We start from the raw sequence: 223,207 nt of genomic DNA on the forward strand, positions 1-223,207 counted from the left end.
CCTCAGTCTGTGTACTTGACAAAGAGCAAATATTGTGAACATGGTATTGAGGCATCTGAGAGTAGAATATGGCAGATAGCAAGCAATTTATTTTGACTGCACATCTTGTCGTTTCCAACTTGAAATGTTTTACCCTCAGACAGTATGCCTGATGTGAAGTGTACATGATCAACATCAAGAGTATTGAAACTATCGTGGGGCACCTAACAGTGGAACACACTAAATGGACACAAATTAAAATTTGTTACAGATTCCATAATTTACAAGTCAAAATGTTCTGTAATGTACTTTTGCAAATTTTATCAATGAAGTATAGGTTTAGAAATTTGTTTTAATAATTTTCATGAGGCTTGGAATCTGCAACACTTGGTCATGAACAACTGTTCCAATGTCCGTTTTGTTTTATAATTCATTCTTGGGATGTGGGCATTACTGGCCAGACCAACATTTATTGCCTGTCCCTAATTGACCCAGAGGGCAATTAAGAATCAAACACATTGCTGTGGGTCTGGAGGCCAGGCCAGCTAAGAATGGTGGTATCCTTCCCTCAAATACAATAGTGAACCAGATGGGTTTTTACAACAATCAACAATGGTTTCATGGTCATCATTAGACTCCTAATTCCAATATTTTATTGGATTCAATTTCCAACGTCTGCTAATTTGAATCCAGGTCCTTGTAACATTACCTGGATCTCAGGATTAATAATCCAGTGATAATATCACTTGGCCACCACCTCTCTCTATATGCTGTGGGACACATTAAACTTAAACACACCAAAGAGGTGTATTGAGGAAAGACCATTGTCTAAATCCTTTCAGGATGTGCATATTTAACATGAAATGAAGATTGCACATATTGTCTATAATTGTAAATACAATAAGTAACATACTGCATAGGAAGAAACTGATTAGGTTTTACATCTTAAGTAATGTCAACTTTGTATGGTTATGTAATGTACCTTTATTAATCTTATGAATTAAGTATATTTTTGGAAGACAAATCATTGTTGTGATATAAACAATTAATAATTACTAAACTCCTTGTTCGTTTGTTGGGTGATGTCAGATCATACGTTTTTGGAACCTGAGAGAGAAAGATTCTGATGAAGTCCTTCAGCTTTTTAAAAGTACTAATTTAAAATAACTATAACAAACAACATGAAGATGGACTGCCCTTAAAAAGCATGGTATCAAAAACCACCAGAGAATCTATCTAAGTGTCCATTAGAGAGAGAACAGTCCAAAGCGTGACTGATTCCCGTGGGGTGGGTTTGGGATCTGGAAATATTTCTGACTGCCATTTCCCTCCCAACCCCTTATTTTCTCATAATACAAAGTGAATCATTTCTACCTTCTCTGCTCAGTTTTACAATGACTTGTATTTCTAACCTGTTGCCTTTAGAAAACAGGTATATCACCCTCTTTCCTGCCATCATCAAAGCCACCTTAAGTTGCAAACGTTCACAGATTGAGAAGGCTACATCATCAAGCTTCAACAATAATCTGCCATGCCTTTGTTTCAGTGTTTTTCTTACTACTATGCTTGCTCTTTGTGCTAGCTACATTACCTGCACCTGCACCAAGGCTACTTCGACAGTATGGTCCCTGGGTGACATGAGATTGCTAATTGAAAGATTCCCTTTTCAAATGCCTCTTCCTCCATCAATCTTATGGAAAATCCTTTAGATTTATAGAACCCCTACTGTGTGGAAGTAGGTCAATCGGCCCATCAGGTCCACACCAACCAAACAGCATCCCACCCAAACCCATCCCCCTACGCTATCCTTGTAACACTACATTCCCCACAGCTAACCCACACAATGGGCAATTTAGCATGGCCAGTCTACCTACCATGAACAACTTTGGATTGTGGGAGGAAACCAACATAGACATGGAGAGAATGTGCAAATTCCAAACAAGCAGTCACCAAGGGTGGAATCGAACCCAGGTCCCACGTGCTGTGGGGCAGCAGTGCTAACCACTTAGCCACCATGCCACTCCTCTTACTTTGTACAACTGTGGCATATGAAAAATGAAGGCACAACACAAGGCACCATAGAGAAAAGAAGCGTCATAAGAAAGTGCAACCTCATTGGCCAGCTGTTCAAACAGTCATACAGATGTACAACCTAGAAACAGAGCCTTCGGTCCAACTCGTCCATGCTGACCAGGTATCCTAAAGTAATCTAGTCCCATTTATCAGCATTGGCCCATTTCACTCTAAACTCTTCCTATTCAAATTACCATCCAAATGCCTTTTAAGTGTTGTAATTGTATCAGCCTCTACAAGTGGGGCTCAGTGGTTAGCACTGCTGCCTCATAGCACCAGGGTCCTAGGTTTGATTCCAGCCGTGGGCAATTGTCTGTGTGGAGTTTGCACATTCTCCCCATGTTCGCATGGGTTTCCTCTGGGTGCACTGGTTTCCTTCCACTGTCCAAATATGTGCAGGTTAGGTAGATTAGCCATGCTAAATTGCCCGAAGTGTTAGGTGCATTAGTCAGAGGGAAATGGGTCTGGGTGGGTTACTCTTCGGAAGGTCGATGTGGACTGGTTGGGCTGAAGGGACTGTTTCCACACTGTAGGGAATCTAATCTAATCTGACTTCCTCTGGCAGCTCATTCCATACATGCACCCCCTTCTGTGTGAAAGAGTTGCCTCTTAGATCCCTTTTATATCTTTCCTGTCTCACCTTCAACCTATGCTATCTAGTTTTGGATTCCCCTATACTGGGGAAAAGACCTTGACTATTCATCATACCCATACCCCTCATGATTTGATAAACCTCTGTAAAGTCACCCCTCAGCCTCCAGGGAAAATAGCCCCAGCCTATTCACCGTCTCCTGTATCTCAAACCCTCCAATCCTGGCAAAATCCTTATAAATCTTTCCTGCACCCTTTCAAGTTTAACAACATCTTTCCTTCAGCAAGGAGACCAGAATTGAATGCAGCATTGTAAAAGTGGCCTAACCAATGTCCTGTACAGCTGCAACATGACCTCCCAACTCCTATACTCAACACCCTGACCAATAAAGGCAAGTGTACCAAATGCATTCTTCACCACCCTCCCTAACTTCGACTCCACCTTCAAGGAACTGTGAACCTGCACTCCAAGGTCTATTTGTTTGGCAACAATCCCTTGAACCCTATCACTCAGATTTAATGCAGTGCTCAAAAAATGGAAGAGATAGAATGCATCAGTATTTTTAATTCAATAAAACTGTACAATAAGAATTTATTTATTTTAATGCCCTTAACTTTTTATCAAGTTGATTATTTTACGTGGATCGCAGTTTAAGAATGGCATTGCCAGTTGTAAAAGGAGGGAGTGGTTTAATAAAATGATCACACAGTAATGATATTCTCACTCTTTCCATTTTTGAAATGTTTGACCATCTCTCTGAAATGGTCTCTGAAATGTTTGACCATCGAAAATGACATTCCAACATAAAAGTAACAATTTTACTGTTTCTCAGCCAGTGAAAGAAACATTTGCAGCACAAAATTTCAAAATTAAAGCCGTGCTGAGGACAAAGATCTTTTATAAATTCTTCATTCCTAGGAAGCAGTTCTGTCAACATTGATTGGTCTCCTGATACCAAACCTAAAATTGAGGCTATGAGCGGGTGATAAAATACATTAATAAGTTTCAAATTTACCTCATGTAATCAAGCATTCTGCTGACACCACAATCTACAGTGTACACACTTTCAGGTGATGGTGCTAAAGGTTCAGTATAAAAGCATCTAGTCAACAGCAGCACCATCCACTTTATTCAGACCCCCTTTGGCTGCCTGTTCTCAGTCAGGGACAGTGTGCGCTTGTGGTGTGCAGCGTTATCTGTCTCTGATCCACAATGCCAAGACTCGTTTTACCAAATCCTGGCTTGGAAGATCGAATTCTCTCCTATGAAGAGCTGGAGAGGAAGGAGGTAGAGGAAGTAGATGACCGACCCAAGTGGGACAACAAAGCACAGTACATGCTAACATGTATTGGATTTTGTGTGGGATTAGGAAATGTGTGGCGTTTCCCCTATCTGTGTCAGAGCCATGGTGGAGGTATGTAACATAACATAATCAGCAAAGGAACAAAGATAAGTATTTATATGGGCATTTTCTGCATTCGTTTCAATAAATTATAATCGCAAAAATGTGTCCATTAAATTGAACAGTAAAATACAGATTGATAATAATTCTAAATTGTAAGATGGACATAAAGAGTTTATCATAAAGTGATTGTTATCCAGGGCAATTTTGCAGAAGTGTATAGAGTGCTAACATGTCCGAGTTCACTGGAATCTATTAATTTAGCAGCTTACGTTTCCAACTGAAAGATCAACTTCATTTTTTAATGGAACTCAGTCAGTAAGCTGCTTTTCCAGTACAAAAGTAACTCCGTAAGGGATAGCATGAGAGCCGGGAGAAACAATTCAGGAGTTTGACTTTCTTAAGATTTGATGGTGCTGCTCATAAGACTGTAAACAGCAAGGTTAAACATCTGTAATATTCCTGGTAATCTTAAAGATCTGCTCTGAATAGCCCAGTGAAATTTATTAATAATGCAAGAGGACAGAAAAGAAATATCCGATGTGTTTGCACGATGTTAAAGTGACTTGAAGGAACACTGTGCATCCAGATCAATCCCTAATGTGCCGTCATTATGTTCCTGTGGTATTTATATGTTGCTGCAATGGTCTTTATTTTGTGAAGGACTGTTACCACAAAAGTTCAAAATGACCCCAAATTAAAATACAAAGTACACTGATGTATGATTTTCAATTGAGTTTCACGGTAAAAGCTGATCCAAAAATGCATTTGTCTCAGTCAGCGGTCTGGTTGGGTGTTTACAGTTTGGTTATTAAGCAAAACAAAAACATGAACATTGTTGATTCAGGAATTGGCGTCATCAAGAAGATGGACTAAAATTGACAAAGGGGGCAGAATGTAAATAATGCTGGCAATTTCTGAACTAAAACCAGGCATCAATTTGATGGGCCGAATGACCCCACTATTTGTGCTGTAAATAATTCAATCAGCTAGATTTTGTAGCCCTGACGATAATAGGGTTACAGGCAGAGAGAGCTATAAAATATTACCAGCAGCTTCCCACTGCTTAGTCTCCCACACCTATGCTCACTGCAGTTAGAGTATAGCCTAACCATTGTTGGACAAATTAAGGTCCTTACAAGTTGTGCCACATCAGAGATTTGATGGCACTGATCAAGATCAGTGGCAGGAGATCTCCATGCCAATCATCCTCTCTATAGCTTTCGCCATGCTGGCTGGTCACAGGCTACAGGGTTCATCCTAACTGGTCATCCCAGGCCCATCGGATGGTCTCTCCTCCACCCCAGTCCCCCAGTGACCTTTCTGCACCACCCCCTCATCCCACCCTCAACCAATCTGCTCACTGTGACCTTTCAGAATGGCCCTGGTGGCAACGCCCTTACTCTGACTCCAGCTCCTTGGTGTTGGAGCCTGCTGTATTTCCAGAAGTGTCCATAGCCCCTGGTGGCACTGTTAGGGCCAGTAAGCTGTGAGCCATTTGAATGGCCAGCAACTGTCTGAGGCATGATCTCATGCCCCAGTGGGAGGCACATCCTGCCTGAAGCAAATCAATGTAGGGACAGCTGTAGAATGCCTATGGAAGAACCCACAGAGTAAGGGTGAGATCACCCCTGCCATTTTCACCTGAATGGTCAGGTCACCATCGTCCTGTAAAAGCTAACTCTGTGACTTTAATATGAGGAGGTAGGAACTTCCTCATCAAGAAAAATTCCTTCCCACCCACTCAAGGAGCATCTCAACAACAAAGCAAGAGCACTAAGTGTCTTTTGTTTTTGCTCTGGTATTATTTAGAACTGAGTATACTTCTAGCATAGAAGAGATGGTTTAGTCTATTACACCTGCATATTTTTAAACCTGAGAAACCTGGAATTAATTCTACTCTCATCCACGCTTTCTGTAACGTTATATCTTTCTCCAATGCATGAATTTATCTGATTTAACTTCCAGCTCCAACTGTCCCAACATCAATCAGATCCTGTGAATAAGCAGAGACTTTGAAATTGTTTCCTATTTGCCACCACTTTTTTCTCCCCTGTTCGACTTTACTCTCGCTGGGGTAGGGATCCTCAAGGACCAGTCACCCTCTTGCAGCTCAACTTGTGCACATTGTATTGGTGTATTTTCCAGCAGCGGTAAAAGCAAAGTCTGACTGTTTTCTTCCTCTGTCTGGTCAGGAGAAGCCTAGACCATATATTGGAATACTCCATCCCAGACCAACCAGTAAATCAGACCAACCAACTCAACACAATACACTGTCAATCTTGCTAACTTCCTGATCTGTCTTGTTCGTTTCCACATTAGACAACCTATTCAACTGTGGAAACCATCATTCCGCAGACAACTTTCAACCTTTGCTGAATACAAATGGGCTGTTTTGGAGACTTACCCAAGGCTTTTTCTCAATTTCTGTTAATGAAAACCCGTTCTGGGTTGTAACAACAATTTGTAGCAGAATGGAACTTTGAACTGTAATAACGCCAGACTGTGTTACGCAGTTAATTTCTGTAAGCAAATGCAATTAATGCCTCAAAATTTAAATAACATAAAAGCAGAATACCCCACAGATGCTGGAGATCTGAAATTATGAAACCAACAACTTAATTAATTTAATTTTAATTAAACGTAATAATGGGATGAAGTGTTTGAAAAGCACAACAGAATGGCAGTAAGAGGGTTGACATTTTAAGGCCATAATGGGTCTTCTTTGGAATTCAAAAAAATCACACTGAACTCAAAATGTTAATCCTATTTCCCTCTCCACAGATGCTGCTGGATCTACTACAGTTTTCCAACTCTTTTTGTCTCTGTTTTAAAATTTAGGAATCACTCATTACTCAAGCTTTTAGCTAGAATTTCCATACTCGGAATAAGCTGCAACTTGTGGATAGTAACTGTGAGGCTAGTGGAATGCCTCCAGATACCAATTTGCTCCAGAAATAAATTCAAGGAAATATCAAAACAGTCATGCTAGAAGATCATTTTTGTGCAGGATGTGGGCATCACTCACCTGGTCAATAATTATTGTCAAAAAGTGAGGTGATGGAAAAGCACAGCCGGTCAGGCAACATCTGCGATGCAGGAGAGACAATGTTTCGAGCATAAGCTCTTCATCAGGAATATGATCTTCATCAGGAACATTCCTGATGAAGAGCTTATGCTTGAAATGTGGACTCTCCTGCTCCTCAGATGCTGCCAGACCAACCAACTGTGCTTTTCCAGTGCCACACCTTTTGACTCTGATTTCCAGCATCTGCAGTCCTCACTTTCTTCAGGTCAATAATTATTGCCTATTCCTAATTGTCCTTGAGAAGGTGTTTAATGTAAAGGTAATACAATGAAATGTGGCAAAGTTTAGGGTTAAAATGATTTTTCAATTTTAGCAATGAACTTATCCATATGAAAGTATTTTGCATGCAATTTTAAGCAAGTTTAATGAAAGAGGTCTGATAGTGCTGCTAAATGAGGCATTTCCTATGGGTTCATCACTTAAGCAGTGTAATACAAATTATAGATCTATCAGCTCAAAGCTTTCATCGCCTGAAGCCTCTAATTTGCTGCTATAACTTCATTCGAAATGGACAGAAGTATGACTATTCACAAAAACCAGTTTCTGTTAAACTTCTGGTCACATTGGAGTGGGTATGACTCCAGGGAAGATCTGGACTGTTATCTGTCTGAGCTGGAAAGATAGATGGATTACATTGAGCAGTATTTAGCTGTACATAACATTCCTGGGAGATTGAAACGATTCCTTGTCATTCTCTCCGACTCCAATTTTAACATTGTTCTTTTGAGAAATTACATTATGATATGAAATGTAATGACAATTTTTTTTATGAAGTCTTGGAAGATTCACTGTGCCGTTGAAACCAAGGAAGCAATAATGTATTTGGTTTGGGATAATCACCAAAAGAACAAGAGGCAATGTGAGAGGGACTTTATTTTAATGCTGCATGTTGTTATGTTGTGGAAAAGACTGCCTGAAAATGTGGGAAAGGTAAATTCAGCTGAGTGGCCCTGGTAGAACTCAGGCTGGACATCACTGAGCAGGTTACTGCTGAGCCAATGCTGCGAGATATTACTTTTGATGACACCTTCCATCACTTTACTGATGATCAAAAATAGCCTGATGGAGCAGTAATTGTCTTGCTTTTTTTTGTACAGGACATACCTGAGCAATTTTCCACATTGTTGAGTAGATGCCAGTGTTGTAGCTGTACTGGAAGAGCTTGGCTAGGGGAGTGGCAAGCTCTGGATCACCGCCACTTCTGACTGAAGATTATTATGAATGCTTTAGCCTTATCTATTGCACTGATGTGCTGGGCTCTTCCATCCTTCAGAATGAGATATTTATGGAGCCTCCTCATTCAGTGAATTATTTGATTGGCAGGACTGTAGAGCTTAGATCTGACCCATTGGTTGTGGGATTAGCTCTAACTGTTTGGAGACTGCAAAACAGTACTTCCTCTTTTCTGTCTAAAGGAACTACCTTTCTAAATAATCCTGCTTCTGTCTCTTTCTCCGTGTTATAGGAAAATTGTAGGAAGGCAATAGCTTTATATTTTTCTTCTTCTACACTTTTCTTTCAAGTGCACTAAGCTATTCACATCAAGTGTTACAAAAACCTTAGTTAAATGCATTTAAACAAACCATCAGCCATTCAAAAAATTCAAAAATGGAGTACAACTATATCCTTCCCTTCATAGCACACACAAGGTAGAAATGCAAAGCAAATTAAAGCTTTACATCACTTTGGGAACTTAAATTCAGAAACAATCGCCATATGTTATGAACTTTCATTACAAAAGGATATGGTGGCTTTGGAGAAGGTCTAGAGGAGATTTACATGGCTGATATCGGCATACGTATATCAAAAGGGTCACTTTTGAAAACAAAAGGTTGATGGATGACCTTAGGACAGTCTTTGAAATTATGATAGAGCAGATACAAAGGGAATGTTTGGGAGGAGCTAGAGACCATCAATGTCAGAAGAAATCCAATATGGAATTCAGAAGAAATTTACACAAAGAGTGGTGAGGATACTAGAGATAATGGTTGATTATGCAGGAATGATGCATTTAACAGGAAGCTTGACAAGTATATGGAGAAGAAGGGAATTAGATGGTTACAATGTTAGCTCAAATGGTGGGAGATTGGAGTGGAACATAAGCACTGTAAGCACTATTCAAGATGGAGGTTAGGTTAGGTGAATTGGCCATGTTAAATTGCCCGTAGTGTTAGGTGAAGGGTTAAATGTTGGGGAATGGGTCTGGGTGGATTGCGCTTCGGCGGGTTGGTGTGGACTTGTTGGGCCGAAGGGCCTGTTTCCACACTGTAAGTAATCTAATCTAATCTTACTATTTTTAGGGCTAAAAGGATCAAAACATATATAGAGAAAGCAGGTACAGGTGACTGGTTTGGATGATCAGCCATGAACATATTGAATGGCAGAGATGTCTCCAAGGGCTGAATAGCCTAAACTTCGTGCTATTTTCTATGTTTCTCTGTAATGAGCTGATTATATAAAATGCTTTATATGTGCAGTATATTATGTAAACTACATAATCCCACATAATCATATGTTTATGATTCCTCTGTGTGTTTCCAACTATTTTGCTACTGCTTTAGAAATCAAAAGGAGGAAGCTCATTTTATGAAAAATTAATAGCTACGTCAGGTTTTGTGTGTGGATTTTATTCTTGGGCTTTGCTACCTTTTAATTAGGTTTTAAAACCATAACAGGCTTCTAGGAGAGCACTTTACTTTGCTTTATTGAGCATTTTACAGTAGATTATTAACTCAGGATTTTATACAGCTGTTCCTCCAGACGGTGCATAAGATGCTGTACCTTGTCGACAGTACTGACAGTTGCTGCCAATAGATGTAACCTCAGATAAGCTCAGATGAGTCGCGTTTTAATGTGAAAATGGGGAAAACACTTCTAGAACAGAATAATAATTTTTAGCAGGTACTTTCCGTGTAGCATAAGGTAACAGCTTAGCTTTTTCTTTCCTAAGCTTCCTTATTCTTCAACCATTTCAATGTTCCAGCCACCGAAACACACCTTAGGTAAAAGGGGCCATTGGTGTTTCTTTGCTTACGAAACCTAATCCAACTGTTGCACGTTCTTCTCATTTCCCTCTGCTTTCTGCTTCCAATGTTTTGCAAGAAAAGGTGCACTTGTATCCACCTCAGTCAGGTAAAAAATGCCATGCTTCAACAATCCGTTGTGTAAATGCATTTCTGCAACTTCTGATCCTCGTTCTCTTAGGTATAATTGAAATTTTATAATTGAGATGGTCTTTCCCTGTTCACCCACTTCAAAATTATCAGTGTTTAAAAATCCTCTACAAACTCATCACTTCTTTAGTCAATCAGAAATCATCCATTACATTCAAAACTCTCCTCACAAATATAAGATCCCATTCCTTGAACAATCTTGGGAGATTTGTATTGCATTCATGGCATTGATTTAATATCTTTGTGAATCTTTTTTGAATGTTTTGCCACTTCTCAAATCTCTTCTTTCCTGAAACTCCATCTTTGAATGCTTTTGATCAGGACTCCACCCCATCACAGTTGCTAGATGACTCTTATTAAAGTCACAAATGATATCTCATCCCACTGTGTCCAACATGAATGTTTTCTTTTCCTCCTCACTGACCTGTCTCAGTCTGTGACACTGCTGAACATACCATGCTCCTTTCATGCACATACCCAGCTGAGGAGGGCTGTTCCCACCCACTCCCATGATTATCTTTCTAATTACTACCAGGAAGTACCTACTTCTTTTGCTGCCATTGCCTCTGGTATTTATCCTGCATCACCATCCTATTTCTTATCTCCATTTTGCCCTTTAACAATATCATTCAGAAGCCAAGGCTGGTTTTCACATAGATTCATTGACAACATCCAGCTCTAACACACCACCCCCTCTCTCGACACCCCCCCGCCCCCTCCCCAACTGTCTCTTAAACTATCAGATTGCCTTTCTAACATCCTGAATTGTATAAGCAGAAATTTCCTCCAGTTAAATATTGGGAAGACCAAATCTATTGTCGTCACTCCTGCCTCAAACACATTTCTCTAGTTACTGATACTTTCCAATCCTGCAAAGTGTCTTAGGGTATTAGAGGCATTATATAAATGTAATTTATTGTCATTACATAATAGGAAATCCACAATGACACACAATACTCTAACTATGGTCTAATCAATTATTAAAAATTATCTAGTATTGCATTCTTTGCCCTTTTTGTAACAAACCCTTTGGGAGGAACATCATCAAGTGGCTTCTGAGAATTTGTGGGCAGTACATCTGCTGGACTTTCCTTTCTGACCTGCAATGTATGAAATTTGCCAAGCACAACTTGCCTTTAACAAATCTGTGCTCGCGGTCCTTGGGGATGGTGGTGTGGGTCACGGGGCATTGGAAGGGAGAGCTAAGTTGTAGAGTGGGGCTCTGATGGGAGGAAGCTTGCGGCTAAAGCAGTACAAATGCTCCTGACGCATAAGCAGTGCTGTAAACTCACTTTACCTCCTCCCTGCACCTGCCTATGCTTCAAATGCTGGTTGTCACGAGGCCTGGGAAACCTGATAATTTGGTGTCTACATTGCCAGCCTTACTATGGTTTTTAATGCCCTTCTCCTGGGTTTGGGTTGGCTGCCCATCCCTTGTCCAGACTCAGTAAAAGCTGAAAGTTGATGGATTGGAGCCATTTTCCCAATACACTTGAGAATGTTTTGCAATTTAACATCCCTGCTAATTCCAAGCCCTCACCTATATTAAAAATTACTTCCTAATGTTTTACCCCTAACTAATATCAGAGCATTTGGTCAATGATTAATCCTTTTCTCTCTTCTGCAACAAGGCATTTTTGATGTCCCTGCAGAATGTCTTTTTCTGAACAGGTTGTTTCTCTGATGATTTCTGCGAACTGATACGTGTGCCTTTCTTTCATATCCTACAATCTCATTTTCACCAAAATTTGTAAAGACTGATAGAAAATATTCTTTCATTATCTCTCCCATACCTTCATCCTCTACAAATTCACCCTCACTAGTACTGCCCACTCTTTAACCAACCTGTTATTTTTGATTTTCTTTTACAAAGTCTGACTACTTCTTGTCATTTTATCTGCCTTACATTTTTGTATTTCCTTTCAGCTCTCCTGATTTCCTCTTCCTCACTGCACCTTCTCAGATTTCTCTGGATCTTACTTCAGCATTGCAGCAGACAGCTTTTCCATCTGCCTCTGCTTCAGATTGATTTTCATTTCTCCATTCACCCACAGAGCCCAACATTCTGATGCACACGCTTTTTACCTCGATCCATTTATATCAGTTTCTCCACATTTTTCACTATGGGATCTGTTTCGCTGTTCATTGTTCTGCCTGATTAGTTTGGTCCATATCCATTAAACTTTACTCTCCTTTTAAACAATGGAAATCTTAGCGTGTAACATCCCTTCCTCTGGGCAGGGTTTGGGTTTTGCACTGGGACTTGATGACAATGGAAGGACTGAGCAAGTTGATTATTAACCTATAAATCCTTCCAAGGTGCCAGTGGCTGACGGTAAGATCAGGAGAGTCTCCTGGCCCGTCATGCTTCATATAGAGTGGCACCCGTCTGTGACAGGTTCGTGACCTTTCCAGGAGAATTTAAGGAAACTCATAAGCATGTGCTTCATCTGTCTCATGTGCCCCCTGGGCATGGGAAGAGAAAAAGAAGGAAAAACCTTTTGCACTTTTGCCAAATTGTTCTCTTTCCCCCCCCCGAGTACGAATTGATCCAATTTCCTACAATGGTCCCTTCCTCGTTAGATGTAGGAAAAGTTGCCAACTTTGATCCTACAACATTCCCTTGATTGTAATCTATCCTGAGATGGTTTAAACTATAAACATGATGTTCATATATCTCTTTGATTGATCTGCAAATCTCTACTACTTTATCTCTAGTATTTGCTGATCTGTAACTGCCGCAGAATTTTAATGATTACCTTCTCAATTGTTAACTATCTCCATGGATAGGGTCTTAATGCTTCCCTTTATTGGTCAGAGTATTGAGTATGGTTGTTAGGAGGTCATGTTGTGGCTGTACAGGATGTTGTTTAGGTCACTTTTGGAATATTGCGTGCAATTCTGGTCTTCCTCCATCAGAAGGATGTTGTGAAACTTGAAAAGGTTCAGAAAAGCTTTAGAAGGATGTTGCTGGAAATGTTGGGTGAAGCAGCAAGGAAGACACCAGTCCATCAAGTCATATTTTGGCTATTGGATCTCCTCTGTGGACTATTGGCTCATGATTCCTGTCAGGAATCTAGGTGCAAGTAGCTCATGTTGCCACATGAATGACAGTGAGTAGATGATAAGTGTGGACAAGTGACAGCTTCTACTGTCTGGGCTGCACAGGAAGGCTTGTGCAGCCCTATGTACACATCCATTTGTGATTGTCAGCCATATTCCAGTAGTTGTGGGTCATGAGAAAAGGGCCCATTTTACCATCTGGGTTCGTGAAGGGAATCAGGAGCAAGAGATGTATGAAGAGGAGGAAATTCACCAAAAGGCACCTACCACCAGCATCCCCTCGTTATGAGAGTTTCCAGAGAGCAGTTTGTTACACTAAACCCACCCCCAGGTCATTAGGGATTTGCAATAAATGCTGCCACAGCCAGGAACACATGTATACCATGAATAATTTCTAAAGCATTATTCTACTCTAAATAAACTTGTAGAGGTGCAACTGTGTAATTCCTTGGGATCTGATGGTTGTAAGCATTTTTATTCCCTACGCAGCTCAGATGTTTGGAAGGGATTTTTGGAAGTGATGGCATCATGAGAATCAACAATTAAAAATAAATGTTTTAGTTCAATACATTGTAATTTAAAGTTTACGTAAAGGATTATTTTACGAGCCAAATAATTTCAATTTAAAACCACTATAATTCAATTACAGTAAATTTGTTTTAGTTTCTATTTTTCTTTTTTTTGTGAATTATGCATTCGACGAAAGATATTTGGCAACTTTCCAATCATTTGACTTGAAAATGCAGGATTTCAGTCATGTTGCTCCTAACAGTTTTCATTTTAGGTTTTTACATTGGAAGACTCTTCAGTTAAAAGTGTTTGCTTAAAAGACTGAAAGGTTATGAGAAATGTCATACAGATAATAAAACCCAGAACCAAGCTCAATAAAAAAAGTTCAAAGGGGAATTGTAAAGCAAATAAGAAATGTAAGGAGAGAAAGTGCACTGAGGCTGGAAGCTAAACATCAAGGAGAACTTTAAGTAGCTTCAATGGGCACATAAACTTGTAGACATTGGGCAAAAGAAGGAGCGGGCTGATCCGGGGGTGTCCATGTTAAAATAGAACTATGAAAATTTTATCTTTTCCTGCAACATTAAAAAGGCATCTGGATGTGTATATGAATAGGAAGGGTTTGGAGGGATGTGGGCCAGGTGCCGGCAGGTGGGACTAGATTGGGTTGGGATATCTGTTCAGCATGGACGGGTTGGACCGAAGGGTCTGTTTCCATGCTGTACATCTCTATGACTGAGGTATCTACTTTCTACCACTTATTATCCAAGGAAAACAATGTTGTGCACATTATACTGAAAGATGAGGTAATCCAGGTACTTGAAGGGTTTAAAACAAATAAGGAAGGGTTTTAGATTCGTCTGAGCTGAACATTGATAAGGTCGCAGGCTTTATGAGATGCATCCAAGGAAAAAGAGAGAATGAGAGTGAAAATTGTAAAGATAGTGGCATAATTTTCCAGTTTTCCCTAAAGACTCTGGGATGGCACCTTAGCAGTAGAGAATTGCAAAGGTTACACACCCTTGTTCTGAGAAACATACAGAGATAAACCCAGCCTTGCACATCAAGGAGTTTAGTCTTGGAGGTGGAAAACATTCCAGAAACAATTAGAACATTAAAATTTAATGGAGAGAAGTGTGAAGTGACCCATTTTAGTAGAAAAAATGCAGAAAACAAAGGATGAAATTCTAAAGGAAATGCAGGTGTAGAGGGACAGCGGTGGAGTGTACATGAGTATAAATCACCAAGGTAGCAGGACAGGTTTAGAAAGTGGTTAATGGAGCATTTAGCATCCTGGATGTTAATATTAGAGATGGAGAATGTAAAGGGAAGGAAGTTACACTGAAATGGCATAAAACACTAGTTTAGTTCCAACTGGATCCTGTTCTGGACACTACACTTTAGAAAGACTTCAAAGAAAGTGCAGGAATGATTTATAAGAATGGTCCTGGGGATGCAGAACTTCAGTTACGAAAACAGATTGGAGAATTAGCATTTGTTTCCTTGGGAAGAGAAGGTTCAGAGTTCATCTGATAGAGGTGCTCAAAATCAGGAGGGGGTCTGAGCAGGGTAGATAGGGAGACACTGTTCCCACTGAGGGAAGGATCAAAAACAACAGCAGGCACAGATTTAAGGGAATTGTTGAAAGAAGCAACAGTGACTTGAGGTGAAACTTTACCCTTTCGGTAATGGTTAAGATTGAGAATGAACTGAATGCATGACAGTGTGGTTCAACTGAGGCTTTCAAAATGGAATTGGATTGTTATAACGAAGACTGTGCACTGTTACAGGGAGAAGACTGGGAAATGGCATAATAGCTGAAGCTCAGCTGGTCAGCCAGCATGGATACAAAGGGGCAAATTCTCTGCTTTGCTGCTGTAACCATTCTTGATTTTGTGATTCTATCTCTGTTCTTATCTGGGATCTTACACATGAAGAATAGACAGTTGGGACATATACCAAGATCGAACCGCAGCCAGTGCAAGTAACCATATTCACCAGGGGAACTATAAGGAAGAATTAAATGATGATTATGTCATATCCTCATCCAAAATATTCCATATTTTAAGGCTATAACCTGTCCTGGTAGGACTATTTCCATCTTTCTCCTACCTTGGTGTGTCCTGATGTCCAGTGATACTCCTGGATCAGATACTTTGGTTTTGAGTCCTGCAAAGGATTTGTTGGTACATTTGTAACATGACCAAACAGGTTGGTCTGCTGCCTATAAAACCTTCCAGTTCAGTTCACCTGAAGGAATGCTGTATGAGTGGGTTGGAATCCGACTGCAATACACTTGCCCATACTGTGGGCCAATTTAATGGAAACCGATGGCTCAACCCTTGGAAACAAGCATGGCAGCAATGACAGATCACCTTAATGCCAAGTTCTCATGCCTCAAAGTCCCGTTAAGACAGGAATCAATAAGGTTAGATCAAAATGCATCATCCTAGTTCAATTGCTCTGCACTAGATGGCAGTCTGATCTATAAAGAAAAGACTCACTGGTGTGAAGCAGCTTAATACTCCTTAAAATCTTTTTTTTATTTCGACTCTTTGCTTCAATTCCATTGCTTTCCTGTTGTTGTCTTTACCTCTATTGACAAATTCAACTCAAATGCATTTTTTCATGTCTTATGTTTGTGAAATGGCTGGAAATTCTCCATGAATAATTTTCCATTAGAGTGTATAAAAGTAGATTTCTCTCTAACAAGTTTCATACTTGCAGTATCTATTTAAAATTATTCATTGATAAAGGTATTTAACATATTACAGAGCAGAAATGTGCTTTATGTATGACATATTATGGAGAACTGGTGATCTTTTTGATTGTAAGTGAATCAGGCTCTTGTCTGTCCTGGTGCAAGTGCTTCATATGATGCAGAAATACTTATTATCAGTTCACGTAAAACGAAGTTAAGTTTTGAGCAACTAGAATATAACTTTATAAAGACATGCTGGATGCTGGAATCTGAAACAAGCACAGACAATGCTGGAAAAACTCAGCAGGTCTGGCAGCATCTGTGGAAAGAGAAACAGAGTCAATAGCGCAGATGGAAGGTGTTGGAAATGTTCCTTTTTAATATTTTTGACAGAGGAGAGGCCCAGTGTGAAAGACAAAGAGGTTGCTAATAGTGGAGAAAGAAATAAGAAAATATAGCATTAAGGTGTGACAGAGAGAGAATGGGTCCTCTCTACGACAAACAAAATTAGCAAGACACAAACAGGACAAGACTATGGGGGGAGAGGGCATAGAGAAGATAAGAACATTAGAAAACATGTTAGAAGTTAGAAGTTAGTTAGAAGTTATTGAGCTCAGTATTGAGACCTGAGGCTGTGAAAGTACCTAAATGAGGTGCTAAAGTGTGGGAGATGAGCCAGACATTGCTGAAGACACTGCTGACCACAATGTTATCATTTTATGTTCTGTTGAATTACCATCCTGAAAAGGCACTCTGAAAGACATTTGTATTGACTATTACGTTTCTGAAACATTGAGATCTTTCTGAATTTTTCAAATTTGTCGTTCTTACTGGAAGCATAGGGTCGAATGATGAATCTGTTGATGACGATGAAACTATTGCTAATTGTCAGAAGAAATCCATCTGGCTCACTAATATCTCAACTTCCCTCTGTAATGGCCTAGCAAGGCACTCAGTTTAAGGGTAGTTAGGAACGGGCAATAAATGCTGGCCAGCCAGCACCACCCACATTCCATAAGTGAATAAAAAAAAATTGAATCAACGCACCTCAATCAGCAAGGATGGAAACTTGACAGATTAAATACTAACCTTTTGTTATAATGTGGAGGAGCTGGTATTAGACTGGGGTGGACAAAGTTAAAATTCACATAACACCAGGTTATATTCCAACAGGCTTATTTGGAAGCACTAGCTTTCAGAGAGCTACTCCTTCACCAGGTGGTTGATGAGGGAGTTGTGATCTGAAAGCTAGTGTTTCCAAATTAAACTGTAGAACTACAACCTGGTATTGTGTGATTTTTAACTTCTGTTATAAGTACAGCCTGGATTGATGCACTCATAACCTTCTTTATCTGTTGGCTAAAAGAATTCTGTATTCCATCTGGACTCCAATCTCAACTCAACTTAAGTCATACAGTACCTTCAACATCAAATATGGTTCTAATTGACAATTTTCTAGTCATAGGGCAATTGGCGTGGGAAGAGGGAAGGGATGGCACACTGATGTATTAGGAAGAGCTCTGCTGAGAATAACACTGAGGCATATTGCTGAGGCAGAGCAAAGATGCCTATTCTTACATGGGTGTGCTCGGTCTCACACTGGGTGTCCAAATGTGTAACCTTTAACCTCATTTTGTATGTTTTACTCTATACTATAGTCACTGCAATATTTAACTTTTGACTTTGTTCTTTCTTTATACCTTGTTCTTCAGATTCTGTACTTAGTTAATTTGTACCTAAGATGCCACCTTGTGTGGCGACATTATACACTTTCCACTGTACTCCTGTACTTGAGTACAAATGACAAATGACAAATGACAGAGGGCAGTGGAGGCCCAGTCTCTAGATTCATTTAAGAAAGAATTGGATAGAGCTCTTAAAGATAGTGGAGTCAAGGGTTATGGAGATAAGGCTGGAACAGGATACTGATTGGGAATGATCAGCCATGATCATATTGAATGGCGGTGCAGGCTCGAAGGGCTGAATGGCCTACTCCTGCGTCTATTGTCTATTGTCTATTGTCTATAAAATCAAAATGGATACTATTCTAGTCCCCATCATGGAGAATCCTCAGTAAGCACAAAAAAAGTTAAACAAACTGTTCCATTTTTAATTATTGCCCTTTTTTTCTCTTTGCTAGGGGCATTCATGATCCCGTTTCTCATCCTACTGGTTCTTGAGGGTGCTCCTCTGTTACACCTGGAGTTTGCCATCGGACAGCGGCTACGCAAAGGCAGTATGGGTGTCTGGAGTTCCATTCACCCATACTTGAAAGGAATGGGTAAGATACCAGCACTGAAATTGCAAACAAAGTGCTCAGTGCATCCAGGTTTACTGACCACTGCAGAATTAGATGGGATAGTCAGCTCTGAGTGAGGCTGAGAGAGGCTGCAAAGGGAAATAAGCAGGTTCAGTGATGAGGCAAGAAGGTGAGTGATGGAATACCATATGGTGAAGTGTTAAATAATCCACTTCGGCAAGAGAAATAAAAAACAACAAAATATCTCTTATGAGGTGAACTTGAATATGGGTGGAATTGCAGAAACTTAACTTGTTGGTACAGAAAGCAATTAGGGATGCAAGTGATAAATTAGCTTTTATTGGGAAATTGTAGGAGTATAAGTCGAAAATGTCTTCCTGCAGTTGTACACTGTTTTGGAGAGATCACATCTGGAGTATTATGTATAGTTTCGAGCTGTTTATCTAAGGAAGAATATATTTGCCTTGGGAGAAGTGAATCAGAATTACAGATCTTTTATGGGGCAGAAGGAGACCATTCAGCCTGTCATTTCTGCACCAGTGCAACTGCGGTTCACTAAATAGATTCCTGGGATGAGGGCATTTCCCAGTGAGGAGAAATGAAATGAACTAGACCTATGTCCCCGATGGTTCAGAGGAGTGAAAACTGATCTAATTGAAATCTTCAAAATTCTGAAGCAATTTGAGAAGGTATATGCACGAGGATATTTCCCCTTGCCAAGGATTCTAGAACGAAGGGTCCTCGATCAGGAAGAAGAAATTGCCAAGTTAGGACCGAGATGAGGAATAATTTCATCACTGACCAGAGAGCCATGGGCCATCAGCCTTTCAGTACATGACTCTGTCTCCTTCTCCATTTTATATACCTATGGTCCTTTATGGGTATGACTTAGACACAAATGATGAATTTGTTGGATATTAAAGGATATGGGATATTGAAGGAAGGTGGAATTGAGGTCAAAGGTCAGCCATGACCTTATTGGATGGCAAAGAAGGCTTACTCAAAGGGCTGATTGGCCTGCTACTGCTTGTACCTTCTGTTTTTGTACAATGATCTGATTGTAATGGCCTGGCTTTTCAAATGCAGGTGCTTTTTCTGTTATTTGACCTTGGTGCTTCAGCCACTTTTTTCCGACATGTCCAAAAATTTAGCAATCTGCCGAAGCATGGAATTGGTCTGAAATCCTCCATCAGCTCACAATTCTTTTAGTCCTAATTCTAGATTCAGAATTAGCAAACAAATCTGTTGAAATCTGATGGAAAACACCAGGAGCCCAAAGACCTGGTCGATCTGCAGTTTTGGACCCAGCATTTGTGGCTAATTCAGACCCATAAAGGACCACAAGTACATTATTTGGAGAAGGAGACAGAGTAGAATCCAACTTGCATTGGCAAATGGAGGAGGATAGCTCCAGTGATAAGTGCCCACAGGTTTTCTGACAAACCTTTAAAGAGGTTATTGGCACAACTGATGGCCAAGAAAGATACTAAAGGGAACAATCAATATTGGTGTCCAGTGAAAGTCTCTGTATGTTATCCATCTAAAACAAACCCATCTACAGTATCTCCCATCACAATTATAATAGGCTCATTTCCAATGTGATAATTGTGAGTAAATGTGGAGACACGTGTCTCTCCCCAGAAAGTCCACTTTGCAAGTGGCAGGATGAGGCTCAGGGCTTGGGTGCAAAATTCTGGTGATCGCTCACTGGAGGAGAATTTCAGAAGCCGTCTCATTGTCGCATTTGACAGTGGGCTGTGTTTTCCAACAATGTTACCAAGCTCAGGGACAAACAGATGCTTCTCCTGTTAAGTCATCTGATATTGAGGTTTTATGTGGAATTGAATGGAGGAGTAAATGTAGCAGTTGTTGGTCCACCTCCAACACTAGCAGTAGTTGTTCTGCTACCTCGTCCATTTTATGATTACTTAGGGGTGAACCTAGACTTGGTAGACTCGGTTGACTGATCTCTGTTATGGGCCACACCAAACCACCTCAAAATATGTCAAGATAGCCTACTCCCCAACATTTCCTTATTTTAAAGGCAAGTGCATGTTGCATTCTGGATGCAATTTGATTGGTCAAACTACCAGTCTTGAAGCAAAACACACTTTACTCATACACTATAGTTAACATACAACAAAAGAAAGAAGAAATTGGAATAACAACTCTATTGGAAAACTTAACAGCATAATTAACAGATTATTTAACTACTAAAGAGTAACTGTTCCAATATAACACCCCATAAACACACTCTAATAGATTGACTCACATGTAATTCTCCAGTCCAGGAGGGAAAACATCAAGAGACAAGTCTGAGAGAGATAGTAGCAGAGAGCGATGTATTGCAACCTCCAACCCCAGCTTCAAGACCCCAGCAAGAACTGCTACTGTAAAACTAAAGCTAAAAGTTTTGGTTCTGTGGGATGTTGGGCCCACCCATCCAGGCTGCTTCTATTGATCCAACTTTTAAAAAAACAAGGCCTCACAAGCTGCTTACTTTTTTGGATTCAAATAGACAGCTTTACATCACTGTCTCATCCTTTCTTCAAAAAAAGAAAGAAACAAATAAACCTCTTAAAGTCACAGTATCGTCACACCACAAAAGCATCACAGCTAATCCTGAATCTTGAATATTTTCCTCACTTCCAAGGAGAGAGATCTGAGAACTAGCCACATGCACCGACCTGAGCTGTCTTCCCAATTATTGCAGGCTGAGCGTATCTGTTCTGGCTCTGCCTCCATCTGCAAACACAAAATGTCCGGCTGGTTGGAGGTGTGTGAACAGGGTTGCGAGTGAGGGTTAAGAAGGGTACAGGACTCCAACTTTCTTGAAAGGATTGACCTATTGTGTCCGTGAGACATGAGCATGGTTCCGAGGGTGTGGACTTCGGCTACATGGATAGATTGAGAAACCGGGGGTTGTTCTCCTTTGAGAAGAGAAGGTTGAGAATGTGGTTGATAGAGGTGTCCCAGCATGGAAAACCTGTTCCTGCTGACAGAAGCATCAAGAACCAGAGAACATCGAGTTCAGGTGATGGACTAAAGAACCAATGATGCCATGAAGGAAAAAAACAGTTTCAAGCAGTGAGTGGCTAGGATCTGGAAGAGAGCAGGAAGCAGATTCAATCATGAGTTTCAAAAGTAAATTGGACAGTCATCCAGGGAAGATTATTGCAGGGCTATGGGGGAAAGAGCAGGGCAATGAGACTTGGTGTGTTTTTATTGTCGAGGGCTGGCATGCTCACAAATGGCCTCCTTCAGAGTCTTACTTATTCTACAATTTGGCCTGCCTAGAGAATAGAATAGAATGGAATAGAATTGAATATCCTTTTATTGTCACAGGTGCTCCATTGTAGGAGTAATTGCACAGTAATTGCACTGTAGGAGTAATTGCTCACAGCGCCAGAGACCCGGGTTCAATTCCCGACTCAGGCGACTGACTGTGTGGAGTTTGCACATTCTCCCTGTGTCTGCGTGGATTTCCTCCGGGTACTCCGGTTTCCTCCCACAGTCCAAAAATGTGCAGGTTAGGTGAATTGGTCATGCTTAATTACCCTTAGTGTTAGGTACAGGGGTAAATGTAGGGGAATGGGTCTGGGTGGGTTACGCTTTAGCGGGTCAGTGTGGACTTGTTGGGCTGAAGGGCCTGTTTCCACACTGTAAGTAATCTAATCTAATCTAATCTAATCTAAGTACTGCAAAACAGGAAAGAAAACAGTTTTTGCAATATTGCCAAAATATTGGGGCTTTGTTATCATATTAATGAGTATGCTTATCATTCTGAGCTCAGAATATTAATATCAATTAATTTATGCTATGGAATAATATCAACATCTGCTAAACTCACCTGAAGTCCTATTTTCCTCATGTTAGCACAGTTCAAATGGAATGGTTCTTCAGATTAAAATAGCAGAGAGAGGAATTGCAAATGAAATGCTAAAAACATACACGAGTATTCTGCCAAAAAGGTTTCAAGAGCAAGGATAAATGTGTAGATATTAATAGTTCACCTAGTATGTGCCTGAGTCAGTCACCCTTTAGGTACCAAAATGTCTTTGTCACATGAAATATGAAATACATGTTCGAGAAGTACAGAATAACTTTCATCAAATGATGGATCCCTACAGAAAGAGCCTCACTTTCTTCCTTTCCAGATAAAAATCTAATTTTCTCTTGAATAACCAAGATGTTATCAGGATGCAATTTAAATTATGTAACATCAAATTATATCTCAAGTTCTAATGTTTTTTTCAGTTGATTGGGAATCATCACAAAACATCCAATTTCTAAACCTGAACTTGGTGCTGTCTAAACTAAATGTGAACTTCAAATCATAGCCTTGATCGATAAAGACTGTTAACTCAAAGTTGTAAATGCATCAGCACACAATTCATCATGGACAATAAACATTTTATCTCACTTCTTTTAGAATAATTTCCTATTATACAGTAAATGTTGACAGTTGCTGTTTCTTCACTTTGATAGAGTCCAATTATTTACACTGATTGTCATTTCCTTAGGTATAGCATCAATGCTGGTCTCATTCCTGATTGCCTTATATTACAACAGTATAATCGCCTTGGTTATGTGGTACTTCTACAATTCATTCCAAGAGCCACTGCCCTGGAGTACCTGCCCAATGACAGAAAACAAAACAGGTACAGATTAACATTGCATTCTCCAAATTCACATGTTATTCTCAGGTGCAGCACATTATCCAGTTCTGGGCACCATGCAGAAAAAGGTTAAAGTGCAGTAAAGATTTTTGAGTCTGACTGCAGGGACAACGTGCTTCGTTTAAATAGTTACATTCAAGAAGTTTATTTGCTTGAGAAGAGAAGGTTGAGAGGAGATTTTATTGATATCTTCAAAGTCTGTGTGGAGTAACATGGGAGAAACGGTTTTCATTGATGGAAAGATTGAAAAGAACAGAGTAAAGATTAAAGATAATGAGCAGCTGAAATAATGGAAACATGAGGAGAAACTTCTTTACAGAAGTGGTTAAAGATCTGGAACACATGGGAGACCAAAGCTGGGGACCTAAAGCTAAGGTAATCACAAAAAGAGAGTTATCATAATATTGCCAGGAATGGAGAGTTTGAGTTGCATAGAGATTGGGATCCTTTCACTGGGATGTAGGAGGTTGAGACGTGATCTTATAGAGGTTTATAAAATAATGAGGGGTACAGATAAGGTGAATGGCAGGTGTCTTTTTCTTGGGATTAGAAATTTCAAAACACAGGTGAGAGGAGAAGGATTTCAATAATACATGGGGGATGATTCTTTTACACAGAGGGTGATTTGTATGTGGATTAAACTTCCAGAGAAAGTGATATATAGGGCTATGGTTACAGCTTCTAAAAGACATTTATATAAGTATGCTAATAAGAAATGTTTGGAGGGATATGAGCCAAGCAGGGGTAGATGGGACTTGTTTAGTTTGGGATTATGGTCAGTGTACACTGGGTTGGACCAAAGGGTCTGTTTCCATGCTGTGTGACTCTATAAATAAACTATGAATAATTTGAGTGAAACTTAAGAGTAGTTAAGGCGCAGGTATGTTGAAGAGGGTGGCAAACACATGAGGAGGAAAGGAATAGGATAGGCTCTTGAGGCTAGATGCTAGGAGGCTAGGAGGGTGTTTTGTATGGACCATAAACTGGCAAGTGTCAGTGAAGTTGACTGGTCTGACCCATGCTATACATTGTGTGTTGAATTACTCCCCCTCACTAGATAAATGCGATGTAACTCAACCTTTTTTATGAGTAGCAATATTCCATTCTTGGATATTTGCTCCCAACTGTTTTGCCTTGACCACCTGAGTTCAAACCCAGTCCAGAGTGATGGGATTGAAGTCTCTCCTTGTTGCCACTGTCAAAATCTTCTAACCAAGTTGCTTAGATATATTTTTCCACACTTCTCGAGCAGGTGGAACTTAGACCTGGGTCTCCAGGCTCAGAGATAAGGGCATTACCACAACTTCACACGAGCCTTTATCTTTTGGCTGTAATGATATACATTTGACAAGTCTCAATCAAATTTCCCGATGGACATCAATCCACAATATAATCTGCAACTTGAAACCAATTAACATAAAGTGGGCATTTGCTGAAGAAAGTCTGAGTGTTAATTGGTTGAAAAGATTGAAATTTTATCATGAAGGAATTTTATCATTGTAGCATTTTCACCACATGAGTAATATCTTCTTCAATTTTTTAATTATGTTTTGACAGGATTTGTTGATGAATGTGTCAGGAGTTCTCCAGTAGATTATTACTGGTACAGGGAAACCTTAAACATTTCTACTACAATCAATGATTCAGGTCACATCCAGTGGTGGCTATTACTCAGTCTGATAAGTGCTTGGGCAGTGCTGTATGTATGCACAATCAGAGGCATTGAAACAACTGGCAAGGTACAGTTCATTCATTCATTCCTGTTTGTACAAATGTAAGATTTCCATTATAGAGTTAACAAAATGCTCACAGTGCAATGGGCCTTCATGTTTTTCGTCCTACTCAGAATTATCATCAAGCAGTGTCTCGCAGATACTGATGGATCTGCAAAAGGTTGAGTGCCATTTCATTTCAGCCACTCATGTAGTGAAATACCTTAATTTGGATTATGGAAGGTGACATAGGATAGATGGCACAGAATCAGGCCATTCAGCCCAACCAGTCCAAACTGTACTGTATGCTTCATTCCATCTTCCCAACTTTCTCACCTCAATCTGCCATCGTAACCACTTTTCCTTTCTCCTTAGAATATCTCTACCATTCATTGCAACCAACTATGATAGCAAGTAACACATTCCTCTCACTCTTTGAGTTTCTCCTGAATTCCATTTTGGATTTGTTTGTCACTGACTTATATTAATGGCATTTACAAGAAGAAAAATACTTTCTATATCCTCAAACAAAAACCTTTCACAATTTTAAATGTTTTAATGGATCACCTTTTTTGCAAGTGAAAAGAGGCCAAATCTGTCAAATCTTTCCTCACATGTACACTCCCACATCTCTGGTTTTATCCTCTTTGATCTTCTTTGAATCCTCCACAGTGCCACTATATCTGTTTCTATAACGTGGCCACCAGAACTGCGCCAAGTACTCTCCATGTAGTTGAAACAAGTTTTGTTACAGGTTTATATATCTTTCCTGTTCCCTTATCTCAATGCCATATTCCCACTTTCTCTCGATACACAATGATGCTTTTAATACCCAAACACTTCCTTGAACATACGCAGTGACCTGGCCTCCACAATCTACAGGTTGACCCTCTTTTGAGTGAGAAAATTTCTCTTTATCTTGGTCCTAAGTGTTTTACCCCATGTCCTAAGACTGTGACTCCTGCTTCTAAACTGCCCAACCAGAGAAAACATCCTCCTTACATCTAGTCAGTCTATTCCTGTTAGAATTTTATATATTTCAGATCCTCTCTCATCCTTCTAAATTCTAGTGAATACAAGCCAATTAAACCAATTTCTCCTCATGGGACCAACCCTCCAGTCATCCCAGGATCAGCTTAGTGAACCTTTGCTGAACTCCATCTATGACAAATATATCCTTTCTTTGGTGGGGGAGCGCAAAACTGCATGCAATACTCCAGGTGCAGTCTAACAAGGCCCTGCAATAAGCCATCCCTGCTTCTGAACTCATATCCTCTCGCAATGAAGGCAAATTTACCATTTGCTTTCCTAATTGCATCTGCCTGTCTATTTATGTTGACCGGTACACAAAGATGCCCAGATCCCTTTTTACATCCACACTTCTCAATGCATCACCATTTAACTAATACTCTGCCTATTTGTTTTTCTCACTATCTTCTCATTTATCTAAGCGATATGGCATCTTCTATGTGTTTGTTCACAAACTCAAATTGGTCTCGATCACCTTGAAGCTTCCTTGCATTCTTTACACAACTCATAGTCCCACCTAGTTTGCAAACTTGGAAATATTGCATTTGTTTCCCTCATCCAAGTCATTTATACATATCTTGAATAGCTGGGGCTCAAGCACTGATCCCCCACTATGCGCTGTCTGCCCCCACCTGGAAAAAAACCTATTTATTTCCACTCTGTTCCGATCAGTCAACCAATTCCCCATCCATATCATTATATTGCACCCAACCCTTGGGCTTTCATTTTGCTCTCTAGTCTCTTTGGTTGGACCTTATTAAAAGCCTTCTTCAAATGCAGACACATCACATCCATTTGTTCTCCACTGTCTATTCTACTAGTCACATTCTCAAATATTTCCAGGAGATTAGTTAAACCCAATTTCCTTTTCCTAAATGCATGCTGACTTGTCTAACCCCATTAATCTTTCCAAGTGTTCATGTCTTTTAGAATGGAATCTAGCATTTTCCCCATTCCTGATGTTAAACTGACTGGTCTGTAATTCTCTCTTTTGTTTGCCTCCCTCCCTTCTTAAATAGCAGTGTTTGGACAACTTGTTCTCCAATCTGTAGAAACTACGCCAAAGTCTATACAATTTTGAAAGATGATCATCAATGCACCAATGGTACCACATGAACGATAAATCTATTATCATTAACCCTTCCCTGTCTTTTCTGTGTTAGTAGAAATGTAACCCACTTGCAATTACCATGTAAATAATGTGGACTTTAATTTGAATACGAGGCTACTTCAAGCTTTTTGTATTTATACCTAGCCGTAGAATTCCAACAATAATGAGAGTAGCGAGAAACCTGATATATCTGACTGAACTGATATGATTGATTGATTTAATTGTTTTTTTTTCTTCCTTCAGGCTGTATATATTACCTCTACTCTCCCCTACCTTGTCCTTACCATCTTCCTGATTCGAGGACTGACATTAAAAGGATCTGTCGATGGAATAAAATTTCTCTTTACACCAAAAGTAAGTGCAGACTTCATTTTCCTTTTCATAGAAAACAAATCATAGAATCCCTACAGTGAGGAAACAGGCCCTTCAGCCCAACAAGTCCACACTGGCCCTCCAAAGAGTAAACCATCCAAGCTCCTACGCTATTTTTACCCCAGACTAATGCACCCAACCTACACCTCCCTGAGCACTATGGGCAATTTAGCATGGCCAACTCACCTAGCCTGCACATCTTTGGATTGTGGGAGGAAACCCACACAGACACAGAGAGAACATGCAAAGTCCACACAAACAGTCACCCGAGGCTGGAATCAAACCCAGTCCCTGGTGCTGTGAGGTAGCAGTGCTAACCACTGAGCCACTGTGTCACCCTCTGTTTTAGTGCAATAGATGTTAGTCTAAAAGAAGGGTTGGATCGCATGGGATGCGAAAATATTCTAAATCTTAAATCTAATTGCAGTTTGCCTCCAAAGCTGTTCACTTGCAGTTTTCAACGGAGACAAGATGAGGCAGAAAATGTGAGAACTCAGCAAACTGGGTGATTATTTGAATATCATCATGAGGATGATTGGCTTATGTTTAAATTGACTTTCCCTGGTTGACCAGATCTCTCTGGCCTTGGGAAGGGGAGGGTTTTTATAGCACGTCTTGTGGGCCTAAAGGAGCAAGTAGACCTTCCGGCAGTGCACCAGACTTGTCAATCTTTCTAGGAGAAAGTGAGGACTGCAGTTGCTGGGGATCAGAAGTGAAAAGTGTGGTGCTGGAAAAGCACAGCAGGTCAGGCAGCATCCGAGGAGCAGGAGAGTCGACGTTTCGGGCATAAGCCCTTCATCAGGAATTTGGACACCCATCTCTGCACCTCCCCACCTCTTTACCACCATCAACTGGCTCCCCCCTCCCCCCACGCCCCCATGACTGAATGCCCCTCTTCCCAGGACTGGGCTTTCTGAGCACCTTTATACCCTGTCCCGTCAGATCATCAGCCATCCTCACCATTCCAAGCCCCCTCAACCCCAAGACTGAAATGTTCCTCCACGGAAATTAACTTAATATCCTCCTAATATTGGTAGACTGAGAGCTCTGGGTCCAGGTTCCTCACCGGGATGCACAGCCACAGGGTGAACTTTAAAACATGTCACTGTCCAGCCCACTTTCATCAGTTCAGGAAGAAAGCCCTGTGGCCCCTTCAGTCCAACAATATCCCTCTGATACTCTCCCAGATCATAGTTTTTCACTTACTCCTGTGGGATTGCCAGTTTCTGAGATTGACAGTGTTAACAAAAAGTCACTATATGTACCTTTGGAAGAAGTGATGGACCTTTAGTAGCTTCACCTTTGCAAGTTGGTCACAACAACCTTTAGCCAGTAATAAACAGAGTCCAGTGGATCTGTTCTGTTCAGAACAATCTTAAGTATTCGGAGTAAAGTTCTACCTTTAAATGAGAGCCCAAGCTATTCTTTATTCTCATCTAGTGTTGCAGACACACTGTTAGAAGTGGCAGCTGTCAATGTTGAAGTTTCTGTCCTCTCACCTTTTAGCCCAGGATGTTTACAATGGCAGTCTTGACAGTCCTCGTTCGAAACCTTCCTGATCAGTCGGGAAGCTGAGGAAACTCCTGTTAATCAGTCACAGGCCCTGCCATCTTCCCAGTGATTCACTTCTCACTTCACCCTAAACCCTGAGGATATGGACCAAGAACCTTACAGCCTCACTGTATTACTGCTGTTGCAGCTAAATGGTGATTCTCATCAGCTCGTGGTGATGGTGCATCTTCACCAATCATCACCCTTTGACCATACATCCAGAAGATGTACGAGCAGATGTAGGCCATTTGGCCCGTCAAGTCTGCTGTACCAATCAATGAAATCATGGCTAACCTCAGCTCCAATTTCCTACCTTTTCCCCATAAAACAGAACGACGTGCAGCTCACTGTCTTCATGCTGAAGTGGCAGTCCACTGGTACCCAGTCCTTTCAGTGCTATGAGCTTTGGGATGTTGTTACTGGTCTTACTCTTTACAGCCTGTTCGGAAAATACAGTCCCATACCAGACTTCAGTTCATTGCTTTCCTGCGACCTTTTGCAAACTCAGATCGGGGAGAACTGGGAAATCCCCAAAGCGTTTCAACCCATGCGCAGCAGTCTTTCAGGGAATTTGGGAGGAGGTGGGTTAGAAGTATACTAAAGTCAAGAGATATACTCAGAATTAAATGGTTGGAAACTAAGAAAGTACTTGGAGGGAGGTGTAGAATTATGGAATATATTAACGAGTTGCTCGGGTAAACTGTAAAGGAACTGTGACTTCATTCATCATGTATTAGTACACTGCTAGAAGGTTGGAACTGTACAGCTCACAGCCTTACCACCACATGGAGTCTGTTAATCAACATGGTTTAGAAGTAACTCTCAAATCTGAACTGAGCTGTTTGATAGCTTGAAGAATCCAGACTAGAATAACTTGATCAAAATTTTCAAGTTGTTGAGAGAAATGGCTAGAATAGAGAGAGGAAACCATTTCCTACTGGTTCAGGAGTCTAAGAGCAGGGGGAATTAATCAAAACATTAGAGTTATATATTTCAGGAGTGAAGTCAGGAATCACTGCTTCACAGAAAATGTGGTGGAATCTTGGAAACCTCTTCCAAAAGGCACAATAGTTACTGCATGAAGTGTTGTCTTTCAAACTGATAGCTACAGTCATTTTCCAAAGACATCTTGAGATCTGGGGTGAAGATGAATAGATGGAGCGAAGTCATGCAGGATTTCAGTGAATGGAACAAGCTTAAGTGACGAAATGATCTCCCCTGGATTCTGATCCTTTGCAGTCCTACTCGTTGCTTGGCGATGCTCTTATTTTTGTGTCATTGGCAAATCTTTAAGGTCTTTAATATCTGAAAATACTCTTCAAAACTATTTTTTTCAAAATAAAGTTCTGCTAAATTCAACACAACTATTTTCCCAAGCTATAAGTTACAATTGTTGAACGCCCTTCAGTGAGAATGACCAGGGGGCCATGAGGATATTTCAAATTGTTAAAATATTGCACCTTCGTTTTCATTTAAAAACAAAATCACTTTGCCAGATTTTTAAAATGGCTGCCACACATCACATGACTAAAAAATGGCCAAAGTTTTGGAACCTTCTGGCAAGAAGTGCAGAGGGAGACAGCCAGACAGATCACCCTTATGGAATTTTGAATGTGTAATTGGGTAGACATATTGGAAAACGACAGATGTTTGGTTTCTGCAACTATCACAGAAACCAAAGAGACATCTTGAAGACTCATTGTGCCTACAGAGGTGCGAAAAGCAACTATCCATCTCCAAAGATATTCAATGAATTTGACCACAATGGCCTCTTTTTAAACTGAACAGCTCATTAATGACCAACATGATCCATAGGTGACTAGCATAACTTGATTGAAACTCCTTTAGATTTTTTAAGAATTTGCATTACACATTGAAAATGATTTAACTCAGGGTCCTGTTAGCACCAGAAAAGAGAAGCAGACCTCCACGCTAACACCGTGCTTGTCTTAACTACCTGCCTAGCCAGAATTTCCTTGAAACCTGTATTCCAAGGAATCTTGAATTCACTGGGAAAAGCAAACTGATCCTGGGTCTAGTGACTTCACCAGGAACTGCCTCCTCACCTTGTTGCCTCATCCCCAACTCTGAAGGAATTTAGCAACTCCTGACTCCAGCAATTTGGACTCTGGTCTTCCACTGAATGGAAAATTAATGTTTGGTTTCAAGTTCATGGAGAAGAAATTCCTTGCTGCATTGCGTGTGTGTGAGTGTGCATATATTTTTGTGTGTATGCATGTATGCGTATATTTTTTTGTGTATGTAATGTTTTGTAAGACTGCTCTGAGATGAGCACTCAGTAATACTCCTGATTTAAATCTAAGAGAGTTCTGCAGCACATCACTTTAAAACTGACTTTGTGCAAACAAGGGTTTGGGAAACACATCTCAGTCCATTCCAAATTAAACCATTCTGTTTACAGACAGAGGGCAAGGTGAGAAGTCGAGATTTGCTCTGTCTCTTCCGTGTCTGTAACATTTCTATTCTTATGATTTCCAGGTGGAAGAATTGGCAAATCCAACCACATGGTTAGATGCCGGAACACAAGTTTTTTATTCATTCTCTTTGGCTTTTGGGGGTCTCATTTCCTTCTCCAGTTATAATTCTGTGCAGTAAGTAGTATCCGATGCGTACACATTGAGTGAAAACACAAGCCGACCACTTAGAAACGATCACACAGCCTGACTGCTTCCCTCTCCTCTCTATCCCACAGCAACAATTGTGAGCGAGACGCTGTGATAATCTCTGTGATCAATGGCTTCACTTCAGTGTATGCAGCCACAGTAATATATTCCATCATAGGTTTCCGAGCAACAGAGAAATTTGACGCATGTTTTGATAAGTAAGTAAGTTCCAGTTGAATATAACTATCAGTTTTTCTTTCGCGCTTTGCTGCATTGCATTGTTGGAAATTTCAAATAGTTTAGCTCATGGCTCTTCAAATCAGCAGACATGGGGTTGAATTTTATTTGGGGGATGAGTGCCCTGAGGGCAAGCCAGAAAACTGGCACTGCCCATCTCAGTCATTTGCAGGACTCCTTAAGTGCATTGAAAGTCAAACAACTATCTGTTGCTGTTGGCACTGCCATCCATCGTGAGAGTGGGTGCCCACACCTGAGGGTCAATCAGACACATGGAACTTCACTGGGAGATGGAAAGTTATTCTTTTATTCATTCACAGGATGAGGGCATCATTGGCAACGCCAGTATTTATTGAATTTATTGAGGCACAGTGAAAACCTCTGTCTTGCAGGCAGATCACAGAGTTCAGTAGAGATCAGAGTGGTGCTAGAAAAGCACAGCAGGTCAGGCAGCATCTGAGGAGCAGGAAAATCAACATTTTGGGCAAAAGCCCTTCATCAGGAATAGAGCTGGAATAATTCCTGATGAATTGCTTTTGCCCGAAACGTCGATTTTTCCTACACCTCGGATGCTGCCTGACCTGCTGTGCTTTTCCAGCACCACTCGGATCTAAACTCTGGTTTCCAGCATCTGCAATCCTCACTTTTGCCACAGAGTTAAGTAGCATAGATAAGTAAATAATAGGTAAACAGCGGCAAAAACAAAAACACAGGTACAGGCGAATGTTAAGCGTTTGTGAGTCCATTCAGTATTCTCAACAGTAGGGTAGAAACTGTTGCAAGACAGGCTGGTGCGTGTTCAGGCTACTGTACCTTCTCCCCGATGGTAGAGGTTGTAGAAAAACATTGGGGGTTGGGGTGGATCTTTGAGAATGCTGGCAACCTTTCCTTGACAGTGGGCCTGATAGATGGATTCTATAGATAGGAGGTTGGCTTTTGTGAGTTTTTTAAAATTAGATTACTTACAGTGTGGAAACAGGCCCTTCGGCCCAACAAATCCACACCGCTCCGCCGAAGCGCAACCCACCCATACGCCTACATTTACCCCTAACCTAACACTAGGGGCAATTTAGCATGGCCAATTCATCTGACCTACACATCTTTAGACTGTGGGAGGAAACCGGAGCACCCGGAGGAAACCCACACTCACACGGGGAGAATGTGCAAACTCCACACAGTCAGTCGCCTGAGGCGGGAATTGAACCCGGGTCTCTGGCGCTGTGAGGCAGCAGTGCTAACCACTGTGCCACCGTGCCGCCCGTGAGTGTCTGGGCTGAGTTCACCACTCTCTGTAGCCATCTCTGATCTTGAATGGTATAGTTGCCATATCAGGTGGTGATACATCCAGACAGAATGCTCTCGATGGCACACTTATAAAAGTTGGCAAGGGTATTTGCCATCATGCCAAATTTCCTCAGCTGCCTGAGGAAGAGGCAACGTTGTTGGGCCTTTGTAAACAGTGCATCCACATGAAGTGTCCCAGAAAGCTTGTTGTGGATGACCACTCCCAGGAGCTTGACACTCTCCCTCGTTCCACCTCTGTACTGTTAATGTGTAGGGGAGCATGAGTAACATTCAGCCAAAAATCAATAATGAGTTCCTTGGTTTTGCTGACTCTGAGAGTTGGGTTGTTCTCAGTGCACCATTCTTCCAGGTCTTCCATCTCCCGGCTGTAGTCTGTTTCATTGCCATCTGAGATTCGATCGACTATGGTGATGTCATCAGTGAACTTGTAAAAGACAGTCTGGTATTTAGCGAAGCAGTCATGGGTATACAGTGAGTATAGTAGGGGGCTGAGTATGGTCCCCTGGGAGGCTCCAGTGTTGAATGTTAGTGAGGATGAAATATTGTCCCCAATCTCCACTGATTGTGGCCTGTGGGTCAGGAAACTGAGGATCCAGTTGCAGAGAGTGGGGCTTAGTCCAAGATCACTAAGTTTAGTAATCAGTCTCGGGGATAATAGTGTTGAAGGCTGAACTGTAGTCAATGAGTAGGATGCTTATGTAGCTGTTCTTGGTGTCAAGGCATTCTAGGGAGGAGTAATGGGCAAGTGATATGGCATCTGACGTGGATCTGTTGGTCTGATAGGCAAATTGGAGTGGGTCAAGAGTAGTGGGGAGGCTGGAGTTGATTAATGCCATGGCCAGCCTTTCAAAGCACTTCATGACCACCGAAGTTAGGGCCACTGGGCGGTAGTCATTGCCTGTCTCTTTGTTGGCTACGTAGAGCAGTTGATCTTCCGTAATTACACCGGCACCACTCCCCACCTCTTCCTCCGCTACATTGATGACTGCATTGGCACCACCTCATGCTCCCGCAAGGAGGTTGAGCAATTCATCAACTTCACCAACACATTCCACCCTGACCTTAAATTTACCTGGACCATCTCTGACACCTCCCTCCCCTTCCTGGACCTCTCCATCTCCATTAATGATGACCGACTTGACACTGACATTTTTTACAAACCCACCGACTCCCACAGCTACCTGGATTACACCTCTGCCCACCCTACCTCTTGCAAAAATGCCATCCTGTATTCCCAATTCCTCCGCCTCCGCCGGATCTGCTCCCAAGAGGACCAGTTCCACCATAGAACACACCAGATGGCCTCCTTCTTTAGAGACCACAATTTCCCTTCTCACGTGGTTAAAGATGCCCTCCAACGCATCTCGTCCACATCCCGCACCTCCGCCCTCAGACCCCACCCCTCCAACCGTAACAAGGACAGAACGCCCCTGGTGCTCACCTTCCACCCTACCAACCTTCGCATAAACCTAATCATCCGCCGACATTTCCACCACCTCCAAACAGACCCCACTACCAGGGATATATTTCCCTCCCCACCCCTTTCCGCCTTCCGCAAAGACCGTTCCCTCCGCGACTACCTGGTCAGGTCCACGCCCTCAAACAACCCACCCTCCAATCCTGGCACTTTCCCCTGCCACTGCAGGAACTGTAAAACCTGTGCCCACACCTCCTCCCTCACCTCTATCCAAGGCCCAAAAGGAGCCTTCCACATCCATCAAAGTTTTACTTGCACATCCACTAATATCATTTATTGTATCCGTTGCTCCCAATGCGGTCTCCTCTACATTGGGGAGACTGGGCGCCTCCTAGTAGAGCGCTTTAGGGAACATCTCTGGGACACCCGCACCAATCAACCACACCGCCCCGTGGCCCAACATTTCAACTCCCCCTCCCACTCTGCCGAGGACATGGAGGTTATGGGCCTCCTTCACCGCCGCTCCCTCACCACCAGACGCCTGGAGGAAGAACGCCTCATCTTCCGCCTCGGAACACTTCAACCCCAGGGCATCAATGTGGACTTCAACAGTTTTCTCATTTCCCCTTCCCCCACCTGACCCTAGTTCTAAACTTCCAGCTCAGTAACTGTCCCCATTGGCTTGTCCAGACTTGTCCTACCTGCCTATCTTCTTTTCCACCTATCCACTCCACCCTCTCCTCCTTGACCTATCACCTTCATCCCCTCCCCCACTCACCCATTGTACTCTATGCTACTTTCTCCGCACCCCCACCCTCCTCTAGCTTATCTCTCCACACTCAGGCTCACTGCCTTTATTCCTGATGAAGGGCTTTTGCCCGAAACGTCGATTTCAAAGCTACTTGGATGCTGCCTGAACTGCTGTGCTCTTCCAGCACCAGTAATCCAGAATTTGGTTTCCAGCATCTACAGTCATTGTTTTTACCTGTTTTACATGATGTCGAGGACAATGAGGATCCAGGAAATCTGGTTAGCATGCCCATTGCAGTAGGTAACAAGTACAGAATGTAATACTGCTTTCACTCTTTGCTGCAGTTCACTGTGGTTCATCAACATAGTTTTTTATCATGATATTACAACAGATCAAGTCGAGGAAGTTGATCCTAAGAACTACCTCAGCCAGAATGGAGATTAAACCCATGCATTTCTGCACCCTACTCTTAGCCAACTGAGCAAACTGTATTATATTCTATACTGGATAGTCCTGTATTGGAGAAGGTATTCTATAGGAAATCATGTTCTGTAGAGGACAATGTTCTATACTGGATACTTTTCCATAATGGTTTGTGTTCAACAGTTACCTAAGTTCTATCAGAAAGTATTCTTTTCACGATGGTATTCTATAGGGTAGAATATTCTATAGTGGGTGATATTCTATAGTGTGTGGTGTTGTATAGTGGACAGTATTCTACAGCAGATTGTGGTCTATAGTGAGTGACGTAATATATAGATTGCGATGATAGACAGGCTAATGTTTCTAAACATGAGACAATTTGAAAATGCTGCATGCTATAAAATATCATGTAACATAATTTAAGATCTGAATTTTCTTTTGTTTTTCTTTCAGCAATATGTTGAGCTTGACTAATGCTTTTGATCTGGCGGAAACCAATCTGACCAGAGAGAACTATGAAGATGTCCTTGACTACTTGAACAGTACTTATCCAGGGAAGGTTTCAACGCTGGATTTGGAAACCTGTAATCTGCAATCCTTTCTCAGTCAGGTAACTTTAGCTGTGTTTATTACAAACCGCCTTAAACAGTAATTGTCCTCACATTCTGCTTGGGCCCTTCCAAACCGTTGGAGGTTTGGCCTTTGGAAGGCAGGTAAGAATGTCCAAACTAATGGATAGTGTTTTCTATCATTCCATCTTGCATAAACTCAGTTTCATAAGTAATATCTGTCATATTAATAACAATTGTCTTATCATCAATCTCTTGTCAGTGATTGCTTAACTCTGTGGATTCATTTATTTGAAGCAGTAAATATATTACAAGTTATAAAGTAGATGATACAGCAAATCAACCGACTTCTGTGTGCGCAGCTAACAGTTCCACAGCAGACTAATTGCCAGGCAGAGTCACAACATTATACACACAGAGTATATGGAGTCCTTAATAGTGAACTCTCATATACATAGAACAGTATTTAACTATAAGTGCTCATCTCTATAATCCATTTAGTATCCATTTTCACTTCTGGGTTATGTCTTAAGGACCAAGAATGCAAAGAATTGTTTCGTTCATCCCTCTCCTGTTTCCAAAAGCAAATTATGAAAAGAGATGTTATCTGCCTGTGTATATATAATCTTGTAGATTTATAAGTGTACGTGGAATAGTAGGCACACCCACTCCACTGCACAAACACCTCTTACTGAGAAAGCATTTCTATTTTATAAAATTTGAAGTGTTTAAGACAATTGTTTAGGCTCACAACCAATATCCTAATGTGGAACAAGAATTCTATGAAGGAGTCATGCCAACTATGGTTAAAAATGGAAGCTAAGGATCGCACCAAATTGAAAGGAAAACCATTTAATGTGGGAAAGATTAGCAGTGAGACAGAGCATTGGGAACGTTTTACAAAATTAATAAGAAATGTGATTAAAAAAAAATGTAGAGGGAGAAAATAAACCTTCAGAATAAACTTGCAAGGAATGTCAAGACAGACAGCAAGAGCTTCTTCACATGTATAAAAAGAAAAACAGAAATCAAAGTGAACATAGACTTCTTAGAAAACAAGACTGGAGAACCAGGAAATGACAGAGGAGTGGAATAAATACTTTACAATAGCCTTCATAGCAGAAGGAATAATAACATTCCAAAATGACTAAATAATCGAGAGACAAACAGAGGAGAGGAGATAAATACAATAACTATTAATAGAGAAAAAAGTGATGGGGCTAAGGACCCATATGTGCCCTAGACGTGATGTAATGCATCCTAGGATATTAAAGGAAGTAACAGAGATTGTGGGTTTATTGGTAATAATCTTCCAAGAATTCTTAGATTCTGGAAAAGTTCCAGAGGATCATTTATTTAGAAAGGCAGCAAGACAAAAAGAAACTATAGGCAAGTTTGTTTAACATTGAAAAATGTTAGAGTCTAAATGTAAAAGATATAGTAGGACTTTCAGAAATACATAGTATGATGAAATAGAGTCAGTATGGCTTCATAAAGGGGAAATCATGCCTTAGAAGTTTATTAGAACTCTTTCAGGAGGTAACAAAGAGGATAAATAAAGGGAAAGCAGTAGATGTTATATATTTGAATTTCCGGAAGGCATTTAATAAGGTGCCACACGTTAGTCTACTCAATTAGATAAGAGCCTATGGTATTGGAGGGCATGTATTAACATGGATTGGCTAATGATTAGAAGGCAGAGAGTTGGGATAAGTGAGGCATTTTTAATATAGCAACCTGTAACTAGTGGAGTGCCACAGGTCTGGAGTCACGTTAATTGACAATATGTTAATGACTTGATTGAGGACTGTGAATGTACTGTAAACAAGTTTGCAGATGACATAAAAGTAGCTGGGAAAATACAAAGAATCTGTAGAGTGATATAATCAGGTTAAGTGAGTGGGCAAAACCTTAGTGGGAAAATATGAAGTGATGCACTTTGCCAGGAAGAGTAGGGGAGCTGAATATTATGTAAATGGAGAAAGTCTACAGAAAGCTACACCACAGAAGGACTTAAAACCATGCAAGGCACTAGCTAGATTGCACCTGAAATACTGTGAATAGTTTTGAGCCCTTTATTTAAGGAAAGATGTACTAACATTGGAGGCAATCCAAAGTAGGTGCCCTAGGGTTGATCCAGGGTATGGGGGAATTGTGTTTTGAAGAGAGGTTGAGTAAATTGGGCCTGTATGTTTTGGAGTTTGGAAGAATGAAAGCTAAACTATTGAAGTGTGTAAGATTCCTCGGGGACTTAACAGAATAGATGCGGAAAGGTTGTTTCCTCTTGTGGGACAGTCTAGGTCCAGGGGGCATCCTCTCACTTTAAAGGATTGCCCATTTAAGACAGAGATGAGGAGGAAATTCTCCTCTTGGATGATTGTGAATTGTGGAATTCTTTACCATAGAAGACTGGCAAGGCTGAGACATTAAATGTATTCAAGGCTGAGGCAGACAGATCTTTAATCAGTAAGGGAATCAAGGATTACGGGGAAAAGCCAGGAAAGTGGAGTTGAGGATGATCAAATAAGCCGTTATGTCATTGAATGGCAGGGCAGAGTTGATGAGCTAAATGGCCAACATCTGCTCCCACATCTTATAGTCTGTGGTCCTGGAACATCACAAAAACCCAACCCTTCATTCAATTTCCAAATGAGGAAGGTAGCCCTCACTGGTATTTATATTTTTTCACTGCATTTTTAGTGTTTCTCAACTGAGCTCTATTAATTCTATCATCTTCTACAAAATCCAATGTTTGCCAATATGGATTCCTTAGATGTATATTGGCACAATATAGATTCAACCCTTCTTGCTACAGATGATGTATGACCAGGGGCATTGGGGCTCACCCTGACCCTTTGTCCAACTTGATAGGGCACAGAATCAAAGACATATTCCTGAAATCTTTTGTTCTTTCTCACAGGGTGTTGAAGGCACTGGATTGGCCTTTATTGTCTTCACGGAAGCTATTACAAAAATGCCTGTCTCTCCATTGTGGTCCATCTTGTTCTTTGTAATGTTATTCTGTCTTGGACTTTCGTCAATGTTTGGGAATATAGAAGGTGTATTGGTACCAATTCAAGATTTGAAAATCTTCCCAAAGAAGTGGCCCAAAGAACTTATTACTGGTGAGCACAAGCCTTCCATTTACTTTTCTACTGTTTGAAGCTCTTAAACCCTTAAAAGAACTATTATTATCTCTTTTTGAGTCATATTTATCAAATAATCTTACTTTATGGCATAGTGGCTCAGTGGTTAGCACTGCTACCTCACAGCACCAGGGATTTGGGTTCAATTCCAGCCTTGGATGATTGTCTGTGAGGAGTTAGTACATTCTCCCTGTGTCTGTGTGGGTTTGCTCTGGTTTCCTCTCACAATCTAAACATGTGCAGGTCAGGTGAATTGACCATGCCAAATTGCCCATAGTGTTCAGGGATGTGTAAATTAGGTGCGTTAGTCAGGAGTAATAGGGTAAGGGAAGGTTACTCATTGGAAAATTGATGTGGACTTGTTGGGCTGAATGTCCTGTTTTCAACACTGTCGGGATTCTATTTAATGTTGTGGTTCTGTACGCCGAGCTGGGAATTTGTGTTGCAGACGTTTCGTCCCCTGTCTAGGTGACATCCTCAGTGCTTGGGAGCCTCCTGTGAAGCGCTTCTGTGATGATTCCTCTGGCATTTATCGTGATTTGTATCTGCCGCTTCCGGTTGTCAGTTCCAGCTGTCCGTTGCAGTGGCCAGTATATTGGGTCCAGGTCGATGTGCTTATTGATTGAGTCTGTGGATGAGTGCCATGCCTCTAGGAATTCCCTGGCTGTTCTCTGTTTGCCTTGTCCTATAATAGGAGTGTTGTCCCAGTCGAATTCATGTTGCTTGTCATCTGAGTGTCTGGCTACTAAGGATAGCTGGTCGTGTTGTTGTGTGGCTTGTTGGTGTTCATGGATGCGGACCGTTAGCTATCTTCCTGTTTGTCCTATGTAGTGTTTTGTACATCATGTTGCTTCCATACATCAAAAACATTTCTGAACTGACAGCCAGACTACTGCGACCACTAGGACTCATAACAGCACACAAACCAACAGCCACTCTCAGACAACAACTCACCAGAACGAAGGACCCGATACCCAGCATGAGCAAAACCAATGTAGTGTTCAAAATCCCGTGCAAGGACTGCACAAAACACTACATAGGACAAACAGGAAGACAGCTAACGGTCCGCATCCATGAACATCAACTAGCCACGGAACGACATGACCAGTTATCCTTAATAGCCACACACTCAGATGACAAGCAACATGAGTTCGACTGGGACAACACTACTATTATAGGACAAGCCAAACAGAGAACAGCCAGGGAATTCCTGGAGGCATGGCACTCATCCACAGATTCTATCAATAAGCACATCGACCTGGACCCAATATACCGGCCACTGCAGCAGACAGCTAGAACTGCCAACCAGAAGCGGCAGAGACAAACCACGATAAATGCTGGAGGAAACATCACAGAAGCGCTTTACAGGAGGCTCCCAAGCACTGAGGATGTCACCTAGACAGGGGACGAAACGTCTGCAACACAAATTCCCAGCTCGGCGAACAGAACCACAACAACGAGCACCCGAGCTACAAATCCTCTCCCAAACTTTGAATTCTATTTAATCATTCCTGAAAAGCAAAAATATCTGCTCCTACATCAGACAGAACTTAAAGCAATGTTCTCTGGGTCAGCCATATTCCTTATCATGTCCATGAATTAATACCTGAGGTCAGGAAGTTTCTTGGAACTGCTGCGAGTGTGGTGAGAATTCCATTTACCTGGCTGACATGACTCACAAACTTAGGGGAGAACACAGCAGTGCCTGCATGAAAATCCCTGGTTTGACAGTCCACATACAGACCTAAGACTAAAAGACACCTTGTTCTCTGTGTTGTTGTTTAACTACTGAGCAGATATGATCACAACGCCACTCCATTGCCCTGCTTTACTCTAACAGACTGCAGCCCAGATCCTCCCAATACACAGCCTTTCAAATCTTACTTTCTATTGGACAAACACGCAGCAAAGTAAGGACAGGCTTCAAGTGTATATTAAAGAAATCACCTCACTGCAGTTACACAGGCTGAGAGAAGTCACAGAGGCCAATGTTTGTGTGGTGTCATAGAGGTTTACAGGCCCTTCATGCCTCCACCTGTCAAAATCAATTACATATCCATTCTAACCTTATTTTCTAGCACTTGGCCCATAGCCCTGTATGTCTTGGCATCACAAGTTTTTATCTAAATCCTTCTTCAATGTCATGAGGGTTTCTGTCTCTACCATCCTGACAGGAAACGATTCCAGATCCCCACCACCCTCTGGGTGAAAAAATGTGTCCTCACATCCTCTCTTAGTCTCCTGCCCCTTACCTTAATTCCCTGCCTCCTGGTCTCCGATAGATCAGAGTGATTTAATTACCTGCCTCAAATATGGAGAGTGGGTGATATAATAGAGTAAACATGGACCCTTCAACCTGTGCCATGGGTGTGGGATGTTTCCCTCCCCAGAGATGGCAGGGAGACCAAATAATTGAATGGCTTGGTGTGATTCCTACCTCTTCCTGCCACATCAGAAATTGGGGTCTGGCCAGAAGGACAGATGGGCAAATCTCCTGGCCATCTGCCAATTGAGCCATTAAGTGATCAACCAACCATCAGCTACTTCAGGGTCTCAGCCCATCTCTGGCCAAATTACCTGGCTCCTAGCAAGCAAGAACAATGGCTGCTTTCCTGACAGCTGCTTCTCTTAAATGGGTTTGATACGTGCTTGTCCTGTGGTAAGTATCCACTCTGTTTTCTCTGATAGGACAAACAAATCAGACCAGAATGCTTGGTCGGGCTCAACTGGCTACAACCATCATATATCATTTACAAACTAACTCACGCAGAGAATAAAATCTGACTTCCTTTCCTTGCTGAAAGCAAATCAGTTTCTGAGATTTTTAAATGAATATGCACAAATATTCATTCAGTTGGGAAATCTTGAGATCAAGGTGCTTACTTTTGTTAAGAAGTCAAAAGATTATGGGTGTGGAGAAAGGCTGAGATGTTGACCACTGTACACTCCTGTTAAATAAAAATCACAAGGGAAATCCCAGTTTATTTTCACTGCTACCTTGCCAGCAGCATCATAGAAACATAAAGACATAGAAAATAGATACATGAGTAGGCCATTCGGCCCTTCGAGCCTGCACCACCATTCAATATGATCATGGCTGATCATGCAAGCTCAGTATCCCATTCCGCTTTCTCTCCATATCCCTTGATCCCTTTAGCCACAAGGACCATAACCAGCTCCCTCTTGAATGTATCTGATGAACTGACCCCAACAGCTTCCTGTGGGAAAGAATTCCACAGCTTCACAATTCTCTGAGTGAAAAAATTCTTCCTCATCTCAGTCCTGAATGGTTTACCCTGCATTTGTAGACTGCGACCCCTAGGTCTGAGCGTCCTCAAAGTCAGGAGCATTCTTCCCACATCTAGCCTGTCCAGCCCCATCAGGATTTTATATACTTCTATGAGATGCCCCCTCATTCTTCTAAATTCCAGTGAGACTGGAGTGAGCCACTCCTTGTGTGGATCAGTTTGGGTTTGATATTAACACAGTAGCAGTTGGACTATATGGTTGGACTTTGTGGTGACTGCCAGGGTGAAGCGCATTCCTTTTGAGCATCAGATTAAAACTGATAGAGCCGCTCTCCCACAATATCTTTAAAGGGACAGAGTGGAAGTGGTGGCAGTTGAAAGGAAGACGCAGTTTATTAGTCACGGGGAGAGATTTTCTTAGCAGCACACGGGAGCAAGAGGATTATAAACTGGAAGCTTTGAAGGCCGTAGACGTATGAGTCAATGACCCCATCTCTCCTCGACTGCAGCTCAGAATGAACTCTTGAAAGAACGAGAGGGTATACATTTAAAACAATTGGCAAAAGAAGCGAAAATGAACAGGAGAAGTCTTTTTCACAAAGTCACTGGTTAAGGGCTGGAATGCGTTGCCTGATGGTATGGTGAGGTCAGGTCAAATTAAAATGTTTGTAAGTGAGTTAGAAGTGAATTGCTTACTCTTAAAGAGCCAGTGCAGACAAGAGGGGCCAAATGACCTCCTTCTGCAATCATAACAAATTAGTTCCAGTCAAGCCTGATCCTCTGTATCCTTGCCCATGACAAGCAGAGTTTGCTGGATACTGATCAGGAGCTGTCACTGAGAATCTCTTTTTCACCTGGGGACAGTAACGTCACCGTACCTCCACCTATCTGAGCTCAGCTATTTTAAAGTAGGCCAGGGATTGATCCTGGTACATCCCCTGTCTGTATGTCTGAGCTGTCACTGGAAATATCATTGAATTCTTTTTAATTGATTCCACTCAATCCACTGCCTTGCCCCTCTGGTGGACCACGTCCTATTAAAGAATCCTTGTCTTTGGGTGCTTGTCCTCAGCCAACCTTACAGTGTTAACTAGGAAGTCATTTTGAAAGTTTTTGAAATATTTTAATAGACAATAAAGGTCCGTACCAAGAAAATAAACTTCAAGAAAAATACTTATTTTGCACAAATATGACTTCCCAAACGTGAATGTAGACAGCCTTGAATGATGGCTTATTTTTTAAAGCAATTGGTGTCTATTTATTCTGCCATTTTAATGTCATTCAAAATGGCTGCCCCTGTTTTCACATGTTTGGTGAGTGGCAGATGGAGTTACTGATAGCCACATGAGTAAAGATGAAAATGACAGTAAAAAGCATTAACTACATAACCCCAATGTTTATTGACACACAAAACTGTTTTGAGTGGGAGTTCTGGTTGCCAGGGTTGAAGTGTGTCACAAAATCCAAAGAGATGGGCAATAAACCATAAGTCAGCGTTTCACTTTCCCACACAAATTTGTTCTTGTCACTGCCCCACTTTCAAGAGGGAAGGTGAGAAATACTCCTTGCTGTGTTGGAACATGATGGCTCTGTTCATTGTGGCAAATCAAACTCTGTTTTCTCTCTCCCAGGCCTGATTTGTATAGTGTGCTTCTTCATTGCTTTCATATTTATCATAAATTCGGGAAACTACTGGCTGGCCCTTTTTGACACCTACGCTGGCTCTATCCCCCTGCTGATCATCGCTTTCTGTGAGATGGTGTCCGTCATGTATATTTATGGCGTTGACAGGTAATGACACTATGCTCTCCCCATTGGAGTTTGATTCATTATTCTTTGTTAAGAGGCCATTATGCCTTCAGGATTTTTTAAATGAATATTTCCACCTCTCTTTGCCTACTGTTTCTGAAAGAATTGATCATCATTTGTCTTGCTCCTTGTTTGTAGATGTTAAGTATTATCAGTGATTCTCTTCACAAGTTATGCTGCTTGGTTAATTCCTTTGTGCATTTAACACAAATCTTTAAATTATGTTTTTTTAGTTGACAGTATATTTAGGGTCAGCTTCCTGGAGATTTCACCATGTAACTTTGTCAACAAAATAGCACACGTCCTCATTTCTGGCCCCTAACTACCCTGCAAGAGTTTATCCTCAGCCTCCTCCTGTTTTGCATCGTGTGCAGCTCCTGGGATTCCGCATTTACACTGACAACAGACAAGTGAATCCATTACTCCACTAGCACTGTGTTGTCAAGCCATTTGTTAAATATCTGTAACTGACTCCACACTTCCTTCACTGCAAAGACCACGTCTGAAGCCTCTTTGGATTCCACCATCATTCTATCTTTCAGTCTCAACCATTCCAAAGCTCACCTGACAAGCCTCCCCCCCAGCAGCAACTTCCATTAACTTGTGTTCCTTCAAAGTCTGCTGCCTCATTCCAGCTCATCACCAAGTTCCAATCAATCACCAGACCTGAGCGAACCAACCTACATTGCCTCGCAGTCCATCACTGCCTCAGATTTAAAACCCATCCTTGACCTCAAATGGTCTAATTGCTCCCTATCACCGTCTCCTCCACAATCATCTAGCCCTAACCACCCCCCACCCAGATCCTTTTGCCCTGTCATGCCTAGAGTTCCATCTGTAAGCCTCTCCATCTCTCAACTTTTCTCTCCTGCTTTAAGATCATCCTTAAAGACTACTTCTTTGACAAAACTTGTTGTCACCCTTCCTAACAATTCCTTCCTTAATCTAATGAAAAACCAGTGTGGATGCTGTAAAACAGAGACAAAAAATAGAGATTGGTGGAAAAACTCCACAGGTCTGGCGGCATCTGAGAAACTAGTTCTGAGGAAGGGCCACTTGACCTGAAACTTTAACTCTGATTTCTCTCCACAGATGCTACCAGGCCTGCTGAGCTTTTCCAGCAATTTCTATTCTTGTCACTTCTTTAGTCTGATTATTCTATCTGTTATGCTCCAGTCAAGTGCCTTGTTACACCTTTTCATGTTAACCTGCTAGTTACAGCCACTATTTTGTCAAATTGCTTATTTTAAACCATTGGGTAACTTGATTTATTGAGCAAGATGACTTTGAACATAGAACATAGAACATAGAACAATACAGCACAGAACAGGCCCTTCGGCCCACGATGTTGTGCCGAACTTCTATCCTAGATTAAGCACCCATCCATGTACCTATCCAAATGCCGCTTAAAGGTCGCCAATGAATCTGACTCTACCACTCCCACGGGCAGCGCATTCCATGCCCCCACCACTCTCTGGGTGAAGAACCCACCCCTGACATCTCCCCTATACCTTCCACCCTTCACCTTAAATTTATGTCCCCTTGTAACACTCTGTTGTACCCGGGGAAAAAGTTTCTGACTGTCTACTCTATCTATTCCTCTGATCATCTTATAAACCTCTATCAAGTCACCCCTCATCCTTCGCCGTTCCAACGAGAAAAGGCCGAGAACTCTCAACCTATCCTCGTATGACCTACTCTCCATTCCAGGCAACATCCTGGTAAATCTTCTCTGCACCCTCTCCAAAGCTTCCACATCTTTCCTAAAGTGAGGCGACCAGAACTGCACACAGTACTCCAAATGTGGCCTAACCAAAGTCCTGTACAGCTGCAACATCACCTCACGACTCTTGAATTCAATCCCTCTGCTAATGAACGATAATACTCCATAGGCCTTCTTACAAACTCTATCCACCTGAGTGGCAACCTTCAAAGATCTATGTACATAGACCCCAAGATCCCTCTGTTCCTCCACCTGACCAAGAACCCTACCATTAACCCTGTATTCCGCATTCTTATTTGTTCTTCCAAAATGGACAACTTCACACTTGGCAGGGTTGAACTCCATCTGCCACTCCTCAGCCCAGCTCTGCATCATATCTAAGTCCCTCTGCAGCCGACAACAGCCCTCCTCACTGTCCACAACTCCACCTATCTTTGTATCATCTGCAAATTTACTGACCCACCCTTCGACTCCCTCATCTAAGTCATTAATAAAAATTACAAACAGCAGAGGACCCAGAACTGATCCCTGCGGAACTCCACTTGTAACTGGACTCCATGCTGAATATTTACCATCTACCACCACTCTCTGACTTCGACCGGTTAGCCAGTTTTCTATCCAATTGGCCAAATTTCCCTCTATCCCATGCCTCCTGACTTTCCGCATAAGCCTACCATGGGGAACCTTATCAAATGCCTTACTAAAATCCATGTACACTACATCCACTGCTCTACCCTCATCCACATGCTTGGTCACCTCCTCGAAGAATTCAATAAGACTTGTAAGGCAAGACCTACCCTTCACAAATCCGTGCTGGCTGTCCCTAATCAAGCAGTGCCGTTCCAGATACTCGTAAATCCTATCCCTCAGTACCCTTTCCATTACTTTGCCTACCACAGAAGTAAGACTAACTGGCCTGTAATTCCCGGGGTTATCCCTATTCCCTTTTTTGAACAGGGGCACAACATTCGCTACTCTCCAGTCCCCTGGTACCACCCCCGTTGCCAGTGAAGACGAGAAGATCATTGCCAACGGTACTGCAATTTCCTCTCTTGCTTCCCACATAATCCTAGGATATATCCCGTCAGGCCCGGGGGACTTGTCTATCCTCAAGTTGTTCAAAATGTCCAACACATCTTCCTTCCTAACAGATATCTCTTCTAGCTTATCAGTCCGTTTCACACTCTCCTCTTCAACAATACAGTCCCTCTCGTTCGTAAATACTGAAGAGAAGTACTTGTTCAAGACCTCTCCTATCTCTTCCGACTCAATACACTCAATTAACAAGATTAGCTTAGATTATAAAATGATGAGAAACATAGCATTGACCGTAATAGGAACCATCTTTATCTTATCTGGATATCTTGTTTGGTTTCCAACTATTGCGCTTGAATTTTGAAATCTTACTTTTCCTTTTAAAACAGAAAGCAAAATTTGCATTCAGCATATCGACCTAGAATATAACTGACCTACAAGTTAGGTAGCAAAGATACAAGTATAGAACATAGAACGTAGAACAATACAGCGCAGAACAGGCCCTTTGGCCCTCAATGTTGCGTGGACCTGTGAACTATTCTAAGCCTATCCCCCTACACCATCCCAGCATCATCCATATGCTTATCCAAGTACTGTTTAAATGTGCCCAATGTGGCTGAGTTGACTACATTGGCAGGTAGGACATTCCACACCCTTACCACTCTCTGAGTAAAGAATCTGCCTCTAACATCTGTCTTAAATCTTTCACCCCTCAATTTGTAGCTATGCCCCCTCGTACAAACTGACATCACCATCCTAGGAAAAAGACTTTCACTGTCTACCCTATCTAATCCTCTGGTTATCTTGTATGTCCCTATCAAATCCTCTCTTAGCCTTCTTCTCTAACACACCGTATGCCTTCTTAGCACTATCTTAGCACCCAGCACTATCAACCTGGGTGGCAACCTTCAGGCATCTATTTACATGGAAATCAAGATCCCTCTGCACATCCACACTACCAAGAATCTTTCCATTGACCCAGTATTCTGCCTTGCTGTTATTCTCACCAAAATGAATCATCTCACATTAATCTGCATTGAACTCCATTTGCCACCTCTCAGCCCAACTCTGCAGTTTATCCAAGTCCCCGCAACATTCTTCCACACTTGTCCACTACTCCACCGACTTTAGTGTCATCTGCAAACTTACTAACCCATCCACCTGTGCTTGCGTCCAAGTCGTTTATAAAAATGACAAACAGCAGGGGTCCCAAAACAGATCCTTGTGGCACACCACTAGTAACTGGACCCCAGGCTGGTATATGTGAGGGTGATCAGACATCAGATACTTGGCTGTGGAAATGTACTGCACTCTATACACGGGAGACTACAGGAGAAAAAAGAAACAAAATTGGCAGTGACTGGGGAAGGTACCAAAAGTAAATTTGCCTTTAAAATTATTCCTACATATGAGCTTCATCTCCCCAAATGTGTGACTTGTCAGTCATTCCCGAAAGGTGCACTAGTTTGTCTCGATATGTGGAAGAGAGCAGTTATGTTAGTTATAGTCATGAAGGTCCTGAGTTGTGTGTCTCCTGCTCAGGACAGATGTAGAATCTCCTTGCGATTTTGATACATGTTTCCAATGATTTACCCTGTTTCTTCACAGATTCAATAACGATATCAAATGGATGATTGGGCACAAGCCAAATATCTTCTGGCAAGTCACGTGGAGATTCGTTAGTCCCCTCATAATGTTGGTCATATTCCTGTTTTATTTTGTAATTAAAGTGAGAGAGAAGCTGACGTACATTGTCTGGAATCCAGAGTATGTAAGTATACTTTGAAGTTATCGAAGCTCATTTTTTATGAGCAGCAAGTTGAACTTTTAATCAAAAACATGTTTATAATGGAACCTCCTATAATTTGCTGTTCCATTACCACTCCCAGAATAATCTGACTCCACATTGGTTTTTCTCATACATACTGACCATCACAATATTTTCATGGTCTGTACAGTAGTTCCCCCCACACCCACGGGGAATATGTTCCAGGACCTACGATAGAAGCCCGAAACTGCAGATTGGAGTGAACCCATTCATTTCAATGGGGAATGTACCTTCCCGGCAGCCTCCTGGTCCCTGGTTCCCTATAATAGGTTTGGGGCGTGGTAATCTGCGGGTAACTGAAACCGCGGAAAACCATTCAGCAGATACGGGGGTCACCCTGTATTTGGGTCTAGATTTGATTTTTATAAGCATAGTTGAAACTGTGAGAAGTGCTTGTTAATTCTCTGCATTGGGTTGAATATGTCTTAAGTGAAGTCTCTTACAAAATACAGGGTGTTGTCCAAACAATGTCTATTAGAAAACAAACATAGAGTGACTATTCGACTGGGAAAAATTCTGAGCAATATAAACTGTGCCATTTTCCCCAGTTTTAAAAGGAGGAGGGATTTTAGATACAGCACACATGAGCTCCATGTTGGCCACATCCAACCCCACTGCAGAGAAATCAGCATGGAATTTCTGCTGAATGTTTCCGATTACTGTTTTTTGCCATAACAGTGGTTGCTTATGGATGGGATTTTTTAGATGGCAGGGTCTCTTAGAGAGATGTCAGCCTGATGTGGAAAGGAGACCCTTGAAGATAGGCAAGGAAGAGTCCTAGAAGTGGCCATTTTGCTCACTTGGGGCCTCAATTGACGCGAGGGTGTACATGGCGACCTAGACATTGCCCATTTCACCATACAATTGCAGACAGGTCATGGGTGGGGAATAGGGAGGTCACACAGGAATCTTAGGAGCAATACCCCAAGGACATATGACCATAAAATCCTGCTCAGTCGTGACTATTTAGAATGTGTGAATGAGTCCCTTGGAGAAGGCTGCCATCTTGGCCACCCTGATGTACGTGTTGACTTTGTAACTGGTGGCTGTTTCTGCATCTCTCCACAGGAAGATTTCCCCAACCTCGAGGAGAAGCTTTATCCTTCATGGGTGACGGTGGTGATTGTCATTCTGGCTGGAGTGCCGAGTTTAGCCATACCTTGTACAGCCTTGTACATGTTTATCAGGAATCGGTGCCGGAAGAATGACGACAAGCAGGGTCTGGTCCACTCAACATCAGTCGCCTCAGTGAATGGAACAGAGAATAAGATTTAACTCCACAAACCAACAAAGGCTATTTGCACTACTTGCTTAATCTCACAAACGCTGAATTCAAACCCAAAAAAAAGTGCATTACTGGAATGTGGCAATATCTAAATTTCTTCATATTTTTTATTTTAAAGCGGTATTTTTCGATATGATGATGCTGTGCACAACTTCCTGACTCATCATTGCTTCAAGAAATGTCCACTTGTTTATTTGTATCTTAATGGAGAAACGGGTCATAAACAGAGGTTGGATACCTTTGAATTGTTATGTTGGACCATTAAATGAAAGGGATATTTATACTGCCATTTAAGTATTGCAGCCTTTAAATTCATGTTTTTAGCACCTTAGGATATTTCACTGTACAGATGGTGCTAAATAAGTGCCGGTTGTTGTTGTTGGTGTTGATGTTGTTATTTCAGATCGGCATTTGTCAGGGGACCAATACCTGTAAGCCATAAACCAGTAAAATATGCACAATTCTTTCCTGTCACTGTTGTTAACATGCTGAGCAGAGGTGAAGCAACGTGGCATTTTACTAATTTAAGCCAGGACCTTTCCTAGAATTTCAATGAAAAGACAACTTTCAATTCAGATGTTTTAGGGCCCCCCCCCCACCCCCATCCGTATGAATTGATGTGCTATCTCTTCCTGGACACCAGCCCAAAAAAGCCTCTTTGATACGTTTCGAGACCAACCTGGAAGGGATACCTCTTCCAATTTCTGATTTGCAAAATCAAAGGTTAATGATTTAAAAGGCTAGAAGGGCCAGTGATGATATTGTGGACTTTGCTGATTGTACTTACCAGTCAGACGTGAAACAATGATAATTGTGAACATGCTCACAACGCAGGGGGACTGTGAAAAACAAAGAGAAATCTGAGACCACTTGCAGGTCTTTGTACAGACCACATTGAAGTTAATAAATCTTAATCATCCTGCCTGACTGAATCTTGATGATTTTTGATGCACTACAGAAACACATCAAGGTTCCTTTCAACAGCACTTTCCAAACCCATAACCACCCTGAAACAATCAGACAGCAGAATCACAAGAGCACCACCACAACACACAAGTGCCCCTCTGAACCACACACCATCCTAACATGGAACCATATCACCATTTCTTCGCTGTTGCTCGAGCAAAACTCTGGAGATCCCTTCTTAATAGCGCTGTTAATTGCCTTGCAAGCAAGGCGCACATTCCATGAATGATTTTCTTTTTAAAGTGAATGCAGAGTATAATTTTGCGTATTTATTTCCTTCACATTTCAGCAATGTTTGAAAGAAAGTTAGGGGATAACCACTTTAACTTTTGATCCAAAATAAAGTTCGGAAAGTTCGTGCTCTCAAGAAAATTTGCATTGACCATAATTTGTTAAGAACGTGCATGGAAGTCCCCGTAAATGTGATCACAGTAACAGGTTTTACCAAGGCCCACCTATGGCACAATGATTTTCATTATTAGAGGAATATTACAACTGTTTCTAAAAAAAAGATGCAAAGCTAAAGTGTTTTCTTTTGGCCTCTATCAGAATTAGGACACAAGAAAACCAAACTTAGAAAGGAAACAATAATTTATGCAGAGAAGAAGAGATGCTGATTGGTTGGATTATGGTTGGCATGGAGACACAGCAGGAACTGTTAACTATTGGTCTTGGTTAGCTGATTAAACTCAGACCACACAGGGTAATTCTTCAGGAAGTAACAATTTCAATAGCTGCTTCCTTAATGAGAACGGTACAAGTTATGGATAAATTCATTTTCTGTACAAGGTACAGGGTCCTGTGTGTGAATGTATGTACAACCTGCCTTGTGTGAGTCAATCTCTGGTGCGAGCCTGCCCGATAATCTTTAGCAGGTTTCATGTCGTTCTTAGGGCACTCAACTGTATCTTGAACAAACTCAGGAAAGGACATATGGTTGTTACAAGTGGACCTGAAATGAATCCCAGTTTACCTCAGAGTATTCTGGACAGGGACAGTGAGTCAGAAGATTTGAGCAACAGGTCCAGGTGCTGCTATGATGCTGAAAACACACAAGTGATATTCTCCATTAACAGATGCTGCCCATCAACACAAACAGGAATTTTACCCACTGCACAAGCAAATAATATGGAATATGTGTCTCAGGCCCCACATTACACCAGGTGTTTAGGCTGTACATCCCAATGATTCGCAGACACATCTCTTTGACCGTGTCCAGAGTTAAACATGCTCTGCCAGTCTAGATTTGAGATGTGTTCTGCTGTTGGATAACATTTATTGAATAATCCTGACTGTGCTAAGAATTACACTACAACCTATGTTAGGATTACTCGTTGAAGTTTTGGTGCAATGCATTTGTGCATGCTGGAAGATACATGTATCCACAAAATGGACCCTGCTCTTTGTAGGCAAAAGGAATTTGAGGAGACATTGCACACTTTCCATTGAGGAAAGGGTTATTGAGACTGACAATCCCTGTTGCATTCCCCATTCTGATACCATTACCAATACAAATCTAAGTGCCTGGTCTGAGTTTCATCAACTAACTAAAATTGACAGTTAACAGTGTCTACTACTCTGTACCAGTCATGATGAAACCAATCAGTTCCCTTTCATCATGCTGTGTGAATTGTTGATCTCTTTCAAAGTTTGGTTTCTTGCATCCCAATCCTGATGAATGCAAGTTGAATCATCTTCACCGTGTGTCACTTTTCAGCAGTGTTTAAGCTCCGTACTATCAAACCAATGATCATGTGTGGTTTCATAGAGAAACACCTCATACCTCACAACAGGGAATGGAACTCCACAGAGTGTTTTTGCAGAGGTCACACTCTGGGAACATGGTCTCACCACTCTACAGAGTGAATTAGATTAGATTAGTTTCCCTACAGTATGGAAACAGGCCCTTTGGCCCACACCGAGCCTCTGAAGAGTAACCCGCCCAGACCCATTCCCCTCCATTTACCCCTGACTAATGCACCTAACATTGTGGGAAATTTAGCATGGCTAATTCACCTGAGCTGCACATCTTTGACTTGTGGGAGGAAACCGGAGCAAACCCACACAGACGCGGGGAATGTGCAAATTCCACACCGACAGTTGCCCAAAGCTGGAATCGAACCCAGGTCCCCATCACTGTGAGGCTGCAGTGCTAAACACTGAGCCACCGTGCCGCCTAGCTGGGACAATAACAACCTGACCTCAATTCTGTACCGGATTTGGCGAGACATCACTCATTACCCTTTTGCGGGCAGCCAATTAAGAACCGGTCAACTCCAGCCTCATTTGATTAGAACAGCAGACAGGCCAGTGAATAGGGAACCTGCTGGGACATCCTGTAGAGTGTCTAATTGGCAAGACCATCTGGAGAGATGGGTACAACTGAGAGCGAGGTTGGCAACAGACCAGGAAGATGCCTGGAAGTGAAGGCAATACTTACCTGACCAGGAAATTATGAGATGGCATTTTTCATAGTCCTTGCTGTGACCATCCATCCCAGCAGGTTGGAGCTGGGGAAATTGAGAGAGGACATAATTGGCACCCCACCACTAGGAAGATACAATGCCTGTGGGGCTCAAAGCTCCCGGGCGGGCTGGGGTGGGGATAAGGGCGGGGTGGAAATCCAGCGTCAGAATGATTCTGGTGGTGCTGTTTCCTTTTTCCTAATTGGCTACCTATTTCCCCTAGTGTCACTTCTGACATGCAGAGACCCCACCCTGACCCTAGAAAGTTCACTCAGGGGTCGGAATGCATTGGATCGCCGACCCGGTGGCCTATTTTCCAACTTTACTCCCAGCCCAGCTTCTCAACGGAACCTTTGACGGACCAGGAGAGTTCCTCCAGGAGCAAGGAATATTGATTCTAACAAAGGCACTTTTCCATTGTGTAAATATTTACATGTGTATGCACTTTGGAATCTGGTCATAGCACTTGATCTGAGCGAATCCCAAAGTTATCAGTATTCCCAACTGATTACAGCATCCAAAAGTAAAGATTCAGCAGTTGGCAAATTATACTGAGGGTGGCTGTAGCAGGCTCAATCCTGCAGTACACAGTCCCTGAAAATACTTCCCCGTGAAACACATGAACTCCATTCCAATCCTAAGGCCTAAAAGGGCTCTTGTGGTGCAGTGATTGTGTCTCTAACCTTCCAAGCCAAATAGCCTGAGATTAAAGGGTAAAAACAATGACTGCAGATGCTGAAAACCAAATACTGGATTAGTGGTGCTGGAAGAGCACAGCAGTTCAGGCAGCATCCAACGAGCAGCGAAATCGACGATTCGGGCAAAAGCCCTTCATCAGGAAGGGCTTTTTGCCCGAAACGTCGATTTCGCTGCTCGTTGGATGCTGCCTGAACTGCTGTGCTCTTCCAGCACCACTAATCCAGCCTGAGATTAAAGCTCATCTGCTTTCCTTAACATATTTCTTTTTTCACAGAGCACTGGATAATCTGGTGACAGGCACATTTTAGGGATACTTGCTAGTGTTTGAATGAATTTACATGCAAGGGGTAGTTAAGAACATCTTCAAAAATGTGATTTGTTAAATATTCCCCACCTCACACCCGTTTTATTCTCAGAAATAGGTTTAGATTAGATGATTAGATTCCCTACTGTGCAGAAACAGGCCCCTTGGCCCAACAAGTCCACACCGACCCTCTGAAGAGCAACCCACCTGGACCCATTCCCCTACATTCACCCCTGACGAATGCCCCTAACACTACAGGCAACTTAGCATGGCCAATTTACCTAACCTGCACATCTTTGGACTGTGGGAGGAAACCGGCACACCCAGAGGAAACCCAAGCAGACACAGGGAGAATGTGCAAATACCACACAGACAATTTCCCGAGGCAAGAATTGAACCCAGGACCCGGGCACTGTGAGGCAGCAGTGCTAACCACTGAGCCACCGTGCCACCAATTGAGCCATTGTGCCGTTTTAACTTTCTGTCACCTTGTTATCCACTAACCAATGTCATTATTATTTGACAGCCTAAAGCTGTCTTTTCTGGCAAGAGTGTTATATTTTAATTAGCACTTAAGCATACAATGCTCCCAGTGTCTATTCAGGATGTCTGAGCAAATGGCATTGACCTCTGTCAGATCTGGCTGCATTCAGTTGCCCTCTGTTTGCATATAACTTTCAGATTATTCTCAGTGCCAGATTATCCAGTATACATAACACATTAAATGAAAGAAAACCAGGTAGTTGGCTATCCGAACGTTTCCTTTCACTTGACCTCAGTTGGACCAGATGGCAGCAGGAAAGGAGAATGATTGTGTTGTAGGCGAAGCCAATGATGTTCTGAAGGAAAACAGACCAAAGTGGGACAATAAGTTCCAATATGTCCTGAGCTGTGTAGGACTTGCTGTGGGACTGGGAAATGTATGGAGGTTCCCCAAACTCTGTCAGACGTATGGAGGTGGTGAGTACACAAGCACGTTCTCTGCAGAGAAGCTTGTACGAATTGATTGAGTTTTTGGAATTTCTAGCTCCGAAGTCACTTTGTGTTACTGCACAGTTAGAGGATAGAGAATGACCATTAGCACGGGAGAAAATATCCTTCTGTTCACTGTTTTAGCAGAGACAGTGAAGCACTCAAAGTCAGAGGTTTAATGTCTACATAGAAATAATGCACAAAGGAGCATCAATAAAATACTGTAAGTGTTTGCCTATCAATATCCCCCATGGTACTTCAAAATGAAAGGGTCTTCAATAATGGCTTTTTGCATGACAACCTTATTGAAGTGCTGTGATAATCAAGCCCTATTCTGTCTCGAAGAAACCCCAATCATTATTTTGAAATAATGGTCATTTTCAGTTGGTTATTTTTGAGTATAATTTACAAATTCCTTGATACTTTTCTCAGTATACTCAGAATGTTACAAGACTCTATAATGAGGTAACTTTCATGAATTGCTTTTTGCAAAACAATGACGATTCTTCCACCTAGTACCAATGTGATTGAGAAACAAAAACAAAGGTTGCTGGGAAAGCTCAGCAGAGCCTTTGGAGGGTCAGTGTGGACTTGTTGGGCCAAATGGCCTGTTTTCACACTGTAGGCATTCTATGATTCTAAGACTCTTGGGTCACTGGACCTGAAACGTTAACTCTGATTTCTCTTTACAGATGCTGCCAGTTCTGCTGAGCTTTTCCAGCAACTTCTGTTTCTGTTTCTGATTTACAGCATCCACAGTTCTTTCAGTTTTTATTAATGTGATTGTCTCTGTGAGTTAGACAACCTCTAACTGATGGTCTGTCGACAAATTGTTGTTTAATAAACTTAAGAAAAGGTGACTGTTTATGTGATGATGAAGAGTTAATTTGACCCAATATATAAATGTTTAACATGTTTTAATGATGTACATATGTTAGTCTATCGTTTCTTACCCTCAACCATCCTCATACATCATTGACAATCATGCCAGGCAAAAGATTTAAAAGCTAAACATTATAATTAAAGGTTGTGTTTTGAAACGAATATATTTACACGTCAGTTTTAAAAAGGTACTGAGATGAAAGATGGGTGAAGTACTAACTAATAAGGTTTTAATGTTATTTTGATAGACTCTAAATAATGCTCAATCAGCTTGTCTTGGTAAATAATGGATACCTCACAGTCAGTGTGTTGGAGGCAACGTTGTTCCTGTGTGAGTTATCAGTTATAAAACTTCTATACAAGTAGTGAACATAGATTAAAAAGTAGAGACACAGACCGGGAGTCAGGTTTTGATGAGTTTCATGGTGGTTTAAAAGGGTAGTTAGAAGTTATTGAGGCAATTTTGATTTTGTGTGAGAGTAATACAAATCAGTAGCACATTTTACATCTCTCTCAGATTTTAATTCCCATGATTTCTGGTCCATATCGAAGGTTCCAACAATGAGAGGTAGTCCGGCATAAAAGTGTGGAAATAAGACTGTTACTTTACCTGATGCTGTGATAGCCATGACTTAAATTACATTTACAAAGTAGAAATTGTCAGGCAATTGTTTACAATCCTGGCTAGAGTTATTCAAGCTGATTGACTTGAGTAACTTTGTTAGAAAGCTGGCAGAAACACCTTTGAAGAAATTCTACTTCAATAATGTCTTTCTCAAATTTCCACTTAAGTGAGTTATTCACTTTCAGTTGACCCTAAAATTGGTGAGGGACAGGAATGGATGATAAAATCCACAAAGACTGAAATGTTTGTTTTGTAAAGCTTGTGAATGATTATTAACAAATGTGAATGAATGACTTACAGAAGTATCAGTTCAGTTTAGTAGCTGATAGAAATCTTACTATTCTCAGGAGCAGAGGATATTGAGCTGCCCGGGTTTCCTCTCATCCACATCACCTAAAAGCATTTCCTGGACTCTGCCCAAAATATCCACTGACCTGGCAGTTTCTTGGGCCAAATAAAGAGATTTACTGTTTGACGGAATGGGGTCTGCAAACTCCCCTTGATGTCATCCACAATCCAGCAGAACATCTTTAAATAACATGACTGTCTTGGCAAATCGCAAGATGGATGGGTTAATTCCTGCTCCCAGAGCTGTCGGTTCTGATTTACATCCAGCGAAAAAGGAAAACAAAAATGCATCTTCCTTTTGTGCACCACATTGTAAAATATTAACATGGTTCTGCTCTTTCCAGCTCGCTTTTATTTCAGCTTACAGTTTTTCTGGTAGATTTAGGTGACATGGCGGGTGGCTCGGAATGGGCCCGACCAACTTTAAAACGGCACTTGACCAGTGAGCTGATGAATGACCAGGCGCATTCCTGATGAAGGGCTCTGGCCCGAAACCGAAATGTTGATTCTCCTGCTCTTCGGATGCTGCCTGACCTGCTGTGCTTTTCTAGCAACACACTCACGACTCTGATCTCCAGCATCTGTAGACCTCACTTTCTCCCAGTGAGCTGGTCATCCTTGAGAGCTAAATGGAAAGTGCCTCAGCTGGAGAATTATAGACATGATGAACTTGAACCATAAAATCATGGAATCATAGAGTCATTGAATCATACATATAGCACAGAAACAGACCCTTTAGACCTACTCACCCATGCTGAATATGTTTCCAAAACTAAACTAGTCCCACTTGCCTGCATTTCATCAATACCCCTCCAAACCTTTCCTATGCAATTACTTATCTAAATGTTGTTTAAATGTTGTAACTGCACCCGCATCCACCACTTTCTCTGGCAGTTCATTCCACATACAAACCACTCTGTGAGAAAAAGTTGCCTTTCAGATCCCTTTTAAGACTTTCTCCTCTCACCTTAAATATATGTCTGTCAGTTTTGAAGATCCCCCAGTCCCAGGAAAAAAGCCTTTGGTATTCACCTTATCCTTGCCTCTCATGAGTTTTCACACCTTTATAAGATCATCCCTCAACATCCTAAACTCCAGTGAAAAAAGTCCAGCCTCCCCTAACTCAAACCCTCCAGTCCTGGCAATATCCTGGTAAATCTTTTCTGAACCCTCTCCAATTCAGTAGTATCCTTCCTATAGCTGGGCAAACAAAACTGCACTCAGTTCTCTAAAAGTGGCCTCAACAATGTCCTGTACAACCTCAACATGACATTCCAACCCCTATACTCAATGGTCTGAGCAATGAAGGCCCCAAGCATGCAAAACACCTTCTTAACCCCCCCCCCCCAAACCCCCCCCATCCTGTCTACCTGTAATGCAACTTCCAACGAACTATGTACCTGAATCTATAGGTCTCTCTGCTTGACAACACTACCCAGGGCCCTACCATTAACTGTATAAATCCTACCCTTGTTTGCTTTACCAAAGTGCAATAACTTGCATTTATCCAAATTAAACCTGATTTACCACTCCTCAAAACATTCACTCATTTGATCAAAATCCCTTTATAATCTTAGTTAACCTCCTTCTTCATTGTCGACTATTCCACCAATTCTGGTGTCATCTACAAACCTACTAACTGTGCCTCCTAAATTCTCACACAAATCATTTATATAAATATGGACCCTGCACCGACCCATGTGAAACACCGCTGGTCACAAGCCTTCAGTCCAACACACAATCCCCCTCTACCTTCACCCTCTGTATCCTACCATAAAGCCAATTTTGTATCCAATTGACAAGTTCTCCCTGAATGCTATGTGATCTAACTTTACTAATCAATTTATGATACGGAACATTGTCAAAGGCTTTACTAAAGCCCATGTAGACAACATAACCATCTCCGCCCTCATCAATCTTTTTGGTTATGTCCTTCAAAACTTCTATCTAGTTTGTGCATTATGATTTCCCACGCACAAAGCCATGCTGACTATCCCTTATCAGTCCTTGCCTCTCCAAGTCCATGTAAATCCTATCTCTCAGAATCCCCTCCAATGACTCACCCACCACTGATGTCAGACTCACTGGTTTTTTAGTCCCCAGGCTTCTCCTTACCGCCTTTCCTAAATAAAGGCACAACATTAGCCACCTTCCTGTCCTCTGGCACTGCACTCATATCTCTGCTAGGGGTCCTGCAATTTCTTCTGTTTTACCACACAGAAAGAGGCCCTTCAGCCCATCATGTCCAAACCAGTCATCCAGCACCTATCTACTCTCAACCCATTATCCCGCGTTTCGCCGATAAGCTTTGTGCTATGGCATTTCAAGTGTTCATCCAAATACTTCTTAAATGTTGAGATGGCTCCTGCCTCTACCACCCTTTTAGGCAGTTAGTTCAAAGCACTGGAGAGGTTACAAATCAATTCACAACAGCAACGTCAGAGCTGAGCGATTGCAGTAATGTAGAGAGAAAGGATCTGGAATTGTTCCCCTTCATCTTGTCCATGAGACCCATTCACTGCTTATTTCACCCTTATTTTCACTGAACTACTGATGACCCAAATCCTCTTCCTGCTATCTGTGTCAGTCTATGCTGGTAATGCTTTGCTCACTTTAAGTGTTTTTCCACAGTCCTTTATATGTGTTACCATCATCCTTCTCAAAACAAATCTGACCCACTGTGTCCTGTAACCTTCTGCCTCATCTCCAACCTCGTTTCCTCACCAAATTTCTTTGCCGTGTTGTCACCTCTAACTCATGCCCAGCTGGGCTGGAGCGACATGTTTGAGTCCCATAAGGAGTCTCCCACCTTTACCACAATCACTCAGAGAGCTCAGGAGCAGAGGGTATAAGCTCAGAATAAGGAGTTACCCATTAAAGACAGAGACAAGGAGGAATATCTTCTCTCAGAGAGTTGTGAATCTGTGAAATTATTTACCGCAAAGGAGTGTTGAGGCCGGGACATGAGGAATATTAGTTTCAGCAGCAGTGACGCTATCTGTGGTGGTGGTATCAAGAACAGACAACAGACAGACTCTTGAACTTTTAACTTATTCCATTGTTTTCCTTGTTTAAGCTACAAAAGACTTTAATGTTAACTATTACCTTATTTCTTTATTTTTCTACTATTTTATGAAGTAATACTTAACTTTTAAACTCTTGTTTCTCTGACTACTTTCTACCTTGGTTTTTTTTTGTACCTCGGTACCTTGGTACCTCAGATGACACCATGTGTGGTGACATTATACACTTTTCATTGTGCTCCTGTATTCCTGAGTGCACGAGACGATAAAATCTAAAATCATAACAATAAAAAATAATGATATATTCAAAGCTGAGACAGATAGATTTTTAATTATTAAGGGCATTAAGGGTTATGGAGATAAGGTAGGCAATTATAGCTGAAGATGATCAGATTGGCTTTTATCTCAGTGCTTGGTGGAGTATACCTGGTGGCTCAAATAGCCTACTTCTGATCTAATGTCTTAACCGCTTTGTCAAAAACATAAATTATATCCTATATGACTCTGAATAAGACACGCACTCCCTTCTCATGGGCTCAAACTGCCTGTAGACTTGATCGTACTATTTTTGTCCAGCATCTCTCCACAATTGTCCAGCTGGATTGGAACGCACTCATCCAGTTCCATTCTCATTCATGCGATCAGAACTAGGGTAAACTCCCTTTCCTGTTTCAGACGTGAGTTAAACTATCTTTCAGGTGCAGGTCTCTTTTTCCTTGGACAGTCAAGTTTAATTATTCTTTGGTGTTTGAACTGTCACTGATCCTGCCCAGTGTGCTTTTTGGTTTTGAATTACTATCACAAGGGTACGCAGGGTAGGCCAGCCAAAAGTGCGCTGCTATAAATCTCAACGTTAAAACGGGTGGTGCTGGAAAAGCACAGCAGGTCAGGCAGCATCCAAGGAGCAGGAGAGTCAACGTTTCAAGCATTAGCTCTGCATCAGGAATGTTGACTCTCCTGTTCCTTGGATGCTGCCTGACCGGCTGTGCTTTTCCAGCACCACACTTATTGATTCTGATCGCCAGCATCTGTGGCCCTCACTTTCTCCTGATATAAATCTCAAGTCCCGCCTGAGGCATTTTCTTGGGCACAGCAGCGCTCATAACTTGCGTGAGTGGCCTGAACTAAATACGTGACTGGGTAACGTTATTCTTCCCGATGTTTAATTTAGAAGGGGTGTAACCAAAGGCTGAGGAGGCTTGAGTGACTGAGATACTGCGCCTGTACATCATACATGCAACACCCAAAGAGGGGAATTCGATTCCTGTCCTGACTGAGGTGGGATTGGGATATGTCTCCTAGCCCTTCCTGCAGCAAACATGTTGGTTCAGTGAACAGTCACCAAGGAGCTGCCTTTCTCAGGCTGTGATATGGGGGAGCCGGTGTTGGGCTGGGGTGGACAAAGTTAAAACCACACAACACCAGATTATAGTCCAACAGATTTATTTGGAAGCACTAGCTTTTGGAGTGCTGCTCCTTCACCATGTAGCTACTGGAGCAGGGTCATAGGACACAGAATTTATAGTAAAAGATCATAGTGTCATACAACTGATGTGATGTATTGAACAAACCGAGATCATTATGAAGTCTTTAATCACTTTGAATGGGGATGCAGGTTTCAACTGATAAATATATAAATCCCAGAACTTTGTTCAAGTCACATTCCTGAGATAACAAGGTTTTATGAAGAAAATGGTGACATCTCAGCTCAGACAATGCATTAAAGGTGTGAGGTTAGAGTCTGTTGGAATCCCATCCTTGAGTTATACCATGCAACAATCAGCAGATAGGGATGTTCCCTCCCAGTTGGGGAACACATCAATGGTCATGGACATTCAGCCTTGGATCTTCGGGTGACTATCCTCCAAGGTGGACTTCGGGATACACAGCAATGCAGAGTGGCCGAGCAGGGGCTGATAGCCAAGTTCGGTGCCCATGGGGATGGCCTCAACAGGGACTTTGGGTTCATGTCACACTACAGGTGACCCCACTGCACTGTACACTCTCTCATACTCACACACACACACTTTTACACACTCACACAGATCATCTCTCATACACACGCTCTCTCTCAGACACAAACACCCACACTCATTCATGCGCACACCCTCTCACAGGCATATACTCCATCACACTCGTGCACACACTCTATCAAGCATGCACACATGTTCACATACTCTTACACACTCACACAGACCCTCTCTCATACACACGCTCTGTCTCAGACACACACATGCACACACTCTATCAAGTATGCAGGTACGCACACTCATTCACACACATACACACATTCACACACACATACTCACACACACACACTCTTTCGCTCTCTCTCTCCGCCCCTTACACTCTTAACACACATATAAGTCTCAAGGTTATAGTGATGCTGGAAAAGCACAGCAGGTCAGGCAGCATCCGAGGAGCAGGAAAATTGCCGTTTCAGGCAAAAGCCCTTCATGAGGGTTCCTTATTAGAGGAAGTGATGGAGGCTGGTACAAATACAACATTTAAAAGGCATCTGGATGGGTATATGAATAGGAAGAGTTTAGAGAGATATGGGCTAATTGCTGGTAAATAGAATTAGATTAACTTAGGATATCTGGTCAGCATGGACAAGTTGGAATGAAAGGTCTGTTTCCATGCTGTACAACTCTATGACTATGACTCCAAGTCGTTTGAGGGTAGAAAGAGATGATATCTCTGACAATGACCAATGAGATGGGGACAGATGCAAATTGATTGGTTGCTAGTTTACATAAAATGAATGCGCAGAGCAACAGTTTGGTTTTGATTTGTTTCTTCCAATTAGTCTTAATGAGGACATGGGTTCAAATCCCAGCATAGCAGGGGGCTGGACTTTACATGAGACGAATAACATTGTGACTCAATTGGTAAGAGAGTGCCGATAATCAAGCCCCACTATCCCACAAGCCATCTCCCAGTTCAACCACCAAGGTGATCAGTTTACCAGATGGACCTGCTGTACTGGTGTCATGACCATAGCTTGAACCAAAGTACTATAGACATTTTTAATTTGGGCTTCCAAAATGTGTTTGTTAACAAAAAGAGACGGGCAGCACGGTGGCCCAGTGGTTAGTACTGCTGCCTCACAGCACCAGGGACGTGGGTTCGATTCCAGCCTCGGGCGACTGTCTGTGTGGAGTTTGCACATTCTCCCCGTGTCTGCATGTGTTTTCTCAGGATGCTCCAGTTTCCTCCCACAGTCCAAAGATGTGCAGTTTAGATGAATTGGTCAAGTTAAATGGCCCATAGTGTTAGGTACATTAGTCAGAGGGAAATGAGTCTGGGTGGGTTACTCTTTGGAGGGTCGGTTTAGACTTGTTGGGCCGAAGGGACTGTTTCCACACCGTAGGCAATCTAATCTAATCAAAATTTAAGTGACTATCTACAGTGAGAGACTCACAGAATGCCTCACCTAAGGATGCAAAGGGAATTCAAACAAGAAGTCTTCAAAGGGGGAAGAGGAAAGTCAAAACAGACTGTGAACATTATAACTACAAAGGTTAGCAGACTGGGTGGACCTGGACTTTCCCTTGTATTCAAATTCTTTTTTTTTAATCTTCAATTTTTGTCTTTTCACTCCTAGAGAGGGATGGTAGGTATGCTGTTGTTTGCCAGCTTCGGGGTGTCTGTGCAGGTCCATAACAAACTGCAGATAGATCAATCTGAAGCTGTCACCAGGCAGTTTTCCTTAATTCAGAGACTCTTGGTGCCATTCTATCTCACAGAGTATCCAACGTACATAACCTTGTGCAGCTAACATACAAACCACCCAATTCCACTTGATCTTCAAGTTGCAAAACCTCTCCTGGTATGTTTAGGTATACAGTAGTCTGGTTTATAGTCCAAACGGGAATAAAAAATAGTGTAATAAAACACAGAGCAGTGAATGCTGTAAATATAGAAAAAGGCAGAAAGTTCTGGAGAGACTCAGCAGGTCTGGTAGCATCTGTGTAGAGACAGCAGAGACAACATTTTGAGTGCAGTGACACTTCTTCAGTAACAGTGCAGTATCTTATAATAACATAAAATAATGAGAAATCTATTCACATCCAAATGCCTATTTGTAGTGCTTAAACAAGATCCATCTGGTTCCCCCCATTTCTGTAACCTCTGCTAGGATTCACAGTCTTCATTTTGGTTTAAAAATCCTGACTAACTGCTAGTCCCTCTGCATCTCTTTTTTAATACCCCTCAGTTTGTAGCCAAAATGGATCTGAGACTTCCCAACACAGTGGTTGTGAGGTGTTTATCCATTATGATGATAGATTTTTTAAAATGCTCCTTACTTACTGTGTATGGGGAAAGCAATCAAATTGCAGCTCGGTGGCTTTTTACTGACTTTCAGTTTCTTTTCAAATTGTGGAAACATGCTTTACTTTAAAACATAGCTACATTTTTCAAATCCTCCTGTCATCAAAAATAGTGATTAAAAAACTCTGAAAAGGTTACAATATTGAAGAGGTGAAGGCTTGTGGAGAGAAACGTGAATTTTTAAATGTTGGCTGAAATTCTTTCTTTTGTGGTCACAGGAGCCTTTTTAATCCCATACATTATTGCACTGATCTTTGAGGGGATTCCAATACTTCACATTGAATTGGCAATCGGACAGAGACTCCGGAAAGGCAGTTTTGGTGTCTGGAACTCCATCTCCCCCTACCTGGGAGGAGTCGGTAAGATCTTCTTTCTAACACTGGAAAATAAATCAGTTTTTTTTAATTAACTAAGTTGCATTTTTAATTCCCAGAGACTCTAAAATTTTGTAAATTGACAACGAGAACACTTGCTGCTGTAGGCATTGCCAACATGGTCTTTAGCAAGCCCTGAATGGTAGACAGATTAGTAAGATTAGATCACATGCGATCCGGGGAGAGAGATGATACGAAATTTGCTTGATGGTGGAACACAGAGGGTAGTGGTAGGGGGTTGTCATTTTTGACTGGACACCTGTGATCAGCGGTGTGCCGCAAGGACTGGTCCACTGCTGTTTGTCATTTAAATCAATGTAAAAAATCACACAACACCAGGTTATAGTGCTGTCTTGAATGCTGTCTGACCTGCTGTACTTTTCCAGCACCACGCTTTTCAATACCAGGTTATAGTCCAACACATTTATTTAGAAGTACAAGCTTCTTGTTATCTCTGTTCAAAAAGGTCTTCCCTTTATTCTAAAGATATGCCCTCATGTCCTAGTCTCTCCTATCAATGGTAACATCTTCCCAACACCCACTCTGTCAATACCATTCAGTATTCTGTAAGTTTCAATTAGATCCCCCCCTTCCTCCTTCTAAACTCGATTGAGTATAGACCCAGAATCCTCAAATGTTCCTCATATGTTAAGCTTTTCATTCCTGGGATCATTCTCTTGAATCGCCTCTGAACCTACTCCAGAGCCAGTACATCCTTCCTGAGATATGGGGCCCAAAACTGCACATAATACTCCAAATATGGCCTGACCAGAGCCTTATATAGCCTCAGAAGTACATCTTTGCTCTTATTTTGAAGTCCTCTCGAAAGAAATACCATCATTGTATTTGCCTTCCTAACTATTGACTCAACCTGCAGGTTTACATTGAGAGAATTCTGGACTAGAACTCCCCAAGCCTCTTTGCACTTCAGACTTCTGAATTTTCTCCCCATTTAGAAAATAGTCCATGCTGTATTCTTCCAACCAAAGTGCATGACCTCACACTTCCCCATGTTGTATTCCATCTGCCATTTCTTTGCCCACTTTCCAAATCCTTCTGCAGCCTCCCACCTCCTCAATGCTACCTGTTCCTCACCACAGATTCCTGTGGTTTTTGTGTACTAATAACAAGCGTCATGAGACTGTCATGATCCTCCTGGCTAACTCTGGGCAACTGTGTGGAAATGGAAGAAATCTTGAAATAATCATTGAGAGGATTAAAAGAGTGGCCAGTGATGTGAGCTTGCCTCAAACAAGGCATTTTACTTGATGCAGCAATGTTTATATTATACAAGAGGAACCTTGATTATCCAGATATTGGATTATTAGAATTTGAATCCCTACAGTATGGAAACAGGCCCTTCAGCCCAACAAGTCCACACTGACCCTCCAAAGAATAACCCACCCAGACCCATTCCCCTACCCTTTATTTGCCTACATATCCCTGAACACTATGGGCAATTTAGCATGGCCAGTTCACCTAACCTGCACATCTTTGGATTGTGGGAGGAAACCGGAGCACCCGGAGGAAATCCACGCAGACACGGGGAGAACGTGCAAACTCCACACAGTCACCTGAAGTGGGAATCGAACCTGGGTCTCTGATGCTGTGAGGCAGCAGTGCTAACCACTGAGCCACCGTTAAGATCAGCAAGATCAGATGGTCGTGATGCTTGGCTAAACTATGTTATCTGGCATTTGATTATCCGGAATTCAATTAACCGAATGAAATATTCCCCATCCTTGTCGCTCAGAAAATTGAGGTTCCTTTGTAGTCCATAATATGAGAAAGTGGCTATCAACATCATGATATTAAAGAATCCAACATTTATTACAACTAGCTATTATGTACAAATATTATGTACATAAGTACCTGACGTAGTAACTCGATTTTACAACAGAGCAGCATGATTCCAGTAGAATGCCATGCTTCCAGTGATCGAGGGTAAGATGGAGTCCAAAGCCTTTATACCCTGAGGTCATAGGCTATGATTCAATGATGACATCATGACCATATCTCTTAACGGTATCCTAATATCCTGATAGTCAGGCACAACATAAGATTGACACACCTCTGGCTCCATTTGTTCTGCAGGTTTGCTTACTTTTTGCCTGAGGAGAAACGTGGAGATTTCTCCATCCAGGAAATTCCCTCATATCATGGCATTATGATTGTGTTATTTTGGTGGGCTTGTTAACTTCTTAACCACAACTAATGACAGAATTTGAATGTTTTGAAAATCTGGAATTAAAAGTCCAATGATGGCCATACAACTATTGTCATAAAAACCCATTTGGTTCACTAATGTCCTTGAGGGAAAGAAATCTGCTATCCTGATCTGATCTGGCCTACATGACTCTCCAGACACACAGCAATGTGGTTGACTTTGGACTGCCCTCTAAAATGGCTGAGCAAAGCACTCATTTGCATTTAACCAATAAAAAGACTCAATACAACTGAGACAGCCACAGTGTTAAGGGTTTAGATGGAGAGGAATTTAAGTGCGCAAGAAAACTTTCTGATTCAGTATGTAGATATACCTACTAAAGAAGGTGCAAAACTTGACCATCTCTTGGGAAATAAGGCAGGGCAGGTGATTGAGGTGTCAGTGGGGGAGCATTTTGGGGCCAGTGACTATAATTCTAATAGTTCTAAAATAGTGATGGGAATGGATGGATCAGATCTAAAAGTTAAAGTTCTAAATTGGAGAAAGGCCAATTTTGACAGTATTAGGCAAGAACTTTCAAAAGCTGGCTGGGGGCAAATGTTCACAGGTAAAGGGACGGCTGGAAAATGGGAAGCATTCAAAAATGAGATAATGAGAGTCCAGAGACAGTATATTCCTGTTAGCATGAAAGGAAAGGCTGGTAGGGAATGCCAGATGACTAGAGAGACAGAGGGTTTGGTCAAGAAAAAGAAAAATGCATATGTCTGGTATAGACAGGATAGATTGAGTGAATCCTTAGAAGAGTATAAAGGCAGTAGAAGTACACTTAAGAGGGAAATCAGGACGGCAAAAAGGGGACATGAGATAGCTTTGGCAAATAGGGCTAAGGAGAATCCAAATGGATTCTACAAATACATTAAGTACAAATGGGCAACTAGGGAGAGAATAGGACCCCTTAAAGGTCAGCAAGGCAGCTTATGAGTGGAACCATAGGAGATGGGGGAAATACCAAACAAGTATTTTGCATCAGTATTTATTGTGGGGAAGGGTATGGAAGATAGACAATGTGGAGAAATAAGTAGGGACATCTTGAAAAATGTCCATATTGCAGAAGAGGACGTGCTGGATATCTTAAAACATATAGAGGTGGATAAATCCAAGGACCTGATCAGCGTGCTGTAGAATTCTGTGGGAAGCTGGGAAAGTGATTGCTGGGTCCCTTGCTGAGATATTTGTATCATCAGTAGCTATAGATGAAGTGCCAGAAGACTGGAGGTTGCATAATGTGGTGCCACTGTTTAAGAAAGGGGTAAGGAAAGGCCAGGGAACTACAAACTGGTGAGCCTGCATCAGTGGTGGGCAAGTTGTTGGAAGGAATCCTGAGGGATAGCATTTACGTGTATTTGGAAAGACATGGACTGATTAGGGAAAGTCAACATGGCTTTGTGCATGGGAAATCATGTCTCATGAACTTGATTGAGTTTTTTGAAGAAGTAACAAGGAGAATTGATGAATGCAGAGCGGTGGACGTGATCTATATAGACTTCGGCAAGGCATTTGACAAGGTTCCCCATAGTAGACTGGTTAGCAAGGTTAATTCAGGATACAGGAAGAACTAGCCATTTGGATACAGAACTGGCTCGAAGGTAGAAAACAGAGGGTGGTGGTGGAGGGTTGCCTTTCAGATTGGAGGCCTGTGACCAGTGGAGTGCCACAAGGATCGGTGCTGGGCCCTCTACTTTTTGTCATTTATATAAACTATTTGGATGTGAACATAGGGAGGTAGGGTTAGTAAGTTTGCAGATGACGCCAAAATTGGAAGTGTAGTGGACAGCGAAGAGGGTTACCTCAGAGTACAATGGGATCTTGATCAAATGGGCCAATGGGTCGAGGAGAGGAAGATGGAGTTTAATTTAGATAAATGTGAGGTGCTGCATTTTGGATAAGTAAATCAGGGTAGGACTTATACACTTAATGATAAGGTCCTGGAGAGTGTTGCTGAACAAGAGGCCTTGGAGTGCAGGTTCATAGTTCCTTGACAGTAAAGTTGTAGGTAAATGGGATAGTGAAGAAAAGATTTGGTGTGTTTGCCTTTATTGATCAGTGCATTGAGTGTTGGAGTTTGGAAATCAAGTTGCAGCTATACAGAAATTGGTTAGGCCACTTTTGGAATTCTGCATGCAGTTCTGGTCTCCCTGCTGTAGGAAGGATGTCATAAACTTGAAAGGTTTCAAAAAAGATTTACAAGGATGTTGCCAGGGTTGGAGGGTTTGAGCTCTGGGGAGAGGCTGATAGGCAGGGGCTGTTTTCCCTGGAGCATTGGAGGCTGAGGGGTCAACTTATAGAGGTTTATAAAATTTTAAGACTAAAATTGGGCCCTTGAAGACAGAACCAGGGGAATATATTACGGGGAACAAAGAAATGGCAGAAGAATTGAATTGGTACTTCAGATCTGTGTTCACTGGGGAAGACACAAGCAATCTCCCTGAAGGACCTGAACTGAAGGGAAATTTGCCAGGAATTGGTGTTGGAGAGACTGTTAGGTCTGAAGGTTGATAAGTCCCCGGGGCCTGATGGTCTACATCCCAGGGTACTGAAGGAGGTGGCTCGAGAAATCATGGATGCATTGGTGATTATTTTCCAGAGTTCAATAGATTCGGGATCAGTTCCTGTGGATTGAAGGGTGGCTAATGTTATACAACTTTTTAAGAAAGATGGGAGAGAGAAAGCAGGAAGTTATAGACCAGTTAGTCTGACCTCAGTGGTGGGAAAGATGCTGGAGTCTATTATAAAGGATGAAATTACGACACATCTGGATAGTAGTAACAGGATAGGTCAGAGTCAGCATGGATTTATGAAGGGGAAATCATGCTTGACTAATCTTCTGGAATTTTTTGAGGATGTAACTCTGAAGATGGACAAAGGAGATCCAGTAAATGTAGTGTACCTGGACTTTCATAAAGCTTTCGATAAAGTCCCACATAGGAGGTTAGTGAGCAAAGTTAGGGCGCATGGTATTGGGAGCAAAGTACTAACTTGGATTGAAAATTGGTTGGCTGACAGGAAACAAAGAGTAGTGATAAACAGCTCCATTTCGGAATGGCAGGCAGTGACCAGTGGGGTACTGCAGGGATCAGTACTGGGACCGCAGCTTTTTACAATATATGTTAATGATATAGAAGATGGTATTAGTAATAACATTAGCAAATTTGCTGATGATACTAAGCTGAGTGGCAGGGTGAAATGTGATGAGGATGTTAGGAGATTACAGGGTGACCTGGACAAGTTAGGCGAGTGGTCAGATACATGGCAGATGCAGTTTAATGTGGATAAATGTATGGTTATCCACTTTGGTAGCAAGAACAGGAAGGCAGATTACTACCTAAATGGAATCAATTTAGGTAAAGGACAGAGAGATCTGGGTGTTCTTGTACACCAGTCAATGAAGGTAAGCATGCAGGTACAGCAGGTAGTGAAGAAGGCTAATAGCATGCTGGCCTTCATAACAAGAGGGATTGAGTATAGAAGCAAAGAGGTTCTTCTGCAGCTGTACAGGGCCCTGGTGAGACCACACCTGGACTACTGTGTGCAGTTCTGGTCTCCAAATTTGAGGAAAGACATTCTGGCTATTGAGGGAGTGCAGCGTAGGTCCACGAGGTCAATTCCTGGAATGGCGGGATTACCTTACAGTGAAAGACTAGAGCTACTGGGCTTGTATACCCTTGAGTTTAGAAGACTGAGAGGGGATCTTATTGAGACATATAAGATTATTAAAGGATTGGACACTCTGGAGGCAGGAAACATGTTTCCGCTGATGGGTGAGTGCCGAACCAGAGGACACAGCTTAAAAATACGGGGTAGACCATTTAGGACAGAGATGAGGAGAAATGTCTTCACCCAGAGAGTGGTGGCTGTGTGGAATGCTCTGCCCCAGAGGGCAGTGGAGGCCCAGTCTCTGGATTCATTTAAGAAAGAGTTGGATAGAGCTCTCAAGGATTATGGAATCAAGGGTTATGGAGATAAGGCAGGAACAGGATACTGATTAAGGATGATCAGCCATGATCATATTGAATGGTGGTGCAGGCTTGAAGGGCAGAATGGCCTACTCCTGCACCTATTGTCTATTGTCTATGGGGGGCATGGATAGGGTAAATAGACAAGGTCTTTTCCCCAGGGTGGGGGAATCCAGAACTAGAGGTCATAGGTTAAGATGAAAGGGGAAAGATTTAAAAGGGAACTCAGGGGCAACTTTTTCACGCAGAGGGTGATGCATGTCTGGAACAAGCTGCCAGAGGAACTGTTGGAGGCTGGTACAATTACAACATTGAAAAGGCATTGGATGGGTATATTAGAGGGATATGGGCCAAGTGCTGGCAAGTGGGACTAGATTAATTTAGGATATCTGGACAGCATGGACGAGTTGGACCAAAGATTCTGCTTCCATGCTGTATATTTTTATGACTCAAAAAGAATGAGACTGAATGGATATTGGCAATAGCAAACACAACACTATTGTTCCTCAAAGTTCACCTTACAAACATTTGGCGACTAGTGCCAAAAATTGGGAGAGCTGTTTCACAGATTAGCCAAGCTACAGCCTGACATTCTCATACACTTGGAAACATACCTTACTCACAATGTCCCAGATACCACCATCACCATTCCTGAGTGTGTCCTATCCTATACAGGATCAACCCAGTAGACTTGGTGGAACAGTGGCATACAGTTGGCCATTGACTCTGGATAAAATCAACGAGATTCCTGATGAAGGGCTTTTGCCCGAAACGTAGATTTCGCTGCTAGTTGGATGCTGCCTGAACTGCTGTGCTCTTGCAACATCACTAATCCAGACATTGACTCTGGATGCCCATTGCCCCCATGGCATCAAGTCAATATTGGATGAGAAAACCTCCTGTTAGTTACCATATACCCACCCCAGCTGATAAATCAGTGTTTCTTAGTTCAACATTATTTGGAGGAAGTACAGACAATGGCAAGAGCAGAAAATGTGATCTATGGGAGACTTCAATGACCATCACCAGGAGAGACTTGGCAACAGCGCAGCTGACGCAGAGGACATACTTGCTAAACAGGGTCTGCAGCAGATGGTGAAAGTACATACAAAAGGGAAGAACAAACCTGACTCCATCCTCGCCAATCTGCCTACCACATTTGTACCTGTCCATGACCATATCAGCAAAATTTTGAATAGTTTAACCACCGATGTTTGGGTACGCATGAAGCACAATCTGCAATCTCATGGCCCCACCCTACTATTACCATCAAGGTTGCGGATCAGTCCTAGTTCAATTTCGAGTGCTGAAGGAGATGCCAGCAACAGCATCAGGCTTAGTAACAATGAGGGGTCAACCTGGTGAAGCTCCAAAGCAGGACCATTGGTGTGCCAAACAACAGAATCAGAAAATGATAGATAGATTGAAATGATTCCACTACCAGTGGATCAGACATAATCTCTGCAATTCTGTCACACCCAGTTGTGAATGTCGGTGGAGAAATTAAACAACTCATTGGAGCAGCCGATTCCCTCCATCCTGAGATCAGATGTAGTTGATCATAGCTGATTGCTTAATGTTCAACGCCAGTCACGACTCCTCAAATACTGAGTAAGTCCATGTCTGAAGGCAACAAGACCTGGATGATATCCAGGCCTGGGCAGATAAGGGGCAAGTAACATTCACACCACATGAGTGCCAGGCAATGCCATCTCCAACTGAAGAGAATCTTCCCATCACCCTGTGACATTTAATGGCATCATCATTACTAAATCATGTATTATCAACAGTCTAGGAGTTATAATGGGTCAGAAATTGCACTGGCGAAAGTGAGGACTGCAGACACTGGAGATTAGAGTCAAGGTTAGAGTGGTGCTGGAAATGCACAGTAGGTCAGGCAGCATCCGAGGAACAGGAAATTCAACGTTTTGGGCAGGAGCCCTCCATCAGGAATGAGCATGTCGAAACGTCGATTTTCCTGTTCCTTGGATGCTACCTGACCTACCGTGCTTTTCCAGCATTACTCTAATCTTGACAGAAATTGCACAGACCAAGCTGGTGGGTACAGTGACTACAGGAGCGTATCAAAGACTAGGAATCCTGCAGTGAGTAACTCACCTCCTGGCTCCCAAGAGCCTGTCCGCCATCTGCAAGGCACAGGTCAGGAGTGTGGTGGAATATGGGTGCACTCCAACCACACTCAAGAAGTGTGGGCGGCACGGTGGCACAGTGGTTAGCACTGCTGCCTCACAGTACCAGAGACCCGGGTTCAATTCCCGCCTCAGGCGACTGACTGTGTGGAGTTTGCACGTTCTCCCCGTGTCTGCGTGGGTTTCCTCCGGGTGCTCCGGTTTCGTCCCACAGTCCAAAGATGTGCAGGTCAGGTGAATTGGCCATTGCTAAATTGCCCGTAGTGTTAGGTAAGGGGTAGGGGTAGGGGTAGGGGTAGGGGTAGGGGTATGGGTATGGGTGGGTTACGCTTCGGCGGGGCGGTGTGGACTTGTTGGGCTGAAGGGCCTGTTTCCACACTGTAAGTAATCTAATCTAAGATTGACACCATCCAGGTCAAAGCAGCATGTTTGATTGGCACTACATCCACAAGTACTTGTTCCCTCCACCACCGACACCCAGTAGGGGCAGTGTGTATCAGCTCCAAGATGCAGTACAGAAAAGGCTCTTGAGGCAACCTTTCTAGACCCATCTCCATTACCCTCCAGAAGGACAAGGTATAGGGAACACCACTACTTACAAATTCCCTTCTGAGCCACTCAGTATTCTGACTTGGAAATACATCACCGTTGCTGGGTCAACATCCTGGGATTCTCTCCTGCATGGCATTGTGGGTCTACCTTCAACAAATAGACTGTAGCATTCAAGAAGGTAACTCACCACCACATTCTCAAAGGCAGCTCAGGATGGGCAGTAGATGTTGGCCCAGCCAGGGAAGCCCACATCCCCTAAATAAATTAAAAGGAAACACTTGTGTAGTTGCTACCATTAGTCCTCACTTGGTTTAATTTTTGAAATTAAGTTTGTGGAAGAACCCCAAGAGGAGAAGCTAGTGCAGGTTCAAGTGTGTCTCTTGTTAGTCTCAAATCTTAATGGTCTACTCCATAAACGACAATGTATCTTCACTTGCCATTGAGAAACTTTGCGCATTTCTGGGTTACCTCAGATTTTCAATCTGTATCAGATTACTCAAATGGATAACTACATTGGGAACGCTCTCTGTTGTAAAAATCAAAAACTCCCAATTTCAATGCCTGTCAACCCTGATTCCTTGAACGATGTGCAGAAAACATTGAGCATGTTCCAAACACTTTATATATCTGCTGTGCACTCATGTGAATGGAAGCTTTATAGCAGAAATGAGGAGGATAAGTAGGTCCTCCCTGGCCATTAGTTGATATATTCTACAAACCAAATAGCCATTAAAGTGAGGTAAAAGCCCAGGTTTCTGAAATGCAGCTTATCGCTTAATGTTAAGAGCAATTAATGCTACAGCATGTTTATGTTTGAACTTTTAATCTCCAATTCCAGCTTAAAGCTTGCTACAGGTCATTTATGACTTCTAGCACAAGTCATTGAAGAAGCACTCGTGATTCATTTGATCATTTTTCTGTGATTTACTATGTTACAGGCATTGCTTCCTTGCTGATTTCCTTTCTGTTGTGCATGTACTATAACACCATCCTTGCTTGGATACTCTGGTACCTTTTTCATTCGGTCGAGGAACCATTGCCATGGAAAAACTGTCCTTTAAACAACAATGGAACAGGTTAACAATATTGATTCATTTAATCAATCTATCAATTGGTGGTGAGTCAGGTAGATATTTTCTACCTTTGAATCTGTTAGGTCTGGGGAACACCTTTGCTGGCTAAGTTGCTTTCGTTGTCAACACTGATCCTTACTAGATTGCAAATAACCAGAATAGGCAGAATTTCGCTCTGCCCGGAGATTGGGTGAGACCCACAATGCACCTTTTTGGGAAGACCCGCTGAATCATGTGGTAAGCGGGCAGTGGTGAGGCCTCCAGCAGGCCTCCCCTTGGAATCACCACCCCAGTGGTGAAGGTCCTGTCTGGCAGAGGCTGCTAGCCAATCAGAGGCTGGGTGGCACAGTGGTTAGCACTGCTGCCTCACAGCGCCAGAGGCCCGGGTTCAATTCCTGCCTCAGGCAACTGTCTGTGTGGAGTTTGCACATTCTCCCCGTGTCTGCGCGGGTTTCCTCCGGGTGCTCCGGTTTCCTCCCACAGTCAGGTTAGGTGAATTGGCCATGCTAAACTGCCCATAGTGTTAGGTGAAGGGGTAAATGTAGGGGAATGGGTCCAGGTGGGTTGCTCTTCGGAGGGTCGGTGTGGACTGTTGGGCTGAAGGCCTGTTTCCACACTGTAAGTAATCTAATCTAATTTAAAAGCTCTTGTGCTCAGTCACACCATGGTGACAGGACAGCTCAGTCCCAGTAGCAGGCAGATAAGGCCCCAAGTGGTTCTCCATGGGCCTCTACAAGGGCCTTAATTGCTAGCAGAGCAGGAAAGTTGACGGTGGTTGGGAGGTTGCAGGCTCACTTGGTGCAATGGTAGTGTCCTTAACTCTGAACCAGGAGACTTGGTTTCCAAGTCCCAGCCACTGCAGGCGTCAAAACTTGTCTGAACAGGCTGAATAGAACAATATCTGAAAACATTGACTGGGGGCCTCTTCTGAAACAGTGGTAACATTCCTAATTCTGAGCCAGGAGGTCTGGGATACAGCCCCTCCTGCTATAGAGGCATTTTGTATTTTGTATGACCAGATTGATTCAAAATATCTCAAAAGGTTGACTGTGGGGCCCAGACGCTAACTCTGGCTGTTATAGGATTTACATATGGCACCACTAATAATTGTCCTCCCCAACTGTTAGTTTGCCCCGTGCAGGTGCAGAAAATTTTTGCCAATAGCTGAATTTTGTTTCCAAATCCTAATGTTAATTTTGCATATAGGTTTTACAAACACATTTGGTGTCCCCTCAGGTTGAAGAAGAATCCAGTCAAAGTCTTTTAGCTGATAATGGTTTTAATAGAGTTGATTGTTCTTTCAGGAATGAGTCCAGAACAAAGGGCAAAATCTTAAACTAGTGCTGTGCCATTCAAAGTAATCTGAAAAACACTTTCCCACACGCAGATATCTGGAACTTTCTCCACCCAAAATTGAGACAAATGTTGAGTTAATTGAAATTTTGCAAACTGAGATAAATTGAACTTAGTTCAATGTGAATGTCAAGAGAGGTATAGATCAACCATAAAATGGCCTGGAAGAGCAGGCTTGAGGGGCTGAATGGCCTGCTCTGTAAATATGTCAATATGTAAAGACATTTTGCAGGCTGATGGGAAATTGAAAGGTCAGTGGGGAATAATTGGATAATCTCTCTGAAAGTGCCTGTACAGACGTGTTGTGCCAAATGGTCACCCTCTGGAATGGATGATTCAGTCATTTTTACATCAGTTATCACAGCTTTAAGATCTGCCAGAATGTAAAGTGTTCGTAAAATGAGATCTCGTATCTAACTTTAGTTGCATAATCCTGAACTCAAATTACATTCCTTTACTGGTAGGAGATTTTAAAAAGTCCTGCACGGAGGTTTAAACAAAAGGGTTGGATCAACGAAAGGTGAGTAACCCAAAGAAATAACCCATAAAATGAAAACGTTTGTGGAGGACTTGGCATCTTGTCCAAAACTATGAATGAGCACTGTCATTCCCGAGTATATATTCCAAGGCCCAGTAAAAATAACTGGCCCTTCTGCATTGACCTGGCCAAATAATTCACTTTGGCTCCTGATCATAATGAGGACTGTTCTTTACCTCTGAACATAAAGCCTGGGTCAGCATTTCTTGTGATATGATGTGGATATATCTTTGAGGATGCATACCTTAAACTGCTGTCAATCTCCACCATCATCAAGACAATATGATAAAATTGCTCCATTGCTTGTTAGTCAGGCTGAAGCAGCAGTAATAGAGATCAGTTTTACTATACTCTCTTCCTGTGAATATTATCTGTGTACAGTCTTATCTTCAAAATAAAGAAACCATATTGTAGTTTCACAATCCTTGTGTGTGAAGGATACATTTACAACTAAGAGAAGAATGAAACATGGTGGCAGATTGTGGTATCTGAAGATTTTTATTGCCTAAGTACACCATGTATAACATAGTGGCAATTTGTGCTGTCTGAAGATTTTTTATAACTGCACCATCTGTAACATACTTGTTGTATGACTTGATTAAGCAGAATTAAGGAGGTAAGGACAGAGGTAAGGAGCTCGTGTGTGAGTGAAACGGCTATCTTGCATCACTCTGTGGAGTTAGAGTTAAAAATCACACAACACCAGGTTATAGTCCAACAGGTTTATCTGGAAGCACTAGCTTTTGGAGCGCTGCTCCTTCATCAGGTGATTGTGCTTCCAAATAAACCTGTTGGACTATAACCTGGTGTTGTGTGATTTTTAACTTTGTACACCCCAGTCCAACACCAGCATCTCCAAATTATGTGGAGTTAATCTGGCATTTTTGTAGGGACTCTATACACTGTACCATCATTCTGGGGCAGCATTCCAGCCAGATTCATGCCTCTCTAGAAATGTTCAAATCTGCTAAAATAGACTTCCTGCAAAGGTTAAGCAAAAACAGAAATTAAACAGGTGACTCCACCTCTGGTCTCAGTTTAAAGAGAAATCATACTGCTGAACCAAAATAAACTGGGCTGGGAAGAAGAATCTACCCAATAGTTTCCAAACCATGGAAGAAGTCTGTAAAAATATCTTTTTTATTCGTTGTTTGCTTTAATTCTTCAATCCTGTGACTATTTTCTCACCAACTCACTGTTGCGTAGATAGGCCTCAGAGCTAAACTGAGTTAAGTGAAAGAACTCAACAGTACCATCATTGTAGTAAAAAGAGGTAAAAACAATGACTGCAGATGCTGGAAAGCAAATACTGGATTAGTGGTGCTGGAAGAGCACAGCAGTTCAGGCAGCATCCAACGAGCAGCGAAATCGCTGCTCGTTGGATGCTGCCTGAACTGCTGTGCTCTTCCAGCACCACTAATCCAGTACCATCATTGTAACCAAGTAACTAAATATGGCAGTGGCCACTAAAGGTACTGCAGCTCAGAGCAAATTTAAGTCCAACAAAGCTTGGCAAAGAATAGCGTGGCTGTCAAACGCTCCAGAAAGCATTTTTAAAATTCTGAAAACTGCTGCAAAATTACCACAAAATTTCCAATACTCAGACAGAAGTGCTGGATCAGATATCTGAATTTACGTTGTTTTGAAAGCAGGCTGTCTGTGCTTTCTGACTTTATTATTTCAAAATCAGATAGAACAGAACATTAGAATTAAAATTACTACAATCAATGTCTCCACTGACTGCATGCATCAGGTCTGTCTGTCTGCCATCTTAAAAATCCAGAAAAGTTATTATCAATATTCAAAGATCAACTGCAAGTGAAATTTGACTTCAGAATACACGGAATAGAGCACTTGTTTCTGAGACACCTTAAAGGGGCCATTGACCATATTGTAAGTAGATGTAGAAACAAGGGGTTTTGTGTTCACAGCAGTAGAACTAGCTGACCGAACAATCAAGTTCATGATAGTAGTGGAAGTGACAATGACATTTTGGGCCCTCTCAAAGATTAAACTTTGGCAGCATTATTACAAAGTGGACATAATAAGAAGTTATAATAATGGATTGACAGTCTCCAGGGTGATTCCTGAAAAAGGGCTTATGCCCGAAACGTTGATTCTCTTGCTCCTCAGATGCTGCCTGTGTTTTCCAGCACCACATTTTTCAACTCTGGTACTCCAGCATCTGCAGTCCTCACTTCCTCCTAGTCTCCAAGGTGTGCCTAATTGTCCACCATTGACACATTGGCTAATGCAGGCAAGTTGTTAAGCAATGTGGGCAACGTGGCCTCATATATGAGCCCAGAAAATCTACCGTGTATGCAAAACAAGTGGCACCAGAAGACACTGGAGCTCTCAATACAGAAAACAAAGGTCAATCCAAGTGTTTCATGTAATGAGAAGCCACATCAAAATGTTAGGAGATACAGTATTCCAACCAATGAGGAGCACATGCCAAATATTATAACAACAATATCTAAAAATGTCTAGCAAAGTTATCCTATCAGATGATAAGGATGATGAAATTATCCACACTCAAAGTGAGCCAAGATTTTGCATGTTGAACATTAAAGAAGGTTTTAGCATAGTGGTACTAACAAATTATTTTGCCACTGTTTGGGAAGAGGTTTCCAGGATTGTGATCTGGAAGCAATGGTAAGCCATCTTCTGGCTTGGAGAGGACCTGGTGGGCGGTTGGATTCCCATGCGTTTTCCGTCCTTGACCTGCTGGGTGGTAAAGGTCATGACATTGGAAGATGCTGTTAAAGGAGTCTTGGCAAGTTGCTGATGTACATCTTTCTTCTGATGTATGCCGCTGCCATTATGCAGTGCTGAGTAGAGTGATGGCATGTTCAAGCTTGTTGATGAGATGCTGATTAAATAAACTGTTTTATCCTGAATAGTACAGAGCTTCTTGAGAATTGTGGACTCACACTCAGCGAGATAAATGGAAAGCATCACATCACAATCCTGAATTGTGCCTTATAGATTGTAGACAGGAGGAGCCTTATTCACCACAGAATTCCCAGCCCTTGTAGTTAATTATATTAATATGAAGTCCGCATCATTTTAAACCTCCATCAATAAGCAGTGTTTCTGACTCCTTGTTTTTAGAGACTTCTACTCAAACTAATTCATATCTTTTGCAGGCTTTGTGGAAGAGTGTGAGCAGAGCACTCCAGTGGACTACTTCTGGTATAGAAACACTCTGAATATCAGTCCTGAAATTACTACAAAAGGAGAAGGCCAACTATGGTGGCTGGTTATATGCCTTATTACTGCTTGGCTGATTGTATACGCTTGTGTCATAAGAGGAATTGAAACTATGGGAAAAGTAAGTATTTTCAAAACACCATTTGAGTTTTGTTTTAATTCCTTCATGGGATGAGAATGTTGCTGGCTAGGCCTCCATTTAATGCCCATTACAATTTGGCCATGCGAAGGTGATGGCTGTTGTGTCTGATAATTAATCTGAAAAGGTTGCAATAGCTGTTCCTAACATTCTGGGTGGGGGTACAGTCAGTTGTTCAGTTGTTGTAAATTGTTTATTGGTTCTACAGTCTACGGCCAATGTAGTAAAGATCTAGTTAGCATCACTTAGGAGATAACACTTTCCCTTGCTGGTGTTAATGTGGTTAACCAGTCTTAAACCAATGTTGTCTAACTATTGTGTAGTAAATTACTTGTTAATCAAGTGTACCTCTTCTGGCAAAGCTCTATGAGTGGTTAATTTAGCACCACTTAAAATGAGAAAGTCCCTTAGATTATTCTTACAGAAGGCCTGGTGGCAGCAAATCTATCCAAAGGAAGTCCCAGTAGAATCAGATGTCAGTTGTGGATATAGAAACATGGCATTTCTACAGTGTGAAAACAGGCCCTTCAAGCCAACAAGTCCACACTGACCCTCTGAAGTGCATCTGACATGAACCCATCCCCCTACCCTATTATCCTACATTTACCCCTGACTAATGCGCCTAACCTACACAGCCCTGAACACTATGGGCAACTTAGCACGGCCAATTCACCTAAACTACAAATCTTTGGATGGTGGGAGGAACCCATGCAGACGCAGGGAGAATATGCAAACTCCACTCAGACAGTTCAAGGCTGGAATCGAGCCCTGGTTGTTGATGCTATGATGTAGCAGTGCTAACCACTGAGCCATCCTGCCAACAACATAGTCAGCTGCCTTCTTGAACTGCTGCTGTCCTTGGGATGTAAGTACACTCACAGTGCTGTTGTGTGGAGTGTTGGGACTACTTCCAGGAATTTGTCCCAGTGACAGTGAAGGCATAGCAACAAAATTCCAATCAAGGATGGCATTTGGCTTGGAGAGTTTCCTGCAAGTGGTTTTGTGTTTATGCATCAGATCTCCTTTTCCTCCAAGGTAGATAGGGTTGCAGTTTTGGAAGGTGCAGTCAAAGGAGCCTTGGTGAATTTCTGCAGTACATCTTATAGATGGTACATACTGCAACCACTGTGCACTGTGGAACCAGAGATGTGCCCAAAGTGGCTTACACAACTGGATGCCATGATTAAGTGGTCACCCACTCTTCCCAAAATGTGAATAGGTTCGGTTTTGAGAGGCACAGCCAGACATGGTTCCAGCATTAACTTCCAAGATCAATAATCGAGCTCATGTATTGTGAAAATGTTATCAATGATTCAAAACTTACTTCTTACTTATTGCAGGCGATCTACTTCATTGCAACTTTCCCTTACCTTGTACTAGTCATTCTCCTTGTACAAGGATTAACATTGCCTGGAGCCATTCATGGTTTGACCTACTTAATTACTCCAGATGTAAGTAGATATAATTGTTTTTAATGAGTGTCCAGGCTGCCTCAGGACATCTCTGTAATAAATTACATTCTATATGTATTCAGATGCAAAGTGAAGCATGCAGAATGACATGGCATTGAAAAACATCCCATTTGAACAATGAAACCAGGTTCTTTTGTGTCAGAGTGCCAATCTGTTATACTCACATTACATTTACATCTCATTTTAAATAGATAATGAACTTTTCTTTTGTAAGGTGTGAGTTCATTGACAGAGCAAAAGTGGAGGACTGCCCAAAGATCTAGTTACATTTCTGCTGTTTCTAAGCCCATCCCCTATGGGAGATCCTTGCTAAGTCTGTGTACCATGACAGAGGTTGTGGATTGCAAGGCAATGACAAAACAGAAAGGAGAGGTTAGGAGTAAAAAGAGGTTTCTCGAACTGGCAGAGAAGTAAGATCTGACTCTGCTCAAGGATACTGGACAGTATTATTAATAAATAGGAGAAGCAGAAAGGATGGGTATGAATAGGAGATGGTGAATGGCAAAGGCAAGAGGACTGGCTCGTAATGAAGAAGGAACAGGGTGAAGAGCAAGGATAAGGAAGTGAACATAGCAATCAGATGAAAAAGAGGTCAGGTGAATATGACACAACTAAAGAATGGGATAATTGGATGATATTAATAGTTATTGTGTAAAGAGCTAGCATGAATATGTAAATAAGATGTATATGATCCCGTGACTACTGGGAACTGGTTCACTCTTGACTTCTTCCATTCTTAGTTAGCAGTTAGCATGTTAAAGAAAAGACAATGCCCTCCTGCAATCATGATCAGCCCCACTCCCAGATCAGCCCCACTCCCAGATCAGCCCCACTCCCAGATCAGCCCCACTCCTAGATCAGCCCCACTCCCAGATCAGCCCCACTCCTAGATCAGCCCCACTCCCAGATCAGCCCCACTCCCAGACACAACCAAACTAGAACAGAATGAGAGGATAGGAAGAGGAGTTAAGGCAGAAATATGTTTGACATGTTTTAGGTGAAGAATCTGGAAGGAAAACTTGAAATATTTTTGAAGGAGATTATCAGCATTATCAAATAGTGAAGTTAGAGAACATCAAGATGAACAAAAGGCATTCCTATGATCCCAGATAATTCTAGTACTGGACAGTTCAGCTTCAGAGTAAAACCTGGCTTGATAGACCATAAGCTTTATTTTTGTAGTTTGGTTCCCATGGTGATCTGTCCCTGAATATATTCATATGAAGCTACCAATCTATTTTTAACAAAAGAACATAAGTTTATTATAAAAAAGAAAATAACCCCATTTATAAAAGACAATTTTGGAAAGATCACATCATGAACAGCTAAAAGAGTCAGCCTTTTTTTTATCAAAGCAATGTACTTTATAAATACTCAACACCAAAGAAGTACCATTTCTATCCTCACTGTTTAATGTCTTACTCAACTGAGGAAGTCACAAGTATTTCTCTCTGTCTCTCCTAGACACACAAGCAGACCAACTCACTAGCTTATTTCTCTAAACTCTGTCCAACTGGACTAAAGCACAGCTTTATCCAAAAGGAAGCTAAGATCCTGATGAGCAATGAAATGTCATTAAGTGGGAGGGAGAAGGAGTCAGCCTGACAACAGTTGTATCTCTTTAGATTCTGTACATGCAAATCCGGTATAGCAGGTGGCAATAATTTGGTCTGGTGTCTAAAACATGGATGCAACTATATAATTCAAACTGCCCTTTGTAGATATTTTCACCATACTCAAGGCTGATGTCCTCACATATGAAGGACACTTCAAGTGAAAACTATAGACCATAACGTCATAAGATGTGGTAGTGGAAGTAGGCAGTTCAACCATCGGGTTTGGTCTGCCTCAGTGGGATCCTGGCTGATCTGATCATCCTCAGCTCTACTTTCCTATCTTTACCCCATAACCCTGAAATCCCTTACTGATTAAAAATCGGTCTATCTCAGCCTTGAATATACTTAATGACCCAGCCTCAACAGCCATCTGCGATAAAGAATTCAATAGATTCAATACTCTCTGAGAGAAGAAATTCCTCCTCATCTCTGTCTTGAATATATGAAACCATATCCTGAGATTTTGCCCTCTGGTCCTCGACTCTCTCACAAGGGAAACAATCTTTCCACATCTACGCTGTCAAGTCCTCCTAAGAATTTCACATGTTTAAACGAGGCTGCCTGACATTCTTTCCAATTCCAATGAGTACAGGCCCAAACTACTCTACCTCTCTTCATCAGACATTTATTTGGAGTCCAGGTGAGACCATGTGTTCATATATCCATTGCTTTGTGCTGGTAAACTTTATCGTTTCAGTCACAAACCCCAGTAAGAAACTGCCTACAATTCAGACATCTGAAACCTGACAAACCATGGTGGGCGGCACGGTGGCACAGTGGTTAGCACTGCCGCCTCACAGCGCCAGAGACCCGGGTTCATTTCCCGCCTCAGGCGACTGACTGTGCGGAGTTTGCACGTTCTCCCCGTGTCTGCGTGGGTTTACTCCGGGTGCTCTGGTTTCCTCCCACAGTCCAAAGATGTGCAGGTCAGTTGAATTGGCTGTGCTAAGTTGCCCGTAGTGTTGGGTAAGGTGTAAGTGTAGGGGTATGGGTGGATGGCGCGTCAGTATGGACTTGTTGGGCCGAAGGGCCTGTTTCCACACTGTAATGTAATCTATGACTAAGGTCTCCAGATGTATGCTTTTACTGTTTGAGATTTGAGATTGTGATGACTGTCCTTATTTACTGGGCATGTCACTGACCCAGAGGATTAGAAGAGCTACCATTAATGATAACAACTGATATTAATGACTGATGATTATGTCTAACAAGTGCCTTTTGTATCTCATTCCATTTTGTTTTGTTCCAGCTGAAGGTTTTGACCCAGCCAAGAGTGTGGTTAGATGCAGCAACCCAGATATTTTTCTCGATGTCTTTGGGTTTTGGAGGACTTATTGCATTCTCCAGCTATAACTCACCAAAGTAAGCATGAATGTAACAATGGTATTTCCTGTAATCAGCTCCTCAAGTAAAGGAACTTGCACACCAGGAGGAAAGGAGGACTATTACAAGAATTAAAGACTTTCTCAGAGTTAACTTGGAGATCACACTGTGTCACATTAGCTTATCATGTTCATGCCACTTTTATAGATTGCCATGTCTGTGAAAAAAGGCATTGCACACCAAGTAAGTTCATATAAATGAGTTAGATGCCCATACATTAATATCTCACAACGTATAAGATTCCAACAATCTTTCAAGAAAGTGCCACCTGAGTGATTGTAAGTCAAAGTGAGGCATCATGGTGTTGAAGAGAAAACAAATGAGGAATCTTAGATGATTTTTTTTAAAAATGAGGCAGTTTCCCAGTGCAATATATCCGATCACCAAGTGTCTTCACCACACCTCCAGCCTCCGGTGCAAGCTCTGCATTATTGATAATGTTTATCTGGCAGAGGACATATACAAATTAAACTTGTAGATCACACCAAATTGTATGGACTTGAGCAAATCGAATTAAAGAGCAATTGGATTTACATTAATGTGAATAAGTTGCATTTCAGTGTGACAACCTCAGGATGTACCAGTGCATTTCACTATCAATTGTACGTTGAAATGCAGCCAGTGTTTAATATAAAAAGTGAAGTGACCAATTTCCCCATAGTAAGCTCCCATAAACACAATAAACAACTGGGGAATTCATGTTAATGTTTTTAGTTTGAGAGCTAAATACTGACTGTGATACTAGAAAAACTTCTTCATTTTCTGACTAATTGAGAAGATGGTCATTTGGTTTAAAGTCAGGTTGACACGCTAGCCTGTATGTCATGCTCACATCTTTGGAGTGTAGTATGAAACCAACACCTTCTGATTCAATGATGAGAGTTCTACCATTGAGTCACTGCAGTTTGGGATAGAAAGTCCAATTTTAGAAAATGACCTTACAATAGGTGTTTGAGCACTTGGGTGCACTCAATAATACCTTGGCCTATACTTAAGAATGAAGCAAATGGCAATAGAAGAAGATTATATGGCCCTTTGAGCCTGCTCCACCGTTCAACATAATTATGGTCAATCTTTGCCCTCAACTCTACTTCGCTGTCCACTCCCTTCATTTCCTGACATACTAGAAATCTCTCAAACAGAATATAGAATGAATGATATCAGCTGATCATAATAGAAAGCAGCTTTTAGTCTGTTATTATTTTAACAGGACATTCATTCCAAATGGCAATAAGGAGTATATCATAATCTTAAAAGGAAACCGAACTGAACAATTACTGTGATTTGCACCTATCACTATGACAACTCATACTCTGGACCAAGTCTAGAACTCTAGATCCCATTGAATGGACTTTGACTACTGAACTGATGAGATGAATAAACATAACAGTGACTAAACTACTTAATAGTTTGAATTATTCTCTCTAGCATTTGTGAGGCACAATTCAGGAATGTGGAATCAAAAGTAGAAATTACTTGCAAAGCTCAGCAAGTCTGGCAGCAGCTGTGGAAAGAAATCAGAGTTAATGTTTTGGGTCAGGTGAACTTTCCTCAGAACTGGTAGTAGCTAGGAAAATGACGGTTTATTTGTAGAGGATAGGGATGGGATTGGGGTAAAGAGTAAATGATAGGTGGGGATAGAGCCCAAAGAGAGAGAGAGCAGTTGGACAAACAAAGGAATGGACAGCGATCTGACTAGGAAGGTGAATAGCTGTTAATGGACACTGTTAGTGGCCATCAATGGGTGTATTTAATAGCAGACGATGTGATAACAAAGCCTGGTGTGTGGAGGTTGGGATAAGAATGTGGGAAAGCTGAAGCCCTAAAGTTATTGAATTCAATATTGATTCCAGAAGGCTGTAATCCATCACACATCTATTGTCCACATTATGTCCACCATCAGCACATTGTGGCTACAGTGTACACCATCTACAAGATGCACTGCAGTGACTTGCTAAGACTTCTTTCTCTGCACCTCTTAACTTTGTGACTTCTATTGTTTAAAAGGATAAGGACAGCAAGCAGTTGGGCACTCCGTCATCTCAAGGGTCCTTCCAAGTCATAACCACCTTGACCTAGCACCACAACATTGTTCCTTCAATTTCCCTTGGTGAAATCCCTGGAACTCTCTTTTGGACAGCACTGTGAGTGTTCCTGCACCACATTGACTCCAGATGTTCAAGAAGACAGCTCACCAAACACTTCTTACAGGCAATTTAGGAAGGACAACAAATGGTGGTGTCACCAGTGATGCCTATTGACCACAATGCATTAAAAACAATATTGGCTGCTTTATCTTTCCTGGTTAGGAAGCAATTTCATGGTATAGACCAGGCAGTCAATTGAATAGGAACGTCTTTGAATGCTGTCTGTCAGGTAGTTGTTTTGGTGAATGAATGAACAAGGTAAAAAAGGACAGAAAATGGGTTACAAAAGATTAGATGGATAGTTTCAAAAAAGAATCTGTTCTGCTTTTCAGAAATGACTGTGAAGTGGATGCGGTAACAGTAGCTGTTATCAACAGCATTACATCGATTTTTGCTTCAGTCCCCATCTTCTGCATTCTTGGGTTTAGGGCAACCACTGCTTATTGGGATTGCTTAGATTCGTAAGTAAAATTCCACAACATACTTTCACGTTAATGTGTACTTACACATCAAGCAAGCCAGTTTAATCAAAAATGTAATACGTCAGAACCTTACATATCAGACATTATATAAAATTATTATATTTCACTTTCATGCTAATGGGTATGTGCCTAAAATGCTATAGACTACATAGCAATGGGCTGACACTGGAAAGTGGGATTGGATTAGACTCTGGGACTGGAAGCTCTGAAGGTATAGGCACAATGGGCCAAATGGCATCCTTCTGTGCTGTAAATTTTCTGTGTTCCTAATTAAGGATGTTGTGAAACTTGAAATGATTCAGGAAAGATTTACAAGGATGTTGCCAAGGTTTGAGGGTTTATGCTATGGATGGAGGCTGGGGCTGTTTCCCTGGCGCGTCGGAGGCTGAAGGGTGACATTATAGAGGTTTATAAAATCATGGGGGGACATGGATAAGATAAACAGACAAGGTCTTTGTCCTGCAGTTTCCAGAACTAGAGGGCATAGGTTTAGAGTGAGAGCAGAAAAATTTAAAAAGGACCTAAGGGGCAACTTTTTCACACAGAGGGTGGTGCGTGTATCGAATGAGCTGCCAGAGGAAGTGCTGGAGGCTGGCAACATTTAAAAGGCATCTGGATGGGTATATGAATAGGAAGGATTTAGAGAGGGACATGGGCCAAAAACTGGCAAATGGGACTAGAAGAGGTTAGGATATCTGGTTGTCATGGACAAGTTGACTGAAAGATCTGTTTCCATGCTGTACATCTGGATGATTCTATGACTCTAATACTTTTTTTTCTACCCTTAACCCTGAAGAACACTTGATGTCACAGCAGGATTTCCAGACTTAACACCTATAGTAGCCTTTAGGATCTTAAATTAATGTCCTGTTGGGTTCTTAAACTACGAACAGTTGAATTTCTGTGCAGCTTTTCTCAGATCGCTTACTATAACTTCAGCGGAAGATCAATGGACAAAATGGTGTCATGGATGTAGTTTTGGAATATGGCTGATGATAGGACACTATGTTATTACTTAGCATTTTATGACCATTATAGATTTGGATTGAAAGGGCTGGAAGTTTATCCACTGCAAAGGAGTGACAATGCTAGGTTCAAGGCAGCCAAAGAAAATTGAAAAAGATACAGTGCTGAAATCCAGTCGCTATAAGTGTCATTGACAGATGATGACTTTATAAGAGCATGCTGGGAAGCAAACTTAGGGAACTCAGAAAGAAATAAATGAAAGGGATTTGCATTGAGTCAAGTGACAGCAACATAGGATTTTTGAAAGGCAGGGTGGGTTGGAGAAGATTGAAGGATTCAGGAAAGATTTTTCAGGGGAAGGTGATTAACACCAGTCTTGGCAAACTTACTCGACAGTGTCCAAATTATGGGCTCTTTGAGACAGAGCTCAGTGAGCTGAGTAACATGTTTTGTCTGACCAGATGGACTGAGAGGTGGGCTGAGGGATGAATCACATGTCCACAAGGTATGAGCTTAGAATGGCTGATGGAGGTACTGTGAAATGATATAGTCATAGAGTCATAGCAATGTATAGCATGAAAACAGACCCTTCAGTCTAACTCATCCATGCCAATCAGAATCCCAACCTAATCTAGTCCCATTTGCCAGCACTTGGCCTACATCCCTCTAAACCCTTCCTATTCATATACCCCTCCAGATGCCTTTTCAATGTTGTCATTGTACCAGCCTCCACCACTTCCTCTGACAGCTCGTTCCATACACACACCACTCTCTGTGTGAAAAAGTTGCCCCTTAGGTCCCTTTTATATCTATCTCTTCTTACCTTAGTTCTGCACTTTAGTTCCGGACTCTTCCACCCCCTTGTCTATTTACTCTATCCACACCCCTCATGATTTTATAAACCTCTATAAGGTCACCCCTCAGTCTCTGACGCTCCAGGGAAAATAGCCCCAGCTTACTCAGCCTCTCTCTGTAGTTCAAATCCTCCAACCCTGGCAACATCTTTGTAAATATTTTCTGAGCCTGGAGGCAATGGATTGGAGAAGGCTGAAGGACATACCAGATTGAGGGAGCAAACAGGCAACTGGATAGTCAAATGGATGCTACAATCTCTGCAATGAAAAATCCATAAATTCCTCATCTCCAAAATCTTGGCCACATCAGGCATCTTAATAGCAGTTCTATTTCTAAGAGAAAGATATCATTCATCAACAAGACAATGATCAATGTGTTTACCTGCTTTTTTATTTCATCGATTATTTGTACTAAGTGAGTTGGTGGGGGATGGAAGGTGGGGACAAGAGTCTTGCTAGACTTCCAGCTGCTAAATCATTGAATGTTTGTGTCCTGACATTGCTTTCTGTCCACAGCAATATATTGCTTATTTCAAATGAATTTGAAATTCAGGATGGAAATGTTACACGAGATAATTACTTTAGTTGGATGAATGGTCTAAACGTTACTCACCATGACAGAATCTTGGCACTTACTCTGAAAAGTTGTGTCCTGAAAGACTTTCTCGATCAGGTAATTGTATTCATTTTTCCTTAGCAACATTTGGCCCATGTTAAGTTTGTTTCATAAAATCTGAAACCCTGGAATCGGAAGTTAGACAGGATTAACGCTTGTCTGTTCACATCACAGATTGGCACAATACAGGAGGAGGTAGAATAATCCAATCTGCCCCAAATCCTTTATAGAAACAAAAAGAACTGTGGATGCTGTAAATCAGAGACAAAAACAGAAATTGCTGGAAAAGGTCAGCAGGTCTGGCAGCGTCTGTGGAGAGAAATCAGAGTTAACGTTTCGGTTTCTGAGGGAGGATCACTCGACCCAAAATGTTAACTCTGATTTCCCTCCACAGATGCTGCCAGACCTGCTGAGCTTTTCCCGCAATTTCTGTTTTTGTCTCTGAGCCCAAATCCTCTGCTGTTTCCCTAATGTCTCCACTTTAAGTGTTTATATAGTTCCTTTTTGATAGCTAATATACCTTCCAATGTATTTTCAGGCAGTGCATTCAAATGTGTAATAACTTATTTTATAATAGTAGTTTTCCTCATGTCATCTCTGGTTCTGTTGCCAATTATCTTAAACCTGATTCCCTACCTTCTGGTATTGAAAACAATTTCTCCTATCACCTATCAAAATCCTTTCTGATTATGAATGCCTATGATGAATCTCCCATTAGCATTCTCTTCCCTAAGGAGAACAGTCCCTGCTTCTCTGCTTTCTCTGTACAAGTGAGGTCTTTGCTCCCTGGAACCACTTTAATAAATGTCCCCTGCAGCCTCTCTAAACCTTTGCCATGCTTTCTAAAGTTTGCTGTCAAAAATATTCAAGCAGGGGCCTAACCAGTGTGAAAACATTCCACAGAAGCCAGTATCCTATCACCAAGTCACCCTTCATTTACACCTGCATAGCATTTGACACTGATCCAGCTTCCTCCAAACCAGCCCTCAGAGTGTGCAGGATTGTCTGACACTCCTGTTTATATCTGTTAGTCAGGGCTCCCTGATTGGACCATAGAACATGGAACATTACAGCAGAGTATAGGCCCTTCGGCCCTCGATGTTGCGCCGACCTGTCATACCAATCTGAAGTCCATCTAACCTACACTATTCCATGTGTGTCCATATGCTTGACCAGATTAGTAGCCCCAGTCAGGGAACTCATATTCTGTGAGGGCCACCTGGCTGACCTTGTACCAATCACTACACGCTTTTTTATCAATATTTAGCCTAACGTACATAACTTTTTACTTCCTGCCTCTATTTATAAAGCCAAGACTCCATTCGCCTTTCTTCTCTTACAGACTTTTCATCCTTATCTTGGCACCTTCTAAGACTTATGGACATGCAGTCCCACATTTCTCTCTTTTTGCACCCCTTTAAGATTGGACCATTTATTTCACATGGCCTCTCTTTAATCTTGGTACCAAAATGAATCATGTTTCTCTGCACTAGTTCCTGATGAAGAGTCTGAAACGTTGTTTTCCTGCTTCTCGGATGCTGCCTGACCTGCTGTGCTTTTCCAGCACCACACTCTCAAAACTAAATTTAATCTGCTTTGTGTCTCCCCATTTCATTGGTGTTTCTACATCCACCTGAAATCTGTTACCAGCATTCTCATTGTTAATGAGTTTAGTACCTCATGAAAAGTTTGAAGTAATGCTCTAGAGTTCAGATCAGTAATAGATAGCAAAATTATCCCAGCCCCAAATGCAGAGAAACACACAACCTCTGGTCTATAAAGCAACTTCCACAATGACTTGCTACTTTATGTTCCTTTGCCAAATTCATATTCATGCAGCAATCCCCCCTTTTAACCCCATTGGTTTCTATTTTGCTACGAGTCTATTTTACACAAAGTCTATAATTTAATGAAAGTTGGAAGTCCATGTACACAACAGCAACTGCTCTGCCCTCATTAGTCTTCTCTACTACTTCACCAAACATTTAATCTGACTCATAGGATGGAACTTTGCTCACATCTTGCTGCTTGCAAGGAATTCACATAAAACAGAAGAATTTCATCCCAGTTCCAACTCAGACTGGTAAACAACTCGTGTGTTTTTGTTAGGTTAGAAGCGCAGGTGATGTGCGATGGCTGTGAACTATCAATGCAGAGCTTCAGCTTTGAGTGAAATCAGTGGGCTAGAATACAAGAAAATATATTAAATATGTGCTCCCAAGCAACAGCCACCCTCACCCTGAACACTTCATAAACGTAAATTCAGAATCAATTAACCTCCCTTTGTGTTGTACCATTGTATGATTCTCTGATGATGATATCAAACTGATGAACATATTTGAACAGTTTATACAAAATTTATCTTTTAATATTTATCTCTTCATCATCTTCACAAATCAGATTATCTAGTCTTTATCCCTTTTTTGGGTTTGGGAGCTTGCTGTGCACAACATGGTTGCTGTGTCTCATGCATTATAATAGTAACCATAAGTCACTTAGTGTTGCATCAGCTGAAAAACACATTGGCTGTCCAGGAGTCATGGAAAGTGCATGTTAAATGCTAGTCTTTCTTGTCTGTTTAAAACAGAATAGCTAGGGCCTTGAAATTAGACTGTAACTAAGTCAAAGGTTCAGTCAATGTCATAAACTAGAAGGTCAAGCAATATAAATTATCATAACGAAATCATTAGGTTGCAACATCGTATGCTTTGTATCTCTAGGACTTTTACCCTGCCTATTTTCCCTCAGTAAAAGGAACATTAAGCTATTATTAGTAGCAGTCCTGACCCACATAGCAAGATACTCTCGTAATGCCATCCTTTCTAAAATATGTGTTCAAAACAACAGGTAGGGAGTCATTGTAGCAATCTATGAGATAGAGAAGGTAGGGAATGGGAGGAGAAGCATTGGGGAGAGAGAGGTTAGAGTTTGCCTTGTGCTTAACAATGTAACTTTGTTCATGTCGGTGAGCAAAGCAGGTGGTGAGGTGCCAGCCTTTGCTCAGTGGAAACTACCTCCCTCTAAAGAAGGAGGTCATGGGTTCAAATTCCACTCTACAGCATTGCACCAAGTCTGACTATTCAATGCACTATTGAGGCAGTATTTCAAATGAGGTGTAGGCAATTCTCTTTTTGAAAGGGTGTTTAAATAGTTGTGTTTGTTTGACAGTTTTATGAGCCATGAAAGGATCAAAGCCTTTGAAGAGATTTTTGCACGGCTTATGTTTGAATTACTTATTTTGACTGTTGTGAAACCATCCTAAAGATTTCCCAAGGATATAGTGGAGCTGAAGAGCTCCTCGCATATGGAGTGAGTGAACATGGAGGGACATGGCTGTATAGTGGGCCATGATAAATGGGATGACTGTGAAAGATAAGAGCTTAACACTTTTGTGTAGAACAGGGCTGTTATACATCAGAGACAGACCATTTAACCTCGACATTACTCAACCCCGTTCCCACCTTGTGTATGCTTGTAGAAGGGGTGTTTCCTAACTTCAGCCTACCCAGACCACTCAAAACATTCTTAAGCAGGCAGCCCTAGACCTAACTTTGCAATTTGTTTCAGTAGGTGTACAGTGAAAATTTCCGGGAGTAAGATAGCTAGGTTGACAGACTAAAAATGTCTTCACAAAATTACACAATGAAACCCAAAGAACAGAATAAATAACCCCTACAGAATTTAACCTATCCAGCTAGACTTAATTATGCTGTTCCGAATGCACACAACGGTCCCAATAAGCAAACTCCCTTTAAAAAACAGTATAAATGGAACACATGCTTGCAGGTTGAAGTTGAAGGCGGAAAGAGAGAGTTTCCACACAATTCCCTGTTGAACTTCCCAGCTCAAGATTGAACTAAAACTGCTCAGCTCAGCTAGAGAGCTGACCACTCCCCTCTCGTTATACAGGTCACTTCAAAAGTATGACCGCTTTGGCCTGAAGTCTCATCTGTTTACATATAAACAAAAGGCTTCTCAAAATCCTTTTCACCTCAGTGCCAAAACAGTCCAGCCCAGTCTAGATTTGACACAGGCAATTGACACGTTGGAACTTGACCCTCAAATTTATCTCAAGGTGTTTGTGGAACCTTGTTGTGTACAACCTGGCTGTGATGTTTCCACAGCACCTACACTTCAAAAGTACCTTGCCTTTAGATTGTTTGAGACCTTCTGAAATCTAGAAAAGTGCTGTATGACTGCATCATTTTCATTCCCCCTGACAACAAAAAGGTAGAGCTGGGTTTTAATACTGTTCAGCAGAGGGTCGAAGAGGAGGAGCAGAATAAACAGTGTGAGAAACAAGGCCTTAACACTGAGGTGAAGATTAGAATTATATCAGTGTTGTAAATGTTTGGGTGCAGTTTGGGGGCACAGAATTTGAAGGAATATTACTGAACGGCTAACCTGTGAATAGAAGCGAGCGTTATGGGAAGTTATTTCCACATAGTATCATTATGGGCTTTAGTTTTAATCCGTAAAAATGTGTGAGTTGGGGTTGAGTGATGGGTAGCAAAAAGGAAAGCTTCAAACTCAACCTCAACCTGCCTTCAACACACCCATTCCACCTTTCATAGGAATGTTCAAGATAATCCATCCACTCTCAGGAGGCAGGTTAGATATTTACGTGTTATGATAATGCTGGGAACCTTGTATTAAATCAGTTTTACTGTTGAGTGGCTGTGTTTCCCAGGCCTTGGGAAATCTGGCAACTGAAGGGAGGCATGGAGCATTTTGGGGAAAAGATGAATCATACAATCCCTACTGTGTGGAAGCAGGCTATTGAGTCCACAACGGCCTTCCAAAAGGCGTTTCACACAGCCTCACCATCCTACCCTATCTCTGTAACCCTGCATTTCCCATGGCCAACCCACTTACTCTGCATATCCCTGCACACTATGAGCAATTTAGCAGACAGTTACCTGAGGCTGGAATCGAACCGTGGTCCCTAGCGCAGTGAGGCAGCAGTGCTAGCCACTGAGTCACCATTCTGCCCCTAACCTGATGAGAGGGAATCTGGTGATGTGCCCCAGTCATCCTGTGAGTGGGCTTGGGGGACCAGGAGTACTTTTGCCTGGATTACCAAGTATCATGCCTGAAATCAAAAACCCCATCCATTTCATTCCCTTCCCTCTCACTTTAGGATTGAGGACAATGCCCATTGGAAATGTAGCTATCTCTGGGATCAGGGATTGGATGCCCTGCAACATCACTTCATTCAATCAGATCTGCAATCCTTCACCTTGACGCAGCTCAACGTCTCTTCCTTACCTGGTCCTACAGCTATGGTCAGATCCAGAGCATTCCTCAGTGAGGGGAGGATGAGGCAACCCTAAGCTGACTAGTAAAGTCAAGGAAAGCATAAAAAAGAATGTGGTGAAGCTTAGTAGGATGTCAGAGGATTGGGAAGCCTTTATAAACCAGCAGAGGACAACTAAAAAAGCAATAAGTGAGAGAGAAGATGAAATATGAAGGCAAGCTAGCTAGTAATATAAAAGAAAAGAGCAAGAGGTTTTATTAGTTACATAAATGAAAAGAGAGAGATAAGAGAAGAGCAAGAGTTCTTATTAGGCTGTGTGAAAGTAAGGCTGGAGGCATAGTACTGGGGAGCAAAGAAGTGGCAGAGGAACTGAATAGGTACTTCACATCAGTCTTCATAGTGGAAGGCACCAGTAACATACCAGAACTTCAAAACAATCAGAGGGCAGAGGTGAATGTGGTAGCTATCACTAAGGAGAAGGTGCTGGGGAAGCTGAAAGTTCTGAAGATGGATAAATAACCTGGACCAGATAGACTATATCTCAGGTTTCTGAAGGAGCTAGCTGAGCAGATTGTGGAGGCATTAAGTGGTAATCTTTCAAGAATCACTGAAGTCAGGGTGGGTTCCAGAAGATTGGAAAATGGCTAATGTTTAAGAAGGGAAGAAGGCAGAAGCTGGGAAACTATAGGCCTGTTAGCCTGACCTTAGTTTTTGGGATGATTTCAGGGTCCAAGATGAAATATGAAGGCAAGCTAGCTAGTAATATAAAAAAAAGAGCAAGAGGTTTTATTAAGTTACATAAATGAAAAGAGAGAAATAAAAGAAGAGCAAGAGTTCTTATTGGGCTGTGTGAAAGTAAGGCTGGAGGCATAGTACTGGGTACTTAAAGTACATGGTAAAATAGAGCAGAGTCAGCATGGTTTCATCAAGGGGAGGTCATACCTGACAAATCTGTTAGAATTCTTTGAGGAGGTAATGAGTACGTTAGATAATGGAGAGTCAGTGGATGCAATCTAATTGGATTTCTCAAAGGGTTTTGACAAGATGCCAGACAGGAGACTGTTAAATAAAATGAAAGCCATGGTATTAGGGGCAAGGTACTTGCATGGACAGAAGATTGGCTAACTGGCAGAATGAAGAGAGTGGGGATAAAGGTGTCTTTTTCAGATGGTAGCCGTTGACTTGGGGAGCTCTGCACACATCACTGTTGGGACCACAATTATTCATGTTACACATTAATGATCTGAATGACCTGAGGGCATTGTTGCTATGGTTGCAGATAACACAAAGATAGGTGGATCAACAGGTGGTGTTGAGGAAGTGGGGAGGTTGCGGAAGGACGTAGACATGATAGGAGAGCAAGAAGTTACAGATAGAATACGATTTGGGAAATTGTGAGGTTATACACTTTGGCAGGAAGACTGGAGACTATTTCCTAAAAAGAGAAAGACTTCAGAAATATTAGGCACAACCAGAGACTGGTTTCAGGATTCTCTCAAGGCAGGTTCATCTAGCAATTAGGAAGGAAGATGCAATATGTATTCAGTTTGAGAGGGCAAGAATACAAGAGCAGAGATGTACTACTGAAGCTGTATAAGGCTCTGGTCAGACCACACTTGGAATATTGTGAGCAATTTTAGGCCCCATTCCTAAGGAAGGATGTGTTGGCATTGGAGGGGATCCGGAAGAGGTTCACAAGAATGATCCCAGGAATACAGGGCTTATCATATGAGGAGTGGTTGAGGACTCAAGGTCTATATTCGGCGTTTAGAAGAATGAGAGGGGATCTCATTAAAACTTACAAAATATTGAGAGGCCTGGACAGAGTGGACTTGGAGAAGATATCTCCATTAGTAGGAGAGACAAAGACCCAGAATGAAGGGATGACCCTTCAGAATGGAAATGAGGAAGAATTTCTTCAGCCAAAGGGTGGTTATTTTGTGGAATTTATTGCCACTAAAAGCTGTGAAGGTGATGTCATTGAGTGTATTGAAGACAGAGATAGATGGATTTTTGATTAGTAAGAGGATCAAGTACTGTGGGGAAAAGGCAAGAGAATGAGGTTGAGAAATAATTGAATGGTGGAGTAGACCTAATGGGCTGAATGGCCTAATTTTGCTCCTATATCTTATGCTCTTATAGCATAGATCCAAATGTATTAACTAGGGTGGCCTCTGGAAAAGGAATATAGTGAAAAAATGCTGAATCCCATCAAAGTGTCAGAGCTCCTTCTCTCCAGAAATGCAAACTTCATAAGAATTTTGTTAAAATAAGGTGTGCAGCAATAGCTCCATGATATCAGAGGGATATTGAAGAATACTGTGCAGGCGTATGCACAGACTGCTGTGAAGAAATGCAAAGATAAACTTGTTTTCTTGCTTTATTAAAGCCAAAGTAGATGACAGCAACCCTTTCAAAGCTGAACTACTATATGCCTTAGTGCAGCGGGTTCCCAAACAGTGGGTCATGACCCCTAATGGGATCACATGACTGAATTGTGCTGTTGCTAAGCAGCAACATAGATTAAGATCTGAACAAAAACAGCGGCAAGGCCCCTCTAAATCCTTGGGTGTCTCTTTAGTGCCTGTGGCCTAGTGGACAGGCCTAATTGCTTTTGTAATATATAAAGGCTAGGGAAAGGTAGGTTTTTGTTCAGCAAACAAAACCTTGCAGTTTAAAAAATTCTCACCATGTTGAACTTGTCCTTCCATGTCTCCACTCCCCACAGTAGCTAAAGCTAACTCCTGACCAGGGGCCATGCAAAGTCTGGGACATTAAACGAGTGTTGCACTTGGGAAATAGTTTGTCTTAGAGCAAGGAACAACCAAAGCTTGTTGTCAATCATTGTTCTTGTTGATTTGTTCATGCAAGATATAAAAAGTTTGATATTATTTTTCTTCCTTTTCTTGAACAGAGTACGTCTGGTACTGGCCTTGCCTTTATAGTTTTTACTGAAGCGATTGTTCGAATGCCTGTACCCCAGGTATGGGCGGTTCTGTTTTTCGTCATGCTATTCAACCTGGGCCTGTCTTCCATGCTTGGCAATATACTGGGCATTCTTACTCCATTGTTAGATCTAAAGGTGTTCCCAAAATGTGTTCCCAAAGAAATTATTTCAGGTAATTGGTTATTCTTACTGCACAATTTACATGGAGAGTGTTGCCTGTAAAACCATTCAACGACATTATGTTGCAATCTCTGCCCTAATCACGTAGTATTGCTCCTTTCCAACATGTAGGGAGATGTTCCAGGGGTTCATTAAGATCCCCTGCCATTTTTCTCTATTGTCTGTTAAACTGGAATAATCTACAGGCCCTTTCAATATTTCATGGAACTCAGTACAGGTCAACTTCACACAACATTTTTTAAGTTTGGATTCATTCTAATGTCTTTCATCTGATCCTTTTCCACGGCCTCTATTTAACCCACATTGTGAGGAACCCCAGCTGGACACTGTACTCCAGTATTCTAACCAGAGGCCTGTGTCGTGACAGAATGCTCTCCTTTGGTTCATCATGAATGAATTTCACACCCTCTTCGCTCTAATTCCAACATCTCCATCTGTATTGATGAATCTTTGGAGTGATCTGTGCATTATAAAACCTAACTCTTTGCATGAGAAGTGATTTTCTTTTACACAATCCATTTTGTGCATTTCCAAAGGTCCCTTCTTGTTCCCATGGCATCCCTTAGAATCCCTTCAAACATCTTCCCAGAGGAAGAGGGAGAACTGATGCCATTGTAGTTCCTTGGCTGTAATTTGACCTCTTTCTTAAATATCGGAATAACATATTCTAGCCACCTGTCCACAGGAATTCTCCCTGACCTCTGTTGAAGATATAGGCTGAAGACACACAGGGCATTTAGCAAATCTGCCACAATCTGTGTATGAATGTGAACCTATCTCCTCCTACAGTATCTTCCTATCAACCTACATCTTGCTGAATGCTCTTATTTCTGACAGAGCTGAAATATTCTCACTTTAACCATGAGCATTATCTATTTTGTCAGAGGGTTCTTATTTAAACTTATGGTCAACTTTGCCTTCTTCCATTGCTGCCAATTACCTCATAAGTGAGAGCCATCTCAAACCCACTCCATATTAGGATTCACAAATTCCATCCATCATAACAGCTGACTGCTCAAGGGAACGTGGTTCAGGTCCAGTGTGGTCTTACACATCAAAACGTGTGACACAGATGCACTTTCATTCATGAAATAATGCTTAGGAAGTATACAGCCTTGTGGTCTCCCTCTCCCTTGCCCCTTTCCCTTTTCACCACTCCATCTCACTGCTGAAGACCAACCGTCAGGCCACAGCTAATGAGGAGAAAGGACTTGACATTGATGGCCTTCAAAGGGACGGACTCCTTGTAGAGGCCTGGCAGGCCAACAGTTACTGAGGCCTGAGGCCTAGTTTCACACCGCTCTTGGGCCTTTATGTTGAGGTGAAAAATACCTTCTACTTCCTGAAGATTTTTCTCATCAGCAAAATTACAATACTGTTCACTTTAACTAGCATTTCTCTCACAATCCCAACCAGTGCAAATCTTCCTCTTACCCAGAGGAGGGTGGGGAAGTGTCCAGCTGTACTCTACATTCCTAAAATGTTATGACTCAGCTACAATGACTCCTTAGGGATGAATTTCAACCATGGAAACCATTTACGTCATTTTTCCAGCTTTTTCACTGAAGTTTCACAGAATTGTGAGGGTACAGAAGGAGGCCATTTGGCCCATCAACTCTGCACTGACTCTTCCCATAACTCTGCCACCGTTTCCATTTAAAATGAACATTTGATGTCCTCAGCTGAATGTGCCTCCAGCACAATTCCAGACCCTAACTACTTGATGCATGAAAAACTTTGCAATCGCTTCATTTCCAAAGCACTTTAGACTTGTTGACTTCTGCTCCTCAATCCATTTAACATGGAGGAAACACTCACACAGGTTAACCCTGTACATTTTTTAAACAACTAGTTGTTCTGCTACTTCAAGAACATCACTAAGAAAATGTTTCGGCAATGTATGTTCTAATCAACTCTTGTTTTTATGTCTTCTTTAGCCATAATATGCCTGATATGCTTTTCAGTAGCACTTACTTTCACAACAGCATCTGGGAGTTACTGGCTGACAATTTTTGACAATTATGGAAGTGGTCTGCCTCTTCTGATCGTTGCCTTCTTTGAGCTGATTGGGGTGATTTATGTTTACGGGTTTCGTAAGTAAGTAACAAACCTACTTGTCAGCATTTACCACTTCTTTCAGACGGTGTTTCCAAACAGTGATCTTTAATTTTTTAAAATCGGAAATGTCTATTTTATCCCATTCCCCTTAAACAGCTCTCGCTGGAATAAATGTCACAATAACATCATTTAACTATCGTTTGCTTAAACCTTGTTAACTTCTGAAGCCTTTGATTCATCCAACAGTAGGTTGTTAGGAATGTCACACTGTAACATACCCTCCTTCTAAGCAGGAGAAAGAGAGAACTGCAGATGCTAGAGATCAGAGTTGAGAGTATGGTGCTGGAAAAGCACAGCAGGTCAGGCAGCATCCAAGGAGCAGGAGAATCGACGTTTCGGGCATAAGCCTTTCATCAGGAAGTTTCCTAATGAAGAAAGTTTCCTGATGAAGGGTTTATGCCCAAAACCTCAATTTTCCTGCTCCTGGATGCTACCTGACCTGTGTGCTTTTCCAGCACTACACTAATCTTGACTTTTAAAATTAGGTTTCACCTTTTCAGGACAGAGATGAGGAGTGTGTTTCTCTTCTCTGAGAGTGTTGCGATATTTGTAATCTTCTCTCTCTCTCAAGGAGGCAGGGTCATCAAATATTTTTCATGCAGGATTTAAAGAGTTCTGTTAGCCAAGGGAAACAAAGATTATTTGGAGTTGATGGGAATGTGGAATTCAAAACACAGACAGATCAAGTCACGATCTTATTGACCAGCAGAGCAGACTCAAGGGGTGGAATGGCCTTTGCCTGTTGCTAATCTGCATGCAAAGTTCTCATTTGTATATTTAAAATTATGAATCCTTGGCCTTTTCTGCTCTAAGGAAAATAACAGCCCCAGTCTATCAATGACAGCAATCCCTTACACCTGGATCCATAGTCTCTCCAGGACATCCTTCCTAAAGTTTGATGCCCACTATTGGGCTCCAGCCTGGGCTAAACTGATGTTTTATATGAACTTAACCTAATTTTCAGGCTTTTGTACTCTCTACCTTGACTTATAAGGGCCAAAATCCCATTGGCTTTATTAACTGCTTTATGAAACTGTCCTGGTGTCCTCAATAGGTTATGTATAAACAGTCTGAGCTCTCAGTAATCCAGCAACCACTTTAACATTGTACCATTTATAATCACAGAGCTATACAGCACAGAAACACACCCACCAGTCCAACTTGTCCATGCCAACCAGATATTCTAAATTAATCTGTTCCCATTTGCCAGCACTTGGCCCATATCCCTCTAAACCCTTCGTATGCATATACTCATCCAGATGCCTTTTAAACATTGTAATTGTACCAGCCTCTACCACTTCCTCTGGCAGCTCATTCCATACATGCACCACCTTCTGCGTGAAAAAGTTGCCCCTTAGATCCCTTTTAAATCTTTCCCCTCTCACCTTAAACCTACATTCTCTAGTTTTGGACTCCCCTGGCCTGGGGAAAAGACCCTATCCTCGTGATTTTATAAATCTCTATTAGTTCACCCCTCAGCCTTCGATGCTATAGGGAGAACAGCCCCAGTCTATTCACCTGCTCCTTATAGCTCAAACTCTCCAATGCTGGCAACATCCTTGTAAATCTTTTCTGCACCCTTTCAAGTTGAACAACATCTCTCCAAAGCAGGGAGTCCAAAATGTTTCCATTATCTCTCTTAAATACTTTTCTGCACTGAGTTTCATCTTCCATGTATCCATCCATCCCATCAGCCAATGGGTTTTATTACCATTCTCCTCAGTGTTTACTCCACTTTCGAGTTGTATGCCATCTCCCAATATCACAACATGTCCTCGACTTCCAAGTCCAACTCATTGATCGATATCAGAAACAGCAGTGGTCCTGGTATTGAATCACAGGGAGACAGACTATATGCCTCCACTGACTGTTAAACAACCATTCACCACAACTCTCTGTTTCCTATTTCTTTGCCAAGTTGTCAATTCATTCTTCTATTTTTCCTTTTATCCCGTTGACTTCAGCTTTGCTAACAAGCTTAATGTTTGATTGTTTTACCAAATACCTTTAGAAGTCAATATCAACTCCTCTGCCCACATCACCTGATCAAAAAAACCTCTATTTAGTTCATCAGACATAATTTCTCCTCAACAAGTCCACACTGGTCATCATTTACAAGTCCATGGTCATCAACAGGCTGGATTCTCATTTCTAAAAACTTCCCGACCACTTACATTAAAATTATTGGCCAGTTTCTTTCATTTCTCAAACAGTTGCAATTTAAAAAAAATTGGCAGCATTCTGTATCCACAAAGGATTGGAAGCTTGCCTCCAGCATTCTGTAATTTTGGCCGATAACCTCCCTCAGAAAACAAGGATGCATCCCATAAAATAAGTGACAAATAATGGTTTCCCAAGCAGATTATTGCAGATTAAACTGCTGGCCCAATCACCTAAGAATCACAACACTCTCTCCTCCTCGTAGCTCTTATTTTCCAGCTATGGCATTGAGACATACAAGGCTCTAGAACACCTACAGTGCAGACAGAGGCCATTTGGCTCAAAAGGTCTGCATTGACCCTCCAAAGAGCATACCAACCAGATCCATGCAGGATGACTATCCCCATAACCCAGTGTTTCCAATGGCTACCTCACCTAGCCTGCACATCGCTGGATACTACAAGGGTGGCTTGGTGGCTCAGTGGTTAGCACTGCTGCCTCACAGCGCCAGGGACCCGAGTTCAATTTCGGCCTTGGGCAAATCTCTTTGTGGAGTTTGCACATTCTCCCTGTGTCTGCGTGGATCTCCTCTGGGTGCTTCAGTGTGCTCCCATAGTCCAAAGATGTGCAGGTCAGGTGAATTGGCCATGGGAAATTGCCCATAGTGTTCGGTGCATTAGGCAGAAGGAATGGGTCTGGGTGGGTTACTCTTCGGAGGGTCGGTGTGGACTTGTTTCCACACTGTAGGGAATCTAATCTTTAAAAAAATTGCCATAGCCAATCCACCTAACCTGCACATCCTTGGGAGGAAACCAAGCACAAAATGAAACTTACATAACCATGGGGAGAACATGCCCACTCCACAATGACAGTCACCCAAGGATGGAATCAAACCCAGGTCCTTGATACTATGAGGCAGTAGTGCTAACCACTGAGCCATCATGCCACGCTAAATTCTGAAGGCATTTGACTAGTCAGATGCTGAGTGATTGTGTCTGCTGGTTGAGAGAATCGAAAACAAATGGAATGGTCCCTGGAGAAGGGGTTAATCATTTAGAACCGAGATGAAGAGAAATGAATTCACTCAAAGTGTGCATCTTTGGAATTCTCCACCATTGAGTATATTGAAGAGGTTGAGACAGACAGAGTTTCAATCTCTCAGAGAATCAAAACATACTGGGAGTAAGCAAGAAATTAGAGGTGAAGTCAGCCATGATGATATTGAATGACAGAAGAATTTCTACAGGCCGGATGGTCTACTCCTCCTCCTGTTGCTTACATTGTTGTGTCCTTTCTCTCCTGAAACTAAATCAATCGATGTTGGTAATGTGGGTTATTCCTCACCATGCAGATAATTGCAAACAAACACTGTTTCTCACTCAATTGGGTACGTTGGATTATCAAATGTACAAAGAGAGAACAGAATAAGCCATTTATTTGAAATTATACCAAACATGTCAGGAAAATTAAACCCTCTCTCTTCTCAGATTCTGTGATGATTTGGAATTTATGACTGGTCGACGACCAAACTTTTACTGGCAAGTGACCTGGAGGTTTATCAGCCCTTTACTGTTGCTTTCAGTCTTTGTGGCCTTTGTTGCAATTGAAGTTCAATCTCACCTGTCGTATGAGGCCTGGGATCCGAATTACGTACGTACCTTGCATCTTGAAATACAGCCTGAGTATTTTATTTAATATCTCCAAGAAAACTTTCTACTTGTCTTTATTGATCAGTGCATTGAGTATAAGAGTTAGGATGCCATGTTGCGGCTGTACAGGACGTTGGTGAGGCCACTTTTGGAATACTATGTTCAATTCTGGTCTGCCTCCTCTCAGAAGGATGTTATTAAAAGGGTTCAGAAAAGATTTACAAGGGTGTTGCCAGGGTTGGAGGGTTTGAGCTATAGGGAGAGGCTGAATTGATTGGGGCTGTTTTCCCTGGAGCATCTAAGGTTGAGGGGTGACCTTGTAGAGGTTTATAAGATCATGAGATGGAATGGACAGGGTGAATAAACAAGGTCTTTTCCCTCGGCTGAGAGAGTCCAGAACTAGAAGGCACAGATTTAGGGTCAGAGGAGAAAGACTTAAAAGGGACCTAAAGGGTAACTTTTCCATGCAGACTGTGGTGCATGTATGGAATGACCTGCCAGAGGAAGTGGTGGAGGCTGGTACAATTACAATATTAAAAGGCATCTGGATAGTTTTATGAATAGGAATGGTTTAGAGGGATATGGGTCAAGTGCTGGCAATTGGGACTAGATTAATTTAGGATATCTGGTCAGCATGAATGGGTTGAACTGATGGGTCTATTTCCGTGCTGTACAGCTATGACTCGTGTAGGTTCAGTTATTATTTTAAGTTTGTTCATGGGGACGTGGGCAAGGCTGGTGAATCATCCCTAATCGTCCCTTCAAAAAGTGGTGGTGAGCCATTTTCTGGAACTGCCGCAGTGCATGGTGGGAAGGTACACCCATAATGCAGTCATGAACAGGACTTCCAGCGTTCTGACCCAGGAACATTGAAGGATAGGGATGGTGAGTAGCTTGGAGGGGAACTTGCAGGTGATGGTATTGCCATGCAACTGCTGCCCTTGTGCTCCTCACAGGTCGATTTGGAAGCTGCACTTCTGTAAACAAAAACAAACATATTCCAGCATTCCAATCCATGATACTTTGGGTGATATAATGACAATGATTTCAAAGAAGCAATTGGAATTTACATCGGGGTAATGTTGGGTCAGCTCGCTTTGTCGATAGTCTAATGTATATTTTCACACTCCTGATCAAATGGTGATGGTTAGCAATATTTGGGAACAATTTATGAATATTTTTCTCTAAAACTGAGACCTATCCCCACCTGTCACATCCTTTCCAGTTTTATTAGGACCCTGCAGATTCTCTCTCACTTACCCTTTCAAAGCTTACTTCTTACATTGGAAATTCTTCCTGCTACTTCAAACCCCTTCCCACTAAACCTCTGTTCACTCACCTTCCTGATTTCAGCCCACATTGTTAGTGGTGCTAGGGTTCAACTGTCAACCCTTCTCTTTGCAAGACACCGATTAACATCCTGTTCCTCAAACCCAAACCAAAACCATTATCTTCAATGACCAGCTCATGTTTAACCTCCTTTCCCTTCCTAACATCCTCAAATTGTTGTCCTGGGTCTATACCAAAGGCTTCTGAATTAGCATTTCAGGATCAGCAATCATTTGTATTGGTGAGACTTGAGACTCCTTGTTTTAACAAACAAAGTTTTTTCCATGTTCTGCAGGTATGCAGATTGCTCAGATCAAATTCAGCACAGTCAGTGGATCTTAAAGCAGGGAAGGAGGTCCATTCTGCCCATAGTGACTATACTAGCTCTTTGAAAAAGCCATTCAATGAATCCTTCTGCCTGGTTGTTTATCCTAATGTCCACAGTTTTCCTTGATAGACAGACATCATTCCCTTGTCAAAGAAATCTATAAATCTATCAACCTCCCTCATCCTTGCAGGCAGTATGACACAGACCATGCATTGAACTGTGAAAATAATACATAATAGCAACTAATGCTTATATGCAATATTGGGAAAATGTCCCATTTACCAGCACATGGCCCATATCTCTCTAAACCCTTCCTATTGATATACCCATCCAGGTGACTTTTAAATGCTGTAATTGTACCAGCCTCCACCACTTCCTCTGGCAGTTCATTCCATTCACGCACCACCCTCTGCATGAAAAAGTTGTCCCTTAGGTCCCTTTTAAAACTTTCCCCTCTCACTTTAAACCAACACCATCTAGTTTTGGACTCCCTGACCCTGGGGAAAAGACTTTTGCTGTTCACCCGAGCTATGCACAACCACCTGATGAAGGAGCCGTGTTCTGAAAGCTAGTGCTTCCAATTAAACCTGTTGAAGTATAACCTGGTGTTGTGTGATTTTTAACTTTGTACACCCCAGTCCAACGCCGGCATCTCTAAATCGTGATTTTATAAACCTTTATAAGGTCACCCCCTCAGCCTCCGAAACTCCAGAGAAAATAACCCCAGCCGAATCATCCTATCCCTATAGCTCAAACCCTCCAATCCTGCCAATACCCTTGTCAATCTTTTCTGAACCCTTGACGTTTAACAGCATCCTTCCCATAGCAGAGAGACTAGAATTGAATGTAGTAATCCAAATGGGATGGGGTCAGGGTCTCAAGTTCTGGCAGGTCCCTCGGAGGTGATTGAAGGGTCTGCCATCATTAAGGACATGGGGAAGGACAGAAAGAGGGGAAAGACAACAAATGGATTAAGACTTCAAGTCGTTGTGTAGGGAAACGTCAGATTGCTGATTCAACAAGTTTAATGAGATCGTAGGTTACATTAAGTGAGCCACTGAACTGAAAAACAGGTCAATGCCTGCAGTAGTAATGAGGGGGAAGTGTCTGAAAATTTTCACAAATTAGGGCAATTGTAGATCCCAGTCCTGTGTGAATCAGGGGTTCTCCTGGGAGGTGGCCATTTGGGCCATTGTCCTGTTACAAACAACAAGCAGGTTCGAAGATCGAGGGCTGAGAGAGGGAGGGACTGTGGTCATGGCCAGATGACAGCGGAGAGAGAGTGAGAGAGAGAGAGAAAGAGAATGCACTGGTAAGGCAGAAAGGCAAGCATTCAAAAATGGAGACTTGTCTCAGAATTGAAAATTCAGAAGAGGCACATCCATTAGTAACACAATATTGACAGGCATCTCTTCCACAGGAATGCTGAAGGCCAGACTGTGGTCTTTGTATTCATGTGGCTTGAAGCCTACTCCCAGGAAGCCACCTCCCTGTTCCTGATGACTTGCCATTTTTGGGGAGAGGGTGGGCAGTAGGGGTTGGAGGTGGGCTGTCCTGATAGTGGAGCATCTTTGCTCCAAGTGGGCAGCTTGGTGGCACAGTGGGGGGTTAGAGCTTAAAAATGTGTTGCTGGATAAGCGCAGCAGGTCGGGCAGCATCAAAGGAGAAGGAGAATCGACGTTTCGGGCATAAGCCCTTCTTCAGGAATGAGGAGGGTGTGCCAAGCAGGCTAAGATAAAAGGTAGGGAGGAGGGACTTGGGGGAGGGGCGTTGGGAATGCGATAGGTGGAAGGAGGTCAAGGTGAGGGTGATAGGCCAGAGGGGTGGTGGGGGCGGAGAGGACGGGAAGAAAATTGCAGGTCAAGAAGGTGGTGCTGAGTCTGAGGTTTGGGACTGAGAAAAGGTGGGGGGAGGGGAAATGAGGAAGCTGGAGAAATCTGTATTCATCCCTTGTGGTTGGAGGGTTCCTAGGCGGAAGATGAGTCGCTCTTCCTCCAACCGTCGTGTTGCCATGGTCTGGCGATGGAGGAGGCCAAGGACCTGCATGTCCTTGGTGGAGTGGGAGGGGGAATTAAAGTGTTCAGCCATGGAGCAGTTGGGTTGGTTGGTCCGGGTATCCCAGAGGTTCTCTGAAACGATCCGCAAGTAGGCGGCCTGTCTCCCCAATATATAGGAGGCCTCATCGGGTGCAGCGGATGCAGTAAATGATGTGTGTAGAGGTGCAGGTGAATTTCTGATGGATATTGAAGGATCCCTTGGGGCCTTGGAGGGAAGTGAGGGGGGAGGTGTGGGCGCAAGTTTTGCATTTTTTGCAGTTGCAGGGGAAGGTGCCAGGAGTGGAGGTTGGGTTGGTGGGGGGTGTGGATCTGACAAGGGAGTCGCGGAGGGAGTGGTCTTTCCGGAACGCTGATAGGGGTGGGGAGGGAAATATATCCTTGGTGGTGGGGTCCGTTTGGAGGTGGTGGAAATGACGAAGGATGATCCGATGTATCTGGAGGTTGGTGGGGTGGTAGGTGAGGACTAGTGGGGTTCTGTCCTGGTGGCGATTAGAGGGGCGGGGTTCAAGGGCGGAGGAGCGGGAAGTGGAGAAGATGTGGTGGAGAGCATCGTCAACCACGTCTGAGGGGAAATTGTGGTCTATGAGAAAGGAGGCCATCTGGGTTGTTCGGTATTGGAATTGGTTCTCCTGGGAGCAGATGCAGCAAAGGCGAAGGAATTGGGAATATGGGATGGCATTTTTACAGGGGGCAGGGTGGGAAGAGGTGTAATCTAGATAGCTGTGGGAGTTGGTCGGTTTATTGTATATAGTATACATCTCGATCGTCTGAGATAGAGATGGAGAGGTCTAGGAAGGGGAAGGAGGAATCTGAGACGGTCCAGGTAAATTTGAGGTCGGGCTGGAAGGTGGATGAACTGTTCAACCTCCTCATGGGATCACGAGGTAGCGCCGATACAGTCATCAATGTAGCGGAGGAAAAGGTGGGGGGTGGTGCCAGTGTAGTTGCGGAAGATGGACTGTTCCACATAACCAACGAAGAGGCAGGCATAGCTGGGGCCCATGCAGGTGCCCATGGCTACTCCTTTGGTTTGGAGGAAGTGGGAGGATTGGAAGGAGAAGTTGTTAAGAGTGAGGACCAGTTCAGTCAGTTGAAGGAGAGTGTCAGTAGAAGGGTACTGGTTCCTCACACCTAACCCCGCCCCCACTCCCTGCTCCAGCCCCACACCAAGTCCTAGGTCCTAGCTCCCAGCCCTGCCGTGATTTCACCATCTCTCCAGACCTCCCCCTCTCTGAGGATGAAAGATCAATCCTCAGCAGAGGCCTCACCTTCATCCACCTATGCTCCCAGATTAACGAATTCAACACACGGCGAGACGTCGAACAATTCTTCCGCCACCTTCGCCTCCGCGCCTACTTCTCTAACCAGGACTCTTGCCCACCCTCTGACGAGCCCTTCTCCTGCCTCCAACACACCACATCCACCTGGACAGCCCGTGCTGGCCTCTTACCTGCCCTCGATCTCTTCATAGCCAACTGCCGCCGTGACATTGACCGCCTCAACCTCTCCACCCCTCTCACCCACTCCAACCTCTCACCCTCAGAACGTGCAGCCCTCCACTCCCTCTGTTCCAACCCCAACCTCACTATCAAACCGGCAGACAAGGGCGGCGCGGTGGTAGTTTGGCGCACCCATCTTTACACCGCTGAGGCTAAACGCCAGCTCGCGGACACCTCCTCCTACTGCCCCCTTGACCATGACCCAACCTCCCACCACCAAACCATCATCTCCAAAACCATCCATAACCTCATCACCTCAGGGGATCTCCCATCCACCGCCTCCAACCTCATAGTCCCACAACCCCCTACCGCCCATTTCTACCTCCTGCCCAAAATCCACAAACCTGACTGCCCCGGCCGACCCATTGTCTCAGCCTGCTCCTGGCCCACCGAACTCATCTCTGCATACCTCGACACAGTCCTGTCCCCTTAATCCAAGAACTCCCTACGTACGTTCGGGACACCACTCACGCCCTCCACCTCCTCCATGATTTTCGCTTCCCCGGCCCCCAACGCCTTATCTTCACCATGGACATCCAGTCCCTATACACCTCCATCCCCCTCACGAAGGCCTTAAAGCCCTCTGCTTCTTCCTTTCCTGCCGTACCAACCAGTACCCTTCCACTGACACTCTCCTTCGACTGACTGAACTGGTCCTCACTCTTAACAACTTCTCCTTCCAATCCTCCCACTTCCTCCAAACCAAAGGAGTAGCCATGGGCACCTGCATGGGCCCCAGCTATGCCTGCCTCTTTGTTGGATATGTGGAACAGTCCATCTTCCGCAGCTACACTGGCACCACCCCCCACCTTTTCCTCTGCTACATTGATGACTGTATCGGCGCTACCTTGTGATCCCACGAGGAGGTTGAACAGTTCATCCACTTTACTAACATCTTCCACCCTGACCTCAAATTTACCTGGACCGTCTCAGACTCCTCCCTCCCCTTCCTAGACCTCTCCATCTCTATCTTGGACGACCGACTCAACACGGATATATACTATAAACCAACTGACTCCCACAGCTACCTAGATTACACCTCTTCCCACCCTGCCCCCTGTAAAAATGCCATCCTTTTTCCCAATTCCTTCGCCTTCGCCACATCTGCTCCCAGGAGGACCAATTCCAATACCGAACAATCCAGATGGCCTCCTTCTTCAAAGACCGCAATTTCCCCTCAGACGTGGTTGACGATGCTCTTCACCGCATCTTCTCCACTTTCCGCCCCTCCGCCATTGAACCCCACCCCTCTAATCGCCACCAGGACAGAACCCCACTAGTCCTCACCTACCACCCCACCAACCTCCAGATACATCGGATCATCTTTCGTCATTTCCGCCACCTCCAAACGGACCCCACCACCAAGGATATATTTCCCTCCCTATCCCTATCAGCGTTTCGGAAAGACCACTCCCTCCGCGACTCCCTTGTCAGATCCACACCCCCCACCAACCCAACCTCCACTCCCAGCACCTTCCCCTGCAACTGCAAAAAAATGCAAAACTTGCACCCACACCTCTCCCCTCACTTCCCTCCAAGGACCCAAGGGATCCTTAAATATCCATCAGAAATTCACCTGCACCTCTACACACATCATTTACTGCATCCGCTGCACCCGATGAGGCCTCCTATATATTGGGGAGACAGGCCGCCTACTTGCGGATCGTTTCAGAGAACCTCTGGGACACCCGGACCAACCAACCCAACTGCTCCATGGCTGAACACTTTAATTCCCCCTCCCACTCCACCAAGGACATGCAGGTCCTTGGCCTCCTCCATCGCCAGACCATAGCAACACGACGCCTGGAGAAAGAGCGACTCATCTTCTGTCTAGGAACCCTCCAACCACAAGGGATGAATACAGATTTCTCCAGCTTCCTCATTTCCCCTCCCCCCACCTTTTCTCAGTCCCAACCCTCAGACTCAGCACCGCCTTCTTGACCTGCAATTTTCTTCCTGACCTCTCCGCCCCCACTCCCTCTCCGGCCTATTACCTTCACCTTAACCTCCTTCCACCTATCGCATTCCCAACGCCCCTCCCCCAAGTCCCTCCTCCCTACCTTTTATCTTGGCCTGCTTGACACACCCTCCTCATTCCTGAAGAAGGGCTTATGCCCGAAACGTCGATTCTCCTTCTCCTTTGATGCTGCCTGACCTGCTGCGCTTTTCCAGCAACACAATTTTAAGCTCTGATCCCCAGCATCTGCAGTCCTCACTTTCTCCCAGTGGGGGGTTAGCACTGCTGCCCCATAAGCTGAAGGGATCCAGGTTCGATTCTACGTACAGTTTGCATAATCTCCTCGTGTCTGTGTGGGTTTCCTCCCACAGTCCAAAGATGCATAGGTTGGGTGGATTGGTCATGCTGAATTGCAGGTTAGGTAGGGTAGCCATAGGAAATGCAGGGTTCCAGGGATAGGGGACAGAGTTGGGTCTAAGTGTGATGCTCCCTTGAGGGCCTGTGTGGACTTGATGGGCCAAATGGCTTGCTTCTAAACTATACGGATTCTATGATTCTAAGTGAGTCCTTGACTGTTCCTAATTAATTAGAATGCCGATCAGATCAAGATCCCCCGTTCTTAAGAACACAACAGTGGAAAGACTGTACGCATCGAGTTCTGATCTGATTGAAGATAATGTAAGTGATCTAAAAAGGAGAAATCCTAGCTTCAGAGAATATATGGTCATTTTGTGAAGCAAAGTGAGAACAATGGCTCGTGTTCAATTCCTAAACCAGCTGAGGTTACCATGAAGAATTCTCCTCAACCCCTCCATCACCTGAGGCATGGTGACCGCCCCCCCCCCCCCGGTTGAACTGCCACCAGTCGTCTCTCTCTAATGAGACAGCAGCCCTGAGGTCTGGAAAGATGATGGCAATTTGACCTTTATTTGGAAAGAAATCAGAGATAGTTAATGACAAGATGGAGTAACCTCAGTTTTTAATCTTGGTTATTGTACTTTGACCTCAGTGGAGTCTGATTGTGGTGTCTAAAATAAGTAGGGGATTAGCACGCAAATGGTGAATAATTCTTACTGGCACTAGAGGGGTAAGGGGTCATGATTAAAATTCCAACTACACCAGTGATAAAACAAATTCTAAAGAAAAACGAATCTTCAGATGAGGACTCGAGAATAAATTGGCAGGATGAGGGGAATGAGAATGGGGCGAGCTGCTCTTTTGCAGAGAGGGAGGACAGATATGATGGGTCAATGGCCTTTTTTTATTGCAGTTACCTTCTGTGATTCTATACTGAGTGGGAAGGCTGTAGATGCAAATAACCGAGATTTGAAATGTGCGAAGGAATTGAGGGACATGAGGAAGGGTCAGGGCATTGAGCTTAAAAGAAAGAATGGCCAAGGTTAACAAGGGGAGTTGGCATGATAGCTCAATTAGCTTGCTGTTTCTGACAAAGTAAGGTTTTCAAAAATACATGAACGCTTTTCTAATTATTTATGTTAAACCAACAGGTGGAGTTCCCAAAGAAGGAAGAAAAGGAATACACGGGTTGGGTGGAATTTATCTGTGCTTTCTTGGTCATACTGTCCTCTATATTTATTCCACTCACTGCACTTTATCACCTCATCAGATTTAAACTCAGGAGGCACAAGCAAAGAACACAGAATCCCTTTGACAATCTTGCTTTTCAACTATAAGAGATTTGCGTGTCTGTGGAAGCTACAATTTGCATTTATGCTCCTTTATACAATTGAGAAGGTACATTCCTGCTAAGTAATAAACACTATTCAACACTCTCATAAACTCTTGTGTACTCCCCTGACAAAGATGCAATCACAGCTTGTCCTTTTCCATTAACTTTGCTCTAGAGGCAAAGTCTAAAAGTCTTGAGGGAACTCCATCTAGATCACTACTTTCTACAGAGATAGGAAGAACACTTCCACATTTTTATCCTCAAATCTTGCAGTGTCTGGACTACTTTGAACATTTTCTTGGCACAAAATTGAGCTTCCATCCAGGATCCTCTATGTTTGTCCTTGCCATAGCTTTGAGGCTAATCTCTGCTCGCTTTAACTTCTTCCTCTTTCTCTCTGGCTTCAACCTCCCGCTCCATTTTTCTTAGTGCTGTTACTTTTTTTAAAATTTGATTTATTATTATCACATGTACCGAGATACAGCAAAAAGTTTTGTGTACTAACCAGACAAAGCCTACCTCACTTAAGTACATCAGGGTTACAGAACAGAATGCAGAATATAGTGTTACAGCTACAGAGAAGGTGCAGAGAAAGATCAACTCCAATAAATGAGAGGTCCAATCAAAAGTCTAATAATAATGGGGAAGATGCTTTTCTTGAATCTGATGATTTGTGTTCGAACCTTGTTTACATTCTGCCTGATGGAAGAGGGTGGAAGAGAATACACCCAGGCTGGGAAGGGTCTTTGAGTATGTTGGCTGCCTTCCCAAGGCAACAGGAAGTGCAGATGGGATCAATGGATGGAAGGCTAGTTTTTGTGATGGACTGGATTGCATTCACAACTCTCTGTAGTTTCTTGTGGTCTTGGGTGGAGCAGTTGCCTTACCAAGCTGTGATGCAACTAGATGGAATGCTTTCTATGGTGTGTTCTTTCTTCTCTTCTTTCCTAAGCCTCCCATTATAGCTTCCTAATTTCCTTATCGTCGTGACTCAACTCTATCTGTTCCCTCACACTACCAACCTCAGTTCCATTGCTTCACTTGGACTCTAGTTGCTCTGCCACTTGCGTTTTTGTTGGGATTGCTAACCCTATACCTCCTGCAGCTTTTGACACATCCTTTCTATTTTGTCCCTTCAGTGTATCAACAAAGATTTCTGTTAGTCCCAAGCTGGCTTAGATACTTCCATATCCGTGGCCATTTCATACATCAAAAAACTCAGTGCCAGAAGTTTCTACTTTCCAGACAGTAGTTCCTGTGTCACATTTGATGTCAAACTGTTCCATATCACAGACAAGGGCCCCCTTGTCATGAATCAACACCATGACAACCACCAAATGGAGAACCACAGGACCATAACACGTGATGAAAGTTTTGTGAAGTTATTGCAATAAGATCTTCCAGTTGACCTGTCCCTCAATTTGCTGCCCCTGAGCTTTACTTATCATAAAGACTTCTGACACTGGATGTAGGTTTCCTCGCTGAGCTGAAAGGTTCATTTCCAGACATTTTGTTACCTTACTAGGTAACATCTTCAGTGGACCTCATGCAAAGCCTTGTGATACTGTCTTATGTAAAACTGCAATAACTATTTATTACTAACAAAATATCCTTTACAAAATTCTAAGGACTGTAATGATACAAACGCTTAAAACCATTAACTACCTGGACTTACCTCAAAATCCCCCTTTCCCCCTAAGCTGGCAGTTAAACGTGATAAACAAGACAAAAGGTTATAGTAGTGGAGGCAAAATATTGGGTTAAAAATGGGGAGAGAGAGTGAAAGGTGGAAAAGTTCACTCAGAGTATTTGGATCTCAGGATAGCTGTGCCCACCTGATGCCTGATGAAGAAGCTTAAGCTCAAAATGTCGATCCTCCCGCTCTGCAGATGCTGCCTGACCTGCAGTGCTTCTCCAGCACCCCACTTTTTGACTCTGATCTCCAGCATCAGCAGTCCTCACTTTCTCCACAGGGCTGTAAAGTTTGCCTTAATGACTGCACCCCCTTGTTTTTCCCTGCATATTACCTCTCTTTTTAGTGGCTGTTTTTTTCTGTACCTGTTGTGAGACTATAGGATTCAACTCCCTCTCAGTTTTGGTCGGCTGTGACCAATCATGGCTGATCCTGATCTGTGTGGATTCCTCCTCTCCTCAAGGGAGTGTCCCCCCAAGTGGGGGAGGGGGAGCAACTGAATCATGAACCTTTTGCAGAATCCCAGTCTGTTCTGATAAACATTTAGAAAATTAATATCAAATGTCAGTTATAGAATGAAAAGTTAGAACGAACAGATTGGGATATAACAATGCGCTGCATTGACACTAACGTCAGGTTACATCAAGCAGCCAATGTAATGATGGCAGTCTCCCACCTCTCAGATTAGGTTCGAGTTACCCTTGATTTCTCTTCACTTTGTACAATCATAAGTTGGATTTTACTCATTTTTGTTCACCTTGGTTTAAACCTATCTTTCCAAACCTCTTAAAGGATTGCAAGCATTCCATTCAGGCCTATTCTTCCATTCAGTAAGCTCATAATCGATCTGTGATTCCATATCCCTAAATACCTTTGCTTAACAGAGATCAAACAATCATAACTTTAAATTCAATAATTGATTTAGCAACCATCTGTTTGTAGGAGAGTTCACATCTTTTACACAGTATGGAGATATATTTCCTGATTCCATTCCTGAAAGTCCTGGTTCTAATTTCTAAGACTAATCCCACCCCCACTAATAAACTTGTGTCACCTCAGTTCATTATTTCACCCTTAGCCTTCAGCTCAAAATATGTCAGTGTTTAATTTTGGAGAAGTTCCAGTAATTCAGTTTTAGCTTTGTCATAGTGCTTTGGAATGTCAATATGGATAGATTCATATATCTCACTGGCGGCACAGTGGTTAGTACTGCTGCCTCACAGCACCAGAGACCCGGGTTCAATTCCCATCTCAGGTGACTGACTGTGTGGAGTTTGCACATTCTCCGGTTTCCTCCCACAGTCCAAAGATGTGCAGGTCAGGTGAATTGGCCATGCTAAATTGCCCATAGTGTTAGGTAAGGGGTAGATGTAGGGGTATGGGTGGGTTGCGCTTCGGTGGGGTGGTGTGGACTTGTTGGGCCGAAGGGCCTGTTTCCACACTGTAAGTAATCTAATCTAATGCTCCTAAAATCAATCATGATTAAATAATGTTCAATTCAAGTTAACATTTATTCCTTTGCTTTAAAGTATGTTTTTAATAAGATTGTGCTCATAATGAATTATGATTAAACAGTTTTAATTTCATGTTAATTGTTTTAATTTTTTAAACATGCTAATATTTTCAGAAGGATATGTTGGTCCTACTGTTTTCAATGTTAAAGAGAAAATTGCTCTCTTTGTAAAGTGGTGTCTGGAGTTTGAAGTATTTCAGGATTATTCAGAATGCAAATGGTAGCTGTGAAGAAAACTCCTACTCCTGGCTTCATAGTAATTACTCAACATATGAAGAGGGGAAAAAAAAGCAGTCCTTTTGATATTGGTCAATTTACAAACAAATGGGAGGAGAAAGTGAGGACTGCAGATATTGGAGATCAGAGCTGAAAATGTGTTGCTGGAAAAGCGCAGCAGGTCAGGCAGCATCCAAGGAACAGGAGAAGGGCTGATGCCCGAAACGTCGATTCTCCTGTTCCTTGGATGCTGCCTGACCTGCTGCACTTTTCCAGCAACACATTTTCAGCTCAGTAAAATACAAAAGACAGGTTATAACAATACAGGCTGCTATTCTTGTTCCATTTGCCAGTGTAACCTCAGTCAGCAGCACCCATTAACTTATTTTTAACAAACAGGGTAAAACATTAAAGAGAGTCACCTGCCAGATGATAGAAGCTGCAAAATGCAATCAAACGAAAGGATTCCGATGGGCTTTTCCTTTAAGATCACACAAGTGGTGCTTGGTCTTACACTGGTCCAGAGGGATTTCATTTTTCTTTTAATTTTGTCCCAGGCATGATCATTTTCTTTTAAATTTCAAAAATATACTTTATTCATAATTTATAAGTAAATATAACAATTACGAACAAGCTCATACAGACTTAGCAGAAAATGCACTGGAATTTTGACATTCCTCATTACAGCTTCAATCCAGTTGCAACAATAAAAGGCATTTGCGAAACATGAAAGGAAACTCTACATTCCCAATTAAGGCGATGAGGGGATCCCGAAAGGCAACAGACCCTCACTATAATTTGGCAGAAAGATCTTCGACGGTGGTTTTTCTCCGCTGTGCTTTGGTGGCAGATTCCTCATGCTTTGATGTATCGCTCAGGATATAGTACCGCATCATGTCCTGTTTCCAGGTGTAGAGGGGGACTATTCCTTGGTTTCTCCTCCAAGCTGGGGAGAAGAAGCTCCACCCCCTGGCCACACTCTCTCTGATGAGGGTGACAATAGCCCTGTCCCTCTCAGCATCCTCTACAAGTGACTGGGGTGGGTCCAAAACTGAGGTATGTCACTCTCCTTCAGGCATATGAAAGAAATACCTATGAACTCTGTGGCAGGAGCTGTTAACTTCACATCTGTTTAAATTGCATTCATCTGCACATAGTGAGCTTGACATTACCATAGCTGTTTGCGGGAGCATACTAGACACAAACTGTAGTTCCAGTGGTCCCCAGTACCACAGCTACCTTTACGCCCACCTCCAGCCACCTACTGCACATTCAGCTACCATCTCCCCAGCCTCACCCCCCTCCCCTTTTATCTCTTCACACCCAAGGCTCCCAGCCTCATTCCTGATGAAGGGCTCCAGCCCGAAATGTCAATTTTCCTGCTCCTCGGATGCTGCCTCACCTGCTGTGCTTTTCCAGCAACACACTCTCAACCCAGTATCTTAGGGGCCTGTCTTCAGCCCATTTGATTCACTCCACGTGATATCAATAAATGGTTGGAGGCCCTGCAGAGGCTATGGAATCTGACAACACTCCAGCAACAGTACTGAAGACATATGCTCCAGAACTTGCCACACCCTTGGTTGTGCTGTTTCAGTACAATTACAACACTGGCATCTACCCCATAATGTGGAAAATTGCCCAGTTATGTCCTGTACACAAAAAGCAGGACAAATCCAAGCCAGCCAATTACCACCCCATCAGTCTACTCTCGATATCAGTAAAGTGATGGAAGGTGTCATCAACAGTGCTGTCAAGCAGCACCTGCTCAGTGACATCCAGTTTGGGTTCCACCAGGGCCACTCAGCTCTTGACCTCATGACAGCCTTGATTGAAAAATGGACAAAAGAGCGGAATTCTTAAGATGAGGTCAGAGTGATGGCCCATGACAAAAAGGTTGCATTTGATCAATTGTGGTATTAAGGAGCCCTGGCAAAACTGGAATCAATGGGTATCAGGGGCAAACTCTATGCTAGTTGGAGCCATACCCAGCACACAGGAAGATGATCGTGGTTGTTGGAGGTCAGTCATCTCAGCTCGAGGACAGGAGTTCCTCAAGTTAGTGTCTCGGCCTGACCATCTTCAGCTGCTTCATCAATGACCTTCCTTGCATCATAAGGTCAGAAGTGGGGCTATTCACCGATGACTGCAGTGTTCAGCACAATTCGCGACTCCTCAAGTACTGAAACAGTTCATATTCAAATGCAGAAAGACCAGGACAATGTCCAAGCTTGGGCTGAAATGTGGTAAGTAACATTTGTGCCACACAAATCCCACTCAAATGACCATTTCCAATGAGAAACAGTCTTTCACCCCATGATATTCGGAATGGGACTATTTGGCACTGCCCTTTTATCGCTGATCATTTGGCCCCGCCATTTTGGCTCTGAAGTATTTTGGTGCTCATTACTTTGGCGCTGAGCTGTTTTGGCGACAATTCAGAAAAGAAAAGTCTTGTAGAGCCCGTAAGAAATTCGTTTTTATTGCATTGTAAGAAATAAATCTAATTCTTAAAACGAATTTCCACAATTTGCTACATTTATCAAACAAACCATTGTGTGAAAAGTTTGGTTTGTCTCTCTTGTTTTTAGCCATTTCTGGTATAGGCTTTACAAGAAAATAGAAAGAAAATTGTATTACAGCTTTCCAATGTGAAGACGCAAGGGCTTAAGCATCAAGGCATCTCATAGATGAGTATTAACAATTGTTAAATGAGAAAATGATTACAAAACGAGATTTGAATCTACAGCGGGTCATTACAGCTTTGGCTATCAACTCTTGCTAGTTGAGAAAATTACATTGGGTCATTAGTCATCCTCTCTTCTTTAACCAAACAAGACTTTTTTTTTATTCTGCCAAATGATCGGCGCCAAAAGGGCAGTGCCAAAACGAACCCGACCCTTCAGCGGCGTAACCATCACTGAATCCCCCATTATCAACACCCTAGGAATTACCACTGACCAGAAACTGAACTGGATCAGCCATATCATTCAGTGGCTACAATTGCAATTAGAGACAAGAAATCCTGCAATGAGTAACTCACTGCCCAAAGTCTGCCCAGCACCTACAACGAACAAGTCAGGTATATGATGGAATACTGCCCACTTGCCTGGATGGGGGTCAGCTCCCACAACATTCAAAAAGCCTGACATCATCCAGGACAAAGCAGCCTGCTTGATTGGCACCATATCCACAAGCATCCACCTCCTCCACTGCTACAAGATGCATGGAGGAAATTCACCAAAGATCCTTAGACAACATCTTCCAAACCCTTGACCACTTCCATCAAGAAAGACGAAGGCAGCAGTTCATGGGAAAACCATCACCTGCAGATTCCCCTCCAAGCCATTCACCAACCTGGCTTGGAAATATATCGCCATTCCCCCACTGCCACTTGGTCAAAATCCTGGAATTCCCTCCCTCATGTCATTGTGGGTCAGACTACATTACGTGTTGAGTAGTTCACGAAGGTAGCTCATGAACACCTTCTCAAGGGGAAGGGCAATAAATAATGGCTCAGCCAGCAACACCCACATCCCACAAGTGAGTAAAACAAATACAGGTGGTAAACTGACTTCAAAATGTAAGTGAACCCAAAGAGTCAAATGAAGTGATAAACATGTAAAATTATTCATCCATGATAGAACCTTCAATTCAATACTTCAAATTGTTTTTCTTTCCTCCCTTACTGCATACCTCTCTCACTCTTGCCAATAGCTCCTTCTCCATTGAGCTATTCATTTTTGGTTAATTCCGTCCTGTGGGAATGATGGGACATTTTCCAACATTACAGGTGATATCAATATGGTATAAAAACCAAAAGAACTGTGGATGCTGTAAATCAGACACAAAAATAGAAACTGTTGGAAAAGCTCAGTTGGTCTGGCAGCAACAGCAGAGAGAAATTGGGGTCACTCGACCCGAAACGTTACCTCTGATTTCTCTCCACAGATGCTGCCAGACCTGCTGAGCTTTTCCAGCAATTTTTATTTCTGTACAATAACATGGAAATTACAAGAAAAAGCAATGGCCACAATCCCATTTAATTTCTGGTTTCATGAGAATACATCAAATTTATCAAGACCTGTAAAGTCTGTTTCATCGGAAAAAGGCTTTGAAGACAACCTGATTGTGGGAACTAATCAAATTTCACCAGCGATGACAATTTACTTCCCACAGTTGAAGTTGACAAAGAATTCTGGGTTAATGTGATGTGGGAAAGTTTCAAAAGTGTAGTGCTCATTCACTATATATCTCATACAGAGTTGTGTGACCTTTTGTGACCACCAATTACTGGAAAAGGTCACACATTTCCACCAGTGTTTGAAGACAGTAGTCGTGACATTTTCACCCACAAAGTGCATGGTACTCTCACTCTACAGCTGAAATGCAGGAGCACCGCACTTTCTCTCACACAGAGTGCTATCAATTCTTCAACTTTATCTTCAAAACTGATCAACGACCAACTGCTGTTTATGCCGGTGACTGTTTCGCTCTTAACCTTTCGTACTGGTAACTGTTATCATTGTCGAGTAATAAATGTCAATGTCTCAGTGGATGACTTTAAAGACTGTGACACAATTGAAAAGGTTACCCAAATCATTAACTGAGGTTCAACCCAGAGCTATGATTATTCCCAAAATAACTCATCCATATTCCAAAAAGGAAAGAAAGCAGTGCTAAATTTACCTAAAAAAGTTCTATCTTCCTTCCGTTGGACTCTGGGGGTGCGTAACCGATGGCAATGGCAAACATTGGTCACACTATTTACTGGTCATGCCCCTGTAACTCAGCTATACTATGGTGGCCTAGGAGGGCAATCTCTCTGTAAACACACCTCACGCACATTCAAAACAAAGATAAACAACTCAAGTGCCATTGGTTAAGGCCTTGTATAAGAGAGACGAGTTCAGGCTGTATCTGTATTTGTTATCAGCTAACCTGGCATTCACTGGCATGCTGCCATGCTTCAATAATGAAGGTGGTGGAAGATCCATCAGCAATGGTTTTACAAACTGCTGACATGTATTCCAAAGGGCATTGCTCTGTAATGCCATGAGATGTGCTTTTTGTCTGATGCCAATTTATTGAAACCCAGCCATTTGGCCCGCTCAACCTTGGCTGACTAAATGGAAGTTAACCCCTAATGACTGTGAGCAAACTAACCACAGGAGGGGAGGCAACAGCCTAGTGGTATTATCGTAGGAGTGATAACCCAGAGATGCTGGTAATGTTCTGGGGACCTGGGTTCAAGTCCTGCCAAGGTAGATGGTGGAATTTGAATTCAATAAATATCTGCAATTAGGAGTTTAATGATGATCGTGAGCTAGTTCTCAGGAAAAATCTATCTGGCTCATTAATGCCCTCTCGGGAAGGAAACTGCAATCCTTATTTGGTCTATAAGTGACCCCAGATACATAGTAATGTGGTTGACACTTAACTGCACGCTGGGCAATAAATGCTGGCTTGGAATGTGATGCTCAAATTCTATGAATGAATAGAAAAGTAGGTTACAAGTTTTCTTTACTGATAAGCTTGTAATATTGATATTTTTCTGCAACTATCACCACTTACCAATGTTATGAGGGAAAACAAAAATCAAAGGGTACAATGCGAATTTTAAAATACGGATGATGGGAGAGTCTCTTCTGGTGACCTTGGAATCCAGATAACAGCATATAAACTGCTAAAGTTACTGTCAAGATATTAGTTATATCAGTTCAATTTTTTGGTTGACTTCTTCCAGTACTTCCACTTTCAGCATTTCCATATGTCAGTACTTCCTAGTAATGGGAATGAGAAAAAGGGGTATGAAGTATTGAAAAAGTAAGTGCGTATTTCATGAATCAACATTTCAGCAACATGTCAGTCGAGCAATTTTTGTTGCTTTCTAATACAAAGCATATTGGAGAGGAACATCAGATGCACAGAGGACTGGGAGATACAAAGGGAAGAAACAGTGGGTCAGAAATCAGCAGGATCAGACAGTGGAGGGAAAATCACTGGATGGAGCAGGATGGATTAGGAGCCAATGGGCGTTAAATAGATGGAGCACGCTAAATCCCGTTGGCCAGCTGGAGGTATGAATCACCACATGGATTACAATACAGTGACAACAAGAGGCACATTGGCTCAAGGAAGGGGAGGATTGGAAATGAAAAAGTGTGGTTGCAATGTATTGGGGAAATATAGGGAAGCAAAAAAAGAATAAAAAATGAGTGTTGGCGACTATGACATTACCACTGATTGTTATTAAAGCCCATCTGGTTCACTCATGCTCTTTAGGGAAGGAAATCTGCCATCCTCTCCTGGTCTGGCCTATACGTGACTCCAGGCCCAAAGCAATGTGGTAGACTCTTAACTACTCTCTGAAATGACCTAACAAACTACTCCATTCAAGGATAATTAGGAGTGGGTAACAAATACCAACCTTGCCAGGAGACAGCCATATCACAAATGGAAAGTAATAAACTTTTTAAAAATGGGATTCTTGACTTAATAAACAGAAATATTGAGGTCAACAGCAGGGATGTTATAAAATACTTTTTTAAAAATTAGGTGTCAGCTGTGTCCAAATCTGGGCACCACTTTTCAGAAAAATATCAAAGTTTTGGGAAGGGAGAAGATGCTAAGATATTGCCTTTCTCAAGCAAAGAAAAGTCTATGGAGATTTTAATAGGAGGTGTTTAAAACGACAAAAGGTTATGAGAGAGTAAATTATGATCCAATGTTTGCAGTGGTGGAGTTATCTATAGTGAACACAGAGTTTGTTTCATTTGTTAGAGAACTAGAAGTATGAAGAGTTGTATCACATTTAAATAATTAGAATGCGCCTGAAAAGCACACAATATTAATGTTTCAGAAGGAAATTGGATAAACACTCAGAGGGAGCAAGTGAGAGCTGGAACAAGGGAGTGTGACTAATTGAACAACTTTTGCCAAGAGCTATTGCAGGCATGCAGGGTTAAAGCTGCTGTACTCTCTGGCTTTACCACTCAGATTAGAGACAAATGAACATTCTGATGCTGTTTACCAGTTTCGCTTCAATCCAAGATGGCTGCAAAATCTTGATGAAGAGCTGGGTGGGTTATAGACTGCAGCAGCTGGACTGTGTCGGGAGGTAGAATTTGCTGCAACTTAGCCCTGCCTTAAAGTGAAAACAAGACATTTAAAATATGCTTCTGTCCCAACCCCCATCAAAATGCAGCACTTTGCAACACCCTTGACTAAATGGCATCTGCCATTTGTCTGCCCATTTCACCTTAGCCTGGAGCGTAATACTAATCTCCTAACAGCTCACTCTTCCAAGCTTTATGCCATCTGGTAATCCTTACAATGTCCTTGTATATTCAATCGCACGCTCCAATGCGCACGTTCCTCTACTCTGGGAAACTTCATATTCACGCTGTTCCTTGCCTTCTACAGAATTCAACCTTTCGGACATTCTGATATTCATGCAGCTTCACCAACCCCTTACGAAAATTCACCCACATCATCCGCATTAAGCCTCCCTCTTGCCTGGTCAGAAATCTCAATCGGATTAATTAAATATCATTCCCCTTTAAAAGAAAATCACACTGGTATTCTTTAAATTCATCAACACTCATCCACGTGGCTTTTAATTCTGTCCTGAATTATTGTTGCTCAAAGTCTCCCCACCACTTTCATTAAACTAAGTGACCTCCAGGAGCAGGACTTATCCTTAAAATCCTTCCTGAACAAGGATGTAGCATCTACAATTCGCCAATCCTCCCCAAACCTAACTCCACAATGTGAATCTTTACTTCCTTTGGCACCTGTACTGGTGATATAACGTGATATAACCGAGCGTGTCTCCAACATCCGCTTTATATCAATTTTTAGCCTATCCAATATCTCAACAACTCCTCTTCGATAATGTCCACTTCTCTGGATGCAAACTCCTCACTTTGTACCTTGGTCACACCACTGCTTTCATGTGCAGGGCTGCAACTGGCTCCACCCTACCTCTCACTACTCCTCTAATGTTTTTGATTTCCTTTTCACATTGGGGTGGTGGGTTGGTTTAGCTCAGTCGGTTAGACAATTGGTTTGTGATACAGAGTGACACCAACAGTATGGGGGTTCGTTTCCCGCTCTGGCTACCATGAAGGATTCACCTTCTCAATCTCTCCCCTCACCTGAGACACAGTGTCTGTCAGGTCAAACCTGCTGTCTCTTTCTACTGAGAGCAACCCTACGGTCTGGTAAGACTATGCCGACTTTATTGACACACAACTGTTCTGGTCAGGCTAACATGTGAATGAAAAAGTCAAATCTGCGTACCTTTAACAGGAGCTTCTTTAAGTTGGGAATATTAGGAACCACACTCCAGAAGAATGGTAGCAAATGACGGTCATTACAATGTCTATGTTGAGGTAGGTAAGTACAGCATTGAGAATGACAAAACATTTTAATTTCACTAACAACAGATCTACCAGAGGGGCTATGTGAAAAGAGGTAACGGGGTATGGATATTACTTTTGCACTTTACCCATTTGCCCAAAAGGGAATTTTTAAGCTTGTGCTACTCTTCCCAGTAATAGGCACACCCAAAGCCACACAGAGGCTCTGATGAAGTATGAAATTTGTCCTCAGTGCAGTATCAACTCTCTTGGCTCTTGGTTTATGACTGCGTTGTTTTATTGGCTGGAAGTCTCCACCCCGCACCCCGGCAAGTCATGACACAATGTGCATTGCCCATCCCCAAGTGAAGAGTGGTCTGATGTCTCAAGGGGCACAAATGGCCCAACAGCGGGGGAGGGGTGCCAGCAGAAATGCCGCCGCTGGGTAAATGCCAGCAGTGACTGCCTCCAGATATCAGCTTCCAGCCACAGTGTCAGAACTCGAGGCAGCCTGGGGGATGTACTCCTGGGAGAGTGGTGACAACCAGTGATAAATTGTAAGAGAAAAAAACCCAAAACTTTACAGAGCACACAGAAGCTGTTCAACCCATTGTCTTTCACTCCAGCCAAAAACAGAGCAATTCAGGCCCATTCCACTCTCAGCTCTGCTTGGTTAAAGTACTTCAGCTGCACCTACTTTTGAAATGACAATCTACCACCTTTTCAGTTACTGAATTTCAGACACCCACTACCCTCCGAATCTAAATATTTCTAACCCTCCCCCAACTTTCTGTTTATTCCTTTCAAGCTTTGCTTCCTGGGCAGTGGCCTGTGTGCTGACTGAAATAGGTCCATCCTGTACACACACTCATCTGATTTTATGCTTCAATTAACTCTTTCCTCAGTTTCTTCTGTTTTGAAGACAGCAATCCCAGACTGTCCAAACTTTCTTTCTAGCTCATGTTCTCTACTCTTGGCAACATTCTTGGAAGTTTCCTCTGCACCCTCTCTTAGTAGGATCACATCCTTCTTGTAATGTGGTGACCAGGACTGCTTGCAACTCTCAAACACTGGCTTAATCTTTTTGTTAAAATAGCCCCAGTATCACCTCCCAGTCTCGGGAAATCACTTCACTCTTTTGTCCTACCACCTTTGGCGATATGTGGATGCGTACCCCAAAGTCCCTCTATCTGCCAATACTTCCCTGCATCCTACTGTGGGTGGATAAGGTGGTCAAGAAGGCATACAGCATGCTTGGCTTCAACGGCTGGGTCATCAAATATAAAAGTTGACAAGTTATGTTACAGCTGTACAAAACCTTAGTTAGGCCACATTTGGAATATTGCGTGTAGTTCTGGTCACTACATTATCAGAAGGACGTAGAAGGTGAGAAGGTTTACCAGGATGTTGCCTGGTCTGGAGGGTTTTAGTTACGAGGAGAGGTTTGATAAACCTGGATTGGTTTTACTGGAAAGGTGAAGGCTCAGGGGTGACCTGAAAGAGGTCTACAAAACAGTGAGAGGCATAGATAGGGTGGATAGTCAGAGGCTTTTTTCCCAGGGTGGAAAGGTGAACTACAAGAGGGCACAGGTTCAAGGTGAGAGGGGAAAGGTCTAAGGGAAAGGTGCAAGGAAAATGTTTCACCCAGAGGATGGTGGGTGCTCTGGGACACACTGCCAATAGAGGTGGTGGAAGCAGGCACGTTAACAACGTTTAACGTATATTTTGATTGACACATGAATGGGAGGTGAACACAGGGATAGAAACCACACATGGCAGTATGTAATGGGTCTAAATAAGGATTAGAATCAGCACAGACTTGGTGGGCCTGTTCCTTTGCTGTACTGAATTACATTTCTTGTGTACTCGCTTGCCTTGCTTGTCCTGCCCAAAGTGTTCAGAATTGTCCTCTTGCTATGTTCCTGACCAGCTGCTCTGATCTTTACTTGTGGTCTACAGCTATCTTTGGCACCAGTGACCACACTGTTCATATTTGGTATCATGCCTCAAATGGTCTCAATTGTGTCGCCTACATTCAAGTCTAAATCCTTGACTGACCACGAAAACCCAGGGACTGAGTATTGAGCCCGACAGAATCCATTGGGACCAGATGCCAGGCCACACAAAAAAAAATCCATTGAGCATTCCCCTTTGCCTTCTGTCACTGAGCTTGCTACTACTTTACCCAACTATGTCCAATTCTTCACATATAATTATCAACGGAAAGCAGCCAGTTTTAGAGAGTTAGACTGTCCACCTCGTGCATCCATTAGAAACTGTTAAGAACCCACAAGTATAGAATAGAATCCCCACAGTGTGGAAATAGGCTATTTGGCACTCAAAGACCACACCGACCCTCTAAAGAGCATCCCACGCAGACCTACCCTCCTACCCTGTTCCTGTAACCCTGCATTTCCAACCTGGCCTGTATATCCCTGCACACTACAGGACAATTTAACGTGGCCAATCTACCTAATCTGCAGATCTTTGGACTCAGGCAGGAAACCCATGCAGTACAAACTCCACACAGACTGCCGCCTCAGGCTGGAATTGAACCCGGGTCCCTGATGGCTGTGAGGCTGCAGTGCTAACCACTGTGCCATCCCTAAGTATAGATCACAGACACTGCATAATGTGACTGTCTCTTCAGTAAAAACAGATGCCACCTGCATCCATTAATCATGGCATATTACATACGTGTGCATAGAGACAACATTCAAACACAGAACAGGATTAGGTCATGCACCCTGCTCCTCAAATCTGTATACCCACCTCCTCCTGGTAACCTTTCACCCCCTTGCTTAGCAACCCTGTCAAAAATATTCAAGGACACTGCTTGCACCACTTTTTTAGGACAATAAAAAGAGTTCCAAAGACTCATGACTCTCAGAGATAAAATATTGTTCCTCATCTCATTTCCTAAATGGGCAACCCCTGATATTTAAGCAGTGGCCCCCAGTTCCAGATGTTTCCACAACAGTTTGGGAAAAGGAAGCATCCTCTCCACGCCCACCCAGTTAAGATGTCTCAGGATCTTATTTGTTTCAATCATGTCATCTCTTCCTCTGCTAAACTCCAGTGGATCTAGATTAGAGTGGTGCTGGAAAAGCACAGCAGGTCAGGCAGCATCCAAGGGGCAGGAAAATGAACATTTCAGGCAAAAGGCCTTCATCAGGAATGATTCCTGATGAAGGGCTTTTGCCCGAAACGTCGATTTTCCTGGTCCTCAAATGCTGCCTGACCTGTTGTGCTTTTCCAGCACCACTCTAATCTTAACTCTAATCCCAAGCATCTGCAGTACCGAATACTGTCCAGTAGATCTAAACCTAGCCTGTCCAACCACTCCTCAAAAGAACAACCAGCCATTCATCTAGTGAACCTTCTCTGAACTACTTCCTGTGAATTTACACCCTCTCTTAAATAAGACCGACACTGTGCACAGTAAAGTCATGACAGTCCCAGAGGATTTGCATTCTCATTAGAGAGAGATGACTGTTGGCAGTTTAACCTGAGGGTCACCACGGCTCACTTCGGGGCAAAGTTGACAAGGTGGGGTCTTCATATGATCTCAGTGGGTGTAGGAATTGAACTGACATTGTAGCTGTCACTCTGCATCGCAAAGAAGCCATCCAACCACTAAGCTAACCAACCCAGGACTCCCGATGTGGTGTAGAAACTGTAAGAGTGTATCATGTGTGGTGTAAAAACGCTGGCTCCAAATGTTGCTCACTCTATCCTCTTTTAAGCAGCAGCAGCACAGTAGGAAGGTACTGCAACATACATTTTCAAGGTTACTGATTGCTACAAAGGTAGAACTTCTTAAACATCTCTCAGCGTTAACTTTTGAACAAAGAACAAAGAAAATTACAACACAAGAGCAGGTCCTTCGGCCCTCAAGGCCTGCGCTGATTCAGATCCTCTATCTAAACCTGTCACCTATTTCGTAAGGATCTGTATCCCTCTGCTCCCTGCCCATTCATGTATCTGTCTAAATACATCTTAAAAGACGCTATCATGCCCACCTCTACCACCTCCGCTGGCAACGCATTCCAGGCACCCACCACTCTGCATAAAGAACCTTCCACCCATATCTCCCCTAAACCTTTCCCCTCTCACCTTAAACTCATGCCGTCTAGTAATTGAGTCCCTCACTCTGGGAAAAAGCTTTTTGCTATCCACCCTGTCTCTCCTGATGAAGGGCTTATGCCCGAAACTTTGATTCTCCGGCTCCTTGGATACTGCCTGACCTGCTGTGTTTTTCCAGCACCACCCTCTCGACTCTGAGCTCCAGCATCTGCAATCCTCACTTTCTCCTCCCTGTCTATACCTCTCATGGTTTTGTAGACCTCACTCAGGTCCCCTCTCAACCTCCATCTTTCTAATGAAAATAATCCTAAACTACCCAACCTCTCTTCACAGCTAGCCCCCTCAAAGAACAAAGAAAAAAGGTAATAAATCCTAAAAAAAAAGAAATAAAATGCATGATCAAAACAGGAAAACAAATTTGCCAGTTTGATGAAGAGGTTAAATATGTAGTTAGGACAGAGAAACAAACAAAAGGATGGAGACAGCAAGGAAGAGCATACAATGCTTCATTGTAAGGTGAAGACTTGCTGGAGGTTTTCAGCCAGTTAATTTGTGGAAATTTCCAGCCCTGTATTGAGACCGCACTTGTTATTGGAGAAGGAAGTACACAGAGAAATGTTTAACTCAACTGATGTCACAAAAAAGGAAATTAGGTGCTATCGCACTTCCTCAGTAAGTAAACTCACAAACATCTTTACTGAATTAAATGCAGCAAAATGAAGCTTAATTGTCAGTGGAAACAGCATTTAATTCTAATGATAAGTAAACATCAGTCTCAATACACGAACAACAGACTGGATTAAGAGTTGAGATAGCAACTTCCTGATGAAGGGCTTATGCCTGAAACGTCGACTCTCCTGCTCCTTGGATACTGCCTGACCTGCTGTGCTTTTCCAACAACACACTCTCAACTCTGATCTCCAGCATCTGCAGTCCTCACTTTCTCTCATCAGTCTCAATATGCGTACAACAAACTGGATTAAAGGTTGAGATAGCAACTTCTCTACAAATACAATAGGTTGGGGTTTCATTAGATACATCAATACTTTTTAATCCTTCTGTGGGCCAGTATTTTGTGCCTATCATCAGATGCCATCCAGAAGGTGGTACTGAACCTCCCTTGTGAACCAGTCAAACTCATCTGGTGACCTACCTACACAGAAGAGCCATTATAGAAACCATTGACCTCTCACTGCCTTCCCCTACCATCCCTCTATCTAGTGAATTCCACTTCAAATACATTTTAAAAACAGCTAGAGAAACAAGGGAACTTCATCCTGCACATCAAACTTTGCACTGACAGTTTATACTCAGATAAAGCCCTTCCTTTCCTCAATACTCAGGCACTGTGAACCACTGCTTTTAAGTTTGATTTTAAAATGTGGGGCATCATAACATCCAAGTCATTTTTAAAGGGGTGAGCCATTTGGCACATTCTCTCATCCAGATAATCACAACAGAGATCCAGTCACCAGTCTCTGGCTCAGCTTCCAACCCCCTTGGCACATGGTATGTGCGCGCAGTGTGTGTGTGTTTGGTGTGTATGGTGTGTGTATGTGTTTGTGCACGCGTGCATGGTCTCTTTATAAGTGTGCCTCCGTGTGCGTATGTGTGTTTGTGTGTGTGTGCACACGCACAGATGTAAGTGTGTGTGAATGTATACATGTGTGTGTTTGCGTGTTATGGACTTTAGGCTCGGTTCAGCAGTGAGTGGGATATTTATTTATGCTCACATTTGGCAGTACAGCCTGTGAGAGTACAGCAGCCTACAGAGACAAGATGGAAGCCAGACTTACCTCCAACCCAACAATCACCTGCTCTCCATCTCCTGCCAACGTGTGGACCCTGACCCTGTTTTGATGTTCTGTCCTTGCCAATCTGAGGGGCATTTTTGCAGTTTCTGCCACTCCCATACCCTCCAAAAAATACCTTTTTAGCTGGAAAACACTTTGCCAAGTTCAGTGGTCATGAAAATCACCATTATAATAAATACAGGCTTCCTTTCTTTCACACAGAATTGACTATTTATGGACGCACCAGTCTATTATCATTTTATAAACTTTTAGCAGTTGAACTTTGGGGTTACATATTCACAACTTTCTGATTTATCTTGCTCTCTCTACTAAGCTTCTCAAATCTAGGTTGTGTTCAAAATTTTGGAAACTTCCCACTCACCCCAAGTGTTTAAGGACTCTCACAGCCTTCCTTTGGCACGCAAGATGCTAACACTGTGATGAAACCAGTGAAAAGCAATTTAGAAAGAGAATTTAAAAACAGGTCTAAAAGAAAACCTCATACTAGGAACAAACAAATGATTTAGGAGATGCACTTCATGTTTTATTTTGTATGCCAAGATTGACTACACAACTCAGTCATATCTCTAGTGCTTATTAGTTTTATTATATGGCCTTTCTCAATTACTCTCTATCTGCCCTATCAGTTTCAAACAAGGCAGCCTGTAGTATTTAATGGATTTCCGATGTCAGACAGACATTTTGTAAATAATACTGCGCGCACACACTGCTTTCACCCAGGAGTGTCTAATTTAGTGCGAAACTTGATCATTTAGATCATGCCCATCATATTTTCCAAATGGCAGCTGAGAAATACTATGCAAAGGCAAACTGCTGCCTAAACAGTCAGTGTGAATGCTTCATCAAACGATACTTATAGATCGGCTAGCTCAGTTGACTGGATGGCTGGTTTTACACAGAGTGACACCACACTGGCAGGGCGGAGATATGATGAAGGACTCTCGTTTTCAACCTCTCTCTTTGTCTGAAGTGCGTTGACCCTCAGGTTAAACCACTACCAGTTGTCGCTATCTCTCTAAAGAGTGCAGCCCCATGGTCCAGTTGGACTGTAGCAATTTCATCTTTACTTACAGCTTCTCAGAGGTCGTAGTAAACACTTGTAAACTGCCTTGTGATTGGACAATTTCACGGTGAAAGCTTGATAGCAAAGCCAATGGGCAGCTTCGTAAGGAAAAGGACCAGCAGCATCTCTGAATCCTAGAGATATCCCTGGGAAAAAATTGTAGGTCACATAAATTCTAATAAAAACATCATTTATGTAAGTGATTCAGATGAGAACATGGTTTGTACGTTTATAGAAGACACCAAAATTGGTGGCATAGTGGATAGTGAAGAAGGTTTTCGAAAATTACAAATGGATTTTGATTAAATGGGTAAATGGGCTGAAAAATGCCAGATGGAGTTTAACCTTGATAAATGTGAGGTACAGTAAACAGGGGTAGGGGCTTATACAATTAATGGTAGACACTGGGTAGTGTCAAGGGCTTTTGCCCAAAACATTGATTTCGCTGCTCCTTGGATGCTGCCGGAACTGCTGTGCTCTTCCAGCACCACTAATCCCGAATCTGGTTTCCAGCATCTGCAGTCATTGTTTTTTACCTAGTGTCATAGAGCAGAGAGACCTAGGGGTTCAGGTACATAATTCTTTAAAGTTTGCATCACATAAAGAAGGATGATTAAAAAGACATCTAGCATGCTTGCCGTCATTGCTCAGTCCTTTTCAGTATAGGATTTGGCAAGTCATGTTGAGATTGTACTTGACATTGGTAAGGCCTCTTCATCGAATCCCCACAAAGTGGAAGCAGGCCATTTGGCTCAGAGTCCACACTGACCCTTCAAAGAGAACCCCAGCCAGACCCACCTCCCTCCAACCCTGCATTTCCCATGGTCAATTGACCTTCCCAGCACATCTTTGGCCTGTGAGAGGAAACCCACGCAGACACGGAAAGAATGTGCAAACTCCACACTTTGTCTGCCCAAATAGAGACAGCTTTTTAAAGTGCAGTGCTACACACAGTAACATAAACTCTTCCCACATTATGGAAAATCCGAGGATTCTGTGTTGGCCTACTTAACGGCCATCTCCCCACCTTCCACCATCACTGAAAATTGAAGACTAACCTCGGTTTTTAGCTTTCAGTATGGAGTAGCAACAAACAGCTATATCAGAGATGACCTCAAGAAAGAATGAAGGGTTGTCTCTTACTCTTTGGCCAAATGGGAGTCGCAGGACACAAGCATGGAATCTATAAGCAATGAAAATAATCATAGCGTGTTTCCTTTTCGCAACTTTCATTCATGAAAGAAAGATGGCTTCGATTCTTTTGGCCATAGTTTACTATGTCACAGAGAGATCTCAATATATTAACTGTTCATGGGACATGGGCAGCATTTATTGCCCTTCCATAACTGCTCAGGAGAAAGTGGTGGTGAGCTGCCTTCTCAAACTGCTGCAGTTCAATTGCTCAAGGAAAGTCCCAATGCTTTTGAGAGGCGGGGTGGGGTGTGGTTCCAGGAATTCGACTCATTGGTATTTAAGCAGTGACAGCGATATGGTTCCAAGCCAGGGTGGAGAGTGGTTTGGAAGGGAACTTGCATGTGGTGGTACTACCATGTATCTGTTGCCGTTGGCCTTCTAGGTGATATCAGTTAAAACATTTGGAAAATGTTGCCTCAGGAGCCTTGATAAGCCACCGCAGTGCATCATATTGATGGTACACACTGCTGCAACTGAGCATCAGTTGTAAAAAGGAATGAATATTGAACATGGTAGATGGGATGCCAATAAAGCAGGCTGTTTTGCTTTCTGGACTGTGCAAGACTTTGAGTTTTGTTGAAGGTGCATCCATCCAGCATGGAGAGTAATCCATCACACTCCAAACTTGTGCCTTTGTAGACAACAGACAGGGAAAGGGGAGATTGGAATCACTGGCTGTGGAATTCCTAGCCACTGAGCTGACCTTGTAGCCACAGTATTTATACAGCTGTCTGGTCCAGTGGAATTTCTGATCATAAGAACATGGAGCAGGTGTAGGTAATTCAGCCCCTCGAGTCTGCTCCCCCACCCAGTATAATCAAGGCTGATCTCAGTTCGGCTTCAACTCCACTTTCCTGTCTGCTCCCGGTAACCCTTTAACCCCTTAATAATTAAAAACCTGTCTACCTCCCCCTTAGATTTACTCAATGTCCTGGCATACACCGCACTCTGGAGCAGTGAATTCCATAGATTCCCAACTCACCACCATTAAAGGCATATAAATGGTCATTGCATAAGCATATGGACGATAATGGAATAGTGTAGGTTAGATGGGCTTTAGATTGGTTTCACAGGTCAGCACAACATCAATGGGGAGGAAGGGCTTGTACTGCACTGTAATGATCTATGTTCTTTGAGAGAAGGAATTTCTCTTTACGTCTGCTTTAAATCTGATACCCCCAATTCTAAAACTATGGCCTCTGATTCTAGATTGCCCCACATGTGGAAATATTCTCTCTAGGTCTACTTTGTCAATTCTTTTTAGCATCGTATATCTCTCAAATAGACCTCAAGTAGTAACTCATATGGCGTTGATGGTGCAAAATTCAGCATTGGTAATGTCACTGAATGTCAAAGTGAGAAGGTTAGAACCTCTCATTTGAGAAAATCAATGCCTGGCATAGACATTACTTATCATTTAGCAGCCCAATCCCAGATGTTGTCCGTGGCTTGCTTTATAACGACACAAACTGTTTTGGTTTCTGTGCAGTCATGAATGCTAGTGAGCATTGTGCAATCAGTGAGCAATACATTTTCAATCTTCAGAGGGAGGCAAGGTCACTGATAGCAGAGCCCAGGACACTGCCCTAAGGATCTCCTACTGTAACGTTTGATTTCCAATTATGCACAACCATGTTTGTGCATAATGTATGACTCTGAATGCAACAGCTATTTTGGGTGCAAACATGAGCATTCAGTGCACAGTGGAATTCTGCAAACTGAATTAGACTTGTAGCAGCATGATAAGTTTGTACAACCAGTTAAAGGTAGACTTTGGTCTTTTATAGGACTTTTCAAATGCTTACGGAGGCCTTCATAATCAATTAATTACTTTTTGCAGCAATACTTAAGAAAATAATTTCCTGTTCCATTTAGATAACAGATGAGGATCAATAAAGCACTTCACAAAAACAATGGAGCTATACCATCAATGAATAAATTCCACCCGATTAATTGCAGGTGAAAGGCCCCCAATATATATTGAGCATCAGAATGGTACACAAAGTACATTTCACCTCCCCTAGAAGGGGAATGAGGTTAACTGTGAAGTACAGAGGTATCGTACTGTCACAGGACAACACCAGAAAGGCATTCTGTTGTCGCACTGGGGGATGAAGAAGTAATTGCAAGAAATTATCAGGGTCAAAGAGTCTTAGAACATCTATACTGAAAAAAAATCCAATTAAAGTCCCTCTCATTAACCCTGCAGAGGGAAGTTAAACTCCAGTAAATATTAATTGTGCTGTCAAATGTTGGGATCAAAGAACTAAGTGGAGGGTTTGTAACTCAGTCGGGTCATTAACTAAAATGCCAACTGTCTCAATTGGACAGGAAAGGTCCCAAGACTTTTTTTTGGGCGGGGGGGCAGATATTGTTGTTACAGTTTCCCACACTCCTAGTTAACGTAGATACCTTAACAGAGCTGAATGCTAGGTCAGTACTTACTGATCTATCAGAAGTAGTGTGTTTATCACATAGTATCTGCGCTTTTGTAACTGGTACCCATGTTAATAGAAACATTCAGTATCATTGGTCCAATGTCTGCAGCTGGCCATAATAAGTGTGAATGGTGCAACAATGCATATGAATAAAGTAAAATTCATGCTATAACAGAATCTAACCATTGACATTCAATGTCAATACAATCACCAAATGCCCCACTGTCAACATCCTGGGGTTTAGCACTGACCAGGAGCTTAACTGGACCAGACATATACAGATGGTGGCTCCAAGAACAGAGAAGAGACTGGGAATTCTGCAATGTGTGAATCACCGTTTATCAATAATCTCTACTTGCCTGGTTGTGTAGCTCCAACATTGAAGAAGCCCAACACCGTACAGGACAAAGCAACCTGCTTTCTCTTCCCAAGAGAATTGTACGTGTTGCTATACCACAGAAACCAAAATGGCTCAAGAGGGTAGCTCTCCACCACCTACCCATGGTAATCAGGATTGGGAAATAATTGCTGGACATCCAACATTCCCTCTAATTATTTCCGCTGCTGCCCATGTGGGTCTCCGAGGTCCATGTGTGGCAGTTGCTTCTGAAACCGGAAGTTGATACTGGGAATGGCATCAGTTTGTCACCTGATCTGTGCAAACTGCAGCTAAACAGTTTAGAGGAAACATCATCCACATGCCATTAAAAAAAACATATTTCTTTGTACAAGCTGAAGGCAACAGAAAGAAGTCTTAAGGTGGACTGCAAAGCATCAAAAATAATTGGTCTACTTTGTTTTCAATGATTTCCCATCAGTGGCTGGCATTAGAATGCAAATTTAGCCAGTTGTTCACTAGAATACAAGATTTGACTGAGTAAGACTGACATGAGTGGTTTTATGTTTTTCGCAAAATAAATAAACAAGTTAACTTATGATACAGCTTTTAAAGTAAAACAAATTAATTAGCAGGTTAGCATAACTAATCAACTATGCTTGCATTGTTTTCTTTTCAGACATCTGAATTAAGATCCAATTGTAGCAAATTATTCCTTTACACAAAAGGCCTACCTAGCGGCAGAAGTGTGCCGATTATGCAGTAAGGAAGTGTTTATACTTTATGAATGTTTACACCCAATGGCGGAAAGACTTTGTTTACAACGTCTGTTTAACAAAACAACCTTCACCAAAGTCCTGCTCCTCAAACTCACTGGCAATCTATTACAAAATCAGGGTCTGAAAAATGCTGCAAGTCAATCTCGATACAACTAAAAAACTATGAATGCCCATGAAAATTGTAAAATCAATGAAAAACCGTATGATGAGCCCTGAGTGAATTTGATGCTGTTTGAGTAATGTGCTATTCCTGGTATCATTCTAAACATTAACAAAGTTCAAGTGAATTATCAGGGAAGCTATCAAGGCTGTTAAATTGTTAACCACTAATATGTTTTTTTATAGGGTTATAAAATGTTAATCAACAACACACTCACTGCTATAGACTAAAATGTTAACTAACTAGTCATAGCACTAGGATCAAAGTCAACTTTATTTGATATGAGACTAATGTTGTGTGCTCTACCATCCACATCTTCTGGTTCCTTAGGGGTTACATGATCTAGTGGGTATGTGAGGGCAGATTCCCTCTGGTCTAATGTAGAGTCTTGTCCTGTAAACAAGATGTAAAACTGTTGCAGAGATGCATTACACTGCAGGTTGTAAGAACAGGCTCTTTATTACCACAGGACTATTGGGAGGACATAGCACCAGGGATGACTCACATGAGATCCTATTTTACTCTCTTACCAAGTCAACATGACATTATTACAATGGCTGGTGCCTACTGGGCTCAATCAAGTATTAAACCTTTCAGATTCTTCCAGACACAAATCCCCTCCCCACAAGACCCGAAGAAAAAAGAACAGAATAGACCGTTCAACCCCTCAAGCCTGCTCCAGCATTCAAGCGGATCATGGCTGATCAGAACACACCATCCCCACATCTCCAAGTGTGATTTTTTCCTGCTAACTTTTAGGATTATACATTCATTCCAGTGTTATGATGGTGTTAAAATGGAATACCAAATTTTAACTTCCACCATCTGATTGTTATACCTGTGATTTTTCAAGGGCTAAGCGAAGATGAGACATGAACCTGAACCAGCTACAGTGGTCTCACTGAGGCAGACTTCAAGAGATCCACGTGGAACAAACAAAATCGTCCACCCTGAAATTGCCATTTTTATTTAAAGACGTCAAAACCAGACAACTGAGTCAGCATCAAGAAATTCTCGTTTTCTATTTTAATTCATAATTTTGGGAGGCTCAGCTTGGAAGAGTAGTGGAGCTATATTCAGGAATATAGACTGAACTATATTTCAACAGCTGTTTCTAAGCAGCAGGGCAGAGAGAAGAGAAAATTAATTTGTGACAACAAGGGTTGGTACTCTCTCTCTCTTCCTACCTGTTCCTACCATCATCTCAGAATTCAGTGAAAAAGCAAACAACCATTCACTGAGAACTCAAAGAAATCAACAGATTCCACTATTGCTGAGGATACAAGTCAATCATTAAACAACTGTGGTCCCAAATTAAGAATGTACTACATCAAGGATTTGAGGAACTGTTTATCTGGGTACCTTTGTCTGTTCCAGACAAGCTCCCTCTTAAACTTACTGCTTGTACAGGTGTTTGATTGGAAATGGTGTTTGATTAATTTGTTGGAGTTCTTTGAGGATGTTGTTAATAAAATTTATAAAGGGAAGTTGACGGATATTAAACAGAAAACAAAGAACTGCAAACGTTGGAAATCTGAATCAAAAGCAGAAATTGCTGGAGAAATTCAGCAGGTCTGGCAGCATCGGTGGAGAGAAAGCAGAGTTCACTCTTCACGTCCAGTGATCCTTCTTGAGAACTGAATGTAGCCAGGAAAAGAAAAAGAAAAGGTCTGGCAGCATCTGTAAACAGAAATCAGAACTGAGGGAGGGTCACCAGACCCAAAACGTTAACTCTGATTTCTCTTCACAGATACTGCCAGACCTGCTGAGCTTTTCCAGCAACTTCTGTTTTTGCTTCTGATTTACAGCATCTGCAGTTCTTTTGGTTTTTATGTAACCAGGAAAAGGTTGGTGTATACTCTGAAAATGGGAAGTGAGAATTCATAGTTGTGAAATATGTATAGGTTTTCTAGTTTTTGGTGCTAATGAGTTGCATGCAGCATATTTCCGACTTCACTAGACCATGCAGTTGAATTTGTATAGCTTGAACAGTTTATCTTCAATAGCCAGTGCCTGCTATCTGATAATGTTATGATACTTACTCCCAAGTCTAAACTTGTAATTCATGAAGGAGGGTCAGCTCAGCAAAATCTTTAGCCTGGATCATTTATTTCCTTCAACAAAATTTGGATTTGTCTTGTACTGGAGACTGTCCAATCTCAGTTAACTCTTTGTGTGGGCAGTTGTTCAGTCTTTTGCTTTTCTGTGGTTATGTCCCACTTCAACATATTTTATAAGAGTGATCTAATGCTGCACATTAAAAGCATTTGCTTTAAGTAACTACACACTGTTCACTCCTGTGAGTTCTCTTTGCTGCACAGTGTTGGCAAGGACTCGAAGTGTTCTAGCCACCGCATTGTCTTATCATGTGTATCTCTTGTGATTCTGTACTGTAAGAATTAAATGGCTTTTGAAAATCTCTTCGATGAAGTTTGATCTGTTTTCCCTTCGGATTAATTTGAACCTTTGCTTTCCTCATCACCCGAAATCTGGTTTTGTCAAAAGTTATGTCTTCTTTGTACTGTAATAAATCTGACAAAGACTCATGAGCAATGCTCACAACAATTCCATCTATTATGAATTCTGACTTTGAATGAACATTGTAGAATGTCTCCAGTAATTCATGGAAGGAATTAAAAATGTTATCTATGGGTACAGCTGGATCTGTATGTTTCTATTAAATGTTGCTTTTTCAAGACTTATTAATTCTGAAGTTGAAATAATTGTCAAAGGCTCTCAGTACTTCTTTGAACATGTCTTTTGCTTCTTTTACCCCTTAGAGAGCCATAACATAATCTGTTCCACTTCCAATTCTGTAGTGAAGTGCATTTACTTGTTCAGCTTCTGAATTATTATCAAGTTTAGATGGTAAATAATGATTTTTTCCAGAATGCTCAATTTGCATTCTATTTGGTCCATTCTGAAATTAAACCTTATGGTCTAAATTATTTTTGCTGCCATTAATCCATAACTATGTACTTCAACCTCTTTGAAAAGTTTTAATTCTTCAGTAATCGTGATTCTCCCATGCTGTGTTGCTGTTCAGGAAGGTTTCCCCACACTTTGCAGCTTTAGAAGAGAACTCTGCATGTTTTTTTCTCATTTGTTCACAGGATGTGTGCATTGCTGGTGCGGCTAGCAGTTATTACCCAGCATGCATTACCCTAGGAAAGATGGCTGGAAGCTGCCTTCTTGAACTGCTGCTGTACCTTAAGCAAAAGTAAGCCCACAAAGCTGTAAGAAAAAGGAGTTCAAACACTTGGACTCAGCTACATTCAAGAAACAGTAACAGAGTTCCAGGTCAGGACAGTGTCTCACTTAGGGTAGTATTAAAGACAGAAAATGCTGGAGAAACTCAGCAGGTCTGGCAGCATCTGTGCAGACAGAAGCTGAGTTAGCACTTTGAGTCCAGTTTCAAAACAGAAGAGGAAACACATCACACATCATGCATGGCATGGTGGAAAGGTCAATGAGGGCACGCGGCAGCTAATGGACAGTGAACAAGGTGTGTGTTGGGGGAGGTGTGGAATGGACAATGAAGGGGTGTGAGTGGGGTGGAAAGGCCAGTAAGGGCATGTGGGGGGCTGGAATGGACAGCGAATGGTTTAAGGCGGGGGATGGAATGGACAGAGAGGGTGTGGAGCGGGGGTTGGAATGGACAGTGAGGGGGCATGTGCGGGGAAATGGACAGGGAAGGGGGTGTGCGTGGGGGTGTGGTGGAACGGGCAGTAAAGGGTGTAGGGTGGGGGGAATGGACAGTAAGGGGTGTGGGGCTAGAGGAATGGACAGTGAGGGTGTGTGGGGTGGGAAGGGTAGAATGGACAGCGATGAAAATGGGGAGGTGGATGGACCATAAGGGTGTGTGGGGAGAGAAGCTTCAATTTGAGAGATGAGGCCAGGGCAGGATGTATTCCTATGCTTAGCAGGTCACAAGGATATCTCTGCCAGTGACAGGTGAGAGCAGCAGTGGGAAGTGGCATTAATTGCTAACTCAGAGATTACTGACTGAGTTCCACTTTACTTTTATCAGAAAGCAATATGTTTTCACTTCCCAAATTGGAATGTTTTAGAAGTGCACATGAAAATAGCGCCCCATGTGTTTGACATAAATGAATGAGGGGCGAACTTATAGAAACATATAAAATTATGAAGGGAATAGATAGGATAGAAGCAGAGAGGGTGTTTCCACTCAGGCGGTGTGAAACTAGAACCAGGATGCATAACCTCAAAATAACCTCAGATCTGGGACTAAGTTGAGGAGGAACTCAGTGAATGTTTTACGGCAAAGATAAATAGATTTTTGAACAGTTAAGAAATTAAGAGTTGTGGTGAGCGCGGGTAAGTGGAGCTAAGTCCACGAATAGATCAGCCATGATTTCACATCCCCCCCCATGATTTTAATAATGATCTTAGTAAAACGGCAGAACAGGCTCGATAGGCCAGATGGCCTAATCTTGCTCCTGTTTCTTATAAACTAATTCAACACATCATCTTGTTGGTGCAATGAAGGACTGGATCATACACAACATCCAAATCATTCTAACTTGGAAGATCTTGGGTTGAGGAGCAGTGAATAGACACGTTCCATTTTTAAAACTTTACAAAGACAAGACATGAAAACAAACTTGAAACTCAGATAAACTCAAGGCCATGTACAGTCTTTTTTTTAAATCATCTAACATTCCAAATCATATGCCCCTTTGTGATGTGATGTTATAAACTACCCAAAAATAACCAACTGATACACAAGTTTTTGGAAAGTACCTGTAAGCCTGGAGAAGGAATATCTTGTAGACGTTGATGGTAACTGTTCTCAGTGTACTAACCTGCAGAAATTATAAACATGTCTGAGCTGATCATCAATTTTATACTTGTCTATACAATACACAATAGCCACCTCCTCCATCCCAAGTCTGTAGCAACGATTCAAGGTATGTTAATCTTTGGGCAGATACACTATTTAAAAAGTCAAAAAGAATATAACTAGGTTTGCTTCGCCTTACACAGCAGGAAGAAACTATCATCAGGTTCGTTTCTGCTAATAACGAAGTGCAGGTACACAATCCTTTATCCGAAATCCTTGAAGCCAGTTGTTTTTCGGATTTCGTAGTTTTTCGGATTTCAGAATAAGTGACATTTTCACAGTGAAATGTTTTCAAAATTACCAAACAGCAGACCCATGTGTGACAAGTACAAGCACTGAGACACAACTGATACCTGCCAGTGCTGGGCCACATCGACACATCACATCTGAGTGACATGGGTTGAGTGGGTGTGGAGTTGGGTCACTTTTTCGCACACCAAACAACCTTGTTATACAGAAAAAAACTTCACAATAAAAACTTCAGATTTCGGAGCTTTTCGGATTTCAGAATTTCAGATAATGGATTGTGTACCTGTACAGGAAAGCCAAAATAGTTTTACAATTGTGTTTTACCATTACATTAAATAATTATCTTGAAGTTATTTCAAATCAAAACATTTTAGCTACCCAACAGTTTGTAGCAGCAGTGCAGTGATGTACTTTTTCGCTTGTGTGAAATCGGATTAACCAAAGGTTCTACTTTGGGCTTTTTTGACATTGTAACATCATAGATGAGCTGATGCGACAGTGAAGATCGCAGAAACAATTGCAGATCTCTCTGCGTGCAAAGTAGAACAAATGAGCAGCTTAACCTGTGAAGAGGAACTTTGGACAAAAAAAACCAAAAAACAAAGAAAGAGAGGTCCTGATATCGAGTTGTGGTAATCACCTTCAACTACAAACTCCTCTTATGAATTTCTCATCTCTCAACTCTTGTTACCTTTGAGAACAATACTGTACAATCTTGCAAATGGTTCATTAATTTTGTTGAAGTTACCAATTGCCCAGCAAGCACATGTCTGACTGGATCTGTCAGATGGAGAGACTCAATCTTATTGCAGGTTGCAAGGCCATTTAATTAGACTGAAAATATTCATTTGAATGCTTGGACAGCAACATGAAGCATTTTACCACGCATTCCCTATTTCCACAGTAACAGCGATCCAGTCAGGAATCTCTGCCCTATGTTGGGCAGTGTTGATTTGTTTAGACTCCAACCAGTGTACTTAGTTCTGAAAGCTGCCTACTCTCTGCCCTACAACAAAGTTCCCGAGCCCACTAACACTGTTAGAGCTTTGTTAGAAACCTCTCTTCCACCAGTCAGCAGCTGGGGCTCCACCTTCTCCACAAGCTTCCGATGTTCCTGGTCAAATTATGGATCGGGCCTTCGGCATCATCGCACTCTGCTGATAGACTGCACCTCCCTACAGATCAGGGCGAGTGGGGAGGGAAACCCCTTACGAGTGGCAGTGAAACCCCAGCGGGAAGACTCTCAGGTGACAAGGGAGAAAGCAGAAATTGGATGATGAACCATGATCATATTAAAACAGCAGAGCAGGCTCAAAGGGTTGAGTGGCCCACTCCAGTTCCTACCTTCTTTGTATCACTGTCTGCAGCTCCAACAATCCTTCAACCAACAGCCAGCCTGTTGCTAAGATGATGGTTGACCAGACTAAGCTATCATTGGTCCAGGTGCTGCTGTCAGGCTCCTTTGGGCCTGAGCTTCTCGAGACATTGATCTCTTCAAAAAAAAAAGTTCGGGGTTGGAGGGTTTGAGCTACAGGGAGAGGCTGAATAAGCTGGGGCTGTTTTCCCTGGAGCATTGGAGGCTGAGGGGTGACCGTACAGAGGTTTATAAAATCACGAGGGGCATGGATAGGATAAATAACCAAGGTCTTTTCCCTGGGGTGGGGGAGTCCAGAACTAGAGGGCATAGGTTTAGGGTGAGAGGGGAAAGACATAAAACGGACCTAAGGGGCAACCTTTTCACGCAGAGGGTGCTGCATGTATAGAATGAGCTGCCAGAGGAATAAGGGAGGCTGGTACAATTACAGCACTTAAAAGGCATCTGCATGGACATACGAATAGGAAGGGTTTACAGGGATATGGGCAAAATGCTGGCAAATGGGACTAGACTTGGTTAGGATATATGGTCAGCATGGATGAGTTGAACCAAAGGTTCTGTTTCTGTGCTGTACATCTGTATGACCCTATGATATGATGCCCTCCCAACTACTATCACCCAGTGTTGTGGGTTTATCATGGAAGTCATGAATATGACATAATCAACAGCAGCTATACATGCCAATTAGATCCTGAACAAACAGAGGAACCCAAATCACCTTTATACATCAGCCCTTTTACAACTGAAGCTTTGGAGAGAGAGGGATGATCCAAAACAGAGGGATGATCCAACACTTCAGGAATGAACAGGAAACAAAGCTGCCTCCTAAGTTTTTGGGTCTAAACACAATCGTTTGAGCAGCAAATAGGTAGGTCTCCAGCTGGATACTGACCTCTGTCTGTCTTACTCACGTGACGCACTATTGATGTTCATGGATGTGACAGATACAGAATTGAGAGTGTGTTGCTGGAAAAGCACAGCAGATCAGGCAGCATCCGAGGAGAAGGAAAATCAACATTTCAGGCTGGAGCCCTTCATCAGATACAGAATCCACCAAGTCCTCATCAAGTGCAATAGCAGGAAAGTGTAGCTCATGGGAAAAAGGGATTCACTTGTAATCTATACACTCTATAAGGAACATCACTGCTCACCTCCAGATCCAGGAACATGCGGTGACACTTCAACTTTAAGACAGCCAGGAGCTTCCTCCTCAGATTCTTCCCAGCTTCTGAACTGCAGTTGAAGGTCATGCTTGACCTGATGGAGGTATTTGCATAGCTAAATATCAAAGAAATGAAATTACTTCCATAGCATAGAATACTGGCTATCATATAGTATAACACACGTGGTGCCAGAACCTTTTACTGTTTTCAATTCCTGGTAATCTTGCATATTAAGTGATTTTTAGTTATTCTTGACTTTTTGAAAGTTAAACAACAAATTTTATTTCATTTTTTCCTCACCTAAAAGGTTTTAATCCCAAAGAAAAATGCAAAAGGGAGTGCCTTCTTCAACATGGAGTGGTCAATAAAGCTCGTATTTCTTTAGGTTAAAAGTCAAACACATTATTTTCATGACATTATGTTTTTGCTGGTTCAATATTTAATGGCTGTCTTTCATGACGGGATGATGGGAGACTTGTGATGGCTATTGGTTGCTGCTACAAGTTACCCCTTTTATTGGGACGTCCCACTGAAACCTTGCTCGACAACACCAGCAGGGTGGGAGTGGCGGTAACCGGTACTGCAACAACCCAAGGCTGAGCCCAGAGATCCAGGCCGAGGTGAATGATGGTGAAAGGAGGATTTGCAGGAGAGAGGGGAAAGTGTACAGCCCACACAATTTGCAGAGCGCCTGCAAAGTCAGGCATATCACGCAAAATTCAAGAACCAGCCTTATTATTTTTCATACTGATGAGCCTCAGAGGATGCCTTTTGAGGAGGAAGACTCCTGGGCAATTCACTCTGTACAACAACAACTTGCAGTTTAGATAGTGCCTTTGAAGTAGTGAAGAATCCCAAGTCGTTTTACAGGTGCATTACCAAGTGATTTCCCATTGAGCCACATAGAAACATAAAACCTGCAGCCGGCCATTTAGCCCAGCAAGCTTGCTTCACCACAAAATCATCTCAAAGGTAAGGAGGGTGCGAAGAGATGGAGGGCTTTTGAGAGGACAAGTTTTTAAAAATTCATTCACAGGATGAGGTTATCACTAGGCCAACATTTATTGCCCATCCCGAATTGCCTGCAATTAACAGTCAGCCTATGGGTGTGGAATCACACATAAGGATGGCAATTTCCTTCCCTAAAGGGCTTTAGTGAACCAGATGGGATTTTGTCGAGAGTCAACATTCATGGTCATCATTACACCCTCAATTCCACATTTTTATTGAATTCAAATTCCACCACCTGACATGGTGGGATTCGAACCAGGATCAATAGTCCAGCAACAATACCACTACGCTATCACTTCCCCAACAAGTGACAGAAATTCTTCTGTTGAGGCACTAGGCAGCTGAATGTATGACTGTCAATGTAGCAGTGGATAACAGGGAAGAGTTAAGAAAGCAGAACGTGATATATCCCCTCCCACCAACTCCAAAAAAGAACTCTTTGATAAAATCCAAACAGCTCTTGAACAAAGCAGTTACTTTCACCTCTGAAATATGGCCACTTTGCAGACTTGTACATCAGAACTCAAGAAATCAAGCTTAAATCAGCATAGAGCCTTTTAACCAAAGTCCTAGCACAGAGATAAGGGAAATCATTACCAGCACACTCAACACAGCAATAGTTGACAAAGTAATCATTGTTTACACTGAGATGTCCTATTAAGTTTCAAGGATCATTCAGTTCTCCCTCTAGGCTAAATATTAAAAGGATATTGATAACACAAAGAGGTGAGACCACACAACCGTATGAGGCAAAGAGAAAACTGCCAGTTCTTACCAACTTTAAACTTTTTTTTGAGTATCTAGGAATATATGCTTTGTGAGATAACTCTGGGCTGTTTTGAAGTTTGTGGGGAAATCACTTCTCCAAAGCCTCATTCAATTAGGAGTGCTTTTCAGTAAGGAAGCAGGGATACTGAGTAAGACAACACGACACACCCGGTGCACAGCAAGATGACAGCATGACACAGCATTGGAATGTGCAAATCTGTCCCCTCCCACATTAGCAGGAAGCTTCTTGTGACCCTGAGCCAAAGAGTGCTGAGTCAGGTATTCCAGCAAGTGAATGATAGAACATGTATCTCAGCAAATCAGGCAATTTACTAACAGAAGGACAAAAATTGTTATCTTGCATGTATTTTTGGGTACAGTAATGCTCCCAGCAGGGATCTAACCTGAGTGCAAGACCAATGAATCTACTCACAAATCAGCAGTACCTGGTTTGACCCATGGTTATAGTTGAGGCACCAGCTTCACCAATGACAAAGTAATAGCTAATAACCTGATGGTCAAACATTCTTTCAGAGAAAAAGATAAATCTGCCTGTTGACATTTATAGAGGGAGAGTTTAGAGAGAGATACATTGTTTTCTACAGTTATTGGCTGGCTGTTTCTCAACTGATTATGTATCATAACCGACAGTGGTAGACACCAACTTCCTTTTTGGAATCACCTGGTCTGGGTCGGACTGTTGGCGGAAGTTGCAGATGCTGGAGATCAGAGTGGTGCTGGAAAAGCACAGCAGGTCAGGCAGCATCGGAGGAGCAGGAAAATTGACGTTTCGGGTAAAAGCCCTTCATCGGGAATTCCTTCAGGCCCTTTATCAGCCCTTCAGTCCTGATGAAGGGCTTTTGCCCGAAATGTTGATTTTCCTGCTCCTCGGATGCTGCCTGACCTGCTGTGTATTCCCAGCACCAGTCTAACCTTAACTGTATTGGACTGTTGTTATGTCAGAATCTAAATGAATTTGCATTGTTGTGCCACCTTGTTTGACCTGAACTGGTACTGGAGTTTAAAAAGAGGCAACTTGGTTAAAACATATACAACCCCTGAAGAGTCCTAACAAGGTGAATGTTTCCCCTGTGGGAGACTCTAGGACTCAGGGTCACTGCTTAAGTATCAGAGGCTACCCATTTAACACAGAGAGGAGGGAAAGAGATTTCTCACAGAAGTTCAGGAGTCTTTGGAATGCTCCTGTTCAAAAGGCGACGCATGCAGGAATCTTTGAACTTCCTTAATAGTAAAAGGCATGGGTAGATAGATTCTTGATGAGCAAGGGTGTGAAAGGTTATCAGGGGAGGCAGCAATGTGGAATAACCAGATCAACTACGACCTTGCTGAATGGTAGAACTGAATGGATACCTTCAGCTCCTCGTTCATATGTTCCGAGTTCTGTCTGTGACACGTGGGAGATTGTGAATACTGTCTCCTTGGAGATGCTGCTATGTAATAACAAGACAGGACTAGTTACTGACACAATGTTCTGAAACATTGAGCAAGTTAACGACAGAGCTGAATAGTGTCTCATTACTGCAGCAGTGTGCCGAGGTGGAGCGGACTGGAGGCTTGGAGTGGAGCAGGATAGTTGTTGGACAGGGGGGCCTGGCAGGGACGGTCATACTGCGTGCACGCTGAGTTGCTGCAAACTAATGTCTACTTGAAATCCTTTACAGGACTGTAATGTCAACCCTTTAACTATGTTGTAACGACAGCTTATTTCTAACTTTTTTTTAAGATAATGTAAATAATACTCTAACTTTTCTTTTTAATTCCTCTTTTGTATCCACAATTTATACCTACGTTCTCATATCTAAGATGGTGCCATGAAAGGCAGCCATTGTAAAGACTTTTCGCTATACTCCTACACTGGAGTACACATAACAATAAAGGATATTCTATTCTATTCTAGAAGTAGCCACTGGAATTTTAACTGGGACTTCTTCATTGAAGAAATATTGTGTATAAATACATATTACATAACCACGTATTTTAAAGATGAATCCAGCATATAAATGTGTGTCCCACTTCCACACGAAGTTTCCAATTTATACCATTACTTGTTCATATTCTGAAATGATATTTATCTGACAAACCAACTTGGTAAAGAAGCAACACTCAATGAAAGTCTCTGGACAAGAGCAACCAGCTGACAAGGAGCATGAGCAAATAAAGAAACTGCTGTTCAAAGAACAAAGCTCAAAGAAAATTTACAAACCAAAACAAGCCCTCCAAGCCTGAGCCGATCCAAATGTACTGTATAAACCTGTTGGTCAATTCCTAAGCATCTGTATCCCTCTGCTCCCCACCTACTCATGCATTTATCCAGACACATCTTAAATGAATCTGCCGTGCCTGCCTCTACCTTGTCTGATGGTAACAAGTTCCAAACGCCCACCACCCTCTGTGTGAAGTACTTGCCACGTGTATCCCCCTTAAACTTTCCACCTCTCACCTTGAAAGTGTGACCTCTCATTATTGAATCCTTCACTCTGGGAAAACGTTTGTCTCTATCCATCTTGTCTAAACCCTTCATGATTCTGTAAACCTTAATCAGGTCCTCCCTCAATCTCCTTTTCTCTAATGAAAATAAACCTAACCTACTCAACCGCTCTTCATAGCTAGCACCTTCCATACCAGACAACATCCTCGTCAATCTTCTCTGCACCCTCTCCAAAGCGTCCACATCCTTTTGGTAATGTGGCGACCAGAACTGTCCACAATATTCTAAATGCGGCCGAACAAATGTCTTGCACAATTTTAACATGACCTGCCAGCTCTTATACTCAATAACCCGTCCAATGAAGGCAAGCATACTATACCTTCTTGACCACTCTATCCACTGTGCAGCAACCTTCAGGATACAATGGATCTGCACTCCCAGATCTCTCTGCCCATCAACGTTTCCCAAGGCTCTTCCTTTCATTGTATAGTTCGCTCTAGAATTAGTCTTGCCTAAATGCATCACCTCACATTTGTCTGGATTGAAAACCATCTGCCAATTTTCCGCCCAACTCTCCAGTCTATCTAGAAGCTTTGCTTCCCCCTTTAAAATTACATTCTCCATATCCCTTCTGAACTTAGAGGAACAGCCAGTTGCTCTTTAATTCACTTTTAGTAACTGCCAACAAGAATTTACTCCAAATGTGTTCGACCCCCACCACTCCTTTCTGAGTTGCTGCTCAGTCCCTACTTCCAACTATACGGCTGGAATAGTTAACTTCTGCTTTCCCTCTAAGTCTTGCAAGGGAACTGCGCTTGTGTGACCAGGCGCGTGTGAAATAAAACATCTCCTACCTGGAATAGTCACAATACACTTCAAGTGTCTGTGTATCGAAGAGCAGACCACACCAAGGGAAGAGAGAATGTTCCGGCAATGACATGATTTTGCTGCAGCCCGGAAGGTCCTCATCAAGAGCAAAGTTGACCAATGTTTTATGGGGGCTTATGAAACAGCCGTACTCCGGGATTCCTGCTGCCAGAATTCTGGACCATTAAGAAACATAAATGAACACTTGTTCTGTATGAGTTCTCTAAAGCACTAGCTCAAAGCAACAGAAAACAGTGTAGTACTTCCTGTATTAGTGGTCAGTCTGCCTCAGTTGATGGCTCTGTTGCCTCTGATATGCAAAGTTTCAGGTTCAAATCGAGCAGGGATTAAGGGTGACACACTATTGCAACGCTGAAGGAGCGCTGCACTGTCAGAGGCATTATCTGTTGGATGAGGTCCTCTTAGGTGGGTGTAGATGATCCTGTAGCAATATTTCTAAGAATAGACAATAGACAATAGGTGCAGGAGTAGGCCATTCTGCCCTTTCACCCTGCATCACCATTCATTATGATCATGGCTGATAATCCTCAATCAGTATCCTGTTCCTGCCTTATCTCCATAACCCTTGATTCCACTATCCTTCAGAACTCTATCCAACTCTTTCTTAAATGAATCCAGAGACTGGGCCTCCAATGCCTTCTGGGGCAGAGCATTCCACACACCCACCACTCTCTGGGTGAAGAAGTTTCTCCTCATCTCTGTCCTAAATGGTCTACCCCTTATTTTTAAGCTGTGTCCTCTGGTTCGGGACTCACCCATCAGCGGAAACATGTTTCCTGCCTCCAGAACATCCAATCCTTTAATAATCTAATATGTCTCAATGAGATCCCCTCTGTCTTCTAAACTCAAGGGTATACAAGCCCAGTCGCTCCAATCTTTCAACATAAGATAGTCCCGCCATTCCAGGAATTGACCTCATGAACCTACGCTGCACTCCCTCAATAGCCAGAATGTCTTTCTTCAAATTTGGAGATCAGAACTGCACAAATGTTCCAGGTGTGGTCTCACCAGGGCCCTGTACAGCTGCAGAAGAACCTCTTTGCTTCTATACTCAATCCCTCTTGTTATGAAGGCCAGCATGCTATTAGCCTTCTTCACTACCTGCTGTACCTGCATGCTTGCCTGCATTGACTGGTGTACAAGAACACCCAGATCTCTTTGTACTGCCCCTTTACCTAACTTCACTCCATTTAGGTAGTAATCTGCCTTCCTGTTCTTGCCACCAAAGTGGATGACCATACATTTATCCACATTAAATTGCATCTGCCATGTATCTGTCCACTCACCTAACCTGTCCAGGTCACCCTGTAATCTCCTAACATCCTCCTCACATTTCACCCTGCCACCCAGCTTTGTATCATCAGCAAATTTGCTAATGTTACTATTAATACCATCTTCTATATCATTAATATATATTGTAAAAAGCTGCGGTCCCAGCACTGATCCCTGCGGTACCCCACTGGTCACCGCCTGCCATTCCGAAAGGGAGCCGTTTATCATTACTCTTTGTTTCCTGTCAGCCAACCAATTTTTAATCCAAGAAGAGTAGGAGATTATCCTCTGGCCAATATTTATTGCTCAATGCAACATTCAAGTCAGATTAAAAGGTCACTCACAAATGGCTGTTTGTGGGAGCGTGCTGTGTGCAAACTAGCATCATCTTTCCTCAATTAAAACGTTTCAGAAGTATTTATTTCATTGGCTGTAAAATATTTCGAGATGTTAAGCAATCGTGAAAGGCTTTACAGAGGAATCTTGATTATCCGGCATTTGATTATCCAAGTATCAGATTATCTGGCAAGATTGCAAGGTCACAATGCTTGTTGGCTAAACTATGTTATATCCATCATTCGATTATCCGGAAGTCGATTAACCGATGAAATACTCCCTGCCTGTGTCCTTCAGATAATCGAGGTTCCTCTGTAAACAATGAAAGTAATTTTTCCCCACTTCACATGTGTGAAACCCACACAATAGCAGGATGAAATTCTCTGGTGTAGTGGAACACTAAAGTGTCAATGTGAACTTCTATTCATAATCCATTCCCTGAAGGAAGGTTTAAACCCTCCCAGCAACAAAAGCTCATATTTATAATGTATCGTTGAAATGGTTAGAAGGATTTCTTGCTGCAATTGTACAGGGCCTTGGTGAGACTACACCTGGAATACTGAATGCAGCTTTGGTCTCCCTATCTGAGGAAGGATGTCTCTTCTATAGAGGGACTGCAGTAAAGACTGTTTTCTGGGATGGCAGAACTGAGGTATAGAGAGAAGTTAAATCGATTAGGATTATATTTGGAGTTAACAAGGAATACGGGAATCTCACAAAAACCCATAACGTTCTAACAGGAGTACACAGAAAGGACGTTTCTGATGCAAGTCCAGAACCAGAGGGTCACAGTCTAAGGAAGCAGGGTAAACCATTTAGGATTGGGATGAGGAGAAACTTCTTCACCCAGACAGGGATGAGATTATGGAATTTTCTATCACAGAAAACAGGTGAGGCCAAAACATTGTGCGATTTCAAGAAGGAGTTGGATCTAGTACTTGGAGCTAAAAGGATCAAAGGATGTGGGGAAAAGTGGGAAATGCTAATTTGAGTTGGATCAGCCATGATAATAATGAATGGAACAGCAGGCGTGAAGGGCTGACTGGACTACTCCTTCTCCTATTTTTACATTTCTATGTTTAAACACTCAAATGGGGATAATCCAACACAACACTTAGGGACATATACGAGGACCAGTTACCAAGAGTTTGATTAAGGAGGTAGGTTTTACAGGGTGACTTAAAAGGAACAGAGGAGGAGAAAGAGAGAGAGAGGACATTCTAGACCTTGGTAATAAAGATATGAAAGCTATTGGTGGAGGGATAGACATCAGAGCAGTTCAAGAGGTCAAGATTGGACAGATGTGGAGATCCCAGGGTGCTATCAGATTGGAGAAAGTCACAGAAACAGGAGAGGCCATGGAAGGGTTTGAGAATAAGGGTGAACCTTTTAAAAACTGTATTGAATAAAGTGTCCTGTCAAAGATACCATAACAAAATAGTGGACATGACATTCCACTACATTGCCCTGTTATACTGAGAATGCTGAGCAAGGAAGTGGCAATTTCTATTCCCATTGATGGGCCATCTTGCTCCATCTGACATACCTTAGGAAGTTCTTGGCACACTCTAAGTGCGGAGTAACCAGCAAGAAGTCATCAACCAATCGCAACATCAACCTGAAGAAAAGAAACATTCCGATCAATCATTGTACGAAAAAAGTCATAACCTAACCGAAAACAAAACAGCTTTTTATAGCAAGTGATGATCAAATAGTTAAACATTTTAAACTTACCAGCTAATTAAAAACGTGCTATCACTTACCCATCCTCCTGAATCCCACTGAGAAGTTTCTTGTCCATGTCACCATAGCACAAACTGCACAGCAAGGTGGAGAGGAGAGAGCCCTGAGGGATCCCACAACACTGAGTGTAATATCTGCAAACAGAGACACCAGATTGCTTTCTTTTTCTGAATATGCATTACAAATAAGTTTTTCTTAACAAAAATCTCTGTATACGATCAGAAACAATCTTTGGACTTTAGTTCAACTGCTTCTGACACAAATTTAATTCAACTCCCAAGAAATGCCTTTGCAGCTTTTGAAAGGACATGAGAGAAATATTAGTGAGGCACATCATGTGCTCATGCAGCCCATTAGCTGCTGAGTGGAAAACTCTGAACATGGCTTCCTGTGTCAAGGAAGCACATTGTAAGTGTAGGTGAAAGGGAGTACTGCAGATGCTGGAAATCAGAGTCAAGATTACAGTGGTGTTGGAAAAGCACAGCAGGTCAGGCAGCAACTGAAGTGCAGGAAGAGCCCTGATGAAGGGCTTTTGCCCAAAATGTCGATTTTCCTGCTCCTCGGATGCTGCCTGACCTGCTGTGCTTTTCCAGCAGCACTTTAATATTGACATTGTAAGTGTGCCACTTATTACTGTCAAAAACAGCAAGCAGTCAATGGGAATGGTAAATCCACATATTTATCATGGGCAAAAGTTGGGCAAAGGTTCCATTCCCAACAGTTAAGTAATTGTCATTTATTCCAGTCCAGCAATTAATCTGACTCAAAATTCTTCAATCTAGCAGAAGATACGGAAGCTTGAACACACGCACCAACAGTTTTAGGAACTGCTGCTTCTCATCCGTTATTAGGCCGATGAATGGACTCTCTAACTTCAAATAATGTTGATCTTGTCAATGTTGATCTTGCTTCGTGCATCTCCTGTGCAGTATGCCTCACTCTGTCTTAGCACCCTATGACCTGTATGTCCTTGCTTGCTATGATCTATCTGTATGGCTTGCAAACAGAGTTTTTCACTGTACTTTAGGTACATGTGAACACAATAAATAAATCAAATCAAAACTTGATTTGACCTAACAGGATCCAGTAATTGATGTATGTAGTATTGATCTGGGAAGGTGGAGATCTGTTAGCACAGTTGGCTGGACAGTGTGGGCTCATATCCCTGCACCAGCTGAAGTGACCATGAAGAACTCTCCTTCTCAACCTCTCAGGTTACCTAGTGTGGTGACCCACAGGTTAAACCACCACCAGTTGAGAGAGCAAGACTATGGTAACTTTACATTACCTTTATATGGCTCTTTCAGTATTGACCTGCATGGCTCATTATCTAACTAGTCATGCTAACCAAAATTCTCTTGTTCTGGTCAAAACATGGACTGTCACTTGTATTTGAACTCACCTCTTTCATACATGTTGGCAGGATTAGTGTCTTCTGCCCAATGTTTGTGCAAACCCTGGTAACATTCCACATTGACTGGGAGTGAACTAAAAGTAGTGTTTTTAGTGCGAACAGCTCATTCCCATTTACTAATGGTGCAATAGTCCACAGACATGGTGCAGTGTACAGTATCTGTAAAGATTTCTCAGCGTGGTTATGAGGTGAAGATGTGAAAGTACGCATATAATTCTCATGACTGTACTTCCACAAAATGCTCTGGGGCTGAAATGTTTAGCCTCAAAGCACTTGCAGTAATCCAATGTATAATTGCATGCAAACTTAGTGAAGTTGTTTCACTCAGAGACAGTGAGAACCGAGTAAATTGGAGCATTTTGATGACTAATAAAGTGGAAGATGTGAGCCTTCTCAATGCAATCTCAGATATGGCTTTTTATGTTTGAGACAGATCATGTGGCAGGACACAGACCCCACCTGCTGGTCACTGTAAAATTTACTTCAGTGAAAATAAATCCTTCTGCAGACTTGTATTTCTTGTATGGTTGTGGAGATAACTTATTAGTTCTCAATGAAAGATTCCAAGAATATGCTGCTTACTTATCCCCAATTCTGATGGTGCTGTTCTCAATCATTTGCTTGAAATAATCGAACACATGTCCAGAGCTTTCATTCAATATCAGACCCTGAAAAGAACCAAGAACACATCCAATAAAAGATTATAAACCTCACCAATGCATCAAGATTCTCATTTCAGTCTATCATTAATACATCTCAAGAAGGAGGATTATTATTATTGGATTTTCCAAAATAGATGGATGGATAGAAATTTAGAGACACTCAGTAATTATATTGTGGAACACAGTAGTAGTAGCCCCACTACTGAGTCAAAACGTGTGGTGCTGGAAAAGCACAGCCAGTCAGGAATGTCATTCCTGATGAAGAGCTTATGTTTAAAACATCAACTCTCCTGCTCCTCGGATGCTGATCTCCTGCATCTGCAGTTATCACTTGCACTCACTACCGAGTCAGGAATTCCCAGCTCAAGTCCCACTCCTGTATGTGCTGGCAGTGGAAAGTGTATTTTTAACAAGGTCAAACAGATTAATGATCAGGTTGGAAATCACTCTCATGCACCCACAGCAGACATTAAGAGTGATGAAGTCCTGCTTCACATGGAGCAATACTCTTCACTCTACAGACTAGCGCCTTGCTCCAGAAAAATCCAGCAACAGAAACAGAAAAGCAAGTGTTTTTGACTCGTACATCACTTTGTGTGAGAACAGCATATAAGAAAACAGTTATGCCTACGGCACAATCTCATAAAAAAGAACAGGTTTGATACGTTTATGAACTCTTCCAAGCTCAATCCAATAATGTACCCATTTGTCAATGTTTCTAAAAATGAAACAACAAAGAAAGAAGCATAACCCTCATCTTAAACAATCCCTGAGGCAAAAAAGAAACAAGACATGGATTAACATAAGAGGTATAGTTACTAAGTTTGCTGATGACACCAAAATTGGAGGTGTAGTGGACAGTGAAGAAGGCTACCTTAGAGTACAACAGGATCTTCATCAGGTGGGCCCATGTGCTGAGGAGTAGCAGGTGGAGTTTAATTTCGATAAATGTGAGGTGCTGTATTTTGGAAAAGCAAAGAGGAGCAGGACTTATACACTTAATGGTAAGGTCCTGGGGAGCATTGCTGAACAAAATGACTTTGGAGTGCAGGTTCATAGTTCCTTGAAAGTAGAGTCATAGGTAGACAGGATAGTGAAGAAGGTGTTTGGTATGCTTTCTTTAATTGGTCAAAGTATTGAGTACAGGAGTTGGGAGGTCATGTTACGGCTGTACAGGAAATTGGTTAGGCCACTGTTGGAATATTGTGTGCAATTCTGGTCTCCTTCCTATCGGAAAGATGTTATGAAACTTGAAAGGGTTCAGAAAAGATTTAAAAGGATGTTGCCAGGGTTGGAGGATTTGAACTACAAGTAGAGTTTTCCCTGGAGCATCGGAGGCTGAGAGAGAGGTTTATAAAATCTTGAGGGATATGGAGAGGATAAAATCTTTTCCCTAGGGCAGGGGAGTCCAAACTAGAGGGCATAGGTTTAAAGTGAGAAGGGAAAGATTTAAAAGGGACCCAAGGGGCAACTTTCTCACACAGAGGGTGGTCCGTGTATGGAATGAGCTGCCAGAGGATGCGGAAGAGGCAGGTAAATTTGCAGTATTTAAAAGGCATCTGGATGGTTATATGTATAGGAAGGGTTTCGAGGGCTGTGGGCCAAGTGCTTGCAAATGGGACTAGATTAGATTAGAGTATCTGGGCAGCATGAACGAGTTGGACCAAAGTGTCTATTTCAGTGCTGTACATCTCTATGACTCTACGACTCTGTGATTGCACAATACTATTTAGATAAGTACATAGGTAAGACATGCTTGGAGGGAGATGGGTCAAGTGCAGGCAGGTGGGACAAGTTTAGTTTGAGATTATAGTCAGCATGGACTGTTTGGACCGAAGAGTCTGTTTCTGTGCTCTATGACTCTTTCGTCATTGACTTGTCTCACCTGTTCAACTAGGATAGTGTCTTGCAGTGAGGCTTCCTGCTGTAGATGGGACACAAATTCCTTCATGTTTGGTAACAGATCCTTCATTGTGGAAACCTGAATACAATAATGTGTGATGATGAAAAAATGGAGCTAAGTAATCCTGAAAAGATACAGAAAAGCTGCGATAGCAAGACAGGTAGGTAATGGAATAAAACATTAACTCAGGGTGACAGCACAGTTAGAAAGCAGGAGGTCAGTAGGCAAAGCACAGAATCAATACTCAATTTGATAGATCAGATATTTCAAATAGGTGAAAATTCTTATGATTAATGAACTCATTTGTAAAAATGTGATAATGCCATGGGAATTTGTTTCTGAAAATAGGACAAAACCAATCAGATATAGGGTCACAGATTTGCCAAAAGACAAGAAGCTAAGACATTTTCATGAGAGCTGAGGTGGGGAGCTGAATATATGCAAAATGTAAATAACAGACAAGAAAATTAAAAAGTAAGTTATGAAAGAGCTCTTTACATAGTAGAATACTTAGTCACGAATTATGTTTGAGTAAGGGGGAGAGGCAATGGCCAAGTGTTATCATCACTTGACTATTAACCCACAGACTCATGGAATGTTGTGGGACCTGAGTTCAAATCGCGCCACGGCAGATGGTTGAATTTGAATTCAATAAAAATTTGGAATTAAGTGTCTAATGATGACCATGAGTCAATTATCAGAAAAACTCCAACTGGTTCACTAACACCCTTTAGGGACGGAAACTGCTGGCCTACATGTGACTCCAGATCCACAGTAATGTGTTTGACTCTCAACTGCATTCTGGGTAACAAGGGATGGGCAATAAATGCTGGCCTAGCCAGAGTCACCTCTGCCCCTTGAATGATTTAAAAAAAAGTTCAGATGAGCTATTTTAAAAAGAGAATTAGATGTCCACTTGCAAAAAGAATTATTAAATGGATTTGAGATACAAATAGAAGTTTAGGAGTAAATTAAAGGAAACTAAATTACTCATTTAGACAAAAACATATGCACATGTTTCACAAAATCACAGAATCTCTACAGTTTAGAAAGAGGCCATTGGGCCCATTGAGTCTGCATCAACCCTCTGAACAACATATCACCCAGACCCAACCCCCACAACCCCCCTCCCCACCCACCCCACCCACCCCACCACCACCAGTAATCTCACACTACCATGGCCAATCCACCTGACCTGCACACCTTTGGACTGTGGGAAGAAACCAGACCACCCGGAGGAAACCCACACAGACACGGGGAGAATGTGCAAACGCCAAACAATCGCCCAAGGCTGGAATCGAACCCAGGTTCCTGGCGCTGTGAGGCAACAGGGCTAACCATTTTATGAGCTGTTATTGTCTGCATGATTCCACAGCCACCTTTCCTGTAACTAGGCACACCTCCCCTCCTCAACTGATCCAATCCAGTCTCACAATTCATTGGATCACCTGCTGAAACTTTTCCAGTGACTTCCACAAGCATCATGTAGGAAGCTGGCAAATAATGTGGACACTTTCGAAAAACAAAAATAACCCTTTTAAGGTTCAAAATTCATTTTAGCTTAAGATACCACATTCATACAGAACTCAAAACATATTCAAGAATATGCAATTTACCAATAATCCCCATTATTTTCAAGCAGCCAATTCTAGTCATCAGCTAATGCCCACACACAGAAGCAAACCTGTACCTGGTTTTTGAATGATTTTTGAATCTGTCCACTGGAATCTACCCAAACCTTGGTGTAACGGCGGATGCAGTAACTTTCTTGTACTCTGGGATTCAGTATTCCCGAAATCACTTCCATTAATTTTGCGTGAGGAATGGTGTCATAGGCACCAGTAACATCCGCCTGAGAAAAGAATTGTTTTATGTTTAATTCTCCAGTGCAACTTTCCAACTGGCCATCCAGCCTGGATTAGAATCACACAATCTCTATAGTTTAGAAAGAGGCCATTCGGCCCATTGAGTCTGCATCAACCCACTGAACAATATCCCACCCAGATCCAGCCTCCACCCCCACTCCCCAACCCAGCTCTATCTCCATAATCCCACACTACCACAGCCAATCCACCTAACCTGCACACCTTTGGACTGTGGGAGGAAACCAGAGCACCTGGAGGAAACCCACACAAACACAGAGAGCACTGAGGCTGTGTAAGACACACGTATAATCTGGATGGATAATTCAATGCAGCACTGAGTCAATCCTGCATTGTCAGCGATGCCTCTCCTTTGGGCAGGTGCTCACCAAAAATCACATCTGTTGGTTGGGTGGACATACAGGTTCCTCTGGCATTACTCAAACGGTAGCAGGGCATTTTCCTCAATCCCTGTCCAACATGTCCTTCATGTGTCAACAAATTAGATTAATGGACAGTGACTTCATTTGTCATCCACACACAAAGCAACTGCCAGATTGGACTATAAAACAACAGGCTTACAAAAACAATTCATTGGCTTTGGCTTGAATTTCCAACAAGTACAGTGGCACACAGATAGAATTTCATCCTTGCTTCTTTTTACTGCTTTCCTACCATGCAGCTAAGAGTAATTTCTTTATTTAATGTTATACTGAACTATCAAAAGGCACACCATTGAGATGCTTGCTGGTACAGGACCTCAAATCCAACAGCCTCAGGACTGAGGTCATGCTGTTTCTCAGAGCTGTCCAGATTTCGGTCAGACACTGTGGACTGTGGGCTGTTCAGGTCAAGCCAGGTCGGTTGGGGTCAAGGGTCACTGGCAGAACAATATAGAGAGTAGCAGAGGAAGCTAGTAATTCAGCCTCACCAAAGTATCTAGTTAGGCTTCTTTTATTTTAGGCTTATTCAAGTAAAATTAATGCATGAAAGCTTATAACAGACACCACTGGGTTTCTGGGAGCTATATTGTAACGGGAACACACTGAGGTTGTAAGTAGAAGAACAAACAAACAGTGCGCTGAGGCCTCACAAACTGCAGGAGGAAAAGTCAAAGGGGGTAAGAAACTCCAAGTATCTGAGGACCAGGGGATGACGCACAGGCTTTGGTCCCAATACCATAAACATTCCGGATAGGACTGTTGTGAATGACAGGTTTACAAAAGAACAAAAGAGGACAAGTCATGCCAATAAAATTAGAACATAGCGGGGATGAAGCCAACAGCCACAACAAATGACATTAATACAGCACCTTTAATGTCAGGAAACACCCTGAGGTGTTTCACAAGAGGGTCAGCAAACAAAATCTCACACCGAGCTACATAAGGAGATTGGGTGCCGGTAGATTTTGAGAAGTGTCTTATCGGAGGAAAGGGAGGCAGAGAGAAAGTAGGAGAGTCCTTGGAACTTTGGGGCCTATGCATCTGAAGGCATGGCCACCGGTGATCCAGCAACTGTCATTGGGAATTTACAAAACAGCTGGATTACAGAAGCTGGGATATTTTGGATGGTTGTGAGTTGGAAGAGGTGACAGAAACTGGGAGTGACGAGGGTGTCCCAGCCACAGCTTTGCTGTCCTCAGTAGCAAGCACAGTGTTCACAGGAGCATAGAAAATAGGTGCAGGAGCAGGCCATTCGGCCCTTCAAGCCTGCACCATCATTCAATACAATCATGGCTGATCATGCAATCTCAGTACCCCTTTCCCACTTTCTTGCCATACCCCTTGATCCCTTTACCTGTAAGGGCCACGTCCAGCTCCCTCTTGCATATATCTAACAAACTCGTCCCAATAGCTTCCTATAGGAGACCATACCACAGGCTTAGAACTCTGAGTGAAGAAATTCTTCCCCATTTCAGTCCTTCCTCATTTCATGGCTTACCTCTTATTCTTAGTTAAAAATCACCCAACACCAGGTTATAGTCCAACAGGTTTAATTGGAAGCACACTAGCTATCGGAGCAATGGTCCGAAAGCTAGTGTGCTTCCAATTAAACCTGTTGGACCATAACCTGGTATTGGATGATTTTTAACTTTGTACACCCCAGTACAACACCGGCATCTCCAAATATTGACTCTTATTCTGAGACTGTGACGCCGAGTTCTGGTCTACCCCAACATCGGGAACAGTCTTCTAGCATGTCTGGTGTCATCAGGATTTTACTTGTTTCCATGAGGACCGCCCTCATTCTACTAAATTCCAGCGAGTACAAGCCCAGTCCATCCAGTCTTTCCTTATATATCAGAGTTGAGAGTGTGGTGCTGGAAAAGCACAGCAGGTCAGGCAGCATCCGATGAGGAGAATCAGGAATGATGAAGGGCTTATGCCCAAAACGTCGATCCTCCTGTTCACCGGATGCTGCCTGACCTGCTGTGCATTTCCAGTCACAGTTTTCGACTCTGATCTCCAGTATCTTCAATCCTCAGCTTCTCCCTTCCCAAGTACTGCAGAGAATTCAGAGAATTTCAGAGAATTCACAGCTGTTCAGACAAACAAAAACTTCCATCAACGGGCAAACTGTGCTTCTTTCTACAGCTTTGGATGTGGGACCCCTCCAAAATCAGAGGAGGCAATGTCAAGAGATGAAGCAAGAGGGAACGTGAAATTCAGGGTGGAGAACAGGAATGTCCTTTGAACCTGTTCCATCCCTCAGTGGTTTAATGTCATCCTCCCACTTTGGTTTTGTAACTCTTCATCTCTTTTGGAATGGATTATGCAACAAGGTTGAGTACAAGTTAAATAACACATCAGTAGCTGCCATTAATGGAAAGTCTGCAGTACATTACAACTTCAGGTTTTAAGGAATTTTTTTCTTTTTTAAATGAGAGATTTCACATTTATGCACACTTTGAATGATTTACAGAGGAACCTCAATTATCCGAACAACAGGGGCAGGGAGTGTTTTGCTCGGATAGTTGAATGTTCAGATAATGGAATTCTGGATAACACGGTTTAGCCAAGCACTGGGACCTTGCGACCTTGTCTGGATAATCTGAAATTCGGATAATCAAATGCCAGATCATCAAGGTTCCTCTGTAAATATTAACTCAGCTAAAATGCAGTACCCATTAACAATCTGGTGTCTTGAGCTATGTGTATGATTCCAAGTTTCTACACGTTCTTCAGAAAGATATGAATCCTGTGGTCGTCATTACGGTGTTGTGATGGATGCAAAGGATCTTGTGATACTCTTTGACGGACAGCTGGGATTTTTCCTGTTGTTCTGGCCAGTCTTTTTGCCTCAATGGAAAACAGACTAACTGGTCAATAATCTCACTGCGGTTTCAAAATATCAGCTGTAAGTTCCTGCACAGCAATGGACTGCACTTGGAAATTGATTGTGAGGAGTTCTTGAGCATTCTCAGAAAGTGAATAAGTTGTTACACAAATGCAATTAATTCTTAAAGGGGGAAAGAGAGGGAGAACAGAATGGAGACTGGAGAGTTTAGAAAAGCATTGCTACTCCTTTTGGATGGATAGAAAATTCTTAAAATGATTTTTAAAAACTATTACTACTAATTGACAAATGCTACTTAGGTCATAAGAATGTCAAACATTAATTAGAATTATTAGATTAGATTACAGTGTGGAAACAGGCCCTTCGGCATAACAAGTCCACACCAACCCACCCATACCCCTACATTTACCCCTTACCTAACACTACAGGCAATTTAGTGTGGCCAATTCACCTGACCTGCACATCTTTGGACTGTGGGAGGAAACCGACGCAGACACGGGGAGAACGTGCAAACTCCACACAGTCAGTCGCCTGAGGTGGGAATTGAACCCGGGTCTCTGGCGCTGTGAGGCAGCAGTGCTAACCACTGTGCCACCCGATTGTATGCAAGGAATTAATTACATCTTTTTAAAGCATTCACCAGCAAAAATGGGTGGATTCAATTTGAGGTTGGATGTTTTCTCAGGTATCCTCAGAAACAGTACTAAAACTGATCAGATTTATAAACGATTGCAGACTATAATACCTGCTCTGGTCTCAGCTCATCTACTGTTGAAACTCTGAACGCTGCCTTTGTTACACCCAGATTTGACTGTTCCAAAGCACCTCCGGCCAGATTCCCACCCAACAGTAAACCTGAGCTCACCGAGGACTCCCTCCCTGCAGGCAGACACGCAGCATCTCGGGTTTGCTCATCTATCACTCGCACACTTGCTGTGCTTGGCTCCCAGTCAGGCAGTCCCTCTATTTTTAAAAATCTCAACGCTGTTTACAAATCGTTCAACAGTTCCCTCCTCCCTTCCTCTGCAATCTCCTCTAGTCCTCAGTGATATTTGCAATCCTCCGATTCTGGCCTCTCGCACAACTCTGAATTTCACTGTTCCACTGGTGCTGGCCATTGCTTTGCCTTACCAGACTCTAATCTCTCAAATTCCCTTCCAAACTCTCCCTCCCTCCCTCTCTCTCTCTTCCTTAAAGTCCATCTCTTTGACAAAGCTTTTGATTTTCGCCATGATATCTCCTTATGTGGTCCAGTGCTAAATCATCTTTGATAATGCCTTGCAAAGGACCTTGAACATTTTGATATGTTAAGGGCGCTATATAAATGCAGAAAGTTGTTGTCAAGGAAGATTCAGCTTGCTGCCTCTTCTAAATACAGGGGAATCTCGATTATCCGAATACCAATTGTCTGAAAATCGCATTATCCAAAGGAGATTTCGAGGTCCCGAAAGAAACGTTACATCAAAGACGTGGTTCCAACAGTGATAGCGTCTTTTATTTACAGTGATTAAACAGGCACTGTCTCCAAATGACTGACCTTCCACCCTCTCTCTCTCTCCACACTTTCCCTGGAGTTCTACACAGGGGTGTACCCTAAACCACCCCCCCCTTCCCCAGATAATCTGACCGACATTGCCCTGTACAGGGCAGAGGTGGAACCTGTCAAAATGTTGCAGTAAAAAGGTGTGTGTGTGTGTGTTTTCGTGCTATTTGGAGACGTCCCCCACAAAAGCAGCAGCAGTGTTATTGTTGATGTCCCGTCGAGCTGCCCCAGAGAAGGGGCGGGGCAGTTTTGGACCTGGAGGGGGAGGGGCAGTGTTGGACAGGGTTGGCGGGGGGGGGGGGAGGGCGGTGTTGGGAATGGTGTTGGACTGGGTTGGGGGACGAGGGAGGTGGTGTTGGATAGGGGTGGGGGCGAGGGGCGAAGAGGCGGACGGGGTCTTGCGCGCTGTGTACTTCTGCGGTCTCCTGAACGGGGAGCAGACTTTTAAAACTCCGAGGCCCAGAGGAAAGGCATTTAATCGATTAACAGAATAATCAATTATCCGAATGAAATACTGCCCGCCCATCTCGTTTGGATAATCAAGGTTCCCCTGTATACCTGTCGTCCACATGCTCAATGGTTTCTTGGATACTTACCAAATCACCTAGTTTATCGACAAAAGTGGCTAAACATCAACACACTTTTAGTCTAGCTTTAATGCGGGTATCACATGATATTTACCCACTTGTCGATATTTAGGGCAATATTTACTGTCAGATCAATCAGAACTCTGAAATTAATAAGCATAACGTGCAAATGAGAACCATGCAGCAAACTGATTCAATGAATGGGCATCAACGTTGCTAATAGGGGAATCCATCAGAAATTGTCCTATGCAGACAGGCACAGTCTTGTAGCAAGGTTATGGCACAATTACAGAACATGTTGCAATTGTAACATAGCTAACGGAGTGCACAGGAAAGTAAATCAGAATCACAGAATGCCTATAACGCAGAAACAGGCCATTCGGCCCATCGAGTCCACACTGACCTTGCGAAGAGCATCCCACCCAGACCCATTCCCCCTCACCACCCACCCCCACCCCCACCCTATCCCTGCATTTCACATGGCTGCTCCATCTAGCCTGCACATCCCTGGACAATTTAGCATGGCCAATCCAGCTAACTTGCACATCTTTGGACTGTGGGAGGAAACCGGAGCACCTGGAGGAAACCCGCATAAACACGGAGAATGTGCAAATTCCACACAGACAGTTGCCCGAGTGTGGAATTAAGCCCGGATCCCTGGCACCGTGAGGCAGCAGTGCTAACCACTGAGCTACGGTGCAACAGAACTTAAATAACTGTGAGATGAAATGAACTGTACAGTAAAAAGGCTGGGTCAAATATTTAGTTTCCCTACAATTCCCTCCTATAATTGTTATTACATCATGGGTCTGATTCACAGATTCCAGTACCTCCTCCAAGTACGAGACAAGAGGAGAGATTCTCACACAGGAATTGATCACCAGCAAGTCTGCTCTATTGCATCTCAATAAGGAGCTGTATGACTTGCCCCTCTTTAGCCCATGTGCAGTGACCAACTGCAGTGTCTCTACTGATGCCCATCTGAACTTGGCGCAGATCAGGATTGAACCCGTGACCTTTGTGTTGAGCGCGGCTTAGTTTTCAGAGGTCACGTCAGCTCTTTGTTCCGTGAGCAAGAAATTCCAAGGGTGTAATGATCAAGGAAAGTATCAGGATGTTCCTCTCATCAACAGAACGATGCTAACAATTAAAAGTACTTAAGAAATTCAAGTACGCTGAGTCTTTCAAGAGTATAGCGGTCAATCCCCACCAAGATGTCACATCACTACTGGCAATTAGATTAAAATTTTTAAAAATCTGAATTGGGATCTTAAACTCACTTTCACAAAGTAATAAGGATGATTCCCTTTCAATTTTCCAGCTTTTGAACTCTGCAACACAAACTCCTTCCATGCTTTGTATATATCGTCAAGGCCGAAGACCGAAGAGCCCATTAGGGCTGGATTCTGTTGACATTCATACTTGAGCACACCAAACAGGACCTTCATCTGGGAGTCTGAGCGTTGGATCTGTTTCGAAAGAATAATTTTGAGAAACCGTTGAATGCCACAAAGGAGGACTCATAACCTCACATGCTACAGGGTACCACTCCTTCATTGTCGCTGAGTCACCTGGAACACCCACCTGGGTCTACGTGCATCACGTGGACCACTGTGGTTCAGGTCACTCACCATCACTTTCTCAAGGGCAACTGGGGATGGGCAATAAATGTTGGCCCAGCCAGCGACACCTATGCCCTGCGAAACAATGTGAAGCAAAATTGCCCCGCACTAACTAGAAATCATTCCCTGTTAAAAAGTGGGCTAACTGCAGCAAGATGTGTTCTCCATTGCAATATCTCCTCTCCTTTTACAGTCCCTAGAGACAGTGGATGGACTTCCTTCCTGTGCCACTCCTAAGGAGACAACAGTCCAATATGAGGCCCAAATGCCCTGCCTTGGAAGAGATTTGAAAAGGAGGGTGTGTGGGTGCTCAGGTTTTTCCTCTCCTTTCATTTGGCTTGTTGGAGACACTGTTGGGGGGTGGGGGGACCCATCACTGACTTTGTGGGTGCCCCTTCTCCTCTTTGACCAGTCTGAGGCTGGTGGCTCCAATGGGCCTTTGCATTTTCTCAATGAGGTTTCACAGGCGCCCCCTCTTGGTAACGGTTTGCTATGACGAAGCTAGGAGGAGACAGCTCACTCTGTAAGTCTCGTGTCATGCATGTGGATGATGTGAACCTCCAGGAGAGATGACTGGGCTGTGAACAGTGCCTCAGTGCTGGGTGTTGGCCTGAGGACACTAACCCTGGAAACAATGACCACCCTGCCGGAGGACTTGCAGGATTTTTTTGCTCCTCGGATGAGCAAAGGGTTGGCACTGTGTGTGTGCGCGCGTGTGCACACACATATATACACGCCTGTGTATGTGCATGAGCGTGTTTGTGTGTGTACATCTGTGCATATGTATCTGTGTATACGTGCATTTGTGTGCGTGCGTGCGGGGGGGTGGTTCTGATGCTGAATTTCACTGTCAAGGATGCTCCCAAAGTGAGAGATTGGATCCACCCTATTCAGTGGCTCACTGTAGGTCATGGCCCAGCGTGGTGCAATGGGAGCACACTCTTGGGGGCCCTGTGAATGGTGGATGTGCAGCCGAGGGCACACACACACTGCGTGATGCCTCTGTGAGCATGGCAGTGATGGTTTGGCACACGGTCCTGGGGTGGGCACTGCAGCTCAATGCTGGAGGTTTGCCTGGTCTTGGTTGTGGACAAGAGGCACCCCCTGCTGGGGAAGAACAGGCCCATCCTGTAGGTTCACTCCACTCCAGTGGAAAGCTACATGGGAAAGAGGTGAAATGTTACAGTGAGGAAGGTGAGGTGCACCGGTGTGAGCATACAGGCTGTTTGAGTCCAGTTTGTAAAAGGAGTGGGTCTGTGGTGAAACTGTTGGTGACCATTAGAGACTGCCTACTGTCAGACAGCAGGGGCAGAACGACGGAGCCCCGGTGGGTAGACACATTTGAACAGAACGCTCCATAATCCTTCTCAGTTGTCAAAAGTCGAAGAGGGCCAGGGATAAAAGTTGATACTGCTCTCCGTTCTTGGACTCGGCTTGCAGGGGGAGATCATGACCACTGGGCCTGTGGACAGACATTGTAGGCTCTGCTGGAGGGTCTTCAACCACAGGCTGGAGGCCCCAATGAGGAGGATTTTGGCAAAGCCCTTCTCTAGGCCAGGAGGCAGGGATGCAGTGAATGGTGGCAGAGCCAACAGTTCCAGTCAATTCAACCTGATAAAACAGGCAACAACTGCCCTGTTACCCTCTCCCTGCCCACATGCCAAGAGCCCAAACACTCTTTCCTGATAAAACAAATGATTTACCTCCATTTCCCTTTCAGTATGTGATTCCAATCGGGGCCAACACCAGAGACAGCCCTGCCTCAGCCATGCCCAGGCCTGGCCCACTCCTCCACAATCCCCAGTCTGGATGCTTACTCACAGAGTGCTTCAGAGAATATCTCCGAGAATCAAGTCCACTGTCCCATAGCTGAACATTTCAACTCCCCCTCCCACTCTGCCAAGGACATGCAGGCCCTGGGCCTCCTCCATCGCCACTCCCTTACCACCCGATGCCTGGAGGAAGAACACTTCACCTTCCACCTCGGGACCCTCCAACCCCATGGCATAGATATGGACTTCACCAGTTTCCTCATTTCCCCTGCCCCCACCTTACCCCAGTTGCAACTTTCCAGCTCAGCACCATCCTCATGACCTGTCCCATCTGTCAATCTTCCTTCCCACCTATCCTCTCCACCCTCCCCTCCGACCTATCACCTTTACCCCCACCTCCATCCATCAACTGCACTCTCAGCTACCTTGCCTCCAGCCCCACCCTCCCCCTCCCATTTATCTCACCACCCCCAACGTTCCTAGCCTCATTCCTGATGAAGGGCTTTTGCCCGAAACGTCGATGTTCCTACTTCTCGGATACTGCCTGACCCGCTGTGCACCACTCTAATCTTGACCACAATCCCCAATTCTTCCCCGATATCAGTGGGATGAAGGGAGCGGATCAGGAGAATCGATTGGATTGGAGCCTGGATTCAGGGGAAGTTTGCAGGGTCATAAGGCAGAGGAAACTGCAAAGGAAATGCACAAAGAGATCAGCAAATGATTTAAAAAAAAGACATCTTGCTATTATTGAGCTGAAAGCAGGTTTCGAGATGGGTGGCTTCAGCTCATGCCAACCAATGGAACATGGCCTGAGGACATCCTGCAGTGCCTTACAGCAAGTATAAAGTGCTTCCGAAATGTAGTCACTGTGGGAAATGCAAGAGCCGAGATTTGTGCACAGCAGGGTCATTGATGTGGTCATGACCCTTGGGCCTGCTTTAGACACTTTGTGTGAGGGACAAACAATGGCTAGTGGACTGGCAAGAACTTTCCTGGTCTTGTTTCAAACGAGAGCTGTGACACTGAGCAAGGAGGCAGACGGGGCCTCAGCTGAGTCTCAGCACCTCCAGCAATGCAGGACTCCCTCAGTCCTGCACCAACATCTCAGCTTAGATTCTCTGCACTGGGGTTTGAACTCAAAACCATCGGACCCCAAGGGAAATAAAGTGTCACTAAACCAAGAGCGAGCATTTACAACAATCACTGTCAGGGCAGAGGTATTCCAGGTTTATCCGCAGTATGGTCCACACAAAAGGTTACTAACCTTCCGGAAGCTGCTCGCTTTCCCGGGGAATTGTGGTGCAGCCACGTTCCGCATCCTCACTATCGGCCGTAATCCGTTTCTCTTCGGAATAAACCGTAAACTGGCAGGAGGTGGTAAGGCTTTTTGCTGCTGTTTCCGTTCCAGTTCTTTGTTCAAGATTGGTTGCAGCTGTACTTTTGAGAGGTGATTCCTGTGTTAGTTTTCAAAACAAAAACTCCTTTATCACCTTCCATTTACAATATCATATCATTAAAATAGTAGATAGCACAAAAATAAAGGATTTGACGAAAGGTCGCAAACCTGAAATATTAACACTGATTCTCTTTCCCCAATGCCAGCCAACTCGCTGAATATTTCTCATGTCTTCTTTTTACATTTTTTTCTAATTTATTCTTTCATGGGATATGGGCACAGGCATCATTTGGTAAGGATAGCATTTTTTGCCCATCCCGAGCTGACCGTAAACTGAATTTCTTGTTCGGCCATTTCAGAGCATAGCTGAGAGTCTGGAGTCACATGGAGGCCAGACCAGGTAAAGATGGCAGAAAAAGGGCTTTCGTGAACTAGATGAGTTTTTACGTCAAGCCGTGATAGTTACTTAGTGTTACTGAGACATCTATGTTTTGAATTTAAACTACCCCATGGTGGGATTTGAACCTAAATTTTGGTTAGGACCTCCAGATGACTTAACCTCTGGCATTCCCACCAAGTCTTCCAGAATCCCAGGGAACTTTATAAATCAGGTTTTAACCTACATTTAACAGCTAAATTTGCAACATAAAAGCACCCTGACTTAAGGAATAATGTTAAACACAATTAAGCAAACTTTTCATTTTGAATTATTTTTTCCCGCCAGAACCCTGCTATTTCGGAATAAAAACTGAAAATGCTGGAGAAACTCAGAAGGTGTAGCAGCATCTGTGGACAGAGAAACAGAATTACTGGGGATTGAACCATAGAATCATACAGCACAGAAACAGACCCTTCGGTTAAATTGCCCAAATCACCGACCAGACATTCCAATCGGACCTAGTCCCATTTGTCAGCAGTTGGCCCATATCCCTCTAAACCCTTTTTATTCACATATCCATCCAGATGACTTTTATATGTTGTAATTGTACCAGCTTCCATGCACATCCGTGTGAAAAGTTACCCCGGGGTCCCTTTCAAATCTGAGGAAGTGTCACTCAACTAGAAACGTTAACTCTGATTTCTCTTCACAGATGGTGCAAGACTTGCTGAGCTTTTCCAGTAATTTCTGCTTCTCTTTCTCATTTACAGCATCTGCAGTTATGTCAGTTCTTCTTTTAAATCTTTCCCCTCTCATCTTAAACCTATGCCTCCTAGCTTTGCACTGCCCTGCCTTGGGGGAAAAAAAATAGACTTTGGCTATTCACCCTATCCATGACCCTCATGATTTTATAAATCTCAGAACAGTGGACTCAAGTCATACTGAACTCCTTCACACTCTTCATCTCTGAGAAATCTCCTGTCTTTAATCATTCTTCCAATACACAATGTGTGAAGAAAATTTATTATTTCTTTCCACATTATCCTTCTACATGCTCTCCTGCAGCTTGAATTCCTCAATCATTTCTCCACAAACAGATGAATTCCACTTGTATCTTTAATCATTATTTTATTTCAAACCTCTTAAGTTTTAGTTTGTTTTAAATCTTCTTTGTCAATGGACTAAATGTTTTGTTTACCTTAAAAGAATAACTTTAAACATAAATAATATGAGGCCTTTCATCATGTAAAAAGGTGTAATATAACTCATCATAGCCTTTTGTCAATATATGAATCTCCTGAAGGAAATGGTTAGCTTGGGAAAAATAACGTTTTGCAGATTTCCCTGTGAAACTCAGCTGTGTGATTTGTTCATTCATAATACTTTTTTTAAAATATGTTAATCAAGGAAGAACCTATACAGGTTTGAAGCAATTCAGAGAAAGTTTACCAGAGTTACACTGGGGAATAGGTGTCATTTGTCATTTGAGGAAAGGCTGAACTGGTTAGGACTGTACCTGGTGGAGATTAGAAGAGTAAAGGATCACTTTATTGAAATACATAACGTCCAGAGGTGTCTTGATGGAGTAGATATGGACAGGATGTTTTTTCCTCTTTCGGGAGAATCAAGAACTAGGGGAACTAACTACGCTGTGAAAAATTACAGATCACCATTTAACACAGATGAGATGGATTCTTTTCCCCCTCAACGTGGGGTGAGTCATAGAGTCATAAAGATGTACAGCATAGAAACAGACCCTTCAGTCCAACTCATCCATGCCGACCATTTATGCGAAATTAATCTCATCCCATTTACCAGCACTTGGCCCATATCCCTCCAAACCCTTCCTATTCATATATCCATCCAGATGCCTTTTAAACATTGTATTTGAACCAGCCTCCACCACTTCCTCTGGCAATTCATTCCATGCACACAGCACCCTTTGCATGAAAAAGTTGTACCTTAGGTCACTTTTAAATCTTGCCCCTCTCACTCTAAACCTCTGCCCTCTAGTTCTGGAGTTCCCAACCCAGGGAAAAGACCTTGTCAATTTACTCTACCCCTGCCCCTCACGGTTTAATAAACCTCAAAAGGTCACCCCTCAGCCTCCGACGCTCCAGGGTAAACATCCCCAGCCTATTCACCCTCTCCCTACAACTCAAACCCTCCAACTTTGCCAACATCCTTGTAAATCTTTTCTGAACCCTTCCAAGTTTTCTTTAATACCCTTCCTATAGGAATGAGACCAGAATTGCACACAATATTCCAAAACTGGCATAATGAATGTTCTGTACAGCCACAACATGACCTCCCAACTCCTATGCTCAATGCTCTGACCAACAAAGGAAAGTATTCTAAATGCCTTCTTCACTATCCTATCTACCCGAGACTCCATTTTCAGGAAATATGAACCTGCACTCCAAGGTCTCTTTGTTCAGCAACACACCCCAGGACCTTACTATTAAATGTATAAATCCTGCCCTGGCTTACCTTTCCAAAATGCAGCATCTTACATTTACCTAAATTAAATTCCATCTGCCAGTCCTCGGCCCATTGGTCCATCTGATCAAGATCCCATTGTAATCTGAGGTAACTTTCTTCGCTGTCCACTACACCTCCAGTTTTGGTTTAATCTGCAAACTTACTAACCATACCTTCTACGTTCACATCCAAATCATGTATATAAATAACCAAAAGCAGTGGACCCAGCACTGGTCCTTGTGGCACTACACTGGTCACAGGCCTCCAGTCTGAAAAGCAACCCTCCACCACCACCCTCTTGTCTTGTCCCTTTGAGCCAGTTCTATATCCAAATGGCTAGTTCTCCCTGTATTCCATGTGATCTAACCTTGCTAACCTTCAACCTGAAGGGGTGGTGGAAGCAGAGTCTTTGAACAATTGTTCAATTGAACACACCCACACAAACATGCACACAGTCACACAGACACATACAGTAACACAAACACACTAATTCACCCACAGACACAGTCAGATGCAGCCACAGTCTCGCACACAGGTCACAACATCACAGGATCCCTGACACAGAAAGGTTCTTAAACTGTGACTGAGTTTGAGAGCCAGAATGGTTCAGGTTATAGTGATATGACAGCTTAATCCTTACTGGATACCAATCTTCTGCACCTCATTCCAGACACATTTTCTGTAGTAGAAAAGCATGTTTTTCATGAACGTTGTCTCCGTGATGTAGAAGAAAGACTTGAGCAGTTGTACCACATAGGTGCCCATTAACCAAACGAGAAACTTCGCCAGGATTTCTTCACGCAGCTGGTGCTCTGATGCAGGAACAAAGTGCGGCACTGGAAGACAAAAGAACTCCTTTAGATATAAAAGAAAGTTGGGTTAAACAAGTGCAAACATGAACAGGCACTAGACTTACATCTACAATAATCAGGCACATTCAGGCTGTCAGTTTGGATCACACAAATTTAATTGAGTTTAAGATCGTCTCCAAAAGGAATTAGGATCGATGGGTGTTTGTGACGTTGTAAAGATTGTTTCAAGTGTCTATTAGCACTAATCTACAAAGCAGCAGCTCCATAAAGGTAAAAGTCTACTCATGCTCCAACTGCAACAGTGCATGGCACAACAGCACCTCTCGCTGACATGCAAAGATTGAAAAACTGATCGTAGATTTAACCTAACGAACTTAATGGCCTTCAGCAACACATTAGTTGTGAGAAATGAAACTGGTTAGTTCTAGATGGCATGATGAGACAATTAATCATTGAATCCCTAACGTGGAAGCAGGCTATTCGATCCATCAAGTCCACACTGACCCTCTGAAGAGCATTCCAACCAGACTTACCCCATCCCTGTACTCCTGCATTTCCCATGGCTAATCCTGCACATCCCTGGTCACTATAGGCAATTTAGCATGGCCAATCCACCTACCTTACCCATTGTCAGACTGTGGGGGTAAACTGGAACACCTGGAGGAAACCCATGCAGACACGGGGAAAATGTGCAAACTCTACAGTCACCTGAGGCTGGAATCGAACCAGAGTCCCTGGCACTGTGAGGCAGCAGCGCTAACCACTGAGCCACCATCCACCCCAAATAGTTTAATTAATAGAACATAGAACATTACAGCGCAGTACAGGCCCTTCAGCCCTCGATGTTGCGCCAACCTGTGAAACCAATCTGAAGCCCATCTAAGCTGCACTATTCCAGTTTCATCCTTATGCCTATCTAATGACCATTTAAATGCCCTTAAAGTTGGCAAGTCTACTACTGTTGAGTTTGATTATGGATTACCTTTGGTTAGCCGAAGCCATGTACAATCATTCACCCTCATCTTCCACATTAGCTCACTGCAAGAGAATTTGTCAAACCTCCCCAAGGAAATAAACTTCTTCACGTTCTTCAGGAACCTGCATTTGTTGTGGTTGGAGCCCCACAGTTCATCTGGTACGACCCTGAGCAGACATTCTCTCACAAATCGGTGGACCTGAAATGGACTGCTGTGCTGCTTCAGCAAATGCAGCAAGTCTATGTCCGAGCCAGGAGAACCTTCAATCCGGTCCGAGTCTATAGACACAGCGACCTTGCTGTTTGCTTCATGTTTCATTGCTACAGCTTCAGGTAGATGACCTGTCTGAGACCATAGGTCAGGATGTTGCAAAGCTGTGAAAGGGTCCGCTCGCTCCTCCAAGTTGCTTTCAACAGCAGAACCATGACCACGAGGATCTGTTCTCATTGAATTATGATCCTTTACATTCTGACTCAATAAGTGACCCCGTTTTGGAGTTGGGCGAATGGTTTCACCAATAGGACCATTAGCTTTTGACTCTACATCATGACTACTGCAATCCACCTTTCTGATGGGAAAAGAATTTGAGCCAATGTTTCTCACAACACGTGAAGCACCAAAGATCGTTCTTCTTTTCCGGACATTCACAAAGCAATTTCTTGTCAACAGCTGCAGATAAGGGCACTTCTTATGATTCTCCAGCAATCTAAAGAAAATGTCTCTCATTTGCCAGTAGCGCTTTGGAAATCTCTTCTTTCTCCAGTAACTGTTAGGCTGCACCTGTATTTCCTTCTTCTTAAATGTATCACTGTTCAAGAAGATAGATTTCACCAGCCTTTGACTGCCTGTGCTGAACCCCTGTAATTGATTTAGTATAAATGCGTTTGGCAAACATTCCCTGCGATTAGTGCAATACTTTATATTTCCTCTTTCAATATAAGTTGTAGCCCATTTTCTTCTATTCTTCGTCGGTTTGGCATTTGTAGAGGTTTGCGATGATTGTCTAGCACATAGAGGGCTTGGGAAGAGACTACCTGTTCCTTCACACTGTCTGAGTGCATCAACGTTCTTTCCAGAAGTAGATTTACCAATTTGCATATTGCTTACAATTCTAGCTGTGAATCTGCCACCTTGATTAGAGTCTCTGATTCTAACTTGGTCTACCTCCTTACTCTTTTGTTGTTCTCCAGTATCTGCAACTGTTGGGTTATTACCAGTCCTCTCAGAATCATGTCCTCCCATTGAGTTTTTAGCCTGTGGCCTTGTCTGCTCTGAATTTTCTCTTTGAGCCACAACAGGATCAACAGAAGAAATAATCGCTTCATTACACATGAAGTATCCAGTCCTATTGCTTTCAATTCCTCCTTCTTCAATCACTTTGGCTGCTTTGGCAGCAGAACCTTGTGTTTTGTAGCCTACTCCAGGGCTTTCCTCCCCTGTGCTCACACGTGCGCTGTATTGGAGACCTTTGGGTTCACATTTATCGATGTTACTACCTTTTCCTTTCCATTCACAGGCTCCATTACTTGGTCGATCAGTTGGCATGCTAGATTGCTCAGTTATTTCTGAAGGTTTATTTGACTTACTTTCCAGATCTTCTGTTGAGTGAACTGCTGCACCTACCACCCACCCTGACAGCTGCCTGTCCTTTGACCTCTTAGCAGGAGGCACAGCGTCATCACCACTCTGACATCTTTTCAGCGACTTTACATCCGCAGTGACCTTTGATGGCCACCTGCTGACAACACCTTCGAGTCTAGGCCTCTTGGTGGGTTTTCTCTCAGGAACACTTCGGGTTCCTCGATGTATCTGCCTGCTAGACACAGCAGCTCGTGTTCCATTGGTGGCTCCTGCTAATCTCTCCTTCTGTTTCCTGCCCTTTGACAGGATCCCTTTATAAAACTGGACTTTCTTTTGGACACACTTTAATGAAATATTGCACCAGTGTTTGGCTGGGTTCTGTCTCAGCCAGGTAGAAGGGAGTTTAGTGCCACTTGCAGTGAGGCTATAGATGGGAACTCCGCACAACTGAAAGCAGCAGCTTGGTGGAACCAGCATAAACAGCGAGCAATGCTCCAACAGATACATCATGACATCATCTCCAATTCGGCTGAGCAGTGTTTTCCACAGGATGCTGTTCTTGATGGTAACTGTGGTGGTATTGGGTTGGTAACTACAGATGTTGGGGGCTGATCGAATAGGTATGAAGCTTGATTCGTTTACACATGCGTAGCCAAAGCTTAGCACATTCCTTTTTCTCTTGTCACAAATCCTCTGAATTACTCGCAAAACCACATCACCCTGTGCAGATAGCTGAAAAGGAACCCGAGAAAGAAAGCAACAATCAGGTAGGAATTATAACAAAGGAGTCACCAGTGTATCACTACCTCATGGAAATCTTTGATAATCTTACAGAAAATTGTGAGACAGATCAAAAATATCAATGCACGTTTCTTATCCTGATCAAATTTCACGTTGGCCATCAACTTGTTTGACCACACGGTAAACGCATTTTCCATCGTCAACAAGTCCAGGCTTGAGACTGAAACCAGTAGCTCCTGATACAGAGCGAGGGAACCTACCACTGCGTCATTACAAACTAAAAATAAAATATGGATTTATAATATCTAACTGCCAGGTTTCCTAAATGACTATTCGCAAAACTGGGCAGAATCCTTTTCTTGAAAAATATCTCAGACAGTTGCGAGTCTTTGGAATTTCCTTCCTCAAAAAGCTGTGATGCAGAATCTTTAACTAATTTTAAGGCAAAGGTAGATTTGTTTTGATTTGCTTTATTATTATCACATGTGCCAGATTTTTGATTACCAAGGGGATAAACAAAAATTGGGTGATATAGGAATGGAGGGTTGAGGTTAAAATCAGATCAGTCATCATCTTATTTAATGGCAGGGAAGGCTTGAGGAGTCTTGTACCTTGTCCATATGTATCCTTGCTGAAAATGTGTTGCTGGAAAAGCGCAGCAGGTCAGGCAGCATCCGAGGAGCAGGAGAATGCGCTTTTCCAGCAACACATTTTCAGCTCTGATCTCCAGCATCTGCAGTCCTCACTTTCTCCTCAAATGTACCCTTGGTAGCTTAAATCTATGTAGAGTGTTGCTTCTGATTTGCAATGATGCTCACTGTGGTGAACTTAAATGAGTCCGCCAGCTAATTCTGGCATAATCTCATCACTGTTAAAAGCAGGAGTCTCTTTTTTATTATTTCATTCATAGGATGAGGGCATTGCTGGTCAGGCCATCCCCAGATGCCCAGAGGATAGTTTAGGGTCAACCACATGACTGTAGATCTATAGTCAGATGTAGGCCAGACCAGGTAAGGAGAAAGTGAGAACTGCGGATGCTGGAGGTCAGAGTCGAGAGTGTGGTGCTGGAAAAGCACAGCAGGTCAGGCAGCATCCGAGGAGCAGGATTCCCCCTCGAATTCCTCAGATGCTGCCTGACCCGCTGTGCTTTTCCAGACCAGATAAGGACAAGCTTCCGTTCATAAAGGATATTAGTGAACCAGATGGGTTTTTGTTGACAATTGACAATGGATTCATGGCCATATTTACACAGATTTTTAAAATGAATTTAAATTCACCATCTGCTGTGACAGGATTCGAACCCAAGCCCTCAAAACATTAGCCAAATCTTTGAATTAACAGCTCAGCAATAATATCACTAGGCCATCACCTGATTAGATTAGATTCCCTGTAGAATGAAAACAGGCCCTTCAGCCCAACAAGTCCACACAAACCCTCCAAAGAATAACCGACCCAGACCCATTCCCCTACCCTATATTTACTTCTGACTATGGGCAATTTAGCACGGCCAATTCACCAAATCTGCACATCTTTGGATTGTGGGAGAAAACTGGAGTACCCGGAGGAAACCCACGCAGACATGGGGAAAACATACAAACTCCACACAGGCAATCGCCTGAGACTGGAATTGAACCTGGGTCCCTGTTGCATGCGAGGCAGCAGTGCAAACCAGTGAGCCACTGTGCTGCCATCATTTCCTGCTCAATCATCCAGCAGAAGGGTTGTGTTGTTTAATCAGAAGCCAGTGTAGGTCACCTAGGCTGGAGATGATGTATGAGTCATAGTTGGTACGTGTTAGTTCATGCAGCAAAGTTTGGACCACCTGAAGTTTACTGAACATAGAATGTGGGAGACCAGGCAAGAGTGGTCAGGAGGGTATGTAACAATGGCATGGATGAGAGGTCTTAGTAGCAAGAACAACGGAGACACAGGGCAGGGATGGGCAAAGTGGAAATACCAGCTTTACTGAAGGATATGCAAGGAAACTCATCCTGGGGTCAAATATGGACCCAAGACTGCAACAGCATCAGACAGTCACCTTAATAGGGATAAAGCTACAAAAGCAAAATACTGTAGGTGCTGGAAAAAAAACTCAGCAGATGGGGCAGCAGCTAAGGAGAGAAAAGCAGGGTTAATGTTTCAACTCCAGAATGACTCTTGTCAAAGCATTGAATTCCAAAGAGTCAAACTGCACTCGCAACGTTAACTGTTTCTCTCTATCCACAGCAGCTGCCAGACCGGCTGAGTTTTCTTTAGCAATTTCTATGTCAGATTTCCAGTATCTGCATGATTTTGCTTTTGTAGCTTTAACCCTATTTCAGTCAGTGTCTAAGATAAAGGCAAACCGGCTGAGTTTCTCCAGCATTGGTGACATAATAGAGGTTTATAAAATCATGAGGGGCATGGATAGGATAAATAGAAAAAGTCTCTTCCCTGGGGTGGGAGAGTCCAGAACTAGAGGGCATAGGTTTAGGGTGAGAGGGGAAAGATATAAAAGAGATCTAAGGGGCAACTTTTTCACACAGAGGGTGGTATGTGTATGGAATGAACTGTCAGAGGATGTGGTGGAGGCTGGTACAACTGCAACATTTAAAAGGCATTTGGATGGGTATATGAACAGGAAGGGTTTGGAGGGATATGGGCCGGGGTGTTGGCAGGTGGGACGAGGTCGTTTTGGGATATCTGGTCGGCATGGACTGGTTGGACCGAAGGGTCTGTTTCCATGCTGTACATCTCTATGAGTACAGTTGGTGATTGGAGAACAGAGATCGCAGTGGGGACTTTGAAGAATGTTTTTTGTTTGCTGACCCAACGCTTAAACTGCTGGAGATTTCTGCTCAACTGGGACTGAACGTCAGTCTAACCTGTGGGTCTGGGGGAATATCGAGCTGAAAAGTGTTTGATAATGTGTTTTTTTTACAGCATGCTGCCCAGGGACATAGGGAAAGGGAAAACAATACAAACATTAAATCCCGCCGAACAGAGATCCCCTACGTCTTAGAAAACGTGAGCGTGGCGTCTTCGAAATGGCATTTAGCCTTAATATTCCGCGCTGCAAGAATCCGGCGCTAAATTTTCAGGCAATCCCAGCAGGAGGGGGGTGGGGAAGGTCCGAGGTGGGGAGTTTGAACTCGCCCGAGTCTCCCTCTGGGTTTATACTGGGCTGTTGTGAATTCTCAAACATGCCCCTGTCCAGTACAAGACTCTGGGAGGCCGCGTTACTGTTGCTGGGGAGGGCTGGTTTAAGGTGTTCCTCCAGCCCCCCAGTACCTGCTGAAACGTGAGCGGCCGGCACACAGCCTTCGCTTGCCCGGGGACACAGACGATGAGCTGGGAGATGAAGCGCCGGTAGTGCCCGGTGTCGCTGGTTTCCATCAGAGCTGGCGGGGTCACTCCTGCCGCTGCGCTGATCTCCTCGATGAACTGCTGCAGGGAACGCACGGAGGGATAGACGGAGGCCAATAGGCCGAACAGCCTGGTCTCATTCATTGCCCTCTCTCTCTCTCTCTCTCAGCGATCAACACTCGGCACTTCCCTCTCTCTCTCTCTCCTCCCTCCGCCCCGACCAACAGCATTCATTCCCCGCCCACCCTCTCACTGGAACCCCCCAGAAACACACAGCGCAGAGGAGAGACCCCTTTGGCCCATCCAATCCGTCCCATCCAAAATAAAAGACCTCAGGTCTGCACCAGTCCCACCTCCCAGCACACAGCCCCCTAGCCTTTAATGTTATGACGTTTCAAATGCTCGTCCAAAAGCCTGTGAGGCCATAGTCTTCCACCACCCTCCCAGGTACTGCCTTCACATTTCTCACCACTATCTGGGTGATTTGTCTCTTCCTCAGGTACCCTCCAAACCTCCTGCCTTCCCTTAAAATTGCACACCCCCTGCCCCCATTACTGACCCTTTAACTGAAGGGAACAGCTGCTTTCTATTCACCCTGTCCTTGCCCCTCATAACTTTATACACTTCTATCTTGTCCCCGTCCCCAACTTTCTCTGCTTCAAAGAGAACAACCCATGCCAATCCAGCGTCTCTTCATAGCTAACGCACTCGATCCCAGGCAACATCTTGGTGAATCACCAATGCATCCCCTCCAGTGCAAACACACCCTTTCTATAGTGTGCTGACACAGTACTCCAGCTATTGTCTAAATAAAATTCTGTACGGGTCCAACATAAGACTCCATGCTCATATTATCTATATCTCAACTGATACAGGGAAGTGTCCCATATCCCTTCTTAAGTATCCTATTAATATGTCCTAGGAGAAAGTGAGGACTGCAGGTGCTGGAGACCAGAGTTGAAAAGTGTGTTGCTAGAAAAACACAGCAGGCCAGGCAGCATCCGAGGAGCAGGAGAATTGATGTTTCGGGCATAAGCCCTTCTTCAGGAATGAGGCTGGTGTGCCAAGCGGGCTGAGATAAAAGGTAGGGGGGAGGGGCACTGGGAATACGATTTGTGGAAGGAGGTGAGGGTGATAGGCCGGAGAGGGGGTGGGGACGGAGCGGTCGGGAAAAAGATTGCAGGTCAAGAGGGCGGTGCTGAATCCGGGATTGGGACTGAGATAAAGTGGGGGGGGGGCGAGGAAATGAGGAAGCTGGAGAAATCTACATTCACCACGTGTGGTTGGAGGGTCCTAGACGGAAGATGAGGCGCTCTTCCTCCAGGCGTCGTGTGGCCAGGGTCTGGCGGTGGAGGAGGCCAAGGACCTGCATGTCCTTGGCGGAGTGGGAGGGGGAGTTAAAGTGTTCAGCCACAGGGCGGTTGGGTTGGTTGGTGCAGGTGTCCCAGATGTGTTCCCTGAAACGTTCCGCAAGTAGGCGGCCTGTCTCCCCAATGTAGAGGAGACCACATCGGGTGCAGCGGATACAGTAAATGATGTGTGTAGAGGTGCAGGTAAATTTGCAACGTATATGGAAGGATCCATTGGGGTCTTGGAGGGAGGTGAGGGGGGAGGTGTGGGCACAAGTTTTGCACTTCTTGCGGTTGCAGGGGAAGGTGCCGGGAGTGGAGGTTGGGTTGGTGGGGGGTGTGGACCTGACAAGGGAGTCGCGGAGGGAGTGGTCTCTCAGAAATGCTGATAGGGGTGGGGAGGGAAGTATATCCCTGGTGGTGGGGTCTGTTTGGAGGTGGCGGAAATGACAGAGGATGATACGATGTATCTGGAGGTTGGTGGAGTGGAAGGTGAGGACCAGTGGGGTTCTGTCCTGGTGGCGATTGGAGGGGTAGGGTTCAAGGGTGGAGCTGCGAGAAGTGGAGGAGATGTGGTGGAGAGCATCATCCTGCCACCTTCAGGGACCTGTAGACAAACACCCTCAAGATCCTCTGAACTTGCTAGTGTCTGGCCATTTTTGGAGTATTCCCTCATCTCTTTCTTTCTTCCAAAGTACATCACCTCACATATTAGGGTGAGATTCCATCTGCCACTGATGCCCCATCTGACCAGCCTGCCTATATCCTCCTGTAACCTTAGACCATGTTCCTCACTGTCAACAAACTGGACAATCTTTGTATCATCTTTGGGCCAGGTGCTGGCAGGTGGGACTGGATTGGGTTGGAATATCTGGTCATCATGGACGGGTTGGGCCAAAAGGTCTGTTTCCATGCTGTACATCTCTATGACTCTATGACTCTCCTTTCCTCCCCACATTCTTATCCACAACCACAAATAATAAGGGACCTAGCACTGATCACTGTGGCATGCCACTGGACAGTCATCACCTCTACCACCCATACCCTGTCTCCTGGCACTGGGCCACTTTTGGATCCAACTTGCCAAGTCACCCTGGATCTTAATCGTCCTCATACACTTATTTACCTTCCATGTCTCTGTACATAAGTGTAAGTAGTTAATAAATGTTCATCAGTTTGTGCTAGTGTCAACATCTCATCTGTCTAATGCTCTCAGAACCTGCTTATGATATTAACACACTCCTGAATTTCCCATTGGATTCATTAATGACTTCTCTATTGAGATTTGGGGCTTATTTGTAGCACTCTTGATCTGTTCCAAAATTAGGTTAAACTGCAGCCTCTGAGCATAAATAAATTCAAGGCTGCTGTGCCATCCAGAAGATTGTTTCTTCTGGATGAAGGGTTAAACTAAGGCCCACTTTGTCTGTTCTCATGGAATTAAATGATCCCTTTGGCACGATTTTGAAGAAGACGCAAGGTGGTCTGGTGTCTCAGCCAAAATTTATCCTTCAATCAACATCGCAAAAACAATGGCCTGATCATTGCAGTTTCTGGGAGTGCAAATTGGCTGCTGCAGATCATATGTTGATGACTAAACTTCAGAAGTATGGAATTGGTTATAAAAGTGTTTTGAGATGCTCAAAGGCTGGGGGAAACACTCTGTAAAGGAAAGTATTTTTCTTTGCAAGTGAGGAAATCTTTCTTGAATTCCCTTATGGATTTATTAGTAATATTTATGACCCTTACTTCTGTCTGCTTTCCAGATAGAAACAAATCTAAGTCTGCCCTATAATTTTAAATGCCTGTCTCTCCTCAGCCTTGTTTTCTGCACATGGACAAGATCCTCTAAATTCTAGTATCCTCTTTGTTAAGTCATTTATGTGCTTCTCAGTAACTTCATGCTTATTTTGTAGCACAATGACTACAACTATTCATTATGCTCCAAGTGCAATCCAGATATGGCTCTGTACAAATTCCTTGCTTTTTCACTTCGTCCCTCTGGAAGTAAATTCTGGTGATTGATCACCATCCAGGAGTTATGGTAAGATTTAGTTGCAAATAGCCATGACAACATCAGATTCTGTGTAACCTGAGCCTTTAACTGTAACAATAAATTGCTTAGTGCCAATTCAATATCCTGGCCTAGAACTATAATTTTGAAAACATAATTATCAATACTTACCAACTCAATATATGTCTTTTCCCTGCTGTACCAAACTGTTTCATACCTTTTAATGTTTCCAAACTTCTTATAGCATGCATTTCAAAATGGTAAACCCAACAGACAAAGATGTATCTGGTTCTGAAAGTTGATGTTTAAAATATTCCTCTCAAATGCTTATTCTATATGAGTGAAAAAAAGGATGCTGAAATGTGTTGATCTAAATGTTCATTCGTGAGGTAGTCACAAAGGGCCTTCTTTCATTAACATATAATGTTATAGGCCTGCAAGGTTCTGTTAGTTTTGGAGTTAAAAAGTTTTTCAAAATCGCAGTGAGGGAAAGAATTTGGTAGATTTCACCTCATTATCAATATCGTCAAACGAAGAAGGGCAATATTTTTTGTGGGGGATGCAATAAAATTGAAGAGCAAGGAAAACCATTGAGATACATATGACATTGAAAGAAGAAGACTTGCATGGAGCTTCTTATGGCTTCTGGAATGTCCCAAAGTGCTTTAAAGCCAATGAAGCTTTCTGAAATGTAGCCATTGATCCTGTAGAAATCACAGCAGCCAATTTGCGCAAAGTATTTGGATGCGAGCATAAGAGGTACAGTTAGTAAGTTTGCATTTGACACCAAAATTGGAGGTGTAGTGGACAGCGAAGAGGGTTACCTCAGATTACAACAGGATCTGGACCAGATGGGCCAAGGTGCTGAGAAGTGGCAGGTGGAGTTTAATTCAGATAAATGTGAGGTGCTGCATTTTGGAAAAGCAAATCTTAGCAGGATTTATACACTTAATGATAAGGTCCTAGGGAGTGTTGCTGAACAAAGAGACCTTGGAGTCCAGGTTCATAGCTCCTTGAAAGTGGAGTCGCAAGTAGATAGGATAGTGAAGAAGGCTTTGGTATGCTTTCCTTTATTGGTCAGAATATTGAGTACAGGAGTTGGGAGGTCATGTTGTGGCTGTACAGGACATTGGTAAGGCCACTGTTGGAATATTGTGTGCAGTTCTGGTCTCCTTCCTATCTGAAAGATGTTGTGAAACTTGAAAGGGTTCAGAAAAAAGTTACACGGATGTTGCCAGGGTTGGAGGATTTGAGCTTTAAGGAGAGGCTGAACAGGCTGGGGCTGTTTTCCCTGGAGCGTCGGAGGCTGAGGGGTGACCTTATAGAGGTTTACAAAATTATGAGGGGCATGGATAGGATAAATAGTCAAAGTCTTTTCCCTGGGGTCAGGGAGTCCAGAACTAGAGGGCATAGGTTTAGGGTGAGAGGGAAAAGATATAAAAGAGACCTAAAGGGCAACTTTTTCACGCAGCGGGTGGTACGTGTATGGAATGAGCTTCCAGAAGAAGTGGTGGAGGCTGGTACAATTTAAGAGGCATTTGGATGGGTGTATGAATAGGAAGGGTTTGGAGGGATATGGGCAGGGTGTTGGCAGATGGGACTAGATTGGGTTGGGATATCTGGTTGGCATGGACAGGTTGGACCGAAGGGTCTGTTTCCATGCTGTACATCTCTATGACCCTATGACTCTAATAAGGCATGTCATCAATTTGTATTGTACACAAGTTTAAAGATGGAAAGCCTTAATTTGTGTATATTTTGGGAGTATTTGTTTTGGGGATACATTGTACATTTAGACTCCAGTGGAACTAGCACTAGCAGCAAACAGAAACCAAAATTGAAGACTGGAGGATAGCAAATGTGGTTCCCTTGTTCGGAAGACTGGAGGATAGCAAATGTGGTTCCCTTGTTCAAGAAAGGGAGTAGGGATAACCCTAGTAACTATAGGCCGGTGAGTCTCACTTCTGTCGTGGGCAAAGTCTTGGAGAGAATTGTAAGGGATAGGATTTATGAACATCTGGATAGGAATAATGTGATCAAGGATAGTCAGCATGGTTTTGTGAAGGGCAGGTCGTGCCTCACAAACCTTATTGAACTCTTTGAGAAGGTGACTAAGGAGGTGGACGAGGGTAAAGCAGTAGATGTGGTGTATATGGATTTTAGTAAGGCGTTTGATAAGGTTCCCCATGGTAGGCTACTGCAAAAAATACGGAGGTATGGCATTGAGGGTGCGTTGGAGGTTTGGATTAGGAATTGGCTGGCTGGAAGAAGACAGAGGGTAGTAGTTGATGGTAAAGGTTCATCTTGGAGTGCAGTTACTAGTGGTGTTCCGCAAGGATCTGTTTTGGGACCATTGCTGTTTGTCATTTTTATAAATGACCTGGAGGAGGGGCTAGAAGGTTGGGTGAGCAAGTTTGCGGAATTTACGAAAGTCGGTGGAGTTGTTGACAGTGAGGAAGGATGTGTCACGTTACAGCGGGATATAGATAAGCTGCAGAGCTGGGCAGAAAGGTGGCAAATGGAGTTCAACGTAGGTAAGTGTGAAGTGATTCACTTTGGTAAGAGTAACAAGAAGATGGGGTACTGGGCTAATGGTCGGATACTTGGTAGTGTGGACGAGCAGAGGGATCTTGGTGTCCATGTACACAGATCTTTGAAAGTTGCCACCCAGGTAAATAGCACTGTGAAGAAGGCATATGGCGTACTGGCTTTTATTGGTAGAGGAATTGAGTTCCGGAGTCCTGAGGTCATGTTGCAGTTGTATAAGACTCTGGTGCGGCCGCATCTGGAGTATTGTGTGCAGTTTTGGTCGCCATACTATAGGAAGGATGTGGAGGCATTGGAACTGGTACAGAGGAGGTTTACCAGGATGTTGCCGGGTATGGTAGGAAGATCGTATGAGGAAAGGCTGAGGCACTTGGGGCTGTTTTCATTGGAGAAAAGAAGGTTTAGGGGTGACTTGATAGAGGTGTACAAGATGATTAGGGGTTTAGATAGGGTTGACCATGAGAACCTTTCTCCACGTATGGAGTCAGCTATTACGAGGGGGCATAGCTTTAAATTAAGGGGTGGTAGGTATAGGACAGTTGTTAGGGGTAGATTGTTTACTCAGCGAGTCGTGAGTCCATGGAATGCCATGCCAGTAGCAGTGGTGGACTCTCCCTCTTTATGGGCATTTAAATAGGCATTGGATAGGCATATGGAGGATAGTGGGCTAGTGTAGGTTAGGTAGGCTTAGATCAGCGCAACGTCGAGGGCCAAAGGGCCTGTACTGTGCTGTATTTTTCTATGTTCTATGTTCTAAAACTGGGAGACTGGCTAAAAACATGACCTGAGCATAAAAATTTTAAATCCAGGATCTGAGTTAAGGTTAGGTCCTTGTCGAGAAGCCACAAGCTGAGCTTCTATTGGTCAAGAATTACAAATATTGTTAATTGACCTGACACAAGTGCTCAGTTGTGGATTGAATGTTGCAAAACACTCCCATAAGGGGTATAAAGCTACACTTTCCATGTAAATATCATTTTTTAAAAATGCCCTTGAGATGGGGACATTGCTGACTGGGGCTAGTATTTATTGTCCATCCCTACTTGATAAAGTGGCGATGTGCTACTTTTTGAATTGCTGCAGTCCATCTTCTGTAGGAAGACCCACAATGTCAATGGGGAGTTCCAGGATATTGACCCACCAACTGTGAAAGCATGGCAATATATTTCAAAGACAGAATGGTGAATGGCTGGAGCAGAACATGCAAGTGATAGTGTTCCCATGCATCTGCTGCCCTTGTCTTTCTAGATGCAAGTGGTCTTGGGTTTGGAAAGTACTATCTAAGGATCTATGTTTCTCGCTGTGGAAGTCAGGTTAGTAATAGTGCACCTGAGGAAATTAGTGCTTGTCAGGAATATTGCCAGTTAACAGGGAATTTCCAGACACTTAGGTGTTGTGTGAAATCCAGATCAGTGTTAAAATCTAGCATTAGATCTAAAGCTGATTGTGAGAAAGAACCACTCGGCTAAAGCTGTGAAATTGGAGATGAGTCTTATAGCAGCAAAGGTAATTAGTGTTTGTGCAAATCACAAGTTACCTTTAATTCAACCACTTATTAAGAAATATCACAATCAGGTACTGAAACAATGATTCAAGTTTTATTGCAACCAAAATGGACCCGTCAAGTTAGCAAGTTAAGCCTCACAACTCAACTTGACTAATCCAATTAATGGTAGAATTTGTCACGAGGCAACAGGTTACCAAGCAGTGTTACCTCCTCTCTCCATAATAGCTCTCATCTTATCTAAAAAATAAAAGATTAGTGAGGGGACACTTTGCTTGGGAGGTCTTGATGTCTAACCAAATTGACTGTGGGTCACAAGAGACCCAATCAGCTATATAGTCTAATAGAGAGCTCAACTGATACCTCCTAAAATCTGGAAAATCCAGTCCTCCCCTTGCTTGTAGAAGCTGCAGCTTCTCTAATTTGATAAGGGGCCATCTATGATTCCAAATAAAGGAAACAAAGCCAGCCGTGTAGCTTACATAACATCAGTCTCGGCAACATCAAAGGGAGCATTCTCATAGGATATAAGAGTCGAGGCAGAATATTTATTTTAACTAGAGCTACTCTGCCTAACCAGGATATTTGGAGATCTCCCCAGCGCTGAAGGCCCTGCCTTATTTCCTCTAGTAGGTGTATAAAATTGGCTTTATACAGCTGACCAAATACTGGGGTGATAAAAACACCTCAGTCTAGAAAACCCTCCAGTGACCACCAAAAGGGAAAACTAGATCCGCCCGATAAATTGGATACACTGGAGAGACCACCCAATGGCATGGCCTTCGATTTCATAAAATTGATTTTGTAGCCTGAGAACATACTAAGTAGATTTATTACTTGAATTAAGTGGGGCACTGATATCAAAGGATTACTTAAGAACAGGAGGACATCAGTTGCATAGAGAGTGATTTTATGTTTACCCGAACAAACCCTTGGAGGCATTATGTTAGAGTCGGTTTGTACAGCTTCTGCTAGTGATTTGATTACTAGCGTGAATAATAACGGTGAGAGAGGACATCCCTGATGACAGTCCCTACCCACACTGAAGTTATCCAAACCTAAACCATTGGTAATCATGGCTGCTTTGGGATCATTGTATAATATTGAGACCCATTTAGAAAATACCTCTCCAACACCAAACCTTTCCAGTATGTAAAGGAGCCTTCTTTTTTCCACGCAAGATACGCTAGGTATCTGCCAGGCTTGTCGCTATATTCATATAGTCTTTGCTTTGCAAATAATATTTCCCTTTTTGCTGTTTGAATAAATGCGGTATTCAAGGCTGTCCTAAGGGCTGTGATCCTTTGTAGCTTAGTAATAGGGGGCCTATCAACATAGGCTGTCTCAGTTACCTTCAAGCGAGCCTCGAGTAGGCACTGTTGTTCTCCCTTTCGTCTTTTCTGGGGCGCAGAATATGAGATGATCAACCTCGTGCAGAGGCCTTAATAGTCTCCCACATCGTCAACAGGTTACTGGCCGTAACCTGAATTAATTTCCAAAGAGGTTTTGAATTATTGAGAAAAATGTTATAAATTTGCTATCCTTCATTAAAAAGGAATCCATATGCCAATGTCAGGGGCTTGTCCCATCATCCCTAGTCTTAACTTCCATATATACTGCAGCATCATCAAAGATTGCTATGTTACCTATTTTGCAGGACAATATGGAATTCAAAAGGGTAAAGGGATCAAAAAACATATCAAGTCTAGTATGACACTTGTGTGGGTTAGAGTAGAAAGTAAAGTCTCTGCCCTGGGGGTGAAGACACCTCCACACAACTACTAGCCCTAGCTCCTTATTCAGATCTGCCAATTGTCTGGATGTAAGAGATATACCCATAGTACTCTTGGGTATCCTGTGTCTCAGAGTCCATAATACAATTAAAATCTCCTCCTATAAATTGTACGGAGAGCCCCAAAAGCTATCAACTTGGAGAACATTTCTGTTACAAATTTGAAGGGATGTACTGGGGTGGGGTAATAAAGATTCAAAATCCCATACTCCTCTCCCTTTATTAGGGCTTTAAATCAGTATATATCATCCAGATTTATCTTTTATCTGACTTAAGATTTTAAAAGGAAGATTCTTATGAATGAGAATGACTACTCCCCTACTTTTTGAGCTAAAAGATGAGAAAAAGGCCTGGTCATATCCACCCTGTTGTAATTTTAAGTGCTCTTTGTCAAGTAGATGTATCTCCTGTAAAAGAGCTATGTCAACCCTTTCTTTTTTAAGGTTTGATAGTATCTTCTTCCTTTTGATTGGTGAATTACTCCCCTTGACATTCCAGGTGCACCACCTAAGCGAATATCTAGCCATGATCGTCCAGGCAGGCCCGAGACCCCCCAGGAGGAAGAACCCCATCCAAAACACCCTGAGTAAAGACCATGGAAAATTCACAAAAGCAAAAATTCTTTAAAGACATTTACACCAATACAATTAAAAACTATTCCTAAGTTAAAAAAAACAAAACACATTTGAAAGGAGATTTTCCCCCTTGCTCCCAGGGGGCGTAACTACCTACCAATAACCTCACCATAACCTCTCCTAATTAGTGCCCCACCCTTGACCCAGGCATTAGAAAATGGAGTAGACAAATTCAAGTATTCTATAAAACCAAAGTTAAAAGTGAGTGACCCACCGCGCCCCACACCTACACCTAGGTGCGTTTAGCAAGCTGAATACAAAATATAAATATATAAAAAACTACAAACTTACAATCCTAGCAATTATTAGAAAACTAAGTAAAATGACAGAAGAAGAGAACCCTGCTCTTAAAAAGGTAGGATAAAACAACCCCTCCCCCCCAACATAAAGCAAATAAGCCGTACGGTCTGTAAAAAAAGAAATCACAGTGAATAACAAATAAGGTCCCCTCCCTGTCCCCTAGAGAAGGTAATTAACAAAAAAAGGGGTGGAGAAAGAAGGGGTAAGCTGGGGGGGGAAGAAACGGGAGCCCAAAGCAAAATCATTATCCATACAGTTTGAATCTTAGTCTATTTAAGAGAGTCCAAAATTTCTTTAGCCTTCTCCGGTGATCCAAAGTTGTATACAGATCCTTCGTGGCTGAAGCGCAGCATCGCTGGGTAACGTAAGGAATATTGGATATTAAGGTCTCGTAGGCCATTCTTCGCCTCATCGACTGCCCTCCTCTTGCATACCACGGCTGGTGAAAAATCCTGGAATAACATGATCCTGGAACCCTTGCACATCATGGCCTGGGGATCCTTCCCCAGGACTCTGGAGGCTTCCAGGAGCATCTGCTTCTCTTTATAGCATTGGAGTGGGAACAGAACCGGGCGGTGGGGGGGGGGGGGGGGGGGCTGGTCCGGCCTGGACCTGCGTATAACATCCTGGTGAGCCCACTCCACCCGTACCTGGCCTGATCAGGACTCCAACTTTAATATTTGAGGGAGCCATTGCTCCAAAAAAAGAAAACTGCAAGCTGGCCTTTCTCTTCGCATTCAGGAAGGCCCAGCAACTGAATATTTTTTCGACAACCCTGATTATCAAGGTCATCAATGTGCTCTTCCAAGATCGCGGCCTTTTGCATTGCCCCTCTGACACGTTGTTCGAGTTTTTCAATTTCTTGGTCGTGCTGCAAAAGCAAAACCGAGAACGACTCCCACCTGGTTCTGGATTCTTTGATGAAGGCATCGATACTCTCCTGCATCTTGTTGATCCCGGAGATCAGGCTTGCCTCTGCAGGTAAGTTCCCAGAGGTTGCCGCAGACGTCTCCGCTGCTGCGGGAGGGGTCCCTGCCTGTTGCGAACTTCTGGAATTTTTGCCCTTACTCATTTTAAGAACACCAAACTGTTCAAGTTTGATGCAAAATGACTTGGTATGTTGGGCAAAAGCTATTTTAAATGAATTAAAAGGTGTGGTGAAGGCAGGTGCCCCACTTTGCCAGAGTCTTAGCAAAGCACTACAGACTCAGACTTGCTGGGTCGCCACCATCTTGAATCTCCAACTAACTTTTTAAAGTTAAGACTAAGCCATTTAGCAGCAAACCCAAAGAGGACATTAAATTGGAGAGGGCGCAGAAAAGATTTACAAGGACGTTGCCAGGACTGGAGGGCTTTTGTTATAAGGAGAGACTGGATAAATTGGGACATTTTTCTATTAGATTGTTGGAGGTTGAGGGGTGACCTTATAGAGGTTTATAAAATCATAAGGGACATAGATAAGGTGCATAACAAAAGGTCTTTTCACTAGGATGGGGAACTTCAAAACTAGTGAGCATCTTTTTAGGAGTGAGCACAGAAAGATTTAAAAGGGACCTCAGAGGCAATTCTTTTTACAGAGGATGATTCATGTGTGAAATGAACTGCCAGAGAAACTGGTAGATGCAGGTACAGTTGCAATATTTAAAAGACATTTGGACAGGTCCAATTGGTAACGATTTAGAGGGATATGGACCACACATGGGCAAATGGGACTAATTTAGTTTGGGAAATGTGGTTGGCACGGACAAGTTGGACTGATGGGTCTGTTTCTATGCTGTCTGACTCTATGACACTTTTAACACACAGCATAATGGAAATCTAATGTTTTACCCCCTCCCAAAGAAAGGTCATGAGTACCAGATTGATTGGAATTATTGTACTGACATTAATGGATTCTTCAGGTAGGAGGATTGAGAGGATTGAGAGATCTGGAGAAAAGGCAGGGAAATGTAGTTGAGGTACAAATCTGCAATGACATGAGCAGATGCCTTGAGCAGCTGAATAGATTACTGCTGTTCCTACATAAGCTGATAGCTCCAGTATTTAACTCCAGTCATCAGGGCAGTTGGTAGAAACCAGAATGTTTAGATTTGAAAATCAAGGATGATACTGAAACATTCAAAATCATTAACTATATAAATGAGAAATATTACAGGAAGAGGAGAGAATAAATGCATCTCTAATGAAAGAAAAACATTCATTTTAAATATCTACAGTGTCACTTTATGTAGATGGCCTATATGTATTTTTAAATATACTTCCATAGAAAATAAAGTCAGATTATATGCAGAATTTATTTCATCACACAGGTCTTTCAGTGCAATTTGTTTTTATCTTTGACAACTGTTGGCAGTTTTTCATCCGATCGAGATACTCAACACACCAGGTTTGGACTGATTGATAAGACACACTGCATTCATTATTGACACCACATCCTGAATGCCTAGCTTTCTACCTAAATTATTGTGCACCCATACTGCCTGTCCTGTTTGAAGCCAATCTTTATTAAAAGAGTGATTCCTAGCTGGTACTAGGATTACTCCATTTTAATTCTCCCAACTAGATCAGAAAAACACACAGCTATAAGCCAAACCCAATCAGCCAGGACATTCAAGAGTCTATAATTGTCACTCTAGTTGGTCAAGAGATGACTACAAATTATGCAATTTCATTAACTTAAGAGAAAACTTTTAGAGCCTATGTGCTGTTACTAAAGACAAGTTAAAACATACTTAGTACTATTCAGTACTTAAGCTTTGGGACTTACAAAAGATCAACTACTGCTGTAAAAATTTAAGGGAGTAGTACCAATACATTTGGAAAAGGTTGCATCGACCACATGTTTACAAAAGTTGCAGAGAACACTTTGGATGAGTATTCTTAAAAAATAACTTTATAACCAAATCATTAAAAAGAAAGGAATGCATATTCAATCAAGAGATCATTACAGCTGTTCTGTAAATCAAAGCAGATTTTACCAATAGTCAGAAAAAAAACGAGATAAAGCACTACGGAGTAAATTAGCCAGCAATGTCAATTACTGAATTAACAGAGCCTAGAACCTTTTTCAACTAAAACAGCCAGTGCTTACTTTCACTAGCCTGAAATGACCAATCCTTGGCCAAAATAAATCAGAAGTTCTAAACAGCCAAATAAAATATTATTAAATATTAACACAGAAGAGCATTTCATTTCTTTCCTTACCATATCCATTTTAATCCTGTTTGACAAAAAATGATTTTTTTTCTGAATTGAATCAAAATTATATTGCTGCAGTAAGGGAAGTGTTGTATTAGTTTGATTTTAATGTTTCAAGGATGCAGTTCAACAAATTCATGTTAATTATTGTCCCAATACCTCTTAAATATTGTACTGGAAAAATCTGTATTATACCTTACACAAACCAATCTTGTGGTCAGGTTTAATATCTGAACTTAAGAGAAAACTTTTAGAGCCTATGTGCTGTTACTAAAGACAAGTTAAAACATACTTAGTACTATTCAGTACTTAAGCTTTGGGACTTACAAAAGATCAACTACTGCTGTAAAAATTTAAGGGAGTAGTACCAATACATTTGGAAAAGGTTGCATCGACCACATGTTTACAAAAGTTGCAGAGAACACTTTGGATGAGTATTCTTAAAAAATAACTTTATAACCAAATCATTAAAAAGAAAGGAATGCATATTCAATCAAGAGATCATTACAGCTGTTCTGTAAATCAAAGCAGATTTTACCAATAGTCAGAAAAAAAACGAGATAAAGCACTACGGAGTAAATTAGCCAGCAATGTCAATTACTGAATTAACAGAGCCTAGAACCTTTTTCAACTAAAACAGCCAGTGCTTACTTTCACTAGCCTGAAATGACCAATCCTTGGCCAAAATAAATCAGAAGTTCTAAACAGCCAAATAAAATATTATTAAATATTAACACAGAAGAGCATTTCATTTCTTTCCTTACCATATCCATTTTAATCCTGTTTGACAAAAAATGATTTTTTTTCTGAATTGAATCAAAATTATATTGCTGCAGTAAGGGAAGTGTTGTATTAGTTTGATTTTAATGTTTCAAGGATGCAGTTCAACAAATTCATGTTAATTATTGTCCCAATACCTCTTAAATATTGTACTGGAAAAATCTGTATTATACCTTACACAAACCAATCTTGTGGTCAGGTTTAATATCTGAACTGAAAAAAGTAGAAAAGCAAATTCCATTCTGTGCTAACTTGGATTAGTTTCAAATTGTTTCAATCACTCATTTGGCCAAATCACAAACTTACAGACACAATGAATGGAATGCAGAATGGCAACTCCAGTAATAACCTTGGTCACACAAAAACAATGACATCAAGTCACCATAAATTAATCAGATTGTAAAGGTCATAATGTCTACTCAAAAAAAAAACAAAAGTTAGCAAAGTTTTCGTAGAATAAAAGCAAGCTAGGAAGGGTAGTGAAAGAGAATGTTTAAATACTTCGGTCCTTTAGTGAAGCTGTAAGTTGCCCTTGACCAACTTCATGTACAGTTCTGATCAGTTAACACCTCAAAGTCTTGGACCTATGAAACAAGTTATATTACAAATTTGAATTGGGCTGTCAAACAGCAATATCATAGTTTACAATCTCTATCTTCTTCATAAGATTAATACTGTTTAACTCCAATGAGTTATGACCCAGAATTATAAATCCAGAAAAGGTTGGCACGGCTGGAAATGTATTCATACTGCAGTCACAAGCAGGAAAAGATAAAAGAAGTGGCTGCACTGCAGGTAGCAGAGGTTTAAAAGATGCTGGCAGCTGGGTGCAGAGAAAGCCCAGTCTAAAATCACTCCTTATGCAGTTTCTTCACAGTATCCTTTTCATCATATGATTCACCAAATTCATTAATTCTGCTTTTATCCACTGGGTAAAGCCTGCAAATAAACATAACATTGAATTTCAGAATCAAATTGGAGTGGGGGAGGGGTCAATTCATCTGACTATTGTTTTTAAGGACAGCAATATATTTATGAAATAATATCCAAGTCAACTTTCTCCCTTGCCTAAACAATTTCAAAATGTCAGAAAATCTTTTTGTGCTCAGCACGGTGAATTGCAGAACAAAAGACTGAAGCACTCTTCCAAGTTTTCTGTTCAGCATCTGTGTCACAAAGTCATGTAACGGTCTGTCTGATCCTCCAAAGACATGCCTGTAAAGTGACACTTACATCTCTTAAATCAGCTGCTGTTCTGATTCAAGGGACATAGCCAGCGTATTGCCAAAATATATTGTGCAGGAAAGCAATGCAGAAAGCTTCAATCCACTTCAGTGAAGAATTTTGCAACTTGTCAGGTAAATTGCTCAATTCAAATCAACAAATGAAAGCACTTTACTCATTCCCTTCTCTTTCTAAGGGAACTTCTGCTTGAAATGCAAAATGAAAAGATAGCTTAGTTTCTAAAATAGAGTTTGAAAGTTTTATTTTTTCACATTTAGATGTATGTTGGAAAGTCTTACCATCTCTGGTAGAGGTAAACAAGAAAAACTACATCATCTCTGAAGCAAGCTAGTCGGTGAGACGTTGGCATGGTGATGATGAAGGCAAAGACATCATCAATAAAGGTGTTGAATGCCTGCAATGGAGGTACGGTTGTGACAATACAAGATGAACATTATTACAAGTCAGATTGTGGAAAATATTTAACAATTCATATTAAGTTGCTCCGCTAACCTGAATAACAATGATAGAAAACAAGCCAATATTTTCAATTGCTCGTAATGAATTAATGCAGTTTTTTTAAAATTCACAGGATGAGGGGGACACTGGCTCGGCCAGCACTTATTGCCCATCTCTAACTGCTTTTTAAAAAAAAAAAAATCACACAATGCAGGAGGCTATTTATCCCATTGTGCCTGTGCCACTTCTTTGGCAGAGATTTCCAAATGATCCCACATTCTTGCTCAGTCTTGAAAGCTCTTAAATTGTCTCCATTTTTTAGATTAGATTGGATTACTTACAGTGTGGAAACAGGCCCTTCGGCCCAACAAGTCCACACCGACCCGCCGAAGCGCAACCCACCCATACCCCTACATTTACCCCTTACCTAACACTACGGGCAATTTAGCATGGCCAATTCACCTGACCTGCACATCTTTGGACTGTGGGAGGAAACCGGAGCACCCGGAGGAAACCCACGCAGACACGGGGAGAACGTGCAAACTCCACACAGTCAGTCGCCTGAGGCAGGAATTGAACCCGGGTCTCTGGCGCTGAGGCAGCATTGCTCACCACTGTGCCACCGTGCCACCCACGGGATCATTTGAAGAATTTTCCAATTTATTTTTCACTAATGAATCTGTTCCCATGAGTCTGGAAGTGCATTCCAAACCATGTAAACTCACTACATGAGCTTTCATTGCTATGCTCAAGAAAATAACTCAAGATTGTATTTAGATTTAAATACAACCATTTAATACTTTGTGTTGCTTATACGAATATTTAACTAAAAGTACATGAATGTCACAACGTACATTTGTTTCTGTAAATCTATTGGAATCCAGCATGCATTTTTGCAAACAGTTTTTAAATGTCCAATATCTATTTTTAAATGGATAAGATCAACATCTGATCACATATGTTGGAGTCAATCTAAACCATCATATTAGAAAATGATAGGTTTTGGAAACCAAACCCAGGACCAACTTGGCTGAATTTTCGCCAAGAAACACTGTCTGACTGCAATGGGTCACTGAAGAATACTCAGATACAAGAATGGCACCAGTACAGGCCTGGGAAAAGGTTACCCGGCTGTCTTTTCAACCAAAGGTGCACAAATCCTCCTCTTCTTTAAAGTTACAATATTTAAAAAATAAAATCAGGCAAGTAAATATTGCAAATCCTTGCAACTAAATTACATATGTTTGTTTTGAGGATGGATAAATTTCCAAAGTCTTCAAAACAAAAACTTATGTCTGCCAAAAAAATGCAAAATTTCCAAGTACAAAGCAACATATCACACGGACACCACTGTAGGAACTGCATTGCCTGAATTATTTTGTACATGATGTGAATCAGTTTTGAACTACCTAGAAAATAGCTTACTTTATACATAAAGGCCTTCCATGGTAAGTGTGCCACAGATTTCAACTGCAAGTAAACAGAAAGCGACAGTTAGCAGACATCTTCAGTACACCTTTTTGCGATAAGAAAGTCCCATTTCTACAACAGATTATGATTATTAGCTCCCTGAAGGAGCAGTGATCAAATAGGCCATCTGTGGAATTTTTTTTTAAATAAAAGCGATATAGATAAGGAAGCTCCACTATCCCCATTAGAATGCTTGCTATTGAATATTCTTCACAGGAAGTAGAGTTGGGTGGGGGGGGGTTTGGAAATGTGGTGGATGGAAGAGAATATAAAGGTTAAACAGTATCCCATGTTTAAGAGTGGTTGTGTTTCTTTAAATTCACCTGTGGGACATGCGTGGTGCTGGCTGGCCAGCATTTGTTGTCAGTACCTAGTTGCCCTTAAGGAAGAGATAGAGAGGTGTCCTGTTGAACTGCTGCAGTCCATATGCTGTACTTGACTCACAATGCCCTTGGGGAGGGAATTCCAGGATTTTAACCCAGTGACAGTGAAGGAACAGCAATATATTTCCAAGTCAGGATAGTGAGTGGCTTGGAGGGGAACTTGCAGGTGGTGAACGTCCCATTTATCTGTTGCCCTTGTCCTAGGCAGATCATCAACTCGGCACTTTTGGCTGAAGATAGTGCAAATGCTTCAGCATTATCTTTTGCACTGATGTGTTGGGCTCTTCCATTATTGAGGATGGGTACATTTGTGGAGCCTCCTCCAGTGAATTGTTTAATTATCCACCACCATTCACAAGTGAATGTGGCAGGACTGCGCAGTTTAGATCTGATCTGCTGGTTGTTGGATACTTAGCTCTGTCTATCATTTGCTATTTATGTTGTTTGGCATGCAAGCAGTTCTGAGGAAGGATCAATAGACCTGAAATGTAAACTCCAATTTCTCTCAACAAATGATGCCAGACCTGTTGAGCTTTTCCAGTAATTTCTGTTTTTGTTTCTGATCTACAACATCGCAATTCTTTCACTTTTTTTATGCAGGTAGTCCTGTTTGGTAGCTTCAGCAAGCTGACACCTCATTTTTAGGTCTGCTTGTGCCCTTCTGCACTCTATATTAACTAGGGTTGAACTGGCTGACTGATAAATGGTTGAATGGTGGGCCATGAGGTTGTAGATTGTTCTGGAGTACGACTGCTATTCATGGCCAACAGTGCCTCGTGGATGCCCAGTCTTGAGTTGCTAGACCTGTTCGAAGTCTGTCCCATTTAATGCAGTGATAGAATAACCTCCATCATGTTATGTGGCACTCAATGTGAAGGTGCGAGTTTGTCTACAGGAGGATGAGGCAGTAGTCACTCTTACTGAAACAGTCATGAACTTTAGTTGAGAACAAAACTGACCTCAGATGCCAGGAGAGCCCATGTTAATGTTCATTATTCAAAATTACATTGAACAATGGCTACTTGAATGAGATATTAAAAGACTCCGTTTTCGCAAGACTATAAACAACTTCCTGATGAACTGGATGTGGGTACAATTACAATGTTTAAAAGACATTTGGATAGGTACATGAATAGGAAAGGTTTGGAGGGATATGGGCCAGGAATAGGCAGGGTGGGACTAGTTTAGTTTGGGAACATTGTCAGCATGGACTGGTTCGATTTCAGGGTCTGTTTCCATTTTCTATGACTCTTATAAGTAAAAATAACAATCAGGCATAATTCTGTGGGTAGGTACAGTACCCTAAATCTAACTCCTCAAAAAGTGGAATTGTCCAAAAACTGGACATGTTTTTCCTCTGGGAGCCACTCATAACGTACTCTGTCTGTCTACACAAGGTTTGTTTAAAATCTGCCCTTCTGCATTTAGTTATGAAGGTCATGACTGTCCTCAGTTTACTTTTGAAAAACAAGTCAGACTCCTTTCAAACAACTACAGGAGATCTCTGCAACATTAGCCAGACAGCAGTAATGGAACACTTAAGGAATCCATGCAGCACTTTATCATGACAATGTGGAAATTTTCTGAAGATGCTGCTACTTAAATCCATTTTGCATGGCCTTTGACCAGTGGTCATATTAACAGATTTAGAAACTGGTGCATCCTCCCTTTAGAGTCAAGCAACTACAATTTGTTGGATAATGGGTAAACCAAAGTCCAGGAAAATCTAAAATCTAGCACAGTCTCGGTCCCATGGGTGCTGGATTTGAGAAGGGCTATAGACAATTCATCTTGTGATGAAAATCCTCAAATATAAGTCGGGTTTCACTGAATGCATTGCTTAAGTACTACGTCAACATGCTTCTTACACAATGCAAATTTCTTCAGCACATATGGAAAGGTTAAACTCTGGATAGGATTAAAATGGCAAACATTGTGGCAATCTTGATATTTATTAAAACTTTCTTTAACTAAATGCTAGACTGCTTTATTGGACAACAATACTTATTGTGCACAGAAAGACTACCAATGCCAGTCATCACAATGACAGATGAATCTGTTCAATAACCAGCCCATATATTCATTTCAAATTAAACCACCTGCAGCTGAGACAGTCAAGGTGACATGCTGTCACAAAGCTGCATTAAAAAAAACTGACCCTCTCAGAACAGAAATGGAGCATTTCTCTTTAACTCAGAAAAGCACTGTTATTTCAATTTTTTTCACCCAAAACACTAACAATACCTATCAGATTAAGAAGTTTAAATACTGTCTTTAGGTAGCTGCATTGGAATCATTCAGTGCCTCTTATCTGACAACCCTGCACACAACAATTACAAACACAAAACTGTAAAACCTTACAAAACATTTAGTACTTCCAGTTCTAACACAAAACTACTATTCTTATATTTAAAATGTCTTGAATTTTGAACCTTCAAACACACTCAATATTTACAACACTTACTGAGGGACCAATGGACAACTGTTAGTGTCCCTACAGCAAATTCAATATTACTGCACGTTTTTGAAGTTGACATTAAAAAAAAACTTTATTTTTATATCTTAAGTAAAAGTTAAAGTTTAAAATAATTGTTTCCGCAACTCTCATTAGACTCACGTCCTGATTATTCTTAAATGCGTGAACCTACTGCAAATCCAGACACACTTTCTGATCATTGAGAAAGACAGTCCAACTCTTTCAATTTCACAATGTTTTTTAGATTAGATTCTCTACAGTGTGGAAACAGACCCTTCAACCCAACCCGTCCACACTGACCCTCCGAACAGCAACCCACCCAGACCCATTTCCCTTTGACTAATGCACCTAACCCTATGGGCAATTTAGCATGGCCAATTCACCTGGCCTGCATATGTTTGGACAGTGGGAGGAAACCGGAGCACCCGGAGGAAACCCACGCAGACACGGGGAGAACGTGCAAACTCCACACAGACAGACAGTCACCCGAGGCTGGAATCAAACCTGGGACCCTGGTGCTGTGAGGCAGCAGTGCTAACCTTGAGCCACCATGCCGCCCCAACACACAGTTTTTGCTCCAGTTCACTAGACTTATCTTAAGTAAGCGCTTCTACCTACTCCATAGCCTAGTGCTACACAAGCTAAAAGCACAGAGCTAGAAATGTCTCATACCAACTACCAAAATTGTAGATTTAGCAATTGAGTGTTCAAAGAGACTTCAAATCGATGCTCCAATTTTGGATGCTGGGTGCAGGTTCAAGATTCCTTGATCTGAGCTAAAGCTTTCTCACAGAATGAGAAAGAAGTAGGAAGGGGTTATGTGTGGGTTTCTGCTGTGGCTGGAGGCCATGAGATAAAGGAAGCATTCAAAGCTACTGTCTCACACTTATAGTGACTGGCTTTCCTGTTTATAAAGTTACCACACACATTCAAGACTGTCAAAACAGACATACAGAATTTAATTCACAAACAAAATGGTGGGTTGTGAACAAAGACAGACAGATTTAAATATTACAAAATACCAAGTGGATTGTTCCATTTTCAATAATAGTAGGTTGAATTCTCCTAAAATAGCTACATGAGCAGGATAATCAATCTAATCACTAACCTTATAATTGACGAACAGTTGAGGCAGCATAAACAGGAATCCAAAAGCATAAACGCCTGCAATAACCACAAACATTTTAATATCCATGTGAATAAAACAGAGCAAATATATACAAGTAACTGCATGTGCAAGGGACACTTACCATTAACTAAACTATTTATCAACCACGAGTACCAACTGAAAAGACATGAAATATTATAAATCCAATGCATTAAATAACCTTGCTTTGAAGATGAAAAATAAATTAAGTTTAACTGAACAGCCATTGATAGTTACCTTTTGTACTTTATATTTAATAGTGAGTATACTGCTCCACCAAAACAAAGTGGATAAAGTATGTAGGACAAGAATTTCATTGCCTGAAAAAGAGGGAGAAAAATCCACAATCATCAGACATTGGAGATAATTATATCTACCATAAATTATGCAAGTGAACACATATTTCTTAAAAACTGCATCAAACCTTTAAATATTTCACTTTTGTTTTTGCAGATTCAGTTAGTTGTTTTCCTTATACTAATCAAGGTAAGCTCATGTTGGCATAATTATGGAGATCCAAGTACAGACTGAGCGGTACAAGCTCATAGCCCATTTAAGTTTCAACTGTACATTTGGTTAATCATGTCAAACCCAAATAGAAAAGTCAGAAACCACCCAAATACCTGAGTATCATATTCCTCAGTCTTTTTTTCAGATTCATCAAAGGTTCCAAACTGCAACAGAGAATACCCAAAGTAATCTATTTCACTGTTCATTTAAATTCACATTTATTTCACAAAACATGTAAGCATACATGGTACATTTAGAGTTATCTTAGAGCAGTTAAGGTGGTGAGAGAGAACGACTGGCTACAACTTCCTGGAGCTTGGGAGGAGAAAGTAAGAAACCTGTTAGCCAACAGACCTTCCCCAAAACACCGCATGGAGAACTGCTGAGGAAAACAAGCTTCAGCCAAATTCTTCATCGCAAATCATTCAATCCCCTCAGAGTTCTGATCTCTCTACTTTCTCCCCAGTCTATGGAGACCACCCCACCTTGCCCTAATTATGTTTCATTTAAGCTTCCAACTTATGTTAGGTGAAATTGTAATTTATATATTTGTAAGCAGGATCCATCCTCTTGCGTCTTTTTTCAATTAAAAGAAATGTGGCTCTAATAGTTCTCCGATGCAGCCTCTATGGCAATGACGCCGACCAGAGCCAACTTATCAACAAATCAATGACCATTTCTCGTGCTGGGTAAAGGGTGGCTCTCTTTGAAATTTGGTAATCTTGCATCCATTCTGATGAAAAACCTCAAAAGACATGTCTCCTTTTCTCTGCAAAACGCCAGTGGTTGCATGGTAAATAGTTACCTCTCCTCAAGTACTAACTCTTTTCTTTAGAAACTGTCATCATTCCTATGCTAAGTAAACCAACAGAGGACCACCATCCCACCTCAATTTACTGTTCCTTTTCAACATCCTTGTACAAGTGTTCGGCTGCCAAATCTGTGCCCTCCTTTCCTTCAACTTCCCAACTTGAAGCTTTTTCAGTCATGTTACCACACTTGGTGAGGGGCCAAAAATACTCTGACCAAAGTCGCAACTGTATTCTTCAGTGTGGCAATGTGTGCATTCAACCCTCCTCACTTATTTTTGATTTTTCAGATTCTTTGCCATAGGTAAACACACTGACCCTTCTATTAATGTTTCTTCTTCAGTGCCCAGCTCAGTAAAACTTCCCTTTCTATGGTTCCACTCTTAGCTATTCAATTATATTTGAACATCATCAGCAATAATGTCTCTTCTCATCACTGCGCTGTTACACTTCGACAGTATTAAGTTTCTGCCTTGCCACTTCCCACCTCTTCACAACAACTGCACAGTTAAGTCTCAGATGTCTACTAACACATACAATTCTGCACCTCTGCTGCCTGTCTGGTTGATTTCTTCTCTGAAATTGTTTTCAACGAGTCACAATTTCTTGCAGATATTTGGCTGTCAGTAATACAAACTCTATTGGTGTAAAATCGAGTGTAGAGTTAAAATGTGTGGCGCTGGAAAAGCACAGCCGGTCAGGCAGCATCCAAGGAGCAGGAGGGTCATCGTTTCGAGCATAAGCTCTTCATTAGGGATGACATCCCTGAAGAGGAGATAATGCTTGAAACGTCGACTCTCCTGTTCCTCGGACGCTGCTGACTGGCTGTGCTTTTCCAGCGCCACACTTTTTGACTCTGATCTCCAACATCTGCAGTCCTCATTTTCTCCTAAAATGTTAAGTTGGCAAGAAGCCAAGTGTCTTGCACGTGTTTCATCACAAAGACTACCTGCTTCCACCTGTGTAATATTAACCTCCTACGTTTTCAAAAATCAAGACTTATTCCCTGACCAAAACTTCCAATTATCAATTGTGTTGAGGACCAGTCATGATATTACCATTCACAGTTTTTTAAAAATCCATTCACAGGATGAGGGCTTCACTTGCTAGGCTCGTATTTATTGCCCAGAAGGCACTTGAGAGCCAACCACATTGCCGTGGGCCTGCACAGACATACAGGCCAGACCAGGTAAGGATGGCAATTTCCTTCTCTAAATGATAACTTTTTTCCAACAATCGACAAAGAACTCGACGATTACTCTAGATTTTTATTGAATTCAAATTCCACCACCTTCCGTGGGATTCGAACCCAGGTTCCCAGAACATTACCTGGGTCTTTGGATTAACAGTCCAACGATAATACTGCTATGCTATTGCCTCCCCATAGTTCGAAAGTCTCTGTTCAGCCGATCAAAACCTTCCCTCAAAGCTCTTCACTGCTTTAGGTCTGGCATTTTGTTCATTTATCCTTTTCTATGTCCATTCATTGATGGTTAGGTCTTAGCCACCTAGACCACACCTCTGGAATTATCTCCTGCTCAAAACGCTCTGCACATTTCCAATATTTTCTCTTGAAAGACTTCCCATAAAAGGGTTCTTCTTAAAACAAGTCCCTGTCACTCTAAGTAATATCATCTCTTTGATTTGGGTCACATCTTCATCTGACGATGTCTCTGTGAAGATCTATCGGACATATTTTCTTCAGTTTTTAAAAGTTTAATAAATGAAAACCATTAAGTTGATTTTTATAATGTGCCTCATCATCCGGAGATGTCTCAAAATGCTTTATAACCAATGAATACTTTAGAAGTGTGATCACTGTTGAAATGTAAGGAAAGGAAATTCATCTCCCTGTTTCCTTAGAACAAAGCCCCACAAACAAACAAAATTTGTTATGCACATATTATATTTAATTGTTTTTGTGGACTTGAGTTTGAAAGATCAAGAATACCTGGATAATTTAAAACAGGCAATGGAACTTTTCTAAAAAAAACACTTCCTGAGAATCATATGGCTCCATGTAAATTGCTGGTCTTGGTTGCTTGAACTCACTCCAGGGAAAACAGTTGACTGTTTTTATGGCTGTACTGTTTAAACAGTGTTTTGCAGGCCTAGAGATTGTTTCGAGAAAGATTCCAAACTCAGCTCTTCTATTGCCAGGAAAAAAATGCAATGAGAAACCTGATGGTCACCTTGAACAGTATCCGGAAAAAATGGTGATATGGTGTGTCCTAGTAATCCCAGATACTGCTTATGTCATTACTGCATATACCCATCCACATATGCCAGAACTCTAGACTATTTGGTCATTCTATGTCTTATCTTTTTTGCCTTAAGTACAACTGGCCAAACATGTTTCTTCTCACTCCAGCCCCTCAAAATAGATTTTTTTTCTGTGGAGATCCACTATTTTAGTTTTCAATTACCTGGTGAGTGTTGCTTGGGTATTTTGTTTTATTTAGTAGGGTGAATATTTATATTTTCATGTTACAAACTACGTGTGAGAATCAATTCTGCAACCTTGCGGATTTTAAAAAAATAAATCAATAATTATGATTATTAAAAAACCCTGGTTCCTAAATCATTTTACCCTAAGTCTAATTGTCTGGGATTGAAGGATGGGTCAGCAAGTTTGCAGACGACACAAAGGTTGAAGGTGTCGTTGACAGTATAGAGGGCTGTTGTAAGCTACAGCGGGACATTGACAGGATGCAGAGATAGGCTGAGAGGTGGCAGATGGAGTTCAACCTGGATAAATGCAAGGTGATGCATTTTGGAAGGTCGAATTTGAAAGCGGAGTACAGGATTAAGGATAGGATTCTTGGCAGTGTGGAGGAACAGAGGGATCGTGGTGTGCAGGTACATACATCCTTTAAAATGGCCACCCAAGTGGACAAGGTTGTTAAGAAAGCATATGGTGTTTTGGCTTTCATTTACAGGGGGATTGAGTTTAAGAGTCGTGAGATCTTGTTGCAGCTCTATAAAACTTTGGTTAGACCGCACTTGGAATACTGCGTCCAGTTCTGGTCCTCCTATTATAGGAAAGTTGTGGATGCTTTGGAGAGGGTTCAGAGGAGGTTTACCAGGATGCTGCCTGCACTGGAGGGCTTATCTTATGAAAAGAGGTTGACTGAGCTTATACTTTTCTCTAATGAAAAAATGGAGGAGGAGAGGGGACCTAATTGAGGTATACAAGATAACGAGAGGCATAGATAGAGTCGATAGCCAGAGACTATTTCCCAGGGCAGAAATGATTAACACGAGGGGTCATAGTTTTAAGCTGGTTGGAGGAAAGTATAGAGGGGGCGTCAGAGGTGGGTTCTTTACACAGAGTTGAGAGAGCATGGAATGCGTTGCCAGCAGCAGTTGTGGAAGCAAGGTCATTGGGGACATTTAAGAGACTACTGGACATGCATATGGTCACAGAAATTTGAGGGTGCATACATGAGGATCAGTGGTCGGCACAACATCGTGGGCTGAAGGGCCTGTTCTGTGCTGTACTGTTCTATGTTCTAATAAAGTATACTGTTGGCCATATCAGGAACAGAGTAAATAATGGCCTATTCATTTATGGGACGACAGAAATGCAGTATACTCCTCCCCTCTTGGTCCTGACAGGTTGGGGATGATGGTTGAGGAATAAATTCTGGAATCAGTTATTGATAACTGACAGCACCGCAGGGAATGAGAATCTCTCAGCTTAGCTTAATTATTAATGCACACGATACAATGGAGATTGTCCTTGTGTTGGTGACAATTTATTTTTTTACTGGGCAGTAACTAACTCTATCATGAATATTTGTCCAGGTTGGTAAGAATGACAAATGTTTACATTTACAGGTAGCTCTCCTACAACATCACAGTTGTGTTCCTGCAAAACCTCACTTGATAGAAATAATGGGGCCTATGGGGAAAATGGGGTTGGGGCAGACCAGCAAAAAATATCACATTTGATCACTCAAAAATCACTCAAAAGTCTAACGCAAAGCATAGCACAGCCTGAATGAAGGCCGAAATCAAAAGTAAATTTAACACAGTACATTTAAAAAAAATGTAAGAAAGCTGTTCTCTGTATCGTACCTCTCTCACAAAGCTGCTCAGTCGGCAGCTGACATTGTGCATGTGCGAATGGCACGAAGACCAGTATTGACACTGCGTACGTGGGACAGCACAGACACTGCACACGCGCAGAAAGGCACAAAGTCTGTGGCGTGAACGTCAGCGCACATGCAGAATGATCCCCGCTGGAACTACGCTATTGCCAATAGAGGTAAGCATTCTCAAAAATACCATTCCCTAATTCTTCAATGACATCATAGCCAAACTGTGCTGCTGAAATTGCGTTATCCCAGTACTACCTGTATTATCCAACTGCTGTGGGACAGTTGTCAGCTTGGAACGCTGGGATTATAACCCACTTCTATAACTACTAGGCTACCATGCATTAGTGGTCAAGATATTAGGCAAACAACTCCGGTTTCCTCCCACAATCCAAAGATGTGCAGGTCAGGTGAATTGGCCATCCTAAATTGTCCTTAGTGTAGGTAAGGGGTAGGGGTATGGGTGGGTTGCGCTTCGGTGGGGCGGTGTGGACTTGTTGGGCCGAAGGGCCTGTTTCCACACTAAGTAATCTAATCTAAACTCTTTAAAAAAATAAATATTATCTGGAATTTTAAAAAAGAAAGAAAACATTCTGAATAACCTCCTATATATGATCAATTCGGCTAATTCTTTGAAAGACTTAGCTGAGCTCACAACATTAAAAGTAGTTCATGCAAATACTTTAGGAAATAGAGCATTCAAAGTCATCTCCATTGCACATGTAAACAAATGTTCCAGCTTTTTTCATACTTCACCTGAAATACTGGTCTTAAGCCATACCACTTAACCGTCATCTTAAAGGCTTTCTTAACTTTCCAGACCTACAGCATAAAGGAGCATAAAACTAAGTTACTCTTTGTGACATGAACATGAAAACAAAGATTGAAAACAAAGTCCAAGTTAAAAAGGAATGAAAATATTTTAAATGCTTTAACAGTTGGTCCAATTCCCAACAGTAAAAACAAATCTTGTATTTAATTTCAGATTGTTACTTTACCTCTATGACTGCACCAATGCCAGCTGGAATAAGGACTAATAAACTGGTTTGCTCATCCAAAAGGAAAAGAAATACAACAATAGTACTAAAACATCGCCACAGCACTGTAGGAAAGAACCAGAGGGAGAAAAATGTTACACTCTATTAATCATTTTATTTTTAATTTAGCCTTCTTAAAATTATTGGTCATCAAAAGGTCAAATATATAACACCATCATGTGACTTTGTGCAAAATACAAACAAATACAGAGGCAAGGATTATAACATGGCGTTTCTTGTCTCTTAAAGTCATTACAGTTCAGAACCTAAGCACTCATGCAGTCTAAACAGTGAGTATACTACTTGACTGTGAAGCCCGCATATAGAAGCCACATTCACAAATACATTTCCAATTATCAATCTTCTTTCTTGCCATTCCCCCTATCTTCTTAGGGACAAGGGATCACAAAAATCCAATGATTAACGCTATTCTATCTCAGAATCACAAACTTGATAAAGATCAAGAAGTGAACCTGATCTCTCTCGTTCAGTATGTAAGACAACTATATTATCACGACAGTGTTCCAGGTCCAACTGTTTCCAACAAAGCAAGTTTACAGGAGTGCAATTTGTTCATTATACATGATCACCAGTATGATACTGTAAGGTTAATAAAATTAACAATCATTCCATTTCATTGGCCTCAAGTAATTGCGAAGCAAAATTTTATTTGAAAAACGATGCATGTTAATTCACACCTCGAAAACTAAATGCAACGAGTCTGGTAGCATTTTACACTACTGACTAAACGCATGTCAAATCCCAAGTGAGAAAGTATTATTGCTCATTATGAGTGGTAAAGAAGTAACAATAGCAGAAATTCAAACAAATTTCAAATCCACTATCACACAGTATTGGTTGTACAAAGGCATGTTATCTGCAGTTCCCTGATCTGACAGTTCATGTAAAACAAGCTTGATGGAGTTTCACCACCAAGGTTTACACTGTCATCATTCCTATTATCTTAGCATTTACTTCCTCTATCTGACTAGCTCCTAAACTATGGATGGAGACTTAGGAAAAATTTGTTGCAATACTAAATTTGTATTTTAAACTGTGGGACAAGCCCAAACGTAGTGAAGACTATAAGTTATGAGTGCACAGAGCTGCTTCGGCCAGGAGCAGTACACTGTAACCATTAACTGACATGAATGCAAATGAAAATAGTAGACACTCTTTGGTCAATTTAAGAGACTCCTAGTTTTAAACATGGATGTTTTAAATAAGACACTTCAGGTACTAACTGCATTTAATTCTTACCTGCTTTTGTTGACATGCCAACCATGCTTTTCTTTCGCCTCCAAAAGGTAATATCATTCTTAAAAGCCAAGAAATCAAACAGGAGCTGCACAACAAAGGCAAAAAAAAAATTAATGCAGAACTGCAACACTAACTTGCAACAATACAGCACCTTTAATAAAGGAAAATGCCCCAAATACTAAGAGAAACTGGCAGAAATTTAAGACAAAATTTGGGATGGATAACTGAACACACATTTGAAGGGTTATTTCAAAGTAAATAAAATGTAATTCATGCTTGCGGATTGTTCATTTTACTGTCATGTTAGATGCTGGAAACAGGTATTTCCATTCAATGTTACTGCATTGCTTACACATACCCAGCTGTTAAGTACCCATGAATTGACGTTTATATACATTTTGCTTTGAAAATGTTAAAATGGTGGATTCTAACTATTTATATAACTTTGAATACCAAAGGAAACATTTCTTAGGCATTTAAAAGTCAAAATGTGTAGAATCAGCAGCCAATGTCTTTAAACTGCATAATTGTCAAAGAATGGCACCAAAAAATTTGTCTCCCTGATAAAACATATCTCCTGTATAATAGCCCCTTGAATTGTCCATTGAACACTCTGATGAACAAACGTTAACAGTGTATTTGATTTTCTCTCTTACCAGGTCGCATCACCAAGTGTACGCATGGTAAGCTGGCATCATTGATATACAGGAATGTTCTCACTGACCTTACCAGCTTAAGCATTGCAGAAATGCAGAAAATGCCTGGTTCACATCTACTCATACTCCAAAGTGTTTCCTAGTCGTATTGATGACGACAGCATGGCTGTATTTGAGAGCTTGAGATTACGAATCACCACAGAGGTGGGAAAATAGTTGCCAATCTCAAAGGCACACTGAACAGTGTGGTTTCATTAGCCCCAGATTTGATGTTCAAATGAAGTGGGAGAATGATCTAATGCCTTCCATCAATTTGGGCACCTTGCTCTAACTGGCTCAGCTGAGATCACGAACCATTAAGAGGCCACACGAAAATATAAGGCACGACAGATCCTAGGATTCTTTTTCTAAAATGCAAAACCTGTCTATAATAAAACATTGAAACCAAAAAGAAATAGCACGGTGGGCGGCACGGTGGCACAGTGGTTAGCACTGCTGCCTCACAGCGCCAGAGACCCGGGTTCAATTCCCACCTCAGGCGACTGACTGTGAGGAGTTTGCACATTCTCCCCGTGTGAACGTGGGTTTCCTCCGGGTGCTCTGGTTCCCTCCCACAGTCCAAAAATGTGCAGGTTAGGTGAATTGGCCACGTTAAATTGCTCGTAGTGTTAGACGTAGGGGTAAATGTAGGGGAATTCGTCTGGGTGGGTCAGTGTGGACTTGTTGGGCCGAAGGGCCTGTTTCCACACTAAGTAATCTAATCTAATCTAAGCACGACCCCCACCAAGTGAACACTGTTTTAGTTCCAACTTACGTGGAATGCTGCAACAAAGAACGTTAAAGCTAAGAAGTAGAGGTTGGTGTCCACAAAGATCCCTTTTACTTCATCAACATCTTTTTCTGTGAAGCCTAAAATGTACAGCGTGAAAAGACAAAGAAAAAGCATTAAATTACTTTATATTTACTAAAGTAAACAACATTCCTTTCTTCCCAAGATGCGGGTTTGGGAGTTAAAGGGTAAAAGTAGACCTGATAACTATACAAAATTCAAAATAATTAGCACCATTATAATTGTGTAAAATTATTCAACAGCTGAGTTTTCTTTAGATGAAATGGTACAGCTGTGAGCAGGCATTTCCTACACTGAAGGAGGAAATGCCTCCAGCAGGAATTAGACAATTATAAACACTACATCTAAAACAACAACACAGAAAGAAAATGGTGCCATTTGTCATTTTCAACAATATGAATGTATACTTCCATACCATTCCCAAACAATTAAGCACAGCATTAAGGATTGCCTTTCAGGCCTTCTTATAGCCTTTTCTTATTCCTTTACTTATTTTCTTAATCCACAAAGATTTGAGGGACAATAATTATGATTAATGTAGCAATCAGACAGTTACAGTAATATCCCAGCACTTGCACGACTTGCAAAACAAAAAGGCTAGATGTTAACTAAGATATAGTTGAAGTAATTTATATGAATTCCACAGGTTCACAAAATTACCTACAACATTCTCAATAAAACTGCCAAATTACTGCTAGGTGTTGAGCACACACTACTTTACAAATTTTCCAATACTGAAATAATGGGTACCTCTAACTCAGGTCCCAGTGTTGGTGCTACAATGCAGAGTCAGGCACACGGCAGCTCGAAATCATTAAAGATGGAAGATGTGGCATGAGACAATTGATGCAAGATATGGAAATGCAGAACTAGTAGAGTAGTTCTTCTGAGATTGCTGCAACAATTTATCTAACTACCAGAGTTTAATTTTGTTTTTGTCTGATGAGCTGTTACGATAGTATTATTATTTAAATGGAGCCTCAACAAGGAAGAGTGTTCAATTCCCTAGGACTGACATTCCTTGATTTGAAAACAAAAAGATCGCATTTTTTTAAAAAAGAGAATGTCATTTTCAAGCATATGGCATACCAAACCGTTGCAATGAATAGACAGCCTCTTGCATATGGGTCCAAAACCTTAGTTTTCCAAGAGATATTGCATCATAAGAAATTGTAAGAGGCAACGTAATCGATGTAGCATTTATAATCTGCAATAGAAATTTGAATATCAGAAAACAAATTGTTCAGAAAGATACAAATCTATTGGAGCATTTAAAGTGTTTAGTTAAAAAAAAATCACATGCAATTTCACTTTAAACTATCCAATTTACAACCAGTTCCTGATTGAAAGAACAATCTAGCAGAACTCTACAAAACACAGTAGTACATAAACAAATCAACCAACCAAGTTAATCTGATCATTACTTCCCTCAGTTGATAGGTAAATTACAGAGTATAATTTATAGTCATACAGCACAGAAACAGATTCTTCAATCCAATTCATTCATACTGATCACACGTCCCAATCTGACCTAGTCCCATTTGCCTGGCCCATATCCCTCTAAACCCTTCCTATTCATATACCCAACTAGATGTCTTTTAAATGGTTAATTGTATCCATCTCTACCACTACCATTACTTCTGCCAGCTCATTCCATACATGCACCACCCTCAGTGAAATAGTTACCCCTCAAGTCCTTTTATAAATCTTTCCCTTCTAGTCTTAAACCTATGCTCTCTAGTTTTGGACTCCCTCACCCTTGGAAAAAGACTTTGGCTAATAATCCTATCCAAGCTCACGATTCTATAAACCTCTAAAAAGTCACCTCTCAGCTGCTGATGCTCCAGGGAACAAAGCAGCCTCTCCCTATAACTCAAACCCTCGAATACCAGCAACATCCACGTAAATCTTTTCTGCACTGTCTCAAGTTTAACATTAACCTTTCTCTAGAAGGACGACCAGAATTGTATGCAATATTCTAAAAGTGGCCTCACCTGTCCTATACTCAAATGTTCTGACCAATGAAAGCAAGCATGCCAAATGCATTCTTCACCACCGTGTCTCACTGCAACTCCACTTTCAAGGAACTATTCACCTGCATTCCAAGGTATCCATGTTTGGCAACACTATCCAAGGCCCTACCATTAACAGTGTACGTCCTGCCCTGGTTTGCCTTACCAAGATGCAACAAGTCACATTTATCTAAACTGAACTCCATCTGCCACTCCTCGGCCCATTGGCACATCTGATAAAGGTCTCATTGTACTCTGAGATAATCTAATTCATTATCCACTACACCAGCTATTTTGCTGTCATCTGCAAACTTACTAAACATACTAATGTTCACATCCAAATCATTTATATAAATAAAAGCACCGGACCCAGCACTGATTCCTATGATACACCACTGGTCACAGTCTGAAAAGCAACCATCCACCATCATTCTCTGTCTCCTACTTAGAAGCCAATTTTTGTATCCAATTGGCAAGCTCTCCCTCGATCCCATGTGATCTAACCTTTTACCAGTGTTAGAAGTTGCCATGTTACAATGGTGGTTAATATGCCTTTATTTTAAAGTTTGCCTTTCACCGTCACAGGGAACAGACCAGAGATTACCATCCAAATCAAAATATATCTTTGTTGGAAATATCCTAAGACACAGATTGTCATAGTGGCGCCTTGTGCGTCACAGTGGTAAACTGGAAATTTGCAGTTATGATTTCCCACATGACAAATTAGAGATTTCAACCATTTTAGCATGGGCATGCCAGATGCTCCCACACCGGGTAGGAGTGACTAAGGAACTCTCTAATATAACAGAACAGCAAGTATTGGAACAGGCTGCCTGGAGGCAAAAGGATGGAGGAAGAAAGCATTTAGAAACGTCCCCCAATTTTTGTCATGAAACATATTTGGCTGTAAATGAGCATGGAATGAAGCACATTCTTACAGTGAAGTCATACAGTGAAGGCATTGCTCAGAAAGAGGCCATTCAGCCCACTATGTCTGCACCTGCTCTGAGCATTTTGGCTGCGTGCCAAACTCCTGCCTTTTCGTCACAACCATGTGTATTGTTTCTGGGTATGGTAAACAAAGGCCTTTCCAGTTTCAGGGATGAGAAAAAAAAAATTGAACCTACCCTCAAATCTCTCACTCGGTTGCTTAGCTCGTCAACAAACAGAATAGGAAGATACTGCATAGTCCTGCCATGCTGCATCCTAAGATACCAAACATAAAACTGAAGTGTTAAAAAGAGGATTGTTGTCATGAAACCTTTCAAAGATCAAAATGTACAATTTTTTTTTACAGATGAATCCTTGAGCTTATAAATATTTTAGACTTGTCTGGTAAAAAAAGAGTGAGAAACAAAATATTCAGAAATAGGATTAGGCTATTTGGCCCTTCGAGCATGCAACACTATTGTGTAAAATCACAAGTGACTGCCTCTGATCGCAACCACTTTTCTATTAGCTTCCATCACCCTTGACCTTTTTTTCAAAAACCAGATTCTCAGCCAGGAATAAATTCAATTAGCTACCTTCCATTTCTTCCTGGGGAAAAGAACTCCACAGGCTAACTTTCCTCAGAAAAAAACTTTCCTCATCTCCACCTTAAAAGGGAAACCTCTTATTCTTAAACTATATTCCTTAGTTCTAGTCACCCCCACAAGAGGAAACAGCTCACACTGCCTACTCTACCAATTTTTCCAAGGGATATTATGCATTCCAATAAAATCATTCCTCTATCTTCTATACTCCAATGGGTACAGGCCCTCCTGAAATCTCTCCTTATTAGATTCCAAGAATGAAAGGAAAAATAGTTGAGGTACTTGAGCACACATACACACAACAATTTACTCCACCTAAATGTTTCATGACTTTAAACACCTCTTTCAAATCTCCTTGCAGCCTTCTCTGCTCGAAGAAGAATCATCCTAGCTTCACCAGTCTATCCAGAAAACTCTAATCTCTCATCCTGGGAATCCTTCAGGTAAATCTTGTGTCCTCTCAGAAGTTCTCATGCTTTTCCTAAAAGTGGTGTCCAGAATTAGACAATATTTCAGCTGGCACCAGGCTGGTGTTTTCTACAGTTGTAGCATCACATCTTGACTTTTGCACTTTGTTAATAAAGTCTAGGATTCCATGTGTTTTACTAACCGCTTTATTAACCTTTCCTCCAATCTTAAAAAGTCTGTACGTAACATCACCCAGGTTTCCATTTCCTTGCAATTTGCATAAAATCATACCATTTAATATCAATTTCCAGTCTTACCTCCCTCACCTCATCTGAACCAAATGATGCATTCAGCACTGTCAGCCTTACTAGTACCTCCTCTCTTTAGGTTTAACCTCATTCTGTATCCAGCCAGTCTCTCATACCTTAACTTCAGAAAATTCCTTTCATCAATTTAATTGCTTGGTTAGTGCCTTTCAACATTGCACACTTTAGTCCCTAATCAGTCCCCATCATTCCTGACATGTTTTGTGAATAAAAGATCACTAGATTCTTCTTTATGATAATTTCAGTGTATTCTCATACAAATCTTTACCATACTTTTTACATTCAGCTTGCTCCTCCCTTGCATTATCACTGGCCACATAATTTGTTTTAATAACAACATCCTTTGGTATAAAAATGTATTAATTCTAACAGTTTTTTTGTTAAATTTTACGCAACTAGATCAATGCAATGTCTTGGAAATGTTAAGGTTTGCTTTCAGTATCTTCAACTAGTCATAAACTTACAGCTTCAAATATCTATGTACATCAGCAGGAAGTGCAGATCCATCAAAAGTGAAGTTGTCAGCCATAATATTGATGGTGAGTTTTGAACGCCAATGTGCTACAGGCTGATCAGCAACTTTAGTTTCAGCACGACCATCTGCTTCCTGCTTTTGTGGAAGAAAGCAATGATAAAATTAACTCTGCAATAGAAAAAAATCAGTTAATCATTGAGAAGCTCAAAAAATAAGCAGAAAATAGTTTTTCATTCATAGAAGTGATTTGGATGAGAATATAGAAGGCATGGTTAGTAAATTTGTGCTTGACACCAAAATTGGTGGCACAGTAAACAGGGAAGGAGGTTTTCTAAGATTAAAAAAGGATCTTGATCAAATGGGTGAATGGGCTGAAAAACGGCAGATGGTGTTCAATCTGGATAAATGCAAGGTATTGCACTTTGGTATAACAAACAAGGGTTGAGCTTTTACAGTAGGGCCTTGGGTAGTGTTGTAGAACAAAGGGACCTTGGGGTGCAGATACACAATTCTTTGACGTTTGCATCGCATATAGACAGGGTGGTTAAAAAGGTGTGGGGTACTCTTGCCTTCATTGCTCAGTCCCTTCAGTATTGGAGATGGGAAGCCAAGTTGAGGTTATGCAGGACTTTGGTGAGGTCTCTTTTAGGCTAATCTCAAGCAGGTATCCAGGAAAGTTAATACAATAAGGAATTAATTCCATTGGAGGGGGCAGGGTGCAAATCCATGAAGCTTAGGTCTTGCTACTGGTTAGAAAAGCAAGAACCTCAGATCGCAAGAATATGGTCATAAATATTCATTTGACATTGCTTTGATGGGATGGGTGGGGGCTGGCTAGAGGAGCTGTAAGTATTACCTGTACAAAGGGGATGTGTTTCCTTTGTGAGGGGCTTCTTTGACCCGACTTCGCATGCGTGCGAAGATGGTCAAAGGGGGTCACCTTACTTGTACAGGCTTTCATAAACTTAACTGTTTGCAGAAGTTGGTGCGTGCGAATTGCATCTCATGTATGAAACCTCGGGTAAAAAACCTAACAGCTTGATAATGCACCATACAACTTCAGGACAGTTAGGTTGATATTTGGAAAGGGTGTTTTGAAAACAAAAATGAATTGGATTGTACAAATGGCACCATTTATTGAGCTGTTATTTTAAAACACTCCAATTCCATACTGCAATAATAATCTTTAAATGTTAGATTCTTTTGAGAACTCAGGGAGAAGAGTCACCACTGCAGCACCAGGCTGTTTGGCAGGTTACTTGGCGCTGCAACATCATACTATAATAATTCATTACATAAATCGACCTTAAAGTTAGAATCAGAAACCATGTGCCACTGCTAGATTAAAGGCAAGTGGTTAAACCCATTTCTGTGAGAGGTGTTGTGCAGATATGTTGAGCACTTTAGCCGCTGAACCCATTAACTTAAAGAAAATTATCACTTTTGCCGAAATCACCTCTACCAATCTGAATGTCAGTTTACTGCTAGTTTTAAAGTAAATCATTAACAGTCCACTCTGAATGTGCTGTTTTCAATCTATCATTTAGGTAAAAAAGCTCCATTTGCCTAACTTTAAGTTAATTACTGTTTATCATATTTAAAACAGCACATACTTGGGCCTCGGTTTCTCCTGTAATCAGGTTGATTTCCTCAGGTTTTGGAATCATGTATGTTGTAAGGTGCCCAATAGCGTACACATGATTACTGTCATGCCAAGGCAGCATGCCAACATGGTGGAGAAACAAATGAGTGTACAGCGTCCCATTGCTACGGGTTTTCTTTGGTACTGAAACATTGACGATCCTTTGTAAAGATAAATAAGGGTATGTTAACATAGAATGATTCTTAGAAGCTTGGTTATTGCATAGCTGTTTAACAAAAGCTATTTTTTAATAATTTTAAAATGATAAATTCATGATAATCCAAGTTTGAACAAAGAAGGTAGCATTCAAATTGAAGTGAAACTAAATCCAAAGAAAAACTCATTTCACCTCGTCATTTCTAATTTTCAGCAGTTATTGCTGAAATGGGCAGAACATAGCATTTAGCCAGCTACTGTCCATCTAAACACTTCTCTATATAAAAGCAAATACTGAAACATACAAAAACTAAAAACTCAATTAAATTGGAGATCTATATCGATGTTTAATCTGTAGATCACTATTCCTCAATTATTTTATCTTTCTAAAAAGCTCAGTCATTTGGACAACTGCTAAGAACTACTCATTTAACATAATTCTACCAAAATTCTCCATTTTAAGACATATGTATAAACATTATTATTTCACAGTTCTTGCATTAAGTGCATGCTTTTTTCCCCACAGTGTTCAACACTTTAACAAAGCTTATTTCTTAAAAATTATTTTTAAAACTTGCATTTACATATAAATTATACAATTCTTGCAACTTGTCCCAAGCAGTTTGTGTTGGTATTTATCCTCTACAACCATAATTAACAGGAGAGAAAGAATATGTTAGCAACATTAAACAACCTGAATAACAACAACAATGGAGCAGAAGACAAACTGATTATCAGTTTATGCTTCAGATAGTAATGATATTTTTACATTTTGGTCAAGATCAATTTCGTACTGTGGTCTCATACTTGGTAGAAATAAATGATCTAACTGCATTTCACTTAATATTCTTACGCTTCCCAAGATAACATTGAAATCAATTTCAAGATCCTCACTTTCAAATCTCCACCAGCCTTACACCACTAAACTTGGGTAACCATCTGTAGCTATTCAGAGAGTGACAGTAAGGACAGAACAAAGATAACTGCAAGTTTCAATGGACCCATGTGGAATAAACAAATCCCATTTTTATCTCAAAATATTGACATCAGACTAGGTTAGTGACAAGAAATTTGCTTCAATTTAATTGTTTAAATTCACTTGGGCCATAATTTTCGATGTTGGAAGACAGAAGGGTCACACATACTGCTTTGAAGAGAAGACAACTCCAGATTACACACTGAACTGCATTTCAGTATCTGTTTTTGAGCAGCAAATCAGAGAAAAAGGAAAAATACCAGATGGAACTCTCTCTTACTACATTTTGAGCAGCAAATCAGAGAAAAAGGAAAAATACCAGATGGAACTCTCTCTTACTACATTTTTTCTCATAATCTCAGGATATACACCCAGTGAAAAAGCAAATCGATGAAACAACCATTCATCAAGAGCGCAAAGATCTACAGATTCTGCTATAGTTGAGGATACAAGTCAACCATTAAACTGTGATCTCAGGTTAAGAAATTAAAACTTTAAAGATTCTTTAACTGGATAACTTTTATTCTCCATGACACACACTTTTCTAAACTTAACACCCATATTTGTGCATGTGCGTTCAGTATCACATTAGTTATTTATTCTCTCTTGGGGTTAGAAGGTAATAAAAGAAAATTCTCCTCCTTTCACTCAGGAAAGACTCCTTCATTTCTAGTGAGTTATATTCCAATGAACTGTAAATATTTTGGGCTAAAAACAAAATATAATTATTGGTTGTGGCCTATTATTTAGGATTAACAAGAGGGAAGCTCATTACCCCTCTATTATATTGGGTTTTTTTTAGATTAGATTCCCTACAGTGTGGAAACAGGCCCTCCAGTCCAACAAGTCCACACCAACCCTCCAAAGAGTAACCTACTCAGACCCATTCCACTACCCTATATTTACCCTTGACTCACCGAACACTATGGAGAATTTAGCTTCGCCAATTCACCTGAGTGGCAGATCTTTGGATTGTGGGAGGAAACCGGAGCACTCGGAGGAAACCCAAGCAGAGACAGGGAGAATGTGCAAACTCCACACAGACGGTCACCCGAGGTGGGAACAGTACTTTTGTAATAGTACTTTTAAATAAGGAATATCAACCTTAACAGAAAGTCAACAAGTTTGAAGTGAATACTATTTACAGTCATCAGGAGAATAAGCAGAAAGACATTCTGGATCTATGGAGTCCGATAACCCAAATTTTACTGCATGTCTTACTGGCTCATCTACAGGAAGCAGTATTTTCAAATATAAGAATTAATTAGTAATAACAAAGTGACATTAAACCACTTCCCTATTAAATCTGTTTTCTGGAAAGACTGAAGAAGTGAAGTAGAATCAGGATCCTTCAGGCTATGGACTTCACCTTTTGCTCACAGGTAAGTGTGGAAGACTCACTAATTCATGGAAGACTTATAGACTGCACAGCACAGTAAAATGCATAATAAAACTCAAAAATAGATACCTCTCAAATTTTGAGTTCACATCAAAGTGTTCCATCTTCAACATTAGGTTTAAATTGGCTCCATCAGTAACACTGCTTTTTGTAGACGCATAGACACTCAACTAAAATACAAATTCAAAAGTCTAAGTAAAGTTTACAGAAAGAATGGTTTTTTTTCCAAGGCTGTGTTTGTGAAATAACTATTAATAAAATGCAAATTTTTATATCAGCCAGATGAGCAAACCAAAGCATATCCAGGAGTGTAAACAATGACCATCACAACACTAAATGTCAGAAATCTGTAAATAGTTTAAAATCTCTTAATTGTTAGCATAATCAGTAACACTTTATATGTATTCATAACAATTCAAGAATGAAAACTCATAGCAGCTCCCATTCAATAATCCATCTCACTGAAAACAAAATGATGGCACCAGAACAAATTGAGATGCAATTTCAAACATATACCACCATCAACTTATCATCCAGGCAACCTGATCCTACATTTACTTGCCAGGTTCTGATTTTTAAATTTTGCCATTCTAAGATTGGAAAGGTTTTTTAACCCTTTTTTGCGGCAAAGAGCCATTGTAATGCCTTGGCTTGGACCACTCCTATTCAAATGGAATTGGATACTTTCTCAGCACAATGCTGCAGCTGACCTCAACATCGTTTGACATACAGCATTATAAGGTTGAATGCTAACAAGGCAACCATAAATGAAGCTTCCATTCACTCATTGTACGTCCTAATGTGTACTCATTTTAAAAAACGCAGGAACTTCAACAAAGCCTTCAACCACTCTTTGTTTACTTACATACGTTCAAAAAAAAAGTCAAGGTTGTAATGTGTGCTAAAAATGTGGGGCTCTGTAGCACAGTGATAGTGTTTCTACCCCTAGATTAGGAGGCTTATGTTCAAGTCCCACCTGCTTCAGAGGTGTGTAATATCATCTCTTATTCTGGATTAGTGGTGCTGGAAGAGCACAGCAGTTCAGGCAGCATCCAAGGAGCTTCGAAATCGACGTTTCGGGCAAAAGCCCTTCATCAGGAACACCCATTGATCAGATAAATAGGTTTAAACCATTAAAGTGAGCTGCAGCATTGTCCTGGCAAATTGTGCAGTCAATTTTAATCCAGTTAGGCCACCTCGCTCAGGACTGAAGATGACTTGCTTCCTCTGATTCAAATGATTCCAAAGTAGATGATAAGTCCAGTATTTGATCTGCAGGTGTTGCTGTGTGCAGAGCAGTGATGCTCTGTAAGTTAGATTTTACTCCACTGCCTTTAGCTGTGTCAATAACTCAACTCAAAATTGAAAAGTAGAGAATACAAGAACTGGAAATTAAACTGCTAACATGGCTAAAAGAAATCACAGCTGTGAGGCAAAGTTCAGTAATACTGGCCACAGCCAGTAGTTTTCACTCTGAACAATGGCTCACTTCTAAGTCAAATGAGTGGTGCTCAAATCCAACTATTTGAGCTCCAACTATGAGAGGACTGCATTGGGAGAAAGTGAGGACTGCAGATGCTGGAGATCAGAGCTGAAAATGTGTTGCTGGAAAAGCACAGCAGGTCAAGCAGCATCCAAGGTTCTTCTGCTCCTTGGATGCTGCCTGAGCTGCTGCGCTTTTCTAGCGACACATTTTCAGCAGAGGACTGCATTGCTCAGCTTCAAGCCCCCAACCATGTTTGGTGGCTATGAGAGATCAAATTGCATTAATTCAAAGAGCAAAGGTATAACCTTCAGTGTACTGGGCAGATATTTATTTCATAATCACCAAGAACAGTTTGTCGTTATCATTTTATAATTGTCATTATCACATTGATCTTTGTAGGAAAATTCTGTGAGCTAATTGCTGCTCCATTTCCTGCATTGTAACAGAGACTATACTTCAAAAGTTTTAATTGGTTACTAAAATTTTGTGCGAATGCAAGTCTCCTTGACTTCTTGGTTTGTAATGTGTGACCCATGCACCAGGTGGATCAATAAAACAAAATTAATTTCAGCTCATGTTACCAGCGCAGGATTAGTGATAGGCTGCAGGATAATTGTACTGCGATAAAAATCTAATTATTTTTTGTCAAACCGATGCTCTCATAGATCGATAATTTTAAGCCACCTCCATCTCTGACCACATTGAATAAAATTTGTGGAATTGATTTTCTTTAATTAATTTCTCCATATTAATTATCAGATGGAAAGAAATTAGGAATTCATAGCCAAGTGTACATAATAAAAATACAGCATAAACATATCAAAACGATTCAATCATTTACATATTTGCTTCTACAAGAAGGAAATGCTGCAGTATAATCCAAATGTAAGCTTTTAAAAGCAGGACTTGTATATTGTAGTGTTGAATTTATGAGAACTGTTGCTACAGTTGAAGACATGATTCCATTAGTCTTTGGAGTCGTTCATAGCCATGCAATGCTAACATTCTATTTCAGGAAAGTGTCAGCTACTAGACCTCCTCCTTTAACAACTATTCAAAAAAGTTGCCACTGATGCAGTTCACAACACAAATAATTGATTTTCAGTTAACCAGAGGTCCATGCACAAAGGAAAGTGACAACTAGCCAGGTTCTCTCTGCCTCTAAAGATAGCTTTTTAATCATGATTTTGTTTACCTGAGGGAGCTCCTGGTTTAAAAAGAACTGCACATGTTCTAAACAGTTTGAAAGTTGCCTCTCCATAGCATAAATGGAAAAATATCAACAGCAAAAGTGATTGTGATTGCAAGTATTATATTCCTCAGATGTCTGCAAAGCATTCCTAAAGAGATTAAAGAATCCATGGGTTGTTATAGACAGAGAAGATTCATTTGGGAAGACACCAAACACAAAGACACTTCATCAGGAATGTGCAGGGGCAGAGATGAGGCAGTGGAGAGTGTATACAGACTTCTCAACACCCCACTGACCTGAACCTCCACGTATCACTGCTCTACACATAGCAACCATCTGGACTTATCACGCATTTTGGAATCAAATCAAAGCTGAAGCTAGTCATCTTCAATTCTGAGAGAGATTGCCTAAAATGATTCAGAATAGCATTGTGAAACTGCAGCTGCACACTTCTGAAACAGATGCACTATCACAATATTTCGTTATCAAAAAAAGTGTCTAAACTGAATGTCTAAAAGCAAAATGAGCTTTTAAGGCATGGCAAACTGATATCTAAATCTAAAATATGGCATTTAGAGAAAAGTCATCAGCTTAACTGACATCTGACACGTTGAACAGTGGAGGAGAACCAACTAGAGTGTGCAAAAAGCAAAGGCACTGACCTGAATTCTAGGATTAACAGCTAGATAAGGCTTGATGCAGTTCTTGTTCTTGGGGTTAGCACAGGGCTTGGTGTAAACTATGCCATACATCACCCAGCAAGTATGTAAAACATAGGCAACAAACACCCCCACAATCAGGGTGGTAAAAGAGGTTGTCTTCAACCCAAACATATCGGGAACTGTTTCGAACTACAAGAACCGCACCATCTCTGAGTTTAGAAACAGATGTGACAGGGCAGGGTGTTGAACCACACTAGCAGCTCCCCCTCTGAGTGGGAGCACAACTACACCAGCTCACACACACTACCTCCACCTCCATTACTGCCTCCACCTGGTAACCGCACCGACACACACACACTTCCGCCAGGACATGACGTCACCGCCACGCGCCGCCGGATGCAGAAGCCAACATGCGCACACTCCGCCGTTAACTTTTAAACTGAGAGCGCGGGAGCACGCGCTCATACCCAGCCCTAGTCCCAACACCCCCATCCACTCCTCACCTACACACTCCCCACCCCCACCCGCCCCTCCCCCACACAACCCCCACCACAATCCACCCCTCCCACCCAGCCTTGCCCCACCCCCATCCACCCACACCGACCCCACACACCCACGCCACCCCACCCCCATCCACCCCTCCCCCACACACTCCCCACCCCCACCCACCCCCATCCACCCCACACCCACATAA

General features: G+C 42.2%; 4 protein-coding genes across 5 annotated transcripts; 2 read left to right on the top strand and 2 right to left on the bottom strand.

The window, feature by feature from the left end:
* The first annotated feature begins 3,802 nt into the window (after positions 1-3,802).
* LOC140464901 (sodium-dependent neutral amino acid transporter B(0)AT1-like) lies at positions 3,803-51,292 on the top strand. The gene is made up of 12 exons (XM_072560497.1): positions 3,803-4,058; positions 18,722-18,862; positions 23,365-23,502; positions 25,078-25,259; positions 27,616-27,726; positions 31,795-31,907; positions 32,009-32,137; positions 36,506-36,662; positions 39,542-39,746; positions 44,647-44,806; positions 49,191-49,353; positions 50,479-51,292. The coding sequence occupies exons 1-12, from the start codon at positions 3,857-3,859 to the stop codon at positions 50,683-50,685; spliced, it is 1,908 nt and encodes a 635-aa protein (XP_072416598.1). The 5' UTR covers positions 3,803-3,856; the 3' UTR covers positions 50,686-51,292.
* Positions 51,293-55,898: 4,606 nt separating this feature from the next.
* On the top strand, positions 55,899-116,872 carry LOC140464902 (sodium-dependent neutral amino acid transporter B(0)AT3-like). The gene is made up of 12 exons (XM_072560499.1): positions 55,899-56,089; positions 65,533-65,673; positions 75,509-75,646; positions 80,684-80,868; positions 82,227-82,337; positions 85,224-85,336; positions 87,837-87,965; positions 90,323-90,479; positions 98,594-98,798; positions 100,744-100,903; positions 104,572-104,734; positions 113,412-116,872. The coding sequence occupies exons 1-12, from the start codon at positions 55,918-55,920 to the stop codon at positions 113,595-113,597; spliced, it is 1,860 nt and encodes a 619-aa protein (XP_072416600.1). The 5' UTR covers positions 55,899-55,917; the 3' UTR covers positions 113,598-116,872.
* Positions 116,873-117,655: 783 nt separating this feature from the next.
* tert (telomerase reverse transcriptase) lies at positions 117,656-179,929 on the bottom strand. The gene is made up of 17 exons (XM_072560500.1): positions 179,670-179,929; positions 174,083-176,390; positions 172,929-173,124; positions 169,297-169,486; positions 165,916-166,104; positions 159,037-159,198; positions 157,329-157,424; positions 155,364-155,449; positions 153,388-153,501; positions 153,171-153,242; positions 149,983-150,171; positions 144,889-145,015; positions 142,014-142,075; positions 133,400-133,524; positions 132,350-132,487; positions 124,049-124,162; positions 117,656-122,798 (listed from the first exon to the last, which is right to left on the bottom strand). The coding sequence occupies exons 1-16, from the start codon at positions 179,886-179,888 to the stop codon at positions 124,059-124,061; spliced, it is 4,377 nt and encodes a 1,458-aa protein (XP_072416601.1). The 5' UTR covers positions 179,889-179,929; the 3' UTR covers positions 117,656-122,798; positions 124,049-124,058.
* Positions 179,930-192,160: 12,231 nt separating this feature from the next.
* clptm1l (CLPTM1 like) lies at positions 192,161-222,870 on the bottom strand. 2 transcript variants are annotated; one of them, XM_072560502.1, is made up of 17 exons: positions 222,514-222,870; positions 219,243-219,343; positions 216,614-216,803; positions 214,990-215,132; positions 213,384-213,462; positions 211,334-211,451; positions 210,209-210,303; positions 208,739-208,823; positions 207,440-207,543; positions 207,198-207,263; positions 201,646-201,696; positions 201,260-201,342; positions 201,126-201,160; positions 200,984-201,039; positions 196,972-197,016; positions 195,387-195,502; positions 192,161-194,802 (listed from the first exon to the last, which is right to left on the bottom strand). In XM_072560502.1, the coding sequence occupies exons 1-17, from the start codon at positions 222,682-222,684 to the stop codon at positions 194,715-194,717; spliced, it is 1,626 nt and encodes a 541-aa protein (XP_072416603.1). In that variant the 5' UTR covers positions 222,685-222,870; the 3' UTR covers positions 192,161-194,714. The 2 variants fall into 2 exon arrangements, with proteins under 2 accessions (XP_072416603.1, XP_072416602.1); XM_072560501.1 differs by having other exon boundaries at positions 214,990-215,135.
* Between the last annotated feature and the right edge of the window lie 337 nt (positions 222,871-223,207).

Source organism: Chiloscyllium punctatum, chromosome 41 (assembly GCF_047496795.1).
Source record: "Chiloscyllium punctatum isolate Juve2018m chromosome 41, sChiPun1.3, whole genome shotgun sequence".
Lineage (NCBI taxonomy): Eukaryota > Metazoa > Chordata > Chondrichthyes > Orectolobiformes > Hemiscylliidae > Chiloscyllium > Chiloscyllium punctatum.

Excerpts from the sequence above, each read along its gene's own strand:
- LOC140464901 (XM_072560497.1), top strand. The coding sequence starts at position 3,857 with ATGCCAAGACTCGTTTTACCAAATCCTGGCTTGGAAGATCGAATTCTC. Across the intron at positions 23,503-25,077 it reads AATGACAGAAAACAAAACAG|GATTTGTTGATGAATGTGTC; the intron begins GTACAGATTAAC and ends ATGTTTTGACAG. Across the intron at positions 25,260-27,615 it reads GCATTGAAACAACTGGCAAG|GCTGTATATATTACCTCTAC; the intron begins GTACAGTTCATT and ends TTCTTCCTTCAG.
- LOC140464902 (XM_072560499.1), top strand. The coding sequence starts at position 55,918 with ATGGCAGCAGGAAAGGAGAATGATTGTGTTGTAGGCGAAGCCAATGAT. Across the intron at positions 82,338-85,223 it reads CCTACTTAATTACTCCAGAT|CTGAAGGTTTTGACCCAGCC; the intron begins GTAAGTAGATAT and ends GTTTTGTTCCAG. Across the intron at positions 87,966-90,322 it reads TATTGGGATTGCTTAGATTC|CAATATATTGCTTATTTCAA; the intron begins GTAAGTAAAATT and ends TTCTGTCCACAG.
- tert (XM_072560500.1), bottom strand. The coding sequence starts at position 179,888 with ATGAATGAGACCAGGCTGTTCGGCCTATTGGCCTCCGTCTATCCCTCC. Across the intron at positions 176,391-179,669 it reads GGCCGCTCACGTTTCAGCAG|CTATCTGCACAGGGTGATGT; the intron begins GTACTGGGGGGC and ends GTTCCTTTTCAG. Across the intron at positions 132,488-133,399 it reads ACTGAAAGCTAAAAACCGAG|GGATATCTCTAGGATTCAGA; the intron begins GTTAGTCTTCAA and ends ATTTTTTCCCAG.
- clptm1l (XM_072560501.1), bottom strand. The coding sequence starts at position 222,684 with ATGTTTGGGTTGAAGACAACCTCTTTTACCACCCTGATTGTGGGGGTG. Across the intron at positions 207,264-207,439 it reads GCATTGGTGCAGTCATAGAG|GTCTGGAAAGTTAAGAAAGC; the intron begins GTAAAGTAACAA and ends TTTATGCTGTAG. Across the intron at positions 197,017-200,983 it reads AACTGTTCGTCAATTATAAG|TTGAAATCTGTGGCACACTT; the intron begins GTTAGTGATTAG and ends GTTTACTTGCAG.